Source organism: Paralichthys olivaceus, chromosome 10 (assembly GCF_024713975.1).
Source record: "Paralichthys olivaceus isolate ysfri-2021 chromosome 10, ASM2471397v2, whole genome shotgun sequence".
NCBI classification, from domain to species: domain Eukaryota; kingdom Metazoa; phylum Chordata; class Actinopteri; order Pleuronectiformes; family Paralichthyidae; genus Paralichthys; species Paralichthys olivaceus.
In genome coordinates, this window is record NC_091102.1 from 7,143,687 (window position 1) to 7,428,207 (window position 284,521).

General features: G+C 41.5%; 20 protein-coding genes and 1 long non-coding RNA gene across 37 annotated transcripts in view; 13 read left to right on the forward strand and 8 right to left on the reverse strand.

Moving 5' to 3' along the window:
• Window positions 1-3,840: 3,840 nt before the first annotated feature.
• Window positions 3,841-75,788, reverse strand: sox1a (SRY-box transcription factor 1a). Of its 5 annotated transcripts, XR_011244383.1 has the most exons (4): window positions 75,537-75,788; window positions 42,798-42,908; window positions 9,660-9,708; window positions 3,841-4,744 (listed from the first exon to the last, which is right to left on the reverse strand). XR_011244383.1 is itself a non-coding variant. In XM_020100546.2 (3 exons), the coding sequence occupies exons 1-2, from the start codon at window positions 14,549-14,551 to the stop codon at window positions 9,688-9,690; spliced, it is 864 nt and encodes a 287-aa protein (XP_019956105.1). In that variant the 5' UTR covers window positions 14,552-15,251; the 3' UTR covers window positions 3,841-4,744; window positions 9,660-9,687. The 5 variants fall into 5 exon arrangements, 1 of the variants encoding a protein (XP_019956105.1); XR_011244381.1 differs by lacking the exon at window positions 42,798-42,908 and having other exon boundaries at window positions 75,537-75,777; XR_011244382.1 differs by lacking the exons at window positions 42,798-42,908; window positions 75,537-75,788 and adding an exon at window positions 17,721-18,728.
• A 1,298-nt stretch (window positions 75,789-77,086) lies between these two features.
• arhgef7a (Rho guanine nucleotide exchange factor (GEF) 7a) lies at window positions 77,087-98,793 on the reverse strand. 3 transcript variants are annotated; one of them, XM_020100715.2, is made up of 22 exons: window positions 98,495-98,793; window positions 94,779-94,862; window positions 89,243-89,327; window positions 88,969-89,102; window positions 88,103-88,304; window positions 87,307-87,395; window positions 86,590-86,684; window positions 86,370-86,465; window positions 86,003-86,125; window positions 85,473-85,611; window positions 85,321-85,380; window positions 85,059-85,205; window positions 84,124-84,210; window positions 83,956-84,034; window positions 83,738-83,877; window positions 83,386-83,607; window positions 83,204-83,297; window positions 82,829-82,918; window positions 82,213-82,392; window positions 78,550-78,643; window positions 78,245-78,299; window positions 77,097-77,943 (listed from the first exon to the last, which is right to left on the reverse strand). In XM_020100715.2, exons 1-22 carry the CDS (start codon window positions 98,657-98,659, stop codon window positions 77,821-77,823), a joined length of 2,583 nt encoding a protein of 860 aa, XP_019956274.1. In that variant the 5' UTR covers window positions 98,660-98,793; the 3' UTR covers window positions 77,097-77,820. The 3 variants fall into 3 exon arrangements, with proteins under 3 accessions (XP_019956275.1, XP_019956274.1, XP_069388575.1); XM_020100716.2 differs by lacking the exon at window positions 82,213-82,392 and having other exon boundaries at window positions 77,087-77,943; XM_069532474.1 differs by lacking the exons at window positions 77,097-77,943; window positions 78,245-78,299; window positions 78,550-78,643 and having other exon boundaries at window positions 82,052-82,392.
• Window positions 98,794-103,874: 5,081 nt separating this feature from the next.
• Window positions 103,875-118,558, forward strand: aff3 (AF4/FMR2 family, member 3). 2 transcript variants are annotated; one of them, XM_069532472.1, is made up of 19 exons: window positions 103,875-104,200; window positions 105,994-106,038; window positions 108,382-108,456; window positions 109,036-109,066; window positions 109,152-109,209; window positions 109,849-109,900; window positions 110,234-110,268; window positions 110,450-110,633; window positions 113,142-115,100; window positions 115,543-115,673; window positions 115,895-116,066; window positions 116,155-116,258; window positions 116,357-116,420; window positions 116,672-116,808; window positions 116,907-116,978; window positions 117,083-117,176; window positions 117,256-117,305; window positions 117,426-117,631; window positions 117,812-118,558. In XM_069532472.1, exons 1-19 carry the CDS (start codon window positions 104,129-104,131, stop codon window positions 117,931-117,933), a joined length of 3,663 nt encoding a protein of 1,220 aa, XP_069388573.1. In that variant the 5' UTR covers window positions 103,875-104,128; the 3' UTR covers window positions 117,934-118,558. The 2 variants fall into 2 exon arrangements, with proteins under 2 accessions (XP_069388573.1, XP_069388574.1); XM_069532473.1 differs by lacking the exon at window positions 103,875-104,200 and adding an exon at window positions 105,450-105,744.
• A 3,399-nt stretch (window positions 118,559-121,957) lies between these two features.
• LOC138411771 (uncharacterized) lies at window positions 121,958-122,802 on the reverse strand. Its single transcript, XR_011244265.1, has 2 exons — window positions 122,584-122,802; window positions 121,958-122,491 (listed from the first exon to the last, which is right to left on the reverse strand). It is a non-coding gene; the product is annotated as an uncharacterized lncRNA (long non-coding RNA).
• Window positions 122,397-133,540, forward strand: rev1 (REV1 DNA directed polymerase). The gene is made up of 21 exons (XM_020100717.2): window positions 122,397-122,537; window positions 123,462-123,537; window positions 124,409-124,541; window positions 125,052-125,220; window positions 125,601-126,107; window positions 126,205-127,049; window positions 127,378-127,476; window positions 127,589-127,705; window positions 127,838-127,964; window positions 128,403-128,531; window positions 128,636-128,790; window positions 128,876-128,995; window positions 129,130-129,350; window positions 129,454-129,626; window positions 129,720-130,149; window positions 130,228-130,515; window positions 130,662-130,758; window positions 130,850-131,052; window positions 131,184-131,334; window positions 131,423-131,525; window positions 131,784-133,540. Exons 2-21 carry the CDS (start codon window positions 123,472-123,474, stop codon window positions 131,893-131,895), a joined length of 4,245 nt encoding a protein of 1,414 aa, XP_019956276.2. The 5' UTR covers window positions 122,397-122,537; window positions 123,462-123,471; the 3' UTR covers window positions 131,896-133,540.
• Window positions 133,541-133,990: 450 nt separating this feature from the next.
• Window positions 133,991-137,722, forward strand: txndc9 (thioredoxin domain containing 9). Its single transcript, XM_020100746.2, has 5 exons — window positions 133,991-134,117; window positions 135,214-135,424; window positions 135,633-135,751; window positions 135,998-136,252; window positions 136,346-137,722. The coding sequence occupies exons 2-5, from the start codon at window positions 135,251-135,253 to the stop codon at window positions 136,464-136,466; spliced, it is 669 nt and encodes a 222-aa protein (XP_019956305.1). The 5' UTR covers window positions 133,991-134,117; window positions 135,214-135,250; the 3' UTR covers window positions 136,467-137,722.
• Window positions 137,723-138,320: 598 nt separating this feature from the next.
• mrpl30 (mitochondrial ribosomal protein L30) lies at window positions 138,321-140,742 on the reverse strand. The gene is made up of 5 exons (XM_020100620.2): window positions 140,440-140,742; window positions 139,591-139,668; window positions 139,176-139,322; window positions 138,786-138,859; window positions 138,321-138,609 (listed from the first exon to the last, which is right to left on the reverse strand). The coding sequence occupies exons 1-5, from the start codon at window positions 140,479-140,481 to the stop codon at window positions 138,477-138,479; spliced, it is 474 nt and encodes a 157-aa protein (XP_019956179.2). The 5' UTR covers window positions 140,482-140,742; the 3' UTR covers window positions 138,321-138,476.
• Window positions 140,743-141,162: 420 nt separating this feature from the next.
• Window positions 141,163-143,251, forward strand: mitd1 (MIT, microtubule interacting and transport, domain containing 1). 2 transcript variants are annotated; one of them, XM_020100621.2, is made up of 7 exons: window positions 141,163-141,460; window positions 141,550-141,654; window positions 141,851-141,987; window positions 142,273-142,359; window positions 142,450-142,562; window positions 142,650-142,710; window positions 142,801-143,251. In XM_020100621.2, exons 1-7 carry the CDS (start codon window positions 141,316-141,318, stop codon window positions 142,894-142,896), a joined length of 744 nt encoding a protein of 247 aa, XP_019956180.1. In that variant the 5' UTR covers window positions 141,163-141,315; the 3' UTR covers window positions 142,897-143,251. The 2 variants fall into 2 exon arrangements, with proteins under 2 accessions (XP_019956180.1, XP_019956181.1); XM_020100622.2 differs by having other exon boundaries at window positions 141,167-141,460; window positions 141,553-141,654.
• A 747-nt stretch (window positions 143,252-143,998) lies between these two features.
• On the reverse strand, window positions 143,999-146,134 carry LOC109637951 (polyamine-modulated factor 1-binding protein 1-like). Its single transcript, XM_020100632.2, has 2 exons — window positions 145,998-146,134; window positions 143,999-145,625 (listed from the first exon to the last, which is right to left on the reverse strand). The coding sequence occupies exons 1-2, from the start codon at window positions 146,013-146,015 to the stop codon at window positions 144,120-144,122; spliced, it is 1,524 nt and encodes a 507-aa protein (XP_019956191.2). The 5' UTR covers window positions 146,016-146,134; the 3' UTR covers window positions 143,999-144,119.
• Window positions 146,135-147,063: 929 nt separating this feature from the next.
• cracdla (cracd like a) lies at window positions 147,064-155,971 on the forward strand. 5 transcript variants are annotated; one of them, XM_020100570.2, is made up of 10 exons: window positions 147,065-148,570; window positions 149,793-149,852; window positions 150,413-150,557; window positions 150,665-150,800; window positions 150,879-151,028; window positions 151,829-152,077; window positions 152,162-153,329; window positions 153,960-154,918; window positions 155,224-155,344; window positions 155,440-155,971. In XM_020100570.2, the coding sequence occupies exons 2-10, from the start codon at window positions 149,804-149,806 to the stop codon at window positions 155,631-155,633; spliced, it is 3,171 nt and encodes a 1,056-aa protein (XP_019956129.2). In that variant the 5' UTR covers window positions 147,065-148,570; window positions 149,793-149,803; the 3' UTR covers window positions 155,634-155,971. The 5 variants fall into 5 exon arrangements, with proteins under 5 accessions (XP_069389755.1, XP_019956129.2, XP_019956131.2 ...); XM_020100572.2 differs by having other exon boundaries at window positions 152,165-153,329; XM_069533652.1 differs by having other exon boundaries at window positions 150,465-150,557.
• Window positions 155,972-156,874: 903 nt separating this feature from the next.
• On the forward strand, window positions 156,875-159,829 carry creg2 (cellular repressor of E1A-stimulated genes 2). Its single transcript, XM_020100550.2, has 4 exons — window positions 156,875-157,398; window positions 157,686-157,855; window positions 158,257-158,370; window positions 159,051-159,829. Exons 1-4 carry the CDS (start codon window positions 156,973-156,975, stop codon window positions 159,190-159,192), a joined length of 852 nt encoding a protein of 283 aa, XP_019956109.2. The 5' UTR covers window positions 156,875-156,972; the 3' UTR covers window positions 159,193-159,829.
• Window positions 159,830-161,239: 1,410 nt separating this feature from the next.
• On the forward strand, window positions 161,240-189,296 carry mgat4a (alpha-1,3-mannosyl-glycoprotein 4-beta-N-acetylglucosaminyltransferase A). The gene is made up of 16 exons (XM_020100693.2): window positions 161,240-162,264; window positions 174,059-174,226; window positions 174,621-174,761; window positions 178,791-178,924; window positions 179,045-179,091; window positions 179,223-179,336; window positions 180,574-180,649; window positions 181,211-181,325; window positions 182,492-182,622; window positions 183,161-183,268; window positions 183,355-183,429; window positions 183,581-183,699; window positions 185,462-185,540; window positions 185,872-185,932; window positions 186,608-186,720; window positions 186,828-189,296. Exons 1-16 carry the CDS (start codon window positions 162,171-162,173, stop codon window positions 186,852-186,854), a joined length of 1,602 nt encoding a protein of 533 aa, XP_019956252.1. The 5' UTR covers window positions 161,240-162,170; the 3' UTR covers window positions 186,855-189,296.
• Window positions 189,297-189,778: 482 nt separating this feature from the next.
• On the forward strand, window positions 189,779-191,500 carry coa5 (cytochrome C oxidase assembly factor 5). The gene is made up of 3 exons (XM_020100694.2): window positions 189,779-190,027; window positions 190,802-190,885; window positions 191,148-191,500. The coding sequence occupies exons 1-3, from the start codon at window positions 189,926-189,928 to the stop codon at window positions 191,187-191,189; spliced, it is 228 nt and encodes a 75-aa protein (XP_019956253.1). The 5' UTR covers window positions 189,779-189,925; the 3' UTR covers window positions 191,190-191,500.
• On the reverse strand, window positions 191,489-195,087 carry LOC109637916 (inosine-uridine preferring nucleoside hydrolase). 2 transcript variants are annotated; one of them, XM_069533656.1, is made up of 7 exons: window positions 194,964-195,087; window positions 194,018-194,091; window positions 193,734-193,936; window positions 192,918-193,097; window positions 192,726-192,837; window positions 192,492-192,628; window positions 191,489-192,126 (listed from the first exon to the last, which is right to left on the reverse strand). In XM_069533656.1, exons 1-7 carry the CDS (start codon window positions 195,014-195,016, stop codon window positions 191,779-191,781), a joined length of 1,107 nt encoding a protein of 368 aa, XP_069389757.1. In that variant the 5' UTR covers window positions 195,017-195,087; the 3' UTR covers window positions 191,489-191,778. The 2 variants fall into 2 exon arrangements, with proteins under 2 accessions (XP_069389757.1, XP_069389758.1); XM_069533657.1 differs by having other exon boundaries at window positions 194,018-194,080; window positions 194,964-195,049.
• A 530-nt stretch (window positions 195,088-195,617) lies between these two features.
• inpp4aa (inositol polyphosphate-4-phosphatase type I Aa) lies at window positions 195,618-211,032 on the reverse strand. The gene is made up of 24 exons (XM_069533655.1): window positions 210,878-211,032; window positions 206,127-206,386; window positions 205,977-206,021; window positions 204,898-205,016; window positions 204,679-204,795; window positions 204,402-204,481; window positions 204,201-204,318; window positions 203,951-204,041; window positions 203,712-203,859; window positions 202,619-202,749; window positions 202,214-202,318; window positions 202,016-202,124; window positions 201,899-201,916; window positions 201,572-201,758; window positions 200,956-201,237; window positions 200,717-200,864; window positions 200,237-200,269; window positions 199,470-199,642; window positions 199,198-199,321; window positions 198,629-198,896; window positions 198,446-198,543; window positions 198,260-198,372; window positions 198,028-198,182; window positions 195,618-197,537 (listed from the first exon to the last, which is right to left on the reverse strand). Exons 2-24 carry the CDS (start codon window positions 206,224-206,226, stop codon window positions 197,405-197,407), a joined length of 2,895 nt encoding a protein of 964 aa, XP_069389756.1. The 5' UTR covers window positions 206,227-206,386; window positions 210,878-211,032; the 3' UTR covers window positions 195,618-197,404.
• Window positions 211,033-212,388: 1,356 nt separating this feature from the next.
• slc9a2 (solute carrier family 9 member 2) lies at window positions 212,389-223,912 on the forward strand. Its single transcript, XM_069533210.1, has 13 exons — window positions 212,389-212,916; window positions 213,301-213,515; window positions 213,608-213,856; window positions 216,305-216,555; window positions 216,637-216,854; window positions 217,589-217,788; window positions 218,333-218,422; window positions 218,505-218,575; window positions 220,371-220,538; window positions 220,634-220,739; window positions 221,888-222,004; window positions 222,216-222,306; window positions 223,076-223,912. Exons 1-13 carry the CDS (start codon window positions 212,655-212,657, stop codon window positions 223,495-223,497), a joined length of 2,460 nt encoding a protein of 819 aa, XP_069389311.1. The 5' UTR covers window positions 212,389-212,654; the 3' UTR covers window positions 223,498-223,912.
• Window positions 223,913-224,353: 441 nt separating this feature from the next.
• Window positions 224,354-230,355, reverse strand: mfsd9 (major facilitator superfamily domain containing 9). The gene is made up of 6 exons (XM_020100566.2): window positions 229,978-230,355; window positions 228,576-228,663; window positions 227,644-227,687; window positions 226,726-226,855; window positions 226,231-226,440; window positions 224,354-226,145 (listed from the first exon to the last, which is right to left on the reverse strand). The coding sequence occupies exons 1-6, from the start codon at window positions 230,062-230,064 to the stop codon at window positions 225,274-225,276; spliced, it is 1,431 nt and encodes a 476-aa protein (XP_019956125.1). The 5' UTR covers window positions 230,065-230,355; the 3' UTR covers window positions 224,354-225,273.
• A 2,416-nt stretch (window positions 230,356-232,771) lies between these two features.
• Window positions 232,772-238,889, forward strand: tmem182a (transmembrane protein 182a). Of its 2 annotated transcripts, XM_020100523.2 has the most exons (6): window positions 232,772-233,193; window positions 234,644-234,767; window positions 235,297-235,323; window positions 236,065-236,163; window positions 236,250-236,387; window positions 237,272-238,889. In XM_020100523.2, exons 1-6 carry the CDS (start codon window positions 233,035-233,037, stop codon window positions 237,493-237,495), a joined length of 771 nt encoding a protein of 256 aa, XP_019956082.2. In that variant the 5' UTR covers window positions 232,772-233,034; the 3' UTR covers window positions 237,496-238,889. The 2 variants fall into 2 exon arrangements, with proteins under 2 accessions (XP_019956082.2, XP_019956083.2); XM_020100524.2 differs by lacking the exon at window positions 235,297-235,323.
• A 27,016-nt stretch (window positions 238,890-265,905) lies between these two features.
• On the forward strand, window positions 265,906-270,635 carry pou3f3a (POU class 3 homeobox 3a). The gene has a single exon (XM_020100556.2). The coding sequence runs from the start codon at window positions 266,718-266,720 to the stop codon at window positions 267,990-267,992; it is 1,275 nt and encodes a 424-aa protein (XP_019956115.2). The 5' UTR covers window positions 265,906-266,717; the 3' UTR covers window positions 267,993-270,635.
• A 2,817-nt stretch (window positions 270,636-273,452) lies between these two features.
• On the forward strand, window positions 273,453-280,664 carry gpr45 (G protein-coupled receptor 45). 3 transcript variants are annotated; one of them, XM_020100558.2, is made up of 3 exons: window positions 273,453-273,643; window positions 274,926-275,049; window positions 278,214-280,664. In XM_020100558.2, exon 3 carries the CDS (start codon window positions 278,321-278,323, stop codon window positions 279,461-279,463), a length of 1,143 nt encoding a protein of 380 aa, XP_019956117.2. In that variant the 5' UTR covers window positions 273,453-273,643; window positions 274,926-275,049; window positions 278,214-278,320; the 3' UTR covers window positions 279,464-280,664. The 3 variants fall into 3 exon arrangements, with proteins under 3 accessions (XP_019956117.2, XP_069389107.1, XP_069389108.1); XM_069533006.1 differs by having other exon boundaries at window positions 275,002-275,049; XM_069533007.1 differs by lacking the exon at window positions 274,926-275,049.
• Window positions 280,665-282,004: 1,340 nt separating this feature from the next.
• Window positions 282,005-284,521, forward strand: part of c10h2orf49 (chromosome 10 C2orf49 homolog) — a 3,820-nt gene continuing 1,303 nt past the window's right edge. Inside the window, exons 1-4 of the mRNA XM_020100614.2 lie at window positions 282,005-282,165; window positions 282,316-282,464; window positions 283,556-283,802; window positions 284,254-284,521. The exon at window positions 284,254-284,521 is cut by the window's right edge and continues 1,303 nt beyond it. Of these exons, the coding sequence (XP_019956173.2) occupies window positions 282,055-282,165; window positions 282,316-282,464; window positions 283,556-283,802; window positions 284,254-284,310 (564 nt within the window). The 5' untranslated portion in view covers window positions 282,005-282,054 and the 3' untranslated portion in view covers window positions 284,311-284,521. The remainder of the gene's footprint in view (window positions 282,166-282,315; window positions 282,465-283,555; window positions 283,803-284,253) is intronic.

The window sequence follows — 284,521 nt, forward strand, 5'->3', positions numbered from 1 at the left end:
TTCATTATGGTGCATTTGTCACAATTCTGTGCACAAGGACAGAAACTAGAAATTTCCCTCGAGCTCTAAACATCTTTCTCCTTCAACATATTTGAGCTGCATCTGAAAGGTTCATGAACCTCTTTTCTCTCAAGCCTATTTTTGAGTGGAATAAAACCTAAGACATAAGAGAAATCCATGGATGTGAAAGAAGATGTTTGTACAAGCACATGTAACACGATTACTGCCATGCAACATCGATTTGAGCTGCCTTACATATGTGTGCAGCGTTTGCTATGATATTATCTTTTCTTTTTAAAAAGGTTCTTTTGTTCTAACTCATTTAAAATAACTTTCACTTCGGATGGATTTCTATATGTTAACTTTACATCTTGGCTTTTTACATTTTTTTTAATCATTTCCATTCCTGCAACAGATTTCCAGGATGCAGTACCTTCAAAAGAGGGCAGTGTAACCACACATGCAGACATTGCACTTCGGTCTCTATATTTCTGTTTCTCTCACACAAATTATTTTACATTTTCTCCTCTTTTTTATTTTTAAAGTTCAACTTTGAATCATTTCAAATCAAACATTCCCTACAGCAACTAAACCCAGTTACCGTTTTCAATGTTGAGGCTGATCTGAGTATTTTTCTGCTTGGAGAAATGGCTGTCGGGGGAGAAAAGGAAAAGAAAAAAAAAAGAAGTACGACCGGCGTAGTTTTAACATCAGACATTTCAACAGTAAGATTTAAAACCTGCGGTGGTCAAGCTGTGAGAAAAAAGCTGCACCAGGTAATTGCTGCTACACCCACTGACCCCTGTGAAACGTGCACTAGCACACGCTCCTTAACTACATGTATGAAAATTGCTTCATAGTTAGTGCTTTATTGTTTCAGTGAACACACAGAGGTTTCTTTTGGCTGGCCCTGGGTGGCATCATTAGCACAGTCTGGAGTAACAGGTTTAAATCAGATGGCATTGTCACAGATGTAACTACTGCTGTGAATGCATGTGAGTAATGGCCCCTTTTTGGATTAATTTCTTAATGTCGTCTGAGAAACCTTTGCATATGTGATTAATGAACCTGCAGACTAATGTAATATAATAGTGGTTTGGTACATATTTTTTGTATGTAGCCTTTGTGTGTCCGCATGTGTATTCTCTCTGTGACTGGCGACCAGTGTGCAGCATCCTTCAAATCCCAGTTCAGTCGATGGTCACAGCCAGGGGTCGGGCTAGAGGGAATTAAACACAACATGTGGATTCTCCAGTTATTAAAAGCAGGAGTCTGACTCACCGTGGAGTCGTGACAGCAGCGCTACATCGGACCGCTACAGTGAATGTGACAACAAAGACAAGAAAGGCTGTAAAGCGGGAGGCTGATACATAAATCCACATAAACTCACGCAGCTCTGGTCCCATGGGTCTAAGCTTCTATCTCTGCCCGAGGCCTGGGAAGGGTGCGACCAAGACGCTGAAAAGAACCAGAGCCTCAAACTCGTGCACAGCTCGGTTATACGGTGGTTGACCTTGTGATGTCTAAAAGTCAATATTCTCTCTCTTCTTTTTTTTTGTCCCTCTCAGGCTTCATCCCGCCTTCCTCATATCCCCCCAGTGGTGACAGAGACAGAGGACACAGGGGTCTGTAATTAGCTGGTTGACCCCGGGGTTGGGTTGTGTGACCCCAGCAGCCGTGAAGCGTAGATCCAGCCTGATCAGATGAGTAGTTCTGAGGGGATCAGTGGTTGAAAGACAGCCGCCGCGGCACCTCGGCCAACCCAGTCACATTAGCCAGTGTGGCCGAGTCGGGCACAGTTACAGGAGCCCCAGCTGCCGAGGCCGAGCAGAGCCGCAAACACCTGTCTGGATACAGAGCAAGAAACATACAGACATGCCTTTCAACATCCATAGACACATGCAGCTGGAAAACACACAACCTGCCACCACTTTAAGGAAAGGGAAGGAGGAGGATGAGGAGGAGGCGGGGGACTGAGGGGTAACCTGAGCCAGGTAGGGGAAGGATAGGGGAGGGAGGGGATGGGAGGCGAGGGAGGAGCAGTGCTGGCCCTTGGTCAAGTGCCTTGTATTCCACAAACAGATCGCATCCAGTTACACTCTACCTGAGAAGCTGAGCCTCAGGAGAGGATTCAAAGAAAAGCATGTGGACCTCCCTCCCTTTGCTGCGCCTTCTTTTGGCTGATAGAGATTTCACTCTGAGAAAACATTTTCTGTTTTCTCTCTCCGAGTCAACATTCAGGAACTTTAAAAAAAAAAATCAAGGTCAGTTCATGTGTAATAATTTTTTCCCGGCTGCAGAAACAGTGAAAGCATCGCAATGTTGTCACAGAGGTACCTCGGACAAGCAGGTCGATAATTGGTAAACGTGGCTCAGCTGTCTCTTCTGCCTTCACTACGCTAATTAAAAGCGGCGAGATGGGAGAAAGGGAGAGAGTGTCATCAAGGACACGCTGGGAGATGTTCACCTGAGACGGCAGAGTCACCGATGCTCCGGGCACATCAGCATGACCTGATTGCCGGCGCTGTTTGAAGCTATGACAGAGAGAAAGAGAGACAAAAGTGTCTGGAGCTGAAACTGTTGCCCTTGGGGGAATAAAGAGATAGAGAGTAGAAATAGAGAGGAGAGATAGAGCACATGAAAAGAGAATGATGAAGACGAAGGGATGGAACTTTTTTTTTGGTAGAAGCAGAAGGAAAAAAGCAGAGAAAGGAAAAGGGAGATATCCTCTACCTGGTCTGCGTGAAAGTTGAGGCCTCCTTCACTTATTATTTCATCTCACTTTCCTTTGCTCTCCGCTCCTTCATTTTCTGCCTCTTTACCTCTCAAGTCATCATGTTTACACAAGCTGTTACTGCCATTTCCCCGTTGTCTAACCCTCTGCTGTTTTTCCTCCTACTTTCCCCTCTTTCTTTGTCTTTTTCCTTGCTGGTTGGAAATCTGCGAGGCTTGCTCATCGGCGCCAGCCTCTGTTAATCCCCTCCCAAAGCACCTTAGCAACGCTAGGAATTTAGAGAGATGCTAAAAAAAAAAAAAAAACACACAACGACAACAACTGTTCTTAACACTGGGCTCATATTGGCAAGTGTGGCCACATCTTGAGATGTGTGTGTTTTCCATAAGTAGTTCAGAACAATCTGGAAGGGTGTGATAACCAAGGATCTCTCAAGAGTGTGTGTGTGTGTGTGTGTGTGCATATATGTGTGTGTCTGAATAAGTGTGCACAGAGTGGGAGTGTATGTTTATGTGATATACTTCCTATAACACCAGCAACCTGGTAATCACTGCATGTAGTCACCTGAGATGCTCATTATCTGGTCTCTGTACACATTCTGTGTGTGTGTGTGTGTGTGTGTGTGTGTGTCTGTTAACTGACGCTGTACCTCAGCACACACAGCTGGATTAGAGTCTTGCAAGTGTTTTGTCTTTGTGATTCAGCCGCGCGCACACACACGCGCACACACCTGAACAAGTCAATGATAGACCAGCTAAGAGAGAACAAAATATAAATCATCACAGAAAGTGGTGAAATAGTTTTATGTTGAGTCCAATATCCAAAAAAATCAATAAACCAAGGTTACACACACACACACACACACACACACACACACACACACACACACACACACACACACACACCCCACTTCTTCCTCCAAAATCAATTACTTGAGGGTCATGGTAAAATAATTGAGGGCACATTAAGGCCCTGAAATTAACACAGAGTTTAAATGTTGAAACTTTTTTTCAACTTCTCACTTTGAACTTGAAAAAAACTATAATTACAATAATACTATGATGATGATAATAATAAAAGGACAAGATTTTATTCTTAGGCAGTAATAAGATGCAGGAGTTTATTCAACACAGTTTCTTTGTTCACAAAAAGCTGTTTAAGACAACAAATAGACTAAAATACAAGTGTTGAGTGAAAGATGACATTTAAAAAGAAAACTGTGATAACAGTTTCATATTCTAGGAAAAGATAAGTCAAATAATACATGATGTGTACACCCATGCAAAGGGAAATGTTAATTACAATCTAAGAACATATCTTATTTCTTCATTCTCTTGATAAAAAGACGTTTCACCTGTTTCCTCACTGGCTGAGGCCTCAGTCCAATTATCACCCGGGTCCAAGTGCCAGATTTTTAAAGGTTTCCTGCTGCGCTGGTCACACAGCACATTAAACACACTCGAGGCTGTAGAAATATTCATTACAGGCATTTGACGGATTTTAAAAATGTGAAAAATGCAGCGGGTTCATGAAAAACATGCCAGCTGAGGGGATAAGGATATTAAGATAGTGAAGCTGGCTCCACAGAAACAGAATGAGGAAGATGGAGAGCTGCTGCAGACACTGCACTTTATTTATTTATTAGTTTTTTTGTTTTGTTGATAGTGTTCGTTTATGCTGAGATGAGTGAAATAAGGAGCTGTTGCTGTTTTTTGTTGCAGTCGATGTTAAGGTAAGAAAAAGATCCACATGCTGGGAAATTTGACACAATACAAAGATACAACATATTAGATAATAATATTAATAATAATAATGGGTTTACAGAAGAAAGTATTAGAGAGGAAAGAGGAAATGGAAGAATTTTAGGGCTCTGACTGTTGCTGACATTTTCCAAACGGACCCATCTCCATGCGCTCGTTGTAATGATGGGCTGCTCGCGGAGGAGACGAGGTGCTATCTGTAAATCACAGTCCCACCTGCAGGGATCCATGTCCACTGGCGATCACTTTGCTGAAAGAGACGGACAGAGAAGAGGGAGATGGACAAAGAGAGGATGGTGATTTGTGAAGATATTAAATGTCAATGGTCGATAAATGAAGTTTGAGCAGAGCAGAAAATAGAGAACCCAGTAGGTTCATGTTTAAGATTATAATATAACATACTCTGCATACATACATATTCATACATGCACGTACAATCCACGATCCAATCACCTGCATGCTTAAGACAGTATGTTTTCAATTCAATATCAAATGAATGAAATTCATCCCGCACCTTAAACAGCCTGACAGCCGACAACAATCTAATGGTGGTGGAAACAAATTGAGAAGGGTTATTATCATTAAGAACTATTTATCTGTGCTGCTCGGACACGTCACCCTGACATACACATCCCTCACGTGTTCCAATCTGACCCGATCCAAACGACCCGCTGTGTTGATCACTTGACCCCATAGAGGTCAGAGGTCGGCCAGCTCAGACAGCTATCAGCATGCTGCAGGTTGCAGCAGGCGTCGTAAAACTGCTGCTTCTTATCTGAACTCTTTGACCCCTCATTAACCTCATCTCTGCTGCTTTGAGAATTATCACCAGCAGCAGAGCAGCAGAAATCCTTTACAGCATCTGGTGGGTTTGTGCGCGTGTGAGGTGGTGATAGAGAAACACGGCGGCGTCTCTTGATTGTGTGAATTGGCCAGTTAGTGAGAGTTAGAGGTGGCGGTTAGAAAAGAAGAGCAGTGATTTGAGCAAAGTGTTAATGTCAGCATATGAAAGAAGATCAGTGACATGTTACTGTTCCATTCACATCATGTGGGAAGAATAGTGACGTGGAACAAGGACAGAGCCAGAGAGACTACACATGTCCTAATACTGTTGTTCCAGTAGGAAGGACGGAGGGCAGAAAGGAAGGAGGGCAGAAACGAAGGAAAGAAGCAAGGAAGGAAGAGAGGAATGAAGGAAGACACATATAAAGACAAAGAAAAAAAAGAGACATAGAATGAAAGAAAGAATAAAGAGAGACGGACATCAAGAAAGAAAGAGACCCCCTGAGCATATACAGAAGTTTTTACACCACATAAGTAAATTATAAGTTTGCAATCATTGCTTTTGCTGGTTGATATAAATCAATGAATACATAAATAAACCTAGATCTGATTTATTGTGCATATCAAATGAGGAACATGAAGCCACTTTGCACATTTTCAAGAGTATTTTATATCAAATTGCACCTTTTGCCCCTGAGCACATGAACTCAAACATACTCAAGCTTGTTTGTCTCTTTGACACCATGAAAGAAACTCTTTATGGAAACACTCATGTTGAAAGAAAAGAAAAAACTGGCAGTAAGGCCTGGACTAAAGGTCCTCCCTTTGACTACACCAAGGGGAGGACTGTGAAGGACACTTTAAACATTCATGTTGTTCTGTTTTCCTCAGATGTTTAGAACACCGGCATCAAAGAGTTTTTCTGATGTAAAATTAAATGGCACACAGAGAACACCTAATAACCTAACAGATCCAAGTTGGTGTGATTATTCATTTGATTTAGAGAAAGAGTGTTTTTAATGTCAGAATCACTTCGGGAGCTTCAAGAAATCCACAAAAACTGAGCCAGAAATGAGATGGTCTGGTAAATGGAGGGTTTTCTATTTGCGTCAAGCTTCTCTTGCTGTTGCGATTGATTTTAAGGTGTTTGACGACAACGTTTAAGTCCCACCTCCACATACAGGAGATTGTTAACCTTCTTGTGTTTCTCATGTTCATCATCTTCATCACCGTTACATCTGTCTCCACACTGGCTCCTCTAACTAGTGCGGCTCATTCTCAGGTGATACACTGCAAACGAGAGGCACGTTCACTGCGGACATTCAGAGTTCACATTTAAGAGCAAAATAGCCATTTATCACAACTTGGCTTTATCTGTGGGGTTTGGCCAACGAATATATCGTGTATAAAAACGTCCAACAGTCATACCAGCAGTAAATTAGTGAACATTTTAGCCCAGTGAACGACTACATTTGTGGGAAGAATCTTAAGTAAAAAACCTATAATGTCAAAAATAATGGTGCAAAACAATGGTAAGTCTAAGCTGAGCTGTGATGGAAATTTTGTGTAGAAATGTCTTATTTCATGTATACCTCATTTTTTCAAAGTAAATTAGACTACTTGTGTTAAAACCTCTCTGGCTGTGTTTCTTGTCGAGCTATTTTCAGCGATTTACTTTGATGAATACACTGTTGGAGCTGATGGATGGAGCCACAAAAGAAAAGTTGTGACTGTAATAAACCTGGACTTTACGAGCACACCTGCTGAGATAGAGTACTGAATGCACAAGGGCTGGTAAAGTGCAGTATGAAATGATGGATATGGTGATGAATCATTAGCCTCTTAGCCAGTCACATTACTGTTCTCTTAAACCACTAATAAAAAACTGTAGATTGATGCCGTCCCAGTGGAACGTAGCAAATGTGGCTCACAAAATTGAGTGAAAAGGTGGACGACTTCTACATGTGAATCTTTCAATTATGTGGAAATCTGTTTTTACACATTTCATGCTGACATACAAACAAACCAACCGACAAACAGACTACTGGACAGGGGTGAAAACATAACCTCCTTGATGGAAGTAATACATTATAAACACAGCGGCTGAATCACTGCAGTATCTTCCGGTATTGATGATTTTGTCCTCACAATTCAGCAAAGACATAGATTTCCCTTTTTACAAGGTAGAGCGTTTCACTGCCTTACAAAGACGCTGCAGTTCTGTTGTGACCCAGGTACCAGAAATATTCTGAGAAGTCAGTGGAAAGTTTTATGTCCTGTTGGTGGTGTGCTAGAGCCGCATCAGAGGACGTGTGGACACAGAGAAGCGTCCGAAGGTCTGTTTGTGGTAAGTTGTCATTCAGCCTTAATTACAGCAGTGCACAGTGATTGGTTAATGTCTTGTTTGGACCTCTCGCTCCTGTGTCCCATGTGCAAACTCAGAATTAAACAAACATAGATGAAAAGCTTTCTGTGTGAGCTACCTGAAGTGCTATAGGATGTGTTAATATTCTGCCCTGCAGAGGCGTAAGAGTACATTAGGTTGACCCTGAAATCCACACAAATTTTTTGTCCCGGTCACAGGAGTTTTCTGTTTGAAACCTGTTTCCAACGAGTGGTTTCTTTTTTTACCTGGGATCTATACCTAATCATACAAAATATATTTGAGTTGCCTAAACTTAAAACTGTATTAAGAGATGTTTCAGCGACTCAGGGCAGCGAAACAAATCTCAAGCTATTGCCTGAGGTGAAGCTTTAGGTCTTCTTAACACTCCATTATATTCAACCAGCTAGTCGCTAACTTTATCTGTTTTCATGTGTTGGATGGGAAGCAGGTTTGAGAAAGATTTGATGATCGGCTGAGTTGATTGATCGTTTTCTGTGGGTTTGTCACACATCAGGAGACCCCTTTCACATTTTCCTCCAACTATTTTCTTCTGCTTATCCAGAGTTGGGTCACTGTGGCAGCAGGTTGGACCACCTCAACTTGCTCCTTTCAAGACGAAGGTACAGAGACCAGAGCAGCCTCCAGATGTCAAAGCTTCCCAGACATCATGTAGAGAAAGCTCATGTCAAGGTGCCTATATCCTCTATCTCATTTTTTCGTAACAATATTTTGTGTCAGCACTTTGCTGATATATAAAAACAAGTTAAAAAGACTAAATCAGGGAGGAGTGTTTTCTTTTAAGATTTATGATTTAAGTTTACTCATTTACGCTGCTATGTTATTTCAATGAAGGAATTGGAAGAGTTTCATGGTCGTCTTCCCAAATCCCCTGTGAGATTAGATTTAGAACCATTGTATAACTTGGCCTTATTTTACTGCAGACAACAAAGACAATAAAATACAACTGAGTTTTCAGCAGATTTTACAGATCAAGCATTTTCCTGTTCCACATTGGAGACACAACTGCAGAGGGAAAATATATAGATGGTTAATGACTAATGATCAGTCTGGTCTATATATCTTGAATTTAAAATCAATATATTTTTATTATATATATTTTTCAATTACATACTGGACAATATCAAGAAAGACTATAGGAAGAGGAAACTTTATTAAAACATTTTTTTTAAGTTGCTGAGGTAATTTATAAAATATTTGTATCTCTGTTCTTTAAATAGAAATTACTACAGCCTGGTGAATTTGTATTCTTATGTGCAGGGTTGTGTTTGGAGATTCTGGACTCATGACCTCAGCTTCAGCCCTGATTGGGAGTCTCTTCATCCTTTCATTCAGTGATGGACAGTGCTGCAGCCCCACGCACCCTCCAAATACTCCCATCTTCTTCAGACTTATTCTTTCCTTTCTCTCCCCTCATAGAAGAAAAACTAAATCCCCGGTTCCTGTGGAGTGGCTGGTTTTGTGTGGTCCCAGCACTGTCCCGTGTTTTTATCGCTCCTGTGACGGGTTACCCCCGGTTTCCCTCGCACCTGCGCCGCTCCCAGGTCCCTACAGGAATGCGCTGGGGCTTGTAATCGCCTTTGTGGGGCCATTGAGTTGTACACGGCTGACTGAAACTTCCCAACCTCACAGCGCGCTGGCCGCTGAATGGGGCTCAGCGTGGGGCGGCTCTCCAAACCACGGCCGGTGCCAAATTCCTACAGTGGAGCTCCACAATCACTCCCACACAGGCCCCGGCATATACAGCCAGGCAGGAGGGATGGGGGAGGAGGGGGTGATGGGGTCGGGATGTGGTGGTGGTGTGTGTGAGTGTGTGTGTTGGACACAGAGATTTAAAGTCTACATTTAACCCCACTTTGTGCGTTTTATCCACTCAGGCCCGAACATGCATTTGGCACCCCCCCCCTCCTCCAAATCGCTGCGTGATTATTTGTGATTTTAAATTGGACATTTTAAAGTGTATATTTGGATGTCTCACCTCTTGTCAGAAAGCTCCAGTGCAGATGCTATTCCAACAACGGAGAGATCTGGAAAATGAGAAATAGGAAATGGGGGTGAAAAAAGGAAAAAAAAAAAGATTTGGTAAATGCTGCTGGACAAAGTTTGAATAAATAAAGCAATTTCTCATAACTTTCAGTGTATTCTGCGCCGCGTTTCGGTGCATTAGGTCTGTGCGCCGGCGTGCGCATTGGTAGCTGTGGGTAGATAGAGCAGCACCGCAGGATTAAGAGGCAGCAAGATTGTTAAACATGTCAACGTGTAATTGCACGATAAGGCCCTTCCGAGGAATTCATTGGCCCAGTTGCTTTCTCTATTCCGCGCTAATCTCGCCCGGCACATTCGCTCTGTGCAATCTGTCTCCATAATCTTCTGTGACAGAGCGGGCGACGTGAGCAGGCTGCCTGGTAATTTTTTTTTTTTTTTAGGAAAAGGGGGGAGACGAGGAGAAAATATGCAGAGGCGTGATAAACTGACGCTAATTATCCCCATTTAGGACAGGGAGTGCAAGGGATCGGGGCTTTGCGAGCAGCCCGAGTGTGCGCCGGAGCTGATGGCCTCCTAGCACGGAATATATCGGTGGCTACAAGATAAGAGGAGCGCACGGCGGAGAGATTTATTGGCCGGTCAGCTAAACACACACTTTTACGCACACACAAACAAACACACACACACACACACACACGTTTACATCAGCACCCATCGTTGCCTGTTCACGATGCAGCCTGCACTTACCGCTCCTCCAACCTCAAGGTGTAATTTATGCGGGTTAAATTTGCCAGAACGCGCCTCTTTGAGCCATGGCGATGCGCCGTGACGCGCTCCGCCTTCCCGGGCTTTCAGCGCTAATCCGCATCTCTTCACATCAACAGATAAGATTTGAAACAGATGCAAAACACGTGAAGGGGGTGGTGGGGGGGCAACCAAACCCACCTCCTCTGCGCCACATACACACTGCGAGGTGTACAGTGTGCGGAGAGATGTCTCCATAGATGCAGCTTCTTTTGGATTTTGGAATTTAAACTCGTTCTCAGACATTGTTCCCTCTGATTCCTTTCAATAGATTGACGCGCAGCCAGACGTGACACGCTCCACTATGAGGCCTAACAGGTTTAATTGACATGCCATGCAAGTCTTCATCAGTGTGAAATAGACCCTTTAACTATATATTTGAGATTAATTGATTTTTTAAAAATTCAAAATGCCTAAGTAGGCCTAAACGTCCTTCATTTGCATGTGTATGGTTATTAGCCTGTATCTGAGGCCTACAGGCAATGGAAGGTGCACATGTCACAAGCAGAGGTGGCTTATGACAAAAAGTAATTTTCGGAGTAATTTTCATTATTTTGAGAGGATTAATAATCTGGATGACATTTGGATCTCTTCTCATCAACACCCATCCCTCCACAGTGGAGGTGTTTGTGTCAAATCTACAGAAAGTCTCAGTGAAAATCCAACATCTACAGTTTATAGATTCAGATGAGTCATGATTAACCCCATATAACTCCACGTGCTGGAGGATTGAGTCCAGTTTGTGCAACAGTTTGGTGGTAAATGATTTCATGGTTGTGTTCCTTGATATCTGATTTATCTTGAAATATTTGGTGCTCTCTTTTGTGCAGAGAAGGAAACTTTTATATCTTGAAAAAGGGTTGTTTTTTTCTTCCTCTACAGTAGCATGCCTCTTAATGCTTCTTACAGTGGTCTTAAAATTACGCCGTTTCTGCCTGATGCAGTTTTCTGGACTTCATCAAGTGTCGAGAGGAAAATTCAGAAACAACTCTCGCTGACACCTTCTCTTACTCATCTTACTGCCTCTCATGTGACTGCAATTCATTAGAAGAGTAAAAGCATGTTGGATTTAATAACAGTTGTTCATATCAAACTCATAATTTGAACACTGCTCAGGCAAGTTGGTTAAATGACGCCAAAGAAACCAGAGATTTTATGATTCTGAGGATTTTCTCTGAGATCACCAGCTATCAAGATGTAAATTTATATGAAGCCTCTAATCTCGTGTTTCACATATTTTATTTTTTATCTCTTAAGTATGAAAAATGTAAAGGCATGAGACATAAACGAGGATGATGACAAAAAAGAAATACATGTCCCAAGGCCAGTGGGTGTAAAATAAACCAGGTTAGGTGAACGATAAATGAAAGAGTCTTTAAAAGGATAACTATGGTAATATTAATCTATTTATCCATAAACTGTTGCTTATATATTTAGGTGATTTACCATTTCCCCCTGAGTCTCATGAGTTAAGTGTCAAGTGCTCAAAACAGAAGCAGTGAAATCAAAACTTTCTGCTGATATTCACCAAATTTCCCCTTGAATAGATATTAATGATTTTATCTGATATGATTTATTGTATAAGTAAAATGTATATTAATATTTTTATAGCAGCCTAATATACACCCATATAAGAACATTTAAAAATCATGCGCAGGCCCCTCTGCAGACTTTTGATAATTTTCTATTGATTTCATCAGTAAATCTTTGATGATAATTGGTGATGGAATGTGACACAACTTATTGGTTAGACAAATAAAAATGTAGACTAATGACTGATCATGTATTTATGTAAGATAATAAACGTTGGATTACATTTTTTGGCTGCTGAAATTTGCGATAAAAATAGTCACATTTCAAGGGCAATTGAAAGGGGAAAAGGAAATGTTTTAATAAGTAAAAGCTTTTATTCCTTATAATGAAGAAAATTTCGTTAATTACACCAACAGGTGGTTTGTCAGATGAGGCCTTCTCATAATCTATATTAATCAGATTTTGTTGTGTTATGTTCAAAAACTAACGAGCAATGAATTATATGAAATCATATGAATTATGTGAAAGGAGAATGTGGGCCATCATTTTGACCTGGGTTTAACATTTAAAACGACTAGGATATTTTTTGGCCTTAACACTAAATTAAAAAAAAAAGCTTTTTATAATGTATTACTAATTTTATATTTACCCAAATAAAAGTTTAGTTCATGAAACATCATCAACCCTCTGAAAATGTGTCCTCAGGCCTTTAAACTGAAGCTTTTACGCACAATTACGCACAAACAATTGGGGCTATTTAAAAGCTCATGGGACCTGTGTCCAAATTTAAAGAGGTGGCGATTTTTCTCCAGAGGAGGATTCATGATATTCTCGTGTTATAAAACGTGAAGAGACTCCTCCAAGAACATCGTGAGAAATAATCAGTGTAAGAGCGTTCTCTTAAGAATCAAAGCAACATCTTGTGAAATTTATTCAATTCTTCTTCATTGCAATATCACGACTTTTCACTCGCAGGAAAAGCACTTAAAATTACAACAGCAGTTGCCCGTCATCCTTTGAAATATTAAAATTATTCACAATTTACAATAATTAGTGTTACAATAAAAAGAGATGATTTGCAAGAATTAAGACACAGGCTTCTGCAAATGAACACAAATATTTAAAGAATGTGATTTTTTTTCCCATTTCTTTTTAAAGCACTTTCTTATGATTATGACACGTTTTCTCATTTTCAAATAACTTACAAGAAAATTATGAGACAATTGAACCAAATACTCCCCCACGTGGACCTGGCATAACCCTCAACTAAGACTGTGAAGTAATGGACAAAAAGATGATAGCACAATAACCAATATCTCAGCATCATATTCGTTATATAATTCCACTGGTTGCAATTCAAAAAGCCGAGATGAATATGCTATTTACCCTTCATTTACAATATCATAAACATTCTGTACAAAATGCAGGTAGATCTCGGGGCCGGGGTTATTTAGAAAAGAGGTAAATATTTGGTTACGTGTTCGTTTGCAGTTTTCAATTATTCTGTGAGTTCTAAATATGTGTTAGAGGGACCGTCCCGTTCACTCCAGCCGTGGCGCTCTGGTAATGCTGCGGCAAGGCATGGAGTCTACTTTGCATTGACGGGTCCCCCGGCTCTCCGGTCGGTAAATACATGCTTATCATCTCTCTCAAGTCTCCGGGGCAAGGACCCCGTGAGTGTGTGCTGCTGACGGGAGGGCTTACACTCGGCTCCGATTTCACCAGCGACCCTAACGTCCCCATGGCAGCGGAGGAGGAGACGCCGGAGCCCTGGTGCTGTGTGTAGGTGATCCCGCCGTAGCCGGAGGGTGAAGCGTTCATGTAGCTCTGAGAGTTCGAGATGGGGCTGTACTGCAGCGCTGTCATGTCGTAGCGGTGCATGGGCTGCGGGTTGTGTGAGTGGTGGTGGTGCGAGTGGTGGTGGTGGTGCGCTCCGCTCCCCGGGTGCTGGCTGTAGGCAAGCTGCGCCTCCTGCATCATCGCTGCGGCCGCCGCGGCTGCAGCCACCTGCCCAGAGTACGCACCGTTCGCCCAGCCGTTCATGTGCGCGTAGCCGGAGCTGGCTGAGCCTCCGTGACCCCCGGGGCTCTCTAACCTCTGTCCGACCCCCGATGAACCCATGCCGACCCCTAAACCAACTCCACCACCCCCACTGGGCCCAGAAAGCAGTCCACCTGCGAGGGAATATTTGTCCTTTTTCAGCAGCGTCTTGGTCTTCCGTCTTGGCCGGTACTTGTAATCCGGATGCTCCTTCATGTGCATGGCTCGCAAACGTTTCGCCTCGTCGATGAAAGGACGCTTCTCAGCTTCGGACATTACCTTCCACTCGGCACCCAGCCGCTTGCTGATCTCAGAGTTGTGCATCTTGGGGTTCTCCTGTGCCATCTTCCTCCGCTGCCCACGGGACCACACCATGAAAGCGTTCATCGGTCTCTTCACCCGTTCCTGGTTCGCTTTGGATCCGCTATTCGGCCCCGTTTGCCCCGTGGTCGTGTTCGTTTGGGGGCCGGGGGAATGGAGGTCAGTTTCCATCATCATGCTATACATTCACCCGGTTTTAAACTTCGCCACCAACAGAGAAAAAGTCTTTTTTAAGATAGGACAAGTGCGCACAAAGTTCGGGTGCGCACAGATCGACTGGGTGGCAGAATTGATATTCTGAACCCCGAACGAATCAAATACGACACAAAAAATAATCCGAGAAGGAATATAAAATTTTTCCAACCAGTATTTCGCCTTGTCTTCGCCTGGGTTGGTTCACATCCACTGTGAGAGAATGCGCATTTGAGCCACTTTGCTTATGTCGGAGTTGAGAAGTTGGTTAAAGCGGCGGCCATATGATGTGCACTGACAGCGGTTAAATGAGCCACAAGCGGCCAATGAGGCTCTAGCAGCAGAATGATTTGCATGGCGTTTGGTCAGGTGACTAGAGGACCATGGAGGAAGAACACGCCGGAGGAGGAGGAGAAGGAGGAGGCAGAGAGGAGGGTCAATCCCACAAATAGCACAAGGCATTTGAAATTTCCAAACACCCTCTCAGAGACTCAAACTAAACAAAAATAACTAAGATTTGTTTGCAGCGATGAGGCGACCAAACGGTGGGGGCACTCTGTCATTAGAATGAGTTAAACATCTCAACATATTTTTAAATGTGGCTCGTGTGCAGATGGATGGTGACTTTCAAAAATCTGCTTTAAAGGTAGCGTCCATATCAAGCAGCAGTTTAAGTGAAATCATTTCTTTACCCTCCAATATCTCTTCATACAGAAGTTAGAAGATTTTCTTAATCGGGATATTCTTACATTCACTGTGTGTCCTCGAAGGCTGGGCCCAACTGTAATTGTACGCACAGGAATTACACCACAGCCAATCCAAACCAATTCACTTTCAGACGACTTGATGCGCAACCAGCTCCTCGAAAATCTAGATTTTTAGATCACCTCTCCTTTTCACCAGGTATATAATTAAGACAGGCAATGTGCGAGTGATGGTGTGTGACGGAGAGTGAAGTTACACCCACAGGTAGAATGTAAATTCAAAAACTGTTGGTGTAAAGAGGACAAACCCATGAGGGTGGATAACGGGGTAAAATTGCCGGGGCATAGCGCTCTTATCGCCGTCTGCTGGTGATGGTGCATATGTCTTCATGTCCCTGCCTGCAGCTACAGATGTTGACTTTCTTTATAAAAATATTTAAGGCGTCTTATTTAACGTCCAGTCCAGCAGCCCGTGCGTAAACACCACGAGAGAGAAGCGGGTCTACGTGTCTTCGCGTCCGCGCATGTATAATCCAGATTTCACAGCTGACCTCCTCTGAAAAGCCCAATCAACCTCTAATTGAAAGGGAAAACGAAATACCACTTCCCGCGGCGAGACTAACGATTTAATCATTCTATCGTTCTTTGCTGTGTTTTTTTATATTTTAATTAGAGCTTAGCTTGATAAAGCTCCCTGCTCAGGGGCCTGAGGGAGCGGGATCACTCGGACGGATCCATGCGTCTTTGGTAATAGGGTTAACGGGAGATCACAATGGTCAATAAACGTTCGCAGTGGTCCGGGCCATGTGGCTTAAGGCCCGAGAAAGATGACAATATAATGACGACGAGGGCGGAGGAGGGGGTGAACATGACACCAGACAACAAACAGGAGTAAAGACAAACAATGCTGGCTTATAATAAAGTCCTATAATAAAATAATGGAAACAACATTTTGCTCGATATTAACACGAACAGTTCTGAGTGAGTCTAAGTTAATTTAAAACAGGCCCATAATTACAAGAAACTCATATCTAATATAATCTACATTTTAGCCCAGTTATTTCAAATAAAAAAATACTAATACAAAATCTATACTAGTAATAATCTGAACAAGTTGTTTTAATTAACGACAGTAGATATAATGGTAATTATGATTATTAATAATGTGATGGATGTATATTCATGGAGAATTAGCCTCACATGCAGTGACAATTAAGGACCCCGGTGGTCAGTGTGTTCTCTCTCTGTCATCCCCCATCAGTTACTCCTGTTTTAACAAAACTCTTTTCAAGCCTCCTCGCTCCTTTGTGCACGGCCTCTGCAACAGGATGTGTGTGTGTTTGTGTATGTATGTGTGTGTGTGTGTGTGTGTGTGTGTGTGTGTGTGTGTGTGTGTGTGTGTGTGTGTGTGTGCCTGAGAGCATGTGTACCTCGATGATTGTCCACGACTGGGGCTAAGGGTCAAAGCAGTTATCCAACACTCCTCACACAACAAATACCCTTTTATATAAATAAGTGAATGACATATCCCACAACGATGAGCGTCCACACGCATTGTCATTAGACCTTTTTCTTTCTGCACGTATTACTATCATCCATGCACAAAAGTTACAACACCCTTGAATCTTTGACCTTTTCTCCTAAGTTAACCAGTTAACCTGAGCCCCAACGTTTACGCGCGTGGTGCGTTACTGTGCGTACTTGGGCGCAAGCCAGGACCCTTGGAAGTGGTTGGAGTTGTCTCTGGGGGTAAAAGGGGGACCTGCGGTCACCTGCTGATCACCTGGACACACAACACGAGGTCCTGTGTCGATTATTAAACCGATCTGACGAGAGAAAGCACCTGTTCACTCACCCTAAAATCTAAAGATGTGATCATCAGCCCTCCATCACCTCACCCGCCTCTCCCCGCCTACTGAGACTAAAAAACACAGACAGTCATGAAACGTAAATATTGACAGCTAACACTCCCAGTATCAATTCATGGTTTAATAAATAGATCCACATTTTACACTACGGAGCAGATTTGTTTCCTCTGTAATTCAGACGGAGACAGATGCATCAGATAATAACCACTCAGCCCGGAGCAGATCACTAGCCGATAATGTCACTTCGGGGAAAAAAAAAAAAAAAAAAAAAAATCAACCTGAGTCTGTTAGAGAGCAACTGGTAGCACCAGGAGCCGCTGAGCGCTCCGCTGCACAGCCGAGCCCCGCGCAGCTCACTTGTCCCAAAATAAAACCACAGCCCGCAGCTATGAAAACACACACACACATACTGAACGATGCCATTAAAGACAAACATGCGCAATGAATGAGATCAGAAAGCTTTCAAGTTACCGCTATTTATTTATACGAATCTCAACAAAAATAGATTTTACGCACAAAAGACAGGTTCACTGCATCTACAGGTTAAATATCGGAACAAATGTCCTTTTTTGCGTATATATGCAAACTTACGCATGTTCCCCTGGTTCCCTCTGCTCCAGACCAAGTGGGCAGATTTGTCCCTTCATACTCCTAAAGCCGTCCTAAACCCTCCAAAGCTTCATGTAAGACCGCTGCTCCCACTACAGTCTGGCCGCTCCAGTGCCAAGGCCATCCTTACCCGGTGCCCAAACCCACTACTCAACACACTGAGGGGCAGAGACAAGAAGAAATGACATTTATTATACACTCTAAAAAAGACAATTCCAAGTTATTGTTTCTCTCTGCAAAAGGGGCTTGCTTCTAACATAATGAAGCGTCTTTTGTGTAGCCCAGAACAATACAAAACAAGTATTCTAATAAATAGCCACTTTTTTCTTTTTTTCTTTTTTGGCTCTCCAGGATGAATGGACTGGAGCGGCGGGGTTCTGAAAGGCAGCTGTGCCGCATTGGCGGAGGAGGGGCGAGGACTTGGCGAGGAGCCCCGCACCCCCTTCGCCTCCTCCTGCATACTGACTCCCATTACTGATCCTGGAACAGAAAGGGATGCAGATACAGAGGCAGAGAGGTGGGAAGAGTAGAGGAGGAAGGGGAGGAATTGACTTTGGAGGCTGATTTAATTCGTGACATGAACCGAAAATGAGATCCTGGAATCACCAAATATTACTTCAAACACGGAGAAGACCGAAATGTCCAGTCAGATTCCGTATGTGACTTGCGCAGCTTGCAAGCATGTGGTTCTGACAGCTGACACATACACACATACTAAGAGACAGCTGGATTAATTAAACATCTCTTATTTACACTCAGATCCACAGTTTGGGGAATCTGCAGTGACACACACAGACAGACAGACAGACTACAGAGCTCTTTTCCAAAATAAATTCTCTGTATAACCAGGATGGAAGCCAGGTGGATCATACTGAAGAATCAGGTGAACTGCTGCCTCATTTCTGCCTGTTGCATTGTCCTGGCATCACAGTTGCCAGAGCTGACGGACTCCCTGATTTAAAGTTTCTTTAGTTGGCAGCATCTCTTTACTGCTTCACGTGTCCACGTGCAATTTGTGGGTACTACTTAACTAATTTCTTGGCTTTCGGTTGTTTAGGAACAACAAAGCAGACTCTTGGAGATGCTTTAGGAACTGATGTTTAATGATTTGGTGACATTAAGAGGACAGACAAAGGGAAAGGGTTTGGTGCTTCACTTCAAGGCGCCACCAAATCTTTGATTTTTTAAATAAGAACGCATTTCATAGAATGCAACTGTCCAAGTCATTTGCACCAGACATTCCTCTAAACATTTCCTGCCAGTCCCTGAGGAAAATGTCCAGAAAAATCACAGCGAACAATGGACATAAAACAAAAAGAGAGGAGTTATACCCAGAAGATGCAGATGTCAGCTTGGAAAGACAATGAGATTCAAGAGCTTTTGGGAATAAGAGCCGCCACTGGTGTCAATGTGCAGTAAATAAAAACATGTGATTTCTACAGCAGAAGTTATATGTCCTGCCTCCTGCATGCATTACCCAGATTGCCACTTTTCCTATTGCTGTGAAGGTATCTGACTCACTTCTGCTTTTGGAGATAGTGTGACTATTTGCAGTGTATGTCTCTTTGGTTTTATCGCATATATTTGTAGGGCATGTATTTTTGAAATTGATGATGTTTTCTTAATTTGCTTGTGCTTTCTCAAGTTGCAGTGCGTTGAGCTCTCAGGGCCACCATACTTGTGGTATTTCTTAACTTATCCTCAATAAAGTTGCGGTGGGTAACTCTTTCATTAACTTTCTGTCTGAGAAAAAGACTCGCTGCAGATTAAAACAACTTCTACGTCCTGTCATTTTCACTGATTCACCAGAGATTGCTCTGTCACTTTGTGATATGTGCGGCATCAAATAAGTGCTATACCCACGAACCACACGAGCAGGAGATTGACACAAAGTGATAAAGCTCAGTAAAGTCAATGTTGAAACTATTGAGGGAGGGAGGGGGACAAAAGACAGCGAGAGAGAGAGAGTGAAAGATGAGGTCAAGTTCAGGTCTGATAGCACTGAGGGAAGAGTGAGCCAATTGACTAAAAGCAAAGGTCTTCGCTCCGTTTATTTGAGTGCTCTCTCTCTCTTTCTCCAAAACACATATCTTAATAACATAACACTCAAAAACACAAAGAGCTCAACAACAGTGAGAGGCAACAACACACAAACATAATAAAGTTGAGAGAGCGATACCCCCCAAAAACAACATATCTTAAACAATCATTTAGATTTTTTCTGCAAACGAGGCAGCACTAAAAACTATGAGGAACACACTTATACAAGAAGTATGTAGTATAATAAGTTCTGAGCCTTATAGAGAACACAACTGAAAAGACTATAAGACAACATTATTGTCTTTCAAAGTAAGCAATTGTCTTCAGCCACTTTTAGACATGCGTTCAATTCTCAATGAACATTTTCCTGAAACTTTCAGCAGACCTAATGTGGGGTGAGAGCAGGAAAAACATGGAAGAGGGGAGGGGTGGGTGGAAAAGAATGTATGTGAGAATGCAAAAGTTTCAGTCGGTTTCGCCTTTAATTTTTCCAGAACGTTTGCTGCCAGCGCCCAAGTCAAATGACCAGAAAATGCTAAGGTAAGAGGACGCCATCAGGATATGAAAATCAGCTAATTAAAAATATATGATAAAAAACGGTGTAAGATGTCAAAATATAAAAAATATATATATATAATATCCAAACCTGCGTCATTTTGTACAAACTGAAGAGACGAAGAACAGAAATCCGGTTTTGAGAATATTTCAAGTTAATAGTGGTTGAAACTGGTTTATGTGCAGGACGTATTCAACATATTTTACAAAACATAATGCATTGTGTCTTTATTGATTTGAGAGAGGGATGGAAAATCCAAACTGCCTAACTGACGGTGCCACTTTTTTGCCCTTCAAATCTGGGGCACTCTTGTCTACAAGCAATTTGTTCTTTTGTTGCTCCATGTGCTCTATTTTCATCTTCTCTTCTTAGAATTGTAAGAGAGGAGCATATAAGGGCTTGATGGAGTGGTGAGTCAGAGACAGGACATGAACTAGTGAGAAGGAGAAAAGGAGGGAGGGAGAGAGAGAGACCAGGGAGGCCAATGTCAATCCCACAGCAAACAGCAGTGGATAATCATGGGCTTTAGGAAAACACTGTGTCCATAATGCTATTACCCAGGATTACCTACTCCAGCAGCGAAGGCAAGACTCTCTTCACAGTGTGCCACAGACCTTTGAGATAATCATCTTATCACAGATGACAAACTCAGAAGAAACATCCTGTTATTCAGACAGGACGAAAAAATCTGCAGCGTGTTTTGGATCAAGACGTATTGTAAGCCTAAAGTATTCCAGTGAAAAAATATCAGATTTCGAAATTAGCACGCCAGTCACTTCCTCTCTCTTTCATTCTCTCACTGTCTCCTCCTCCCGGGGCGCTCTCTCCTTCTCCCGCAGGGCAATTAGAGACAAGATTTTACGCATTGTTCAGCTTATCAATTAGCCATAACACCTTCCCCCTCTGATTGGTCTGTAATGAACGTAATGGTTTTAACAGTCAGAGTTGCAACTCTTAGAGGTGCTGCGCTAATGGTGTCGCCACGGCGATGGAGTCACAGTAACAGCTCGGCGGAAAAGCAGGAAGGAGGAGAAGGTGGGGGGGTAAGTCAGCTCTCCCTAACATATCTCTAATTAGAGCTCACAGTCAGTCATTACTGATGTAATAGGGTGTAACACTAATGGCTATCAGGCAAGTCCCCACAAACAACAGAGGGGGGCTCTTGTAAGGTGAGAGGAGCAGAAAATTTATGGAGGAGGGAGAGAAAAAAACCTGAGATTATGATGAGGAGATGGGGTGAAATGGAAAGTTGTGTGTGTGTGTGTGTGTGTGTGTGTGTGTGTGTGTGTGTGTGTGTGTGTGTGTGTGTGTGTAGTAGATAAGGTTTTAAGTGCAGCCGTCAGACAAGGTCGGGGCCCATTAATGGAACATCTTGATGGTGAAATCTGTCATGTTAGACACTGGCCAGATATAGAGATGGACAAGACAAAAAAAATGGATAAATATTAAGGAGGTATGAGCGTCTGCTTGGTTCAGGAGAGGCGGAGGACAGACAGAGAGATGGAGGGAGGGAGGCAGTGAGACAGACTCCTGGTTAAGCACTTTGTCACTTTTACCTTGTTAGCACTGATGTGCCCTGTAGCCCATTCAGCGAGTGATGCATGTTTTTACACTTTTCAGCACTAAATTGCTGTGGCTGCAGCGAAACAGAATGACAGTGGTAAAGAGAAGGACGGTGGATGATAGGAAGCCAACGTCAGGAGAAATAAGCAGTGACAGCCTTTAAACGAGTGCTGAATTCTCTACATCGTCTTTGGATCAAAGAGGGAATCAAAGTCTGGGTAGTTTGAAAATTAAATTCATAGATTATCAGAATTAAATACATTATTTAAGTTATATACAATCATATAAATGTCATTGTTGTGTAGATGGGGAACTACTGCCTGTAAAGCACTGTGTATTGCCCTTAAGGGTATCGTTACGTGATGAATTGTGATGCATGTTAGGATGCTGTTTTTGTAGCAGTCATTAAAATAGACAAAACTACCCAGACTAACTGTCTGACATCGAGGTGCTGTCAACATGTTCTTTTTAATTCAAAACACTGCAAGTGATCCAAACCATGGCTGATCCAGTCTGAGATGACCTTTTGGTTCGTTGGTCTGGACCTTTCACATCTGTTATTTTGGTTCAGACTATCATTGTGAAAAAAAATCCTAAAAGTCAACCATCTTTAAGCCCTGAATTTGTTCTGCTAATCAGATTTCCCTGCAGGTTTTCTTGAATTCTTCTAGACATTAACCCGAGTTAAACACATCACACAACTCACATTACTACACAAAACAATGTAAATGCTTTTTACTTCAGCGTATTCATTCACATACTGAGTCACCCAGCTGTCAAACATAAAATGTGTACATGCATTCATTCTCCTATAGGACTTGGTGGACTGAGATCCTAGTTTGCAGCAAGTCCTCTGAGGATATTAAGTTGAGCCTTGGAGGAATATTGTATGTGTAACCTATTGTGCAGCTTCACTTACAACAGTGGCAGAGACTTGGCCTTTGAGGGAGCTGCAGGACATCAGGGGGGTCTCTATTCCTGAACTCAGCCTTGAAAGTGTGTGCGTGCATGTGTGTGTATCCGAGACCTGGCACGTGGGGGGGGGGGGGGGGCTCCTCAGCTGCCCAACTACAGTCCCTTACCCAGAATTTGAAATAAGGTCACCGTCCCCGGGAGGCCCCAAGTCAAAGCCTCCCTTCTTCACCTGCCCTTTAACTCTCCTCATCGTCTCCTTTACCTAATTTAACTCTTCACCTGGGTCCCAGGTTTCTTCCTTCCAAATAATCACAAATGGTTTTTTTCTCTTCAGATTTTTTGTTTATAAAATAATGGCCGATTCCTCTGTTGTGTTACACAGATTAAAAAATACCCAAATACCCAAAAAGAATGTAAAATCCAGGATGGAAGGACATCACAGTGACTCCGTATCAAATATTCTTGTTCTTGTGTCAAATATTATCCTTCACCTCAGTTGGAGCACGATTTTTTTTGTTTGTTTGTTTTGTCCTCTAGAAAAATAAAAAGATTTCAGTAATGTCATTGGGCCTTAAAACTGTAATTTGATTGGAAAAAGGAATTTTATGGATTAGCAAAACAATAATAAAAAAATGGAGTCATTAGATAATGCGGGTAATAAAGTGTATTAAAGCTCATGGAGTGTGCGCGTGTGTCTGTGCGTGTCCAGAGAAGCAGAGATGCATAGGCCACAGAGTGAACAGGACAATAACACACTATTCTTATGCTAATCAAGGAGGCCATTAATGTTTACATTCAAAATCAGACCTTCCAAAGAAATACATTTACTCCCTAATAAACAAGGATAATTAGTTCCCTCTTAAACCCATATTCCATTAACTCAGGTGAATCCATCAGAGTTTCATCAAATTTCTGCTTCATTTTGCATGATAATGCAATTTAAAAGTAAATGACATATTCAGACAAACACGGCAAGGGGGAGAAAGTAATATCTGTAAAAAGGCTTTTTTGCTCTATTTTACATGTATATGGTAATATTTTAAAGTGTTTCCCATAATTCAGTGTTGCTGATTTATGCATAAATTAAATTTTGTAACCATAACAGCTTATTGACGATTAGCAAAGGATGCATTAAATGCCCCCTGCTGGTTTTCTGCACACTTTGTAAATATGACACCTTATGTTCTAATGCTGTATGGTTGATAATGTGAATTTTCTTATTTGAAGGGGTTAATATATGCAGGGAAACCCCCAAATCAACAGTGAAATAACAGACAACAACCTTTAGCTTCTGTTTGCTGAGTGACGTGTGTGCTTTTACCAAAAGAGGGAGGGTGGGAATGTGAACATAAAGTTCAAATGGTCCACATGCATACATGTGCACACAGGCACATGCATCTACACTGTGCAATGAACTGCGCAGTTCTTTCTCAAAGAATAGTTTTGACTACACCTCCATAAGTTACCAACTAAACAGGAAAGCCCAACAGTTTTCAGTCTGAAACTGGAAACTTGGCTCAGCAGAGTCACTTTTCAAATGGTGTGAGAATGTGGGAGAGTGAGCAGAAGAGAAAAAGTGATGGGGGAGTGGGTAGAATTTTATTTTAAAAATAAATAAATAAATAAACACCCTTTGTATTTTACCCTTTATGCAATTTCTTTGTTTTCATATATTTCCATGTAATGTGCTAAACACATGTATATACGGTAGGTAGTTTGCCTCTTTCTCTTTCTCACACACACACGCACACACGCGCACAAACTGTAATGGATAGGAGCTGGCTGAGGGCGTCTGTCAGGGGCGACTGTTCTAATCAGAGCAGTGGGGAGAGAGATAAAGGAGAAAATAATGAGTGTGGCATCAGGCCTTTCATAGCGCAACAAAAGGCCACGGGATCAGATAGGCACACACAATGTGGAGAGGAGAGGAAGAGAGGGAGAGAGGGATGGGAGGAGGCAGAGCGTAGAGAGAGAGAGAGAACGAGGGATGGCCGGGGAATGGGCTTGCTAATAAGCCCTCTTGCACTGTAGGTGATGTAGGCAACAGTAGGGGACATTATAAAATGCAAGCTTATGTCTGGCTTTACTCAAAGGATACCGTCAATGGGGTTGGATGGATGTTACTATGACAACATCAATCATTTTAGCACAGAGCGGTCCTTCAGCAGGAGCTGATTATAAATGCATTTTCCCATCCGTACACATCCCTCCATTTTCTATCTCAAAATACTTTGTCGGCCTCATGCCCTCTTTTCCTCCTCCTGATTAGTGCTGCTTCATTTATTGTGTGCGATAATTTACAGTCATCCTTTGATTATTAATGCTTAATTTACCAAGATTACACTCCTTTGATTATTAATGCCTAATTTAGCCTGATGACTCCAATCATTAGACAGTGCCCAAACTGAAAGCAAACAACCTTAGTGGTCTTCCAATGTACCGATACAGCCTCTTCTACAGATAATGATACTGTTCAGAGGAGCCGGCGGGTCCGTGAGTGTTAAGTCAATGCCCACATTTTCACCCAAACTCCCATCAAACTTTAAAGAGAAAAGAAATACTAATTAGAAAATGCAAGCTAGGAGAAATGAGCAGGCAGACTCAGAACAGAAAATCCTATTCAGAGACTTAATGAGCTTGTCGAAGCTGAATAATTGATTTCTAATTCTAGCCTGCAGCTGTTGACCTAACCAGGGAGTGTTTTGAATGGAGCTGAAATATGTTGCGCTCTGACTTGGCACTGTTGACTTTCTGGTGGCGGAACCATCATCATGTGTACCTCACACTTTAAGGTTTTATTTTTGACGGGTGTAAAGTTTTCCACAGGTAATGACTTGCACAAACAAACATAATCAGACTCCTCCTTTGAAAGTCATCACAGGAAATATCCTTGACGACTTAATCCTCCTTCAGATCTTGTTCAGTATTTTAGACGGGACACGATTTGATAAAAGGCCGCTTGATTTTCAGCTGCGACAGCCCGGCGAGGTAAACTCTCCCATCGTATGAAAGCGTTGGGAACCACTGTCCATATCAGATTGTAGGTGTTTTATGTTTCGCTCATTTGCTGCGGAGTGATTCTTTGTTGCCCTGCGTGGACGATCATATCCTGGGGGCTCTGGGGCAGGAGCAGCACAGAGCACCCTGTGTGTGAACCACAGCCGCCCAGCGTCCCTGTAAGATGACCTCACGGAAAATAGGCCTAATTATTGCCGTGACAGCCCATGCTATCATATTCTGCCAGATCAGTCACTACATAGGAGGGGGGTAGAGAAAAATTAACAGAAATATATACCACTGGGCTACCAACCTCCCCCCCCTAAACTGAGCCCATTTATTTTTAATACCCTAATCAGCAGGTCCCAAAGGTGGCTTGGCTCTCACTCACCTGCACAGTCAGGCACAGGTGAGTACAGGTAAGGCAGCAGGGAGAGAGGAGGAGGTGGACCGGGAGCAATGAGTCTGTGGCTTGAGCTCAAGTTCTGATCAACAAACTTTGCTAAAATAATTGTCAGCAGCAGAAAAATTTCAGGAAAATATAACTTTCCACCTCTGCAGGAGAGATGGAAGATAAATCAGTTGTGGATAAGAGACGAGACGGAGGGCCCGAGAGGAAACAGTCATTACAAGACACAGAGTTTAAGGTAGACAGCAGTGATTAACTCAAGGACCGTCCTATTCCTGAAGCCATGCACATTAGGGCCGGATCATTATATGATACATTTCAGGGCTATTTGCCTGGTTTTGTTCCCAGGGACAGTATTCCGAGAGACACCCTGGGAATGGGACATACTACACCAACAGCTACCTCCGTGAGAAAAACACAGCAAATATCAATGCTCTGTGCTGATGACGCTGACTTGTATGACACATGCTTGCTTCCATAAAAAGAGTGTTAATGTTACCACACAGGATTGTAGAGGAACAGAAAGTTTATAGAAACTTAGAATTATTATACAAAATGTTCAGAAGATTAATCTTGTGTTGATAAAGCATGGAGAAATCCTGCTCTTTTTGCTTTATAACTTAAAAAAAAAAAGAAAATGGAATTTGTTTGCAACTTTGGTCTTACATCTGGGTTTCCACTCTTTATAGAAATACATTTCCAGGACATTTTTAATGACATAAGCTGTCAGACACAGGATAAATTTTTGGCTCTTTGAATACGGGGCAATTGTTAACTATTGGTGCAGTAAACCTGAATCTCCTTTTCTTCTGAATCACTTGTCTATTACTGCAACAAGAGAAGCTTGATGTCCAGAAATCCCAATAAGGTAAACATTGTGTTTTCCCCATTGAGACAACCAGGTCACAAATATAATAAAAGTGTTCCAAGTCTTAAACTGTGTTAAAAGTGTCTCCCAGTGGGGTAAACAATTTCAAATGACCATCTGCGTGCTTGTGTCCTCCATATTAAAGATAGATATCAGTCCCCTAAATATGCTGATGATATTTGTTTCAACAAGAGCAATTAATGGAATGGAAATGGATTAAAATACAAAAAAACAACACTCCATCTCACAAGGGTTAAAGAACGGCCCCTGATTCAGGACTTGGTTTTTCCCTGACCCATACCACATCCTTCCATTTAGCAGCAGAACACAAAAACTACTACAGGGACAATTAAAGTGCCAATGAAAACATAACATAAACATAAAATTTCATTAGTCTTTACCCTCTGGAACGGCACATAGAAGTGTTCGCTCATCTGATGACCTGTTTTAATTTATCTGTTCTCTCCAAAACTGTAAGCTGTGGTTAATGTTTAAGGCAGAAATAGGACTTGGTGAGGTTTAAAGAAAGATCACAAGTACTCATTGATCCATCTCAGCCTCCAAAGATTTTCCTCACTTTATCACCTTCCCTCTCATTACAATCATGAGTGGATTTCAATGGATGTGAACATACATGTTATTTTGGGGCCTAGATCACAGGTTATACTTCATTAAGTATAATAGTCTTACAATCAAAAAACAATGAAACAAAAATTGAAAAAATTAAATCCACGTTAAAATAATATGTGCTTGAGATGACAATTCGATCAGGATGACGGGACAGAAACCAATAATTTAACAACTTCACTATATGTTTAGAAGATTAAAGCTGAGGAGAAAAGTGTGAACACTTACATGGCACACAGACACACAGACACACACAATCAGGCAAGAGTAATAAGCTAATAATGTGATTTCACTGATTACAAAATCAGCCGTCTTGAGACAACTGTGTTGTCATTTGTGCATTTCTGATTGTGTGCCTGTTCGTGCTCGGATGCATGCGTGCGACTGTGTTTTATTTTTTTGCTGGAAAGAAAAGAAAGCAGCGGCCGCCCTTGTAACCCAGCGCTGCCCTCCACCCCCAGCCCCCTCTCGCTGTCACTGGCCATGTGTAGTGTGTAATAGGCACTGACAGTGTTTGCGCAGGTCAGTAACCCTGTGGCCCCGTCTAATTGAGGCTAAGGATCCCGGCTTGTCCTGCCATCTATAATTAACCACATCATCTGCAGCCGTATGAAAGATTCAGCTGGACTGGGAGTGGCCGACACATGATCCCGCTGGTGGTGTTTACTGCCAGTGTGTATAAATGTGTGTGTATGTGTTAGTAAATGCGTCATAGTGACTGAAGAATCATCTGATTTACACAACAAGTGAAATAATATGTATGTAATTTGTACTATTGAGTACAATTGTGCATTTAACCCTGAAACATTAATTTATGACACTATACATTACTTATAAGATCAAACTGTCTTATTTTGTTGTCTGTGATGTTTTTGCTAAATGACAGCCACTTGCACAGACCGCCAGTAAGTGCATGACAACAGGATTTGCAGTAAAACCTCTCTACCTCCCAAGCTTGATCTTTGCAGTGACAGAAACTTGAAGTGTGCTATGCCCCTTCAAACGCCCTGTGTCTGCCTCCCTGTGCTCTCACTCCTTCTCCTCCTCCATCCCTTTCTCCACCTCCTCCTGCTGCTTGCACTCACTTCTCCCGGCTCCCTCCCCCCTACCCCACTCAGCTCCTCTCTCTTTCCCGTCGATGCCTTTGAAATACGGGCTTTCAAAAAAAAAAAAAATGCTGCTTTTTGAATTAATGAATCATTTTTAGCCAGGTGTAGTTGGGGTGAGTGGGGGGTGGTGGGAGGCTGGAGAAGGGGCGGGGGTGGAAGGGGGGAGCAAAGGGGAGGGAGTGGGAGTGTGTGTGGGGGGGGCGTTAATAAATACAGAGAGGAGAAAGTGTCACCATTACCAGTCCTTCCACTCCCTTGCCTGATGCACCTCTACCTCTCCCCACCGGGCGCGCACGCGCACACACACACACACACACGCCTCTGCTTTTCCTCCCACACCCCTCCACCCCCAGCCCCTAGATGAAAGGCCTGGCTCGTTCCTGTACCTTTAATTTAAAGCTGAAAAGGAAAACGAGAGCGGGGGTGCGAAACACGCTTATGAATATGGAGAAAATTGAATGAGAACCGTCCCTTTGAATAAATCAGTATGAATGTCCCCTGGCCTTGTTAGGAGGGAGGTCGCAAGAGATCCTTGGATATACAGATGGAGAGCAGCTTGATGGGCCAATATGTGTCTGTGTTGTGTACAAAATGTGGGTCCTTCTTACATGCATGAACGCTATGAGAAGTTTAGACTGTTTACAATATTTTTATTGTCAACTTATACTGTATTTTATACATATACACACATGCAACAACTACATGGTCAGGAACAATATTAACTGAATGCGACTGATCCAAACCAGTGAGTTAGCAGTGCCACTAAACACACGGAGCAGCCATCTCCTCAGTCCTCACATTATTCAAGACAAATCTTAGTGTGATATTTCATTTAAATTTTTTCCCAACAATGGAAATCATGAAATCCTAACATTTGAGAAGGTGAAAATAGAGAATGTTGGCACCTTTTCTTGACAAATTATTGATATGACAAATCAAATAGTCAAAATATTTTTCAAAGCCGAAGTGATTGAATATATTATAATGTGTCCATATTTTTTTTTTTTATGTATATGTGCCTTTTTACTGCTGCTCATTCCGTTCTAAAACATCAGAAAGTGAACAACCTTGCTTATGTTTCATAACCACAGATTAATCATCAAATTCAATGAGTTATATTTGCAGCCCAATGAAAACAACCCAATGGGGCAGGAGAGGGGGAGGATGGAGGGAGACAGAGGGGGAGCACATGATTGTAAGGATTCTGTATCATATTGAGGTTCTTTCTCTAACTCAGTTCTCCATCTATTGTGAGCGAGAGGGCAAAAATTGAATTCCCAACTACTTTGGCGAAGAAAGAGACACTGACTGACACTCATGAGTTAAATGCTAATTGAAGGCAGCAGAGGTTTGGATGTGAGCTCAGAGAGCCCAGCGTGAATGGCACACAGCCTTGGACTGAAAGCACCACAATAGAAGGAGCTAAAAGCAGTGTGCATACTCATGCTACTAGTGGGTATATGGACACGCTTCCTTTGTTGTTGTTGTTGTTGTGTACAGAGAATAAGAGATCGATTGCATTTATATACATAAACATAAACATGTGTATACTGTCTATCAATGAAACAACCAGAGTGGTGATAATCCAATAAAGTCAAGCAAATAAATAAATCATAAATACAGCTTGGGATTGTATGTATGTATGTATAAGAAAAAAGGACAGACTATTTAAATAAAATTAGAATGGAGAAAGTCCAATGATGTGTAACTTCTGCAGTGGTGCGGTTAATTCCTGGATATAACCAGATTTTTTGAAAATTTATTAAAGCACACTAAAGGTCCAGTGTTTAAAATTTAGGTGAAAGGGATCTTATGGAAAAAATCATTAGTGTTTCAACAAATTTTTTTAGTCTCCCTTACCCTAGAATGGTCCTTTATATTTAAATACTTTATATTTACATCGGGAGTGGGTCCTCTCTACGGAGGCCGCCATGCTTTTACAATAGTCCAAACTGAACAAACTAACACCTTTTGACTCCAGAGAGACATTCTGTTGATGTCATTTTAACAAGACCCCTTGTGTTGCATATCATTGATTTAGCAGTGGCCAGGTGTTTAATCAATAAACCTAATCTGTGTCTGAACTCCAATTCACTGCACTAAATTTGACCACTGAATCAGACCAACCTGCTGACACCCACAGTATATAGGACATGTTTTCACGTATACTTAAACCCAGATTACAGTGAGAAATACAGCAGGGAAATGAGGAACATGTAATGCCTATTTACCTGCACCAGGTACGAAAACACATTTCTCATCTGCTGATCATCAATGGTGACATACACTCACCAAGCACTTCATTACAAACATTTACAATATATACATGTCTTTTATTGCAAATATCAGAATACAAGTATTTTCCAGACTGTCCTCTGCTGAAAAATTATTCATCAATCTTCACAGTAAGAGAATAACTAGTGTCAGAAGTAAAGGACACCAAAACCTATTTCTAAACAGACCCTGGAGCTTCATTATTGAAGACCATAGTATTGATGAGCTACAACGTAATTGAATCTTCTCTCGTTACTGGAGAAATTAAGAAAATTGATTTCCTTTTTATTATTGCTACTTATCTTGCACATTTTATCCGACCAACTCTGTTTGTGATTAAGACAATACACACACAGGTGACTTTTGGAGACATTATATAAACACTAATCTAACCTAAACATAAACACTGACCTTGCTTTACTCTGAAATTCATCCCCGAAGGGTAGCTATGACAGATACAAACACACACCGACTCGCACAGAGACAATGGCAGAGAGGACTGAATGTTCAAAAGTGTGATCACGCTTCACTAGAGTTGTGACAAGTGCAACAAGTCTTCTACATGTAAACATGATAAATGTGTTGAAACATCACACAAAGGTCCATCAAATACTGTCGTCATCTGTTTCACTCATAGCTCATCTGTCAGTGCCCCGGGTTGTTCGGTATGCTCGCAGCCTGGAACTGATATATTTAATAGAATTGTATGGGTTAATGATTAAAAGTAACCATAAACCAGCTGATTGTTATGGGAGTGTTCATAAATTCAATCTAAAAGGGTCAAAGACTGTTCAGAGGTTTACAGTTTCAGATCCAGATCACTCAGAGCAGCAGAATTGGTGATTTCTCAAAACAATTATGTTACAGCTTGCTATTCAAGAATGTTAATTTGTATACATGTGAAAAATATTAATTAATCTTAATTAATTAATTTAATTAAATTCTGACCATAATGTTTCTTTATTATTTCTTAAATTACAAAAAGACATGATAGGTGTACAGTTCAAGTAATGGCTTGAGAAATATCGATAATAGTGGTATAGTTAAAATCTTAACAATACCAATCTCTATACATTACATCATTCAACTCTGATGGCCAAAGATTCACATTCAATCTAAAGAAAATAACGGCAGTGAGTTCACAATCCAACTCGCCTGTATCGAAGGATCTGAACTGTAAAATGTCCTGTTTGGAAATGCTTCAGGTATTGTTCATTGGTCAGTAGATATCAAAATTGCAGAACCTCAAGATAAGGTTGAATCAGGCTATATTAGCTACAGTTAGCCGACCATTTCAACAATTACAACCTGAGGGCATATCTCCACCAAAATGGGTGTGGCTTGATGAGGAAATTTTGTGTTTAAAATAAATACCTGTACAAGTAGTTATCACTCTTGTGTTGATTTGTATAACTCATATGGACATAGAGTATAAAAACATATTTTAAAGAGGAAATAATCAAATTTGACCGACTACATGCCAGTGGTGGAACAAATCTAATTTCATTTCATTGGAACGGCCTCCATATTTCTTTTTCTATAGCAGATTCTTATTCTAAAGATTCATCTTTGGATTCATTTAAATCCTACCTGTCCTTGACAACAACCAGGTCATATGTGGACTGAAAGAATTTTATTTTTCACTTTCTAACCTGCACATTCAAGAGATGTTGGGGGCAGTGGATGTCAGCACAAGATAAAATGGGGTCTTAACTGTGTCCACTTTGCTGTGTTTATAAAAACGGATGATATATAGACCAGTGAAGGGCAGCTGAGTGAAGGGTCTACAAACAAGCCAGCATTAGGTTTATGCCCTTTATTAGGACTTGTGCTATAAAATGTGGAAACAATATTCCAACAGCATGAGATACCACTTAAACGCTGTGTATGTATGTGCACATACAAACCAAAATGATGATTATTATGTTTAGAATTTCAAATAGGCACTGATGGCACCAACTAGTACTTTAAAACCAATTTATCAGTGATTTTTTATTGACCACCAGATTTAACTTTCTGAACAAAATCTAATGGGTAAAATAGCAGTCTAATATTTAAAGCTGAAAGCCAGGATCACACAAATGTGTTATTGTTACAGTGTGGGGATAGTGTACCTCGAGCACAATCAAAAGACTGGATGTATAGAAATGACAGGGGTCAAGCAGTGCATGGCTAATTAGTTTTCCAGCAGAGTATAAATGAGACCATTTCGCACCACAATGTTTGCAGCTACAGTCTAGGGTTCAAGGTAAAGACCTTAATATTGAGAGACACAAGTCTTTTTTTCCACCTCCTCCTCTCACTTCTCCATCTTTCACATTGTTGCTAAAAAGTTTATATTGACTTTTTCCATCTTAGCCATGAAAATGGACACTGCAGCACATACACAAAGCAATAATCACATAATACTGACAAGGACACGAGAGAAGTGAACCCAGTTGTCCTACAAAGCTACAAACTTGAGGCAAGCATTCTGGTGCATTTAATTCTAGGTAGTGATTGCTAAGGACTCAGTTGGATATGGGTGTTATTAAGGCTAATTCTGATATTGTTTGTTTGTTTGTTGTTGTTTTTTATCTTATAAACATGCAAAAAAACCTGATTTGTGTATAGTTCACACAGTGGATCAATAAGCAATATCATTAACAGTAGCATGGTTAAAATCTTGATAACCATCTCTTTACATTATATCATTCATCTCAGTGATGGTCAAATATCAAAGTCACTTTCACATGATGACAGTGAGGTTATAACCCATAGTGCAATCTGAGCAATCTTAATGCTTCGGTTTCAGGTATTGGTCATTGGTCAGTAAATAGCAATAACTGCAGAACCTCAGGATAAAGTTGTATGAGTCTATGTTAGCTACAGTTAGCCAACCATTCCAGCACTAGCAACCTAAGATTAAGATTCTTATTTTTGGTCCCACACACAGCATGCAACATGCAAACATGGGGAAATTTGACCTCTGTATTTAACCCATCCGTGTGAACGGAGCACACACGGAACACATGGAACACAATCCACACATTGACCACACACGGAACAGTGGGCAGCCATGAAGGCGCCCGGGGAGCAATAAGGGCTCATCTGTACCGAAACTAGAGTGCCTTAATGCCTCGATTTCCACCCTCACAGTCATGTGTTTCTGTGTCGATCTGTTCATGTTAAAATCATTACACTGTACCTGTACTAGAAGTCATGTCTCCATTTATATTGGTCTGCAGCACATACAAAATGATCACATTAACACCAATAAGGACACAAGAGAAGTGAAACCAGTTTTCCTTTTAGCAAAGGCACAAACTTAAGGCAAGAATTCAGTTGCATTAAATTCCAGGTAGAAATAGACAGAGGCAACAAGGGGCTGCATCTAAAACCATATGGTTTCATTTCAAGAGCTGATACCACACATGCAAGTAAGCACACAAACAAACACACACTCTCAAGGTGAAATGAGGAAAACTGTCCATAGTATCTGAGTGGAGCTGAAACTGCATTGACTGAAACAAATAGAAAATATGTACTTTTTTTCCAGAAGCATAAGCTGCTCTCAGGGTCATGCACCTCTTACTGTGGCACTAATTGCAACCTTATTAGCGAGGAAGGACTCAGGTGCTGCAGAATGCTTCAGTGAGGGACATCTGCGGCTGACAGTGCCTGGAAGGCCATCTCATCCAGACTCAATAGCTAATGAACAAACACAAGGATTTTCTTTCAGATTAATTATCGTCACAATGAATGGATTCCAGGTCCTTTTTGATTGTCGCTCTCTGCATATCATCCTCCCATCAGCCTGTCAATCACCTCAGCCCACAAACAAACCCACTGTCTTGTCAACACAAACAGAGAGGCACACACACCAACGCAGAAAATCAGATCAGCTAATTAAGATGTGGCGGCTGAGTGGGAAGTAAACTCAAACAGGGCCGGACAGATGTCTCACTCTGGTGACTTCAAAAGGGAAATAAAGAACACAGGGCCATGTAATGTGATTTAGATATAATGCTTCCAGGTCAGGGGTGATGGCTTGACTGCTGGGCAGTGGGAGAGCAGCTGACAGGCGTGTAACTAACCATGACGGATGGGAATTCAATGGACTGCCTACTCTACACACTTTGAGCTCGACAGGAACAAATTACATGGCTAACCACCTTGTCGGCTAGAGCAAAGGAGAAGATTCATTTGGTTCCCAGAATATTTTTTGACACATGCATGGACTATAATCAAGTCAGACAAGACAGCATTGTGAGGGAAATGCTCCTCTCTGACCCTGCAATAGTAATGTCCAGTCACAACAGAACGATTTGACTAATGAGAAAAAAATCTTCAGGGTTCCTCCAGCATTGAAAAAGATGTGACAATGATGTCAGGCTGGAGAAAAAAAGAGTTCAACATTCAATATGCTAGTGAATTGATTTGAATTAACAAGAACCTTTTGTAAATGTTAAAGGCAAACTGAAACTGAAATGTATTTCATCCATGGTGAGTTTGTTGAATTGATTTGTTGCATCTTGTGCAGTCGTACACCTAGTTTGATTAGGACAAATACTTTCTTAAGCCTTTTATCTCTGTAATTTCAATGGGCACAGCAATAATTTCATAGTCTGTACAGCAAACGCAGCATGTTATCTGACCATTAGAGGCAGCAGCTTCAGTCCAAAGTGACCATCTACACAGGATGCGTTCAGGCGCAAAATTGACTGTAGGTCACCTTCACACTCAGAGCGTAACTACCATCACCCTAGTCATGCACACAAAAAGAAGAAAATAAAAATATGAAAATGTGAGCTGTTACTTATGTAGACAGCAGCAACACCGACTCAATGACTGAAAAACAGGACTAAAAATATTATAGACTCCTGCTCCTGTGCTGGCAATTGTTTATGTTCTGTCAAAACTCGTTGGTATGACATGTTGTCTTACCATCTCGATTTCAAACATCTTTCCTAATCTGAACAGGCACGTTCAATGGTTGATTGAAAAATTGAAGGTCATTGAGAGAGGAGGGACAAGTATTGTTTAAATCATAGGATAACAGCATATTTTTCAGACAGTCTCTCCGAATGGGCAAATAATTGTTAAACAACTATAAAAAAGAGATCTGTAGAGAGAAGACGAATCCTTGGCTCCTTTCTCAACCCAGCACAGCTAGCCAATCATGATGTGACATGGTTGTAGAGGTCGGATCATTGGTTTTAGAAGGTTACTGGAACGGTCGCACACATGATGTCCTGGAATGGAACTTGTGAGGTTTTGGTTACACTATGGTAAGTTGTGTGCACAGTATACTTGGGCATTCAAGTGGCAATCAAGTTGTGAGATCGATGCTACTAGGCAACAACAACATGGACGCTAATATTAATGCAATGTGTAATGTGTCTGCTTCGAAACAATGAAGGCAGACAATTTAGGAAGCTAGCAGGTTGTTAACGTAATTCAGGAAATGCCGAGGTATGACAGAGAGGAAAAAGATGAGGCCATTGGGTTTACAACATTTTCCTCAGACGATAAACTCAACATGACTAAAATTAAAATATAATAACTTAACATGCCCAAAAAATTAACATTTCCATGGCCTGTGCCATTTATGAAAATGTCAGCAAACAAGTCCAAACTCGAGGTCCCACAGTCGTGAAAGATTTCAAATGAACTCTTCTTGTGAGCACAGGAAACACAACCTCATTTAAAGGCAGCAACAGTCCTATCTAATCCAACGTTGGAAATGTGTGGGGTGAAGGGTTTCTGATGCTAGCCAGCTAATTAAAAAGTAGTCTGGCATAGCATACTGATCCCTGAAGCCTCATTTGAGATCAATCGTTCATTAATCATAATTGAGGTAAAAGTTTATAATCATGATATTGATTCAAAGTAATATCTCCGAATCCTAGTCAGTAGCAAACCATGCGAGTTGATAGCACAACCGCATAGCAACATTGGACCTCAAATGTTAGTCAGCAGCTGGGAAGTGCCATTTCCAGAAGTAGGCTATATATCAAAACTGATTTCAACCCTTGTTTCAAAATCTGAAACTTATGCGCAGTAGCTGCAGTTGTGTTTCTCATTTCCTTTCACAAATTATGAAAATTATGTTGTTATTTTGTCATGACGGTGAACAACAAACCTGTTAAACCATAATCTAAATAAACTGTCAGACATTTTGCAATTATCATATTCTCACTAACAGCCATTTGTAAAAAAAAATATCACTTCGGAATCCTCAGGTTGTAGAGAAAAGCAAAGGACAAAGACATTTTTTGAGCTCAGGAGAATTTCAGAGGTTAGAGCATATGTGCTGAGATGAGATATTAAAAAAAGACAAGGAGAGCATTTAGACATCCTAAGGAGGTGGTGAGGGAAGGAATTAGGGAGTGAAGGGTTAAAACATTTCACCCATTATGCTCTCACTCTTTCGCATACTCTGAGAAATTAATAGGAGAAATTAGCAAAGCAATTACCACAATTACCATCATATATTTTGGACTAATTCATCTCATCCTGTCACAGCTGCATCCAGAGGTACACTTTTCACCCTCCCTGTACATGTCTTTTTCCACCTTTCACAAACGCTGTTATTAATTTTACAAATTTCCGTCGACGTCTTTTAGCCTTTGACACCTGAACCATTGAGGGTGAACTCTGTGCTGTGTAGTTCGTGCTCTGCACTCTATCAACTCTTCATCTCTTATTCTTACAGGAAGAAAACAATAGTGCAGTCATTTGCGACAGAGGATAGTGCTTGCAATTAACAAATGAGCTTTTGTGTTGTGTACGAAATCTTTGGGACAGATATCCTCGTCAATACAACCTTGTTGCCACTCATGTTTAACTCAATTTGCCTGTGACATGTGAACGTCACTGAAGTAACTAATTCTTCTATTGTAGATGTAGATACGATTGAAGAGAAACTCAACTTTATTATTGCTGTACAAATGAGATAATTGGTGGTATATCATTAATGAATTGAATTTTTCCAACAATACACATATTTAATAGAGAAAGTCAAAAAACATAGATAAAACTGCTATTTGCTTTTGCAGAAAAAGTATTTCTTATGCTGATAAACAGTAACTGTGGGGATATACTTAAAGAACAACGTCCTGATCAGGGAATGATGAAGTCGTTCCTTGTTGCAGTTCATACTATCGGTTGAAATACAACAAATTAAATCATCCACTCCTGTTCAACCCTCCTGTTAAGTACAGATCCAATTAGCACAAACTGTGACATGTAAGCAGGAGAAATTTGGAAAAGGAAGACAAAATGCCAATGAGGTCATTGTTTAGTTTGAGACAAAAATTGACCACAAGGGAGATTTAAATACCTCGACCTCTGCAGTGTCAGGAGAGGCTGACTTGCTGTAGATCAACACTACTGTCTTAGCGATTCATTGATTAGATTGATCCCGGAGCGTTTTCAGTTGGACATAGGAAGAAGAGACGAGAGCATCTGTTGCCCCTGATAGCTTTGACTTATTTGACTTTTCCTGACACAGAGAGATGGGTGCCTGCTTTGATGCATCTCAGAGACATCAGCCGCAATGTGTTAACCTCGGCCCGCAACGGCGATTCCCACCGGGGCCACTCAGAAAATGTCCTGCCCTGATGGGCTGATGGGAATCAGAGGAAATCAATAAGCAATGATAGACTTCTGCTGTCCACTCAGCTAATCCTGTTAGTGATAGCTGTGGATTTAATCGAATGGTTGCACACACTACAGAAGCTCAGACACTGAGACAAGTGTGTGTACGCACACACATGCACACAAACCTCCAAGTACACTTAACCCCATAACATTCTTATGGATAAGATCTGCAGATCTTCCTCACACTCCCTCCGCTGTCATTCTGTTGAAACAAGCAGCAATTTGAGAGACAATTCATTCAGCAGCTCGAGGAGAATCAGTCAATTTAATAAATCCTTTGCTCATAGTCCAAGTTGGACCAGATTGCGGGAACATTTTCATTGGAGCTGAAGATGTGGAATAAAGACACATTTTGTCCCTATGATCATTCGATAAAGGATCTCTTTTTTGATATGGAGATCAGTACAATGCATGGCAGTGTATGGGAAGCCGAGCAGAAATGGACTTCCTTTGACAAAGACGATCTCACCACATGCTGTATACATATCAAAGTGACATAAACCCTGATAGCTGTTCTCAATACACGAGCCACACATATGTTACAAAGTATTTCTGGGTTAATACTTTAACCCACACTCCTATGAGTGAATAGACATTATAAAAGCAGGCCCCAGTGGCACATGTTTAAAGGTACATTAAGAGAGCACATCAATTGTAGATGACATAATCCCCAGCCCTCTTTTCAGTCGCTCTCTCACTTCCTTAATCTCTCCGTTCTTTAACCCTCATCTTCTAAGAGGCTGAAAGCTCCCTTCATCTTCTCCTCAAGCTAGCAGAGAAACCGCACGCTGCCTGGGGAGGGAGGAGAAGAAGAGGTATTACTGAAGTCTGATTAAATTAACACTGTGATGCAGATTTCTTGCCTTTTCCTCTCGCTCCCCTTGCCTTATCCGAGTGTGTGGCGTCTTTGAAAATTAGATGAACTTGTTACACGAGGGTCTGTATGCGTATAATGTGCGTGTACATGTGCATTTGCTTTTAATTAATTACTCTTGTCTGTCATTAGCAGGATCCATGACACAGGAACCCTGATTTACATAGGTGTCTTTGATATATAAATAAATATCAGATAGCGGGAATTAATAAAAGACTTCAGTGCTCTTCTCTCCACCTCGTCCACCCCCTCTAACTCTCTGCAACCTCCAGCCTCGCCCGGCTCTCCATGAAGCAGTGAGTGGAACCATCCCCTGTAGAAGTACTTTAATTACAAGCTTCCTACATCCAAATAACAAGAGGTTTACATAACTCCCGCATGAGCTGCTCATTATTCACAAACTATTCTTGCCATCCCTGTCTCCCTCTCTAATACAAATGGCGTTCAACAATGTCTTGAGATCCCACAATGCACATCCTATAAGTTAAAGTGAAAATTAAGAAAAGTTCACTTTGTCCAACACTACATCCAATTTTCTTCCTTACATGTGAACTGAATTCCAGCTCAGACACTGATTAAATTCCACTATCTGAAGCTAATTAATCATTTCCATTGTGTGTAATATTGTCATAAGAAAGGTGCTTAGTTGACACTCTAATTCATAGAATGTGGCACCGCTCATCTAGTGTGATCAGTACAATGTGCCAACAGTAGAAAGAAAAAGAATCTAGCTCCACGAGGAGTATTAATTATATTTATATATTATATAAATTATATATAGGCTTGGTCAATGTCTATATTGAATATAATTAATACTCCTCGTGGAGCTCGTATATATACATATATATATATATGTGTGTGTACATACAGTATATAGGCTTGGTCAATGTCTATATTGAATATAATTAATACTCCTCGTGGAGCTCGTATATATATATATATATATATATGTATATGTGTGTGTACATACAGTATATAGGCTTGGTCAATGTCTATATCAACTAAGCACCTTTCTTATGACAATATTATATATATACATATATATATATATATATATATATATACACACATATATATTTAAGATTATGGTATACAGATTATGGTATACACAGATCTACTGGACGTAGGAATGTATTGTGAGTCACACCTCTCCATCCAATCTGTCATCCTCTCACAGAATTTGCAGCATCCCCTCATATTTTATTTCTTTGATTCTAAATTACACCCCCATCCAAACCCCCAAAAGAAAAAAAAAGGGCGACATATGGAAATTGTGCAATTTTATTACTTCTGGCCATTCAGTCTCTGAACCAATGCCATTGTCCTCCTTCTTCTTCATTGACCCCATCCTTCCTCCGCCCATCTGCTCCAACTAGGTGATGTTTATCTGCGGCAGGAGGAAATTAAAGCCTTGCTTCATGAGCAGCAGATATGCAAATCTACAGTGCAAATAGATTGCGGCGCTCACACAGTGAACGGTGTGTATTGGGCCGCCCATTGAGCCCCACTGATTTGAAATCCAAATCAAGACGTGGAATTACGAGGTACACATGTGGCTTCCTCAAAAATCTGGACTTTCGCATATTAAGGGAAAATAAATAAAGGGGCGAGGGTGGAGACCTAATGGTGGACCTAAAAATTAAAAAACTGATTATTTATTCAGGCGGTCCATCAGAGAAGATATGGTTTAATAACATGTTCGTCCACAGGTGACTGCTTATCTGAAGCTCTGACACACGAGGCATGGAAATAAGTTCCTGTGATATCACCATTATATGGGATATTTATTTTCTTGAACTCGCAAAATTGGAAAGTAATAGTGGCCATGCAAAATGCCTTGCAGTTGTGGAGTATGTAATTTTGATATGCATTAGTGTTATTGTCAGGCAGGGGGTATGTGCTGTTTCCTTGTGTGATTGCAGGTCTGGCTTGTATTGTGGGAGGAAGGCAGACAGGAGAAGATAGTATTAAACCTGTCCTTGCCGTTCCAATCGGACTGCATGTTTCTCTCTATCATTCAGTATTTTCTATCCACTTATGCTATAATTAAGTTTCCTGACCCCTGCCTTGCAGCCTTAACTAGGCATTGGGAAATATACAGCCACTGCAGATCTCTTAGCCTGATGTGCTCTCTCTCCTTCCCGCCTCCCTCTCTCGTCTCCTTCCCTGTTTCTGAAAGTCTCTCTCTCCCTCCCACTGTCTCTTTCTTTCTCCGAGTCTCCATGGCACTGTAATGGAATAAGAATTATTAATCGAGTAATTGTGTGGAACACATTAGTTTGCATTGAATTTCTCTCTCTCATTTTCGATGCTTGATTATCAGGCTATTGCCCCCCCCCCCCACACACACACACACCCACACACACACACACACACACACACACACACACACACACACACACACACACACACACACACACACACACACACACACACACACACACACAGAGAGAGAGAGGACATGCCCACACAGACAGGCTAGATCACACTTCTCTAAATGGCATAATCTCCCCCTCTTTCTCATGTGCATGCATGGACACACACATACGTGCACACACACACACAAGCACAAACACACACACAATGGGCTGAAGTGTGTTTGCATCACACCTAATGCCTAATATATGTGTGTGAGGTGATGGAGGAGCCTCCTGCTGATAGGAAGATTTTTTTTGTGATGTCCTTTTAACCTCCAACATGCCTGATTTAAAAAAAAAAAAGCCAGACAGAAAATAACCTCCAGCATATGTACAAACAGGAATTACAGAAAAAGGAGGAAAGAAAACTATCAGAGACAGACGGGCTGGCATGAACATTCATCATAAAAAAAACCTCTTCAATCATAATTAGTCTAATTAATTTAAATCAGTGTTGGATGCCTATCTAAATACAGTGAAAACACAAAATGAACATCCTCCCTGCAGCACATAGCCGCAGCCTATACGTTCCCATAGTGAAACACACCCTCGTAGGATTAGAGCAGAAGAAAAGGGGGATTATTATTTCATGACCTTTCAATCCGCTGCCTGTCAGGTTGAACTAAAGCCATATATGCTGCTGGAGGACTAATCTCCTTCTCCCTTTGTGTCCGCAAGGGATGTGTCATTTCTTTATCCCCTCTATCCAGATTTACACCATAAAATAAACTTCCTAGCCTGATCTGATAAGAAGCCATCTCCTTACCGGGATAAGGCTGTGGTGCCTCGCCTCCCTGCTTCCCCCGTAGCCGTATTTTTGGGTGTCAGATAACTCAAGACGGGGATGGGAACAGTCAGGAAATGCCACTTTGTCTGTCTGGGAGCAGGTGACAACAAAACGACAGTGACTCTGATTAGAAAACACCCTACGTCTCTCCCCCATCACCGCCACTGCTCTTCTTCTCTCTTTTCCCTCTTTCTAAAACCACCACAAATAAAAAAAAAATCACATATTATCAACACTTGCCAGGTACGTGTGTGAGAGAGAGAGAGAGAGAGAGAGAAAGAGAGAGAGAGTGAGAGAGAGAGACAAGCACAAATAAATTGATATTTGCAGTCAAAGTCGTCGCATCACAGACACACACTTATGTTGCTTTTGTTATCACACCATCTTAATTACTGTTAAGTCATCACTGCTTCAGCTGTCAGTCTGAGCCATGATCTGCTGATCCAACTGCTGCCGTCTGCCCATCCTGTCTCGCTGCCCCCCCCCACCTTCACTGCCAGCGTTATCTTTTTTAATTTTTAAATGGACCTGAGTCATAGTTTAGATGCTTCTTTAAAGCCATCACAGACTGCAAAGCTCCTGCTATTGATGAGATGGGATGTATGAGATTTGATGCACAAATTCAGGGATTTTTAGTACAAGTACAAGCTCCCTTTGCCTAAAGGTCACAGCCTACAGGTGGCAGAAATGAGCATTATGGATTGGCGAGGCAGAGGTTGGCAGCCGCTCTAAAGTACTGTTGTAATGCACCCTAAAGGAAGAAATTTAATTTAGGCTTTATAAATAAATTATTAAATATTTAAGCCAAAACTACCATATGGGTTATTGGTGCAGCAGGAATCAATTCATCAGATGGTATTAAACAATTTGTGATGCAAAAACTTTATTCTCTTTTGAATTACAACTGGGGCTGGGCCAATCAGACTAAACACAGCCACCATTAGCCCACACTCCATGGCCTTCACTATTTAAGGTATTTTTATTTTTTTAAATCTCCTTTAAACAATGGGGGTTGAAGAAAAATAAAAATGCTGGCAGAAGAAAACTAATCATATCATTTTGTGCGACAATCAGCAGCAAGTTCAACTTTTATTTTTAAGATCAGTAAACTGGGTTATAGGCTAATGGAGAGCACTGGCTTGATCACATGAAAGCACTCGTTAAATTCCTTAGATTCTCATTTAGTACAGTTATTAATCTCTAGATGGATAATTCAGTGATATCATTCATGTTGTCTGCACGATTTGGGTTGTAATATGTGAATATCATATACATTTATATAGCTCATTTAGAAAATAAGGAGTTGAGCCAAAATGCTTAAAAAAGAATCTGGGTATAGTCTGTCCATTTACTTTGTTTCTCCTGTAAGGGACACTGTGGACACTCAAACTGACTCATTTACCCAAAGTAGAAGTGTTTCACGTCATTGAGGCGCTTTATTGTCCCGCAGCTCCGGACCGAATTGTTAATAATAACTAGTAACCTATTCGTGCGCTCCTTTAGGATTTCAGGTGCGCGCTTTTACAGACTTATTTATTTCATTTCTGCTTCTCTGCAAAAACAGGATCCACACGCGCACGCGCGCACACACACACGCACTGGCAGTTTTTTCTTCCTTCTCCTTTTCAACACAATTGAACGGCAGGTGCGTCTTTTGGAAAGCAGTGGCTGTGTACGCGCACGTACCGTATCACCAAAAATAAAGCGGACGCGAAGAAATTATATTGACGAATAATAAAACAAAAAAAATCCAAAAAGTGACAAAAATGTCTCTTTTAAAAATGTCAGAGTGACGCCGATAGGAATCTGAGGATGCAGGGAGGACTTTGGTGAGAAGTGACTAATTACACCGTGGACCGTCCTGATAGTGGAGAATAATTAGATTCTGCACAAAAGAGCCCAATCCGGCATCTGAATAACAAGAGCAACATTTTCAATAGGAAATTTTAATTTGATTTTGTTGCGAGTTCCCTGCGTGCGTGCACCCGAAAGGGAAAAGTGGGAGAAAGTATTATAAGGACAAAACAAAACAATTAAAGAAAAAAGACAGAGGAAAAGAAAAGAAAAAGAAAAAAGTCCTGTCTGGAAAAATTCATGCCTGATTTGGTAAAAATTAAAAAAAAGCTGACACAACGGACTGTAAGACATGCAAGGCACCTTATATATAAATACTCAGAATTAAACAGCAATTATAGAAAAACTTATTGACTATAAAAACATGGATCAAGTGAACTAAGCTTATTATGAAAGCATCAATTAGGTTTTGTTCCTTGTGGTTTTATACAAAAACGGGTTTGAAATACAATAAAATGTTTATTTTTTATCAATTAAAAAATGAGTCACAATTTCCAAACATCTTAAATGATTCTTAATCACACTCATAATTGTTTAAAAAACGGACATTATAATAATGAATAAATGACAAACCCAAAATATTTACTTGATTTTAATGATCCAAACAAAACCACATTAAACACATTAAATGTAAAGGTTTAATCCCACTGGAAAAAGTTCAACTGTAAAGACAAAGCAGGTGCAGAACAAAAACTCAAGAGCCTTCAGTGGATTATTTGTAATCCTGATATTACGGTAGAAATAAAGACAAAAAATAGGGTGAAATTGATGACTGTGTCATGCAAAAAAGGGAATTATTCTACCATCCCTGTGTAAAATATCAGCTTTTATCACAGCCCATATAGACGGGCATGTGCTAACTATGTAGGCCAGGCTACATGCAAATGGTGTAGAGTGCTTTAGAAGATTAGACGATAGACACCCGGCCCGCAGTGGGCTGAGGAGAGGAGTGGGCTCTCCTCCAAGACTGTGTCCCATCTCCTCAGGACTGAAAAAAGCATCCTAATCCTTTACCTTTCATAGTGATCTAAAGCCGATTTAAAACTGTCACTACCCTAGTTTGTGTTTATTTCATGTTCATCTGCAGCTCAAGGCGATACTCTGCACACCCACTTATGACATGAGCAAAAGATGTGTGTGTATGTGTGTGTGTGTGTGTGTGTGTGTGTGTGTGTGTGTGTGTGTGTGTGTGTGTGTGTGAGGGAGAAGAGAGATTACCGAATAAAAAAAGAGAGGAGCGCATGCTGCTAACTGACCAGCAGATGAAGGAATACCCGATCCCTTTTGTGTGTGTGTGCGTGTGTCTGTGTGTGATCTGACTGCACTAATTGTCATTTTTCTCTTTATGTGCTCAGACCTTGCACAACGAGTCGCAGACATCCACCTCTTATTTTATATGCCCGTCGAACAAAAACAAAGCAACTCAGCTTGAATTCCCTTCCAAAAATACACACTCCCACACAAACAGATAGCCCACAAGACAGATGAGTAAACATCTCTCTGTCTCTCTCTCTGTCACACACACACACACACACACACACACACACACACACACACACACACACACACACAGTAACAGAAAAACCATTGACCGGCGAGTTTGCAGGCCCACAGACCACCTTCCTCTCCTCTCCCTCCTGCTCCTCAAGGCCTTACTGTATTATTCTGTAAACAGCAAGAGCCCAGCATTGACAGAGCTAATCACTGGAGAGACAAGGCCTCTCTCTCTCTCTCTCTCTCTCACACTCACACACACACACAGAATGATTGACACACAATGGCAGTAAATCTATGCAGTGCCCCCCTGTCTTGCTTTTTGCTTTCTCTCTCCCAGCTGAAAAGACAAGGGGGGAGGTTTGTGTGTGTGCGTGCATGTGTGAGAGTGTGTGTGTATGTGTGTGTGTTATAAGGAGTGATGTCCAACAAACAGAGCCAAAGAAAAAGAAGTGAGGATGGCAAAAGATGAGCTTGTGACTAACAATGTTGCTATCCATATACTCCTAATCCACCCCCCCACCACCCTCCTTACCGGCTCTGTTAGGTGCAGGAGCCAATCTAGAGAGAGAGAGAGAGAGAGAGAGAGAGAGAGTATCAACCCCTCTTATACGAACGTGATCCTTGCGCTGGCTCAGGCCCAGAGAACCACTGATCCTGTTATCATCTCACCGGATAGAGAAAGAGAGGAAAATGAGAAGGAGAGCCGAAGAGGGAAAAAAAGAGGGAAGAAGGGAGTTGCGTTATTTATTGTTTACTCATGCCTCTTGTGTCCTCTGCCAGCGCTTTGACGACCTATAACCCCCCACTCTCTCCACTTAATTCCTCTATAATTTCAAACCTCATGGGACCTTTACACCGAGTGTGTCACTCATATCAGCAGGTGTAGAGTCTGGTGATAGTCAGCCATTAAATGTAAGGCTGGAGGTTGTTTCCCCACTGAACCAATGCTCAAACAAATAAATATAACATAATAACACACACATAAATCAATGATATTTGATCTTCTTCATTTGTTGGGAATTGGAATTTGTAAAACAAGAATTAAGTGGCCAACACAAAGTACGAAGTACGTCAAAGTACGAGTGAAATCAGTTTTCTTTTGTCCAAAATTTTTAGGAGAAATGTACATCTATATAATGTTTCTAGAAATCTAGCCGCCCATGGAAGTGCAGTGTCAAATTTGGTTGGTTCTGGACAAGTTAGGATGACACAATATGTTCAATATTAAGAAACTTTGAATAAACAGGCGACAAGCGCTCTATAGCAGCAGCGGTAACATCAAATACAAATGAATCTCCAGTTCAGGGTTCTGCTTACTGAGTTGAGCTTCACAGGTGAACAGCTCTTTGTGCAGAAGCTGTGGTGAAGAATCAGGGTTCTGTGGGCTGGCTCCAGCAGTTGGTTTACTCGCTGTAGCTAAGTCACTGCAGGTCACTTTAACAGTTTCAAAACAAAAGTTGCAACCAACATCACCACAGGCCAAGCAAACAACCTATTCCAAACAGGTAGGTTTAATATGGCCACTGCACTTGTAGAGGGCAAATTGGAAAACAGCAAATCCAGAAAATCCTATCTTAAAGGAATTTCACATCCATAGCACATACCTATTCTTATTTCTCCTTACTCTGATCACACAAGTGTACTGCATATGTGTGTTAACACCTTTAATGCTCATCTGTCTTTATATTATATTGTGTTAATGTTTTAAGTTGCCTTGTTGCAGAAGAGTTTCCTCTTGCAGGACAGTTAAGATCTGAACTGTTCGGGTGTTTGGGGAAAAACACTTAAAGTGTCTGCTACCAGTGAGTGACGATTCAATATGATTTATTAATTATCAGCAAAATACCATACTATGAACATGTTGGCTGTCCAAACGAATTAGTCATAGAAAGATGTAATTAAAAACTAACATTTGTTGCTATGGTATTTAAGTTTGAGGAATGTATAACAGACTATACATTTGTCATGATTTTGGTTATTAATGCATTATAATCTTGATTCATTATTATTATTTTGACATTGTGTGGTTGTTTTCATATGCTGTTTCCCAAGGTGACAGGACGTGTGGTTAATTAAAGAGTGGACAGCTCTCCACACTCTCCACACTCTCCTGGTATTGTCATAAGCACCACTCCTACGACACACTCCCTCAAGAGTCATTTCCCTCTGTTTCTTAGGACACTGAGGGCCGTGCCGTGCCCTCCAGGGCACTGAAGCACACTCTGCTGAGTTTCTTTGGACATGTGGAAGCGTGGACGCATCTCGGGCCACAGCCGCCATCTCTGCATAGACTCATCCAGATAGCCGGTGGATAACGTTTTCAATTCAGCTAGATGTTATCACTTTCCTTTTCTTAGAGAAATATGAACCTGTCACATGGGGCGCCTTACAGATTTGTTACATAGTTCCAGGGTAGATAAATCCAACAAAAGGGCTAAGGCCTTGCCCTCTCTGCATGCAGAGTTAGAGGGACCGCAGCACTAATCAGTGGGAGAGGATCACATCTGGCCTGACAGCAGCTGCATCACTGTTTAGAGGAGCTGCCAGCGTGAGAAACACACAGGTCGATTCCCTTTTCTCCCTGGACAGAGTGGGTGTTCTTCTAATTCATTTCTTCTTTCTCCGTCCTTTTCTTTGAGCTAGCCAATTAACCTGGGTGCAGTGCACTAATGAGTTCCCTCTGGTGGCTCTGCACCGCTCAATGGAGAAAAGGGAAGAGCAGGGTGAGACGAAAGGGAAAAGAGGAGAGGGGTCAGGGAGGGATAGTATGTTGGGCAGTGGGTGGCAGGGCGGTCCAGACATGGCAAAGGCGAAGATGGGCTAAGAGAGTTTGAGAAAAGGGTGAAGTAGGGTTGATAAAGGGGTGAGGAGAAGGGAGGGATGAGGACAGAAGGGCTCGGGGCAAGGAAATATGGGATGGGTTGATGCATGAGGAGAGGGGACAGAGAACCATCCAGTTGGCCACTGCAGGCCTATCACCAAGACATTGTCAGCCATACAATGGGTTTATCAGCCTCCTTTTCACACCAGTCTGATTAACTGGGAGGAATGGGAGGAAGCGGAGGGGAGGGGAAAGGGTACGTCCTTGTACCAGCCCAGTAAATGTCAGAGAAGGGGCCAGGGACCCAAACTAGCCTCATGGATTGGGCATACGTCACAGAGGAAATGGGAACAGATTTAAACCAACATCCTCACTATACGCATGTTAGCGAATAGAGGGAGGTTCGGCCACAATAAATCTACAACCTTTGTAAATGTATCTCACTAACCAGATTAACACGGAAGAGATAAGCACCTTTAAGCACCATTAGCTAAATGTGTCTGTGTCATCAGTCACAGAAACACCGCAAGGCTCTGTGAGATGCAGTACCCATAGATGGGGGTGAGTTTAGAAAGGATGGAAATAACAGTAAAAACCACTACTTCTCATAAAAATCACCCTATTTCTTTTTTTTAACTTATGTTTTAGATAATTCAGCAGAGACTTTTGAAGACATAATATCTATGTAATTTGATGATTTTACACATCTCAAAAAAAAAAAAAAAGTTTAAAATGAACCTGTTATATCTAAATCAAACCTTGGAACTGGAATACAGTCAAGGAGGTTACGTTTTCACCCCTGTCTGTTTGTTTGTCAGCAAGATTACGCAAAAAAAAAAATTCTAATATAATCGGGCATGTTTAGGCAACTGAGTGTGTGCAAGATGAAAATAAAATTGGGGCTGAATTTAAATATGGTTTCATAAGGGGACTGTTGGTTCTTGGTGGAGGTATTCACTTTACTGTGTGCCATTGTGCTTATAAACTATTAACCATGCAAGTATATGTGAGTAATGCTGGTTTAAAGCCACAAGCACATATTTGTCAAAACTGGTCTTGCCTGCCAGCCACACTTCTGTCAAGCTTGGCGAGAGCTGTGCAGAACAATAGATGACTAAGAGAGGGCTTCAGAAAAATTGTTTGTGCCATTGTTAAATTAGTCTTGTGGGATATTGATCCCGTTTTTTTTGTTTACTTGCTTACTGCTTTCCATTTGTACGGCCTTAACATCCATCTGTCACACACACAGAGACAGTGAGAGAAGCGAGGCAGGAGTGGGTGGGAAAGTGATTTACAATGTGAGTGAGGAGATAAGGTGAATGGGAAAACTTTCAACAGGTTGTGAGTGAAGACTTAATAAAATATATGGGAGGAAATAGGGATGGAAAACAGATTCTTCATGACACAGAGATTTGAAATGTTCACTCAAAGTGCAGCTTTTTTTGGAAAATTCCTAATCCAATGAGTCCAGAAAATCTTATGTTCTTGTTGCTCCATGATGCCAATTCAGTGGGGAGTGTTATAAAACCAATGCTCGGAGTAACAAGTGGTTGTACTCCTCATTTGGTTCTTTTTCTCCATTTCTTTTTTTACAGAGGAAAGGATGCAGTAATTAGAGGGTATACCAGGTGGAAGCACACAACTCAAGAGCTCAGCGCTAGCTCACCCTCTCCTCTCCTTCCACAGGAAGATGGGAAGAGGGAAATGTGGAGGAGGGTGGTCACAAATGGAGAGAGGAGAAAGTGGCAGAAGAATACATCTAGGTTAAAAAAAATGGGGAGAGGGGAAGCAGGGGCTGGGGTTGGGAGCATATTGGGTCAAAGTAAAATAAAACGTGTCATTTAGCCAAAGAAAGAAGATGAGAGCAGTGTGCACGATGTGGGGCGAGAGGGGGGTGGGGGTCCTGAGCTAGGATGGCTGGGAGAGGTGAAGGGGAGATGGAGGCGAGGTTAGCTGTTAAATAAGGTGGGGGTCATAAGAGAGGGGGTGGGTGCCCACCGTGGTACAAATGAGGGTCTGCAGGCAGGGGGGGCCACCCACAGTACAACTTGGCCAACAAAGGTGCTTCTGTCTTGGCCTCCCTCCTCCACAGACCTCCTTGAGTGGGCAGGATTCCATTAGCAAGCTGCAGAACCTGGGGTCTATTCATCCTCTTGTCCAGGCCTGACTGAGTGTGTTCGCAGGCACGCAGACACACATGGCACATGCACACATGCACAATGAACCACACACGTGCTCACCAAGCACACACATGCATGCACTCATTCACAGTCACTCACTCACACACATACATACACAACACCACTAATTAATCCTCAGATTACCCAGCCAATTATTACCACACTTGTACTAATTAGAAATTATTTAAAGGATTTCCCAATTAGGGTTTGCATGCTCAGTCGGGCAGGAGTCTGCCTCGATGAACCAACTGGTTTTATAGTGGGGGAAAAAACAGCAAGCTCATTCACATATACATCCACACACAAACACAGATTTCTGGATCTGACTGTGGTAATCAGGCCGTCTCAGCGCGTCCCACTCTCAGGATGAGGGGGATGAGGACAGACAGGAGGAAGAAACAGAAAGAAATAAAACAACAAAAGACATGCTCCTTCAGAGCAGCAGCAATACTGTAGGTCGCTCTTGTTAGGGCTGGGGACAGTGATTAGGAGAGGCCACAATAAGACCTGCCAGGAAACACATGCCAATTACGTTACCAGGAGAACCACGGGCCCTCATTGCTATGGGAAACCCAGTTTCTGCACCACACAGCCACCCAACTCACACACACACCACACACACCACACACACCACACACACACACACACACACACACACACACACACACACACACACACACACACACACACACACACACACACACAAACACACACACACACACACAAACGGCTTCATCCACTAGCTTTTCCAACCCTTTGATTACATTATGACATGAATAAGGGGAGGCCAAGGAGAAAAAACATGACGGTAAAAAAAGAGGACATGACACTAGTGCAATGGTAAAAATGATTGTAGTGAAACCAACAGAGCAAAAGGTTGAGGCAGAAAGAAAAAGCAGCAGTTCAAATCAGAGAGCAAAAGTTGGTTGCTAAGCAGGATCAACTTTTACAATTTCCCTTTGGATTAAAAGTGTGTCTTGTGGTTGGCCAAACTTTCACTGAGACAATGACGGAGGGAAAGAAAACAAGAGAGCAAGAGAGAGAGAGAGCGAGAGAGAGAGTGAAACGAAAAGAAACAACAAACAGGCTATGGTGGGATAACGGGGGCGGGACTCCAAGGGGAATTATTAGCGGAGAGAATTACAGGCTCATCCATGGGTGACATGTAAGCCTTAGCTACACACTCAAATGTTTACAACTGTGATATTTGCTCAAGCGCGATGTTATCGGGCTTCGATGTAATACTCAAATCTTTTGTTCTGATTTGCACTGCAACACTCACCATGTCTACAGATGCAATAACCAAGGAGCAGATAGCGGCAGCGGCACAATGTTTGCCAGCTATGTTGTCCTGAGGAGCTGTGACATGACCCGAAAAGAACAGAGAGAAACCTCACCCTGGAATATTTGCACTGATGTGATGGTGGCTGAGATGTTGATTAATGTGCACGGTCTCTGTTATTAAATAAACAGGGTGAATACACAAAATATACTGAATAAATTAGAGTGCGAGCCGATCTCCTCTGCAACATTCAGCTCATTAGAATGCATGAGGAAATGATGTTCTGATTGCGACAAGAGTCACTCATTAAGCCGTGTTTGTCCCCCGCCAGAGCACCACTCCCTGCACGCTACCCCCCTCTGGCCCAAAACACTTATCCCTCACGCCTGCCATACACTCCACACCAAATCCCCCCCTACTGCACACTCTCCTGCTAAAAGCTCCCTGACTTAACATCACCCCTTCCCAATGGATGTCACCAACAAACCACTAACCCTCTTTTCACCCCCTTTTCACACACATCTTCCTCATTTTCCTCCACCCCTTCCCCTCCCACCTCCCCCCTCTCCTCTGCTGGGATCTGTGTCATCATTTTAATTAATTTCTAATCAGGCGAGAGTAAACTAATCAGGGGAGGCGTTAAACAATGACAGCCTTGCCTGCTCAGCCTCACATCGGGGGCCGCCAGGCTGCTCTGCATGCTGAGAGGAGCTGCACATTGATAAACAAGTCAGAGTAGACGGGGTTATCTACACCCATCTCCTCTCCCATACATGTTAATATGGACTGCGATGCAACGCATATGTGACCCATTTGCATTAAGAGAAAATAATTTACTACTATTTGTAGGCACTGCATGGTCACTTGAAGGCCTCATGTGCAACGTAGTACCACAGGGATCTGTGTGTAAATAAACATATCGGTTCATGGACATATGATGGACATGCATGTAAATGATCAGGATGAGCGAACAAATAACTGAACCCTGTCTGAATGGTACCGTATGTATCTGCTTAGAATGGGTTGCACAAAGACTGCAGTTATCTGTAGGCGGCCAGATCCCACCAAGGCTGAGCCATTGTGAAAACACAGACAGAGAGAGGGAGAGACGCACAGAGAGCGAAAGAGAGAGGGAGAGGAAGCGAAAAAGAGAGCAAGTACTTTTGGGCAATACATTTACTGAGACAATGTAACAAGAGAGTGTTGATTAACCTCTACAAGGCTTCCCCTGCGCCTAAAATACCTTAAACCAATAAGTGATTCATAATTGGCAAATTCTAACTATATGATTGCATGACAATGTAGCTGACTTAGCTGACAGACAGGGGCAAAAAATAACTTAATGACCATCATCACATCCAGTGCCCAAGTGAGATTTTAAAGGTGCATTTTCTTGGGTTTAAGTGTGTGATTGGCATTTGAGCGAGCCTTCAGGCTTGTACATGTCTGTAAACTGAGGTCGACGTCACCGCAGGCTCCGACGGGTGCTGGAAAAGATCTTCATGGTTTTGTCTCAGCGTTCAGAAGACAACAGCTTTTAGATCTCCCTCATCAAAGCTTTGAAACTATACCTGATTTCTCCTCAGGCCAGCGTCATGGCAACTGATGACCAACAAGTTAATGACCAAAGCCTGTTGGCGTATAGTCACAGGACACACAAGCAAACAGATGCACAAACAAAAACAGAATGGACAGAATATAAACTTATAAAACTTTGCGTAAAGTCACAACAACAAACACAAGAAAAGGACAAATCCACACTTAAGTCGATGTTTATAGCAAATGCAAACGCTATAATTTAGGAGCGTATTTCTGTAAGAAATACACATGGAGTGTGTTTAAAAAGATTTTTTTAAATATCAAGCCCCCCCCCTCCACCAAATCACCACCTCCTTCCTTCCCCTCTTTGCCAAGTATTAGATTCCCATGCCAACCGCTTCCCTGGGATAGAATGAGGATTGCGGAGGTGGGAAGCTCAAACCCTTCTATAACATGTCAAACAACGTTGGAATCCAAAACGCAAGAGGAAGAGAGAAAGGGTTAGAGGCAGATTTTCAAGCGGGAGAAAGAAACTGTCACATCATCAGATTGGTTATTCTAAGTGGAGGGATGTGGGTATGGGGGCGGGCGGGAGGGAGGGAGGGGTGGCGGTGGCAGAGGCTCGGGTTGGCAGAATCTGGCAGCGATACGCGATGGCGGTATTTCCACTAAAATAATCAGCCCCCAGGCAACGGAAGGGATGGGGGGTTGGGGGAGGTGGAGTGTTGTGGAGGGGTTGCAGGGAAGAGACACACAGAGAGGTTAGGGATTGCAGGGGTAGGGAGAAGGAGATGGGGTGGGTGAGGAAGGATATGAGGGAGGGAAATAGCAAGATGGAGAGAAAGAAAATCTGGGAAGCTAACCAAGGAAATCCTGCTTCTCAGATATGCAGCTGTGGAATTAAAATTGGTATAAAAACACAAGAACAAAAATATACTTCACACTTCACAAGCCTATTGAAGAGTAGGGGGTGGGGGGTTGGTGGGGGGGGGGGAGGGAGGTGCCACTCTTATGTTGGCACTGATACCTCAGGCACAAGGGGTAAACAGCTATTCTCCTCACTTCATTTTGTCTGGTGCATTGGTTTCAGGGTGTGAGTGAGTAAGTGTGGTGGTGGTGGTGGTGGTGGTGGTGGTGGAGCAGGGGGGTTATGTTTGGTGCCTGTAGGGGTCTCATCAGGCTACAGGGCGAGCTCAAGAGAGAAAACAAGAGGCCCCTCGGAGACCAAGGAAAACAAAATGCCCCATGAAACAATTTCTACACTCGTGTGTCCCCTCGAGCACATCACAACGAAAACAGCGAGGCATTGATTCATGATCAAACGACCGTGATCGTCACTCAAATTCAATAATAACAACCTTCACAATCAAATGCACTCTAAATATACTGTACCTCCACTTCAGGCCAGGATTAGGCCTTTTCTGTGCACACATTCGTGTTGATGTGCTGCATTACAGAACAAAGAGCTATCAGAATCGAAAACAACCGTGCAAACACAGATCAACGACAAATCAATTAATTTTAAATGTGATGAAATTAACTGTATGACGCTGAATTTGATCCCTAAAATACGAATGTGATTATAAAATAATTCAACACATGAGAGCAAGATATCCCACTGTATATAACACACTTGAAAAACCACAAAGACTCAAAGCCCAGGAGGTGCTGTATGTACATATACACACTTTAACTGCAACTTCAAACTACGTAAAAGATATTTTCAAAGTAAATTCTATTTCACTCAGAAAAACCAGCTACTTCTTTCATGATAGAAAAAGAAAAAAAACTAATTAATAACTGCCAGCTCTAAGAATCATGTTATCAAATGCAGCCTACTGGAGTGTGACACCACTAAAATAATACAATCATCAAGCATAATGAGCGAGTTATAAAGTTCTCTTAATGCATGTATCAGAGTAACGGGTTGCAGCTGGGCATTGTGTTATTTCATCACTGCAGAGACTTGATCTTAATACAAATCTCTATGTAATACAGGCCTATTCATGCAGCCTGCCTTTCCCCTCTGCTTCAATTATCATGTGCTCTTTTACAGAGGTATTCAATTAAAAATAGGCTCCTCCTTTAGTTTTATCAGAAAATACATTTGGCAATCCATAAATAATGATTTCAAAACGCTATGTGTACGCAGGCGTGTGCCCAAGAAGGCGGATGTTTTACTTAGTTGAAGAAGTAAAAGTTTGGTTAAAAAGAGAAAATGGGTGTTTTGTTTTTTCATACTACCTTTATTCCAGCAGTTTTTCTTAATTAAGATATTCAACCAATGGGACAATTAAGCCACCGTGAAATAATGAAAAGAAAAGCAAAAGGCAGACAGAACAGCAAATCTACCTTATTCAGAGAGCAGTGTTTTTGTTGGGAGTATTCTCCACTGAATTTGTCGGCTTTCATTTAATTTCTCTGACATTCTCTCTGTCTGACCATCCAAGTCCTCTCCTGAGACAGATGAGTGGAAGCAGAGTTCCAGAGAGAGCTATCAGGATTAGGATAATTAATATCATCCCATTTCACTTTGCAGCCCTCGTTTCTCCTCAGCCCACTGCACACACAAGGACAGGATGCAGTGAATACTACTGTGGGGAGTGTATCCAGTCGGCTGTCAATCTAGGGCCCCCCCATACACACACTCCCCAACTCAGACACACACAAATGCACCCTCCGCAGTGGCTAAATTGCAGTTTGAGAGACGACAGGGGAGAGGCAGCGGTGGCAGTGGTGGGGGCTGTCGGGCCCGAGGGACGCCATACAATGGAGCGTGCGGCTGACCAGCGTTCAGGTGAAATTGAATTGGAAATCTTCCACGGCTGGTTAGCATAACAAAGGGCCTCGTGGCTTTAGACAAAGGCTGCTTCTCTAATGCACAAAATCAATCTCTCTACGGGCTCGGTGCATTGTTCCCTCCCGCCATACAGGTGTTCCTTCAATGGTCCTTAATCAAAAGTGTCAAAACAAAGTTAAGAGTTATCTCTGCTCCTCCGCAGCTGCTTCTGCACCGCAGAGAGAGGGAGAGAGGGACCAGACACTCACGAAAGCAAACAGCTGAGTATGTGTGTGTATAGGATGCTGGAGGCATTCACTCCATCCCACTGTCTGACATTGTCTGTTGGTGCTAAAGTTGAGCCACACTAATCTCATTTCTACCTGAGCCTCGTCCAAATGTGAGCAACTGGTGCTCCCTGAAGAAATCACTGAACAAATCCAGGCACAGAAAAAGGAAGCAGAAGTTTGTCTCAGCATATACAGCGTAACAGTGACCGCCCACTTTTAGAACGTCTCTGGTTCCGGAAGTAAATTCACATTTATTTTCTCCACCGATGTTTCAAAAAGAGCGACCATAAATCATTCGATTCAGGGCAAAAAACCCCGAAACAAAATGTAAGAAAGGGAAATCATGGTTTCTCTGAGGTAAACATGATATAACGCTGCACCATCAGATCGTAGCCAACACTAATTTTGTGCTTGTATTAAATATTTCCTAGTGTTCTTCTCCTTGACATCACAAATAAAAATGTTTTTCATAAAACACAGCTGATATCATTCGGAGATGTGGCTTCTACAGTAGCACATAACATTGTTACAAATCTCTTAGCTCCTGGTAAGTCTACCGTGGATGGTTACAACATTATGGCTGATAACCGAAATCTATATTCAGAAAATGTATGGGATTTTTTAGTTTGGGTACCACACTGTTGTACTCTATTTAAAAAGAGACGAGGACGACGGAGAATGAAGAATGTGATGCCAGGAAGGAACATCTTTTTTTTTTTTTTTTTTTTTTAACAGATGCCGTCCCCCCATCATTTCCCATCTCTTACTTCAATCTGAAGATCTAATAGCTGCCTTTCTCCTTGAAGGTTGTTTAACAATAGGAAAACAAGTACAAGCCTTTATTAGTACACCGCCCCAACCCGACTCCCCTGTGCTCCTGTACTGCAACACTCAACCCACTCTCTCCATCTCTCGGTAGGCTGGAGACCTTGACTTGCTCAGGGTGGACTGAATGAAATAGGATGAGTTAAAACACTGAATACAGACGTCAGGCCATGGCCCCTGTCTTTATATTTTACTCCATGTGCACCAACTGATTCATCGACAAGAGGATGACAAGTGTTGTCATTCCATTCTCGTTTTGTGTAGTATCTGTCCTACTGCAGGGTTATATTTATATACCAGATCTTTGATTAAATGACACTGCAGCAGCCATGCAGCAAAAATAAATACAGGTAAAAGGATGCAGTATTTAATGTGTGCTATAATCCCTTAACTTGTGGATTCAGGAGCTGTGTGACAGCGGCTGCGTGCATTATGTTTGCACGTATCATCTGTTCTATATGGGGAGAGGATGCATTTGATGCTTGCTTGTTTTGATAAGGTGAGAAACTGTGTCGCAACTGCGTCTGTGGATTATCACATAAATAATAATAAACCTAAATAATCTGTAGACTAATCCCATCTCCTAATAAGTGGCATCATAGACTCTGACGCCTCCAGTTTGACAGCCGCCAGACGACAATCCATCAGTCCAGCAATACACACTGAACATTATAGCGTTCCTCATGGTTTAAAATGTCAGCTGAGTGACGGGGAAGCCTCTGTATGAAACCTGACATTTTCATGATTGTGACAAGAGGACAGTAATCTGGAAAAAATCATCGACCACGGTACATGTAATCTTTTACCTCGGATAGTCATACATATTACGCAATTGTCAGTTTCCTGAAAATTGAAACAGATGTAAATACGCTATATATTTTCAGTTAATATCTGACTAATCAAGATGACAAATCCTGTCAATATACAGCAAAATACAAAGCAGTCAACAGTGATTTCAGTAACTATTTTCAATAACAATTAATAGGATGTTACAGATGTGATCTCTCAGTGATCTCTATAAACCTGCAACCCTGAACTTATCATTGTACTCCATTGAAAAGCCTGAAGGTTCTGGTTGAATAGAATAACACAAAGGATACGCAAACATACAAATTCAGCCCCTGATCTCTAAAATTTGTTCCAGGCTGATAACAGCTCACACCATCACATATTTTAAAAGCCAGCTAAATTTCACGATACATATTTTTCTCTAGAATTGGCCTCAGCTTCAAAATATAACTCAGCTTTTCTTCTGAAAAACAAAGAGCTTAGAAAAACAGTCCTCAGGGTAAGTAAATCTACAAAAAAGCAATGTATGTAACTTAGGTGAGCAGTAAGATGAATCATAGTTATTGACTTGAACTGCCAGAATCAGGCCCACCAGGGTCAAGAGTAATGTGGATCACTTAAACAGACTTCAATCATTAAAGTAATTAAAAACCAGCGTTCATCTCCGATATGCAGCGACGAAACTTTAAGAAGAAAATCAAGAAACAGAGTTTGAAGTGTTTGTTGGAAACTAGTCCTGACAAACCATAAACCCACCACAAGTCAGCCATGACACTGAGGTTTATGCTGATTGTAAATGATGCATTTGTAGTCATGAGACTATGATTTCACTGACAATTCAGTGCAGCAGGTAGCTGAGGAAACCATGAACATGTGCCAATTAAGTTTTATTAATGTGCGCAAGTTGAATTTTAGTGAATTAAGGACTGCAAATTCATGGGGCGAAAAATGACTTCTTTCTCTCTTAACTAATCAAACAGAAACTCCTTGTGAACATCACCATTACCCTGATCCTTTATTTCAAGTGGTGAAGATACATGTAATGTGGGCTGAAGAGAAACTGCAAAACATATAGAAATGCACAAAGAAATGTTGATTTTCAACACACAGCATATGTTAGCGGAGAGAGCAGGGGACATTTCAACATGAATGAAGATCTTTAGCTTGAAAACTCTTGTGCGGACGCAAATTGTTTTCACACATCAACGGCATCTTCAGAATTAGCCGGATTACCTTTGATGTCCGTCTGTAGCTCTTCTCACTTGCACTATCACCAGCCGGCCAATCAGCAGCTCTCAGCTCAATCTCTCCCAGCCTCTGCTGCTTTGGCCCTTGGGACGACTCATGCAGACCAGTTGATTAAAAATCACTTAGTGGAGAACACAAACAAAGCTGTCAGCCTTTGGCTTGCCCTTGGGATTGGAGAGATGGGGGTTGCAGAGGAAGGGGGCATAGAATAAACAAGAAAAGATAAGGGGGAAAAAGAGCAGAAAAGACACTCTGTGTGTGGAGCTGGATTTTTAAAGCTAGAATTAGGAGTCTAAAAAGGCCTAATTTTTACTAAACTCATATTATGGCTGCATATTATAACCTCTAACTACCAGTTATGGCAAGAAACCACATTGGAGGCAGAGAAAAACATATGGCATCTTTAAACACCTAAAAAGGGGAGGTTTTCAGAAGAGACCCTGCTCACAACTGAAGGCTCCCTGTGATGAATTGTAAATCACAACTAACTTCCTGCAAGATGGTTTTTATTGACATAAAATAAAACTATTTACTGAACATATGGGGCTATCCAAACACTTAAAATGTCTTTTGACACTTAACCCTTTTGAAAGTAAAAAAATAATAGGTGACAATGACATCTTATTTTCACTCAGACAATCCGTCATATGAAGTTCCTAAAATTAAAAAAGACCGTCCACAATTGGACAACAACAATAATTTTAATTCTTCTCTCGACTGGTTAATCGTTTAGCCGTGACAACATTAAATCTGTGACCAAGCTCATGCCACCAAATGTAATTCAAGTACATTTGATTTAAAATAAAACTGAGCTGAGTGTTGCTCAGAACTTCATTACAAAAATAATTATTCAAGTCAAAACTTCATAAGTGCAGAACCACAGGAGGCAGGGGAACAGATTAGTTGGTCAGAAACTGTGTCAACACATGATGGCCGTTACTGATCTGCTCACACTGTGACACCCACAACAGTCTTAATTAGTGAGCACATGTAAGCATACACTCACACAGCTCCAAGAATACATAAATGTACAACACACACACAAACACAGCTGCCACTGACAAGGGCAGGGCAGCATCACCAACGGCCCTCTGGCCTTCACAACCAGATGGTGTTTCCCACTGGTTTTTTTGAGACACACACACACACACACACACACACACACACACACACACACACACACACACACACACACACACACACACACACACACACACACACACACACACACACACACACACACACACACACACACTTCCCCTTGCTTCTACGAGAAATGGTAGGACGCATAACAGAAAATTTTAAATCAGGATTTGTAGCAGCTCATAAATCAAATTTTGAATTAATTTGACAGGCAAAGACTGGTGCTTTTTCTTTTGGCTCACCAGTATCACTATTATGTAGCTTGTGCTCAGGACAGTAAGGTTGGGTGGCCTCCAATTGTTGATACAATTAGACCGTACATCGATTTTCCAGTAGTATCTGTCTAATAGCTGATTAAAAATCGCATCATAGGGGTTTTATGAAGCCATCAATCACTGCTATAGACCATATGTCTGAGACCTGGTCATCTTTGATGATCCTATCCCAGGTGGACAGCTCTGCCCACAGCACTGAGGACACATTTGACACCTGAACATTCAGGTCACATTCAGAGATTGTCTGCAGCAAGAGATCTAAATATAAATCGCTGTTACGTTGTTGAAAAATTACTATAATGTAAATTAGCCCATATATCATCATTGTTTTGTTTTTATCGGTGAATATCAAAACTGACATAGTTCTTCAAAGAACTGTATCAATTGGGCTCCGGTCCACAATACCCTGAGTTTCTACTTCGTTGTCCTTCAGCAGATACAATATCATGTTTAACAAGTCATTCACTGATCAAATCTACAAACAGCTTGACCTCCACAGTTCACACTTTGTAGTTGACATTACTCAAGGTAAAGCCAAACCTGAAAGAATTAGCACTTGATTGATTTGGATTATACTGCAGTAAAGATGGGACACACAGGAATATCCAACACTGACCTGCACGCACATTCACAGCTTATGGGAGCAAGGTGAGAAGTTTCCCTGAGGAGGAAAGTTGAAAGAGAGATGGAGTAAAAGAGTGAAGTACAGAGGGACAATAAAAGAGAGATAAAAGGTAGATGGAGAGATGAAAAACAAAACAATGAATATGGAAGTCTCCCTGGGTGCAAAAGCAAAGTCACCCCCCTGTATACCACAGGGGCCTTTAAGGGTCAACTGAGAACATGGAGGAAAAGTGGCATCCAGTATTATTGCCTGCTCAGACAGAGGAAGGACGAGAGACACAGACAACCTTGTTTGGTGAATTATAGATGCGAACGCACGCACGCACACACACACGCGCACACACACGCGCACACACACACACAGGGGCTACTCTCCGTCTCTCAACCCTTCCCACTGCTGTTGTGATTCTCCATCTTATTTTTGCTGACCTGTGTGTGGTGGGTTGACAGAGGTGAGCACACAATCTCCCGACGCCCAAACACACAGAATTGAATCACCCCTGGGCTGACCTCCTCGAAGCAACGCATCGCCTATCTGCACCCCACGCTGTCGAGGGGTCCATTTAGGGCAGACGCTGACCCTGGCTTGGCCTCCCGGGTCCACGGCTCCTCTGCCTTGGCTGCCGGGCAACATGACAACCTATACAAGACCCTGTCAAACACATGATTGACACATCCCCCACCCATCTTCACACTAACATTCACACCCTAAACGGCAAATTACCCCAAAACCCAGACAGACAACTGTATCTTGGCTCCCTATTTGTTCTCTTGTCATCTCCAATATGTCGTTATAACACACACACACACACACACACACACACACACACACACACACACACACACACACACACACACACACACACACACACACACAGCTAGCTAATTATGTCAAAAAATGTATAACTGGCTGCAGCTACACTTAAATAAGAGATGTGCTTTATTTCGAGCTGAACCAAGGCCACAAGACGAGCTCCAATCAAAATGGACGACGAGGTTATGTGGTGACTAAATCAAAACAAAATACAATGCACGTTATTTAGTAACTTTTACTTTTCCCATCTTAAAATGACTGATTTTGACGCTTGCTGCGGGGCAGCCTGATCACGCACCACTCTTCATAAACCACAATGTCTCCCATGCCTCTGCCATACCTGCCGCTGAGATTGGCACACACACAAACACAAACAAATCGCAGGCGCACGTACAGAAAACACTCGCACACCAACACAAAAAGAGGGTCCCTGCTGTGAGAAAAAGAGCTACAGTACTCCCTACATCAACAGTGGCCTAGATAAACACAATACATACAAAAGAGTCACCCCATGAAAATAACCCTCCATCTAAGCATCACTGCACTTATCTACTCATAAACATAGGGATAAATCAATTCAGTGAGAATTCTTTTATTTTTTCTCTCTCATTTGAAATTACAGCTGCGGGACCAAAGCTAGCATGATAGCATAGGTCAAATTCACTAACCTCCTTTCTCCATGGCAACAGTCTACCTCTTACAAAAAAGGCTCAGTGTGGTTGTTGAAGTCATTGTGAGATGTTTTTCTATGAACTGTGAATGTGTGCGTCATGTGTCACGCGTTTGTTGCTGTCTCTTGGCGCACGTTTCACGAGAAACACACAAGAATGCATGTATATGTGTAAATCGTGTATACTTTCACGTGAAGATGTATCTGTCTATCTGTGTTTGAGAGTGTGTGTATGTGTGATGACAACCCTGTTATCACAGCGTCTGTATTAGCATTGCAGCGTCTCACCGCTTTGTTTTACTCTGACCTGTATAATCAGTGTCACATTAGCAACACAACAAATCAAACGCTGCGAGTTTCCCCCCGCAACCTCTCACATACATGCACTCACACACGCAAACACACACACACAATCACACACAGACACACACACTTACACTGCATGTCCTCCTTAATGCTCCCAGCTGGCCACCATACTGTGTCAAACAGATGCTAATTAATATGATAACTAATACCTATTACACACCATACAAACCTCCAAAACAGCTAATTGAATTTCTTCTCAATCAAAACCAGAATTAAAAACTCTTTGTCCTAATTTGCTCATCCGGTAAATATCTGAGTAGCTGCTCCCAAAATCAACTGTGGTTGTTTGCCAAACTTTAATTGTATCTAATATAACATATTTTGTTTAACTGCAATACTTAAGTTATGGAATATTTATAATGCACTTTATCCAAAATGATTAGTCGATCAACAGAAAAATAATCAGCAGCAATTTGACTATGCATTCATTGGATTTTTCGTTATCTTTTGTGTTTGTAAAGTGTTTTTTTGAAGTGATAATTGACTAAAAGAAGGTTTTTAATGACCCTGAGCTTTCGAAAAAATTATAAAAAGCTATTTTTCCTTTTTACATTTTATAGACAAAACAATTAATGGAGAAAATGATCAACAGATGAACCAATAGTAAAAGTAAAAATAGTTAGCTGCAGAGCTCTCATCACATCATTATCATTTTTCTGAAAGCAAATTACATTTTATTTAATATTTCACTTGGTTTACTGTTGTCCATTCAAATAAGAATGTCAGGTTTTTTTCTGTGACAACTTCAGTCCATATTTTCCTCACAGTTTTGGCCTAAAAGATTTTAATTAAACAAGTTTATTGAAAAGATTGAACAATTTTATGACTGAAAGTGAAAGCAATAGCATGAGAGCATGAAATTAACTTACAGTTGTCAGAAACTGAGATATTAATTAAGATGTTTTTTTAAAATAAAGTAAATTTTGGCTTTATAGATCAGCACCAGTGCAGATTCTTATTTTCCTTTTCTGATGTACGAGCAGGGAAGTCAGCATCCGCTCAGCTCGTTCTACTGTAAACCCCCCAGCGTTGGAAAAAGAAACGATAAGAAAGACGAAAAGAGGAAGGAAGAAATTCAGAAGAGGGAAGAAAAACAGAGGAAGGAAGGGAGAGAAGACAGATGGAGACAGATGGGCAAAAAAGACGAGTGCGGAAAGAGACGGGAAGAGTGAGCTGAAAGGAGAAGAAGAGGAGTTGGGAGGATGGATTGAGTGAGGAGAAGGAGGCGTACTGTAGGAGATCCAGCTGACATTAGCGGGTGAGTTCATGAGATGTAATGATTAGCCAAATCCTGCTAATCAATGACACATTCACATGGGTTCCTGCTCTGTTGCTAAACACTAATTGGTCTATTCTGCAGCAAATAGGGAGATGCTGTTCCCCACTTCACTGTAAGCAATGCGAGCTGACACAGGGACACATATGGGGCACGCACAAACACACACACACGTGTTACGGGCAGGAAGATACTGTACATCTATAGAAGATTCTGGTACATAAAAAGGTCAAATTGAGGCTGATTCAATTTGAGAGTGGATGAAGAGCAGAGATCCTGCTTGACTCACTCTAACAATAAGGAGAGAATGGGGTCCGAGAGCAGCCCAGTTCAACCAGCAGAGTGAGAGGAGTGGGTATGAGGAGGAGGGGAGGCAGAAGAAGGAGCCACTAAATTCAATTTCACTTTGTTGAGTATTTAGATAATGTTTCCTAATGTAATGCTGGGCCGGGAGTGGATCAACTGTATAGCTGCAGCAAACGGTTGTTAATCACAATGCAGCGGCAGCGCCACCAATGTCTGAGCACTGGCACTGCAGGCTGAAACCATGAACCTGTTAGAGACTTGATACAGAGGCTTCACCTGCAGCTGCACTGAACGAGTAGAAATATGTTTATTTCTGGTAAAATGGCCAAAATGACTTAACTGAACCTACAACTGTGCAACAACATGCACGACTGTGATCATTACTCTTTGTATACGATAGGTGCGTTAAATAGGTGTGTATATGTGAAGGGCTGCAACTAATGATACATTTTTTTGATTACTTACAAATTATCAAAAAATAGTGAAATAATGCTCAACACAATTTCTTATTGATTATTTAATCCAATCACATCCAAAAGAAAACTCACTTTACATGTAAATCATATTTTACACCTATTGTCTGTATATGATGGTTGTATAGGTGTCTTTAATGAGTGTTGTTTCACTTGTTTGTCTATTGTGATGTGTATCTTCTAATCCAGAGTCAAATTCATTTTGTGTGTAAATACAGTTATTTACAGATACGGTGATTCTATATAACGTAGCATTGATTTAAATTTATTAAACTGCAGTATGTTTATGATCAAACTTATAATAACCTAATTTTGGACCCTCAAAAATACTGAAGAAATATTTTATCTGTGTATTAATTAGCCAGGAAAACATTTAATAGCAATTTTCTTTAAATTAACAAGTGTATCATGTTAGAATGCTTAACATGGTGACTCTTGTTTTTACACATATTTCTTTTATATAATTTAAATGTAATATATTTGAGTTTTTAACCATTCGTCAGAGCAATATTAGCAATATTAAGATTAAAATTTTGGATTAGTTAAAGTAATGAATGAAAAATATTGTTAGCTGCAAGCCTCTTATACAGCTGTCATAACTGACAGATATTCACTCGTATACCTCACTTCAGAGGATATTTTAATGTACACATCTCTCAGTCTCTCTCATACTGTTCACACACACACAAATACACAATGCGTATGCGGGGATGTATTCCTCTCTGAGTGAATGCCAGTGGTTTAACAGTGCTTTCCACTGAAGAGGAGGACAAGAGGAGGGTTCACTCAAACAGATGACTGTACCTACCTAAATGTTAGTGCAGGGGCTCTACCTCCCTCTCTCCCGCTCTCTCGCTCTCTCACTGAGTGTGTCTCAGTATGTGATAGTGTGTCTGTGCACATGTGTGTGAGTGGATGTAATTATGTGCAGAGGAGAGGCTGTTTGGGGTAAATAGAGTTCCAATTATTCTTTTAACCTGTTAGATTGTCAGCCCCACTAACACGCAGGGTCAGGAGGAGACTTAATAAAAAAAATTTTAAAAAAACGGAGAGAGAGACCGATACATTCAGAAAAATACATTTAGCAGCTAAACACTTAACTCAAAACTAAATGCTTAAAATTCATATAATGGCAGAAATTATATTTTATTTTCCGTCAGTCAGCTTTTAATGGGTTTATGCCGCAAAAGAACACCACTATTTGTTGTATTTTTCCTTCATTTTGAAATTACAATTATCGTAGCGCCTGTGACCCTGAAAAGATTTATATGAAAAGCGACGACTTAATGAATGGATTTATATGAATGTATATTTTGTTGTTACTTTTCAAAAGCCCTCAAAATGCACAAGCAGCTTTTAAGGCAGGTGCTGAGCTTACTTGCTGTAAGTGGGTTGATTGCTGTGCATCAAGACATGATAACATTGACTTGATTTAATTTGCCTAACACTCGCTGTTTACAGCCGTGTGACAGAGCTGAAGTGTAATTCTCTGTCAGAGGCGTCAGAGACAGGAAGTGCATTTTATTTTCCCTTCAATTCTTTCTAAATGGCTCACAGCAAAACTGATGACTGGCTTTTGAATTATTGCATTCTCCTGCAAAGACTTCAAGTGGGAGGAGAGCGTGTTAATATACATACAACATTTAGCACAAATTACATTGTATTCAGTAAATAGAAATTGAAAACGAATGAAAAGGCATCTTAATAGGATCTTTAAAATGCACAAAAACAAAAGTACATTTATATGTTTTATCACCTCTTTAAGTTAGGAGTGATGCCTCATAATATCAAATACTCTTTGAACAAATGTTACAGCATGTTTAATCTTCCACTTCTCACACACACACACACACACACACACACAATAATGTTATCGCCTCAGATCACAAACTCAGCAGATCTCAGCCGCATGTCACCCAAGATAACTCAACACACGCACGCTCTCACACCAATACGCACGCTCTCACACCAACACACACGTACAGAGTTCTGTGCCCCTTGTCAATAGGACGTTAAGGGTTTTGGCACTAATGACCAGTGTAGAGATAAGAGAGAAGAGGTTAATGTGTTGCTGTGGATGATCAAGATAACACCGATCCCTTCAAGCCTGCTGACAATGACACAGTAAGAAAGGGGAGCGAGGATACACGAACCAAAGAGTTTTAATAAATACACGGAAATAAGCAAAAGCTTTCTTGAAACAATGTGCATGTCTTTGAGTGAGGCCAAATGCTGTGTGTAAACTACTGTTCATCATATTTGATGTGTGAATAAGTGGATCCATGCAGATTCAGTCCATCAGTACTGTGCATGTAAATATTCACACAGCACAGCAGAGGACTAAACACTAAAAACTTAACAGCCACCACCAACCAGTCCAGCATTTCAGTGAAGGGGTTATCAGCACTGCTCAATAGAAAAACCAAATATACAACCCTGCCTCACACACAAAAGAGCTTTATCCTGAAGCTTTTTTTTTTTATTTTGCAAGCCAGGATATTTATGTTTACTTGTGGAAATAACATGTTGTCTCTATGTGTGTGTGGTGATTTTTGTGTTCAATGTAGTCTTAGTGGGGGAAGAAAGACATGATTGCTATTCAACTTGCTCAATGCATGCATATATATACACACACACACACACACACACACACACACACACACACACACACACACACACACACACACACACACACACACACACACACACACACACACACACACACACACACACACACACACACACACACACACACACACACCCTGTGAGTGAAAGTGCCATAAAATGGCTGCCCCCCCATCTGTGTGGCCGGCTGGGTCGGCTGACATTTGGACACTTGTCAATCATCTCTTTCAATAGCAAAGCGGCAGGAAAAATGGAGTCGGGGGGTCAGCAACTCAGTGTATCGCCATGGCAACTACTGCACTGAAGTTCATGTGCCTGCTGGGGCTGTAGTTCTTAGTGCTTCCATGTTTGTGTGTACGTGCATGTGAGAATGTCCATTTTTGTTTCTGGTTCAAGTGTGTGTGTGTGTGTGTGTGTGTGTGTGTGTGTGTGTGTGTGTGTGTGTGTGTGTGTGTTTGTGTGTGTGTGTGTGTGTGTGTGTGTGTGTTTGTGTGTGTGTTTGTACGTGTGTGTATGTGTACATGTGTGTCCAATTGTTCCCCATCAACCAGAAGCAAATACTCCTCCCAAGCTCTTCCACCTCTCACCTTGCAACCTCTCATGCAGCTTTAGTCTCTCCCTCCCATTTTTTTTTTTTTTTTACCTCTCTCCTCTAACCAGTGGGTCAAGGAACAAGGCCCTGCAGGAAGTAGCCGGCCGCATCTAAAAAAAAAAAGAAAGAAAGGGTACTTAACCTTTCATCACCTCGGCCTCTCCCTCTCTTTGCCCCTCAGCCTCTCACCATTTCCTTCTTCCTCAGCAGCGCATGTTTCACCATGATCCTGCACTTGCACCTGCTCTACATCTAATTATTTTCTCATCTTTAATAGTTGTGCTTTCCTCTGCTGCTCACCAGTGCTGCATTTGGACTTTTTGTTGAGTGTGTGAGAGGCGTGCGTGTGTTATTCCATATTGGTTCCCATGTACAGCTGGATGCTGTGTTCAGCTGATGAACAAGAAAACAGAGAAACTGAGCATGCAAACACAGCCACAACAAAACTGTGGTTTATGCTCCGGCTGTGGTCTGTTTATGGGATGAATACGGAGGATAATTTGTGTTCTCACTCAGGGAAAATAGCTCAGATTGAGCCGCAGAGGACAATCCACTGACCTGTTTACCGAACACTTATCGCAGAGAGGTTCACCAGCACTATTCATCCTCCCGGGGCTCCAGCAGCCGCACACAAGCAGGCGAGTAGACCGTCTCTATCTACCCAGACTTTAATGACAGCACAGTGTGCAGTGACAGCAGCCACAGAAATGAATTCGACACAATGCTCCAAATGGCTTGAAAAGTTGCAGCTCTGGGAATAAACACCTTTCATGACAATGTTGACATACACAACATTTACACAGCAGTTTGAAGCAGATTTTAGGGATTTGATTAGTTGGAGGGCGAGGCGCCAAACTTCTGTTGCATTTGAGCACAATTGTGTTTCTTTTGGCACAAAACAAAATGCCTCTTGGAAAACAAAACACTGGGCTGCCGTGAGAGAGGGGGAAAAACTACACAGGTTGCTAGATGTATGTTAATTTTGTGTCCTTCCTCTTCCTGTAACTGGTGACTTTTATGAGTAAAATCTGCTGCTAATAGCTGGTTGATGTGGATTAACATGCTCCATTACCCCAATGTACCAACACTGCCAGAATCATTACAGAGCACACACACACAGACAGAAATACACGCTCCGTGACAGACACCAGTACTGCTCCATCCAAATCTCCCCGACAACATGCGCACACACTCACACTTCTTCGTCCAACATTCTCCCTCTTCCCCACTCCCATCAATGGACAAGGCCTGACAGGAATGGCGTAATTCTGGGGGATAATTCATGGATAATTTTGGGATAATCTCCAGCAAACCATTCGGAACGCTGCCACCCGGTTTGCCCGCAACCTGATTACCAGGCTCTGAATGCCAGCCACTTGTAGTGACCAGCACCGCCAGCAACCACTTTGCTGCATGCAAATAAACACACACACACACAAAAACAAGGAACTGCTGCAAGGACACATCCAACTCCATTTGCACAGGTATTTACTAAATACTACAGGTTAGAGAGGTAGAAGACACCTATACACACACAAATACAATCTACTGTGATTGTAATGACACACTGTGATATGTATGCATACCTGTATGTACATGGACAGCATACACACCCAGCCTCTTCCCTGACACACACACACACACACACACACACACACACACACACACACACACACACACACACACACACACACACACACACACACACACTTTACTGTGACATGCAATCAAATATTGTATTTTAAAGTCAAATCTAGTCTAAACCTCGGCCAAAAGCAGTTTATCTCTTTCTCTGTTTGGGACTTCCTCCACTGGATAGTCAAGCTAGTGTTAATTCAAATATCTCTCAAACACAAATGAAGCATTATCAACAGAGCGTCAGCTCTAATTTACTGTTGCATAATGTCTTGATGTTTAGTTTATATTTTCATATTTTACAGGTCTATAATAATTTGCATAAACGCCTTGGACACACGCGCATATTTTCTGTTTAAGTTTTACGATCAATTTGGTGTAATCAAGAGGTGCTGAACATCTGCTTCATATGTTGATAAATACTGACATCTAGTGGCTCAAAACTAAAACCGACAGTGACATGGGTCCAGGGATCACACGTTTGGATCTAAGTAAATATCGCCACCTCCTGGCAAAAAACTTAAATAACAACAACCGACGGGAAGCAGACTTAATTCATTTGAATGAAATATTTTGGTTAATAGCAACTTCCTGATTTCTCTTATATTATCATATGACTTAAATTTCTTCAAAGAACCTTTATAAATTATCATATTAACCAATGAAAATATTGTTTTTTATTGTTAAGATAAAGGTGTTGTAACTCTCCTGTATCACAATTACTAATTCTAACAAGTTGTTCTCCACATTTGATGATCCATTCACAATGAGCCATAAGGTTACACAGCTGTGTAGCACTTCCAGGTGAGCAAAGGTAGGTAAAGGTAGAGACACATCTGTACAGAAGTTTGCTATTATCATATAAATAAAACCTGCACTTTTCATTTCTCACTCTTGTTCTGTTTGATATTGTGAATGTTATGGTGACAATTTGACAACTAACATGTTGTGCACAGGGTTAACAAAATAACTTAAATGATTTATCTTGTGAGAAAGAAAACTGGTGGAGAATGTGGAGTGCATATGCAAGTCCTTTCTATTAGTGCTGGAGCATGCAACGCCCCTAACAGATTCAGATACACACAAAGACACAAAGACACACACACACACACACACACACACACACACACACACACACACACACACACACACACACACACACACACACACACACACACACACACACACACACACACAACCGAACAGGGTCAAGTTTACTCACCATTAGTTTACTGCCATCTCGCCCTCTTACACAGTAAAAACACATCATGTGTGTTAACAGTTTCATATTTTTGTATGTCCTCATTATCCTTCACCTCCACTGTCACAAAACTGAAAAAGGGACAAAAATTGGAAGTCGAGATTGCAGCACGAAGCATTCAGAGGGATAAGTGTCTCCAGTCAAACAGTTTGTCAAAAATCCATGAACTGGATCAGATGCTCAGAGCAGACCCAGGAAGCAGGGTCCCCTCAGTCAGAACTAAAGTCCATAAAAGTCCAGCACTTTCTTCTTCTCATTCTGCTGTAAACATCAAACAGAGAAACTTCTTCAAGAATGTGTAGACTCAGCTGAAGATCATCGTGGTGATGCAGCTTCATCTGCACGATCAGATGATAACAATGATAGATGATGCGTCTGAGCGGCAGGAAAAGCTCACCTGTGTTTCCCAGCCACCCATCACGTCTCCAGGCAGTGAAAGCCCTCCTGTCAGTTTTATACCAGCGCAGAAGCTGCTCTCTTCTCTCCTCTCATCCCCTCGCCTGTTACACGTTGACTGCTTTGCTCAGCTCTCTGTGCACTTGACCGATCCACTATCAGCTCCACCAATCTCAAATCCACACAGCTTTGCACTGTCCAACCTATTCATTTTTATGATACTCTCACACACTTGCCTTCTCCCCCCTCTGCTGCCACCGCACCCGTCACCTGTAGGCTTGGAGGTACTCGAAACCATTTCCCAATTTCCTTCTCTCCTCGCCTCCTTCTTTATCTTGTCTATCACCCGAATTCCTGTCATTTTCACCTCCCTCACTCCCACTCACTTTTCACTCCTGCCCACTTTTAGTCCTTTGACTTCCTCTAATAAGTCCTCTGCCTGTACCCAACCATTACCAATTTTCTCTGACCCACTATTTGTTATTAGCCCCTTGTCTTCCTCCTCCCCTTCCTCTCATCCCTCCACTCTCCATCCCTGTCTCTGCCTATCCTCCTTATATATCCTCAGCCTTCGCTTTGCCTTCTCCCCATCTCCAGCAGCATGAATATATTATTATCTACACAATGGGGCCCTGCTTATTGTTTATGAATTACCAGCCTTGCGGCCAAACAAAGCCTATTTTCATAAGAAACCTCCATTTCATTTCAGCTCCAATTAGATTGGGGGCTAAAGAATAGGAGTCCTCAGGCCTCAGCCCCTAAGGATGGCAGGTCCATTCAGCTTCATTCAATGGGGCCTTATTGCTTTCCCATACAAAAGAGCACGTGGACGGGCTTTCAGACTGAAACACCAACCAAAAATGACTGGGAGACAGTACTGTACAATAACAAATCTTTAAAGAAAAGACACTGAGTGCTTATCCTCCCATCCATCAATTCATCCCTCACTCTTCGCTTTCTTCCTCTCCTCTGTTCGTTTATTGTAAGACCTGGACATTAATGACAGACAGTTGAAAGAGAAAGGGAGTGAAAGAAAGAGAAGAAGAAAGAGGCAGAGAAGCTCAGTTTTTCACAATACATGTCAAGTCTAAATGATCACTGGCTGTTGAATAGACAGGGAAGGGAGAAGAAGTGAGTCGTGTGTATGCATGTGTGTGCGTACATCTGATTGATTCTCTGCTTTGAGAAGAGAGAGAAAGGAAGGAACGAAAAAAGAAAAGGACCTTGATGCTTTTTCTGAGCACCACAATAGTTGCAGGGTCTGAGCTGTATTGTGGAGCAGCCACAGTGACAGCCTGTCACTCCATCCTGGTGGGAAGAAAGAGGCAGAGGGAGTGAAGAGGGGCTGGGGTAGGTCAGAACCTTGATAATACATGTCTGCCTCCTTGGTTCATGAGTTTCTCACCCACCAGACACGACACGAAGAGAGAGGCTTTTAGGTTGGTCCCGGTAAAGTGGGAGCAGAAATAGGGCAATGCTGGAGCCCATGTGTCACAGCAATATGTGATTATGTGACTTCACCAGCAGGTAATATCAACTAAGAGGTCAAGCCAGGTAAACTTTGGTGTAACAAGTCAACTCTTTTTAATGTTCCGGTTCATGAATGTGGGACTAAGCAGTTGTCGACCAACCAGACACTGGCCAGCAAGGTCAGAGCATGATAGCGCTGGCTCTGGCTTTATCTGCCGAGATCTGCTTCAGGCGATGAATGTGAATTGCACCTTTGTTTCTACGAGGAAAATATTCAGCACGAAACAAAAGGGAACAGTTTTCATTACTAATGAGTGGACAAGGTGCAGAGTCACAGTGAAAAGGTTGACATCTGTGCTTATTCATCCAACAGCAGCAAAATAGGATCATCTCCCCCACAAAGCTTGTCACAATGGTCAAGGGACACAATACTTTATAATATGCTGGCCGTTTCAGAAAGAGATGCACAAACATAAACACATTCATGAGCATGAATGATTTTTTTGTGAGGGTCAGAAACAAGATGCAAATTGATATGAATGACATAAGAATTAATTCAGCAACCAAGATGTTACAAAGGAGTAACTGGTTTTAAAATTGTGGCAGATCAATTCATATCTGTGATTCTGGATAAGTATTGTGATTTAAAACTTAATTTGTAGTTCCAATTACTTTCCACTGCTTCAAGTCAAAAGTAAACCGAACTTACTTGTGTTAATGTTTTGGTTGTTAGTCAGTAATTATTCTGCACATTTGTAAGGATTTTATTCAATTCTAAAATTCCACTATGGGTCATTTTTATGTTTCAACTTGAGTCAGCTTGTGTAGTAGTGATTTATGAATAGAATGAAGAACATGTAGTCACTCCATCACTCCCTTTGAGCATATATGTAATGTCAGTACAGCAGAGATTGGGGGGTGATGATGATGTACTAGTGAGAAATGGGTGAATACTGCAATACTACTACTACTATGAGCAACAGCAGCAGTTGAGGAATTTGTCAAGGCAGGAATGATGGCAGATGAAAAAGTTTTATCCTCTTGTTTAGACACTATAGGTTATTTTTCTAAATACTAATAACAAAACCTGACACCAACAGTAAAACACCACACCCCTCTTGCAAAAGCAAACAATTCTTGCACATCAAACTCTTGTAAAAGCTGTATTTTTGCTTCAAAACACTTATTCAAACCTTGAGATAAATACTACACAGTGATGATATCCGTTTGCAATATGCTTTTGTCCTACATACAGTACTGCAATATACACACACTGGATATCTGGTTTTAACAACAGCTTCAACTTGAACAAACATTTTCACTTGTCCAAGCAGGAGAAGCACAGATGTAAATAAAGTGACTGACTTCGTCTCTGACTGACGAAGAAACAAACAAGCTAAAAAACTCTGTGAAAGTTTGAAACACGCACAAACTGACGCAGCTCAAAAGCAAAGAAAGGATAATAATCATGAATTACTCCTCTCTGTTAGGCTAATATCAAAATACAGACAAAACAACAAATCAATGATCTCTTCTAATGAAACGCTTTGTGGAGTCGAGCAGGAAAAGAGCATCAAAATGTAAACAGAGGCTCAGCAGCAGCCAGTACACGACTACAGGCTAATTTACTGATGTGATGAAGAACACAAAGAAACAGGACAGATGCTACGTGTTAGCACAGCACATACCTAGCTTGTCGGGGTGAAGCAGTTGTTCCAGGTGTTTTTCTTTTTCTTCACAGGAGGTGGTGGAGCTCCGAAGTATTTACCAGCAGAAAAAGAAAACTGTTTCCAGTGCAATTAACAAACATGACAAAAGACAAGGACCAGAGATATTATTAGAAAGAACAGTGTAAACAACACCGGACGTGTTTCAGCAGACTAGAGGCAACATGGCGCACGGAAACACTTCAAATAAACCCGCCAAAAAACTAAACAACGTATCACCTGTGGGCGGAGTGATACAAAATGGAGTTGTTCGGTCAGGAACTAGTTCGCATGCTGAGGTTTAAAAACGACGCGACGATGAAAGAGAACTATAAACTGCAGCTCATTAAGTTACTGATGTTCATTCTCACCTGCACAGTTCAGGTAAAAGATTATTGAATTATACTGATATAAACAGAGTGGACATAGAAGGTTAATAAGAGCGCCTGTCAGAATAACAATAATTAAACAATAGACAAAAAAAGAAGAAGCTGATTGTAGTCTAGGTCAGTGTCTCTGATATGTCTATAATTTCTCTTGTTTTCTTTTATATTTACTTATGAAAATTTTTTATTTACTTGAAAAAGTGCTGAAGTCCTACATTCAAAATGTTGCTGTAATTGTAAATGGATAAGGAAATATACAAAAAAGAGTTGACATCGAAATTACTTACTATAGTAATTACTAAAAAAGATCAAAAGTAAGAGTAAAATTATGCAGAATCATGTTAATTATAAACATGGATGAGTTGATGTGTAACACTAAACTATACTACAGTTAAATGGTGCAGTGAGTAAAGGTGGTGCTGTCTATTTGAAACCTGCTGGTAGCTCCATCATGATTTATAAGGAAAGAAATTTTCCATTTATAATTTCAGTCAGTGACTATATCTTTCGGATAAATGTAGTGGAGTGAAAAGAACAATATTTGCCCCCAATATGTACTCAAGTAAAGTAAATACCTTTAAATTACACTTAAGTACAGTACCTGAGTAAATGCAAGAGTGAAGTTACTACTCAAAAGGACAGTCGCAGGGGTTTTCTCAGGTTTTTGGATTTACTTTAAAACCATCACGGAGGTGGCAAGGAAACAACAAGTAATAAATAACAGGACTGTCTGTTATATCGAATAATGCAAAAGTTCTGTGCTGGACAAGATCACTTGTTGATTGAACTGCTGATATTTCATGTTCAGAATAAGATAATAGACTGTGGTGAGAGGCCCTGAGTACACACTGCATGATCTGAAAAATGTTGGAACCAACACACAAAGCCATGTACAGTACTGGTGATATATGGTTGGATTACATTTTAATGGGGCAGCTCCAGGTTCCAATCCAGTGTGGTGCAGACAAGCATTAAAAACACAACCACTTTTCAACGTCAGAGTTTTCTTTGAATCAATTTAAGTTGTTTCAACAGAACTTAAAGTATAAACTCCATGAGATCGCAATATAAACTAAATCCGACCTCGTTACAGAGTTCCATTGCTCCATTGTGGTCTTAAAAACAGATTTCAGAGGCAACTCAAAGTCATTCTTCTAAAAACACATTTATTTCTCCCAAAGGACAAAGGCTCATCTTTTAGCAGTATTTACAATAAACAGTACCGGCTTAATATCTGTACATTTCCCTTAGGATCCGCAGAAATAAAGTCAAACTGCAAAGTGGTCAAACAATAATGATGACAAGACAAGAAACATGTTTCCTGGCACAAGCTTTTGATATGCCTGTGTGAAAGAGACCCAACAATAATAAATTCATAAAAAAATTAAATAATATAAGAGAGGTTATGAAATGGCATGGTTCAAGTTCAGAGTTGTCCAAGGCCTTTGTGACCATTAACACCATTAATGTACCACTTATGTACCAGTGGACAGCGTCCTGATGAATGATTGTAAACAGACAGAGAGGATCTCGCTCTGGTTTCTCTCCAGCCCCACGATCACGCCCAAAGACAGAGGATGATGAATGTTGAAGTGGTGGAAGTGTGTGATGTCCTCGCCCTCTTGCTTGGTGTTCAAGGAATGTTAATGTGGAAGAGATTGTCAAGGCTGTTCGGTAATTCTGGTTTTGAAATGGGCCGTATTGACATCCTGCTTAAAGCACACACACATGTACCCATGTCAAACAAGTATACAATTTCCCTCTTACAGATGCACTCACACAACCATCCTCAGCCTATGTACGCACAAGTGGAGCAAGTCCACATATATGCAGGTTTTTTTTCTTTTCAAAGTTTCAGATGGAGATCGTGGTAGACGGCCTCACAGGTTGGTCTCATCCCATGTTGGGTCGTTCATGCTCTTTAAAACTCTCCTCACAACCTTCTCTAGATCCTTCCGTGCTCTCTGCTCCTCCTCCAATGACCTTTTCATCTTCTTATTGTCCTGTTGTGGAAAACAATATTATAACACATGCTGCTGTTTTACAGATTTAGAGAAGACATTAGAGACTGTCTCAATCCAAAGCTAAGGTGACAGTATCATTAGCTCAAATAATGCACAAAATCTCATCTTTCAAACCTCTGTGTGCAAAACAACATACAAATAAATTTAACTCCTTAGTTATATTTATGGCAATGTGACTTCACCAACTTTTCTTAAGTTTAGATCAGAAAACCAGCTTATTTTAACTTAAAGTTATATATTTAATAAATCACACCATCATGATCCATCATCAAACATTCACCTGTTTTAGTTCCTGAACTTCATCCCTCAGGGCATACACCACATCCACCAGGCTCCTTTCAGACAGGAATATTGACAAGTCAGCACATGGCATGAGAGTGTTGTTTTCAGACCCACTTGATACGATGCAAGATATTATCTCATATCAGTAGCACAGACCAAGAGTATGATACTAAAAATAATAATAAGAGTTACAGTTGCAGAGATGAAGCATTTTACTTAAGGTGCAAGTCTTGTAAAATATATATTCTCAATGTCGTCAAATCCCTTTTAAAATGAAGGGAGAAGAGAAGCACATTAACTTACTTATCTTCCACTGCACTTTGTCCATTGCGACTTGGATCCAGGACTTTGTCCTCACCAGGGATGATCACATGAAGTCCTGTCTCTCGTCGCGGTCCTGTTTCAAAACAGAAAACCACTCAACACTTGATACTTTGCTTTTTCTCACCTTGCAGTGAGATGACATCTTGAGTATATTAAGTTTTCTTTCCACATTGTGAGCTTCTTCTGGAAGGACCGACAGCACCAGAGAGGAGATGCACCAGAATTGTTGGTAGTAGTTTGTTAGTCATGCACAGAGAAGAAATCAGATAGGAGACAGAGGAGAGTGAAAGGAAATGAGAAACAGTGACGATATCAGACCAAAAAAACCCCAAACAAATCCCTTCATTTATTCACAATGCATTTCTCTGTCAGTAAGAACTCCACCATCTTCCCTAAAACAAAAACACACAGCACAAGACAATCAAAATCTTCCATCCTTACAAATCACCAGAAAGCCTGTGTCTACCAAATGACAGATTTATTCAAAACTCATAATACAGCGTTGGGGACTTGAACACTTCAGCAGTGTCGAACAAATACACCGAAGGCGCTGTTTGCAGATAAGACGTGTGAACTGGATACAGCATTAGAGCACACTGAGAGGATGGTTGTCAAAGACAGTCTCTTTACCCTGCCTGTCCCACAGTTAGTTTCACAGAATACACCTGTCACAAAGTATAGCACATGATGTAAGGACAGTGATACTCTTAGCTCAAATACTCTATAGAAGGTAGAATGGATTATTTTTCCTTGTTCCATGACAACTAGTATTTACACAAAGGGACACTGTGTGCTCTTCATTTTTCAAGTCCACACTGACAGTATTCAGAGGTTGAGTGAATAGACCACATAGAAATATTCCCATATAATCATCTCTTGTTTTTTTTCTTTTACACTACGAATGAGCATTTACTTTACAGTAACACTGAATACTTAAGTCTACCTTTATGACTATATCATACACACTCTAGGCAGACGACAAAAAGTACAGAATTTAACAGATCTACCACCCCCCCACCCCATCCCCCGACGCCCATTTACATGATTGTGCAAAATAATTTAAACACTTCATGTTATAATTTCAGTGTAAACTTTAAATCAGACCAATAAAATGTAGAAAAAAAACAGAAAACAAATGATTCATCCAGGGATCATTTTGTAAACATTGACATAAAGAATAACATATTTAAAAAAAAAGAAAAAAGAAATGCCTTCATACAAAATAATGAATAAAGAATTTTCATTTTCATTAAATAGTAACGTAACATGGACCAATATATTCCACGTGTCACCTGCATTGCTTACTGTAAGAGGAGATAGACTCTAAGTGGATGCCAAGCTGTACTTTTAATACCAATACTGGAAAAATACTTCTTCATAAAAATAGTTATTAATGCAGGTTAGTATGGAAAACCTTGCAAGCTAGACAACACACAGGTATGTGTGTATTATGAGGCCGTAGCAAAGGTGTTTATTTGTTGTGACACAAGGGATCTTTGTTTTTGACGCTATGCTAACTATGTCAAACTGTCAGAGCCGTCAACAGCTACACTCTAAAGAAACAGATCATATTTTGGTCTGTAGGATAATTGGCCTGTGTGCCGTGGGTTAGTTAAGAAGACTGATGCCACTCTAATGTCTGTGGTAACGAAGGTTGTATTGTAGGCTAAGCCAACCAGACGCTGGTTAAGCTAACCAGGAGCACCCCTGTTTAGCAAGATAGCTTCTGGTTAAGGTAAGTTAACAAGATACAGGTTAGCCTAGCAAGAAAGCTTCTGGATACTTTAAACTAACCAGTTGCAGGTTAGCATGGCAATGTAGCTTTTGGTTAGGGTAAGCTAACAAGATAAAGATTAGCTTTACAAGATAGCTTCTGGTTAATTTAAGCTAACCAGATGCAGGTTAGCCTAGCAAGATAGGTTATGGTTAAGTTAACCGCATGCAGGTTAGCTTAGCAAGAGGGTTTCTGGTCAAAATACATTAGAAGAAATAGTAGTCTTGGCAAGATAGCTTCTGGTTAGAGCTAAGCTAACCATCTTCTCATAATGAGACAATTAAAACGTGTTGTCTTTGCTAACCTGCTAACGTACTCAGAGTAGAATTAATCTTCATGTCGAACCCTCAGCAATAAAAGCATTGAACCTAATCCCAGTTCCGAAAAAAATCCGACCCTTCCTTTAACGAGCAGGAGACACATCCTCCGAAACAAAGATATTAATTTGTATACCTGTAGCTGTATTAGGTTGTAGTTTACAGTTTATCACCGCCCTGTGCTGTTCTATGAAGCTTTATATTTCATTCATAAAGTAACTTGAGATATGATAAGAGTGTAAAAATAACCCTGTAGAACCACTGACACAGTAATATTACTGAATTTAAGATCAGACTTTAAAGGATGATGCTTAGGAGACTTCACAATACAGCAAATTATCAAAATGTTTTTAATTAACAGTTCACCAAAAATCAATCTCACTTAACTCTAGTGGGGGAATCTGGTAATGCAGATAGCTTGCTTGGTATTTCTGCCTCCAAACATACAAAGGCTGACTTTCTTTTGCTAAATTTAAGTTTAGAAATTAATAAAATAAAAGTAGATCACTGATTAAGACCTATTCGTGCTTAATTGTTTTTCAAATATACTTTTTAAAGCTGTGGGCACCACATTTGAATCCTATTCACCGAAATTGTGCTAAATAAAACCAAAACTATCTGAACAACTTGGATAGTATTAGTAGTGTGTGAATTCGTTTTTTGTAATGTGAGTAAACAGACCCTTAGCCTGTTAGCTTGTATCTAGTTTGTGAAAGTTTGAGTGTATGTGATCTCCTCTTTCCGTAGCAGCTACAACAAAGAACGGACTGACCATCACACACTGTTAACGTTGGCAAGAACATTGATAATTGAGCAGTGGTCTGGTTATTATGAATAATGTTCTGCTTTGGGCTGGCAACATGAATACAACTTTGAAATTATGAAAACAATATTATAAAATGTTAAGAATTTGGATATTATATTTGCATGCTGCTATATTATCAGCCAGCAGGGGCATATGTGCCTCAACCTGTGTGTGTGTGTGTGTGTGTACGCGCATGTGTCGTATCTGTGCTATATTTGAGCATTCGTACTCTAAAGTCACATACCGGAGAGAAGTAGTACATGGTAAATAGAATACACTCGTTCCTGAATTACATCTGAATATCAGACAGGAAAAACTCAGTCCCCATCTCTCCCCCATCCCTGGATCCCCCATATTCCCCTCCAACTTCCCTCTCCACTGTCTGCAACGAGAACCGTCGCATTTATGGTCAAACAAGGGGAGTGGTCACATTCAAGATAAATTAACAAGAATTACCTAACACTTACTGCATGACAACTACAGAAAGAGAGGAGGCACATAAAAGGGAAAGTGTCAAAGGCAACAGGGAGATGCTTTGAACATCTGAAATAACCGTCGAAATAAATAAATCAAATAAGTTAACGAAAAAAAAAAAGAAGAAATATATAATATAAAATAAATAGATAAAAAAAAGTTTTTCTTTAATACATTGAAGGTAAAAGAGGTAAACGTGCTGTACGTTACATTACAGTACAGCGTGGCAGTACTGTATATTCTTTAGTTCTGGTGAGAGATGCAGCTCTTGCGCGGCACTGAACCCATCCTGTAACTGTGGGTGGTCCAGATGGAGTCATAGTCAGAGTCCTCCGACAGGTCAGAGGTCAATTCGGGCCGTGACACGCTGCTGCGGCGGCCCGACGAGTCCGCGCAGGACCGGTTCACGTCGGCCAGCACGTGGTTGTGCATCAGGTCTGTGCCCTGCCAGGCTGGACGAGGCGGAGCCGAGGTGACGTTGCGAATGTTGAGGGAAGAAATGGTGGGCGAAGGGAGAGGAGTGACGGTGCGGGTGGGGCATACGTAACACGCAACAAATGGCAAATCATAAAACCGATGAGATGGAGGATGAGATGAGGGTGCAAATCAGAATACATGGAGAAAATCATAGTGCAGTATGCAAAGAAGAAGGATTGGTGGAGAAAAAAAAGAGAAAGAAGGAATTCAACCACAGCAATGCCAAAGAGTGAAGAGTGGAGGAGAGACAGAGAGAAGAGAAGATACTGTTAGAAAGATCAGCTCTGAATACCAGTGTTAAAGAAAGGCACTGAGTCACAGATATATAGTCAATACAAAGACAGCGAGCTCCAGTAGGAACCTTTCTTCTTCGTGCACATGTACGAGTCAGATTTGTGTTTTCTTTCTTACTGGAGTTCAGAGTCTGCCTGGTTTTGGCGCTGGTGCAGTACGCCTCAATAACTTTCAGGATCTGGGCGTCTTCCTCCAGAGCAGCTGTACCTGAGAGTGAGAGTGTGCAAAAGGAAAAAATAAGTCACAAGCTCATTGTCATTAAATCTCGCCACATCATAGTGCTCACTACTTTCCTACCTACATTTTGGGAGATTTTTCTATCAAGCAACGATAAACATTCTAACATCAGGTGGTGGTTGGTTCACACTAAGAAAAATGTAAAAACGACCACATCTGGACCAAATTTGTATCATATTATTACTTTAACACAATTAAGATATCACATCTGGGTTCACCAAAAAACCATGAACATAAAAAAAAGTATGAACATACTCTTCCTCGAGGCAAATTCCTCCTCAGACTGTTTTCTCTCCGGCTTGCGCTTGGGAAGGAGTTTCTTCACACTCTTAGGACTTTTACTAAGATCCTGTAAATCAGAAATTTTTTTGTGAGAATTTTAAAGTATATATGTATTAAAAAAAACACCCCCCACACACACGCAGGGAGTCCCTCACCTCCTTGTAGCAGAGAGCAGCAGAGGGCCTTAGCGGGGGTGCGGGCCTCAAGCAGCTCAGACTCCAGGGTTTCGGGGTGTTGGGCGGCTCCAGTGGACCCCACATCATAGTGCTGTGAGATGTTCCATGGGAGGAGGGGTGGGGCAGGGTGTGGTAGGTGGGGGCCACTGTCATGGCCCTGCCCTCAGCATGCCGGGATGGGGTGAGGGGGTGAGATGGGAGCTGAGGAACAAAACAACAAGGCTTGTTTATTACAATGAACATGCAAGGGCTTTACTCCAGAACCTGAACCTGAGCCAGAACATGAAAGAAAAGCCTCAGTATGAGTATGTAATAATCGTCAGCTGCTGACCGTGTGGCAGGGCACAGTGAGAGGTTTGTGGCTGGGTGCTGTGGCTGAGGTGTGTTTGATCTGTCGGCTCAGGTGCTCCACCCAGTCCTGCAGGTCGTGATGGTTGGTGCAAGCCACATGGAGACGGTCAAACAAAGCTCCTGCAGGAACACAGACAATGTTTGAGGGCTTTGAAAATGGATTAAACTCTGCATCTAGCTTATCTGGTGTGGTCTTACCATTGAGCTCAAAAGCATTTTTATGGGCTTCGCAGTCTTCTAGTTTGTTCACTGTCATACTGGTCAAGGGCAATTTTCCCTGCACAGTAAAATCATTGGATCAGAATACACGTTTTAACACTGGGGAGCAGATTCAAAAAGAGATGTTAATTCTGAGAAATGACTGACCTGGAATATGAAGCCGCTCATCCTGGGGCTGGCAGACAACATGAGGAGGACGTGAGGGAAGAGCATGAGGTAACGCTCACTCTTCTCCTGAAAAACAGGTTTAAGACAGAGAGGTAAATATAGAGGAATACAAGGAAGCAATCATCCGGTGGGTATAACACGACTATAATGTCTGAAGCCAAATTCAGACCAAAGATTCACAACAAAGCTGCTCTCAGACATTCACACAGGTCCAGACATTTTATATACATTTTCCGGAGAGTCTGTATGTGAGAACGCTAATGTCCAAACATTGTCCAGAGTTTTAGAAATACAAATATCACAGATTGCAAAAGAGGTGTCATACAAGTAGAACAAAAAAATGAAGACGTCAACTTGGAAAGACAACACGATGCGAGAGCTTTTGGTGATAAGGGCCTGCATCCCTTCTTCATGCTCTACCCAGGTGCCACCTCTCGCCTGTATGTTCTGTTCTGGAGTTTATGTCTGAAAACAGCTTGAGTTACTTTAATCAAATGTAAAGAAACGGGCCGTTCAGTGTGTAGGATTTAGCGGCATTTAGCAGTGAGGGGGAAGGTGTGTAGACAAACCCAAAGCGGCATTCAGGTTAAAAAAGAAGACCCTTTCTCCAGAGCCAGTGTAGAAACATGGTCGATTTTGAAGAAGAGGATCTGCCTTTAAAGTGGATATAACGGCTTTTTCTAAGTCAATGAAAACGCAAAAATTCTTGGTTTTTTAGAGTTTTTACACTAATAAAAACAGGATTATCAATATTACATTCAATTTCTGACAACAGATCAACCTACATCCTACACACTGGGCCTTTAAAATGATATTCAATGATTAAAAACAGGAACCCTCTTGCACTAAAATGCAATAAAATGTACAGCTAAGTAGCATTTATTGGTTAAATGACAATTGGACAGCACTCGTACCTCTGCACCAGGACTCTGGACTAAGACCTGGCTCATGTAAAGCACAGAGCCCAGCGTCTTGATGTCATCGCCCTCCCACAGCCGGATGGACTCGGTGAGAATCTGCAGCTCCAGCTCCTTACGCTTCCGCACCTCCTGACACTGAGCCTGGCACGATGGGAAAAGACAACCTGCTTAAAGGGCTGTTGTTGATTTATTACATACAGAATGAAAGTCTGGTTACGTGCTGCGTCTGACTAGACAGGAAGTGTTTTAAGCTTACAGAAAGATTTTTGAAAGAGGCCATGCACTTCTGGATGTCTGGCCTGTCGGGGTAAGTCTCCTGGAGGAAGAGAAATATTTGGTTATTAAAACACAATTAAAAAACATATTCTAAGATTGCACGGAGACAAATGTTAATGCACAGACACACACCTCCATGTGCCTCTCCAGCTCTTTGAGTAAGGTGGGGTACTTGTCGATTCTCATGAAGGGTTTACTGAGGCCTGTGGTCAGGGTGAGGATCCCGGGGATGCTGGCCCCCCTCCCCTCCATGAACTCCCCCAATACTTCACTGCGAGAGGAAGGAAAGAGAGAAGGTTATGGAGGTCACTCAAGGTATCATGCAACCTGGATGACGTGAAAAGATTTTAAAGATGTTCTGTGCCTCACAAAGTGCTTTAATTGGGTTTTTAGCCCGACCAACAAGTATTCAGACAGCAACTACATGGACTCTTTTTCTTCTGGTAGTTATTTTACAATGGTCGTCAAACATAACTACTAACTAATGTTTGAATGTCTGGACTAAACGTCCCTCTCCTTGAGTTGTATTCAAGTCATTTCACTGCCTCAGCTCAGTCAGCCAACAGCAGGTTACAACAACAGTTGTTAAACAAAGACAAACTCCACAAAGTCCAAAACCTTCTTTTTCCATATGATCACTTGTGCTGCATGAAGAAACTGACCTGTACTGAGTGAGCACATTGACTGCACAGGGGTGATTGGAGCAGTAACCGATATACAAAGCTTTCATCTGTGGCATGAGGTTGAGGAAGAAGCCCCCCACCCTTTGCTGACTCTCTGGAAGCCTAAAATAAAAAAATGAAAAAATTGTCAAGAATACATCTGTACAAATTCTCATGCACCAGTAAGAAAACAAACAGCAGCAGAAGTATATGGAGTATTTGGCCTCAGACACACTGTAGATTAATGATGTACCGTGTAGTCCACATGCCTGCAGTACTTTAAGCACAACACTAGATGTCCCTCTGCTTGTTATGAAACAGTGGTGATACTGCTGCAGTGAGGCTGCGTGAGAGAGGAGGGACTCACTTGGTGCACTCCTCCAGCGATTGGACGAGCATCTGCTGGAAGGTGCTGATCTCCTCCAGGTTTCCCAGAATAAGAGACACATCCGAGCTGCTCAGCCTGGAGGCAAAAAGGATGATGGGAAAAGAAATGTAGGGATTGATCCAGCGTCCTGTTATACAACAATCGCAGATAAATATCCTGGTTCTGGATTCATGGAGCTTTATGTGTGAATGAGTCGTACTTGTCAATGCTCTGAAGAGGTCGCAGGTAGTTTGTCAGGAGGCTCTGAAGGTCCTTGGAATATTCTGTTTCTGTTTCTAAAATGTTTTGCAACACCTACAAAATGAAAAGAGGAAAAACTTATATTAGGAAAATGTCAACATCCCAAAAAGTGGATTAGGATGATTATTCGCTCGAGGGTGGTTACATATATATATAGTTTTTTATTTAAAGAGTTAGTGACACCATTTTTTGAGTTGATAAACCATAGAAGACTTAACATCACTAATTTACTGCATTATTAAACTTAAAATCTTCCCTGCAAATTAGCACCCTTGCACAAAATTTCATGGAAATCGAGTAGTAACCCTGATAACTATCTAACAAAAAAGTGTAGACAAAAGTATAACCTCCTTGGCTACAATCACTATCAAAGAGCTGTTTGATATTGATTCAGTCCCGTCAGTTATTAACAATCAGCTGTTAGTCCCAAACAAATGATCAGATGATAATCACATGTTTTAGAGTCGCCTGCTCTGAAAAGACTGAAACACTATGTATCCTAGAGCATGAGTGTGTGTGTGTGTGTGTGTGTGTGTGTGTTTTTTTAAATATTTTATTTAAAAGTTCTCAATAGAAAATGAGCAGAGATACAGACTGATTAGAAAGTGTCAGGCTCTATTTAAAAAAATCAAAAAGACACAAACAACTTCAAATAAATGTTGAGTTGTGTTCTTACCAGGTTATAGTAGGTCTTGCTGATTGCAGAAGTGTCAAAGCCTTTAGGTGGACTCTTCAGGGTACCAGACTTGGGAGACACTTGTTTGTCTGTGATTAGAAAGCAACAAAAGGAAAAACAATATTGTACATGATGAGCCAATCAACTACACATTTTAATGAACACTGACCTGAAAGTAATTTATGCCAGTATATGCAAATAATCTTACATCTAGAGTATACTATAGTGAACCCCTGCAGTCACGCATTTTCATCTTGCAGGATCTGAACTATCTCTATAAATACATTGATCATTAGTCTTTAAAATCCCAAAGAATCAGTGTTAAATTGATAGTTAAAAAAAAAAGCGAATGTCACTCAGACACAGGAAACCAGTGAATAAACAACGAACCACAGCAGATGTGAGGCTGTGTTACAATCATATGATCAGAAGGTGACAATGGCAACTGTGATGTTGTCCATAAATTTCATTAGAGATGTAAAAACATCTGTGTTGAATAATATTTAATCTCTCCAGGTGCTTTGTTCACTTCAGAGGAAGGTAGGGGCAGAAGACTCTTTCAGAAATATGTGGTTGAAGGATGCAAGTGACAATGTTGGTGGTTGTAACACAAATACAATGATCTAAAGAATCAAAACAACACTATATCAATTTCTTAGGAGGCTAATGAATTTGTTTAGTTATATAATCTGAGTTCTAATTGCATTAAATCGCTCAAATTCAAGACGGACCAACATCACATAACTGGCACCCATCATAAGCTCCCTGCTTGAACAGAAGCAGCCGAGGTACCTACCAGAGCCCTTGACCTCGCGGACATAGTTGCTAGGAAACCAGCCTGTCTTGCCATTGAGCAGCCCCTCCCACCAGCCGCCATCCTCCTGGCGAGTCACGCCGATGATGTCCCCCTTGTTGAAGGTGAGCTCATCCTCGTTGGTCTGCTGGAAGTCGAAACGTGCTCTCACCAGCAGCTGCTGTCCACTGTTCTCCGACATGTCCTGAGGAGAACGAGGGGAGGATGTTACCAAAGAGGAAATGTGACGGGAGAGACTGACCTCAGCAAGAGTTTTGTAGTGAATCATTTCAGGTGACATTTATTTTGTGAAAAAAAATATTGTGCAACATTTATGTACATCTATACACTTCTTTTATATATTGGAATTAATGTACATATATTTCTTTAATAACATGTAAATATATTCAACCAAAGCACACAAATGTGAGTAGCCTATATCATGTCCAGGAGCTTATAGATGTGAATAGAGTGTAAAGTTTGAATGGAAGCTTTTAAACAAATTCTAGTGAGATATATATATTTATTTTTCTGATTACCCTCAACCAGAGCAGAGGTCTAATTAGTAGCAATAGCTTAAACCACCATGTTTGTGTGCAGGACCTTTAACTATCTATTTATCATTATATAATTATATCCTTTAACAACTTGGAAACATTAATTGACCATATTATAGCACTCACTTAACTACTGCACTTCATTAACTACTTTTTCTAATGTACAATTATGTATTATGCATGTATTGATTCTTAATTTGTACTCAATGACTTTGCCAAAATTACAAAAACACATTAGCAGTTTTCAGTGACTCTGATCTTTTGTGTTTCTAAACTCTGCTGTTAATCAGCAGCAGTGAGAGTTGAGCTCACCAGACTGCGAAACTGGTTCTGCAGCAGTTTGGAGGATCGGCCCAGTGAAGCCTGAGAAGACAGCGACTCGAACGACTTGATGCGGTTGGCTGACGAGTGGCGGGCACACACAGAATCACTGCCCACGCCAATATCTGGATAGAAAGGGCAAAGTATAAATACACCAGACCTGGCATTTACAGTCAGCGCCCACACACCTATGACTACTCGCCTGCCTTTCATAAAAATTAAAACACCCCCACATGCACCATGAAACTCCCTCATATTGACTCACCTGCAGTCACTTTATTCAGAGCGACCAGACTGCTCAGCACTTTGGAGAAGTTCAGTCCCAGCAGCAGGTCACTGGCCTCAAAAGGCTGCGGGCGAGAGAGGACAGAGTGAGACAGGGCAGATCTGTGAGAAATACACAAGTACATTTTCCTTTTAAAGCTAATTGCTAATCCCAGCGCAGGAGGGTTGTGTCGGCCGCACTGCGAGCAAGCGCTGAGCAGTCAATCAATAACTCTCATTATCTTTGACAGAAGTAGCTGATGAAACACACAAGCATGCATGTAGGTCATATCTGCAGCAGCTACAGCCTTACAGAATAATGTGCATCATAAAAGTTACTGACAGACACTGAGCTTTGACCCTCTCCCTGATTATGAGGAGAAAGCATCAAATGGTGAGACTGGACATTTTAACCAAAGACAGGGGGGGGGGGGCTACAACGCACGTAGCTTTACAATGAAAAACAAGATGAATGTGTGGAGGTGAATATTGTGGCGGAGCTGCACACAGAGGCTGGAGACTCGGCCCTTTGCTGCCTGTCTTCCCCTGTTCTCTCTCCTCAGTACTGTCCTATCTCGAAAGACAAATGTGTGCAGGCTTGTTTTCATGTAGAGCAGGGAAGTGAGCTACGATCACAAGTGGTCACTCGAGACGCATTCTCTCGCCAGGTGGGAAGTGATGCACTCAGAGCTGTCCACTTGTGATCGGATCCCCCGAGATGCATGTTAATGCCACGTATGAACAAGGCAACGGAAACTTGAAACTACGATAAACACCAAGAGTGTCACTGAGAGGGAAGGGAAGCCTGAACTATAGATCGTATGTGACGGGTCACTCTCTCCTGCTATGCACAAATTAAGCCTGTTTTGTTTTTCACAGGATTTACTGAAAAATGAAAAACAGAATAATTCCAGCCTTGTCCTTTAACTGCAGTAGAAGAGTAAACACTGTTTATATCAGTGTGACGCTCACTCTCATCTGGGTTAGTGTGAATGGCAGCGATTGTATCTGTGTTGATGACTGTGGTTGTCTTCTCTCTTCCGGTGTAACGGCTTCAAATGATAAGCTGCCCCGGCTTCACTTATATTGAGTCTGAGCGACTGTGAGATGCGTCTCTTTCATCTTCTGCTCTGATTGCAGATGTGTCCTCAGGGAATATGTGAACGACTGTGAATGCAGGAGTGTGTGTGTTTGCAAAAGAGTGTGTTTGTTTGTTTGTGTGTGTGTGTGTGTGTGCACACTTAAGACTGTCCGTGGTGAGCATTCATGTGAGAGGACCCTCTTCCTCTCCCGTCTATGCTTTCACTGGGACTCAAACTACAAACTACGTTCAGCATTTGTGTTCAACTTATTGTTTCCCTGACCATAGACGTGACTAAAATTCCTCGTTAGAAAAGCGACATCTCTCAGAAGTGAAGCGCGGTGCATATTAAACATTCATGCAGGGAGATAATGAACATGACTAACACGACAAGCTACGACACGTCTGCTGGGCCTCAGCATCACAGGCAGGTAATGATCCCCTCAGAGCAGACAATAGTGCAACACCCCTCTGTGACTCAGCAAGCTACAGCAGCAAACTGCTCCCACACTTCCCACACCCATCACCATCAAGGAAATAAGTGTTTACTGCACAGGGAATTACAACCTACTACGTGGTCCACTACAGATAATGGGATATGGTGACAATATCATACTTTACTTTAAAGCATCACTATGCAACTTTTTTTTTACCTCAAAATACCAGCTCCTAAATTGGTTGATTTGTTCACTGACTTGGAAAAGATAGAATGGTGCCGTTTTCATTTCAACTCCTCACACTGAACGTCTGTTCTTGCTCTACTTTACTTTGACTGACGGTCGCAGCTCAAACTGACAGAATCAGGTCCAGCAAGTTCGAGAGTAATGATGAACTGAGGATGAGTTCAAAAGACTCCACTCGTCATTAAATCTTTAAAAAACATACAACTCACATACAACACTGTCGGAAAGCCTCAGGTTGAGTGCATGTCTGAAGGCCGGTTTAGCGTTACTTTAGGAGACGTAAATATACTAAATTAGCATTAAATATCAATACTGAGAATCCTCTAGCAGTGTGTATAGTAAAGTACAACTGTCAACAGTGAGGGAGTAAAGAACACGTATATCTTCAAACAGTAATACTGCAGGCAATGAAGCTAAATAATCACTTTTAAGGGTGTTCACATACTGTGTATATATGAATTAGGTGGACAACACTGGACTCATGGCCAATATTCCTCAACACAGAGAAAAGGCCGTCAGTCAGTTCATTACTGAACAGTAGGATATTCTTCAGAGTCACCGGACCTCAATCCAACCGATCATGCGTCTCCATTCTTAAAGACCGCATCGAAAACAAAAAATCCCCCGAGGCCAGATAGAAGCGAAGATTGCAGTCGGACCAGAGAGTTTTTAAATTTGATTTCATGTATCGGCCTGAGCATTTTCTCGTTCTGGTGAATGTGGCCGCATCTGCTGATGTCTGTGGGTCACAGGCTTTTGCTTAACATCGATTGTGTAGTAAATATGAGATATGCATCAGTCATTTTTTTATGAATCAGTTAGTAGATTCCTGGAGGCCAAAAAGTTGTCAGCTATTCCCTTGCTGTGTCAGACTCACAGTCAAGAACCCAGATATCTGTAATTTACTTTAATTTACTTTAATTTAAAAATCTCACATTTTGCAGCTCTACATTCTCAAAATTTATGGGGTTTTTGCAGGTTAAATAATTATTAATCAATTAAGCTAAAATGCCAAATATTCTCAGGTTCCACTGAATAAAATGTTAGAATTTATCCTGATTTTCATTATTTTTAATGAAATATCTGAGATTTTTGAGCTGTTGGTTTGAATAAACAAGATATTTGAAGTTTTCAGATTGAGCTCAAAAGAATGGAGGAATTTCTAATGGATGTTCAATAAATTAGACAATTAATAGAAAAATAACTGAGAGTAATTCATGATTAAAAAATGCCTCTTAGCTGCAGCCTTGAGCCCACACCACAGAAATATGTATTTTTGTAAAAATCTTCAATGGCTTTTCATACCAAGTCTTTAAGCTCCACAATACCACAAACTTTTCTTTTATGATAATGGATTCTAACTCTTACATTAGTCGAGACACATGGACACATGGATCTGTAACCTTACCCTGTAGACGCAGGGTAAGGTTACTGTTCCAGAGGGACCAGCAGGGTCATGGGAATTCTAATGATCACTTCCTGTGGTCAGAGACATCAGAGGTTAAGGGTCAGTACCAGCAGCTGCCCGAGTGTCGGACACGCTCTTGGAGTGACTAATCGGGAGGAGGTATCCAAATTCAATCAAAACTGGGATCAATCTGGTTGATATATGGCAAGACCAGCTCGTTGATGCTCTGCCAAACATCCAGTTTAACGCAATTAAAACTACGAAGTTCTGGCCTGCGAACAGCACAGAGTCTATCTGTCCCATCTTTCATATGTAAGCGACCCACTGCTCTAATCTGCAGCCGCAGCTACCTGGGGCCGGAGCCAGCACAGCTCTGGGCTCTGGAGAGAATCCATCTGCAGATGGTGAGTGGGAGGACTGCCATGACCCCCAAACTACAATAATCCTGCACTGTCCACTTCAATACAAAAAAAAAAAAAAGTCACATATGTTTAAACACACTTTGGAAAACACAGTCTTAACAAATGTGTGTGTTACATCTTGTTTGGGCCTTAGTAGTATGTACATATATTAATGCTGTTATTTTATATTGGGGATAACACGGTTAATATCTTTGTGGAGCTGGAAAAGAGCTTTAAAACAATCTGAGAACCATTTCTCTGTCATCAATATGAAGGAAGATATGACAAGTCAAAATCACACAGTCCCCCAAAAAATGTTGAACATTTGTTATCCCATATCTCCATTCACTAGGATCCCAGATACGTAAAATTTCTGTTCCACAGGTTTCTCGTGACCGAATCAGCTCGCCAAATTTCATTAAGATCTGTGAGGGTGCAGCTCATGAGTGTGATAATTCAACATAATGACCCACATATGAAATTGGTGTCAGTGTTGAGTGGAGCACAACCTCCAGCAAAGACACAAATCATCACAAGATATAAAGGATTGGTTATGACAGGGGGACTATAACTCAAAAAACTTGAAAACAGATTATTGCTCAATACCTTTGCCAGAAGCTGTCCCTCCCTGAACCAAAACAACCACAGGGTCTTTTTTAATAAATCATCATGGACATCTTCTCCTTCACTGGCATCTCAGCTGCGTGAAACCGCTAAATGATGTTTCACACTCTCAGTGTGACGGCGCTCTGTCTCAGCCCGTCTCCACCTCTCGTTCTGTGGCTGGACACTCGGCACTGCTGAGGAACAGTGAGCTTCATTGTCACACTGGAGCGGTTCAATGACCCCACTGTGCACTGGCCAACACACAGACTTAAACAACACGCTGCCTTCAATTTGCTACAGATTATGAACGGGTATAATCATTACACAGAAACTATAATGCACCTAAATATTTCTATAATCTGTTGTTTAAACTTGGTGGTGGTACGACTGAGAACTAAAACAATATCAATAATTACCGCAATGTAGTTTTTATCAATAGCAATGTAACAAATATTCAATATACAACCCTGGGACCACTCCAGATTTGTTTTAAGTCTGCATCTCTACATTATTTTACCTTGTAAAACCATAGAATCTGATAATCTTGTAGCGGCACAGTGAGGAGGTATAACACATTAGAAATCAACCTCACATTTATACAATATTTGCTGTTATGCTGATTACAAATGGGACATTTACCATCACGACATCTAGTGATATGAAATCTGAATCCTGATATCATTTGTGGCCATATCGCTCACCCGAAAGTGGTCGAGACAGCAAAGCCACAGATGAACCCAAGAACAAAGCTTTGCATTAATTAAAAATCTTTAACTGGGGCTGGATGATGTGACCAAAAATCATATAAAGATTATTTTTTGATATCAGATAATATCGATAGGGGCCACGCTAATCTTCAAATTCGTTTAGGTTTAAAGATGTTTGGTCCTGAGGGAAGGTTGAAGGTTTTAACTCTTCTTTGTGCCTGATGTCGATCCAGTGCTTGCACAATGAATTAGCAGTAATCTAAATCGATATATAACAAACCTTTGTTACATTTCTATTGATAAACACGATATTCCGATAATTATTGTTATTGTTTTATCGCCTAGCCCGAACGTAAACAAAAGAAGGAATCGAACCGGCCACAGTTTAACGGTTCGATCCATCACGTCACTGGTGTTTGTTACAATGTTGCACAGCCACAGATCTGTTGAGTCCGGCCGATGTGTGACTGTTCCCGGCTGCTACACTTCCACTCCTCCTCCCTGTGTACCAGCGGCTCCACCGGCCCCATTGTTCGAGTCCCCTCTTGCACACAAACTTCGCGGTGCACTCGGTGATACACGCAGGCTAGCGTCACGTTTTAACACCACCTATCCACAGACGTGTGGAGAAAAAGGAAAGAAGCCTCTCACCTCGACGCGGAACGATGAGCAGCCCTTCAGGAACTCCTTTATGTTGCTCAAACACTCGCCGTCGTTCTTCGGTTCCTGGTAAATCTGGAAAGACGCAGACGCTGGTTAGAGAAAAGAAAGGAAATAAAAAGCCTCCTGGTTCCCTGCTGCTGCTGCTGCTGCTGGTTCCCTGCTCTTCACGCTGCGGTTATCTGTGAGTTTATCAGCCCGGAAAATGCGTCTTCTTTCCTCGACACACATTCTACAGTTGGAGCGGCTGCACTGGGCCCGACGCTCCAGGGAAACTGAGCACAAATCCCGCAGCGGGGAAGTGGAGGGGGCGGCGGAGGGAAATGACGTCGACAAATAGGGATCCCCACTGCTGTCCTCTGAGCCTATGGCAGCACTGGGTTTATCATAACTTCCTGTAACTACATGGGAGAGAATAGTACATTTAAAATATCATTAAGTCTACCATCACTTATTTAAAGGTCCAGTGTGTAAGATTAAGGTGAAAAGGATCTATCGGCCCAATTTAAAAAATAATCCTAGTGATGTTTTAATTATGGTGTTTCATCTAAATTGTACGAATTGTTATTTTCTTTACCCTTGAATGGTCGCTTTATATTCAAATACTTTATATTTACATTGGGAGCGGGTCCTCTCTATGGGGGCCGCCATGTTTTTTTATAGTAGCCCAGACTGGACAAACTAAACATCTTTTGAGTTTTTAAGACAACTGAAGGTTTCCACAGGTTCTCTGTCATGTTTGGAAGGGGATGGTGTATTCAGCTGCAACATGCAACTTCACCACTAGATGTCACTCAATTCCACACACAGAACCTTTAATATAACTGACAATAACCTCAGGGCTAAAACATATGATATATTAACACAATACATTAAAAAAACAGTGAATATCATTATCATCTTGAAAGAATATAGACTCTATAACATAACAGTTGCATTAGATTGCATTTGGAATTGGCTAGAGCAATCATGTCGTGTGTGTGTCACTCAGACATCATGGCCTTGCAGCTAACTCTTCCTCTGCGTTTTAACTGGAAGCAAACTGAGCAGCAAAGATGAGACGTGAGGGAACAAAAGGGTAATTAGAAAGATCATGATACAACCTCCTGTTTACATCTCTGGTCTGTGGGGTAATGTTCCTGGCATCTACCTTGATGGATACTGACACGTGGCCCAGTTGTGCCCCTCCTCATCTCATACTTTTCTCTGGCCCACATTCACATCCAGCACTGCCAGGTCTGACAGCAATTACTCAATCTGATTATAGCTCTGGGAACTCTGCACAGAACAGGGACGGACGATGCCTACAACGTCTTGGAGATGCTATGGGCCACATCTGGGTCAGATAGTCAGATACTGGATGTGCTGGGAAATGATACCTCAGATAAATGCCCAGGGATTCAAATCCTGCTCATTAGTGTAAAAGCAAGAAGGAGAAGTTGAAAAATAAGAGAAGGGGGGGGGGCATGCATAGGGAAATGAAAAACATTATTAGCATTTATAGTAGAAATAAATAGTGTAACATTTAGAAAGATAACTCGGCCAGAGCAGGTCGACATGTTGGTCAATGTTTATCACAGATATATCTGCATCAGTTATAGACTGTATATAAAGATGGACACCATGATTGCTCTCTGAAAGTAAAGCCAAATCATCTCAATTGTCCCCTGGTGGCTGGTTGCAGTATAGGTTATAAGTATTGCCTCATCTATGTTAGTGGATGGGACATGGACCAAATGAACACAAAGTACACATCAAATAAATATTTCTAAAAGATGGTTTCTGTCATTTTAAGTAGTTCTTATCACACTGATGTTTGTTCAAATGTTTCTGGTAAGTTTGATTTCAATGTTGTAATGTGGTGAAATGTCATGATTGACAGCTCAGACTGACTCGTGATCGGTCAAGTTTGTGCATTAGCGGGACCTCGCTGCCATGGCTCCAGACCACAGTCATGATGTCATTGCCACAAAATGACAGCGATTGTAAACAGATTATTTAGGCTTCATTTTTCTTTATTTCCATTCTATGGTATCTGTGAATGCGTTGACTGACAAGTAACAAGACAGGTATTGGCGTATATGACAAATATCTTTTTGATATAGCAGTGAAGCCATTACATAGTTTGTCCACTAGAGGGCAATGGTAAGTTAGATTTTAATTTACCATAAATGTCCCGCTCAGCGATGTGATGGTCACAATTCTTAGATTCTTATTTTCTCATCGAAAGCAAAAATTAAATGTTTAGGATGTTATATTTTACTCTTTGCTATGTTTTGGTGTATGAGTTAGCAGAATTACACCAAAACCACAAAACAGATTTCCACTAAACATGGGTGCGAGAAGAAATTGTCAATTTATTTCTTTAGTTATGTTTTATGACAAATAATTACTTCAGGTTATCAGGCCACTATTCTATATTTCTACTATAAGAACTTCACATATTGTTTGGCCTAGTGCCACACAGTTATTATTATTGTTGTTGTTCTTTGTTTTATTATTTACTCACTCAAGAGTTAACTTGAGTTACTGAACCTATCTTCAGTGACCAGCGGCCCGTTCACTAACCCGGTTCAAATCTACTGCCAGCTCCTATACTCAGACCATTATGGTTAAACAAATTATGTGTTAACCATTGCAATAGTTTGATAATATGGAAATGCCTTTGCAGGGCAGGATGCAGGAATTCAAACATCTTCTCTGCAGCTACTTACAAATGAAACACATTAAACCCTCCCTGACATAAGATGGCAGCAGATTTGAGAACATTTCTCAGCAGTGCACAGGCTGATTGGGCCTCACGTTGACTTCATCTGATGGATTTCATCTATAACTGTGTCTGTACAATGCTCCAGATGTGTCCTCCTTTATAAAGCGTGCCTAGAGATACACTGGCCCTCATAAAATGATCATGTGAACAAAACGGTGCAAAAACAAACCCCTGATTTCATTATGTCACACATTAATTAAACAACACTGACAACGTGCAAATTGGAGGAAGCTGTTTTATCATTTAACGCTGCAGACAGAGACAGGGGCCTCCGGGCGGAACAGGGGGAAACATTGGCTCTTTTACGCAGAGCCTGCTTTAGGTTGACGGACACAAACACATGCACTGTGTCTTTAAATGGGGAGAGGGTCCATGTCTGTGTGTCTGTGCGCCTTTGCAGTCAATGGCGGCCCACTCTTATAGCCGAGGACTGTGTACAGTCATCCCTCACATTGACATACAGGCCACATCGCCGTGGATTAAAGAGGAATTTAACACAGAGGCTGTTGAATAAACCTGCACTGAAACATAAGCTGTTACATGAGGCCTGCATTAGTTTATTCATAAGACCCCACAGTGGATCTAATCACTCCTGATACATCTGATCAATCATTCCTCCTGTTGTTGTGATGCTGCCTTGTTTGGAGCAGATCAATACGCACTGGGGCCTCTTTTCTCTCCTCGTTTTTCTTTTTGTCCCCCCCTCACGCTGACACACGTTATGTGCAACCACATCCTGGCGTTGTTTTTCGCAGACAATAACCCGGGCTGCCGTGACCTACAAAAGAAATCGCCTCACGGACCAGTGCGCAGAGGGAGACGCCAGACAACAATCCGCGGATCCGGGCAGCGCACCACGCCGACGGGGCGGGCGGGTACAGGGTTATGCAGTACACGGGGAGACTGGGTGAGTGTGTGGGGGGTGCATTGCTCTTACTTTCTCCGTGGACCCGGGGCCGAGCCGCTCCAGCAGCCGGCACAGCACCACCCCATCCTTCAGGGAGCTCTGCAGGAACGCTTCGGGATCCGAGATGGTCTTCTTCGGCGACTCCAGCACCCCGAGCGTGATCAACCATGTCACCGTCTGTTCCGCCGAATTCATGTCCAGTCAAGACAGATCCCCCCCGATGTTGTTGTTTTTTACCCCCTGAAACAAAGCGGCTGTGTGCGGGTCTCTCTAACAGCGTCCACCGGTTACACTGCCAGCATCACCACCGTCACCATCCGTGTGTTAGAGGAGGAACATCGTGGATCCATAAAGAGGATGATGTCGATGAGGAAACCTGGATGCGGAGGATGGTGACGGCTGACTGGTGGAGACTCAGCAGGTCTGGTTTCCTCCCTTCAGTGTGTGTGTGTGTGTGTGTGTGTGTGTGTGTGTGTGTGTGTGTGTGTTCTCTCTCTAACCTGGCAAGCTGTCAAGTGCGCTCCTCTGTGATGCGTTGAGGCAGCGCGCTGCATGTATGCGCATCGCAGCCGCCAGCCACTCATCCATTGGATGACATCACAGCAGAGGGACAGGCGAGTCCAACCAGTTGTTAGGACGCATCAGTGTGACACGAGCAGGCCTCCTTATGTGTGGCTGTGAGTATGCTGCCCTGTTTTATTATGGCTGCTGCCTGTTGTTACCTCTGTGCCTCCATTCAGCTGGAGGATGAGCAGACAGAGCACCAGCTTCAACAGTGATGATGCTGTATTTACACAAAACTGATCAGCTGGACTTCAGCACTGTCATGATGATGTGCTTTAATAAAGACAATATCTCAGTGATGCTCCATCTCTGTGTCGATGAGAGGATTCTATCTTATATCCCCAAAGAGGAGGTTCCCAACCAGGTAATTCTGAGGGGTCACATTCTTTATTCGTCCTTTAAATTGTGACGATGGGCAGTAATGAAGCATAAAAGTTTTCAAATTCAAATTCAAGCAGGAACGAATAACCACTTAATTGTACTTCTATTAAGGGAGAACACTCATTGGCATAATGCATTCCCTATAGTTCCTACCTCAACCTGACCTGACCCGAACCCTTAAAGCAAGTCTCAACCCTCGAACAGTCCAATGAAAGGGCAACCAGGCTTTTCACATCTAACCTCAAACAGAACCTAAGAAATTAAGCTTGGCCTCATTAGGACCTGGATTTGGTTCCCATCCTGACAAGGTTGTTTAATTTACACTAGAAAAAGTCCAAAGAGGTAATAAAAATTACTCACACACACACACACACACACAAACACACAAACACGCCAATGCATGAAAGCAAAACGAGTAAAATGATTATGAAAATTAAATCAAATGTTTATTTGAATTGTGAAATGTGTGATAGGCATCTAAATCCATTAAATTAAACAGTCTGGTGGATATTCTGTTGTGGGGCCACAAAGATCTCTCTTTATTTTAAGGTGTCAAAAGCAAAAGTGGTCAAACCCAACCCTCAAACATTTCCATTTAAAGCACTGTTTCATTTAATCCATGTACCTGCAGCAGTGTTTCTGCTTGTACCTGAGAAAACCACCTGGACAACGAGATTCTTAGCTGAAAAGCAGTTGAGAGTCTCTGTTCAGTTCAACCTGAGCTGACTTGTGTTTTGTTTTTGACCAGGGGAGGAAACTGGATCACCTGCCGGAACCCACGTGAACAGGCAAACATGCAAATTATTCAAACACAGAGAGGCTTGTGACAAGGCTCCACTGAGCCTGCGAGACGCTACAGAGCTGAAACTAGCTGTCAATTGGTAAATGAATAATTGAATAAAGAATGAATGAATAGATAATGATGACATAAACTGTTGGTTGTATGTCATCTTGGGTTCTAGAACACTGCATCATTATTTGATTGTTTCATGATTTTTCAGTAAGCCCATAATTTATCAAAACAATAACAGGCAGATTATTATTATTTTCAGCCTGGGACACATTGAATCAGATCAAGTCACAGGCATTGTGTGTGTGAGAGAGAGGTAGAGAGAGAGAGAGAGAGAGAGAGAGAGAGAGAGAGAGAGAGAGAGAGAGAGCATTAAGTTGCTAAAGAAGGACACTTTATCCAGCCCTGTCTCACTGTGTTTGTCCTGAGGCAAAATGAAAAGCAACAATTTAACATAGGCTTCTTCTCACAGTAATGTAAGAGGGAGTGTGGTAGAGCACATCTGCACTTCTCTTTTTGACCACAGGGTGACGCTCTCTGCACATTGTATCGACTGATGTGTAAACTCCTTTCTTGCTGGTATGCTGTTATCTTCAGGTGGCCTATAGCTTTACACAAACTAACTTATCTCCCATTAATAACCTTTGTTTTAATTAAGTTAATTAATTCATTATCTATTTGTCACAGGTAACTTTAGTTAAGAGTTAAGAAGGCCTCCACACAGTGTCTTTAAAATGGACAAGTGTCAAAGTTTCATAGTCTATTTGTGACTAGCATCCATCTAGTCACTGCATGTGTTCCCTGGACTTATTAATGGACAATTAATAATTTATCAATGCTTTATAATACAACTAAAGGCCATTATTAGGCTGCCATTGTGTAGCCAGGTTGTGGTTGGTGTTATCCTCCTCTTGCAGAACACCTTTGTCATGGAAATGTCATCCTCACATAACCTTTCTCTTTCAGCCAGTCTCCAATACCCCTTTGGTGTAAATTGTTCAGTCCAGTAAGCTCTTATCTGGCATTTCTTCCCTCCCTGTGACATGTAGCGAAACCACCTACTTCATCCAAGATCGCCCCTCTCATAACAAGTCAGTAATAATGACTTTGTTTCTTATTAATTCTGTTGTGTGGAGTTCTGGGTCAATCCTTTTGCGAAAGCTTCTTCTTAATAAATACACAAAGAAAATGTTGTTTGCTCTTTATTTGCAGATTTGCACCACACTCGCTCTCCCTTTATTGGTCTAAAAGGTTCAGTGTGTAGAATGTAGTGACATCTAGAGGTGAAGTTGCGTGTTGCAGCTGAATACTCCTCATCTCACCCTCCCATTCCTGACATTAAGTTGTCATGAAAACTCAAAAGGTTTTAAATTGTCCAGTTTGGGCGACAGTAAAAAACACGGTGTCCTCCACAGAGAGGAGCCACCCTCCATGTAAATATAACATTTTTAAATATAAAGGGCCATTCCATGGTAAAGAAAACAACAATTCATACAATTTAGATGAAACACACCAGTGAAAACATCACTTGGATTATTTTATATTAAATTTCTACCAATAATCCCTTTCACTCAAATCTTACACACCTTTAAGTGCACTAGAGTGACCACTACAGTAGAAAATCACTTGTATTTCATTTTGAGGAAATACATTTGTGACAAAGTCTTAACATTTCAATATAATTTATTTATTAATGACTCATTCATATTTTAAAACCCAGATAACTTACAAATATTTGCTGTGGCGTTATCAGAAAGTAAAAAACCTTCATCATTCATGAACTGATGAATATTTATCAGCACCGACATGTTGGCCTATTAGACGGCGAGAAACTAATGAGTATTCCTCGATGATTCACAAATAAATAAAGGCTGATTACAAAAGCTTTACAACCAGATGCACTATTAACAGTCACTAAAGCCACTAATAAAGCTTATCAAGCATTTATAAAGTGTATTTGATTATTTTAAAATGTTTGCATCTCTACCTGTAGGAATCTCAGATACCCACAAGATCTCCATGGTAACCAAAGAAAGCTGCAGCGACAGACATCACAGCTCAAGCCTGCTCGTTCTCTCACAACACCTTTCCATCTCCCTCTCTTCTGTGTGAGGATGGTGAAGGGTGTGTGTGTCTGTTGTCAGGAAGCTTGACTCTTGAGGCCAGCCGTAAACAGGCAGCGTCGAGGGATGCCGATGTGCCTTGGAGGTCTTGTCGCCATGGGTCCGTAACCAAGGGTGCTAATGTTTGGTTGGCCCCAGGCTTCACGTAGCCTTCCATTCCCAGTTCATCCCAACATTTCCACAGGAAATCATGCTCTTTTCTCTTAGTTCACAATGAGCATCAGGAAAAGGCTGTGTGATGTTAATTTCAAAACTCCAAACACCATTTGTAAAAAAAAAAGGGAGGATGAAAATAAGATGGCTTCTACAAACACATTTCAGAATCCTCAAACTTTCATCAGCCTCACAGTCCCCTGACGGTGCCCAAACGTCATGTGTCCATGTCTCCCTCTCATGCCTATTTTTCATGCATTTTTTATTCATACAAACTCCAGACAACCCAGAGCCACTGCACAGGCCAGAATTCATAAGGAATATGATGGATGGACTCAGAACACACTCAATGCCAAGATAGAGGGAGGAGAGATAATCAGACATAGGCTACATTTACGTAAGTGACGTGGGTGTCGACAGCCGGAACCATCAAATGTAATTTTGTCTGTGACGCACAATGTTCAGTTACTGAGCTGTTTTATCTTAGACATGGTTCATTATAACGGTACATACTCTGTAAAAACTACTGTAACAAATCTAGTGTCCATTAAATAAAACAACAGGCACATTCTGTCGTATGTGATGTGAAACAGTGTCTTATACGTGCAATTCCTGTTTAAGCTTTAATTAAAGGAACAAAATTGCTTGTAAACCTTGGTTTACATGTTTTGAATGTTGGCTGAATAAAGTGTAGCTGCCAAAATCTTATTTTAATGATGAATAAATTCAAATGATTTTTGTGCATTAACTGTTAAATGTTTTTTACATTAACAATGGTTGCATGTGATCTGACAGGTGACAGAAAATTAAGATAATACAATTGAAAATACATGATTGATAAAACAATATGCTGTCTGATGACGCTCTGTCTCTCGTGTCGTGGCATTTAACTATTTTGACTGTTACAAGCCCCTCCAGAAAATTTCAGGAAAATGTACAAAGTTCAAGGCGTGTCTGAAATCAGCTTTTAATGAATGTTTACTGTCGTTGACACTGTTCCTCTTTTTTTATTTATATTATTTGGGCTTTATATTGGATGGGATAGAGAGCTAGCTGTGAAGGGGGGCAGCGAGGGAGCAAGGGGCTGTGGGTGGGAATGGAGCCCGGGTCACTGTAGATGAGGCATAGCCTGTTCTTCTTCTTGATGCATAACCAGGCTTTTCAGTATTCAGTGTCTTTTTTAGTTTTATATGTGTGTCTAAAGCTTGTTGCCCCCAGGTGGCAAAGACAAACAATTCCTTATAATTCCCAGCTACGCCCCTGTTCCTTGGAAAGCATGACTTGTACTGACTGTGGTGTCTCTGCCACATCCATCAGATCTTAACATGCAAACTGCGCAGTTGAAAACACATCATTGCTCAGTCACAGCATCGCTCTGAGTCGTGATCTCCATGACTGAGCTCCGTGTGTGTGTGTGTGTGTCATCCCTGACGTTACCGACCCGCCTACATCACCCTCTGTCTCCCCCGGTGACACACACACACACACACACACACACACACTCAGAGGGGGGAGACTCTCCAGCCGCTGTGGGCAGGATCCACGAGTGAAGAGCCCGGAGTGTCAGCGCCAGACGTCCGCATCCGCTGCAGCTAAAGACGCGGGTCCTCAGTGGTATGGACGCCGGAGGAAAGCACTGACCATCCAGGAACCATGCCGACTGTCCTCGGCGGCAGAGAGAAACTTTCCATCGTCTGTTTTCTGCTCCGATGCGCGTATTCTCAGGTGAGAGGGAGCATGGAGTGAAATGAGCTGTGATCAGTGACAGTAGTTTGACCTGATACTGCATTGAGTATGTGAAGTCACCAGTCTGTGCAAAAAGTAGCTTCAGGTGTCACCATCCTTCTTTCGGGTGCAAACTGGAACAACATCTCTGCATGTTCTGCTCTTACCTTTGCAAAGAGTCAGTTTGCAGATTCCTCAGATTTTCTTTAAAAGCAGCCAACACAGACGGTAAGACAGGGATCACAACAAGATGGACCCTGCAGCCAAGAAATGTGCATAAAGAGATTGGAGAGGAATAATATAAGACTAGAATAGAAAAGTGGGTGAAATGTTTTTTCTTCTGAAGCAAAAAAACCCCACAAAGGCTATGTGCAGAAGAATGTCAGACAAACTGAGAGAATGGATGGACCGAGGAGGTAAAGCACCCAAAACAGGCGTCTTGTTTGTCCTTTATGACTGTATAACTTTTGCAAATATCCAAAAGCAGCCAACACATATGGACGTGCCAAATATAACCTGAAACACAAGCATAACTTCAGTAATTGCACATAGTTTCAGAATGCAACAGGTGGTAATAGTATCGCTGGCTCGCATGCAGCTTGTTTCAGGTGTTATGATGGGCTGTGGTTTGTTGTGGCCCTGGGGGATTTTACTCATCTGGGTATTGCACCAGAGTGGTGATGCTAGTGGGTATGAACCACATCGCACATGACAATGCTCTTCACTAATGGGCCTGTAAGAGTGAAGGGGGTTCAGAGTTTAGCCCGTGCACCACCACAGGGAGCTGAAATCCTGTCCGTTTGTGTTTTTCATTCAGCGCCTACAGGCGTCATCGCTGCTACACTTTTCTCAGTGTTCTCCACCCGCAGGCTTAAAGTCCAGCCACTCAGACACTGACCTTAGTGAGTCATGCATGCAAGAAGAGACAGATTCTCACACACACACACACACACACACACACACACACACACACACACACACACACATTTATACTGTGCATACCAATGCTTCACAGATGGCACCAAAAGGCGAGAGTGGGGCAGAAGAAGTAAAATCTTATCTCCTGAATTAATGCTCAAGCACAAAAATTCGCAGCTTTCATGCTATGAAGTGAATTTGAATTGTGAGCTGGGTTGTGGGGAGGGCAACAGAGCGAGAGAGAGAGAGAGAGGTAATGTGTGGGAGAGAGAGAGAGGTTGCCTAATGTGGACAGGAAACAGAAAAGTTGCTTGCAACAGTATCAGCATCCGTCTGATCAACTGCAGCTGTGATTACTAAGATATGAGTCATCAACGTCCTCTCAACTCTCACAATTACTGAGTGTGTGTGTGAATGTGGTTTTACAGTAAAGGGTGCTTGTGTGTGTGAGAGTGTGTGTGTATGTGTGTGTGAATGGTACAGCAAAAAGGCGGGAAGCACTGAAGCGGAAGGTGATTTTCATAGCGTGTGTGCGTGTGTGTGTGTGTCTTCGTGATGGAAACGTTAAAGTTTACATGACGATAAAAGACTAGTGAAAGAAATGAATTATTTTATGTTCCATATATGTGAGTATGAATTTGCACACTAACTCTATTTGCTGTGTATCACACACTGTGCTCACTTGGCTGTAACGTAGGAGTCTAACGTGCTTTGTGCAGCCGATATTTCTTTTTCTTTCAGGTGCTTCTCCAGTTGATGAATGAACTAATCTGTTGCTCTGAAGTGTAACAAAGCTCCTCTGATTAACTGTCAGTCGTAACTGTCTGTGACTTTGTCCTCACTGACCGTCACATCCATTCCTCTGCTTTGCACAGGTAACAGGAAGCCAACGCGACAGCTGTGCCAAAGATATTCTGGAGGTAAGGAAATGACTTGAATTATGTTTGCAGGCATCCTAGTGGCATTGAACCTTTGCAATAACAGGCTTCACCCCTCATTAAATGCATTCAAGTTATTTAAAATGCATTATAGTGGAATGTGTTATAGTCACAAATCATACGTGTATTTGATTATGCAGGGTTTGAGTCATTATGGTCCTTACATATTTAATTTATATTGATTACATGCCATTGCTTTGAGCGGGAAACCGCAGGATTTCAAAGGGTTGATGATTATTTTCATTATCATCTGTAATTTATGTTTAACAAATGTATTTATCGTTTATTCTACGAAATATCAGAATATAGTGTCAACATATCTGAAGTCCCAAACTCAAAATATAAAATTTGATTTTATATAATATGATAATATAAAACAAGAAAAACATCAAATTATCACACATGAAAAGATAATAAATAAAACGGGGATGCAGTTGTTTGCACTGGTGTCTCATAGCAAGAAGGTTATGGTTTCGAATCCCAGTTTGACTTGTTTGCGTAGATTTCTCGGGTCAGTTCTTTCTGCTTCCCACAGTCCAATAACATGCAGATTTGGGTTAGGTTAATGGACACTCTAAATTGACTGTGAATGTTTGTCTCTGTATTTTATTAATTGTCTTACGATCGACTAATCAGTTAATCGACTAAAAATGTCAGCTCACAGATCTGTGCGTCCCAGTGGTCTTTGTTTTCATATGTCAGGTTTTATGTGGTGTAGTGGATGTCCTGTCCCTAGTGTGGGAGGAGCAGCCGAGCAGATGAACAGGGATACAGAACATGGGATGAGGGGAAGGAGGCAGATAGCAACACATAGGGCTCCACCTGGGAACCTTGTTGTTGGAGGAGGGGGGGGGGGGGATGATTGGTGAGGGCTGGTGCTGTGTCCTCGGTGACTGAGGGAGGAGAGATAATGAAGTGAAAGGATGAGCAGAGAGAGGAAACACTTGTCTCTCCGGGGGCTCTCTGGAGAGAGAGGGAGGAGAAGAGGAGGAGAAAAGGTTGAGAGTCGCTCACCAGGTTCATAAAAATGTCTCATCTCATGTCTTATACGCCCATTCAAGATAAGTAGATTAACACTTGCTCCGATTAATACAAAAAGATTGATCATTCTGTTTGGTGGTCCACACACACACACACACACACACACACACACACACACACACACAATAATTTCTACTGTGCATACCAATGCTTCACAGATGGCACCAAAAGGTAGAGTCTCCATGACGTCAGAGGACTTAGATTCATTTCCTAGGGATTGAATCTAAACCTAAACCTAACTATTCCCTGCATATAACCATAACCCTTAACCCAAACTTAAATATAAACCTGAATTTAAACCTAAACCTGAGCATAAACTTAAATATAAACATTAACCTTACTCTTAACCTAAATCTACACCTAAACTTTAACCTTAATCTTAACTTTAACCTTAATCTTAAACTTAATCTAAACCTTAACTTTAACTCTGTGCTCCCTGTATAATTATTACACATATGTACTGTACATTACACACAGGGCCCCCATGCTTCCACACTGATGGAGCTGAGGAGCCAGATCAGGCTCAAGTACTGAACCACTGGTACAAAATCCTCCCAGTTTATCAGCGACCACAGGACCTGGTTTGTCTGAGTGGGGCTGAGGGCAATCTAATCAACAGAGATGATAATCGCACAGTGTGCTGAAGATGCAGAGCTGTCACCCTTTGGTGGTTTCCTGTCGAGTGCCGTGTAGTGAACAAATAAGAAGTGGAGTAAATATTCCTGACAGTCCAGATGTATTATCATGTGTTATCATCACAGACCCGTCCATATTCCCTCAGGGGGAGCAATGCCATGTGCATGTATACAAATATGCACAGACAGAAGGAGCTTGCACATAGAGTGATCACAGGCACACAAAGGAAGGATTGTGAAACCTCAACAGATGAAATAGATAAGAAATAAAGATGAGACCTGAAATACCATGAGAACGACACAGCTACAGTGATCGATCAAACCAACACGACACAGAAATGCACAGGAAGCCTAACATCTCTGCTAAGTACACTCTCCCACTCCAACCAAGTACTGTACAGAGCTCGACCCATATCCCCCCCCCCCAGACACACTCCCCCTGGTGGGGAGGAACTGTGCTGATAACAAGAGTCAGCTGTCAGATGCACTGCACTCTGTGCACTGAATGTGTGTAAATGGAAGAGAATCAAAGGCGAATAAAGAAAGCTCCGACGACAGATTTAGGAAGCCTCGGGTTTGTTTATGTGAAGATCATCACTCACAGTGACATCACACAGTTCACCTTTGACCCCCTGATTCTATTGCGCAGGACATGACTCAGTCGTGGCCGTCCCAGCAAGCCTTAGGGGGTGAGCAGGCCCAACATATCCTCTACAACCCAAAGGTATGTGTGTGTGTGTTTTATGAATCCTTTAGTGGCTCCATATTAAAAGCCTTAAGTGATTTCACAGGAGTCAGTATCAGTTGGGTTTGAAGATGTGATTGATTTTCATCATATTTCTGTACGGACTTGTGTAATTCAATGATCCAAAATGTTTCCAATAATGTTCAAGCCCAGAGAAACCCCAGACTTTGTTCAAGGTCACAGGACATTTCATTTTAGTCGTTTATTAATCGTGTCATATCTGCTTTACCTGGGGCTTTGTCCGTCTCTGCTGTAACTTCTGAGAAAAATGACGTGAAGAAGGAAAAACACTCTGCCAGCAGGCTGGCTGTTGTGTCCTTCCACTGTTTGTATTGGTCACTCGTAACAGAGCCAGATTATTCATTGATGTTTGCTGTGAAACATGTATAAAACTTTAATACTCATCTGGCAGTGGTGTGAACAACAATTCCCATGATCCCTCACTGCTTCAGGAAGTCATGGAAATAGGTCTTTTTTTATTTTTTTGGTTGAGAGACTCCTAGTGGCCAAAGTTACATGTTTTACGTTTGCTATTTTGTGTTCTCTCTCTGTACAAAGGACGTGAAACAATCGACACAGCAAAGGCAAAGTAAGTCTTCACTTTTCACATCTGATAGGAGCAGTGATTTACAGCTGGCTCTCTATTGAATGTTTAACATTTCTCTCTCTGTTAGGTCGGGGGGATGTTCAGCTGCGAATGACCCGTAACCCTCGTGTGGCACCTCACAAATCGTAAGTGATGCTTGAGGAAACACAATCCGCTAAAAGGTCATCGTACCTCAACCACAACAGTGGAACGAACACAGACAATAACTTGAATCCCACGCTTAACCCGGTGTGTTCGTCCCACCAAGTTTTTTAAAATGAATTTAAGGAAACGCACAAATGAAAGAAAAGTAGAATGAAGCGAAGTCGACATACAGGGGGTCGGTTAGCTAACTTTGTGTTTGTTTCAGGCTGTGTAACATAAGTCAGGTCAAAGGTCAGTTAACAGTCTTGGAAGCTGTCAGTGGAGAGCGATGTGCTTCTGTGTGTTAACTCTTTACATCCTCCTTTTAATGTGAAACACATGTTCAGTAGTATAAGCATGTCTCCAATGATCTCACAGCCTCTGTTATGTAATGCAGCAGCTTAGTGATAGTTCACATTTACAACATTCTTGGAAAAAGTCTGGTTTTCCAGTTTCTGAGTATTTTGAGCACTAAAATCTTTGTTATAGTTATATAGGATATAGACATGTTAGTAAAATACCATTATAAAACCAGCACACTGCTTATTCAACAGATATGATGCATGATGTGACCGATCCACATTCAACAAGGTTTCTTCATTATCATTTTTTTAAATTACAATTGCGATGTTTGTTTACAGCATGCTCGCTGATGACCTGAAGCTGAGTAGTGACGACGATGACACTCAGAGGGTGAGATCTTTAGATTACTGTTCAAATAATAAACCTGCATTGGTAGTGACCTCAGCTGATCTTCACTGTGTTGTGCAACCAAACAAACACTGGAGTGTTTGGCAGCTCTTGTTGCAGGTTACCTGTTTTTCTGGTCGTGTTAAATGTCTCACACACCCATACACGGCACAAGCGGCACTTTGATAGATTTCATTTTTTTGCCACTAATTACATATAAATATGAAGCAGCAGAGGTAACACGTACATCGAGAGTAACAAGTCTTTCAGCGGGCTGCTGCAGCAGCTGCTGCTGTGCATGATGAAGTTTCTGCTTTTTGTTTTTTGTCTCTGAAGGCCCCTCACGAGTCAGCGCCCTGGGACAGACACAGGTACTCGATTACAAAATATCATGTGCATGCTTATTTTTGAGTGTCTGTCTGTTAACATAAGTTAAACTGTGCATGCCATTAAAAAATAACAAGATCTCTCTGCCTGTGGATGTGTTGTTGCTCTCAGCTGTGTACCTATGCTGACCCCTCTCTTGATGTTTGTGTGTGTGTTGACTGACAGCCTGTCAGCACAGCGAGCGCACACACATGGCAGGAGGGTGAGACATTCCAGCTCGGACTCCTCGGGCTCAGACTCCACCGTTGGGTCGGGCAGCAGCAGCAATCGTTCCCGCAGCCCGAGCCCAGACGTTCACCCAGATCCTGGGTCGCCGGCGAACGTGCAGCCGCTGTGCAACCACAAGGAGGTAACTGAGGCCGAGCCTGGTCTTCTGCTCTCTTATCTCCTCTGTCCGTGCCTCTCTCATCTGTGTTTGTGTGCCTTTGAGGGGAATTCTCCGCAGGGAGTGGTGGCCACGAGGCAGTTGACGGCAGGTGTGGGGAGAGACGGAGGAGTGAGGAATGCGTGCGAGTTGGACAGGAGGGGGGAGGATGAGGATGTGGGGTCGAGGGGCAGGGGTAGCTTTGGATATTAGTGCCTGGGTGTCATGTCAACAGGCCGAGCCCTCGGGAGGTGGAAGTCGTCAGGACACGAGTTCATGCCGACACCGAAAACCTCTTCCACCGAACAACAGCTCACGAGGGAATGTGTTCGACTTGCATTTCATTTATCTCTGGTACATACTGAACATGCAATTTAGAGGTGTAGAGCATGCTGGGTACGATGGGCTTGTGGAGGTGAGGGGCATTGTGGGGGTTGGTGTGAGACCTGTACTATGCGTTGCAATGAAGGGGGGAAACCTGCTCCTCTTTTATGAATGGTAGGCCCTGTACACAACACAGCAGACTGTATCCCCAAACATGCTCCACATTGGGCCGATACAGAGAGAGCAATGCAGTGGAGAGTGTGTTTTTAAGGGAGGGTGGGGGTGTGTGTCTAGGGTGGGGGGTGCATGCCATGTGTTTTTCATTTACGTGGAGCGTTTGAGTGTCTCCCAGAGAAGAGATTGGGGGTTGGAGAAGTGGAAGCAGCAAATCCAGACTTCCAGGTAGTGAGAGAAAGAGGGAGGGACAGAAAAAAGGAGGGAGGGAGGGAGGGAGGGCAAGCAAGACGGCACAAGAGATGCAGTGTCTTCTCTGGAAAGAGGGCGAGGGATGTGGAGGTGGGCCGAAGAGGAGGGTGGGGGGGGGTCACTGTTTGACTTGAGGAGTAAAGGTTTAATTTAGCTCCTGGTAAGCCAAGAGAGAGAGAGAGGGAGAGAGAGAGAGAGAGAGAGAGGGAGAAGGAGAGAGGGAGGAAAAAGTTTGCTCTGAAGTCGTGAGTATCCTCTTTGTTTTTTTATTTATCTCGTCTCTTGCTTTCTCTCGTGTTCGTCTCATTCTTGCGGTCACCAAGCCAGTTGTTAAGCAAACATGAAATGAGTCATTTGACATAATTGAATGGGGGAGTGTTGAGCTACTGTAGAGACTGTCACACGATGAGGTTTTAATGTCAGTTCAACGTTTTCTTTTAGACCCGATACCAGTTTGTAACTTGGGGTACGGTTAGTTTTAATAGCAGCTGAGTCTGTGAGGTGCAGTAAAGTAAATGTGGTGCATTTTTGATTCATGGCTCTGTTGGAATGTGCAAACGTTGGAGTGTGTGCACACTTGTTTGAAATATGTGTCAGTCCTCATGTGGTTAAACACAACGCTATTCTCTGCTCGCACTTCATCTCTGCATTAGTGCACGAAAAGAGGTGTGCAGAGGTGAAATAACAAAGTGCATTTACTCCTATAGTTTTGTACTGAAGTGCAATTTTGAGTATTTTTAATTTCTGCCAGACAAACAAACCTCAATGCATATTTAAGTTAACGAGTTATCTTCACTGAGTCCTAACCACTTAGTTCCTGAAATCTAATGGTTTTCAGTTGAATAATTACATTACACTTTCATGCATTTAAGATGGAGTCAGATCCTTTGACAGTACAACAGAGTATTAGTGCCTGAGAGTTTGAGAAGAAAGTTGTACAATTAAGAGAAACAAGTCGTACATTTACAAGAAATACAATCATAATATTAAGTATAAGGACTAAACTGTTTCTATTATAAAGAAAGATTCACACATGCAGAGGAGCAAATATTAGTTATCTAATTTAAAGGTTCAGTGCATAGGATTTAGAGGTGAAGTTGCATGTTGCAGCTGAATGCCCCTCACCTCACCCTCCCCTTCCAAACATGATGGAGAACCTGTGGTAGCCTTTAAGGTTTAGTTTGTCCAGTTCAGACGACGTAGAGTCTACCCTCTCCTGATGTTAATATAAAGTATTTAAATATAAAGGACCCATTCTAGGGTCAAGAAAACAACTATTTGTATAATTATGATGAAACACACTAATAAGAACATCACCAGGATTATTTTATATTTAATTTCTGCAATAGATCCCTTTCACCTAAATCCTACACACTGAACCTTTGAATCATTTAAAACACATTTAAATTGACTACATCCAGATTTTAGTTTGGATCTGCACAAAATTAAACACACTAAACAATACCAGTCTCCTAAATATGCCAGATTTTTTGCATCAAGATTCACAGACGGTTCTCTGAGAAATCTAAGAAAATGTTAAAAATGCTCGACTGCACATTAAAGAAAGTAGGAAAAAGAATTCCTGGATAGTTCCCCTGATCCGGATCTATGCCATAAGCTTTAATAATAAAGTACTATAATAAGAAATAGAACATTTTAATGTGGGATTTATGTCTACATTGTTTTGTATTATTATAGATTTGTCTAGTTCATGATTTATATTTTTAATCTTTCTTTCTTTAGACTAATCACCCCGCTGCGGCGCAGTGGCAGTTGGACAAATGGCTGAAGAAGTCCCACAAAAAATCTGCCAGCAGTGAACAGGATCCATCTCAGAGCGCTGGGAGACGCTTGCCCTCTCTCCACACCCAGCGCGCCCCATCCCCAGCCAGGTCCTGGGATAGCAATCAGGAATACAGCCCCAGTCAAAGCCCTATTCCAAGCCCACAGTTCAATTACAGCCACAACAACACCCCTCTTCCCAGCCCTGGTTACAGCTACTGTCCGAGCCCCAGCCCCTTTACCAGCACCTGCCCCAGCCCCAGCCCAAGGCACATCTCCATCCCCAGTCCAGCTCTGAGTGTTTGCCTCAGTCCGTGTGGGAGCCCAAGGGGCAGCCGCAGCCCGAGCCCCCTTCCTACACATCCTCCAAGAAGCCCAAGTCCCAGCTTACCATCTCCTTCAAGGCTTCGTCACTACCCTGAGATTCAAACACAAACTGTCCAAACAACCAATCCCCACAGGACAAAAGTTAGGTCATGGATCCCCCCGTTGCCTAACACAGACACCAAGAACAAGCCCACGAATGGTTCTCACCCTCAGGCGACTCATCAGCACCAGCCCAGAGCTCGACCAACACAAGAGCAAAGCAAATCCAAGGCCTCTGCTTCTGTTTTAAACTCTGGCCTGAATCACAGCCAGAAATCTAGACCCAAGTCTAACTTTCATCCTAATTCTAAAGCGCTGTCAGAGGCTCCCAAAGCCAAACACAAATTGCATTTTGAACAAATCCAGGGCAGCAGGTCCAACCACAGCTCTGACAACAAGCCCAGGCCTCTGTTTCAACGCGGCTCACAACTTAACCCCACTAGAGCAAAGCACTTAGCTCCTGCTAGTCGTGAAACCAACGCTGGTCACGCTTCTCACTTGCAATCTACCTCTAAAGCTGCTGCTAATTCTGCCAGTGGGTCGAACTCGAGTGCTAGTTCGAGTCTTAAACCAAGGACCAAGCCGTCGGAGGCCTCAGTGCAGACTCCTGTGCATGTGAATCATACTAAAGCGTCACAGAAGAAACCCCAGACCAAAGAACAGGAGGTGGACCACAGACGAGATCATCCAACAGAGGGGAGAAAACACGAGAGGAAAGAGGACAGACATCGGGAAAAACAGAAAGGTAAAGAGGAGAGGAAGGAAGACAGGAGGCTGGCGGAAGAGCAGCTGCTAAGACGTCCCTGGATCCAGAGTTCAGCAGAAGAAGAAGAGGAGGAAGAGGAGGAAGGAGTGATAGAAAGGCAGAGGAGAAGAGAGGAGACAGCAAAAGGGGAAAACAGGAGGAAGGAGCAGCAACATCGACGTGATTGGCAAACCAGAACAAGACTGCCCACTGATGCCAAGCGACACCAACCTAAGGACGACTCATACCACCAGAGGGCAACGAAAAGGGGGGGGGGAGCTGAGGAGGAGAGAGAGTTACAACTGGAACTTTCACCTCCTCCATCACGTTGCCCGACACCTCATCGACCGTCCTCCTCATCCTCTTCCTCGCATTCAGATTCAGAATCTGAACGTATTATCGCCAAGGTTCCAGCCGACTCCACCTCCCACAAGAGACTCACCAAGAGAGGGCAACAAGGCCCAGGCAGGCCTGAAGCCAACAGGCCCAAGGCAGCGCCCCCCAGAGGAGCAACTGCTCATCCAAGCGAGGGGCAGCAGGGTGAGAACAGGCAAAAACTCTACACCCTAGTCCCGTTTGGGCGAGGGGAACAGGCTGCAGCTTCTTCCCAGCGAGGGCTCAGAAACCTGGTGGTGCAGATCGACCTCTGTCTTCTCAAACGAGTCCCGGACAGCACGAGTGGTCCCGCTGTTAAAAAACTCTCTTCCTCTCCCTCCTCCTCCTCGTCAACCAGGGACAAGCAAAGAGACAGCATGAAACACCTGTACACACCTGAGACTGTGACAAAAGATGGAAAAAGGAAACGCAAGGTAGACAATGTGTATTTTAACCTCCGCCAACCAGGAAATAATGTTTCCATCTGCGTTTCTCTCATTGTTTGTTTGTTTGTCAGGATTACACAAAACCTAATCAACATATTTCAATGAACTTTTGTGTTGAGGTGGGGCTTGACCCAAGAAAGAACTTGTGTAGTGCAGATCAAGATCAGGGGGCAGATGCAGATTTTTTTTTCCTTTAACACTGTGAGCATTTTTCAGCAATTTTGGTGATTTCGCAGAGAATAATTCATGCATTGATGACAAAAGTCACACATTACACATATGTCGTTTCACAAGTGGACTCGGCCATTGGCCGATGTATGTGCTCCACTGAGTGCATTCTTGTTACTTATATATATTTACTTTTTATTTTTATGCACGAATGAGGCAGAAAGTGTTGATTATAGACATATTTGTCTTTGTGTGCGTCCAGCTGGAGAACGGTGTGTCACAGAGAGAAAGCAAGAGGAGTCTTCCCCATGCAGGAGACGGCCTCTCGGATCGCACAGAGCCGTCAGCTCACACAGCTGGGCCTGACTTTGTGACAGAGACCACACACAACGGGTAAGAGAACATCACACACACCTTTAAGTTTTATCAAGGGGGTGCACTGGCTCCAGTTGAAGAGCCCCTGTCCTGTCAGCAGTCTTTAAAAAACTAGTCCCTCCTCCTACAAATCACCTTCTGATTTTGTCTCATATACAGTATATGTCTGCAGTCTCATTGTGTGCACAAATGTGTATTTGTGTCAATGCTAATATACGTGTGTGTGTGTGTACTCGAAGGTTCTTGGAGGAGTACTTAGACAGCAAGAGGCCACTGTCTCCGCTGTCTCCACTGTCTCCACTGTCGCCACTGTCCAACAGCCCAAAGTCCACCAAACTTCCCAAAACCAAGACTTCAGAGCAGCATCACAGCCACAAGAACAGAGACAAGACCAAAGATTCCGCTGTGAAGGTAAAAACTAATCAACTACTTATTGAGATCGTCCCAGCTCTATTGCTTGCAATAACCTAATTAAATATTACTGATGATCGTTACTCAGCCCAAGATGGAGGTGGAATGTGTTAAAGTGTCCAGACAGACCCAGCCCCCGTCTGAGTGCTGGGGCCCTGCAGGACACCAGGGGACTGTGAATAAATATGAAACGTGAGCAATGACATGTACTCCACATAACTGCACAGCTCACTTTACTGATAGAATAAAACCCTGACTGTACTGCACTCTCTTGTTGTTCATCTTACTAGTCCACACCATGCAGAGTACTACTTACATGAAGCTAAAAGGATGAAGCATCGAGCCGACGCAATGGTGAGAACTTCACCTTGTAAAGTTTTGACAACAAAGCAAAAACATATTGTGAAATACAAATATTTGCTGAGATATGATTTGCTGGTCAGCGAGAAAGAAAAACTGTATTTGCACCTTTGTTTCCAGGAAAGATACAAATGCATTATATGTACATATATATTTTACATTGTGCTTTAGTCAACTTACCCTAAAACCAATTTACTCTTCTTTAATATATATCCATCTTTACTGGTGTTGGATTTTTGTTTCAGGTGGACAAGCTGGGGAAAGCTGTGAACTACGTGGATGCTGCTCTCTCCTTCATGGAGTGTGGGAAAGCCATGGAGGAAGGACCGCTGGAGGCTAAATCTCCGTATACCATGTACTCAGAGACAGTGGAGCTCATCAGGTGAATCACATGTTAATTCACCAAGAAAAACAGACACATCCGTTTACATGACCTGCAGCTCCATTGCTAATGTCCCTGTTGTTTTTTTTTTCTCAAAGATATGCAATGAGGTTGAAGAGCCACTCTGGCCCTGGGGCGAGACAGGAAGACAAACAGCTGGCAGTTCTGTGGTGCGTGTGTCATCGTCTGTGTTGGTGCCACATCCATCATCACGCTGAAGAACCTGTGGTTTGCGTGTGATTTGTTTGTTTGACCTTCGCTTGTGTGTCCTCAGTTTCCGATGCCTTGCCCTACTTTACTGGCAGATGTTTCGGTTAAAGAAGGACCACGCTCTGAAATACTCCAAAGTACTGCTTGACTATTTTAAGGTATATTGGGAAAAAAAATCTGATTTACGATTTTACATGGAGTGTAAACATCTGGATAACGTTTATGGTGCTGTTACAGGGTTCTCCCAAAGTCCCTTCTACACCACCCTGCTGGAATGAATCTGGGAAGTAGGTGGATAATACATTTGTATCACAGCCTCTCTCTTCAATCCATTTTCTGCCATTAAAAGCCACTGAAACCTTCATTGATCACCATCGCTCTCTCGTTCTTGTATTTCCACTCCCCAGGGATGCAGGAGGAGCCCTTCCGTCGCTCTCGCCCAACGCCAAACACCCTGCAGGGAGTTCACATGGGGGCAGCAACTCCCCCTCCTTCATAAGCATTCCCCAGCGTATCCACCAGATGGCAGCAAATCACCTAAACATCACCAACAGTGTGCTGTACAGCTACGAGTACTGGGAGGTGGCCGACAACCTCGCTAAGGAGAACAAAGGTAAAATTTGATGTATTAAATGGAATAAACCCCTTGTATCATTTTTGGCTAGCTAAATGACAACAAAGAATGCATATATATATATATATATATATATATATATATAAAGTGACCTATTCCAATCCAAAATTAAATTACTCACCACTGATTCAAGATTATTTTTTTCTTTTCTCATTGCAGAGTTCTTCAATTACTTGAATACTTTATCTGGGCCGTTGACGCTTCACAGTAGCATTGCTCACTCGGTCCAGTACACCAGACAGGCTCTTCAGTGGATTCGTATCAGTGCCAAACTTAACTAAAAAAAGAGGGATTTTTCTTTCACCTGCTCGCTGGATCTCCAGGCTTCATTTACTGCAGAGGACATTCTGGATCTCAGCTGTGCAGCTGGCAGGACAACACTGACGCCTGCTGCGCTGTGTTAAATAGAGTTGGATTAAACAAACTCACGGAGCCCGACATTAGTCATCCTCATAGGATGTTGTGACGCTCACCGTCTGGGCCTTATTGTGTGAAAAAGCCTGCTTAAGGTGCAAAATTACTACTTCTTCCTCATCACTGGATTATTCTGACGAGGTGTGTGTGTTTGTGCGCTGTGGATTTAAAGTCTCAATTCATTTGCCAAACGTCTTTTGGATCTTCGAGAACTCACATTTGAAGCCTTTTTCATACTTTGGAATTGATGATTATCCAGAGGATTGTTTCTCTGGGGCCAAGACAGGAGAACATGTTTTAAAAACCTAACAATCATTCACCACTTTCTCCAAGAAAAAAACTTGTCGGCATCTTTTGCTAATGAAGGTTTAAAAGACACTTATTTGTACGTATTTGTTTTTACTGTGCAATATCTGATGGATTGTCAGTTTTTAGAAAAAGAAGAGAAAATACAACAGAATAAATGTTGGTGAGTTAAGTTACACACTTTTACAAGTTACAAATCTTATTTGTCCCTTTCCTGAGTGTGAGGTTGTGTAATTGACTGCAAAACGAAACCTGAAGTGTTCATCCAGGCTTTAAGTTTAATTTCTTGGATCTAGTGAAGAAGTATTAATTTGACATTTCCAGCTTCTATGACTGTGCATCTTATTTTAAGCAGCACAGACTTATGGTTTTGAGACAAAAGAAAAAGGATCTTAAACATACATGAAACCAGAAACATTGTCAGTAACAAAGTGATGATTATCAGGTCATCTGTGGGTCAAAATATTCTAAATCATCAAAAGCACCTGGACGGCTATAAACAGTGTGATAGATTCATTTAGTGACGTACGGTGGCCCTCAGGGTAAAAACACAACAACATTTCATGGAACACAACAAAATTCTGCATATGTCATTGAGTTGTAACCCTGAGGGCGATCGTAGAGATATCCGCCTTACAGTGTCAACCATAGGCCGTATGTTAACATGGATGACTCAACTTCCTCACACTATCCAGAAATGAAGCCAAAAATATTCTGGATTCATACGCCACCATCCTGTTTATGGCCTATACTGCAGCCAACCACCAGGTAGCGATCAAGCCACCGTTACTGCTTTGATAAAAGAAATTCCTCCCTAAAACTAATGCAGTCTGGTTTTGTGCTGCATTAGTTTTATTGAGGAGTACCTAATAAACTGGCAACTCAGTGTAGGTGTGCAAGTACAGATTATTTTTGTGATGTTGGCATAATTTCCAATAAGAACTCAATAGGAATGCCGCATAAACACAAAATGATCCTATGTGTCCTCCAGTGTGCACAGCTCTTCTCCCTGAGGTTGGAAACAGTAGACGAGACTCATACGTGTTTTTTAAGATGCTTCTAGAACATCTCACTTTTACTTTAGGAGCCTTTTGTCTCAGAAAGGAAGAGAAGCCTAAAGGATCTAGGTTCTCTCTCCCTCAGTGTCTCTCTCACACACACACACACACACACACACACCTCTTCAATCCTACTTCCTCCTGCATCACCACAGAAGTCGCACATGCAACTTCAGCATCCGATGTCTGGTACCATAGCAACAGAGAACAACCAATGAGGAGGCACTTCAGGACACAACGAGCCTCAGGTCAATAGCATCCAGGTTTTCTTTGATTTTATGAAATTCATTTTTCATACTAATCCAGAACAAGATTAAATTTGTTTTTTATTTGCCTGGATAATAACTTATTTACTCTGTTGTCCTTTACTTGAATTAATTAGTTAATTAATTTAAATTAATAAATCCATCCCTTGCTGCCTTGATTGATCCTATAAAGCAGATAGTAAATCAAGTTTAAAATCAATCCACATCAAATCTGACAAGCCACACTACACAGATACGGACACTCTGAACTGCGGTTGTGCCATTTCTCTGTGATTTCCTCCTGCTGGCTCAGTGACCTTATTTCACTGCATCATAATCGAATCCATTCATCGAGCAGCTGCCTAACATGGAAATGCTCAGCAGTCGTGACTGTGGATTTTAAATTAGGGTTTGTTTCAGACTGCAGGCTACAGGAGAATTATCGTCGGAGTGTGAGGCTGTAAGAGTGGACCACCATGTCCACAGTGGTGATGGGATATATGGATCTGTGAGGGGAGCCGGACCTTATGGCTCAGGTTATTTTTAAAGTGCATTTTAAAAGAGGGATGATCACAACCAACATAGATTGTACTATATATAAATGGATGAAGCCTAAATATCTTGAGATAGAAATGTTGCAATCTTGCACTTTTGGAGCCAGAGTCTGTGCAGCAGTGATCCGGGAATGGAGGCACTTTGTTGAGGTCCCACCGACACACCTACTCGACCAATTGCAAGTCAGTCTCAGCTGTCAATAGTGACGTTTCAACTTGTTTTAATAGGTTAAAATAACTTATTAAAAATAAGCTTTTTCAAAATAAGAGTTATAAGAAGCATGAGTGAGATCTTTGACAGAAATATTGTTTGGTCCATGTCTCGTTCACGAAATTGGAGGAAGAAGGATTTCTGATCTATTCTGAAGTCAGCCACCAGGAGGCGATTAAAACACTTCGACTGTCACTTTCATGTGATCCATTTTTATATCCAGTTTATCCAGCAGCAAATATAAACAATTAAATAAAACATTAAATAAAAGATTACAATAAATATTACCAATGCTGCAGCCAGCCACTAGGGGATCATGTTTTTTTGGCTTCACTTTTGGGGAGCTGTCATGTCATCCATCTTTATAAACAGTATAAGCCAAAAATATGTATCATGTAGCTATAGTGCCACCTATAGGTGAAACACCATCTACTGATGCATTTGGGCGTAATCTTTTTTCTGCTCTTCAAATCCTCAACAGCACTAAGGTCTTTGGTCCATGTTCAATGATCCACGAACATGGAGGAGGAGGGTTTTATGACCAATACTGCAGCCAGCCACCAGGGGGACATGTTTATTTGGCTTCACTTTTGAGGAGCTGTCTTCCATGTTTGTATACAGTCTATGGTTTAAACTGGAAAACAGTGGAAGCCTGGATGTCTTGCTCAGTCCCAGCCTGTATGAAGAGGAGGGTGACAGCTCTCGGGTTGGACTCGGCTCCGTCGCATCACACAAGCCGATCACAGAGAGCCGGATCGTACCAGAGCGTCATCAGTTCACAGCCTGCGCCGCTGGCTCGTTCATCCGGCACGTGTCTCTGCGTCACGGCCTTTAGCTGCCTGTGCGCCGGGGCCGTGTGAGGACAAGCAGCCCAGAGCCCGACACACGTAAATAAATAAATAAATAAATAAAGGAAGGAGAGAGCCTGTTCCTGATCCACTGTCTGAACACAGACACGGTGGCTGCTCATTCAAACCCCGTGTTGTTCTTAAAGCTGCACAGAGAGTGAGATTAACCAACCTGCTCCACACCAGCGGCTCACCTGTGCGTCATGGACCCGGTGTGAGGTGTCACGGGCTGGGTGGTTTATAGAAAGTGTGCTGGGCCTCCAGGACATGATGGACCCAGAGGACATGATGGACCCAGTCACCTGCACAGTGGATGAATTACCACACGAGTTCAAAACAACAAGCCGGGGACAAGTCAAGCTCACTGTGCGGACATATATATAGAAAACTGGAAGTCGATTCGGTTGGATTTTAAAAATAAAATGCAAATGAACTGAAATAGGGACGTGTGAAGAACTACATGCATAACACAAATACAACAACAACTAAATGATATACATATGTGGCAGCCTAAAGGTTCAGTGTGTATAATTTTGTGTTGGATTTGCATGTTGCAGCTGAACACCCCTCACCTCACCCTCCCCTTCCAAATAAAAAAGGGGGACAATTCTAGGCTAAAGAAACAACAAGTCGTACAATTTAGATGAAACACACAGGTGAGAACATCACTAGGATTAAGTTATATTCAATTTCTGCCAGTAGATCCCTTTCACCTAAATCTTAAACACTGGGCCTTAAAGTTAAGTATGGCACATACAACACAATACCGTGCAAAACAAATTAAATGTCCTCTATGACTCAACACTTTTCCTGACCACTGTTTTTATATAACATTTAGTTTAACCCTCTGCAGGACGTTCAATCATTAGTTCACATTTTATTTTGAAAATCTCCTCCGGAAACCCGGCGTCTCTTCCTCTCAGTGCTTGACGTGTGGGAGCGCGGGGATCAGATGAGGTGGTGGAAATGGAGAGGACAGGGAGGGGGAGAGAAAATGTTGAGGAGCAGACATGGCGGGGCAGCGTGACAGAGTGAGGGGATCTCAGGTCGTCTGACGCGGATCCGTGGAGCAGGTCGAGGCGGAGCAGCGGAGCGAAGCGTCCGGAGGATCCTTCCTCCTCTTCTTTTTGTTTCCTCTCGGCTTCGCTCGTGGCTCTTTCCTCGTCTGATCGGAGCGCGCACGACGGCTGTGCCGACTCTTCTCTGCGGAGAGAAGTGTGGACAACAACCCGCTGTGACAGGACCGAAGGTAAATACACAAACAACAAGTGTTTACCAGCAGACACTTTGTTTACCAACGTGACGAACAACCGCGCGCTGAAGTTCCTCTGTCTCTCAGCCCGGTCCATTGTTGTGCAGCTCGTTCGGCTGCATCGTCAAACACACCGGGACTCGTGTATCTCCCCCTCTTCCTTCTGCCTGCTGATGTGAAACAGTGTCGATGTTACCGTCGTATCGTGGCGCAGCGACGTGCAGGGTTAACCAGCCGAGCTAATGTTAGCACGCTGAGATGTGAGGAGACAAAGTGCCACATGGGGCTGTGGTGTAACACAACAGAGCAGAGCTGTCAGCGGCGGAGGAGCTGCCAGGACATGCCCTTGGACACTTAAATCCCCCCCTCCCTCCTCCTGCAAGGCAACATCACAAGCTTTATGTTGCTAGGCAATATGGCCAAGAATGTTAACATCGGTAGATATCGATAAATATTGCGATACATGTCAAACCGATGTTTTTTTGGAGTTGAGGTGTAGCTGAGGGAAGATTTATGGCCAGAGAGTGACAAACACTTAACAGACCAGGTTTGCTCTATTGCTATCGATGAAATTGAAATGTATGTATTGCGATGTTTTAATAATAGTTACTGTTCTATCACTCAGCCCTATCTTAAATGGATAGTTCAGCAAAAATATGTGTTATGAACAGGCCCATGGGAAGCACCTTTCATACAGGTCAGTGCAGCTCATATGCACTGTTCATACACCATACCTGATCTAAAGCCAGGCTAATGAGATCACAGAGGGGTTTAGTCCTGCACTTTCAAACTGCTGACTGACTCCGGGATGATGTCAGGATGTACATTCAGTTGTTTGTATGCATCATAACATTCATCATAATCGCTAAGTTAATGAAGCACTGTGTGAATTCTAACGATCTGTCTCTCCTGTGTCTTCAGGTAGCTCAGTATGAGTCGAGATGTATGGACTAAGAAGAAAGCCAACGCCAGTGGTGACAATGGTTGGGCTGAAAGGGTGAGTGTCGTCATGACCAACAATGGACAGAAAATTACCCCAGTATGGAGACTAGAGATAAAAAAACAAAAATGATGCACTGGATTTGGATAACCTTGCTTTAGTACTCCCCGTGCCTTCCACACATGCACAGCAAGCTGTAAACCATAGACTGTATATAAAGGTGGGAAACATATTTAGAAATGAAGCTAAAATATCCCACGCTGCCATCTTGTGCATCTGGAGCCAGGGTCTGCACGGCATTGATCACAGGATTGAAAATGGGGTGGCAAGGTCCCGTCAATCATGTCTTCTCACCCCAGCAACAACCATCAATACCTTATCAAAATCAAACCTATCAGAAACATGAACACAAAACTGTGTGATAAGAGCTAATCTAAATGATAGGAACCATCTTTGGCATCGTGTGCCTTTTTAGTGACTGACATACAAGAGGTGGGATTTATGACCTGTGCAGCAGCCAGCCACCAGATGGCTTCATCTTTATTTATAGTCTGTGAAACTCAAACCCAGGGCATGTGTCGTCAAGCAGTTGGTAACTGCTGTATGTCGCGAAATGAAAACTCCAATAAGATTATTTGTCATACATACATACATAATTGAACTAAAGTCAGAATGCTCCACGTGTCTTCAGTTTATGATTTGTTAATTTTTGAGTAGGACTTTATTATGATCATAGGAGAATGCAGATATGGACTCAGAAAGCAAAAAAGCAAATAAGCACCTACGAACATATTTGCATATATGACAGCAATAAGGTTTCATGTGCTTAAGTTCCATATGTGACAGTTGGAGCTCTGGTCCTCTACACATGCAGCTGTGAATAATATGAATGAGATTGACCTTCTTCTGTCATCCTTCACGTGTGCAGGGAGGCTACATGGCGGCCAAAGTCTCCAAGCTGGACGAGCAGTTTAAACGTGACGCCCCCAGGGAAAAACAGAAGCAAGGCATATGCTCCGACATCTTCAGTGGAGTGGCCATTTATGTTAATGGCTACACAGGTAACACGGTGCTACATACATAACTTTACATGACTGAAGTTTGTGTCTTCATCTCCTCATAATGTCCTCGGTCAGTGCTTCAGAGTATGAAGGACGGAGCGGCAATGTAAATGTTTGCTAAGACTGTCCCGAAGGAGTGTCTGATATCAGAATATCCAATGGGGGGGGGGGGGGGGGGGGGGGGGGGGGGTACACACAAGAGCACGTCCTTCTGAGGTGCGTCAGTTGATATGCGCAGCACACACCTGACTAATCAATCAGATAGAAGACGTCAAGATTTGGCTGCCGGGACGAGCTGAGCTGAGGAGTCACCGCTGTTTTTCTAGGAGGTTGATGCACATTGACACTTAGAAATGAGACAGTGGCCCAGCCCGACGTGAAAATGTGTGTTGAGATGCTGCAGGTGTGTGGGTTTAAATAGTAGCTAATGGCTGTATTTGTGAGTGGCATAATTTTTTTCTTGTTTCTCTCTTCCTCTTCCTGTTTTGTTTCTTGTTTGTTTGCGAACAGACCCAAGTGCAGATGAGCTGCGCAGACTGATGATGCTGCACGGAGGCCAGTTCCACGTTTACTATTCGCGCTCCAAGACCACGCACATCATCGCCAACAACTTGCCCAACAGTAAAATCCAGGAGCTCAAAGGGGAGAAGATCATCAGGCCGCAGTGGATCACAGACAGGTATTTATTATATGTATTAAATTAATGGGTTCACATATGATTATTTATATTTACCAACATGAGTGCAGTGCCGGTTCTAAACCTGTTTGGTTGGTCTGTGGTCATTCTGGTTGAAGCTGTCTTCTGAATCTAATAATCAAGTTGACAGATACACTCCAATTGCAGATCACGGCTGTAGATTATCTGAGTACGTAGAAGAAGACATGTTCAACCACTGACTGCACAGTGCTGTTTGCCTGTTAATTTAAAGTTTATTAATATTGAATGTAATATGTGTTCATATCAGACTAAATTCAAAACTGTACCTTCATGGGCCCTTAATTAGTTGATAGATACAGATTCAAAATCTCTGTGGACATTTTATCTTTTGTTTAAAACAGTGTGAAGGCTGGGCATCTCCTGCCATACCTGCAGTACCAGCTGTACACGAAACAGAAAGGCCCACTCTTCCCTGGCGTGACGCTGCGCCAGATCTCAGACATCGCAGGACCGAGCCATGGGCCGCTGCAGCCGAGTGTCAATCAAAAGCTCCACCTGCCGCAGCGCAGCGTACAACACTCTGCTCCCAAACATGACCACCTCTCATCCAGCTACCAGAGTAAAGCCAGCCCAGCACCCAGCCACAGCCAACCTCAGTCCCTCCAACGCAGCTCTGCAGCTTTCCTCATTAACCCCCAGCCAAGTCACTCAGAGTCCAGTCACCTCAATATAGACCCCAGTCACAGAGGCGCTTTACACACCCACTCGCTGCCAAACCCAAGCGGCACAAAGCCCCCACAGTCTCCTCTTCAGACACCTCACCGTTGTCTCAGCAACCAGAGAGCCGGCCAACCTCAACCTCAGAGCACCACCTGCCCGAGCAACTGCAAAGAAGTGGAATTAAAACTGTGAGTATTTGGTTCATTTTAAATTAAATAGTTTCCCCATTAAATGTTAACATGTACATTTACATTAACACAAACTAATCACCTCTTTGTCTCACAGAAATGGATCATTGCAGACCTCAGCAGATGTGATAATGAGCCATTCCAAAATGAACAAAATGCAACAGTGTGGCAAAGATCTTTACCCACAGGCGGTAAAGCAAGTGCCCCTGACCAATGGACACGTTCATCATGTTAATGGTGCCTTAAAACCAGAGGACTTGTCGCCTGTTTCAGACGACCCCTCTGTCGATGAGGAACTGCCTGACTACAGAGTCAAGAGTCCTGATATTAAACCTCAGAGTCCTCCAGTGCAGTGTCAGCCCAAACCCGACCCCTATGAGTTTCCCCACAGTCCTCAGAAGCAATCTGACCAGTACCCCGTCTGCTTGGAGGAGTCCAGCTCTCCAGCAGCCAATGAGCAGAGACATAAACCACCACCACCACCACCACCACCACCACCACCCACCTACCAGGAGGCTATAAAAGCCAACGAAAGCCACCTGATCCCAAAACAGCTTCAGCCACCCTTTCAGGTGGATTCACCCCCTGAAAAGACTCATCTATCCTCAGCATCTCACTCTCTTTCTCCAGTTCGACTGAACGGAAGTCACCACTGCGCCTTTTCATCAGATCTTGCATTGTTCAGTGCAACCAACACTGACAAGCCGCAATCATCACCATCGTCGGCGTCTAAGTCTTCAGCTCAGCTGCAGGCAAAGACAAGTGATTTGATCTCCGAGTTCTACTCTCACTCACGTTTACACCAGATCTCCACGTGGAGGAACGGCTTCTCCGAGTATGTCAATGAACTGCACAGCAAACGAAAGGCAGCAGGGGGCGCCTCCTTTCCTGGGAAAGAGCGACTAAGAAAATGTGTGGCACCGCGTTCTTCAGACAGTCAAGGTGAGAAAGGAAGGGCCACTTAGATTCCTTTATGTTAAACTCAGGCTGTTTTTGTTGTTATTTTTTGATCAGGATGACTATGTGGACTGTCGTTCTCTCTCATCATCACATATACAGAAACCAGTTCTCTTTAAGCGCTCTCTTCACCATCTCAAATATTTGATGTATCAGTGTCCCAGGCTAATAAATGACGTAACCACTCATGACTCTCGATGCCCGGTTTCTGTCAATCTGAATTATTTGGGATACATTTGGCACCTTTAGACGCTGAATGCTTTTTTTGTGATTTGGAAAACTCCAATGATGGTTCGGTATCTTTGTGTTTCAGGTACATCAGCAGCCCCAATTGTTAAATCTTGCATCCTTCATGTGGACATGGATTGTTTCTTTGTGTCTGTGGGGATCCGACATCGACCGGACCTCAAAGGTACCTCTGTCTGTTGGTTGACTTGGTTTATATGTAACAAGGGCTCCTGTTGCATAGAATAGTCCCACATGTTCAGTGAGCTCCCCTGGTTGAGTCGGTGCTTTTCTTGCAGGAAAGCCTGTCGCTGTGACCAGTAACCGTGGACAGGCCAGAGTCCCCCTCAGACCAGGGGCCCACCCTCAGCTGGAGCAGCAGTACTACCAGAGAAAACACACTCTTCCTCCAACAGGTGAGACCGCCACACTCCACCTGTTTGTCCTGAACAAACCAGACTTTGATTATCACATTTCCTGCATTTTCCTGCACATGTTTTACTGTATTGTAACCGGCTGGAGAAATGTATCCTTGTTGGGACTCTCAGAGAGAAGTGATGAGGATCTACACAGAACTCCTTCACAACAGAGTCCTGACTCACAGGCCAACGGGCTGGACCAGGACGTTGCTGTTATGTCAATGGCAGAGATTGCATCTTGCAGTTATGAGGCAAGGTAAGAAGTAAACTCACAATCATGTGCATCTCATTACACAGATATATTGTACTAAGCACAAATTAAAGATCTCCGTCACTACAATAGATTCCAGAGTGGTCCTGTATGAGATCAGTGTTGATATTGTGAGTGAGCCCGGCTATTTTATAAGTAATTGGGTAATCACCCAAATATTAAAAGAGATCAGGGACTCTTTGTTTTTTCCCCAACTTCTTCTAGATTCTAATAAAATAGCTCGATCAACAGGTTGGGCCACTTTTGAAAACACCAATGGCAATAATTTAATGATCGATTAAAAATACACTGAAAGCACATTTTCCATATATGCGACATAGATATTGAATAAATATATAAATAAATAATAATCAACATGTAAGTTTCTGTCATAATTTTATTTATTTTGCTTAAATCCCAGACTAAATCTGTTTCCTCTTACAGACAGGCAGGCGTGAGGAACGGGATGTTTTTTGGCAAAGCGAAACAGCTGTGCCCCTCGCTGCAGTCCGTCCCGTATGATTTCGAGGCTTATAAAGAGGTGGCTCTCACCATGTATGAGACTCTGGCTGGGTAAGAGCAACTCCCTCATCTGTTTTTCACTCACTTCTCTGTGGTTTGCACGTAAAACGACCATAAAGCTCAACCTCACCTCCTCACTTATTTGTTCTTTGTAGTTACACCCATGACATTGAGGCTCTGAGCTGTGATGAAGTGTTGATAGATGGTTCTGCTCTGCTCACTGAGTTGGGCATCAACGCGGATGATCTTGCCAAAGCCATCAGAGCAGACATCAAGGAGAAGACAGGATGCTGTGCCTCAGTGGGCATGGGTGAGTTCATCTTTATAATGTCAAAAATAGCCCAAAACAGTGTTTGTGATTAAAAAAATTCAAAACTGAACGCTCATCTGTTCAGGCTCCAACATCCTGTTGGCTCGACTGGCGACACGAAAGGCCAAGCCGGACGGGCAGTACTTCTTAAAGTCTGAAGAAGTGGATGATTTTATCAGGGACTTGCCAGTAACCAGTTTACCAGGTTGATATACAGCACCACCTGCTGGTCATATTCATCATTCTACAGTCTCTTAGCTTTTGTGTGTAAAACATTTACATTACATTTCATTTAGCTGAACATGTGACCACATGGTTAATGTAACTTCCTCTCTCCAGGTGTTGGTCCTGTTATGGGCAGGAAGTTGGCTGCTATGTCCGTGAGGTCATGCGGGGACCTCCAGCAGGTGTCTCTGTCTCAGCTGCAGAAGAAGTTCGGACCTCGGACTGGACAGACCTTGTTCCGTTTTTGCAGAGGCCTGGATGATCGGCCTGTCCGCTACGAAAAGGAAAGAAAGTCTGTCTCGGCAGAGATGAACTACAACATTCGCTTTACAAGGGTTAGACCCTCAATCTCCCTCCTCTGCATTCTCTTGTTCTTTTTTTATCATCCTTAATTTCCTAGCTGTCTCTCTGTAACTCTCTGGTTCTACCTCTTACTAGATTGATGAGGCAGAGAGTTTCCTGAATAACTTGTCCATGGAGGTTCAAAGACGTTTACAAGAAGCAGGGCTGCGGGGTCGCAGAGTGACGCTCAAGGTCATGGTTCGCAAGGTTGGAGCTCCACTGGAGTCGGCTAAATACGGTGGTCATGGCATCTGTGACAGCCTGGCCAGGTAAGAGACCGTCATCCCTGTATGTTTTAAAGGTTGACAACGTCCTCTTTCTATTGCTTATCCTGGTGATTTTGATCTGTTTCCGGCTGCCAGGACTGTGATGCTCGCTCAATGCACCGACAGTGGTCAGCTGATCGCCACTGCGGTCATGAAGCTGTTCCACGCCATGAAGCTGCAGGTTCAGGACCTGAGAGGAGTTGGCATCCAGGTCCAGCTCCTTGAGGGAAACCACTCTGTCCCTCAGGACTCCACAGGCCGGCGGACACGCTCCATCAAAGAGCTGTTACTCGGTCAAGGAAGTGCACAAACCCACAACAGAGGTTTGTCTCTGGTTGTAGGTGCTGCAGACAACAACACACCACATGAAAAGACTGAGTCCACAGCCTCATCATCTGGCTCTGCTCCATATCCTGTGTCTCCTCCTGAGCCAATCCCAGGGACAAGCAAAGAGCAGCTGGCACAAACTCCGAAGAATCCTCGAGCACGTCTCAACTTCAGTATCGAAATCCCCTCCCCTTCACAGGTAGGGGCTTTACGGATATATCAGATTCAGTCGACTGGTGAAACTGTTTCAGCAGTCTGTTTCTTTATGATTTCTAAGGTGGATCGTTCTGTGTTGGAGGCCCTGCCTGCAGAGCTGAGGGAGCAAGTGGAGCAGTCGTGGACTCATCGGGATGGGAGACAAAACAGTCGTCATTCACCGAGTCCACAGACGTCTGATCCTCATCCTCATCAGTCCGCCTCTCTGAAGACGTGTCTGACCTCACCTCCTCGTTCTCCTGCCTCTGGACCTGCACTGAACATTCCACATGTCGGAACGTTGGTTCTGCAGATTCCAAACCAGCCAGACACCCCCGGAATTGTACTGGAACTACCAAACTTCTCACAGGTAGGAATGCCATTGTCCAAGAGTCTGGAGCATGACCGCTGTGAGGGGGCTGTCGTGTTTCACCACCACACTACTGAGTGCTGTTTTCACTGATGGAGCCAACTTCTCTTTCTGCTTTATGTAATCTCTTGACTCTCTTGCTGCAGGTTGATCCAGATGTTTTCGCTGCCCTTCCCAAAGAGCTTCAGGAAGAACTGAAGTCTGCCTATAACCGCATAACTGTCCAACCTCAGACAAAAATGTGTAAGTGCCCATGGTTTAGTTGTACAGGAATGTCTTCTACTTCATTATAATGCGTATACACCTAATTTTCATCCTTTTTGTTTCTCTGCAGTGGAGCAGAAGAATTCACTGCTGCAGCTCAAACAGTCAGGAGCAGGGACTGGCGTCAGTCGTATAAAGCGACGCTACAAGAGAAAAAATGCAGCGAGTCCGGTTAAAAAAGGACCTTCTCCTACGAAGAGGCGTCACACAACAAACAGCCCTGCTAAAACCCTGCCACCTCTTAAAACCTCACGGGAATCAAACATAGTAAAGGTGAGTCTATACATGGTTTTTATACATGAAGATTAAGGTCTTGTTTTTCTCTGGTCGATGTGTGCGAGGATGGACAATTTATGGAATTTTGTTGCTTATCTCTGTAGTTCACATCTGTTTTCTCTTCCCAGACTGAAAATGTTCCCTCGGCATCCTCCTCAAAACCAGACATCCCAGAGTCTCTGTCCAAATTCATCCCTCGTCCTGCTCCTGCGTTGGCTGGAGCCTGTGACCTGACGGATATTAAAACCCTCCTCCGGGAATGGGTCACCACCATTGCAGGTAGATGGAGGAGTGCAGCTCTGTAGCAGTGCCAACACATATTGGTTCTAGGATTGCAGAAATATAATCGCTACTTCCTTTTTCTTAGAACCTATGGAGGAGGACATCCTGCAGGTGGTGAAATACTGCACTGATCTGATCGAGGACAAAGATCTAGAGATGCTGGATTTGGTAATGAAATATATGAAAAGGTGAGTTAACACCTGCTGCTCCTCCTTCATTCTTTATAACTCCAAATCATCCAAATCGTACAAAATTCAACACTGCTCTTTGGGCCCTTAACAACACACATGTCAAATATGAAGCCAACAAGATGAAGGGCTCTCGAGATAATTGACCTGCATCTAGAGAGACAAACAGAGATTTCTGGAATTAGTCGATAGATGTTTAAACCTTGTCTTTAAACTTGATTCTGATCTTTATGTTGCATGTTGATCTGTTCTTTGCAGACTCATGCAGCAGTCGGTGGAGTCCGTCTGGTGTATGGCTTTTGATTTCATCCTGGACAACGTGCAGGTGGTTGTGCAACAGGCCTACGGTAGCACCCTGAAGATAGCATGAAGAACGAGGGGAATCTGATTTCACTGTGTTTCCTTCACCACATCTTGTTTTGCTACTTTGACAAAGTCATCTGCAGCACAGATTTCGACACCTCCTCAATTGTGACGCCTCTGCCACATCTGCCATGTAATGACTTCACAGACACAAAGTATGAGACCCATGACAGTATTTGATGAACGTATGTATAGTAAATTCTTTTCCTGCTCTTTAAGAGACAAGTTACACAATCTGAAGGACTGGAAATGTTCTTATTGAAGAAACAAAACCCAGAACAGTGATAGTTGTAGCAGTTCTTGAAAATTCCTTGTTTTTCGAACAAAGTTCTTTCTATCCCCAACTATAAGTTCCATGGGCATGAGAAATTGAATCTTAAGATTTCTGCTGGCAGTACTTCAATATTTCTTAAGCACTCAGTTTAAAAGAGAGCTGGTAAGATTTGAGTTTCCTATTTCCCTGGTGAATATTTTCCATCTTTTACAGCAAGTGACTTCCCCTATTTCTCTAAAGGATTAAATTGTGTCACTCAGATGCATTTTAAGGTAAATTCAGTCATTCCAGGTTTAAAATAATGACATAATCATCATGTTTAAACACAAATGGCTTTTTAGCAATTTTGGAATTGTAGCACTGCTCAGATATCAAAATTCTAAAAATGTATGTTTCTTTAGCACCGACCAGTGAAATATCTACTAATGCTGTCTCATAAAAAACTAAATAGACTCTGGTACAAGCAGTAGTATGTTTTTCTTTTTCTTTTTTGTTGCAAAAAGTGCCAAAACCTGTTATTATAAAATGTAAATAATGTTTTTAAAGATCCTTGTTTAAAGTTTTAAAGAAAAGATGTATGTAGAGGGCGTACCTCTTGTATTGTTTACATGTAGTGAATTCTTAGTAACTGTCTTTAAATTGTAAATCTGCTCACTCTTCATTTGTTTGTACATGTTCCAACCTGGAAATCAGAAGCTGGCCAAAGCACTTCACTTGAGGTTAACTGTTGATTCTCAGTAGCACTCTGATTCCGGAGGACTGGGGTTATGGCAATCAATAAGTAGCCTATGCATCTCTTTCATTCACTAACAAGTAAGATGTCCGTTCGAGATAATGTAACGTTTCATATATGCTTTGTACTTGGAGTAAATCTTGGTATTTCAGTCTGTTTTCACTAGTTTCATAAATCTGAATATAAAAATGCTGGATTTGCTTAGGAACAGGAGATGTGATCTTATGTAACTTCACATTGCTGAAGAAATGTGTGGTTACGTCATTATATTTCTTTAAAATGAACTGTTATCACGCCGATGATGGTGATCAGAAGTAACTGTGATCTCACCACGCAAGACACGATGTGTGTTGTCGCATACGTTTGTTTAAAGCAGTTTCCCTATATGCAAACCAAATCAAACTGTCATGTTTCTTTTTTTAACTAGTTGAAATGAATGTAATTCATAATGTGCAAGTGTCTACTCATTTTCAAGATGTTGCTTCTCTTCACCAGTCATATCTTTCCAGAAGGGAATGGCCAGGAGTTAAACTTGGCCAGTCTTGTCTTCTCTGAACTGGCTTGTGCCTGACGACCTTAAGCTGTGAACTTGTTTGTAAGTTTTTCTAAATCTTGGTAATAAACTGTAAACTCTGTAATAATGAATTTGTCTTTGTCCATTTTTAAAGTATTTTAAAAACTAGGATGTCCAAGTGCCTATTCATTGTTTAAGTGGAGGCCACCATGTTTTTTACTGTCATCGAAACTGGACAAACTAAAACCTTTTGAGTTTTTGTACATTGTTTGTAAGTGTTCCAACCTGGAAATCAGAAGCTGGCCAAAGCACTTCACGTTAACTGTTGATTCTCAGTAGCAGTCTGATTCCAGAGGACTGGGGTTATGGCAATCAATGAGAAGCCTATGCATCCCTTTCATTCACTAACATAATAAAACAACTTATATGAACAGAATATGTACATTTGTGAGAAAAAGAACAAAAAGAAAACAAGAAATATTATATATATGGAATCTGCCCATTATAATAATTTACATTCCTCCAAAGTAAAATAAGATTTTCATTAAAATGTTCTAGAATAATAAAAAAAAAAACAAGACATCTCTTCCTACTGATTTGTCTAACCCGGATGTGGTTTCATGACGTCACACCGGGGCTCTTACGACGTCACTTCCGATAGTCGTATTTGCATTTCGCGCACCAATCTTGCAACCGTCACATCTCCAGGTAATTATCGTTCGAAGATAGTTTAACTATGATCAACATTTTTATCCATCATGACGCCAGATATAATAATCGATTCACCATGTAGCTCACACCGATCGAGGAGTTTCCCATCATGCATGTGGGAGCGTCCACTTCTAGACTTGCGGGGTTAACGGTGGCTAACTAGCTTAGCATGCTAACAGAAGACTACGTATGTGAATACGTACGTTCATCTACTCGCCAGGTTTTGTACCCGGCAACAAATATCAGTCGAGGGACGAGTGTGTATGAGCCACACGGGAAGTCAAAAGAGAATTCTTCAGTAAAGAAACAGCCAGAACAACTACCCGGGGAAAGCAGGCTAACGACCGGGGATCAATCTAGGCGTGTCCCGTTACCGTGGTTTTGTCTCCACCTGACACACGCTGCTCGGGCTTCGTCTCTCAGTGTTTCTCTCTGTAGAAGGTCACGTTAGCTCCGATCCTTTAACTGTACAACACGGCGTCCTGACACGAAGGCCTCGGTGTGTGTGAGCGCTGCAGAGAGACAATGCTCGTCATTGTTGTTTCCAGGTGGATGGTAGCTGGAGAATTCACAGAGGCGACACTGCAACATGCATTCTGTCGGTGCAATACAACGAATCGTGTGCAACCCATTCACTGCACACACACATGTATATAAACAAACTAAACAAACTTTTGAAATTTTATAATTATGGTCAATGCTTTTATTGTTTTATGTCAGGGAAAAGCTTAGTGTGGAGCTGGAAAGGGGATTTAAAACAATATGAGAATTGCTTCTCCATGACCTATAGTAGTGGCCAGTTAAAGTCAGTCACAAAATATGATAAAGACAACAGAAAATTGTCATATTTAAGAAGCTAAACTTAGGAAGTGACATTTTTGTTTGGCTGAAACAATTTATCAATTATCAAAATGGCCCCTGATTAATTTTCTTCTGATCAACTCTATCTATTAACAGACTAATTGTTCAACTGCAGTCTGATTAGCATAGTGAACACCATGTCATTGAATCACAGCAGAAATAACAGAGTAGAGCCACAGTCACAGATACATTTTGTAGGTATGTCTCTGCTCACTGTCTGTTCTTTATTCAGGAAGGTTCAGTGAAAGTTTTACTCTGAGCAGGCAGCAATGGCCAACCAACAGATGGATATCTTATCAGCGGTTTTGGAGCAGTCAGCCAGGCTGGTGGAGGAGCAGGTGGATGCACAGTTGTCCAAACTGAATGAAATGGATGAAGATGAATTCGACAGACTGAAGGAAAAGCGAATGGAGGCCCTTAAAAAAGCCCAGAAACAGAAGCAGGTATGTGGATGTTGTCACTTTACTCTAATACAGTGAATTGTAGTATTTAGCTGCATAAGACTCTGAAAGAAGATTCAATAATCTGTCAGTTTTGAGGAAGGAGTGGCTGGTATCAGAAAAGATTATAGTTCTATTCTTATTAAGTATTATTTTAACTGCTATTTGAGATTTCTTGTTCTGTTACTAACCTTCGTTCTCTGTTCTTAAGGAGTGGTTGTCTAAAGGTCATGGGGAGTACAGAGAAATCTCAAGTGAGAAGGACTTTTTCGGCGAGGTGAAGGACAGCAAGAATGTCGTCTGCCACTTCTACAGAAGTTCCACCTTCAGGTAAATTATTAAAAAGTTGTTATTTTATCAGCAAAGACACAAAGCAGCAGGTGTACTGAGACATTTAAATGGGGATAAAAACATTTGTAAATTGAAACGGCTGACATGATAAACTGAAAAAATAATTCTTCTTTAGGATTTCTATTAACATAATGACATGTTAGATCTTTTCCTGAAACATTATTTTTGGTTCTGAATGTTCTGTTCTGCTGAACTCGATGTCTGTTTTCTCTCCCTCACATTTAGATGTAAGATCATCGACAAACATCTGGCCATCTTGGCAAAGAAGCACGTTGAGACCAAATTTATCAAACTGAATGTAGAAAAGGCCCCATTTCTGACGGAGAGGCTGCGCATCAAGGTCATTCCCACACTGGCTTTGCTGATAGATGGAAAAACAAAGGACTACGTGGTTGGATTCGCTGACCTGGGAAACACAGATGAGTTTTCCACAGAGATGCTTGAGTGGAGGCTTGGCTGTGCAGGTGTTATTAACTACAGGTGAGACACAGACTCCCTCCTTTGTCTACAAGCTATGCTTGTGCTATTTTCAACAAAACAACACTGTTTTAATGTTTCTTTCTCCCATCCCAGTGGTAACCTGATGGAGCCCCCCACATCGACGCAGAGATCAGGCTCAAAGTTTACGAAAGTGGAGAAGAAAACCATCAGAGGCCAAATTAACAACTCTGATTCTGATTCTGGAGATGACTGAAATGCACTGATGCTCGTCTGGCATTCTCTCTGGGCTACCTCATTGAAAAACAAATGTCCACCAGAGGTCCCGCTTCCATTTTTCATCTCTCTGCTCAGTGACTTACTTATTCATTACAAAAATGTTTTAGTTTCAGCCTCAATTAACGAATTACAAAAATACACCTCCCAACCTTTTTAACTTTGCTCACTCTGTACACAGCTAGTCCAAACAGCTGGAGGCAAGAGATGGCAAACAGGTCCATCTCTATGTTCCATCATTAATGAGGGAGAATGGAGATTCCCACATGGCTCCTGAAGGGAGATTACAGCAACTGTAGTTAAAGACAAAGCATTCTGCAGAAGATGAAAAAAAAAGTACTCTGCCCCCGGTTTGTCAGTGCAAGGAAGAACACACAAGCCAGAAGTGGTGCTCCTGGAGGAAACAAGCCAGTTCCAAAATGATTTCTGTCTTTCTTTCTTTTTTCAGTCCGTCAAGCATAACCGTAGCTTGAGATGAAAAGTCGAAGTAGTTAAAGGTTCGGTGTGTAAGATAAAGGTGAAAGGAATGTTTGTCAGAAATCTGTCTGAATAGTTTTCTTTACCATAGAACGGCTCTTTAAATTTAAAAACGTTATATTTACATGGAGGGGGGTCCCCTGTGGAGGCCGCCATGTTTTTCACTGTCGTCCACACTGGTCAAACTAAAACCTTTTTAAGTTTTCATGACAACTGAAGTTCACCACAGGTTCTATTTCATGTTGGGAAGGGGAGGGTGAGGTGAGGAGTATCCAGCTGCAACATGCAACTTCACCTTCTCTAGTTAATGCCTGAAATTTGCTGAAATTCTGTCTGATCATAATTCATACAGCCATTTTCTGAACAATGTTACATGCTTTAAGGATGAAATAACATCAGACAGGTGAGATATTTGGACTCCAATGAACATACACTACAAGAAAGACAAAACACATCAAACTATAGCGGATATGTTTCACTGAGCCACCACTCCAGTCATCTATCAAATGTCTCTTAGCCGCATTGTGATGATGTTGATTTTGTGTCTTTACTTTAGAGTTCAGAAAGTTTTATCTTGAATTATACGTGTGCTCATTTAGTTTTTCTCGTTTATTTCATTTTTTATTGTATCTGCCTTGTGTTGGAACAGAATCGAACCATCGTGTGTGCCAAGATTATCTTTCAGCATCAGATTACATTTTCACACATTTCCTTGTAGCAAGAGTCTCAACCAACCATTAATAAAAAGTGTAAGAGGAATTATCTGCACGTGTGAGTTTGTAATGATCCTTGTCTATACGCTTAAGTGGGGAAAATGATACGAAAGGCCTTGCACATTCAGACCTATTTGGTAAATATGTTGTAATGGAGCTGCCTGCAGTAACACGATCAATATGTTTCTCCTCATCACATTTGTGATTTATCTAACCACTGAGTCATTTTCTTCCCAACTTTCCTCTTAGATAGTTCACAACATGTTAATCAGGTAGAAACCTCATTAAAATATACAATCATTGAGATGTGTGTATGAATGAACAGTGGCATTAGAACATTCCAGAAGCACTATGGGCTTTACAGCCTTGATAAAGATTAGTTTGTGGAAAGTCATGTTGTGGGTGTGAACAGTCGTCTGTCTCCAAGCATCAGCTGTGATTGCCCAGGGTGCACCCTGCTTCCCATCCAATGTCAGCTGGGATCAGCTCCAGCCTCTCACACTCCTCTGTAGAATTAGAAGCTACAGCGAATGGATGATTGTGTGTTATATTTTTACATATGGAAAATGTCAGAACAGTAACTGGTATCTGAAGAAAGTTGGTAAAAAACCACTCTGGAGAAGGTGAAACAGAAGCACACAGAATTCTAGTTTGTATAATGTGTTTAATATAGAAAATGAGCAACCCGTTTCTCAACTGTCATGGTTGTGGAATCTGAACTGGTATACATGGAGCACATGTTTACATGATATTTATGTACAACTGGATTATAACTGGACCATCACTTAGTGAGAGTAAGGCTAGGATTCAATGGCCTTGGGTTCTAGAGGTTGGAGGAGGCGACGGACAATCAGCTCTCCCTTGCTGTTAATGTAGGTCTCGGCCATGTCCTCTTCAGCAGGGAGTCCGTACGGCGTCTTCAGAGGCTGGATTCTGAATGAACCAGGAAACACATGACATGAAATAAATCTTCATGTGCAACTTGAGTTATCAGACTTTATTTTACTGAAGACCTTGATGATGTGCAGAGTTCAATGCAAGTCTGAAAGCAGCTTTAATGTCCTAATTCAAAACAAGTGTTTTGCCCCCTTTTGGCAAAGGAACCTTACCTCACCAGGTGCTTTACAAATTTCAGTCGGTTGTTGACTGAAGGAGTATTTTTGTGAATCACAGGGACGTGTGCCTAAACAAAAAGAGAGAACAAGGTGTAAAGAACTAAACAAATCACAAATCTATAGCGGACAGATTTGTAGATCAGCTTACTATTCTCAAATTACTTCCTGTTGAGAGCATGGCTGGTTTTGTTTTCAACTCATGAGTCTGTGTATCTGTCATTATGTGGAACTAGAGACATCTAGTATAGCAGGGACTTTGCTAGAGCAGGTTTTGATTCAACTGTAAAAACTGCAGCGCTCATGGCTCATCACAGGATGGGCTTTAGTTGTCATAAACATTAAAACAGAGGAGGCAAACTGAAATGGGTTAACAGTCTTACTTACCTTATCAAGCCCCAGATCTTTCACCATGTCTTTCTCCCAGTACGGTCTTCGCATCACACTTTTTATCCGAGTCACTATGTGCAGTTTATGAGGTTGGTCTGGATCTCCTCCATATTTCTCATGTTCCTTTGATCTCTCAGCAAGGAGCTGTAAAGAAACACAGAGAAGCTGAATATTAACAACATGGAAGATACACCGAAGAAGTAATTTAATTGTTTAGAAGTGCAGAGCAAAGCAGCATCATTATTATGGTTCTCATTCATGCTTTATTACCCTGTGCTAAGCTGCGGAGTGTGTTCATATGTGTGCGTGCACAAGCAAAATAATTCCACAAGGTGACTGTTTTTTGGTCATTTTGATTTGAAAGGGATGGAATCCTCCATCGTCTCCATTCAAACCTCCTACTGATTATTACCTCTTTTGGGATCCTTGCTTTGGAAAACTTGCTGCGTGCAGACACAAACTGGGGTGAAGGTGCAGCTTGTGCCAGGATCTGTAAACACACAAACAACAGTGGCAAGACCGAGTTAAACACAGAGGCTGAAGGCAGCTTTGCTCACTTATATTAAAGAACACAAGTACAATGACTTGTAGATTTGGATTCATTGATAACATGATAATACAAACTGCAGGACAGTATCTCTGGCTTCATTTAAAAATGAGTAAGCAGGACGAAGTTTGCATAATTTTAGATGACATTTAAGATGTGTCAACACTGAAGTAGCTGCTAGAACCATCCTCCATAACTGACACATCAAACTGGAACTCAATATAGAGAATGGGTTTATCTACATTACTGAAAGGAATCATATCTGTCATTATGGAACAAGTTAAAGTGTCATATTAAAGTGGATAATATGTTATAAGAGCCAGACACTGCTATCCATTCCACCTTGTAAACGATATTTGTCTTTTGAAGGTGTGCCTCGTGTTTCCTCACCACCATATGAACAATAAGTGTTTGGAAAGAATTGACACACTGCCAAGAATAGTTGGCTCTTGTCTTTTGATTACATTTTCACTGGTAATGTAAAAGACGTTCTTCTCTTCCCAGGCACGATCTATATCTGGGTCAGTTTAGTTTACATCACTAGGATTATTTTATATTCAATTTCCTGCCAATAGATCCCTTTCAGCTAACTCTTACACACTGGACCTGGTTTCTTTAAGGACTGTGCTGCAATACTTCATAATGGATTCTGTCAGTATCTTCCAGTTTCTAGTTATATACATGATTTAAACTAAAACACAGTGATGTTCTTACCTTTGTGGACAAGGAGCTCAGACCACGACAAACACCTGCCATGTTTTCTTCAGGACACGGTTAGTTCTTCTTCAGCTGCATCAAGGTTACAGTCCCCCCGACAACACACACACGAACACACAACTAAGCTCAGCACCCAATGAACGAACACACAACTGTGACTATATTCTCATCACATACACTAAAGATTATCGAAGTATTTATCCAAGAGCTGGAAAACAGCAGCGATTCGGTTTGTTCACGTTGGATTCATCCTCCATGTATGACCCAACCGGAAGTGCCGGGGAGCTACGGTGCAAATGCGCCGATGTGACAAATATTACTTGCACAAAGTTCCCACCCCACTTTATTTTATAATTTAAACCGAGAATCAATAAACTATTAAAAATCTGTAAGAGAAATATGTTTTCATTTTACTGTATGTGTTTGTTTGTCTGGAAACATCGACATTTTAAAATGTAAAATTAAACACACACTTAATTATTAATCGTTTCACTTTAATTTAATTTATTTACCTTTTAAAATCGACATGCTATTATTTTATGGATTGGTCGCATTTTTCGTTTTCAAATGTTTGGTTATTTTATTTGTACTTTTTATTTTCTTTGCACTAAATCCATGTGTAAATCATTTTCAATTCACTAAATCTCCTGTAAAACAATATGAATAAAAATGGATTGATTGGAAATAATAGATTGATTGACTCATATTATCCATCTTTTGCAGTATGTTTCCCCCGGACTTATTTTTGTGGTGCTCTCACTCAGCCGTCAGGAAGCAGTAGCGTTTCTTCCACTGAGTTTTCTCACAACATTTGATCATGAGCACATTGTCCGTTTTATAGAATTGTGTCGAAGAACAACAGGCGACACAACCATGACACAGAACCACGTGTCAGGGATGGAGACCGCCGCCGTGTCCGTCCTGAAACGGGCGGTGGAGCTGGACCAGAGCGGCCGCCTCGCCGAGTCTCTGGTCTGCTACCAGGAGGGAATCCAGCTGCTGATCGACGTGTTGAAAGGTCTCTGTCTGTTGTCTGGACTCCATAGTTAGTTTAGTGTAAACACGGAGACAGGGACCGTCACTGTTTCTTCTTGTCTCCTCTGTCAGCAGCTGTGAAGGATGATTCCAAGAGAGGACACTACAGAGAGAAGACACAAGGCTACATGGCCCGAGCCGAGCAAATCAAAGCTCTTGTCAGCCAGATGAAAGAAGGTAGATGTCATCGTCCATCCATCCATCCACCCACCCATCCATCCACGCGTCCATCTATCAATGCATCTATCCATCCATCCATCCATCCATCTATCCATCTATCCATCTATCCATGCATCCATGCATCTATTCATCCATCCATCTATGCACACACACACACCTCTAAATGTGCTTTTGTTTCCCTCTGTCCTGTCAGACGGGAAGTACCACGAGCAGAATAAAATATCAGAGGATGCTACAGGTTATAGCTACGAGGTTCTGTTCAAGCCGTACATCAGCAGTTCACTGACGGAGGTCTGGGTGGAGGACCCATACATAAGACACACCCACCAGGTACAGATAGCAAGTAGTTATGACTCATTGATAAGAGTTAGCCACATTCAAGAAAATTATTGATCAGGCCAGCTAATTCCTAACCCTAAACCTGTTCTTATATCTTCACATAATCTTTTCAGTCAGAAAGTTATTGTAGACAATCAGGTGTAAACAGTCATGATATTTAATCTGTTTTCAGACAATAACATACCCATGTACCGCTTTGTTTTGATGATTAATAGCTTCACGTTAGAGTTTTAATCTCATATCAAAAATGCCCCTCATCCCCTCATTCCACCACAGCTCTACAACTTTGTTCGGTTCTGCGAGATGCTGCTAAAAGCGCCATGCAAGGTGAAGAGGGTCCATCTCCTCACCTCCCAGGATGAAGTAGGTTATTTATATATAATGAGCCCACAGCATCCTTTGCCCTCTCTGCAGGTCGTATGATGGTGTTTACTTCTTCACTTGCTTCTGCAGCCGGACAGCAGCCAACAGACAAGAGCTTTGGCCGAGCTCAAAGAGAGTCTCAGCGCTCATGGAGTGGATCTGGATCTGCAGTACTCCTCTACCATTCATGACAGGGAGATCAGGTGCAGCTGTCACACATAAGACCTCTTAATGTTCATCACGCTGGCTTTATTTTGTGGCAGTAATCTAGATATGATCTTGTTTTACAGGTTTGACAATGGTTGGATCATAAAGATAGGAAGGGGATTGGATTACTTCAAGAGACCTAAGGTGAGTTTTTATACTTCATAGTAATCAATCCTTTAACTGTTATCTATCACTGAGCTCAAGTTGTAAAATATGTTGCATTACGTCCCACAGGGCCGCTTCTCTATCGGATATTGTGACTATGACCTCAGACAGTGCCATGAGACCACTGTCGACATATTTCACACCCAACACACTAAAACACTATGAGATTCCTGAAGCTGGATGTACTGTTGTTCTAACTCAAGGGACTTCATTCACTTTCCTGCCTTTAATACACACACATGCTCATCTGCTCTACGGGTGGATTTTTGCCTTCATGTAAGCTTTAGTGATTAGCATCATGTTACATTACGCATCTTGTCACGGATACGTATCACCTTTCAACCATCAACCAACTGTGTGTTGGAATATTTTATATTTCTTCTCTGGATTCGTCTTCATCACTTTCAAGCCGTCTTTTTGAGGGTGTCATACCGCCACCTGGTGGAAATGTTTCTAAATAGGTTTTTTTCAATTTTTATTGAATTATAAAAACATTATTAAAAGTGCTTTTATAACATCATAACGTCTCTGTGTTTTTCAAATTCTTTTGAGTTTTCCCTGTGACTTAAATATTCAGTGTTTTTAAAGTACATGTGATGATAAAATAAGTCCTGCAGAATTAGTATCTTAGCTAGCATAGTCTAAGTTTTCTACCTCTAAGTGGTTATTTTAGTAGTAAGTAGATGAGTGAGGATTTATTTTTTTGTGTGAAACAATATATTCCACTTTAATTCCAAAATAATCTTAACTCACCCTCTTCATACTTTTTGCCAGAAACATCTTTCAAACAGGTCCCAGGACTTTCAGCTATTCAAGTCACATTCAGAATTATTATATTGTATTTGAATAATCAAATGTTTATTTTAAGTTTAATTGAAAATAAATTTTGAGATTTTTTCATTTTTTAGTGTCCAGGTATGAAGACTATATCATCACTTTAGATTTTTTGTTTCTGACTGTCTTCCACTTGGCGTGCACACACACACACACACACATACAAAACTAAAACATACAATACTAAAACCAACTGTTAACCCTTAAACTGCCAATTAAAAAAGTGAGGACTGGTCAAAAATGTCCTCACTATGTAGGGTCTATGATTAAAATGGTCTTCACAAAGATATAAGTACAGGAGCAAACACATACCTTTCAGGCCTTTCAGGTGTTTCAGCAACATGTTTCTTGTTTCTCAGTTTCCTCAGCTAATGATTTTCAAACATTTCAAAGCAATGTATTCCAATTGATTTTGGAATAATTTAAGAAGAACTTCACATTTACAAATGTTTTTATTACAAACATTGGGAAAACTGGGGTAACATACATCCAGAGCCCATGCAGGTGTCAGATCAAAATGTACATTAATTTCACATTGAGGTCAAAAGATCATCTCAGTTCCAATGGACAGGGTTCAGGGTTTTGCAGGGTTTGGAGTTGTGAAAGGATAAACCAAGTGCACACCAATCCAGGTTTAACTTAGACTGATTGAGATCCGCTTGGGGGTCCCCTGTCGCATAGCCAAGTCTCTCATATCTTACTTGGAGGGCAGAGTGACTTTTAAGCACCTCACGGTAATTAGAATGAATTTCACTATGCTTCTTTCCAAGATCTGTATGTTCCTTCTGGAGGTTTTGTAGAGAATCTGTTGCCTCATGCAAAGCAACCTTCTGCTCCTTCATCTTCAGCTCATTGGCTTGTCTGAGCTGAAAGTTCATCTGCTCTTGTATCTGACATTTGTTCTGAGTTTTCTGGAGGGCTAAAGCCAAACGATGCTGCTCCTCTAGCGCTTTTGTGTGCTGGACCAAAGCTATGTTGAGTTTGACATTGCACTTCTCCAATGTGTCCCTCTCTTTTTCAAGAGCAATGAAAGTTTGATCGGCTCTCTCCCTTTCTCTTTCAAGAGCAGAGGCAGTTTGACTGACTCTCTCCTCCAAGATAGACCTTTGTAGGTCATCTTGATGTTGGGCTTGTCTTGTCTTGCTCTCTGATGGACTGGGAGCTCTGCATTTATATTGAAAGTCATATTTTGCCTCCAAAGCCTCATATTTAGCCCTGATATTCTTGTTCTCCATCCTGAGTGTTTCCATCTCATACGTCATACCCTGTGTGGCTGCTGAGACTCTCCTTTGCATCGCAATTTTTTTGAGCGCCCCCGAAAGGTGGGTTTTCTCCCTTTTGAGTTGTTCTTGGAGTCTTGAACAAGTTTCTCTGACTTGCTGGTGCTGCATTTCAGCAAGCCGACTCTTGTGTAGGGCATCCTCAAGTTCACCAGTCAGCCGGACATGTTCATTTTTGTCACTCTGCTGCGAGACGGCAGCCTCATAATGGAGTTGGACATTTTTTGCCTGCTCCTCCCTGAGATCTGAGGCCCACTGGGTATTTTTCTCTTGCAGCATGGAAATAGTAGTGCCCTTGGCTTCATTATTACTTTGAAGATTCTCAATACTGAAGAGAAGGGATTGGATTTCTTTGTCTTTTTCACAGTTTTTCAGCCTCAGCTCACAGAGTTCCTCTTTTAGATTCTCAACTGATTGTAGCTCACGTTTGAGTTTTTTGATCATCACATAATTGCTTTTGTGATCAGCTGTCATTTTTTCTATCTGCTTTTGAAGCTTTTTGTGTCTTTCCTGGTGATCTTTCTCCGATCTCTTAAGATTAGTCATTTTCTTTTTCGTGTATTCCATTTCAACACGAAGACTGTCTTTTTGAGCTTGCTCATTCTTTAAAACTTTTGAAAAAGTGTCTTTTTCTTTTCGCTCCTTCTTCAGGGCTTCTTTTATTTTGGCGTGAGCTCTTTTTGCTATCCTCAAGTCCTCCTTAAGAGCAGCACTGGCTTTTCTTTCCATTTGCAGTTCTCTTTGTAGATCAGAAGTTATTGATGTACTTGGGAATTTCTCCTGTAAAACATAAGACAGTTATTATTTTTCATTCATGTTCATTCTTGAACAATGTTTTTAATTCAACATACAGTATATATCAAGCTATTAACATGTTTATTTTACTCATAGGACAGAAATATTTAAGTGTTGTCAACTGATGAAATTGAGTTGATAATAGTGCAAGATGGGCTACATTTCAAAAGAAAAATGAATGTTTGCAAGATAAGATAATCAGTAAATTAATAAATGATTCCTTCTCTGATTCATTTTATTTCAAGTCTACTTATAATTTTATTTAGGTGGTCTGAAGTCTGCAGCAATTTTTAATTCAAAAGAGCAAATCATTTTTGTGCCATGGTGGTTTTGTTTATTTTTAGTTTAGACAGTTACCTGCTCAGATTCAGACATGAAGTACTTCTCCTCAGTCTCTTTCTCAATCTCCGCCTCATTCTGCCCCACAGTCACCTCTGTCTCAATCTCCCCCTCAATCTCCCCCTCAATCTCCCCCTCAATATTCTACTCAATCTCCCCCTCCATCTCCCCCTCAATATTCTCCTCAATCTCCCCCTCAATCTCTCCCTCAATCTCCCCCTCAATCTTCTCCTCAATCTCCTCCTCAATCTCCTCATCAGAAATTTCTGGATTAGGAGGATACAAGAAAACATTATCCCACATCGACATTTCTTGATTTCACCATCTACTGTATTGTATCAACAATTAATGCCAGGTGTGTGTCCAACAGCAGATTACCAGTGTCCTTAGATGATTTGATCTCACCACAATCATCAAAGGATTCACCAGTTCCTTTGATGTATTTGGATCTTCTTCTCTTGCAGCTCCCACATTCACTTCGTACACATAAACTGTGGCTTATTTTGTAAAAACATTTGTGCTAGGACTTTGTTATTCACAGTAAAACCTTAAACAACCAGAGGAGCCTTCGTAAACCCCATAGACGCATGTTGCCAGACCCTTACATCAAAGTCAGGAATGTGGTTTTAAAACTTTCAACTCATTGATATGATGCATATAATCACAGTTTCTACCACACACACACACATACACGCTTACAAACACACATGCTTCTAGAATTTCCTTCAGACTTCGTCTGCCAGTTGGTGATTTGCATTTCAACATTTTTGTCAGTTAATTATTTAAAGTCTTCCACTTCTTTTAGTGCAAACATTAAAAAAAAAAAAAAGTCTTCTGCTTTGCTTTCCTGCAAATTCAGCAAAGCCAGTGTGCACTCTCAGCTTGATTCAGCAAAGCAACTCAGCATTCACACTGCATTTTTAGCAGGAAACGCATTTTCAAATTTTTATTCCATTCCACCTTTACACAACAGTTTCTGCTGCTCCTGGCTTTAGACACACAACTTCAAAATATGCAGTCCTCAGTTCATATATCATCTGGTGTTCATGTGTTAGGGTTAGTAGGGTTGTTCATCATCAGTATGCTGTGGTAGCAGTGATTTGTGTCTCTCTTCATATGAATTTGATGATAATTTAACAAAATAATTTTCCCAAAACAAACCTCATTAAATATTCATGGGAATCATTTGTTTGTATGACTGGTCACGCTCCTGAGTTCAAACAGTGCTGCAATCGGATTATCTATCGGCCTTAATCTTGATATGCACAGGCCCCATCTGGGCTTTGAGAGGAAAAAAATGATAATCCATCAGCGAATCACATGAACCAGAGACCATCATTACTGTTTTCTGTTTGACTTGTTGAAAGGGACCTTGCATTACAAGTGTCAGTCAGTACCATGTCAGTATGTACAGACAGCTCCTCTATAGGACAATACATTTGCTGTAAACATATTATAAAATAAGATATGCCTGCATGAATACTGTCCGGGATGTGTAGATTACTGACAACAAATCCATGAATGGAATTGGAATTTTAAAAAACAGCACATCCCAGACTCTTATGTCACTGTTAACATGCTGCATGTGGTTTGTTGCATGTAATCCAGATGTCAGCGGCTGGGTTTATGTTTTGCAGGTTTATATTTCCTGCTGCTCTCCATCCCTCTCACTGACTTTAGCCCAGTGGCCTCGATAGTCTCATCTCTGAATACTATCCAGTGTGATAGTAGGGTACCAGTATATGAATATGAGAGCTATTGACTGATGTGTCGGCCATTCCTTTGTCTTTGGCTGCCAGTTCAACTGCCAAACATCCAAACCCTAACCTTTACCTTAACCGTCACATCTAAATGCCTAACTCTTAACCTAACCTTAACCATCACAACTAAATGCCTAACCCTAATGCCAACCTAAACATAATTTAAGCCCTAATCCATAAAACAAGTCATCTCTCTTTTAATAGCTCTCTGAAAAAGTGAGGACCGAAAAAGTGTGTGTGTGTGTGTGTATACACACACACACACACACACACACACACACACAGGGGTGTAAAGTGTAAACAGTTCTATGGGCTGTAATTCTTGTATCCTCGTCCTCTTTCCAACTGGAGCTTTATTTTTTCCCTCTACTCTCATTTCTGGGCCTAAAATCAGGTTAGCGTTTTATAAGGAGCTTAGCGCAAAGGGCCACAGTGTGCCACTAATGTAATAGAGTATCTCTCTCTCTCTCTCTCTCTTTCTCTCTCTCTTTCTCTCTCTCTCTCTCTCTCTCTCCCTCTCCCTCTCTTGCTCAATCACTCTCTCTCTCTCCTGTCCTCTTTTCTCTTTGTGCATTTGCTCACCCTGTCATGAAGTGACCTTCTCTCTCTCTGTCGCTCTCTCTCTCTCTCTCTCTCCCTCCCTGCCTGTTCTTTCTTTCTTCTTCCACTTCCCTCGCTCCCTTCCCTCTGCATCTCCCTTCATCCGCAGATGTGCATGACGCAAGCCTGAGGTTTAAACATTAGGACAGGGACACAGCCGAGACGGAACAACTCAACACGGAGTGGAGGACAAACTGGAGGAAGGGGAGCAGAGCTGCTGCTGAACGCTGGGTTAGTTCACTCATTGTTTTACTGCATTGTGTGTGATTGTGTGTGTGTGTGTGTGTATGTTTCTGTCTGTCTGTCTGTATGTTTTACAGGTTTTCACATTGAGAAACAGAGCTATGTTTCCTGTGCATGTCAGGTGAATGTTGTGCGGTGGCATGAGAAGTTTGTGATTAAGCTGTTGTAGATTATGTTGCTGTGAAATTTTACAAGGATCTCTCTGCAATGTCAATAATCCATGAGATTATCCTCTGGTTCTGTTGGGGCTATATCTTGGCTCACCGGATGGCAAAAACTCTTGCCTGATGCGTGAACACTTTTTCATTCCCTGTGGTGGTAATTCCACTGACGAATAGAAATTCATGTGTAGAGGTTCAAACGTTATGTAAGTATAAATATGACACCACAGGCAACTTTCAGAGTCTCGAGCTGCTTTTATGTGCCTGTATTTTTTTTAAGAGTTCATGCTTGAGCCTGTTGAGTGATATGAGAAGTACAGTGAAGTGCAGACACATCTTGTCTTATCAGGCAGATGTGCTGTAAAGGATAAAGCTTTGTTGACACCATGCAGTTTCTAGGATACACAGGGAGATGAAACACTGAAATCACAATTATGCAAATCACTAACAGAACAGTATCACCAGGGGTGGGCAAGTATGTAAAACAAAGCTAACACACTCCCTGCACTAAATCTTGCATTCATTGACATGACAAACCAATCAGGATGTTTGTCAGGCACGAGTGAAGCTGGCTGGGACGAACATTTTTTTGCTTTTTCCAGAGTTGTCCAGGCTGCACTCAGCTTTGCTGTACCAGAAATCCTCCTCTTTCACCTGCATGGAGTGTTTTCTTCATGAGGCAGCACTAAATGTTTTTTCTACTGTGCACTATGCTCTTGTTAAAGTGTCATTGTTTGTATTTTGTTGCTCGTGAAGACAGTTTCTTTATCACACCCCGCTGAGCAGCAGTAAAGGTTTGTTCTGTTCCTGATAACACCTATAAACCTTTGAACCTTAAGTCCAGTGTAACATCCTCTGGCAATCACACAAATGCATCAAGTGCATGCAAGCTCCCTAGAGAACAGAGATCACACGCTCACACCATGTTAGATTCCCCTCAGCATATAAAGACAACTTAAAAAAAAATTCTGTACCTTAAGTTTATCGTCACAGTTGCTACTTTGTATTAGTACCTTTCTTTTCACACTTTCCTGTACACTTTTCTTTAGAGCTCAGACCAATGGAGGCTTCCTCTGGAGATATAGAAGAAGGCACTGAAGAGATCCCAGGTGAGATTATCTGTCGTGATGCTTTAAATTATGGTGGGAAGACTTGATGACAAAAGCGAGTGGGAAATTAGGGGCTTTGTCAGCATAACAAAAAAACATGTGACTCGCACAAGCCAAGATCATCAGTGATAGATGAAAATCTTCCGCACAAGCTGACACACTCCTGATGTTACAATAGAAAAGATCATTTAGACAAGATTATGCAAGTTATGCTTGTGTGTGTAGTATAGGTATCTACTAATGTTGTGGGGACTTGTCTTCATTATGGGAACAAAAACCAAGTCCCCAAAACGTAAGGTTTACATTCAGGTTAGGGTTAGGGTTAAGGACGTAGTAACTATGGTCAAGGTTAGAGTCTCCAGAAAATCAATGAAGGTCAATGTAGTCATGGGGACGTGTGTGTGCGTGTGTGTGTGTGTGTGTGTGTGTGTGTGTGTGTGTGTGTGTGTGTGTGTGTGTGTGTGTGTGTGTGTGTTTGTGTGTGTGTGTGTGTGTGTGTGTGTGTGTGTGTGTGAGAGAGCTGCTGTGACCTGGATCTCCTCCATCTCAATCTCTGTCAGGACGCAAAAAGTCCAAACTAAAGTCTCTGAAAACTCGTCTCTTCGGTCGAAGCAAGAAAACAGGTGGAGAGGGAAATGGAAAACTCAGTCAGTCGTTCAGCGACATCACTGCAGAAGAGGGACTAGGTTCAGAGGAGGATTTGGTGTGAGTGCCTATATGACAGTAAATCTCAGAAAATGTCCTCTATAGCTTAATGTTCTGTCCAAATTTCTCGTCTAATCATTTACACTATTTCTGTTTTGCTACCTCAGATGCTCGCAGGGAATGATGGGATCCCGAGCGTTGTCCCATGACAGCATCTTTCTGGCTGAGGGGGTTCTGACAGACACTGAACCAGCCAGGGTCTTATCCCAGGAGAATGTTCACAGCAAGATAAAAGCTCTGCAGGTATAAACTCTCACTTCGACTTGGGCCTTTACAAATGTAGGTTTATTTGTTTAAACACTTGGTTCTCTGGTATCATAGATGAAGCTTCAGCAGCAGAAGATGCATTTGGGGCCACCACCTCTGGTTGTGCCTGTCAGACGCCCAGAAGACCTGTGCAGCCGCTCAGAGGATGAGGGCTCCTCTGATGTCTCAGGAAGAGATGTTGCATCACAGGGAGGCGTCTGCAAGGTAATAATTCATCTCTCTTAAGTGATAAGTGCTCAGTTATCTGCATGGTTACTCCAAGTATGTGAGTTTATCTTTGAGTGTAGCTCTGTAAGTCATACTGACATATAGTCTCAGTACATTAGCTGAACTCTGTCACACTGTCCTCTGGAGCCATAGCTTCAAGTTTAGCAGGAACAAGAGGAGAAGATGAGGAACAGGCAGCAACAACAATATGTGCCCATCAGTTTAGAGGCAGGGCATTTGAAGTACAATACTTCAGCATGTTTGTGTTCTTTTCTGTTCTTACAAAATATAATCTTAAACTGTGAAAACCCAGAACCCTGCAAGGAGGGAACACCTCTACATTTTCCTGATTCATTTAAATCTGAGAATATATTTGAGTACATTTGAATTAAAAACTTGATTAAAAGGCAAGTGAAAACCCAAAATGAATTTATAAATCCCTTAAAATAGTAAATATTTGATACAGGATAAAGTTCAATTGAGAAGAAAACACAATAAATCCTAATATATCTTCATACTGTGAATATTCAAACACATTACACAAAAAGTAATTCATTATGCATATTTTGGGGAGGGTCCTGCATGGTTAAACACACGACTTTTACCATCGGCAAAAATACACAGTTTGTGCACTAGTGAGTATTTACAGCTGCAGGACAGTGTTTGAGGAAGTGACTCAATAATCTATAATGCTTATATGTTCTAACTTTAAGGTCCTGCAGTTAGGAGTCAGTTTAGGTTTAGGTGTATAAGGAATAAATATGATGAATACAATTTCATTGATTTCTTCTTTTCAGACCATACCCCAGCCACCCCCTCGTCCTCTCTCACCCATCTCCAAACCTGCACTGATCAAGTTTGCGCACCAGTTTTTGTCCCATCCTTTACCTCCTACTGTCCCATCCACTCCGCCCATCATTGACAGTCCGTTGGACTTCAGTTCTCCTGCTCAGTTCATCCCCTGCCTGGATACCTCTGCTGCACGCCACCGGATGTCCGTTAAGCCAAGAAACCAGCGGGCCAGCACCAAGAAGAGACTCACTACAGTGAGTGATTCATACTGTTTGTCAAACAACACACAGCACACCTCCTTCACTTTCCTGACCTCACTGTCTTTTTTGTTGTTGTAGCAGACTGATTCTAGGCTTCTGTCACACGCCCTGAACAACATTGACCACCCTCAGTCTGTGGGAGAAGAGGAGCAGCAGCTTTGTGCTTCAGACAAGGTGTCACTGCAAACAGAACAAGGAGAGGCAGATACTCCGACCACAGCTCAGCATCTTCCTTCCAAATCCCCAGAGGTTGCACCAATCACTTCAGAAGAAGCCCCCAAATCATCCAGTCTGACTTCTTCCCAACCGGATCAGGCTCCTCCTGGGAGAATACCCTCAATCTCCCCGCAGGTTCTTCGACCTAAGCCTCAAAGACCAGTGGATGTGATGTCGGTTGAACGACCACATTCATCCTTTATAGAGTCAGAACTCAAAAACAAGAGAGAGGGGGATTCTGAGATACAAGTAATGTCCCACGACAAGAGGAATACTCTTAAAAAGACTGGAATGACTGAAGAGACCTCAGACCAGATCTCCTCCAGCTCAGCAGTGGCATCCAGGCCTTCCTCTATTCAACAGCAGGTTAAAGATGAGATAGAGAGCATGAGAGGAATAAAGAGATCAGCCCCAGGATCTGGGTCCTTCCATTTCTCCATCACCACTGCCAAAAACCAAGATAGAGAGAGACCTCGATCTGGCAGTTTTGTGGGAGTGCTGATACAAGCCGAAGCCAGGCACAAGAGCAAAGGGGGAACGGAGGAGAAACGTTTTGCAGGCTCAAGGGAAAAAGAGGAACTTAAAGACAGAGTCGGACCCTTCGCTGTGGGACACCTGAAACAAGAGGGAGCTCTACCCAAAGGCTCAGGAATTACATGGGATAAGAGGGACACCCTCAAAAAGACAGAACCAGTGGCATCTGCGTCTAAAAATGCAGCCGCAGACACAGGCACTTCAGCAAAGGAGGAGGTGGAGAGTAGCCAGGAGGAGGTGGAGGAAGCAATGGAAGCACAGGAGGAGGTCCAGGAGGAAGAAGGGAAGACAGCATTTGGTGTGAAACTACGCTCAACATCTCAATCGATGAGAGTTCGAGCTGATGCGAGTCTTAACCATTCCTCGAAGCTTCCAGGCGGTGAGGACCAGTGTGACAAACAAAACAGGCAGGAGATGAGGGATAATGTCGGCTATGTGTCTAAAAAGCCGCTCCTCTCTTGTACCCCATCCACCTCTGGAGACACTAGAGTGTCAGGTGAGTTTTTGGAGAAATCGTTAATCTACTACCTCCTCCAAGGAGATTCAGTTTTGTTAGCGGGATTATGCAAAAACTATATCATGGATTACAACGAAAAGAATCCATTAACTTTTGGTGTTGATCCGTATCAGGGTGATGGATCCAGGATTTTCTTTTTCACTTTATTTAACATTGCGAGATAAAACATTGACATTGATTTCTCTGAGAATAATTCACGGGTCTAGATTTGAAAAATCATGCTTGTTTCAGGGATTAATATTTATGTGTGTGTGAAATTTGGTGCAGATCCAAATAAAGCGAATAAATGCATTAGGGAACTGTGGGCATTGGCAATCATCTTAGTTTCAGGTAATTTTTGTAAATTTGTTTACTCCATATTGTGTAATGAGCCATGGTTTGAAATTGCCACCCACAGCCATATTTTTCAGTCTTGTGTGAAGTTAATCATTGATTCCCTCTACAATGCTACACCTTTGAAAGGCGATAAGTCCCACATTGTAAATAATCTCTCCATAGAGATAAGATTCTTACTGATCACAAAAGACCTTTGCACTCATTAACATGCCACCCAGGCTCACTTTAACAGTGCTGTCAAGTGTGTCTAACAGATTTGTATGACCTCCACAGATCCAACCCCATCTGGTTCCTCCCTTCCACTCAAGAATACCTCACCATCTACAGGCGATTCTTCCGTCAGAGAAGTAGGGACTTCCCCCTCTGTGCCTCAGGAGCCCCAGCCTGCCCCCGCACCAGCCTCGTCTGAAGTGTCCTGGATGAGCCTCGCAATGGAAAAGACCAGGACCCTGCAGCAGCTCTTCACGAGCAGATTCCCCAGAGACTTTACTGGAGCGCAAGCTGTGGCTCGACCGCAAGCACAAATGCAGCCGACGACTCAAACAGAGACGCAGATTGGTGCACAAACGCAGACACAGACTGTTAAAATGCAGCAGGGTTCAACACCATCGCAGGCTGCAAATCAGCCATCAAGCGATACAGTGAAAACTGCAATGGTGCAAAGTACAAGTCAAGCACAAGCTGCCAAACCATCACTAGTGTCAGTGCAACAGAACACGGCTTCTACTGGTCTGTCAAACACTCCTAAAGAAGCACAAACATCCAAACAGACCAATGAATCCCAGTCACACCCAAGTAAGACTCAGTTTGCCTCACAGTGTCTGTCTCATCCACCTGTACAGACCAAGTCATGGACCACACAGTCTCCTCTACGCTCTTCTACACAAGCAGACACCTCGCCTCAGTTAGCACTGCAGGGGAGAGCCACCCAGTGTCTTGCACAATCTTCCTCCAGCCAGCAAGCCACCTCCCAGTCACCTACTTGGACTAATCGGGGTGTCCACCCCACCAACCAGCTCAAACCCACAGCTTTAGTTTCCACCACCTCATCGACCACAGCTCCTCCTCCCCCAGAGTCTGCCCTGAGAAAAGTGGAAAGAGACACAAGCGGGCAGGAAAAAGAGGGTCCCTCACCTGTAGGAAGACGAGCAGTGTGGGGCGGGTCAGTGAGTGAGAGGGCTGCTTTTCTAGAAAAACAGGTGGAGTGGATCACACCAGCTGGAGCAAAGGAGGTTTGTGGTGCATCTTTGCAACTGTGAAAACTAACTAAAGGATAAGTCCAGTAATATACTACATTTTCTTCTTTTCTGGATCTGCCCCAAAATGTAATGGGTTCTTCGTTATGTCTCACCTCTCCACAGGATTTCAGTTGAGTAGTTTATGTGTAATGCTTGAAATTAACTAACAAACAAACGAAAACCTATGCTCCTTTGCAGAAGTGAATATTATTTAGATTCAGAGATTCATCCTTTAACTGCCTGGTTCATAGACTGTCATCCTATCCTGATTAGATGATCTAACACTCAGCTCTTCTCAGGTGGAGCTGAAGAAAGCTCAAACAGAAGCGCAGTCATCAGATGAATCCCCTGTCTCTGCCAATACAACGTCTCCGAGCACATACACAAAACCAGAAGGAAGACCAGGGGTAAAACTTAAAGGTATGTTTACAAACAGAATAATAATCATCACGACATAGAGAGTCAGTATCTTGCATTACAGCAATATGACACAAGGGTTTTTTGTTGTTGTTTAGAGTCGAGCCCCACCAACATCCCAGACAGGCCCTGTGAGGACAAATGGCTCCGGAAAACGCCGGCATCTTCTTTGCCCTCATCGTCCCCCACACAGTCGTCAGAGTTGCAGTCCATATCGGACAGCGGCCAACCGTCCTGGATGGAACTGGCGAAGAGAAAGTCAATGGCCTGGAGTGACAAGACCATGGACTAAGAGGGAAAAGAGACAAATATAGAGAATATGGCAACATGAAGATGAGCTGCCCTGCAGACAAATACCACCTTTATCAAGGTTAATGAGCTGAATGTTTGGTGCGACTGTGAGAATGATGTGGATACTGTGATCATTTATGTTGTGAGGCTGTTGTGTTTGAATTGTATTTAATTGTAAAGTGTTAATGTTGAAAGATAGAGTACATGTTGAAAAGTTCACTATGATCCCTCTGAACCACAACCACTTTAAGATGAGGGGTATTTCAGAATCACGTTTTATCTGATTTCATCATACAGCTGTTGACACTGTATGTTAAATAATAAAATATTTTAATGTCACTTGTGGATTCCCTTTGTGTACAATGGCAAAGTCACAGTAACAATATGCATGTTATATGCTGCTTTAATAACATCAGAAATTACCTCAAAGACCTCTGTCTGAGGTTCACATATTACATGCTAGTGTGCAAACAGTACTAAAGGTCAGATAAAGCTTGGACAGAGACCACACAGAGGCTCAAAACTTATCAGTAAAATGTTAAGATATATTCTTTTACAGTCTGGTAGTGTCTAAAGTGCAATGAGGTTAGGACAGGGCTGATGTGATTGCCCACCTTAGTTCTGGTTAAAAGCCTGGCAGCAACAATCTGTATTCACTTGATAGACTCTTTATTCACTGAAGTAAAAAGGCTGTTGCAATAATCCAGTTGGTCTCTGTATTTAAAAGTTAAAAAGTTAAAAACTGATTTTTGAGACATGCTAAAAACAAGACTGTACATGATTGTGCTGTCCAAACATTAAATTGCTGTCAAACCAGATGTCATGATTCCTGAAACAGGCTTGAACTGTTCCAACAGAGAGCCAGTAGATGGCACAGTGTGCTACACCACCTGCTGATACCCAATGAAAAGAATCTCTGTTTTAACTCTTGTCCCAGCTTGTCCCTGTGTGTTGCATTACGCAGTTATGAACAAACATATAATAAGAAATCCATTGCTCACTAATTTGGTGTACAGCTCCACCTGCAGGCCAGATTTTCACCCTGTACCACGCTGCACACCCATCATTGAGGATGGTTTATGAGCAATCTGTATGAAAAACCCAGTGAGAATATAGAAAATAATTTCCCTGCTGAATAACCCCTGTTTTCTATATCTTACACTTACTACTTAACCCACATTTGTTTGTTTGTTGTTGTTATGATGTATTTCCCTGGTTGGCCGGTAGGGGTCAGCGTAGGCAGCCTCTGTATCTTAAATTGTCCGGAAGTGCGTCCACGTGAGTTTTGTAAACATAATAGTGAGCGGGTGAGTGCGGTCACTCTCCCCGAGCTCAGTGCTATGAAGGCCCGTTACATTCTCCTGGCGCTCCTCGGCAGCGTGCTCACTCCCGGTCAGAGCTACACCCTGAGGAGCTCCGTGTCCTGGGTCGTCTCCTCCAACGATGTAGTGGAGGACGCGGACCTGTCGGAGGAGGTGGCCCCGGCGCTGCTGGTGGACGGCGCGGGGCTGTGGAAGCAGGCGTACCCGTCCTCCAACGTCCTCGGAGACGGCGCAGAGAGCCCCGGGGAGCTGGTGAAGCCCGAGAGCGACGGTGTGGCGCAGCTGTCCTCCCGCTTGTTTTCGTACCGACTGGAGAGTGTGAAGAGTTCCGCCGGCGGCGCTGCTCCCCCGCCGCCACCGCACCAGGAGACCGCCCGGACCGCCCGATACATAGCACACTACAGTGACTGGGGACATCTGTCCACCATCTCCATGCAGGACAAGGTACAAACAGGCATGGCGTGATGTAATATGTACTGTACTGCAATAATAAGGCTCATACTGTTATATAGAGGTCCATCGGCGGTGACCCAAGTATCATTCCTCAGTACATTTTGCAGGTACACTTTTCTTGAATACTTCCAGCTTCTATTTACATCCATACATTTACTTCAGCAAAAAATGCTATGCTATTACCATAGAAACACTCAAGTGATCATCTTAACAACTTCATTGCTGACTTTGCTCTTTATTAAGAAGTTTTTGTTAACATCCTGTTTTGTTTTGCACAGATTAAAGGTCTCCCCTTTGGGAACATCTTCTCAGTCAGCGATGGACCAGCTGACAACAGCACTGGAGTTATCTACTTCTACGTAACTCCGATGGACAACTCTGTGTCAGACCTGAAAAATAACCCGTATGCTTCTCTCACCTTCTCAGAGGCAGAGGGGGATTTCTGCAGGTAAACCTCGACATTTAATGTGCTCCACTGAGCCCATGAAAACAGTGAAAACTGGGCCCCAGTTAACCTGTCACCAGTTCTTCCCACACTGAAACATGTTCACTTTTTCTTTGCTAAAGCTTTGTTGTGTGGTAATGATAATACACAAATGATTTGCGTAATGTGTAATGGAACACAAAACACACATGCTTAAAACATCTTCATCTTCATCTTCACACACACAGCCTCAAGTTAATGAAGTAAGAGCCACTAGCAGCAGCATATGTGCTTTGGTCTAAGGCTTGTGGGGCCCAGGACAGTTTCCCACTTTCCCTGATTGGTCTTGTCATTCGGTGAGTTATGACTATAGGAAACACTGTGTGTGTGTGTTACAATGGTAACTTGGTCTTTTATACCTCAAGGCAAATGATGTATGACCCAGAGGATCCAAGATGTGCTCGACTCACACTGACAGGCAAGATGGTGGAGGTGGCGCCAGAGGAGCTTGCATTTGCAAAGGAAGCAATGTTCTCCAGGTAAAATAAAAACAGAAGCCCTTTTCAGACATGAATGAAGTAGTCCCAATTTTCCTGGCATTTTCCAGAGTTAACGTTTCACAAATGAAGAACGCAGCAGGAGATTGTGGGTCAGATGCATTTTTCAAAAACAGGAAAATATCAGCAACATTCAGTCGAGGGGTGGCATCTGATTAGAGCATGCAGGAGGCAGGACAGGAATAAATTCCGCTGTGGAAAGCACGTCTTCTTGTTTACATCACATTGACACAAACAAGTGGGCCCTTATCTTCCAAAGCTCTCTAATCTCACTGTCTCTCTGAGTTGACACGAAAGTCTTCTGTGTATGGCACCTCTTTTTCATCCTGAGATATTTGTATTCTTTGTGTTTTTTTCAGTTTTGCTTCCGTCACATGTCGGATCATCATGTCCACTTGCTAACTGTGAATTATCTAGATGGCTTCCTGCTGTATTCTCATGTGGGCTCACTCAGACATTTGTCTGACATTTACAAGGGGGTGGAGACTAAATCTTTTGGAAAATGTCCAGAGCAACTGACTTGAACATTTGGTTTCTCTCATACAGCCCCTCTGGAAAATGTCAGGAAAATGAGTTTGGTGCTTTGTCTAAAAGCAGCTAAATATAATTGGCACATGAGTGTTGTGCAGCCTGATCATGCAATGCTGTTGGTTTTATTATAGACATCCTGTTATGGCGAAGTGGCCAGTGGGACACAAGTGGTTCTTCATGAAGCTGGAGTTGATCCAAGTGTGGCTGCAGGACTGGGTCGGGGGCGTTTCACTCATACCAATCGATGACTACTTTAAAGCAACACCCTTCTGAGAATATCCCTCCCTCTGCATCACGTCAGCCTACAGAAACAGACCAGTCAGCTGTCTGCACCGCACGTCACTCAAAGAAGGGACAAGACAATGTTCACAGATTACTTAAAAGCTTTTTTTAATTCACCATTTTTTCTTTGTTGCCCCTTAATTCAGATTTTGGGACAAAATCAGTTCATCAGGTTCCTGTGTGAATGTATTTTAAATCACCATCAGTGAGCTTATTAAATTTAAAGGTCACAGTCTTCACTGCTGGTATAGACTGGCCTGTGTCATTAATTAATTATTTTCAAACAATAAATGGCTAATATTGTATGGGTTTGCATCAAACTATACTGTATTTGCTGTTCGAGAAATAAATTGTGAACATACAATTCTTGCGCATATTTAATTTTTAATAAAACATTGATTTATTGTGTTCACTTTGTTTTAAAGCTTCGCTGGGAAATGTATTGTCAAAGGATTAAGTTGGTTGAAGAAGTTGTGTGGGTGATATAGGACATGGAAATAACTAGGGCAACTATTAGATGAATTGGTTATTAATAGATTGACTAAATCTCTTCAAGGTCGATTGAGCAGCAGTTGTTGGCTTAAACTCACATCACATTATCTTAATTAATAAATGGAATTTTAAATGAGCAAATGTCAATTTTTGAGCACTTTAACAACACTTCATGTGATTGTGAAATCATGTGATATGATCAAAAGGTCAAGAGCTGTTTCTAAATGGTCGCTGAGTAAAGTTTTGTCAGCTGCTGTTTTCAAGGTCATGACTGGACAATGAACCCTTATTTAGCTGGATGATACTGTCCCCACACAGCTGCTCGTATGAATCATCAGAGCTGTCTGATTCAAAAGCAATGCAATGTAATTGGGTGTGAGTAGAATAAGAATTTACCTTTTTTTGACTATCATTACCACTCTCCACAGAAATGACCTCTACAACTCACCTTTAAACTTAATACATTTTATCATATAATGTGAAGATGTTTCCTGGGGAAAGAAGGTTCTTCTAATTATTCTAATGGAGTAGTTGGATGCATGGTTTCCTGTGATGGTGCATACAGATAACATCTAGGTGAATGCAGCTGAAGGTAAGGCCACTAGATGACGTACTTTCAACTTGTTGAATGAGGAGTGGCTGCAGCTCCAGAGCAGAGCAAAAGAATTAGGCAAGTTTCAACCGAACTGGTTTTTTCAGTATCTGTCTCATTTATATGATCAGATAAAATGAGGGAATAATACAATCAATTTAATTAAACATTGACCAATTTATTTTTATAATTATCCCATATGTATACCTCTCATGGTGAACACATACCATTTTAAACTAATTAATATTGTAAACCACACCTGCCTATGTACTGGTAGTAAAAGCAATATATACATTTCAGTAGCTCCTCATGCATAATACACAAACACAGTATACGTCCTCGTGCAATCATTCTGTACAACTCAGTACGCTTCTCTACAGATGTCTTCGGTCTGTAGTGAAAGGTGTATACTATGATCATTTTCATATAATATGTATTTGTAGTTTTATCCTATCATTTCACCATTTATAGTATTTCATACTCATTTCGTCTCCTCTACATCATTTGCACTATCGGCTGCAGTAAAAGTTTATAATCCTATTTGTGGGACCAATAAAGCTTCTCTTATCTCCTCTTATCTCCTCTTTAAACACAACTTTGCAACAAATTGCTCCAATATATGTATATATATATTTGACACTAGCGATATGTGCAAATATAAACAGTTTAAATCCAGATGTTAGATTTAGAGGATGGATGATCCATACATTGTTTTTTTTTAAATCTTGCACTCTATATCCTTTTGGAAAGTCCAGCTAATAGTGTACCTCACTGGTGTAAATGTCTGACAGATAAAGACACGATTTAAATGATGTAAACCTAGTTGCAGTTTTTTGGGGCCTGGTTCTGTGCAGCTAACCCAGACTTTAACGGCTTTATTTTGAAAGTTCTAACCGGAAACCCTGCTCACAGCTACTGGAGGGTGAAAACTGATCTTCAGGTAATTTAGTTAAAAACCCTAATGTGGACGTTTTAACGCAGTTTCTTGGTACTATCTCGTGTTGGGACGCGTGTTGACAAGAAACGTAGAACCATCCTTCGGGGGACCCGCGGCGACTCTCCCCGCTTCCTCCCCCGGCTGCTTTTGTTTTGGTAACAGGCAGGTTGACGGACGGGACCCCTGCTTCTCGGCTTCACGCTAGCTCCGCAGCTAACTAGCTCTCACGGGCTGTGTCGCAGTCAGTCTCCGGGTCGAGCCACTAGCCACGGCCGGTGGAAGTTAGCGAGTGTACGCGGGAGAGATTAACACGAGGTTGACCTGGGTAGCGACACGCCGCTTTTTATCTATTTGTTATCCATCTGTTGCCAGTCGAAGCAGAGTCAGCGTGCTTTGAGGCGTAGCCCGCGGGACGCCGTCAGAGCCGGAGCAGCCTATCCCAGAGCATCAGCCGCCACACACTCGATATGCTTCCTCCGCGGAACTTGTAGCTAACAACTGACTGTGAGACGGAACCCCCCACCTCCCCCTCCACGATGGGTTACGTGGGCAGCTAGCTTGTTCGGCCTCAAACCACCATGCGAGCCGAGTTGTCACGGAAAGCGGTTGACTCGTGACTGATCGCTGGAGGACGGGGCACGGGAGGAGCCCGCTACTGCCCTCCGAACAACGACCGGAGCAGACGCACCGACACCCAGGGGTACAGCCGAGCAGCTCCTCTCCTCTTCTCTCCCCCTGTGCTCACACTCCTGCTTGCCTGGAGCTCAACTTTTTTTAAAAATTATTATTTATTTCAAAAACCATTTGACGCCCTCATATGTCTGAGTCCACGGCCGAGTCAACATCCTCAGGGCGGTGAGAGGTTGGAGGGAGGGAGGGAGGGAGGCAGGCAAAGGCAGCTCCGGGGGTCCCCGACACTCAGCCGAGGAGAGGCATCGCTGAAATGAGATGAGGCTCAGAAATGGAACTGTGGCCACTGCGATTATTTTCTTCACGTCTTTCCTCAGTCTGTCCTGGTACACAGCGTGGCAGAATGGCAAAGGTACGTGGAGGGACACACGCACACACAGATGTGGGGATGAAGGACTGGTTGGCAGCGGGGGACATGAAGCTTGACGTGGGGTCAACATCAGCCGCTTGTCGCAGGACAGCAGGTGTTGCCTGTTATTCACCGATCACCGGTTGTGTTGATCGAGCCTCTGGACAATGTTTCGTCCCTCACAAAATAACATGATAGTGTTGCAAAGAATTACATGCTGTGATATTTGGCCTCTCTCACCTTTATTTACAAGCTTTATTTCTGCTCATTGAGAAATCATTGAGTTCAAGTACAGAGACAGAAACCGAGGAGAAAAACAATTCAACAAAGAAAACCAACATACCAACATGTATTTATAATGCACCTTAGTATGAGATACTTAAACATCTGGATTAGAACAATAAGAGAAATCTAGAGTATAAAAATGTAGAGATAAAATAATCCTTTATTAGGTTGAAGTGTAAACCATTTTGATCGTGGCTACAGTTACTTTATGTACAATGCACATTAATAAATAACACTATACATTTGTGATTACATAAGATAAGTTATTTTATTTTATTTCAGGTTGCCTTGTAAAACTGGATAGGTTCATCTGAAGAATTAGTCCTGCCCCAATTAAATGAATAAACAAAGTAAAGTAAAAAAAAACATACAGACTTTGCAACGTTAAAATGCCAATAAAATACAGTTATAATATGAGACATTACAGCTAAAATAACTTGGCCCAAATATTTAAAATATAAATACAGTTATATAGAATCAACGCAATATGACAGCGGATCTATAGTCAGTCCTCATCTCACCTCATTAACTTCAATCGGTTACGGACAATGTGGTTTGTCCCTGTCAGTTTAAAGCACAGTTTACGAGACTTATAATAACAATTACAACACCATGTAATGCCGTTTACCCACTTGTAATATAATATATCATGTAATATATTAAAATATTAAATTATTTCACGAGGGCATAACCCATATTTTTTACATGTCCTGTCAAACATCTGGCCTCAGGCTCAGAGTGTTTCCATTGTATCAGTGGCCCGAGTGCTAACATGCCATGCTTAACTCATTCTGTGTGGTGGAGGGGGTTATAATGGGCCTTGGTGATTTCTTATCAGCGAAGTGTAAATAATAGCAGCTTTTCGACAAATTCCAAGCCCGGCTTTTTCGTATCGTGATTTATTTTGGAGTTTATCATCTAGTGAAGTATGTTCCTCTGAAAGGAGTCCAGTGAGTGCCACCACTAGAGCAAGAAGCAAACATAGGTGGGTCCACAGTGTGATAAGCAAAGGTCAAGAGAAAATGCCCACAGCTTTGACTGTGCACCTGTTGATACAGTCCGGTACATCTGTAGTCAGAAAAGGGATCTCCACAGCATTTTATGAGCTAGCAGTTTTCTATAAGTTGGAAACAATTATTTGCACTTCACAGTTGTCTTTACAGTCGATTAGTATATGTTCAAATGTACAACTTTTGAAGCACTGAAATGGGAAACAGGGAATCACACTTATGTGAGAGAGTTTTCATTTGACAGTATATCAAAATTCAAAGACATTGTCTCCTTTTCGACTTGAATATTGAAGGATAATCTACATGCCATATTTGCAGTACACATTTTGACTTGTCAAAACAGTAAAACCACAGGTGATGCTATCAAGATTAAAAATGGCCTCCTTGTGTCATAGTAAGAGGTCATGTGCAAAACCAGGACCCTGAAACAATGACAAAAATTGAATTCAGCAATCATTGTTCGTATTATTGACACTGTTGCTGTTCCTGCTTTGATATGTTGAAATCTATGAAAGGCTAAATGTCTAAAAAAGGCCTTTAAGGTATCACCAAGGTGGCTATTTGAAAGCAAACGTGCTGGCCTGTTCAGTGACAGGAAGAGCCAAGCAAACGTAATGCAACATGAAGAAACTCAAAACATATACCCTAAACACAAGCAAGGGAGGAATCTGACTTCCTTTGGTTGCATGCCAAGTTTTCCAGTATGAGCACACATGCACGGAATGAAGAGATGATGCAAATACAATAGAAAGACAAAGAGTCCTTCACTACAACAGAGGTTCCTTGTGAGTCAAATGGCTAACAATAGTACCCAAATATCTCCCAAAACCAGACATTTTGAGCAAAATTGACAAGTGTCTATTTCTCGTGTTTACCACACACATATTTATTTTGTGTTGTGTGGGTGTTGCAATGTTTTGTGTATTTGCTCTTGATTAGCCCCAAGAGGGTTATGTTCACATTACTGTTTGTCTGTTAGCAGGATTACACAAAACTACTGAAACAGTTTTCTTGAAACTTGGTAGAAGATATGCAGTATGAGCCACTTTTGGAGCAGATTTAATGAAGCGGGTGGACAAAGGATTGTTTAAAACTCTCTTTAACATTGCGAGATATGGCATTAGCCTTGGCGGAGGTATGCGCTCTCCGAGTGCCCTTGTAGTTACTGTTATGCAGCAAGTTTCTTTGCTGCATGGATTTTGTATTGAAATAATGGTCATTTTGCTTCTTAATGTGTTTTTTATTTACTGCATTGCTGTATAATGTTGCCCTTGTATTTCAAATACTCTTTTTTTATCTGTTTATCATTTGTATATTTACCTTATTTTTTTTATTGAGCTGCACTACATTGGGCAACATATTTTTGAAAACTGAAAGCCGATTTGTTCAATGGAAGGTTGGATCAGTTCACAGAAAGTGACAAATGTTTATTTTCTGGGGGCGAGTATTGATTTGTGCCACAAACTCTATGCTGCATTAATTTATGTGACTCAGATATTTGTCAGTTTTTTTCATTTCTTATCCTTGCTGGGGTAAGGGGACAAACAAAAGAGTTAATACTAAACTAAAACCTGTTCTGCGCCCACTCATTTTTCTTGCACATGCTTTCAAATAATCTTTCTTCAAGTTGCCTGCAGCTGAATATTTATTACAGTATAAGTTAAATCCTCATCATGTACTGTCATGCATTATTCTCAGTGTATATAGACTGTAATCGGTGTATTGCCTTCATCTGTGGGGCTTTACCTGCATCAACAACATTACACGTTTTATTCATGTACTTGCTCATGTACTGCACCAGCTCTCTGGCTCCATGCCTCTGGCTTGTGTTGTTTCTTTTCTTAACTTGAGATGTTTTAATGCACTCTTCTTCTTCTTCTTCTTCTTTTTAACATATGAGGCTCTTTTACATCCTCTAAAGTTTCTCACTGCAGTTGTAAATGGCTTCTCCTCTTGATGCTGCCTAGTGTGGGTGTTTGGTTTTTACTAGGCCTCCAGCATTGAGTCATCCTGGGAAAGAATTAAAAAGATTATATTTCAGTTTGAGTAGTTGTACAAGGGAAACGGATTTGCATTAAAAGGAGAGTTTGCGCACAAATTAAAATTCACTCATTATCTACTCATCACTATGCCGATGGAGGGGTGGGTGAAGTGTTTGAGTCCACAAAACACTTTTGGAGTTCCAGGGGTAAACAGCGTTGCACCCAAATCCAATACAATTGAAGTAAAACAGTAGAAAAAACCTCTGTGATTTTAGCCTCCATACTGCTCCTGTGGTGTCATCCAAGTGTCCGTAAACCCTGACATTTAAATTTGACTCAAAACGAAGTCATTTACACCATGTTTGTAGCCTAAATGTCCTCAGCCCGTAGCTGCGCACACACCACACAGGCTCTCGCCTTTATGTTCTCACCCAAGGGGCACGTGACGACATCAGCGAGAACTCGCTTTTGAGTGAAGTATCCCTTTGAGCATCACGACTCTGTTCAGACACCATTGCCTTTATGTTTTCATGGGGTAGAGTGGTAATCCTGGGCAAAGTTATTTTTATGCTTTTTCATCTCATTGCTTCTGACAGTCTGTCTTGTCTCCAGTCACTTGACTGCTGTGAATAAGAGCTTTGCCAGTCAGCTGTCTAAACACTCCATGTTGAATGACTCTTCAGAGTGTGTACTTCTCTGTCAGAGTCTGCCCTATCCCCCAGCATGAGGCTGCTCTCTGGTATCTCCCTCGTTGTGACTCAAGTAGACCCCAACAATGTTAACTAACTCAATATCAATAATAACGCTGGGGCTTTAGCTTGGAATGGGACAAAACATTGATGTAGCAATATTTTTGTAAAATGTTATCGATACACTTAGCCTTAACAGAGCCTTGCCTCTTGATGAAGTCTTTGTATTTATGATATTAATGATTTCAGAGTAAGTGGAAAGACAATGTGCATGTGGTAGACAATAGGAACTGATTAGTTGGTTAACAGAGGGTATTGTTTCAGTATCACTTTTCATCACAACAGGACAAACACATTGATTAAGATTACACTGTTCCCAAGATCACTGTCCTGATGAGAAAGAGCACTGGTTGCACAGCAAACATGCATTAACTCCATTGTTTGTGAACCCTATGTGATGAAAATCAAGTACATCAGTGTCACCACTTTATGCCACTGCAAGTTTCTTTCAAAAGGTATTATTCATGTTTAAGGCTGTTGTCTTTCCTCCTCAGGCATATTTAGTTAGTTCAGGAAATCTCTCTGTGATCAATATTCACAAGAGAGACTTGAGAACAAATCACAACAACACAAGCCACTTGCACAAAGCATTTATCAGACATAGTCTGATGGATGCAAAAATTTAAGAAAAAAGATCACCACAGAGCCACGCCATTAAGTCACTGTAAAGATCACTCTATAGGTCTCTGAGTTCTCAGCAAAACCAGTGCTGACTTCAATCACAACATCAACCGTGGGTAACAGTATCTTTGTAAAGTGTTGCTGCTGGCTTTGCAAAGTTTGTCACCTCCGCAGGCTGTTGTTGCTTCGCTTTGGCATTGATACTTAAAATGATTAAATCTTCTTTAGCGCAAGCTCTGTTTTTTTAAATGGTAGTCACAATGTTTTGGTAATGCTTAATCCAGTCCCCAGCACCCAACCTAAGTGGTTCTTTCTTCTTTACCAGCGAAGCATTGGTGCCAGAGTCAAACCAGTATTTGTGGCAGAGAGACAGTTCTTTGGCTGTTGAAATACAAGGAAGCTGTTTGAGATTAAGCTCTGGATTTGTACCAGACCTTGAGCAGTCTTTGTAGAAGAGGGTTAACAGTTAGAGAGCACAAAAAACCCCACTCTTCCCTTTTGCAACTGTGGCTTCCTCCTTGCCTTCCTTGAACCCAATGCGTCTCCCTTCCGTTGTGTTTAAGGCTGTGGTTTTCTTCCATGATGACATCATTCCAAACACAAAGGACCAAAAATAGCAAAAGTGATTTCAGTGAAGTGGATAAATAAGCAGGCAGATAGATGCTGGTAGGCCAGATGTACGCTTTATTGGTAAGAATGTGAGAGAATATAGCTTGGACATTATGTTATCTCATTTGTGGTGTCTGCTTGTTGTGTGTGGGTGTGAGTACATGCATTTAGTTTGTGTGTACTGCGAGGTAGGGCAGTCTGCCAGACAAATCCTAAGTGGTTTGGAAGGAAGAAGTGAGTAGAAAGGCCAAATCTGACGGACCGAGGAGGAGAAGAGCCTGAGGTAGACTGTATGAGATGAGAGAAAGGACGAGAGTGCTGACAAGGCAAGGAGACAGGGGGATAAATTCTCTGGTGCGCGCACACACACGCACACACGCACACACGCACACACACACACACACACACACACACACACACACACACACACACACACACACACACACACACACACACACACACCATCCCAGACAGCCCTTGCTATGTCGAAACAGGAAGAGGCGTCCTCATCTGTTAGTGAGTTAACAATCATCGTTGTTTCCTTCCTTAATCCCATGACACCATTCATTCATTCATTTATTCATCCATCCTTTCAGTCATCTATTCAGTCATATGTTGCCTCATTGCTTCTGGACATAATTCACAGAGAGCTCACAATTCCTCCTCAGTGTAAGGGAGGAGACATGGTGATTGTTTGGCTCTAATTGTTCCCCGTTGATTAATTTGTGGCATACTCTCCCTGAATATACTGGGACCTCTCTGTGCCCATTAGTTTGTCTCTGCGAAAGTGGATATGTATACTTGTAAGCACTGCGAGAGTTTACAAATTCAGGGCCCGGAATTTGTGAATTCTGGTGCAGTCAACATAGACCCTTGATGATATGGGGAGATGACGTTTTCATCATGTGAAGCTTTTGGGCCATGTAGATATGTGGGCTTTAGAATTTAGTTTTCAGGCAGATTGATTATTTAATAAAACACTGAAATTAGTGCCAAGTAACCTTATGGGGCAGCTGGATATCAAGTGAGAATCCGTCCTGCCGAGCTCCTGTCTATTCACTTGTGGCCCAACCACATAGGTTTGGACCAATCTGTGTCTTAATAACTAGCAGCTATGGATGTGCCCAGAGCTTTGGACCCCATTGGATATCTCAAACATTGATTGGTGTCATTCTTCAAAGTGGAGTTTCCAAAAGAAAGAGTGATAGTTCTGGCTGATCAAAGCCTTTCAGGAGCCAAGTGAAGGCAGAGGTGTGGAAGTGAGCAGAGTGGGGCCAGGCCTTCAGCTGATTGCTGTCAGGCTCTGCCACAGAGAGTAACAGCAGGCTGCAAGAGCTTTTCACGACTTAACAGCCAAAGTAAAACAATGCATCCTTAGTGATGAAGCAAAATTAAGAATCAGGGTTTGAAAGCTGCCAAGGGGTCAAATATGAGTCTAGATGTTTTTGATACAGCTTTTCTTTATAAACCTGCAACTATTACAAAGGTGGAGTGAAAGAGCTGTGGTGTGTTGCAAAGACAGGGCAGAAAAAAGGACAGAACAGGATAAAGGTGCACATTTTCTCTTTCTGCAAACTACAGAAAACCGTTGAGGGAGTAGTATCACTAGCCAACTTTTGGATCGATTTGCTCTGCTCTTTCTGGAAAATACCATCAAAAATCAATGCTACTACTCAGTGTGTGTATGCATTCAGTATTATTAATGTGTTCTGCTTTCTTTTGTGTTTAAAAGTGTTGAATGATTTATACCTACTGTTGAACCAGAAATGTTAACTTTTGTTAACGTGATTGATCTTTCTATCCAGAGTGTAACAGCACAATGTTGTTCTCCATATTACTGTGACCTTGGTGACTTCTGCAGTGTTTCATTTTAATGTGACTGATGGACCTAATGTCCTATGTGAACTTTTGAATCCCCCGCCTTCACCAACAAAACACCAACGTGCTATATCCGTTCCTGGGTTTTGTCCTATTAATGTCAAGTTCACGTGTTGCTCCATCTGTCCTACTTAAGAGATAACAGCCTTGTTAAATGCTTTGTGTTGCATACAGCAGCTGCAGTGTGCAACCATTAATGTAGCAGGTGCATTGCTTGAGGGCTTCATACATGCATAATATATAATATGGACATGTTTTGCATGCATGTGCATCTTCTTTCTATGTCTGGAGAGTGAAATCTGTTCATTAGAAGAGGCCCAATGATGATGTATATTATTTGTTAAGGTTCCCTTTGTTAACAGCATAATGTAAAACATTCACACACTTATAAATAGCAGTGCCCTAAACATATGTCCTTGCAATGTTTAAGAAAGTAAAAAAATACTTGATCCAACCCATACCACATCCTTCCACCAAGTTTCCTGGTAAACCTTCCTGTAGATGTTGCAAATGTGGTTGGACTGTCACATGACACACGTCATAGCAATTCTGAAAATCTTCATTCTACTTTGACTTTTATTCAGTTCATGTCAAGCTTTGTACCCCGACGAGCAGAATTGTAATTTAAAGGAAAATATCTGTATTTTTGAGAAAAATGTTTACTTGTTTCCATGCAGAGTTACATGACAGGACTGATAAGTGTGTACTGTAATTAGGAAGTAAACACCAGCAGCTGGCTAACATTGCTTTGAATAGAGTGGAAACCGTTACCCCAGCTCCATCCAAACAGACAAAAACTGCCTCCAGGATAGTTGAGCTCAGATTAGTTCATCATAATCAGAGCCAGAGCATTCTCAAGGGGGCTGGTTCTTCAGTAGGAAATGGTTTCTGTGAAAGCTGTGAGACTGAGACAGCCACATCAACCACAATTTCCTCTATTGGATCATCTTTCTTTAGAGTTTTCTGTCTTTGTAACACTGGATGGACAAATGGTACCTCTGCTACCTGCTGTGTTTTATAATCAAGGTACAAGACCTTCTAACCAGATTGATCTGCTTCCACAGCTTGATTGAAACTGGATGTTTTTAAATAATGTTGACCAGGGAATGGGAGATTTACATGTACTGGTAAAAAGCACATCTTCCTATTATGTTGTTCTGTTTTCTCACTCATGCGAACATAAATTACACAAGCCCCTCATCAGCACTCATGAAGCCACAGTCAGCAGCCTGGATCAGCAAACTAGAGTGAGATCAAGGACAAGATCACAGTGAGGGCTTTTGATGAGCGGATGGATAGACTGATAAGAATCTCAACAATGTTGAATTCAAGGTTTCATTACCTTCAGTATTTCTCAGCACTAATATTATCCTTGTTCTCTTTTAAACTGAGTGAGAGTTTTCGAGAAGTACATGTCCAAGCCAGGTTTCTGTCAGCTCCAGGTTCAGATATGTACGTGATACGACTGAGGTCAAAGTAAATACGCACAATGACAGAACAAATACATAGACTGTAAATAAAGATGGGCAACATAACTGCGCGTCAAAAGTGAGCCAAAGTGTTTTGGTTGCCAGCTATGGCTGCCTGCTCAATGTTAATGGATGGGACATGCACCAAACTAAAAAATCAAAGTACATGTCACATACATTTTTCTCACGCACACTTACCCAGAACTGTGCTGATACCACATCAGAAACATTTCTTGAACAGTTGGGCGAGAAGATGTGAAGAATAGGCAGGAGGCAGGACATGACATATTTGAGGAAAGTGTTTATACAGCACATCAACACCCCTGTTAGTTCTCATTACCAAAAGCTCTTGAATCTTGTTGTCTTTTCAATTTTGTAATCGTCTTTTTTACATATATCACACCACGTTTTCATCCTGAGATGTTTGTATTATTCAAGTTTTATGCCGGCCACTTGTTACAAACTTCATCAGCACTTGCTTGCTGTGAATTTTATGGAAATCTTCCGGCTGTATTCTCACATTGGTTCACTCAGGCATTCTCTGGACATTTTACTAGGGCTGGCACGAAAAAAAAAAAAGAAGGTCCGAAGCAACTGGCTTGGACATTTTCGTTCTCACAAACAGCTCCTCTAAACAATTTTCGGAAAATGTCCAGATCTCAGTGCATGTCTGAAAGCAGCTTAAGGGAGTGTGAGGCCTTGAAGATATTTGTTGAATGTCCTATATATATTCAACTCCTCCCTCCTCACATGTACCTCCATTAATAAATCAAATTAAATGAAATGAGGGATCAAGGATGGCACATCATGGCAAAATGTCACAGGAGAGTGGGAGGCAATGGGCGTATGGAAACCAGGAGCAAGAAGAGAAAAGCACATGCCAGAATACAAATATAGGACAATAAACATATTAAAAATTATATGAAATATGAAGGGAAGCATAAGACGGCGTTAAAGAAAAGAGAGTGGATGCAGATGGAAGGAGAGGAGAGGATTTCAAGGGGAAGAGCATAACCACTTAGCCCTTCCCCCATTACTCATGGTTCTCGAGAGCAGAGAAGAATAATGAAATTGAATGGATTTATGCCAGACGTCAGGTAGGTCTAATGTTTTAATGCATTTGTGCAACCATGCAGTCGAGTGGCTTGTACACCAGCAGTCAGTTCACTATTCAACCTGTTGTTCGAAAAGAACAGTGTCTGGAGATTGAGCATTTATATGAAGTCATGGTTATATTGTGTTGAATAGTAATGAAAAAACAGTGACAGTGAGTAAAGTGACATTTACCTGAAAGGCCAAGAGACTTATGGAAACACTGATCAACAGACACAAGCTTTTACACAGTTCTCAAGTCATGGGAGTGGCACTTCCTTGGATGAAAAGGTGACATGCAAGTTTCATCACCTAATTTTTATGCATGTTAAAAACCAAGCTAACCAGAAACCTTATCTACTTCCTGTATCTCTTCTCTGGTGCTCTCTGTCTCTAGTTTCTTTTACACAGTAGGATTACAGGCTTGGTTTCATCTCAACAGGGCTGGAGTCCCAACAATCAAAGTGACTGTTGTGAAGATGAAAGTCTTTGGTTGAAGTTGCCCTGTTCTCAAGGTTTGAACCAAATGACAGCATCTGTCTGTGTGTCTCAGGGATCAGCATTCATGAACAACAACATGGTTTTGTGAAAAAGGAGAGCAGAGGCAGAGTGGATGGACAATAAGCTCAGTCAGAGGAAGTGATAGACAGGGGAAGATAAAGGGGACTCTGGGATTTGTTATCATTAAGGGCTCTCTGTAAGGACACAATAAATCTACCAGAAGTAGAAGATCAGACACTGGCCAAACCCACAACCTCTCTCTCTCTCTCTCTCTCTCTCATTTCAAGTATGTCCTGTTGTCATCACCCACATGGGGTTTGACTACCTTTGCTTGACATTGATTCGTCTGTAGACGGTTGTGCTTGACGTTGGTGTGTTGTCACTTTGACCAAACGATGTGACAAAGTCCGAAGACATTCATCAATGCCTCATATTTTCTTTGCTTTAATTCACTATCATCTCCTAAAATAGTAATGTCAATATGCTTGATTCAAACAGCACTTTTCAAAAGCTGTCACAAAGCACAAAAACAGTCAAAGAAGGGGAAATAAACTAAAAAATACAGCAAATACAGACACAAAGAGAAAGAGTAAAAAAGTGAGCAAATGAGATAAAGAAACAGATTGACTTGGTGTGATGTTGATAGCTCCAACAGACTACTACTCTTTCTCAGCCTCTACTTTCAAACTCATACACCAACCGCTCAACTTCCATTTCCTGAGAAGAGCTTCTCAACCTCAACAGTGGTTTCCAGTAAAAAAAAAAGTCAGTTGGCAATGACATTATTCGGTCCCTCCAGACAAACGCGATTATGCGGTCGCATAATTCAACGCATAATAATAAGTCGGCACATTTATGCAGGAGCCGCATTTTTTCAAAGAAGCTGCACTTTCACCGCATAAATCGTGTATTTCCGCACAAAATGTGTGAAATATGTGGGGCTTGCATGATTTCGTAATCCACGAATTTTAGTTGCAAAATACACATATATCTTCGCAGAAAGTTGAAAAATGTTGCGTTTACTTCACACAAGAGCTGCCATTTTCCACCTGTTGCCTTAGGAACGTTATGAAGTGACGTGTGCGTGTGTGGAAGGACTGATTATTGTCACACTGCGGATGTTCCAAGATTTTAAAATGTGTGTTTGAAAAAGTAGCTTTCTCTTTTTTCTTTTGCAGCTTGTCTTAACTTGCGCTATACATCCAGACTACTTCATTTCAAACTGAGGTACACGTGTTCAGAAATCATCAGAGGGACTGTTTTACTGTCTTTATCGCTCTCATGTGTGAATGTCTGCTTAGTCAACATTACTACAACACTGACCTCCAAAAGATTAACTCAAGATTATTAAGATTTACTCAATAAAAAAGTTATGAGCCCATTCTTCTGTATCGTAACTCTGCAGTAGCTAACGCAGAACCCTAAGCCGTACCCTGATGTGTACCTCTCCAAACATGTATCCACGCCTTGAGCTGTGATTGGTCTGCCTGGTCCGGAATCTCCTGCTTCTCCTCACATGGTTTAATGGTCGTACAGACCATCTCTTACATATTGTAAACTATCTTCACCTGCTAATGCACCCCACTTTATTCCTCTTACAGAGAAGCTGGTAGCATATCAGAGGGAGTTCCATGCCCTGAAAGAGCGCCTTCGTGTGGCGGAGCACAGGACGCTGCAGCGCTCGTCTGAGCTCAACAACATTCTTGAGCAGTTCAAACGTGCCATCGCAGAGACTAACAGCAGCAAAGATGCTCTCACAAATTTTTCAGGTAACAAACATGTACAATGACATATGACATCTGATGACTAATGAACTCTAAGGTTTTACACTGTTGAGTTAACATCAGAGCTGATTCAGTAATTTGCTTCCATCATATACTGTAGTGTTTTGTGTGAAAGAATTATCATGAGATGTATTCAGGTTATTTTACTCAACAAATACTCTAAAACCCAAAGATATGATATTTTAAAGAAAAGAATCGGGAACTATTGAATAAAGAACACATAGGACCTTGGATTTCCTTCTATGAGTCTCTTTGTGGATAATAAATATTGTATTCATTTCGTAGCATCACTGTCCTACCTGTGCACATTAGTGTTAACACGTGCTGCTTTAAAAACTCAGCATCACTGCTGAACTCATGTTTCTATGACCTCTTTCAGATGAGACACAGAAACTACTGAAGGAGCTCTCAAATAGGAAACAGCTCCAGGTGCCAAATATCTACCACCACCTGCCTCACCTTCTCAACAATGAGGGCAGCCTGCACCCAGCCGTGCAGGTTGGTCTTGGCCGCACGGGAGGTGAGAAGCTTATACATACAATGCAAGTTTTGTACAACAGCAAGGCCCCTGGATTATGAGAGGCCTTCTCTCCTGAATATGCATGCTCCTCCTACACAAACACACTCAGACCCCCAGAGATCCTTATTACACAAGGATGAGAATCAAGTCTCAACAAGTTTTGAGTAAGGGAACTAGTTCATAACAAATATCCCCCCTGGACTGAGGTGTCAAATAATATCTTATATCTTACACTGGCAGAGTTGAAAATAAACTGAAGTGCATGTACTGTATGATCCCCTAATTTAATATGCAAATTATTTGATTTATTTACAATGATATCAATCTTGTATGTGTTTCTCTGTCCTACTATGTTTTTCCTGACATGGTCTTGCACTTGTTTTAAACGCCCTTCTCTTGTTTCTTCTTCTCTATTTTAATGTGGGGAAAAATACCTTTTTTCTAAAAACAGTTACACAATGTTTACTAAAATAAATTCAACAATTTCCCACGATAACTTCACAGCAACCTCCTTTTTACTAAGCCAACCAGAGTGCAATGCGTCCTGTCAAAGTTTTAGTCTGTCATTAGCCTCTGCTTTCATATGCATTATTTCCCTCCTGTTTCACTATTTCCTATTCTCCTCCATTTTTAGCAAACCTCAGTTTAGTTGTTTTTTAAGAGGATTATTTATCTAGCATTGTTAGTGTTATACGTTGAGTGGATCTGGAACGTTTAATGGCGGCACCGACTTAAATGTAGTTTCCACCTCATTCCTAATGACAGTGACAGAGGGGGGAAACAGTCTAGACAAATTAGAGGAAAAGACGGAGGGACAAGTTGGGTACAAACAGGAGTTTTTTGTCCCTGGCCCGTGGCCTGTTTGATTAATGAGTGCAAGGTATTCCCACGGGAAACAAGAAAAATACAGGGGCCATTGTTGCCATCGTTCCAAGTCACTGCTGTCGAGATTTCAGGAGTCTTTTTGGCTTCCTTTTAGAAATCTGAGATAGAACCTCTAGTCACTGATAATGTAGAGTCACAGTTTAACTGGGAGTGCAGGCAGGAAGTGGTAGCACAACCAGCACAGAGCCTTTTTCAGCCCCTGCATCCTCGTGCATGCCACATGACATACTTGACAGGCCCCTGACAACTTTCGGCTCGAGGCCCCAATGGTGACTTTAATCTTTCACGGTTTTCTGCTGCTAATTGTTTTTCAAAGTCTCTCGTTTTTTTCTCTGCTGCTCGAAGCATATCTGACATTCTCATGATATTTATAGCTGTGCAAATTAGGCCGTGATCCCACTTTAAAAATGAACAAGCATTATGAGGAGAAACAGTTCAGAGACTCTGAGACTGACATGGTTGGAGTGTGGCCCGGCTGAATCACCAATAAGAGTATTATTGGGAATGCAGCCTTGCTAGTCCCAATCAAATGGCCTTCAGCAATTCGTCTACCTACCAACTTGTGCCCTTTTACACCATCAATACTTCTTCAATTATACACAAGCTTTTCACTGCTGTTGATAACACTGTTAATGTTTTTCTTTGTAAGGCAATACTGATTTTGTTGCTTCAGTGTGAGATAGGCATGAACAGATAAACTATCAATTGACAGTACTATGAACCTTATATTTGCTTAATGTTTTTCTTTCTTTATATCATTGTTTTTACTTTAAGCAAAGGGTTCAACATGGGAACCTTTGATTCTACTGAATACTCAGTCAGTTCGAATGGCAGAAGTTGTAATGTCATTCGACAAGATCAATCTCGATCTTGATTGGCACTAAGCAAAGCACATACATCCATCAAGGCCAAACAACCCTACACCTGATGATAGTTCTTATAGTAGACATTTTTTTTAAATGAAGTGGTTAAATGGATAAAGAAAGAAAAAAAAATTACTGTATCTGCCCCTTTATCCGCATCTGCACCACAATTGTATAGGGTCTTCCCAGACCCCATCCCTCCACTAAGTTTGGGAGGAACGAGTTATGTATTGTTGTGTAATCCTACAAAAAATGAAATCAAACTGATGTGAGCCACGATGAGAATTGGCCACTGACAGCAGCAGAGGTGAGAGAAACTGGAGGAATCAATAATAGTATTTAATTTATTTAAAAATATCTCTGGCCTCAAACTGTCTGTAACATTTCTATATAATAGGCACATGGTCTCTAGTACTGCCATGTCCAGAGACTTGAGTGCTCCTGCAGCGGCCGCAGGTTCTTCCCTGCTCTCTCTTCTAATTTTTTCATACTTTGACTAAATGTCAAAAACACACACACACACTAGTGTCCCCCAGGCTTTGCAAGATCATGAAAGTTTAAATACTTCAAAAATATTTTATTGGCATTGAAATATAGCAACCAGTGTACTGTGGCTGCCTGTCAGCAATTTTGCATTGGAAAACATTGATATTTGTTTACCTTGAAAAAGAAAAAATTGCAAAATATTTTTATTCTAACATGAGACTCATGCCTAAATTCCCACAAGACATTACAGTGTTTTTTTTTTAAAGTCACAAAAAACAGTTTCATTGAATCATTAGAAATTCTGTTCTCCCTGTTCGTTGATCAGAATATTTTTTATTTTTCACACCAACAATCCATGTAATATGCCACTGTGACCAGATATGTTTTTTCAATTATTTTAATATTGTTTAGATTATAATTTTCAAACATTTATCTAATGATGTCAGTTCCTGTCTTGACACGAGCCTTAACCCTAAACAATCACTCTAGACATATTCTGCTGCACATTGAAAGCATACAGACACAATCAAACACTTGCTCCTTTTATATTGAATGTTATGCCAAATCACTTCTTTTCATTGATGTGAGAGCAGTGGACAGAAGCGTGGATAATGTAGCATTTTTTTCCCCGAAGGGGATGAAAAGATGGCAGAGTGAAGCGGGCAGACTGATCTAGGGACACGGGGAGGGGCAGTCCTGGAGTCGCTCCTGCTCCAGCTGCACTTACTTGCGTTATCACTCACTCAATGTCTGCCTCCCTCCCTTACTCTGTCACTCTCTGTCTCTTTTCCTTCCTCCCACATTCTCCTTTCATCCTCGACCTACTTTCTTGGTGGTGGTGGTGGTGGGTGTCGCTATACAACACGGAGCTCAGTGTGAGGGACACAAAGCAAAACTGGGACAGATTCTCCACGCTGCACAGATCACTCCGGAGGATTGCACCCTTTCTCGTGTCCACTGCACCGCTCGCTCATTCTGCACCTCAAGTTTTTGTTTTGTGCCTTTGTTGAGGCCCCTTGCACCCTCGCCATCTCCTCAGTCAGCAGGTTTTCCCTTTTTAAACCGTACACACACACACACACACCAACACATGCACACAAGGATCTGAATTCAGTTAAGAGCAAATACAAAATGTATAGAAGAGAAAGCTACACATAAAAGAAATACAACACACAAGTTAATAGGCAATTTAATGCTGTTGTCTTGACTTATTTTCTTTAAACGCTGATTGATGCTCTCTGCTATCTCATCCTCTCACTCTCTCTTCCCCCTGGTGAAAGTGATCCTTGTAGTCTACTGAGTACAATGAACTGGATTTGTGTCCATTGTACTTCTCTCAGTCTCATGTAGTTTAGGGGGGAATCTCTCCATCATAAAGAAGAGGCCGTCTGTTTTGTCACTCCAAGCCTCACACAATAGCATCAATAAGGAGATGACAATAGCCTTTCTCTTTTCCTCTTCCATGTCTCGCCACTGTGTCACTCGACCAGCCTGCTCTTGGCTGAGTGTCATGTCTGCTCGGTCTCTCTCCTCTGAATTAAATGATATATTCTTTCATTAATTACAATTGTAAGATAATGTAAGATTCAACACAAGAACATGCAGCACATTAGTGTAGCTGCATTGCAGACTACGTCCTCCTTTCTACTTAGTCCAGGTCTGAACTTCTGCTCTTGATTTAGGATGGTGTAATCTGTTGGTGTCCGACAAAAAAGATTATTTGGTTTTATATCTAACTGATTAAATAGCCATCCTTTCCTGTTGCTCACCACATGCTCATGTCTCTTCCTCCCAGTTACCATGGTGATGGGAATTCCCACAGTGAAGCGGAAGGTGAAGTCTTATCTGTCAGAGACGCTGCGTTCGCTAATAGACAAGCTGTCACCAGAGGAGAAACTTGACTGTGTTATTATTGTCTTTGTTGGGGAGGTGAGATCCCATAATCCAAACAGTTTGTGTCAACACATGATTTTTCTACACAGTGAATTAAAAACTTGATGTTGAAAACTTGTTGAAAATGTCTAAACTCTTCCTGGTTGATCTCTGCAGACTGACCTGGACTACGTTCACAGCGTAGTTGCTGTCCTGGAGAAAGAGTGAGTATATTTCTCTGCTTCCTGCCAGACGCACAAAAAGATGTGTGAATGAGTGAAAAAGACCCTGATTCAAAGAAAAGTGTATATCTCTGTCCGAGTTGTTGACATCACCAGTGACTCTCTTTCATCAGGTTTTCTACAGAGCTGAGTTCAGGTTTGCTGGAGGTGATTTCCCCTCCGGCCACCTATTACCCTGAGCTCACCAACCTCAAAGAGACATTTGGAGACTCCAGAGAGCGAGTCAAGTAAGCAGTTCACCTTGCTAAGATGTCTGTGTTGTCAACGTGTTCATTGCTGACATTTAGTTATGCAAAATGTGATAGAAATCATTATGGATATCTAGAGCAACCAGCCCTGGGAGAAATGAAATGCAGGAGAGCTGCAGAAAAAAGAGTAGAAGGATGAGTCAGGGGGAAAGTGGGAGTGAACGTGTGAGCGAGAGATTTTTACAGAGGCTGCTCGGGTACTTGGTATTCCACAGGCATTTCTCAAAGTCGGATCAAGGTCATCAGCAGCAGCACCCTCTATCTCGTTCTCTCTGTAGTGCTCACTCTCATTATCTTCTGTGCTTACCTTCTCTTTATAGTCAGCTAACTACAGGCTTCATTGGGAATCTGTTTATGGTGCAGTTTGCGCAGACTACTTACAGTATGTACTTGGGTAATAGCCTTTAGGCTCAGAGGACTGTTTGTGTGTGTGGGTGTTTGTTAGCACAGATGCTAATCTGAGCTGTATCTTGTTCAACCTAGGCCTATGGTACACACTAATGTTAGACACTTGTTTCAAGTGTGTGTGCGGGCGCTCATGCATGGACTCAAGTCAGTGTTATATGAAAAGTTTTAATAGATGTCCACTGAAACTGCAGCAACACTGAACCACCTGGTTGAGGTCAAGTGCATGTGCATCATCCCTGCCCTCAAATTCAAATTAGTGGTGTCTGTTCACCTGACTGGAGTGTTAGAGTGTGTGCATCTGTGTGTGTACTTCCTTTTGTTTCCCCTTAACAACTTTTTCCAGCATAAGCACTGTAGTGAATTGTAGACCTCATGGGGACCAAAGAGTCCTGATGAGATCCTGGTTCAGGTTAGGGTTAAGCATGCATTAGTCATCATTAAGGTTAGGTTATAGGCTGTCTACAATTATTAGAATTCAATGTGAAGTCCTTATAAGAAAAGCTGTACAAACCTGTGTGTGTACCATCTCTCACACCTGTTCTCTGGAGACATCGTAAACACCTGCAGCCTTAAGCTAACAGCAGCGAGTCCGTCTGCAGCGAGGCCAGATCAAACAGTTAGTGTGACAGCATCGGTTTTATAAATGATTCAAATAGCGTCTGCTGTCGTAACATGCAGGACACCTGATTTGCACAGTTTGGCCTTTTGAATGTGAAGCAGGGACTTTGACATGCTTTTCAATGGTATCATATTTCATCTTACAGTGGCTCAGCTTTCATATATGTTGATTTGTTTCTGCTTTGTTTAGATGGAGAACCAAGCAGAATCTGGACTATTCCTTCCTCATGATGTATGCTGTGAACAAAGGGGTTTATTATGTCCAGGTATGTCCTTAAATTAATAAATGTTCCCATAGATCTGTAGACAATTACTCTCAAGTATCAATGTGCTCTTAGACTGAAGCACGTCATACCAAATTAAAAGAGAGTGAGTATTTGGAGCATATGTGTGTTGTGACAGCCTTTCATCAGAGCCAGTGTTGTTGTTCCTTTCACTTATTCTCTTAGACATCTATAACTCTTATCTGTCTTTTTGGCTAAACTAGGTATTTAGGAATGTTTTCGTAAAACTCTGCAGATTTGAAATGGTGGGAGCAGCCATTAGTGGTTGAGTTTAACTATGTTGTCAATCTCGCATCTGTGTTTCAATTCCATCATCTGCTCTCAGCTGGAGAGACAAGGTATTGCCCCTCTGACATCTATTACTGCTTTAGATTAGTGCAGCCACCCATCAGTGTCCTTTAGCTCAGCTCGGAGTCATGTCCCCACAAGAACATAGAGGAGTTTCCCTCCTGCTTTTCTCCCTTTCCATCAACAATAAACCCAACTATTTATAATAGTTATTTCCATCTTACATTACTTCTGTGTGAACCTCTGTTTCTTCAGCTGGAGGACGATATTGTGGCCAAGCCCAACTACTTTGCCACAATGAAGAACTTTGCCCTGCAGCTGTCGTCTGAGGACTGGATGATCCTGGAGTTCTCTCAACTGGGCTTCATTGGTACGATCCATTAAGCAGCTTATTCTCAGGCCGAGCTATATGGTCACTATAAATTGTTGTCAACTCATTCTTCTACATCAGTATTACAATCCCCTTGACAATACGTTCACATACTGTAAGACTTGTGTAGTGAAATACAGCATAGAAGTTTCACGCATGCACAAGAACAGTGTGTTATCTGAATCTGAATGTTAAATCAAATAAGGTGTTCTATCAAACTGTAAAACCTTGCTATTGAATAAGGATAGCATATAGAAAGACAGACATAGAGCTGAGCAGCCAGTGAAGACAATTTGGAAATTATATTAATCACCTTGGAAATTGAATTATTGCAAAGTAATGTTAATTGGTCAGGAAAGAGCAAATCCACATCTATTGTTTTTATGGCCCAAATGTCAGTGACTAACGAAACCTATCCTGCATGATTTTATTAATATGCACCTTTAGGGTATACTTGTAACTGTATATGGATCTGTGTTTAAATGTAAGTACTAAAATATAATTCTATCATTTAAAAGCTGAGTTTAATTAGACTGATTAAACTTCAGTTTGTTTTCTGCAACCCACTCTGAAAATAATTAACATTCACAAAACTGGATTCAGGTTCCCAGATGAGTTCATTACAGTCGATATAATGAAAGACATGATACGAAAAGTGCTCTGCTTATCTTAAAGCAACAGTTCTTGCTCTGTTGCCCCTGAACATTTTGTATTTTATCAGTATCATTCTTCATCTGAATGGAACATTTATGATTTTTGGCAATAAACATGTTAAACGGTATCCTTGAGGGGAGCTGATAACCCTGGTTGTGTCCTCAATTTTGCTGTTTGTGTTCTTCTGTTCTCAACAATATACTTATTGTGCCAAATTTTTATTTGCGTTCTATTCAATTGAAAAAATATCTTCTGGTAAAATAAGAACATTCAACATTCTTATAGCATTTACTCTTATTGTCGACTTAAGTATCTAAAGCTTGAGACATAGATTAAGATAGAGCCGCTGCCCACGAGTCTTTAAACTATTTATTTTGGTATACAGACTTCAAATAGCTATTTCCTGCCTTGAGGTTTTTAATAAGGTATTTATAGTTCTTGTTTGTAATATTTATTCTGGTTGATAATTGGTTATTAATTTGTGGTTTGCTCTGTACTCTGTTCCCCTTCAGGAAAAATGTTCCAGGCTCCAGACCTAAACCTCATTGTTGAGTTCATCTTCATGTTCTATAAGGAGAAACCCATCGACTGGCTGCTGGACCATATTCTCTGGGTCAAAGTCTGCAATCCTGAAAAAGATGCGGTATGCACTGTTATTAATTCATGCAGGGACAGTTCTCCATTGCTTTGATGGTTTTCGGTCAGTTAGATGGGTGTAAGATACAAAGGGGGAGAAAAGTGAGGAGAGGTGGGTGTGACGCCGCAAAGCCAACGGCAAACCGACAGGTGGAAGGTAAACAGACAATCAATTACCCAGATGCAAATATTCCTGAAGGGTTTTCTTTTTTCCCGGACTGCCTCCACCCTTATAACATAAAAATGGCATGGACAAACAAAGCAGCTAATCTAAAAAGCCAACATTACCTTCTCCTCTTCTAAGAAAAGAATGGTGGTGTGTACACACCGCATATGTTCATTACACAAGTTAGAGGAAAAGGGGGGTTGTTGAATGACTGCGTGACAAAGGCAAATGGTTTACATGACTTGCAGGTAAACTATGGGTGGGTCCCTTTGCAGAATTTTGCTTAACCAAATGTACATGCACACAGCAGAGAGCATTTGGAACCCCCCTCCATTAGTGTATGATGAATGGATCTCATTCCCACTTGTCTTCTTTCTAGAAACATTGCGAGCGTCAGAAGTCTGGCCTACGTGTGCGGTTCAGACCCTCTCTATTTCAACACGTCGGACTTCATTCCTCTCTCGCGGGAAAGATCCAAAAACTCACAGTGAGTCTCACATTCTGGGTCATTTGTTTTCAACAGCAGGTAATGCTGCCTCCTGTGTAACACTGGCATCTGCTCTCTGTCTGTAGGACAAGGACTTCCTGAAGCCTCTGCTTCACAAGATGCACGTCAACCCCCCAGCTGAGGTTTCCACGTCTATGAAGGTCTCACTCCAGAGTTCCCATCCTTTTATTGTCGTCTACTTAATAAGAATAATTATAAAAACAAGAACAAGTTGAATGTTTTGTACACTAAAATATGAAAAGAACATAAAAGTGGAAGCAGTGATCAAAACATTTGCGTTGTGTCACACAGGTGTATCAGGGTCACACATTGGAGAAGACATACCTAGGAGAGGACTTCTTCTGGGCCATTACTCCAACTACAGGAGACTACGTCCTCTTCAAGTTTGACAGACCCATTAGCATAGAGAGGTAGAGGATGTTTGCCTATGTTGGATATGCTTGTGTGCTAGTTTCCTTTCACACAAAATGATGATCATGCACATTACAGCCCATTTTCTCACACAGGCATATGCAAAATCTATTTTTCACTTATTTCCTCCTGTTACCCTTCACCGATTCAGTTCTCTATTCAATGTGTGTGTGCACTGTGTGTGTCATGTGCTGTGTGTCTCTGGTGATCAGGGTGAGTTAATGAGAGTGCTCTAAAATAAGCATTCACAGACCAGCCTCCTACTCTCTGTGGAGCCGGGGTAGAAAGGGAGCAAGACAGTGAACGTGAAGGGAGATGCTAGCGAGACTGACGGCTCAGAGCACACCTGAAAAGGTTGTCGGCTGACATTGGGACGAGTTGTGGGGTACATCCGGGACACCCACTAGCATATTGTAGGGGCAACATACACAGACCAAATCACAGTTTGTCTCGTAGGGCCTAACCCCTACCCTAACCCTTATTCAGATTATTTTCTTAATCTGGTTAAAATCACAATATGTCCATGTAAACGTGTCGACTAAGAGATTGTCAGAATTGGCAGTGAGTGAGAAAAGGGGACGTCTTCCACAGACTCTGAAGTGTTGTGACTGTTTTGAGTGACACCAGTTACACTGGCTCAGACTGTATTATTATGCTGATTAGACTTCCTATCTGCAGATGATTGAGAGATACACGATGTAGTTATGATTGTCTGTGCGTCAGTAATCAATTCTGCAGCAGAACTCAAAAACCATTTGCCATATTTTCATGAAACTTCACAATTATGTTAATCGGGTAGTGAAGTGGTGCCTTACAATATTTTTCCTGTATTTCCATGGCAACAAGCTTTACTTAGCCAAATTGAGAATACACTCTCAACTCAGACCTTTTCACCAGTAAGCAACATGGTGTGGATATGAAGGGTTAACATGTTATCACTGACACTGAGTTACAGGATCACTTAAGACTCAACACCTGCACACTAAATAAACACTTTATAAAGACTGTGGGCAGCTCTCTGGTGGTAGTTGGGAAAATAACAAATTTGTTTTAAGCATTTCTCACTGTTTTTATGTGATTAATATTATCTAAAGTGATATAAAACATTTTCACATGCAGTTCTTGTGTACCTTTATGATTTGTGTGTTTTTATACAACAGTTCTTGATCACTGAGTGAAATATGACTAAGTGTGACTGTGATAGCAACAAGTGATCTGCTGTGTTGAGGGTACAACAGGAAAATGTCACCTCTTGTTTATGATCTGGCACTGCTTCACAAATACACTGCATTCGGGGAAAAAAACGGATAAATTAAGGCAGCCGCGATAGCTTATTTCATCTTTGAATCTTGCCAACCTCAAACCCAAAATCCACAGCTACTAGAGAAGCTCGTAATTCCACACCCTGGTCACGCTTTTTGAATTCAAAGCATCCTGTTATAGCTGCTCGGAAACCCACTGAGATTTCTCTGTCTCTCCTGGTTAGATTGGCAGAAATACTGGAATTTTTAATGTTAGAAACCTGTGGCTGTGACCTGAATATGAGATCTAAGAAGCACAAGCTTTGAAATGTTGATCAAGAATATTCTACTTAAGACCTGATGAGACAACTGGTGTAGATACTTTTACATAACCACGTTTCATTTCATGGACATAACTTGAGTTCCACGGGTGATTTGATATTCTGCGTGTTTGTCTGTAGTGAATGAATGACTACCTGCTGGTGTAAATATTAAAATAAATGTTTGATTTGACTGGCAGGTTCCTGTTTCGCAGTGGTAATCAGGAGCATCCAGGGGACAAAATCGAGAACACCACAGTGGAAATACTGCCTGTCTTGGTAGGGATACACACACACACACATGCACACACACACTCACAGTATGTCAACCTTCTGTGGTGTGATGTGGAAACGGCTCTGATTAGATTACATTGAGTGGTTGCTTTTAGGAACGAAGCGCATTGATTATTGACAGGAATGTGAGCCTGACAGAATCGTTTGCTCTGCTAGAGGCGATCCATTCTGACTTTGTGATCCACACCTCCAGTGTAGGCACAGAATCTAGTATCTGTTCTGCTAAGGGCTGCTCAAATGACAAAATCATTAAGATTTGAATTTGTTTCTAACATTTTTATTGTACTGACCATCTTTTACTGTGTTGGTATGTCAGGAAAGTCGACTACAGACCAAAGAGAAGTACAAACGAACGGAGGACCGCTTTTACAGAATTGGTATGTGAGTCTATCATCACCATGTGTGTGTTAGTGCATACAAACACTGACACCGAGATCAGATTACACACACACACGTCAATGGTGCCTAGAGTTACAGGCAGTGAACACAATGTGTGAAATGTTTTAATCTGAACTTTTCTGCTCTTTCTTTTGTCACTTTCTGCTTTTTATTCTTTTGTTTTGCTGAAATATTTTGTATTTTTTGTGTTCTTGTGTTTTTATTTAATGCTTCTTATTAATAATATAAAACCTCCTCCCAGGCCCCTAATTTAACCACATTTTAATTCACTAGATCCAATTTTATGTGGATCTGCACCAAATTACACACACTCATAAATATCAGTTCATCCCCTGATCTTGATCTGCACCACTTTTATGGGTCCCTGAGCCATACCACATCCTTCCACCACATTTCATGGAAATCCGTTGAGACGTTTTTGCATAATCTAACTGACTAACTAACAAACGCAGATGAAAAATAAACTCTTGTTGCAGCTAACAACAAACAAAAACAGATAATGGTCATGAGCTGAAATGTATTTGTTGAATAAATTCCAGTAAATCAGTGAAGATTTTTTTTATCACTAAGTTTTGGCAATTTGCTCGCTGTGAATGATTTATAGTACCTTATATTTGCTTTTCTCTCTGTGGGCTTTTCTTGTTAACACACAGGTCAGTTCGAGAGGGGTGTGGCAGAAGGGGCTGTAGATCCTTCCTTCAATCCTATCCTGGCACTGCGACTCTCAGTTCTCAAAGACTCTGCTGTGTGGGCCATCCTCAGTGAAGTAAGCCAATCAAACAACTACTTAATAAATAATACCACTTGCTCCAGATGCACTGCTTACTTGTTTTGTGTTACTGACACGTGTGACGCTCTGCTCACTTCCTGCAGATACATATAAAGAGGATAACTGGCTGACTGTTCTGGAGGGTGAACATGATTCATGGCCCATGGGGGACCAAAATCTCCTAGACTGCTTACGCAGGGCCTCTGGCACCTAGCAACCAGCAGTGAACTCATTAGAGCCCGCTAGAGTTGCTCGTCTGAGGAAATCCACCTCTCTGTCCCATCCCCCACTCTCCCTAATGTACCTTGTTTTTTTGCTTCTCATCGATCGATTTCCCCCTTTCTTTCTTTCTGCATCTCTCCCTCACTCTCGTGCTTTTAATTCATGTGTGAGATTGTGAAAACTACTGTCTGAAGAACAACAGCAGAGTGCGTGAAGACGTCTGTACCCAGCTCTGAAAGATACTGTGTTGCTCAGAAGCTTTGAATACGACCAGAGAACAAACGGTGGAGGAATGATCACACGTGAGGAGAACCAGTCAGCCGGCCACCAGTGAAGATGCTGCCAAATCCCTTCACCGTTACTCAATGCTGCCACCTGTGGGCGAGCTGGGGCATTGCACTGTCACTAGCGCCCCAGCAAAGCCCACTGTGATCAAGAATGTTGTCATCACTAATGGCCAGTTGTTCTCGACGCTCTAGATCGACACCAGCCCAGACAAAATGGTTTTCCTCGCTCGTTGAGTGTTGTAAGTGTCACTCAAACACTTCACTGGTCCTGAAACACAAACTCAGGATGAGCTTTTCCAAACTGTTCCCAAATCCGGCCTGCAGCCAGTTGGTGACACCTTTGACCTTTGGCTAGATTTGTGGTAATAACATAACCCAGTAATCAAGAAAATAAGACCATGACACCATATCTCTCTCACCTACTGTCTGACGGGCTGTGTACGACCTCAGTGTCCACTTATAGTGTACCAATCAGACATTGCCTTGGCGTAATTTTTCGAAAGAATATATTGATATATTATTACAGCTTTGACGATCTATGAAGGGGACTTAATTTATTTGAAATAAATCTTTAATTTGTACAAGAGGTAAAATATATTTTTATTCTATTAAGAGATGTTTATCCTAGTTCGGAATCAGTTTCATTTGTGTATTGTTGTTTTTTTCTAAATTGCTATTGTACATGTTATTTTCATGGTTATAGCTTCTTGTGAAATTGCTGTGTCGGCAAGTTACAAGTAGGTCAGTTCAGTTGGATCCTTTTTGGTCACTTTTCACAGTGAAATGTTACAGGTGAGATCATTCATCTTCTCAGTTTAAAAGCTTAACATTAGAAGAGTTGTGAAAAGATTCTTATGAAGTTGTCGTGAGTCAAAATTAGAAAAATGTGCCTTATATCCAGCTTCTTTAAAATTGTCTCAGCAACATGATTCCAGTCTGTTCCCTCTGAGTTATGCCTACACTTTGCTGGATATACTAATATTTTAAAAGTGACACATACAGTCCAATTAGTGATTGTCAATAATGATATCTGTGTTATGCTGACTAAGTGGTATTTTATTGTATCAGGTTACCATCTGAAACAGTGTGATTTGCACTGCTTTTTCACTTTTATGTTACCATCACACCCCTCATCATTGTACTCAAATTCCCATCTTCACATGTGTGATGCTTTTTTCTCTGACTCCTCTGAACCCACTTCACAATTAATTTTGTCCAATCACACATCTAGGTTTTTGATTGGACAGAATATCATGACTACTGACATTGCAGAGTGGAGTGCGTCTTTGTGGTTTGATTTAGCTGAAGTTGTGTCGTTCCTTCACTGATTGTAAATCTATAAGAACGGCAACAAACAACTTCTCTTCTCTCACTCACACTCTCTTGCTTCACTTAATAGTTTATTTAAAATCACTTAGAAACTTTTGTGTTTGTGTTTGGCCAATGTTCTGAGTATAAGCTATTTTTTAAAGTGAAACTTAGCTCATTTTACATGTGGGTGGTTTACTAAAGGGGTTGTGAAGTGCCTTTTGGTGGAAATCGATGCGACAGTGGCGACTAAAAGTGCATGTTCACATGCATGGTCATTATTTGTCATTTATAAATGGTGTTTTTTCTTTTTGTTTGTTTTGGGGTCGTTGTTTTTTTTGGATCAGAGCAGGCTTCCACACCTAATCAAACTACCTAAGCTAAAGCTGGACTGACTTCCTGATCGGATTCTGTTACTTGGAGTAGATGGGGATCACTGCACATAAATGTGTTGATTTAAAAGGGTGAAGACTTTCAGTTCTGCTAACAGGTTCTGCTTCTGCCCCTTTACTCTGCATCCACATACAGTCTTGACACTGAAAGCATGAAGACAGCATGAATGGTTATGTGATCCTCTACTGTATTTGTGGAAAGTGGACAGGAGGCAGCAAAAAAACAAACTTCCCAAACGCAACAACCCCGCACACCCATCAGTTCATGTGCCTTCATCATGAACAGTACACGTGAATGCCTACGTCTGATGATTTTATCATTTTTCATGGACATCTTTGAAATAAACGATAAAAATTCTTAGAAGTCACGGCCATTTTTTTTTATGTGGGTGTAGCGATTTGGTTTCTTCTTTCATCACTCATACCATCTGCATCACCAGGTCTGAAGTAGAAGAAATGCTTTTTGTCATTGTTATGAATTCATTTGTCAACATTGTAATATGACTGCAAATTTTACAGTTTTTACTCACTATGATGGAAAATTAGGGCCAATTAAAGGGGTTAAAACTTGTGATTTCGAGATAAGAAATAATTGTTATCTCAACCCTCATATCTTTCATCAAATTACAACTTTATTCTCATAATATAACTTTTTTCTCATTGAATTAAAACTTCATTCTTGTAATATCAAAAAACAGATTCTGATTAAATGACATAATAATTGTAATTTTCTCAATTTAATTACAACTTTATTCTCATAATATCAAATAGTTTTTTTCCCTCTTCAATAAGGCTCTAATGCTTCAGCGTACACATGGAAAACTCCCAGCATGCCGTTCTTCACACCACGTACTTCCGTGTACCCATCATGCCGTTTCAGAAACATGGCGGCTGAGTTTTCATAACATCGGTACCTCTGCGGTCATTCAGCGGATTGTCGCACTTCACAGAAGCTCAACGAGACGAGAGTTGTGTCGAAGTGGATTTTTCACGATGCCGAAGTATTACGAAGATAAAGAGACGGATGACAGAGCCTGTGCTGGAATCAGAGAGGACTTTAGAGAATGTCTCCTTCAACACGACTGCGTAATAAAGGTGCGTAGTTTAAATGTCGTCTGATCAAATACAGCTGCAGATGAACTGGTTTCATACGAGGCTACATTAATGCTGAGCTACCGAGCTACATATCGAAAATCAATATGTGCATCTGCTGTTTACATGACGTCAAGGCCCCAGTTGCTGTAACACCATAACAAACCAGATCCTCATCCACTGATGAACACACTGTGGGAGGAGACAGAGCTAACGAGCTAAGCTAGCTCCACGTCTTTCTATTCCCTTAGTCTCTGTCCCACCAAAGTCCATTCAGAAAATTAGCGATTTAACATTGTGTGATGACTGATGGCACAGCTCACATCCATCGTGTTGGTTGACAGTTAGCAGTTAGCTAAGATGCTGCTCTGCCATCATGGTGTACGGTGGCTTTAACTAATGTTGAAGGTAAAACTACTGTCTCCTTGTTGATGAATAAATATAAAAAGTTTATATTATGTAGTTCATGTTATGTGCGGGGGACGATGCATCGCAGGACCTAAATATTTTCTTCCAGTTTATGGTCCTTTTTAACTGGTAAACCACGAATATTGCATTTTATTTTGAAATTTAAAGGCCTGTAAGCCGGCCTCCAAATTCCTACACTGAACCTTCACAGGTAAATAAAGATGGATGAGTTGGTTGAGTCCTGTGCTGATCCAGATTTCAGCACTAAAAACCATATATGAAGGCTCATGTTGAGGAAAACACATTTGACTAATTGTAAGGACTCAGGTTTGATAATAATAATGTCAATTTTGTTGGTTATTTTGTCAGGAGGGGAAACTGCCCAGCCAGTGTTTGAAGGAAGGCCACTGCAAAGCCCTGCAGACGTCATTCTTTGAGTGCAAGAGGTCGATGGTAAGCCTGCGGTATACATCATATTCTGCTTCCTGCGTGTTCTACCTAGATGTCACCCCTCACCTGAATGTTACGGACATCTACCTGTGGTTGTGAACACGTCTGACCCAGACAATCTCCTGCTGTGGCCTTCATATGTGAAAGACAAACTCTGGAAAACGTTTTGGACCTTTTACCAGAGTTCCTGTCTGAAAATGGCTGCAGAGATAATACAGGATTCATGTTTTCAACAAATACTGACCAGACTGTCCTCTATCTACAGCTGGACACGAGGTCACGATTCAGAGGAAGGAAAGGATATTGAGGAACCAGTGAAATGCTGATGTTGCTGTGTGGTAGAGATTCCTGGATGAGCGACTGTAAATACATCTCTTGTTCACGGATCAGTGTACTTGAGATCAAATACACATCTGAAAGACAATTGTCTAAAAAGCAGATATCAAATTGGGACAACTAAACGTGAATGAAAAGTGGGCATCGACGCTCAAAAGATTCATCAACTCATCAGTACAACGCACTGACTGGAGCTTCCAGCATTTTGATTTCTTCTCTTAATGTTATTCTGGATGAATGAGTATGTGTGATGAAATAAATAAAACAGACTTTCTACTAAAATTTTAATGTCATGTCATTATATAAAAAGAAAACAGAATGAATTATACAATTCCCTGTGTATTAAAAACCTGTTATCAAAAATCATGGTGTCATCATAAAGTTGATTTAAAAATGAGTCTTTACAGCTTTAGGCAGTCTAAAGTTACAATATACAGTCAGTTAAAAGTTTAATTATCTGGCATCTACAGTTTGTTCCTTTAAAGATAGAAATATCTGCTGGTTTGTGAGACCAGACTGAGATATAACATGGACTAGGAGACATGGCGCGCTTCAAGTTGTCACTTCAAAGCCGCCATCATCATCTTCTCAAACTTCTTCATATCCACCTTCTTTATAATGAAAGCCTTATTCACAGACTTCAGGAGGCCCAAGGTATCGACGACCATCATGCCTCTGGTGTGCGTGCCCGTCAGCTCCACGCTAACTGCATAGTGGTTGCTCTCTGTGACGAACGAGTCGTCTACAGCGGCAGCCATGGCGTACGAGTCGCAGGACACGAACCCTGTGCCGGCGACAAACTCCTTCTTGAATCTGTCACTTTTTGAAACCTCCATGCTGTAGCGGAAGATCCGAGCCATGAAGCGAGCTTTGTCGGTGTCCTGTGCCAACCAGTCGTCGCAAAACTCCTGTAAATACCGTCAGAGACGTCAACGCTGAGAGCTGCGGCACTTCTCTGTTAAATTCTTAACAAGGTTTATGAGCTGTGATGTTTTCCTCTGTTATATTTGTTTGGCTTGTTTTTCAGCAGGATTACACAACAACTACTGAATGGATTCCTATAAGAGTTGTTGGAAGGATGAGACACAGGCTTCGAGAGGACCTGATTGATTTTGCCAGATAAGAGCGTTTCCCAGGGAAATGTGCAATTTGGTGCGGATCCAGATTTAGTGGATTTAAATGTGGTTTGAAAAGGATACAGTTGGGCCTTGGTAGAGGTAAATGTGTTATTGTAGTTACCAGTTAGTAATCTGTGTAAAAGAGTGAGCCTTACCCAGGACAGTTTGCTGTAGCAGGTAAACTCCCAGCAGGCCAAGTAAGTGGGACACTGATACTCGTTCAGTACGATGTAAGCAGCTTCTGGATCAGCAGCAAAATTAAACTCGGCACAAACTGTTATGTTTCCTCGAGCTGTGAAAACAAACCAAGACTCAGATGCTGCATTACAGCAAAACAAAGGGCAGACAGATGTCAAGGATTTGAACAGAGTCAACAGTCTCTTACTAACATTCAGTGTTTCCTCCCATGATGTAGAGCCCTCGCAGTTTACTCGGTAGAGACGGATCCAACCTCACAGCCAGAGCCAGGTTGGTGAGTGGTGCCGTGGCAACCAGAGACACCTGGGGAACAAACACAGATGTGACACGTGCAGGAAGTAGGTTTAAAAAAAAATAGAGCGTTGTCTCTATCACACTCTCACCTCTCCTGGGTTTTCATTGATGATCCTGATCATCGCTGTCACGCCGCCCTCCGTCTGAACCAGGTCCAGACCGGGGGCGTTGGGGTCAGGAGCGTCACCGAGCCCGTCCTGCCCGTGAAAGTGTCCCGCATCAATGGTGTTCCCGAGAACTGGCTTATCGGCACCTTTAAACACTGGAATCTGGCACATGAGAGGAGACGTGGTGGATAAAACTGTGGTTTTTACTGTGGAATAACCTCAATCAGACAAGCTACCTCGGTGTTGAAAACTATGAAAAATGCATTATTATGATGATTGTTATTAATATTATTAATATATATAAAGCTGGCAGTAGAGAGATGGGGAATAATGTGAGATAACATTGTAACTTCTACCTACAGTATCTTATTCTTTTGTATTTATATATATATATATATGTATCCAAATACCAAACTGGTATGACGACCTAATTTCCCTTTGTGGATGAATAAAGTACTCTATCTATCTAACAACCGGATTGAACAGAAAACGCTGCAGTTCATGTTCGATGCTCCAAACCTGGATCACCTGATGTTGTCGTTTTGTAAATTACCAATTATAATAATTGGAAAATCCACTTATCTACTGAATGTAACTGAGCTCTCTGTGTTTGTCTGGTTCCTGCCTCGAGTCCCGAGGCTCGAGGAACAATAACTCACTGTGGAGCACTTTTATGATCAGCAGCAACACGTGACCAGAAAATTCTAGTTGACGTCAGACAGCCCTCGAGCAAACACACTGATGTGAAACAATAATAAAACAGTATTTACATCTGCACTGGACAGAAAATGCACCCACCTGCAGTTTATTACAGGCTTGCAGAACGCGCAGAACGTTCTTACACACGTTCTCCACCTTGGTGTTTCCGTGCACACAGGTGATGCCCAGCAGCTCCACGTTGGGGGCGGCCAGCGCCAACATGATGGCCTGAGCATCGTCCACACCACAGTCCACATCTACCAGCAGCTTTTTATTCATGGTGGACCCTGAGCTGCACAAACCTTAGCACAGTAAAACACTTTGATTAACCCTGTTAGTAAATGATTCAACTCAGTGTAACGTTCTCACAGAACTTCACTGACCAGCGACTGAGTGTAGAGCAGAGCAACGGTGGCGTCTTCCTCTCACACCTGAAGGACGATGAGCTGCAAACAACCTTTGTTACAGTTACACAAAAGATAAGAAGCTAAAGTTAATGAGAAATCAGCCGTGTGTGTGTGTGTGTGTGTGTGTGTGTGTGTGTGTGTGTGTGTGTGTGTGTGTCTGTCTCTCTGCTGTGCGTGTCTCTGGTGGTGTCTCTCTCTGGTGTGTCTCTGTCTGTCTCTCTGGTGTGTGTGTGTCTCTCTCTGGTGAGTGTGTGTGCGTGTCTGTCTCTCTGTTGTGTGTGTGTTTGTCTGTGTGTGTCTCTCTCTGGTGAGTGTGTGTTAGTGTGTGTGTCTCTGTGTCTCTGTCGTGTGTCTGTGTGTCTGTCTCTTGTGTGTGTCTGTCTCTCTGGTGTGTGTGTGTGTGTGTGTTTGTTTCAAGATTCAAGATGTTTATTTGTCATATACACAATAACAGACACAGCGGTTTATTATTGGGTAATGTGTTTGTGTGTCTCTGGTGTGTGTGTCTCTGGTGTGTGCGTGTCTGTCTTTCTGGTGTGTCTCAGTGTGTTTCTCTGGTGTTGTGTGTCTCAGTGTGTCTCTTGTGTATGTGTCTCAGTGTGTGTCTGTCTCTCTGGTGTCTCTCTGGTGTCTCTCTGGTGTGTGTGTGTGCGTCTCAGTGTGTGTCTGTCTCTCTGGTGTGTGTGTGTGTGTGTGTGTGTGTGTGTGTGTGTGTGTGTGTGTGTGTGTGTGTCTCTGGTGTCTCTCTGGTGTCTCTCTGGTGTCTCTCTGGTGTGTGTGTGTGTGTGTCTGTCTCTCTGGTGTCTCTCTGGTGTGTGTGTGTCTGTCTCTCTGGTGTGTGTGTGTGTGTGTCTGTCTCTCTGGTGTGTGTGTGTGTGTGTGTGTGTGTGTGTGTGTGTGTGTGTGTGTGTGTGTGTCTCACCTCCTCGCTGAGCAGATCAGGTTGACAGTATTCACTCTGAGAATCGCCGCCATGCAGAATAAAGCAGATCCAATAGGAGCGGATGAGAAGAGGTCTCACTCCGCTGCGATTTCTGTGCACCACAAAGAGCCGCACAGTGTCGAGTAGCACCAGTAGCACCGACATGTTTACACTTTTCTTATTGAATCACGTCTTTATTCTTGTGTTCTCTGGTTTGATTGAATTGTTACCAGCTGACCTCAGATGTGTTTTCTTCGGCATGGTGTTCACGTTCGTGAGACTGAATCACACAATTTTCTGACTGGATAGTGGAACATGGTTTGGTTGCTGAAGTGATTCATCTTTATCACTAGACAATCTATGGTTGATACGGAAATAGCATTGAGAGGAAACGCGTCAGTTTAAAAGCGACGTTTTCGTTTCTTTACTCCTCCCCTTTTGTTTGACAATGTTGAAAACACCCTGAAGGGCCTGATGTCTGTGAGTGTGTGGAATTTGCTTGATTTAGTTTGATTTAATTTAAAGAGAAGTCCCTACTGATAATAATCATAGTTCCTTGTGAAATCTGTGAAAACGTCAAACAGCGTCATTCAGTTTTTTTATGATGACAAACAAACAAACCCTCTTGACGAAAGAAAAACGAAGATAATGATGTTGCTCTTGACGTCTCTTTTAATTCACTGGGACAGTAAATCAGCATCAAGAAGCTTTAATTCATTACCCAGTTTCAGTTCCTACCAGTGAGGGGGTGCAGGCGTCTCCTGACCTCCCCCGTCCAGCCTGTGTGCATGTACAGCTCATCATAACTCACTCAGTAAAAATGGATGAAAATATGACACAAGTTCATATCAACATAGATAGCTGTACGCAAAATAACATCTTTAAAATAAAATCCACTGTCTCTGTTTGTTTTGTACAATGAGGTACATTAGAGTCCGCAGCAGGTAAACTGACAACAGAGGAGGTGTTGACGATGGTCGGTACGATAATGCAATATGCATCATGTCAGTTCAGTCGGGAAACATTTATCAAGTGCTCACTGCAACAGTACACAACTGCAGTTTTAATTTTCATGCAGGTTACATTTAAGTGTGTTTTTAGACAGAAAACGCAGCCTGACATCAAGTCAAATAAAATCAAACCATTATTTTTTCTGAATATAACCCGCAGGGATGTCTTTAATATATTGATATTCATATTTTAGATTAGAATAATAAAATAATGTGATGCATCACAGCTGAAAAAACTCATAACAAATCCTTGTCTTACGAACACGGATGAGTGAAGTGTCATATGTGTTTACTTTTCTGAAAGATCTGTGCTTGTTATAGTGTTGAATATTTGTGTGACCGAACAGGAAAGATGAGAAGGAGAGACAGTGGGAGGGAGATGACAGACGACAAGAAGAAAAACACTGATATAAATCAGATCAAAGACTTTAACAGCATCCTGTTAAAGTGCAGGTTAGGCCCAGACGATATCTTAACAGGCAAAGAGTTGGCATGAAGCTGGTGGATTTAAAGCAACATTTGGCAACTTAACATGTGGACAGCTCCAAATGGCAGAAAGTGTTTTTCCTCATCACTTATTCGAGATTTCAAAAGTAAAGTCTTAATATTACAAGAATAAATTCCAGCCATTTCCTCCTCACAAAAAGAGTCAACTTCCTCCAAGTCTGTGCGGTTGTTTCTTCTGAATAGACAGTTTCCTACACATCAGGCCTGATACTTAGGTCACTGTGGTGCTGGTTCGCCATAGGAGGAAGTACTTAGTGCTTTATGACACATATGCTAAAGTACAAATTAACAAGCTGCTTCACATTCCTCATTTAAAACAGACATGAGGCTGATTTTGCCGTATTCTTCTTGTAAAACTACACACAGCCTTAAATTATACAAGTTTATTCTTGTAATATTATGACTTGAGGAGGATTTGTCGACAGTAAAAAAAGTATAGTGGATCACCTGCCTTATTCTGTAGCTGACAAACTGGTAACATCAACACAAAGCAGTGTGGTCATGTATGGACACCTTTAACCAACGTCGTCTCTCTACAGGCTGGGACATTTGCACGTCTTATTTCTACATACGTTAAAATCCAAAGTGGCTGTTGGCTTCCCGAAGCTACGACTGTTCCTGCAGTCAACTGTGGAGTCTGCACAATGGCTACAATGAAACACAGAGAGTATCTTCTGTTTGTGGCTGTGAAGTGGCCGTGTGTCGTTCTAGTACTGCTGAGAAGAGAGAGAGGAAACTGCTATAAAACGATCTACAGTAGCACTGGCACTTGGACATGAATCATCTTAACAGTGACTAAGCACAAAACGAAGGGGCTGTTGCTCCAGTTGGTGTTGGTTTTTTTTCTTTGTGTGGTGCCATCAGCATTACCCCCCCCCCCCCCCCCCCCCCCCCCCCTTTCAGTCTTTTTGGTTCAGTGTCCACTTAGGTCTCAACCTTCCCGTACGTCCCCTCTGGGGGGCGATATTGTTTGGGGAAGGCCTTGAGCTGGAGAGAGTTAAAGGCGTATTTACGACATCCCACATTCTTCATGGTGTTCTCTCTCCTGCAGCCCTCACTGTGGACACACACAACAGAGGCATCGTATACATCACTAATCAAACAGAGCCGGAGCACAGACTGTAGAAAAAGGACAAACTAAGCCGGAGCAATCACCACCTGCTGGCTGGCTGCAGTATAGGTCATAAACCTAACCTCCTCCATGTTATTGGATGGGACAGGAACTAAATAAAAAAGTGCTCAAAGATTATATTTTAGTAAAGATATATGTTGATTTTCTTAATTCAAGTTTAATATATTTGTTTGTATTTATAGTTATTTATAATAAACCTTTATGGTTAAACTGTATAATGTTAAGCCTCAGTGACATATCTTTGTCATAAGGGTTTGATAATGAATCACTGCCATATTTTTAAATATATCAGCTGATTTATCTGTATCAATGATATACTCTGTATTTTTACTCTTGAATATCAGAGTCAGTATAGACCAACAAATTCATATCACTTGGGCTCTATTTTCCAATTAGTTTGGGTGCAGGGACTGACCTGCGCATACAGTCCAGAGCCTGGTAGAAGACCTGCGGGGCCAGGGCGTGCTCCTGCTGCAGGATCTGACACTGCTCTAACGTCAGAGACATGGCCGTGCGGTCCTTGGCACTCTTACAGCTGGTGAAACGCACTCCGTTCAGGCGGCGACAGGCCTTCAGGGTTCAGAGAGAGAGGTTAGAGGAGGATAGATGGAGCTTTTGAAATGTCAAGGCATGAAAAGCACGTCTACCTCGGCCGCCTGCCACAGAATCTCCACGTTCTTGCTTTTCTTGGCGTTCACATTCTGGCTCAGCAGCTTGAGCATCTCAGGCAGACTGGTGGTGCTGCGGGAGCGAGGGAGGCCTGAGGAGATGACAGAGAGGGGAAATGAAAATCTACTCGTTGATGATAGTTTGTTGAATGTGTGCAGACTCACTGTCTTCGGGCAGGACTTCTTTAAACTGGTCGTAGTATGAGCTGAGGCGAGTCATGCTCTCCATGTTGATCACCTCTTGCAGTGATGTATCTCCAAACCTGGAAACATGTACGATATTAGAAGAGAGACAAGGAGCAGTTCTTTGCCGTTCACCTTTCCTTTGCTCCACACTCAGTGACTCACTTCTCAGCCAGTGTCTGCTGTTCGTTGATCCCCACGTTGAAGAGGATGGGCTGCACGCGCAGCAGCATCCCGTTCTGAATCTCTCTCGGCAGGGAGTCAAACATCGCCCCGGGCATCGGCACCCTGACGTTGAAGCCGTTCCTGTTTCCTGTGATCACTGGCATCATGTCGGGGGCGAAACCTGAAGTCGCTTGTGTCACTTTGAAGGTGACGTTTCTCAGGTCCATCACTCCAACACTCATGTCCTCCAGCATGGCCAGCTCCTCGCCTTTAAGACAGGTCGGGTGAGGTTCATGATGACGTTACTTCACAGATATGATGTAATATATGTGACAACAGACGAAAAGAAACATCTTTGTCACGTTTTAATGAAGTTTCTACCGATGTATAACCATTAAAACAACAATTTGGTTTATGACCTCTGAACTGTGAAGCCATTTCATTTCCTGCCTTCTGTCATGATTCATGTGTTGAACTTTTGAAAGATTTTTAATTTGTATTTGGACCCTTTGGCCTGATTTCTTTGTGGCTCAACAACAAACAGTGAGATATTCTCTCAGTCGACTTACCATAGGTGCTGAGCAGACCCTCATACTGCACCAGTAAGCCGATGGTGTGCAGCTGCCTGAGGAAGCCTGAGTCACACAGACAGTTCCTCAGCTTGAGAATGAAGCCACAGATCAGAGCCGTCAGCTGTAAGCAGCACAAATCGTATCAATACAGCGACGAGCAGTCAGGTTTTTGTTTTGTATTTTATGCTCGTGTCATGACATGTTGTTTATCTGAAGCTACACATGCATTAAAAGACAGAACAGATGGGGGGGGGGGGGGGCTGACGGACCGTCTGGCAGAAGACGACGTCGCGGCGGTACTGCATGGTGAGACTCATGGCGATGGTGGGGGCGCTGTCCTGCATCAGTAGAAACACCATGGCCTTCTTGGCTTTGTCGCTCATCAGAGAGACGCAGTCTGTGAGTGTGGTGAGGAGAGGATAGAGGGCGTCGCTCCACTCGCCTGCAGACACCACGCACAAGTTAAACACAAACACACACACACGCACACACACACACACACACACAGGGTACATGCAGATACAGAACCTATACAGTTCATGTAATATTAGTAATATAAGTTCATCTGCATTTGAAGTTTTTGCAGAACAAACCAAAATGTCTCAAACATTTATTGATCTCATATGTTCTGTGAACCATTTTTATACCATTGAAGTTGTGCTCAGGTTAGTTTATCACACCTTTGTATTCTGTTTTCAAAATAATGGTAGGGTTTAACTCTATTGATCTATACAGACCATTTAAAAGTATTTATATTTTAATAAAAGAGAACAAATGTCATTTCATATTTAGCCTTTTATACAATTTACTTTGTTTCTTAATTTAATTTTTTCTTTAAAAATCTTGTGATTCTCTTGAGTTTTAGTAGAATATTTAAAAATCCTTAAAATATTTTGAATTATTTTTTTACTCTAAATCTATTATATAGTTACACAGCAGTAATACAGTAGTTGGTCTTATCATTTTTTCCCTCATTTTATCTTACATGTAACTAGTCCATGACATGTCTGATTTGTAGAGGACATATTGCTCTCACCTGGGGACGTCTTCTCTACTTCTGGACTCTTATCTTCAAGTGAGAGAGAGAAATAAAAACATAAAATGAATCAAAACCAAATTCTATTTTAACTTTCAATTCTGCATTTTGCAATAATTAACATTCAGCAACCCTGGAGCAGCTTGAAGTGATGAATCTGCAGATGTGTGAGTGGGAGCCTGCTCCAGTCCTGTGTGAGGATGACGAAGACGAGGGCTGACAGGTTGATGTTGACGAGGTGGATGCGAGGACAATGAGGATAATGGAGGATGGCGTGATGGTTGCAGTAGTGATGATGATGGTAAATCATTACTTTATGGTCAGGATGTGGTTACTATGGATACCTCTTAAAGGCCATTCATTCATATGAACCCTCAGGTCTTTGAGGACTGAGGTGAGATCAATCAGTACATGAATAAATGATTGTACCTCATTCACAGACTATACAGCGAGTGCGTGTGTGTGTGTGTGTGTGTATACCTTTCTTGGTGTTACTAGGCTCCTCGTTGGCGAGCAGGAAGACGTCCTCAGAGCTACTGTCACTCTGGAGTTTGTCTCGGTGCAGCAGCCTGTCCACCCTCTGGATCACACACTCCAGACTCTTATCAACATTTAACCAGTCCTTCTCCTGCATCAACACACATCATAAATGTTTTGTTTATTTAGTTCAGATAGAATAAAAAAAACACCTGAACAGAGGCCTGCAGACTCTCTCTTACCCACTCCTCCTCGTGTACCTCTGCCTGCAGGGAGGACCGCTTGTTTTTGCTCCCCTCGCTGCCCTCTGGAGGAGCCGCGTGGCGAGAGGGTGAGGTGGCAGCGCGAGACGGGGAGTTAGGGTGACGAGAGGGGGAGCGGGATGGAGAACGAGAAGAGGGCGAGAGGGAGGAGGAGGACGGCGAAGGGGTGCCTTGCTGAAGGAACTCTGGGCGGGCAGCTGCCAGGGCGAGGATGGCTGACGACAGGAGCTTGGAGTCGCACACGGTCACTAACTGACGAGTCTGCAGGAGGAGAGGAAGAGGACAGAGACATGAAATGTTCTTATACAGGAGACATTAGGTGAAGTTAAATCAACTATGTCTCTGAACAACTCTATTTAAAGCTAAAAAACCTATGATAACTTGATTTACTGCCGTGCAGTTTTATGCCTCTGCCAATCAGTCAAATTTGAAGACATTCCCTCAAGGTGTTCCTGAGATATCGTGTTCACAAGGGGACGGACAACCAGGAAACAAAAATCAAGAGTGTGTAGTATCTCTGCTTCAGATTGTCACTGATTCCTCTGAGTGCTGTGACGTCAAACTGAGAAGAAACTGCAGCTCTTGATCGTCTTACCTTCTCTGTCAGGATGGCCAGGGTTCTCTCCAGAGCGTTGGCTGAGCGTTCCTTGGCAGCTCGCGACAGACGTTCAGTGTAGTAACACACTTGCGTCTTCAGAGTGTTGATTTGACCAATCAGCTCCTTTGCTTTGACCACATCCTGAGGCTGGTATGTCTTTGCTTTAGAGCCAGAGCCGGCAGAGCTTTGGATGAGCATTGACAGAGAAAACAGCAAATAAGGAAAGTGTTGTATACACATCAACATCAACAACAACAACAACAACAACAACAACACACAATCTGTAATGACTTACATATATCTGATTTATACAGATAATCTTACCTTTCCTCCTCATATGTGCTGAATTAAGAGAAGCAAGCAAACCAAAAAAATCATTAATTAATTAATAACTAAAATCAATCACCAAGAACCACGTGTTGTTTATTTTCCTCCACTCACTGTTTTCTGGCGTCCTCGAGCTTGTGCAGCAGTTTTCGGAGGCCGCAGCCTTTAAAGCCTTGGTGATGCGCTGCAGGAGCTCCGATGGTCACGACATCATATGTGTGGTCTGATTGGAAGATAGAGCATGAAATAAGATTCATTATCAGTATTATTAAAAGTCTGGACTCACAGAATTCTGTGTGCACAGATACCCACCATAACCAGACTCTCCCTGTACTCTCATCCTCTGGATATGAAGGTTAGTGGGTATGAACTCCAGCTTCCTCTCAGCTTTCAAGGTGCTCGACTTAAAGGACGGACCTGAGATGAAGGAGGAGTTCAGAGAGGTCACATTTATTTTTGACTGTTATCAACATTGATTTTTATTTGTTTTTTACAGAAAGAAACTTCCACTTATAAAGTTATTAGAATCATGAGAAAATGGTCAATAAAATAATTTGTCTTGGGCTCTTCCTGCCTGGTTAATGCTTGTATATGTCCCGCCTTCACTTTAGTTACTAAAAAAAGATTTAGTTTGAGATATTTGTTTTATATTTGACATGTGAAATCAGTGGCGTCTGTTATTATTACAAAATGTGATCAACAGTTTTTGGTTCCGACCTTTATACTCGTGCAGGTCACTTATGGTCTCCTGGTATGTGAGGATGATGGTCTGATACTGAGTGATGATCTGCCTCCTGAGGTTTTCCCAACATGGAGACAGCTCGCCCAGTTCCTCCAGCTCACACACCCTGTGAAGCACAACGGCATTAATGATCCAGACATCCAGCTAATGCACTGATGAGCTCGCAGCGTGCAGCTGCTTCAGTTTATGTCTCTAAAAATAAACACGTCTCCATTTTCTCACATTACAAACTTCCCAACAACCATTAAGAAAAAAGTGGGAGTCGTAGTGATGATGTTGTTTTGACCATGAGATGATGATGACGATACAATACACAGAATTTAGTGTCCGTGATAAAGAATAACATCCTCTGGGGTAATAAAGACATAATGTTTTTCTCTTCGATAAATACACGCACTGAAAGAAAATGATTATCATGCCATACTTTTTATGATTAGACTGAAAACCAAGTCAGCCTTTTCCTGAATTAATCCAGAGGGGCTGAATGTGAGAAGGCAAATGTTTGAGTCAGTTACTCCGAACATTTTCCTTTTCCAGCCACACCCCTAATAAAATGTCTGAGCAGAAAAACAAATTCACAGTGAGTGAGGGGATGTTTCACATGTGAAGCTGAAACCCCCCAAAAAGAACACAAATAGCTCTTTGTGAAAAAAAGGTGCCATAAATGTAGAAGATGCTGATGAGATGTCAACTTGTCAAAAAGGTTTCGAGGGATAAGAGCTGACGATGAGAACAAAACATGACTTCTGCAGCGCACTTCATACGTCACGTCTTGCCTCCTGCTTTACTCGCCTGAATGTACTGGACATTTTCTTTTTGTTGTGAACATGTCTGACTTCCACAATCTCCTCCTTTATGTGTCCAAATCAAATTGTCCAGAGTTTACATCTGAAAACGATTTAAGACAAGATAGAACCCATCTAATGACCTGACTGGAGCCTGACATCAGCATGTCAACATTGCTGTGTGTTAAAGCGTCACCAGGTTGGGAACCACTTCCCGACAACACCTGGTTGCTCCCATGGTGACACATTCTCACTCTGCTCATTCACAACGTTCAGACGTTACCTGACGGCATCTTCCTCCAGCAGCAGTTTGACGAACTGTCGGGGGATGTGCAGGGACAGGGCGCTCTCTGCCATCTGCTCCAGGATCCGCAGGTGGTTTCCATCCGTGGTGGGGAAACGGTACGTCCGAGACATGACGCCTCCGAACACTGAGGCGGACAGAACATGCAACATTACAGCTGTGAATCGAAATGATGTGAACCAGATGTCACCTGTTGATATTCATGTGGACACACTCACCAGCCTTCAGCAGTGGATCTTTACACAAGGATGAAGACTTGGATTTCATACCCATGGATTCAGTCAGGCTCTCATCAACAGGGAGAACCATCTGACACACACACACACACACACACACACACACACACACACACACACACACACACACACACACACACACACACACACACACACACAGACATCCATCAGAACTTCACATCTAACTCCCCTGATGCACTTAAACATTTCATGGATTTCGTTCTTCACTCACTCTTCCATTGACAGTGTCTCCTCTCTGTAACCTCGCGACAGGAGCTCTCTGCTCGCGCTTCTCATCGATCTGCCAGGCGATGACGGTGATGTTGCCCACGCGCTCGTTCTCCGCTGACCTGACACACAGCGACATCAAGTGAATCAAACTCCCCCAAACTTGGAATTCAGTGTGTAATTGAAAATTGGCTCTGTGCGTTACTTGAGAGTCAGGTGCAGTCTGTGGTGTTGGTCCTGCAGCAGCTCCTTCACAGAAAACATGGACGAACCAAGCATGTACATCTGTCGCATAAAGACACAAGAGTCCATTGCTGTAGCTCCTTTTTTCAGCCTCTTTCTGAAAAACTTTACCTTTATGACCCACATGAGGAAAGGCAAAAACAAAAAAAGCCCCATATGTCTCCTTAAATAAATAAGAATGTTCTTGATTTCCTAACATGGACTTTAAAGGTCAATGATGATTTGAAGATGGACCTCACCGTGCCCTGAGTGCGATCCTTCACATCATAGACCGAGAGCTTGACCTGAGTCTGCTGAGTGATCAGAGAGTCCTGAAAGAACGCGATACTGCTCAGGAAGATGGGGTTACTGGTGCCCTGCAGAAAAAGAGACAGAGAGAGGGAGAGCGATGGATGAAGGGGTTTTGAAGTTTCCTAGATCTGACAGGAAAGAAAAAGGGCAAGCGAGCAATGGTTCACCTCAATGATTTCAGTTTGAGCGTGCTTGGTCCAGAAGGCCTGGGGCGGTGTGGTGCAGCTGACGGCGACAAAGCTGGTTGGCTTACGATCCAGAGACGGAGTAACCAGTTCACTGCAGGCTGCCACATAAAAAACACAGGAGGAGATTAAAAACTGCGGGATTTAGTAGCCGCATGGTCACTAATCCTCGGCCACTGGAGGAATGTACTTAAATATCGCATCTCTGAGTTGTTAGCACTTGGCAAGCAGCAGTTTCATTAAAGCTTTCAGGCCGAACGAGACGTCAACAACATTTTACACCAGTTTTAGAAGCAGCATTCTACCACATTCAGCTACGGACAATTCACACCTGTAAACCAGGTTTATTCTACATTTTGTGCACCAGATATAGAATGTTGTAGAAATGAAATCGAATAGCATTAAAAAAGATGCTATTCTAAGATGTTACTCTGAAATTAAACAGTTTTTCTGGGTGAACATTTACACCTCTCACCAGTAGGGGTGCTGCAGCCTCCTCAGCACTTCCAGAATGTAGAACAGAAATATTGATTATTGGATCCAGTCCAATTGGTGGATTCAATCTCACGGCTAAAAATGTTGATTTACTACTTTGGATGAAAGATTAAAGATGGAGCACATGACAGCTCCCTAGCACAAATCATCTTGATCACCACCTGGTGGCTGGCTGCAGAATAGGTCGTAAACTCCGCCTCCCCATGTTAGCAGATGGGACATGGACCAAACTAAAAAGTAACAGTACACAGGTATAGTTCTCATTACACTGATCAAATGTTAATTTTCTTTCAGTAAGTTTGTTTTTTATTAATTGAGGCTATAAATAATTTACTCTGGCTTCAAATGATGTCAAAAGCTCATGATGGGGACACCCATATCCTTTTACGCAGAGGGAGGAAGTTGAGACGCATTGTCCATCTTAATGTAAAGTTTGATTTGAGCCTTTTCATCTGATTTGTTAAGTGTACAAGTAAGCATAAATAATTTAGCATGACTAATATATAGAAGAACATACACTGTTTGATCTACGTGTAAAATATACATGTGGTGTATTGTTGACTCACCCACACTGAACTCCAGCACAGGCTCGTCTGGATCCTGACTTTTGCCTGTAGGATGGAGAAGACAGGGGGTGAGGAAGCTCTCGTTACGTGCCCTGGTATTTCATCATCAGTGAAGTGAATAGGTTACCATGGCAGCAGTTTCTTAGTTACCTGAGAGCGCCAGTCCCATCATCTCAGCAGAGAGATCAAATGTGTTGGCCCGGTAAACTGACCATGGCCGATGGCGGGGGCTGCGGTCCCTTCCGGACATGGTGGCTTCACGTCGGGGGACGGAGATTGATTTTGTGTTAGAGAGGCCGTGGAGCAGGACACAAATCCAATGGTCTTGTCAAGTCGATTCCTTCAAATATATGCACGTTGGTTTCCCTTGTGTGTTGATCCGAGCTGTCACACGTTCGTCAATAATAAACCTGGAAGAGAAGAAATGCAAAATAGATAATTTTATGTCCTCAAAGAAACAACTGAGACACACGGCTCATATTACACCTGCTGATAGTGATGTCATCTTGTCATCAATGTGGCAGAAAAACAGCTCGTAATTAGTCACTGAAAGGACGCGACTGGCTGCACACATCCACAGCATCACGGTACCGCCTTCTTCTATTCACAAGGTTAATGTGATAAAAATCACTGATGTACTTTGGGAGTTTAAAGTCTGAATGTTCCGCTCTAAGATGAACATTGTATGAGAGGTTGTGCAGTTTCCTGGTTGAACTCCACTTAGTCATTCCCCACTGTTAATATTCTAATATAAACAGTGGGAAAAAGCTTCTGTGGAGTGAAGTGAGAGTTTTCACACCACATGTGGGAGATGAGACACAGCAGCAGCAGACTGATTCTGTCTCCTGATGCTATTTCTTTTCGCGTGAGGTTTTTTTTGAAAAGTGAGTTCTCTTCTTTATGGTGAGAGAAAAACAAAGACTTGATAAACAGCAAAACACTTAACAATTCTAAAGTAAATCAATTATGTATAATACCTCCTCACTGTGCTGCACAATGCCAAAGCAATATATCAATATATATTGGATTTTTGTTATATTGATGAAATAATAATATGGCAATAATTCTATTTCTCATGTTTGATCCCATTTTTCAGAGAACCAGGTTTTCTAATACAAACCCCTTAATGTAAAAGGCTGCTCATGGGTCTACCTGGTTTACACTGCACCTTCAACAAATGACCTGGAGCAGCAAGACACAGGAAACTGAGTGTGCCAGCATCGGTGAGTTGGCTGCTCTGAAATATTTATATCCTCTGCTGATTCATTTCCTTGCTCTGTTCCTCTCTTTGATTCACTTCGGCTTCATAATTTCTCTTGATTGAACTGATATGATATATTTTATATGTTAGTAAGCTTGAGAGACGTCTTTCAAGTGTCTTTCTCTCAAATAAAATGATCCAATCTATATTTTTGTCCTGTCTGGTCTTTGTCCTTGTTTTAATTGTTCGCTCTGCAGTTTCTCGGTCAGTATCATTGGAGACCAGGACGTTTATTTCAACAAACAGGGAGAAGAATTAATGAGAACGAGGAAGAGAAAAACCTTTAACTGGACTGCAGTTACTTACAGCTTTCCCAGTCTTATCGACCAGGTGCTTTACAGAAGAGTCACTTTCATCATTCACACACTGTCAGTATACTTTCTTTTGGATGCATACTGGATGAGCCGGGGAGCAAACCACCGCGGATCACCTACTCGGTAAGTTGGTGATCCGCTCTTCCTCCTTCCACTATTTAAAAATACATCAGTGTTTCCATGTGGGTTGGTTGAGCTATAAAAACAAACCAAAAATATTATTAAATAAAAATATATATACTTTTTTATGATTGTATGATTTATAAAATTGTTATTCACATTCTACAGTTATTTTTTTATAATGTATATGTTTCTAGAAAGGAGGGCTGCATGGTTCTGGCCAAAATGACAAATTTAATCAATACTGACATAATTATTTTTGATGATGATTATTCATTGGTTTTAACGATTGAACTATTACTGCACCCTCACATTAATATAACAGAGCCCACCTTCACTTCAGAGTTTTGCTATACGTTCCTGCTAATGTATAAATCTGTAAATGCTGCACTGGTGGGCCTCTGAGGTTTTTCTGAATTTATAAGAGGCCTCGAGCCTCCAAAGTTTGGTTCAGCTCCTGTTAAGTACAAAGCATTGATATGAAGCACAGAGCAGTGAGTGGAGGAGAGAAATAAGGAAGAAAGGACAGAAAAAATTGAAAATGAAAAAGGTTAAGAGGAGGAGAAGGGACGCAGCAAGTGGTCTGATGACTAACGTGAGCTGAAAACTCAAATGGCCCCAGAGAGGTGAATGTTTACATTTCCTGTGGCATGTCAGACTCAGTTAACGTTTCCATTTCACCTGTGTGTGTTTTCTTTGCTTAGCGTGATCAACTGGAATAAATGTCACTTCCCTCTCCAGCCATATTATAAACAAACTTGTTCGACCGAGGTGATGTCACACACTGTGTGTGTTTGTCTGTTTTGTGAGTGTTTCTATTTGTCCGATGACAAAGGGTGAACGACCGTGTGTGTGTGTTCCACTGTGCATTCATGTGTAATGACTTCAGCGATGGATGCCTATTTTTACACAGAAGCGTGGTTTGACGTCACAAGGCCCACGCACAAGAAAACACCATCTCCCAGTGACACACACACACACACTCACACAATCATACATGTGACAGTTAAAGTGTGATGATCTTTGCCAGTTTAATCTCTTTTCTGGCAGCTTCATGCAAGACTAAAAACAGATTACGATTACAGCGGGGGTGGTCTGCCTCATTAGGCTGAGGGGCAGTAATTGTTGGTGGGAGCTGTCTTTTAACTTGCTGTGATCTTTGCTGCCTGTGGCACTGTGGGAAACTTTCTGAGAAACCTGGAGTGGACCCACTGCTCAGCCACAGGGAGCCACAGATCTACACAGGTTCAGTCATCAGATACATGCGGTCTGCTTGATGGGAGACCAAACAGCTGGAGCTGAAACTATCTGTTAACCAATAAATCATGTTTTCTCATTAAAGTCATCAAACAAGAAAATTGTTTTCTTGTTCTGGCTTCACAAAATGGGATTTATCATGTGATACATTAAAGAAGAGCAAATCCTCCCAATGAAGAAGCTAGAATCAATGAATATTTGAAATTCTTACTTCTAACCCTATCCACTACAAAAATATGTAATAATAATAATATCTGACTAATCAATCCATCATCTATTTGTTTTCTGACCCTCTCAGTTCAGATTGGTCTCAATGTGGCTCATTATTCTGGGTTGAGGCCCAATGACAGCAAACAACCCCACTGACGAAGTTCCACTGAGCAAGAGGCTGAAACCCATCCAGCTCCACAGCTGCTGCACGCCGCTATTCGTGACCTCTGATCTCAACAAAACCAATCCAGGTCAGGGCGGAGACATGTTTGGGTTTCTCAGTCTTTAAAGGAAGGTTTAAGACGGTGAATGCGGAGAGGAGGTGAGATAACAGAAGAAGTTTCAGGTGGTCCTCACTGCAGACGGTCCTCTGGGAGACAGAAATGACCCAGTTAGTGCGGCTGGCGGCACACAGCTGGCCCCTGCAGCTGCTGTCAGCACCGGCTGCACTGCAGTACCTCTCTCTCTCTGTCAGACATCCCCTCCTTTGACTCATCTCTCCCAAATGTCTCATTTCCCACTCGTTCTGCTCTGTCATCAACACTGTCCCCTCTGTAAACCTGCTCTTCTCCTCATCCATCTATTGATTCAGTCCAGAGCTGAGCTGTGCCAAACGGACGTCCCTGGAGTCTGATCTACAGTCGACTACTTGATGAAGAAATGTCACACGGGTGCACTGTTAGCAGAAGTAAATGTTTTTTGGTCCGAATGATGGAAGAGGAGGAGAATATGCAGATGAGTTTACTCCGAAGTTGAAAAGAAAATGTATCCACGACGGCAACTGGAAGTGACACCATGTGAACAGAAGCTAAGAGAGAAGTGAACAAGAATAACAAGAATATGACACCATGGAGGATGATGATGATGATGACGATGATGATGATGACGACGATGATGATGACGATGATGATGCTTAGCTATCAGGAGGAACGTTCACTGAACAAACCACAGTGCAGGTGTGCAGGTTCAGAAGTCTCTCATGCTTTGTTCAATTGCTTTATCAATAATCTTTATCCAAAACACATCAGCACAGACACAAGAAAAAAAAATGCATATACAGCTGGAGGTTGACAAAATAAGGGCTTGGTTTAATTTATAGCTTCCTCTCTCTCTTATAAATAGATTCAACAGATCAAATCTAATCCTTTATGCTCGGTTGTGAGCATCTGGGGAGGCCTGCAGGGGCATGACACTCAACATCCCGGTATTACACTTACTGTGCATTTAAAAATATACATGCACATAAATGTGATGTGCAACATGCTCCTGACTCATCAGCTCTAATGTTTGGCTATGCTTGACAGTGGGTGTCATCCAGGTCAGGTGTTTCGAAATAAACAGAGCGGAGCTGTTCAGAGTAAATCTATTTATGGCTGGAACATATTATCCAGTTTCTCATTCACTGACACTGGGACAATAACAAATATTGCGTCATGATATGAGCTGATGCTGAGACTGCGTGCTGCTGCAGGGTGTACACACCGTCCTGCACACTCCCATACAGGCCACACACACACACACACACACACACACACACACACATATATGTATATAAATATAAAACACACACTCGACATTAGAGATGAAGCTATGGCTGTGAAAATGTCTTATTGTGATGCTGTTTATCATCGACAGCATCACAGAGAACAAACGCCCTCGAACAAACCGTGACACGGAGACACGCACAGTGAGGATGACAAATAATAATGGACAAATGATAAAGAATGAATGTGTCTTACCGTGGAGAGCAAGGCGATGGTTTCTTCTATTGATGCGCATCCTGGTTCGACCCTCGACAACGTCTGCAGCTAAGACTCGCCCTGACTCCCTGTGACACAGCCCAACGTAATACCTCCACTGGCTGCAGCTCTTCACTGAGTCCACTCGGAGGCGCTGTTCACCCAAGCTGCAGGGACCACTGTGCTGTTGATAATGGGTAGAGCAATGGCAGCCAATATTAAAGACAGGAAATATCTAATAGTAAAGGAAACAGGATACGAAGTTAGGAATGATGCAGATAATAAATTCTCCATTAGATTTGGATTTAGCTGCTCTTGTCTATATTGTTAATTATGTGCAGTTTGTCATAAATATAGAATTCTGATACTAAATATTATTATGTCAAATTTTTTTCTAAATCAAGGGCAATACCTAGAACAAACGTATGACTTAAAACACCATAACACTAAAGTATAATATACTGCTAATACTAATATTAACAATATACTAATCAGAATTGTTAAGGAGAGTTAGTGAGTAACTATATAGATACTTGCAAGTCAAATTGAAATAATGGGAACTAAACCTTTTGATTTTCAATAGTCAACATTATGTGAGACTAGTGACAGAGGGGAAAATGTTTGTGGGACACAAATCGTCAGGTGAAGACACAAGGACAATGTGGACAATACTCACAGCTGTTAACCAAGTTTGTAATATTAATCAACACACTTAAAGTTGTCGTGTGGCTTTAGAGGCAGTTGTGTCTTGAAGGAAAAATATATTTTAAAACCTCATTTTGATGAAAAATTTAAATATGAATTTCTGTCTTTTCTTTATTTTTTTTCCAGTTGCTTCTTACTTGCTTGCTTACTTGCTTACTGCTTCTGTTCCGTGTCAAGTCCACAACAGATGATGATTCAGGTTTGATGGAGGCAGAGCACCTCAAACATTTATTTACACTTAGATAATTAGTTTCTGACTTACTATCTCATAATAAAGACTTTTCATGGGTATTTGGGAAATGCTGCCACATCAAGTAGCCTAACCAACCATCATAAAAACATTTTAAATGATCAAGCTTCATTCTCTGTCATGTCTCTCAGCTCCATGATATTGTGGTCAAGAGAGATTGTGTGTTTTTGTGATGCACAAATATAAGTCAAATTATTTGTCCTCAGCAAAATTCAAGGATGGAATCTGTTTTTACGCAGTGTCCTGACGTGTGTGTGTGTTATTCTTATTCTACACAGGCTTATTTAAACTGGACAGTCGACTCATTAACCTGTGGCCTGATTCATGAACCATGTAAAACAGTGTTTCATCTGAAAGTTGAAACTATAGAGATCTTCTGCTGGTGTCACCGAAACTAAAGAGGAGAAGAAGAGAAGGTCCTGGATGAGCGCCACAGAAACACCGCGTCCCTCCCGCTGTTTATCAGCTGCAGGTGTCAGCCAATCGGAGCAGAGCCCCGGGACCGCGCCCAAGCCGCGTATCGGAACTCGTAAAGCGCTCAGGTGAAGTAAAACTCAGGTGTGGGTGTTGATCTGCAGTTTGAGACTCGGCACGATCTGTGGAGGAGCCGGAGCTGAAGGAAAGTGAAGGAGGCCATCACCGGTGAAGAACTAGAGGAGATGGAGGAGTGAGAACATGCGTAAAATCAAACTTTAGAGGAGAAACCAACTTTGTCCTCAACTTTTCCTTTTCTTGGATTGTGAAGTTCTATGGAGTGATTGAGCCTCGACGACGTGGACGTTTACATCAGTTTGGATTGTTGTGCAGGGACTGTGCGTAAAAATGGATCTAACCATCTCCACATTCAGAGGGGCTTTACTGGTTGTATTCACAGCTTCATGTCTCCTGCATGGATCTAGAGGAGAAATCCCTCCAAAAGCAACCGGCGGTGTCACGCTTCTCCCACCGGTTAAGCCTGAAGTCCCCCATGCTTATCCAAATGAGGAGAAGTCGAATCTACCGGTGTTTACAATGGATTATCCAAGAATACAGATACCATTTGAGATCACTCTGTGGGTGCTGCTGGCTTCGTTCGCAAAGATTGGTGAGTAACAGCAGCATGGAGTTAAACAAGGGATTTTTGTTTGTTTTCCACCTCCTTCTCCTCTCCCCCACTTTCTTGGTCATCCCAACTGGTGGAGGCACATGGCCCACACTGAGTCTGGTTCTGCAAGAACTTTCCCCCCATTTAAAGGATATTTTCTCTCTTCAGTGCCCAAGTGCTGGCTCTTTGTGTAAACTGCAGGGTTTCTCTATTATATTGTAAGGTCTTGACCTTCTTATGCAAAGTGCTTTAGGTATGAAATAAAATTGAATCCAGTTGAATATAGAATGTGACTTTTCAGAGAGGATGAAGGAAAGTTGCCTGCAGACAGACAGATGAGGCTTCTAGTGTTTTTAGAGAATTAAATCACAACTCTTCTCTCAGGTTTCCATGTGTACCACAAGATCACCGTCTGGGTGCCGGAGTCGTGCCTCCTCATCAGCATTGGTCTGATCGTTGGTGGCATCATGCACTCTGTCCATGAGGAACCCCCCGCTGTGCTGTCCAGCAACGTCTTCTTCCTTTACATGCTGCCTCCCATTGTCCTGGACTCCGGCTACTTCATGCCAACCAGGCCTTTCTTCGAGAACATCGGCACGGTGGGTGGCACGTCAGCCTCTGTCTCTTAAAACAGATTCAACTTCTTGTTCTCACACCAAAATAATTGACATTCATTGTTTTGGATGTGCAGGTGTTGTGGTTTGCAGTGGTGGGCACTCTGTGGAACAGCATAGGGATCGGCATGTCCCTGTTTGCCATTTGCCAGATTGAGGCTTTTGGTGTCCAGGACCTGAACCTCCAGGAGAACCTGCTGTTTGCCACCATCATCTCGGCCGTGGACCCCGTGGCTGTGCTGAGCGTGTTTGAGGACGTGTCCGTGAACGAGCAGCTCTACATCGTGGTGTTTGGAGAATGCCTCTTCAACGATGCCGTCACTGTGGTGAGTTGGCTCATTCAAATGTTGAATTTGTGCAGATCAGTTACATTTCAAGATATTTTTTTATGCTTGTAACTTCACTATCATGAGCTGAGACCTGCTGCAACATGTTTTGCCTGCTCAGGATACCTCTGGGCTATTGGTTGTTATGAAAACATGCAATGCAAGGCACATTTTCTTATCAGGCACCTTATACAAAGTTAATCAAAGTGCTTTACAAGCAAAACATGTAAATAAATGAGTGAATGAATAAAACAGGCACATTTATGAGATAAATAAAACTATGATGGAACTGATGAACCGGTTTAGTTTCAAGCATTGCTACGGTTCAAGGGCTACTGACTGACAGGCAGCACGCTGGCTAAAGGCCATTTCAGCATGACCTCTTGGCAACACTAAATGACCAGTCCCTGTAGATATGAGTTCTACTTAGCAAACACATCTGCAATTTGTTTTGGGCCCAGACTAGACAAAGGGAGCGTTGTTTTATCCACATTTAAACCACTGATGTGTCTAAAATGTGCTTATGAAGGGAAGATTTCAGCACCCAGTTTACTCAATAGAGGCCTGACAGCTGCTTGTTATGACAACATACAGTGAAGGGTACCATCACAAACTGATCTCTGACCAAAACCCCCCACGATGATTGATCAACTGATCAATATTAGTCCAACGAAGGGGGTACGTTTTGTCTACGGGAATTTATAACTCCACCGACCCAAAGGACCTGTTTGGGACCTTGAGTTTCAAGAATATGAATTCATGAAACAACAGATTCACTGTTGTGTTGTCTGAAATGTTCCTGTTCTTTAAAACTAAAGGCTCAGCTCAGGTTTCACAAGGCACTGTACAGTTTGTCTCATTCTTTTTTTTATTTATTATTCTAGGTTAGAATACATGTATGAGAACATGATGTGTGGGAGGGAAAAGTCTGTGCCAAAGTGATAAATTATTCAAAACTTGAAGTGAGGGAATGTTGTCAGAGAAACAAACAGATACGTTTTCCGTCCAGAGCCCTGAACCGTTTAGACTATGTCACTGTTTCCTTAGATGCTGCAAAACCTGTTTCTGAAGTCAACGGTTCATTTGGTTATGGGAGGAGATAACACACATACACACACACACACACACACACACACACACACACACACACACACACACACACACACACACACAGACACACACACAGCAGTGAGCTCATGCTGGAGTTTCTCCCCCCCGCCTCTCTTCATTGTGTTAAACCCACCCACAGAACCTACATTAACCTGCTCTTAGCTTTGGTGTGGTGACCCTTTTGTTTAGCACACAGTGGCAGAGCTGGTGCGGACGGTGAAGACAAACATTTGCCCAGGAGACTGGGAGAGTAGTTTCTCTGTTTTTCAGAACAACACCAATCACAAAATAACACTTCTGATTAATATCAGATGTTGTCATCAGTGTGGTGACGGTTGCAGGGGCGCCATCAGGAGATGACGCATCTCCCTGGCACCCACAAAACTCCAATCAAAGCCTACTCTTAATTTGGTCAAACGAGTTGCCATGGAACAACCGGAAGAATAAAAAAATTTATAAAACCAAAATATCAGAAGGCCCCATTTCACTATATGAATTTCTGCTCCAGACACAGAATGATTACAGACAGGTGGACTGACACAACTAGTGATACTACAATGCAGGGGGATAAAAAAGTGGAATCAGTGTTTCAGATGGCCGGTATTTCCAGCTCCGCCCTTACATAAGAGTGCCAGTAATCTAATGTAAATGAGCCATCGATACACTGGCGTGTACTATTTCTTTATCACAATAGATGATAAAGAAATAGTACACGCCAGTTTCCTGGTAAGTCTTTTGGTGATAAAGAATTATGTCTCAACAATCTGAGGCTAATTATCAAGCCTTAGAAATTCAACACTTGTAAAGAGAATAAAGTCATGCTATTTCTTAAATGGAATTCATGGATAATAATAGAAATATCACTAGATTTGCTCTTTATTTGTGCCGTATCTTTTGTGTACTGTCTCTGCCTCACATTATTTCCAGTGTCTACAAATGTCAGATTTTCTTTGACTGTATTAAAAAAACGTAATGTCAGCCTGTGTGCAGTCAGATATAGTACTTGAACGCTGACTTTAAGATATAAGCTAAAAAGCTGATTTCATGCACAGGAGCAAAGGGAACAAAACCAATGCTCCTTTTCCATGAGTCATTCACTGCACTCGGTGAATTGAGTTTATCAAAATGCAAACAGTGCAGAGTAAATATTTCAATAAATCACTCATATCTAGAGAAGTGTTATTAGACGCCGCAGCCCCTGACACCACCCATGACCTCTGACTGCTGTGTGTGTGTGTGTGTGAGTGAGTGAGCTCTTTGTGTGCATTGATAAAAGAGTGTTTGATTTCATGAGCGTTTCATGTGCTTGTGTATGAACATGTGTGCATGTGTTTTCAGGTGCTGTACAACATGTTCAGCTTTGTGGCAGACATGCCAGAGGTGGAGCCAGTGGACGTGTTCCTCGGCGTGGCGAGGTTCTTCGTGGTCGGGCTCGGTGGGATGGGCTTCGGCATTCTGTTCGGCTTCGTGGCCGCCTTCACAACGAGATTCACCTCCAGGGTCCGAGAAATTGAGCCCCTCTTCATATTCATGTATAGCTACCTGGCCTATTTGGTGGCCGAGCTCTTCGCTATCTCGTCCATCATGGCGTGAGTAGATTTGAAAACAAATATATTACTATTCTGCAGAAATGTCGCAAGGTAACAGTCGAATGTATGTCTTTCCTGCAGCATTGTTACCTGTGCCCTCACCATGAAATACTACGTGGAGGAAAATGTCTCCCAGCGTTCCTGCACAACCATTCGCCACGTGGTCAAGATGCTTGGCTCCATCTCCGAGACCCTCATCTTCTTCTTTCTCGGGGTCGTCACGATAACAACAGAACATGAGTGGAACTGGGGCTACATCCTGTTTACGCTGCTGTTTGCCTTCGTCTGGAGAGGTCTTGGTAAGCAGAGGGTAACTGTCAGGTTGGAGGTCAGGGGTTTGTTTGACTGCTTCTGTCTGCGTTTTACTATGTTCTGTTTGCACACGAGTGCATTGGCACAAAGTCACATCCTTTCACTCTCCCTCCATACCTTTGTATCAAAGGTCAATAATTAGTGGTGGTAAAACATTGCGTATGTGCCAACTAAGGCAGGGGAGCAGAAATCCACTTGATAGGATACTCTGAGTCTAGTGACGCAAAATCACAACTCTAAAAGTGATTTATGAGGGAGCTGGTTTATCGAACATCAAGAATATACACTTTACATTCTGGTGAGTTTGTGTTTGTTTCTTTCTGCTGAGCTCCAGCAGTTTAACTTCTTACCTCGCTGCAGTGATGTGCAGGCGGACTCCATGACCCCATGACATCACTGTCACGTGTACACCTATGCGCACTTGTGACCACTCCCACTGGTGGTGCTGGGCATGGCCACCAGGTGAAACCGACTTGAAAACCTCGAACCAGAGGAGACATCAAAACTGTTTCAGCTGATGTTGTTGCTCTGTAAAGCAGCTGCAGTGATTTTTAACACTTTAACAAGCTGTAAACACGACACGTTTATTATCTCTGTTCTGGTTGATGAGGCATTTTGTTTAAGTTCACTCGACTTCTATCTGATTAGCGCAGCTTTAAACGTAATTTCAATACAACGATAAAGAAAATCTCATATTATTACACCCGCTCTTCCCTCCCAGGTGTCCTGGTGCTGACTCAGATCATTAACCCTTTCCGCACCATTCCATTCAACATGAAGGATCAGTTTGGTTTGGCCTACGGTGGCCTGCGAGGCGCAATTTCATTCGCCTTGGCTTTCACTCTTCCTAATACCATCGGCCGCAAGCCGCTCTTCGTCACAGCCACCATCGCCGTCATCCTCTTCACTGTGTTTCTTCAGGTAAGACTTTGTGATTGTTAATTTCCCGCATCTGAAATCATTTGTCTTTTGTTCGATGATGTTTGCTGGAAACAGACTGGTGGCCTGTTTCGTGATTTTCTAATCAACCGATTTCAGTGAAAGTTTGATCTGGATCTGGTTTAGGGGGCGAATCCAGGATTTTAAAGATGACTTTCTTTAACATTGCAGCGTTTAAAAAATAAGAATATTTTCCTTGATTTCTCTGAGAATATTTTATGGATCTTTATGAAAACAAGTTAAGCACTTCAAGGTTGTATGTTAGTTAGCAGGATTATGCAAAATATATTTCTAGGAAAGGTTAGGGTGGTTGTGTGGAGCATGATCCAAAGAAGAACCCATTCAACTTTGAGCAGATCTGGATAAATGGATCGAGGAGTTTTCGCCTAAGCCTTCACAGAGATAAACATTACAATATGCGAAGTTCATTAAATACATGATGTCCAATGGTGTGACGGTCGGTTGGGATTTGAAGTCTTTAAGGTTTTTCTGGGTTCTGCTGAATCTCTTTTCCTCTTCTCCACAGGGCATCAGTATCCGTCCTCTGATTGAGTTCATCAATGTCCGCAGAACCAACCGCAATCTTGACACCATCAACGTAGAGATCCACTGCAGGGTGAGACGCAGCTCGTGATTATTGCACATCGTGGACAGAATATTTTTAAACAGAGTGTTAACAGCTCTCATTTTGCTCACAGCTCATGGATCACACCATAGCAGGCATAGAGGACCTCTGTGGACAGTGGAGCCACTTCTACTGGAAGGACAAGTAAGAACTTATCTTGTTTCTGCTCAACAAAAAGTTATTATATTCTTTATTTGGTGTTACCTGCAAAACATTTTTTACTCATGTCATCTTTAACTCGCTGCTTTAATGCTTCAAAAAAAAAAACTGAAAGGAAATAATCAGCAGGGAAACTGGAGGAGAGGTGACAGTTTTATTTTACCTGCTTTCAGTTTCCTTCTTTGTGGTTTTGTTTGACAAAGCTATTGTTCACACTGGGACGGTGTGGGAACGTTGAAAGCTTTTCAGACTCTGGTGTCGTGTTCAGCTTCCGCCAGGTTTTTCTTCCGAAAGCTCGGAAATGTGTTCCCGCAGTTCCTCATTGTGTCTGTGATCCCAACATTTTCAACTACATCAAATGTAACTTGATTTAGCATTAATGCATTGTTTAATTACAATTCCTTATTCTGATTATTTCAGTTCCTTTAATTAACTGCAGCAACATAAGTCTGTTCAAATACAAAAAAATATATATTTAACCTTTTTATACATGTTTAGAAAGTAATTTTATGAAGTGCTGTAGGATCAGTTTGAACATTTATTTTAAAATGAAATACATCTATCATTAACCTTATTAATCCTCCATTGATGTAATATTTAGTCCTTTTTAGTATTTTCTTAGGAGTAAATTCTCTAGTCCACTAATCAATAGTTCTTTGTGTCTCTATACTTTTAAAGTGGTCACATCCACACCCCTAAAATATTTCAGTTTTTATTGTGAACATGATGAGTTTTAAGGTAAGATATCAGACACCATCTTTCATTATTCCACTGTTTCCACCTCTCCCTTTATCCCCTGCCCCTTTCTCTCTCTCAGTTTTCCTTGTCCTCCTCTATGTTGGCTCGACTTTCGTTTGTCTCGTGAGACTGGTTCATCAAGTCTCAGTGTAGATTTTTAAGGTCCAGTGTGTAAGATTTAGGTGAAAGGGATCTGTTGGCTGAAATTTAACAGAATAATCCTCATGATGTTTTCAGTAATTTGTTTCATCTAAATTGTATGAATGAGTTTTCTTTTCCCAGAACTGACCCTTTATATTTAAATACTTTATATTTACATCGAGGGGACCCTCTCTACGGAGGCCGCCATGTTTTTTACATTAGTCCAGACTGGACAAACTAATCACCTTTTGAGATTTTATGACAATTAAAAGCTACCACAGGTTCTTTTTTATGTCTGGAAGGAGAGGGTGAGGTGAGGGGTGTTCAGCTGCAACATGCAATTTCAACACTAGATATCACTAAATTCTACACACTGTACCTTTAAGTTGAAGGAGGGACAGTTCAGTAACCTACAGAAAGTAGGCTTGCCTCTGTTCTGTAATATTTTACTTTTAGACATCAACCTGGTTTAACAACTTGCGTCTCAGGGAGTTCATATCATATCGCTCACAGTCATGTTACTTTACACCAGAGACTTACATTAAAACGACTTATGTTAAAACGGCAACAATTCTAAATAAATTCATCTGATCCTCGACAGGGAAGTTAAGTGTCATAGGAAAATGTCTGAATTTAAAAAACTAGAGCACTATGTATACTTCTGCTGAATGTGAAATGAAGCATGAAGGAACTAAAACAAAAATAAATACTAAATACTGTCTGTAATATAATAAACTTAACTGTAATATATCGAGACAAAATAGCTACAAAAGTATTTAAAAAATGTTCACTAAAGTTGCACTTGAGCAAATATATGCAGTTGTTGAATAAATGTCTTTAACTTGAATTATTTTCTATCCAATAAAAATAAATAAATTACATATTGGTGCACTCTTTTCAGGTTTATGAAATTCAACAACCGAATCCTGCGTAAGATCCTGATCAAAGACAGCCGTGCAGAGTCCAGTATTGTGGCGCTGTACAAGAAGCTGGAGCTGCAGAACGCCATGGAGATCCTGGACACGGTGTCGGGCGACATCAGCGCTGCTCCGTCCATCGTCTCGCTCTAGTATGAAACCTTCATCGTGCCTCTGTGCTACTCTTACTATCTCATCACCTCCTTATTATTATTACTTAATATACATGTTTCTCTCTGATTTTTAGTGAGGAAAAGAAAAGCTCTGCTAAACCAAAGAAGAAGTTCCTGGCTTCAGATCTGAAGAACATGCATGACATCCTGTCCAAGAACATGTACAAGATCAGGCAACGGGTGAGTTTAGCACCACATTGGTGGAAAGTGACGAAGTACATTTACAAGAGTGCTGCACAATCTATTTGAATAGTCCTCAACATTTTTGGATTGTGACACCTTATAAAAAATAATGTCCACTCTGGGGTCTGTAGCCCATGAGTTGTTAGCTGTTCCACCAGAGAGATGTTTCCCTCCTTAACGTCTCAGTTTAATTTCAAATATTTTTACATTTTGCTCAAAATCAATCCAACTCTTCAAATTTGTGGAAATCAGTTCCACTTTGGTTTTTATATTAATGTTAAAGTTTCAAGACGTAAAGATTTTTTTTACATAAAATTCAGTTGTCCCTGTTTGTTGGATAAATCTGTCTGTAATCAGTAAAGCATTGTCATACTCGTTCTGCAGAAAACTGAAGTGATCGTAGATTTTGGGCGGTGCTCTCCTCTCTGGTGTGATTCTTCCACACACTGAAACTGGCTGCTGTTTGCATGACCACAGACCGTGTGGCCGTCAGTACTTTTCCATTAGTGACATGACTTCACTGGAGAGGCTCTGAGAGACACTTTGATGTGCAGATAAATGGAGAGCATGTGTCTTCTGTTCTCGGTCAGACGACTTGTCTGATTATCTTAACGGCCCCTCTTTCCAAGTCTCCCTCCTCTGTGCTCTCACACAAACTCTGAGTCACTTCAGTCTGTGATGTTGTTTGTTTTTCACGGGAGCCGTTTTTTGCGAACTGCTTGCTTTTCTTATTTTGAATTGTTTCCTGTTCTCTGACCATTCTGAAATCTTTTGTTGCCATGTTCTAAAGAACTGTGGCGGAGTGTTTGAAAGGCGTTCGTGTTTGTTTATGGTCTATATTATAAGAACTGTGTTGACAGTGACGAGTAAAAGTCTATACAGAGACACAGACCCCTGCTGCCAAAACAGGTATGGCCAGTATTGGTTGAGTAATCTGATCCTTAAAGAATGCAGTCTCCTGTAAAAGCATCTCGCTGTTTGTCTCCACCTTTATCGTCACTGTCAGGAGGTGTTACTCACCTTTACTGTGGTCGCTTGTAGTTTCGTACGTTTATCATACATCGACATGAAAAATGGCAGAATGGCATCCATCAGAGGCCTGTGATGTGTGTAACGTTGTACCTCTTTGTGTTGTCTTTGTGCAGACGGTGGCGTACACGGGTAAGCACGCCCTGCCCAATGACAGCCACAGCAGAGAGATTCTGATCAGACGCCACGCCAGCATCCGTCGCAGCCTCCGACCCCAAAGCTTTCAGACATCGGTAAGAAAGAAGCTCTGTTACTGTGTTTGAAACTGAATCTTTCTACACATGCTCTCAGTCTCTCAATTAAAAGTAGATCATATTGAACCTCATAAGAAGCAGGTAAATTAACTCTTGACAACACTAAGATGAAAGTGTTTTCACAGTTTTAATGCCGTATTCATTATTCTCCTTTCCCGTCTTCCTCTCTAATCTGCTGTTTCGTTCTCAGGCGGTGCCCAAGTCTCATAAGTATTTCTCTCTTCCTGCTGGGAAGAGTCTGGACTCAAAGTTATTTCCTCCAGAAAGACTGAGCTTCACAGGTAAAGCTTCTCAAACCAACTGTAAACCCCTAACATCCAGATTCCCCTATTTATTTTCTTCTTTAATAGATTAAAGGTTTGAAACACTGCAAATCGATAGAAATACTGTATTCTCTGTGATGAAATATTTAAAATTCACTTCATCAGTCAGTCTGATGCCTGAATTAGCTCAACATCTAGTGGACAGAATACCATGAAAATATCTGCACATATTAATTAAGAACAAGCTCGATGAATTTGGGAATCCAGTAACTTTTCCTCTCACGCCCCCATGAGCTTAAAATGTGTAGTTCAGAGATTTGACAAACATGTTGGAGTTTTATAGCCATGCTGAAGAAATCAAATTTGGATATTTTGTGAATAATGTCAATGTGAGAGTAAGGTCGTAATAATAATAAAATCTCTTTTCCGATTATTTTATGACTTTATTCTTGAAACAAATGTTAGGATCTGAAACTGGTAAGTATGTTGATAAACATTGAACTTGACTATTAGCATTTAGCTCTTTAGCTGTGGATTAATGTCGGCAGCATGGCATCTAATGTAATTATTGTCTTGTGGATCATCTTCCTAAATTCAGCCTCTTAGGGAATTCTTTGATTTTTTGTCAAATTAAATTCTGTTGGTTTTAAAACAGTTTGGCTCCACAGTGTGAGTCTTTATGGTTACACTCTCTGCCCACATGCATTTCCTCCTTTTATGGAGCTGTGTAAAACAGTGAGTAGTCATGGGATGATTCAGAATCGTTAAAAAAAGTCTTTTCTCTCAGATGATCAGGAAACCATGTCAGAAGTGGCCTACCCTTCCCGGCGCTCTCGGTTTGGCCAGCCTGCACGCTCCTCCTCCAGAGCCATGATGCCTCTACGAAGGCTGGACACCCTAAAAGAAGTTCCCTCTCTTGACGTTCTGAACGAGGGCAGAAGTGAGAGCGGCGGGAAGGGGCGTGGCATGTCCAGAACAAACTCCTCCTACAGTGAGTCCCATGTGCCCGCTCCTCGCCGTCACTTCAACGCTTCTGCTGACAATAACAACGGCTCAGCTGATGACTTTAGAAATGTGCATCAGGAAGAAGAAGAGGAAGAACAGGAGCAGCCTTCCTCTCCGCCTCCGGGCTGGGTGGCTGAACGTAGTGACAACTCGACGACACAAAACCCTCTGCTCAGGCGGCCTCAGTGGAACCCGAGGAAGTAAAAATGCTCCTGGGCTTTTAGCGGCAGCTGGACTGCAACCGACTGAGTGTCAAGCAGCTCCAGGAAATCTATATATAAATGTGTGTTCATGGTGTCTAAAGGCCCAATAAGTTAGTGGTGGAGATTCATTCATGTCTTGGAGAACCACCCTTCAAAAAGAGCCAAAATGGACAACAGTCAGTGGCACAGTGCACTATAGTGAAGAGCTGAGTCATATTTCAACAAGTGACTTTTAAACACTTATCTTCCTGTAAGATGTTTTTTATGTTTAAAGGTGACTGTAACTTAAACTGTTTTATTGTGACTAATTATTTCTCTGCTCTTTGTAAATATTGGTCTTTTTGTATTTTTACTGTCAACAGCTGTATGATTGAAGATACACATTTTCTTGTAATAAACTTTTCATTCTGGTTAAACCATGAATATAATTTAAGAAATGTGAATGGCACCAACAGAAGAGGAGATGGGAAGTGTGGACATGATATAGTTGAATATTAATAAGTACACAAGCTGCATTTACTTTTAAAGGAGAACTAAAGCTAAAGCCCAGTCAGCTCTGGTTGGCCAGCTGGCCTACTCTTGTGATTGGTCAACCATTTCTCTTGAATTACTGGGCTTTGTTAGGAGGTGTATGAGGCTAGCCGCTAGGCGTGCCTTATGCAAATGTAGGGAATTGTGACATCACGATGGTGCAGAAGTTTAGGTCGGACTACTGACGATGTGTTTCAGGAGCTTCAGGAGCAGCGTTTTCCCCCTTTACACACAAAAAACTATACAAGTGATGAAAGATACTAAAAAAGCATTATATGTCTCCTTCAATGTTTCATGTAGAATTCAAAACATAATTGACTCAAACATAGAAAACACTTTTTATTCATTGTGACATTTCTTACAAGATTTATCGTCTATAACATGAGCTTACACCATTTTCTTCTTTTTAAACAGTAATTCGATTTTTAAAGAAAACTGGTGCCTGGAAAACTGAGCTTAGTTCTTTATACGTCCATTTGAACGTAATTTACAATAAAGTAACAAATCTTTGTAACTGTGAAATTTAACAGTCAAAGACTAGAGCACACATTTGCTCATATACCACCGTGGGAACCATTTAAGTTGCAGTGCATTAGAAGAAACATTGAGGTAAAAATGTGTAAAACCAACTTGGCGACTCCTTAAGTACAACAAAGTGATCTATCAATTTATCAACCTCCAACAAGGAGGTTGTGTTTTCATCTGTTTGTTTGTTTGTCAGCAGGATCACTGGACGGATTGCCACTTAACTTGGTGGAAGGATGCAAAATGTGTCAAGAAAGATCCAGGTATTTTTTTCACTTTCTTTAAAATGTGTGTTTTTCAATATTTTGGTTGATTTCTCAGAAAAAAAAAAGATCTTGATGGGGAAAAAAAATGAGGGTGTCTAGGGAATTTATATTTTCGAGTGTGTATAATTTGGTTAAACAGTAAAAGTTCTTTAGGTGTTTGGTGTTTCATCAGCAGACCTTAACACTTTAGGGATTTTGGACAAAGTTGTGGTTACAAACATACAGTAGAAATCAAAGGCCATATATGTGTTATGAATCCTTTCTCCCAAAAAGTAGGACAGCACTGCTGGTGGTGACAAACCATTTTGACTCAGAAATCTGTCTGCAAAAGGCCAAACTATCAAGAAACATGCTTGAGTGGGACACATGGATCCCACTACTAGTCCTTCACAACTGGCCTCTCACTAGTAAGTGCACTTCTTTGGCTGGTGAATGTGCATTTTAAATGTTTTAAGTTACTCAGATTTTCCGAGTTTGGCTGTTTTGGTCATTCCTCTCCCGTCCCACTTTGGGATCCTGATGAGCAGTAAACCTACAGCTGCAAGAGCCAGGACCACTCCGAGACTCGGGGGACCACAGGGGCTGAACTCCTGAGCGAGACCCGAAAGGAGGGGAGCCAAGACGCGACCGACAGCTGTAACCGACTGCCCGGCACCAATCAGAGTCCCACTGGCCTGGACCCCTCCCCTCTGCAGCTCTAGGTCTGTGATGCACGTCCGTCCAATGCTGGTGGAAATGGCGAAGAAGGTGGAGGAGAGAACCACCTGCCAAACGTTGGGCGCGGCAGCATAGAGGAAGATAAGTGAGCAGGTGAGCACCGTGGAGTGAAGCAGCAGAGCAGCCATGTTGTTCCTGTAGAGCTGAGTGACGGGCCCCACCAGGAACCCGGCCAAGGCCCCCAAGGTGCTGCTGTAGCTGATCAGATAACCTGTCATCTTTGGTTTGAGCGAGAAACGCTCCTCCATGGCGAGAGAGAAGTTACTGTAGTAAAGCATGATAGCTATGCCCATCAGAAGACGCACCAGAAAGAGGTCCCACATGTCAGAGGAGGCGACCATTTTTATCCTGGAGCCCACTAACGACAGCTGTCTCCAAACAGGCTGCAGCAGAGACACCTCGCTCCACCGGAGACCACCTTGGTGCTTCCCTGGAGCTGTGGAGTCTGGTTGAGCGTCTCCTGCCGGCAGCGTGTGGTGTCCTTTTGCATGAGAACCATTCTGCACAGACTTCCAACAGTGGTCGTCATGACAACGTTTACTCAGGTCATTGCTGGAGTTTGTGTTACGGTGAACCAGGGTCTCGTTCCACGGCAGCATCCAAACCAGTCCTGGAGCGAAAAACACATTTTATCACATAAAAATGTAATTTCTCTTTTCTATTAAATCAGTTATTGCTCTCCATTTTCAACCCACCTGCATTCATGAGGAAGATGGCTGCACAGGTGAAGGAGGAGGTATAAAAGCCCCCTTCATGCTCGGTGAGGTAGCCACCCACCACAGGTCCCAGGATGAAGCCGACACTGGAGGCGGCATTAAAGTGTCCCATCACCAGAGGGCGCTCTGACTCGGACACCAGGTCAGAGAGCAGTGCTCTGCAGATTGACAGGGAGTGCTTGAACAGTCCTGAGACACACAACAGAGGGGGAGTAAGAACCTGTTTGATTTCCTGCACAGACTTCGGGTTCAAGATATTTTAAAGGAAGTGATTGTTGTGTATTCATGGATTGATTTATTCTTCCCTACAGGCTGTAGGAAACAGCTGTTGAAATATGTTAAAAAGGTTATTTTATTAGATGCACTGGTATCAGTACTCAGCCAATAATAGTAATGGTATCTGTCATTTGAATTTCTGCAGCTTGTGTGAACTTTGAAGAAGCCTCATGTTTTCTGACATGTGGTCCAACTCACCCACAGGTATCCGTGCGAGGACAAACAAAGGGATGCTGGTGGACATCCCCAGCAGGCCGTAGCCGAGAGCACTCAGCAGCAGACAGGTGAGCAGAGAGTACCTCCGTCCCACCACGTCACTCCAGCTGCCCTGCCACACGCGCACCGGGAATGACACATAACCACAAACTGAACTAAATATTTTCCAGGACATTCAGAGAACAGTTTAAGGATATTTCTACAATCATCTGGAGAAAAGTACAAATTTGACTTTTGACACAATAGATATTTTCTTTGAGCCTGACTTAAACATCCCAAAACCGAGCAGCCAAGGATGTTATACAAGCCTTTATTGGATTATCACCCCCTCTTTGGCTCTCACTCACTCGAAATAATAAAATTAGGACCAATTGAGTTTACTGTGTTCTGTACATAATCGGGTGGGCTTATCATAGAGACCAAGCTGTTCCTGTATCTGTACATTTATCGTGATTCAGCTGCTCTGCACAAGGGAATCGACAGATGACTCCTTATCCGTTTAATTTGTCGCATGACCCCTGAGAATGACCAATTTCAGGGCTGTGGGCGGCAGCAGAAAGATGTGGAGAGCGTCTTACATCAAATGCCTCGCTCGTGGCAGAGTGGTTGTGCATGTTTGAGTTACTTCCTGACAGCTTGTTTATGGTTTATGATTTTTCAGCGCACCATGCTGGACGTTAAGTCTGCCTGCGTGTGTGTGAACATGCAAAGTAACTGGATATGTTGTGTGACCACAATTGTCTTAAAACGACCAGTGTTTATTGTTTTCATGAAATACCAGAGATGACATTGAATTCCACCATTTTGGCCACTGGCTGTGAGCATGCCTTGTCAAGCAGCAGAGACTGGACAGACAGTTAGAGACAAAGACAGAAAGAGGGAAACCACGTCAATACTTACAACTATTGTGCTTGAGAAGAACTGTAAGATCCCATATGTAGACACTGCAACAGTTTCACATTTATTTGAATTCATGTTAGAAAGTAGTCACAGAGCATCATGTCTTTAAAACATATGAGCCTAAAGTGATTATGCTTTTGTAAATGTATAACATGAGATTCAGTATTAACTGCTTATACAATAAGGCAAACCCAGTGACTGTAAATAAAGAAACTAAACTAATTACAAACATAACTTATCAGAAACTATGAACAATCATCAGTGTGATAAGAACTACCTAAAATGATGGAAAGCATCTAAAAAAATTTATAATTTCACTCCATGTCCCATCCACAAGGAGGAGGCGAGGTTTATGACCTATACTGCAGTCAGCCCCCAGGTGGAGATCAAGACGCTATGGCTTCACTTTTTGGCGAGCTGTCATGCCATCTTAACGTGTAGAGTCTTAAATCATATTTCATATCATCATTGTATGTTAATCGTTTACATTTTAAAATGAGAGCATGAGTTATAAAATATGAATTAGAGTTTCTTAAATGACATGTTCAATTTCTTGTTTCATGTCCCACTGAAACTCTCTCTCTCATCTCTCACTGCAGCTTGAGCAACACATAAGTAGACGAAAGCACTGGCAAATTGAAAAACACAACGATCACTCTCCACAGTTCTGTTTTGTTCTTTGCAACTAACACTGTTTCTGTATTTGCCTGTGTTTTCTGTATCCAGTTCATTCATTAATTAGTTAGCTGATTTTATTGGAAATGTGTTGTGATGTATCTCATCCTCAGATGAGCAGATCAATCCTTGGTTGTAAAACCTGTTTTCCAGGCTGCAAACTGATTTTGCATTAATAATTAGGATGCAACAAAGGAACCTATATCTGCTGCTACAGAAGCTGAATAAAATATTTGTTTGTATTAGACACACCTTACCTACTATACCGGCCACAGTGGGACTGGCTCCAAGAGCCTTCACGTGGTGGCTCAGCAGCGGGATGATCATGCTCACCCCAAACAAGTCCTGAGAAAGAGTGAGGAGGTGAAGGGGAGAGAATGAAACCAGATACATCAAACTGATATTCACAGTAGAAACCTGTACATCACACAGACAATATAAAACCAGCGCTGAGTGTTCATCACAGAGAGTCTGGACAAAGTTATGAAAGTCCAACAAAGCTGTTCATCCTGTTTATCTGCGTTGCTCAAAAGAAGCTTGATTCAAGTCACACAGCAATTCCTTCAGTGTCCCACCAGTGTCCAACCTATTACACTAATTGCTTAACTTTCAGTAGCATTACTGTGCCGGCCGACATTTTCTGTCTTCTCCTGTGCATGAATGTGAGCTGCACCGGATCTTTAACACATTTATTTCAACCACACAGGCTAAATGTGAAGTTAAATCTGTGAAAAATGACTTGGGTTCTCACTATTATACTTTCTTTTAAAAATATGTACAACTGCCAAATGATTGATTAACATAACTTTTGTCATGGAGATCATGTCCTTGTTTTCAAGTAAGGACTAGTCCTCTGCAACATGTTTTTCTAACAGTGAAGCTTTGAAGAGGCACACCTCAATACACAGGTGTCAAAACAACCTGCCATTTCCCACCTGCCGCCCTAATGCTGCACCTGAAGATACAATTCAAAATAACCAAACACACCAAATCTGTGTGTAAATAACATACATTAATTTTGATTTATAAGTGTTTAACTTGTATAATTTAGTCTATGTCAATAATCATCTATCCTGAGTTAGCTTGGCCACATATAGTTCCATCATATTTTTCCAATTTACAAAGAATGTTTTATAATCCTTTAACTGTATCTCTGCAGGAGACTATTTAAACCACAATTGACAAAAGTGTTTTACTTTTTTTCCAATTCTATCTGCAGGTGATTCTGACATTAGATTTGTGTCAGATTTGTTCATTTTCTTGACGAAGAAACTTTTACATTTTACTGCTGAAGATGTGTTGAATGTTGAAAGAAGATGATCAAGTTGCAATTAAGACTTCATACATTTATATTTAGTACAATAACATATTTATTAGTATTTAAATACTTTTAAAGACCCGATTTACCTGAATTAACTTCTCTCTCAGTGAGAATGTTTAGAAAATTATATTAAAAATATATTTTAAAAAACTATTATTTGCATATAATAAGACTTTTAACATGTAACTGGCTTCATCATGACCATTGTACTCAGATTCCAGGGTGCTTTTCTGATTCCAATGCAGACAGGCTGGAACTCCTGGAGGAGTATTTACTGTATCCACATGAAACCTGTGAGGGCATGACGCTGCGGTGCGGACCAGCTGACAGCTACTCACCAGGAAGCCCACCACACAGATGCATTGTTGGGTCCTCGTCCTTCCTGCGGGTCGGAGACATGAAGGACGACATGTCAGCTCGTTCATCCTCCAGCTGTGACGGTGCAGCGGCTGCGGCCAAAGCGCAGCGGCTCTTCCGCTCCACTCAACCAACGCGTCTCCGTCCCGGCCGGGCGGGGGTCTCACGGGCAGGGAAGAGCTGCCGGCTTGGGACCCTCTGCTCGGATGTGCCCGCTGTGAACGGTGGTAGATTTGAAACACAAGTGTAAAACCCGAGTCCGTCCATTAATGTCGCTGTACAAGTCGCGGTTCATCTTTGTCCCGGGTTGAATCGTCGCGTTGCTCGCGCTGACTCCCCCCGCGGCGGCTCCCACAGATGGACTCTTCCACTGACGTCACAGGAATGAATCCCGGAAATTGTCATCCATGAAGAAAAAGAAAAATGTTCAATGGAGGAGAAACATGAAAAGTTTTTATTGAGCTGATGAAGACTTAAAGACCTCTAATGGAACAAAAAAAATACTGTGATTTCATAATTGAGCATGTATTTAATTAATTAATTAATTAATTTTCTATTATGGTTTTAATAATTGTTATTTTATGTCATTTCCTTTGTGCATAATGTGATCTGTTATGTATGATTTGTCAATGCCCTGTTGTTTGTACATTTCAAGTTTTCAATACAAAAAACGTTTTGTAGAGATTACTTGAAATCTGGAAAGTTTTGATTCTATAAAAAGTAAAAATGATAAATCTTGTTGTATATTTGTTTTTATTTCAATGCTTGATTATGTTTATACATATGTACAATGTCTTATTAAATGTGTTATCAACACTTGTAACTGGTACAGTTGTTTACTTGACAATTATAAAATAAACAGAAAAACATTTACGTCACGCTCACTGCCATGATAAAGATGAATGAATTAAACAAATAGAAACAAAGCAAACAACTAAATGACAATTGTCAATCACACCATCCATCCTTTTCATAAACAATACTGGTGAAGGCATATTCGCTTTTGACTGTGTGGAGCAACTGAGTCACTCTGTCACCACCTGCTGGACAAACTGTCCAAAACATTACAAACAACACAACACTCAAATTAATTCAGGGAGTTTTTTTACATTTTTTACTGGCAGCAGTACTCGAATATCAGTATATTTCTATGAGCTAGGAAATCTCTTTATCACAAAGATCCGAAAAGTCACGAAGTAACACATTATTGTTGAGTTGTCTCCAGAGTTTGGTGGTTGTTTCAGTTCGTGAGCTTATACGTTCAAATACAGTTTATAATAATCCAAATACATGAACCATAAACATATCATAATTTGCATAATTGCATATACTAGTTTTTATGCCATTCATATTCATTTATATTTTGTATATTTACTTACACTTAAGTAGTGCATTCATATTATTACTTACTGTTGCCTATTTTGACTCTTGCTGCTGTAATATTGCAAAGTTCTCCCCATTGTAGGAATAATAAAGGTATATCTGAAACTGAAAACTAACCAGTCTCACCAGCAGCTGCTTACATGAAGGCCAGGAAAGAGATGCTCAATTTATCAAAATGGAACTCAGACTGTTGGTATAGAACACCCACACACCCACACACATACACACACACACAGGCCTGGGTCACATCAGTGTGTAAATTGGCCAGTGTCTACATTTAGGTTCACTGCTAAATGTTCCCCTTAGATGCTAATAAACCAGAGTTTTCTCCACCTCACTTTGACATGTATACTACAAAATAAGTTTTTAATCCTGTTTCTACTTTAGTACATAATTTAACGGTCACCAGAATAAGATTCAGGTTACTACTGTTTCAGAGAAGGTTTAAACCATTTCTGTTTTGTCAAGTCGTGTGGCCGTTTGTTTATGTTAAACTTCTTTCTTTTCTGTGTGCATTAGTGTCACTGTAGTGTCACTTGTATTCACTTCTTTTATTCAGAGCACGTTTGCAGATCGTTTTATAATATTGATCAATTTACTTCTATTTTGATGTTCAGCCCTTTGTATAAATTCAATTTAGATTTATTTGACATAGCACTATTTCCCAGAGCAAAGTCACTGTCATAATGTGCCTCTCATAAATAAAATAACGCCAGTAAATAATAGATATATACAGTAAAAGACAATGCAAACAGAAGCATAATAAAAATGCATGGTTTCAAAACTATAAAGCACAAGGTGAGACAAAGGCTGATTTGAATAAATGGGTTTTCAGTTTATAGGCTAAAACAGATGCTGCAGAACGAAGTCGGTAGAAAGACAATTCCATAAAGTTGGAACCATAACTTTAAATCCACTGACACCTTTTAGTTTTAAGACAAGCACATGGGATGACCACTACCTTCATTTTCGGTATTTTGTTTCATGTAATTTATGTTGCATATCTGTAAAATCACTTAAATGTGTATGTTTAGTTTAACATTTATAAAACTCATTTTTATAATTATTTCAAATAAACTGGCGTCTGATACAAATAGAATTGATGCAGAAAAGGATCTTTTGCACTAAATTCACCCCCACCTTCAGGAAATGGTACATGGTGTGTGTGTCTGTTTATGAGTATGTTGTGCTGGTGGGGCAGAAGCTTTGGTGCAGGGCTACACCTCGTTTCTGTCCGTTCAGTCTCACCCTGGCTTGACATTCCCGTACAGATGCCGGGTGTCCAGTTGCCACGGGTTATTTCTGTGATGATCCCCCTTTCCTTCACACGCTCAGCCCCAAGCAGCCGCCCTCAATCAGACCCCCAAAATAGCCCAGGGCTGTTGGGTGTGGGTGGTATGGCTGCAGACCCCAGAGGAGGGTACAGTGCAGAGGAGACATGTGCATAACTTTGTCTTCCCATAACACAGACAGGAGGGACAGGAGAGGAGTCAAGATCCTGTGACCCCACCACCCTATCTCACTCAGCGGATACCACAGTGCAAGAGGAGTGGCTGTTTCTGCCTCTGCTTGTCACATGCGCTCACTGTAGTCGGAGGGGAAAGTCATACTGAGTGTGGGCCTCCAGTCGTCGAGTGGCTGGTCAATCTTGGACCATGAAGCTGAGCGTGGCGTTGTTTTTTGCGGGCCTCTTCGGGGCGCTGGCAGCCGTGTTCATTCTCCTCTCTTTTGGAACTGATTACTGGCTGCTTGCCTCAGAGAGCTGCCACCCAAATCCTGAAGGCACCGTTGGGCCTGTTGGTGTGACTATAGAGGTGGGTGTCAGAAGATAGTCAGATATCATTTATTGAATCTACTCTGCTTATTTGGTGTCATATTATTTGTAGGCTGAAAATGTTCATATTAGTCACTTGTGGAGATAAAATGAGGTCAGTTGTTGCTTCTATAAAACCACAGACAAATCAAGCTCAGTAAATTTGTTTTGAGGTATTAAAGCTGTATTTACTTTCTTAAATGTTATATTTTGGCCCTTAAACTATAATTAACGCTGCTTCTCCTGTTTCAGAGATTGTGATCAGTTGCCTCAATCATTCCCAGTAAACTGCAGAGGAGTGAGGCATCCGCGCAGGGATGTATCATGTAATCAGACACTGTTTAATGTACTGTGTGTGCAGCTTTGCAGTGACAGAGCCATAGCCCCGATGATAGAAATACAAATACCAGTGGGGACCACTGGTATGATACATGTATTAAATATCACCGACAAGGACACATGACTTTATCGTGGGCTCAGATAATTCTGGAATTGAGACATGACACCATCACAATAAAACTAAAGTGGGCCTTGGTATGTACACTACATAGTAAAGCAACGTGACTTCAGTTTAATCAATTCTAAAGTATTATTTTTAGAGCTTAATTATTACAGGATCCAGTCAGAAATTCATTGATCGGACAGTTCAGTAGGGTTGTTGGCTTCCTATAGGTTTGTGCTGCTCCTCAGCTTCTGGCGTGTTTGATATGATGGTCACATGCTTGGTATGATGGTTAATATTAGCCTGTAGAAGAAATGTGCGTTGGGAATCTGTCCAATCACATTCTTCTTTTGGGGAAGTCCTGACCCCCTAGGGTTGGAAGCCAATGTTCTTAAGCATAGATTGGAGTCGTCATCAGGGGCGGAGTGAAACAACAATTCAGGCCATCCTGGGACACCGTGTTCATGCAAACCACCATGCTGCTAACTTTGTCTGTTGATGAAACAGCTAACAGACTTGTCATACATTTGACCACTGTCTTCATCTGGGAGGAAAGATCTCTATAACTTTTATAAAATAGAAGCGTGGGACCAACAAGTAGTCTTCTGACCCCTGCACACCCTGTATTAACCTTGACTTGGCTAATTTACGTCATGCAGGTCTCAAAATTCTCTGAGTGGTATGTTATGGATGATGAAACAGGCACTCAAGGACGTCTGTTTTTGCTTACATGCAAAAATAATGACCACCAATGATGAGGGTTTCCTGAACGGGAACATCCCCTACCTGCACACCCGCACGGCACCAAACCAGACTAAGGTCAGAGCTGCTGGCTCAGCTCAACCCTTTGACCTGGATCAGCAGCTGCTCCTTCCCACTGTGGCTCCACACTCACCACCTGCCTAATAAGCTCTAGAGACTTTAAAATTACATTGACAGATAGCATTGTTGTACAATGCATCCACAAATATTAATATGTCAATATTCTTTATTATCATCTTCCTCCCAGCGAGGAGATGTGATGTTGCAGGAGGATCATAAGGATGTAACTCTGTACCATGAGGGCTTCTTCTGGAAGTGTTCCTTTGGAGGCAACACGGATGATGACGACCTGCTGTGGAAACTCTGGTTCAGTAAGTGAAACACATGACATTAATACTTAAAGCTTGTGTTGACATTATCTTTATTTTTCATGGATGTTATAAAAACCCAGTAAAAAAAAGTAATGTTGTGGTAAAATCTTTAGAAAAAAGTGACAAATTACTGAAATAACCGTTAACTGAGGCCATGATTTCTATAGTTTGCCTTCAATTCATGTTTAACTCACAAACCACCTTGTAACTGTGTTTTTAAAAGTGCTACATACAAAAGTTTATTGTTCTTATTTATTATTATAAAATATTTGAAACACAGAATATTAAACGTATTTCATATTTCTGTTATATGTATGTACAGATAACGTATATTCCTCCTTTTTGTTTAAACAGAAAGTAACTTCCGAAGAGAGAATATAACCTCTGGTTTAATGAGGTCAACTTTCCTGTTTGTCCTACTTTGGATTAACTGAAATTTGGGACTTGGAGGGGACACTGCTGTGTTAAAGCTTCTGTTAATTACCAGTACAGAGCATGTGAACATCCATTGTATTTTTATATTTTACAGCTGGTGTCTCTGAGACCCTAAACACAGGTAAAGCATCACTTTTTGTAGCAGATTCCTGAAACACCTCATCAGTTAAGCATTTTTAAAAAAGTTTCTCTTTATTCTTCTGCCTTCTGAAGCTGATGATTGGTGAGTGCAGGAAACCATTCTCCTCCAGTCTTATTCTTCCACACAGTCACACAGCGTCACTACGACTCAGCTGCAGAATCAATCACCAGCTTCTGATTGGCTGCTTCTCTCTGTCTAAAGAAAGTGTTTGGCGACACAGTGGTAGAAACCCTCTCATGTGACTTTTTAAGAGAAAAGTGCCATGTGATGTTATTGTGGTCGCTTGTCAGATGATTGTGTGTCCTCGATTTTCTGATGGGGGACTTTGAATGGTGGTTCATTGTCAGAAACAGCCTCGAGCGCTGAAAGGACCTTGTGAGGTTCTGTGGAATTTCACATGGTGGAAGAAAAGAGAGACAGGAGAGTGGAGGAGGAATATTAAAAGCATCAGAGGAAAAAGGATTGCTAACTTTTTTGTTAGCACTTATAACTTTTGCTGCATCCTAATCTATGAAAACTAAACGTAAACATTGATTGCAGTCAAAGTTCACGACAGAAATACGATGACTAAAAAGTTACAAATGAAGTGAAATACAATTCTTTTTTGTGTCAAATAAAAAAAATCAGGAGGGAATAAGACTTTTTCTATATAACTGGGATCTCCTCTACCTGAAAAATGGCATTTTCATGTCTTTGTTAATTTATTCTTTCCGTCTCCAGCAAATCAGCCACACTCCAAAGTGTGCATGCACGCCTATCTCTTCCCATTCCCTGTGTCTCATCAGACCCACAATGCCACAGAGTACGATTCTGCTATAAGTAAGCATTTTCTTCCTATTTGTTAAGACTGTATTCCTCTGAAAGTTGCTCTTTGTGCAGCTGGCTGAATGTGCTTGTTTGTCCAGTCTACAGAGGCTTCTGGAGCATCTTCATGCTCATTGGTGTGGCAGCTGTGGTGCTCGGTGGGTTCATCATCATCTGTGCTGCTCCATTCGCCAGCCACCGCCTCTATAAAGCAGGAGGAGGCCTCTTCCTGACATCGGGTGAGACTTTAAAAATTTGGTTTTATGCTACTCACACTATACATTTATTTGACAGTACTACTGTCACTACAACATTGGATTACTTTGTCTTTAAAACTGGATCCACCTTGACCAATACTAGGAAAATTGTGCTTAAAAATTGATTTATCAGGATCATCACATTTTAAAAGGTCATGTCTATAAAAATAATATCAAACAAACTGACACATTTTCTACAGAGTGACTTAATTTTAGAAAATTATGCACATTTAATTGATAATAATGATGTACTTCAACTTAAGTAAGATTATAAATGCTGGACTTTGACTTGCTGATGAAGAAAAAAACATATATTTAGTTGTTTGATGAGAATGACTGATTTTCCTGGTGGCAAGCACAGTAGTAAACAAATAAAGAGTCTCAGCTGTTCTGACTTGAATATATGAGTTTATTATAACAGTTGCAGTAAAACAGAAACATATTTAGCTATATTTGACCATATGGGACTGAACAGATGATAAGTATATAGACAATTCATTTTAGGATCACCATTATCTTGAAAGACTCATACCGTATCTTCATCGTATCCTCATGCCAGAGATAGCATGGCAGCTCCTAACACCAAACACAATCTAATCTACATACCAGATTTGTTGAAGAATACATACATGTCACACACAATATGAAAAGTTGTAGGTGATTCATGAAGTCATAAATTCCCAGACACTTGCATTGGTGAAATTTTATCTTTGTATGATGAGCATCTGAATAACACTGGTTAGATATTTGTTTTGTCTCCTGTTGTGGATCTACAGGTTAGTGTGTATATATACATATATATACAGTATATAAGCATATAATTTCAATCATTACATCTCGACCTGTGTCGTTCTTCTCTGTTCCAGGTATTTTCCTGCTGTGTGTGGTTGTGATGTACGTACTGTGGCTGCAGGTGCTGGACGTAGTGGAAGTCTACATCAACCACCAGCGCTCAACGCTGTGTCCAAACTTCCAACTGTCCATCAGCTATGGTCTATCCTTCATGTTTGCCCCCATTGGCATCTTCTTCTGCCTCCTGTCTGGCCTTCTTTTCCTCCTCATCGGCAGAACCATCAAGATTCACTGTTGACTTTAACCCTGATATACGGTCTGGAGATGTTTCAGGGTTTTTTCTTTTTCTTCTTTTCTTTTTTTGAACCCAAATATCTTTACTCTTTTTGCTGCAGGAGCATTTAGATAGATCACAGCTTTGTGGTATAAATAATCTGACAAGTTTGGACATTTTGTTCAAGGATAAAAATATTGCTCATCTACTGTATTTTTGTATCATTATAATCCCTCCCTGCATTGAACTACATTCAACTGAGCTTTGTTCCCAGATAGCGTCTGTGGGCCACTTCAGGCAATGATGCAGCGCTTGTGGCCTCTTGTGGTGTCAACAAATTGGATGTGAGCCTAAAGTGGCCCCTGGGCTAAATAATGGCTATGGCTAACTTGTGGCCCAGATCTGGCAAAAAGGAGCGAACCGCCCATGTGCCATCATTCCATGCAGCATGTGGGCCGAATGTGGGCCGAACCTGGGCCATAACTATTTCGCTCTGTGGGTTACATATAGTGTTGTGCTATCTGTAGGTTGTAGATACAGTATAAATATCTGAGGTGCATAACACATAACTTTGAATGTTGTGTGTTGACGGTTATGAGGCTTATGAGTGTTTAGTTTTGAAATGCAAAAGTACCTGAAATTGAATGTTGATGAGAAAATATTTTGTTATTTAGAATATATTTTGTTTGCACGCGAAAATGTTCTCTGTTTGAACAAGTAATTATAAAATATATTTTTGCTTTGTACAGTATAAATTAATAAAACAATGAGCAAAATAGAATGCTTATAAGGTGGTATGATCATTCTATATGCAGTAAGAAGAAGTCAGCGTACTTAAAAAGAAACACAGAACTAATCTGTGTTCAGTTTAAATGATGAGGCTGATCCCATGAAAAGACTTCCCCAACCTCCACTTCGTCTGTTCAACTCCAAATCACAAATATATGCTTTCATCAGAACCTTTTACTAATCACAAAGTCAGGGTTTGATTTCTGCATCACAAGTCGTTCCTGAATGATGTGTGATAGTAAAATCGTTGCATATAGAAGCAGTGTATGAGTTTTTTTGAGTGGTCCATGAGACTGGAAAAGCTCTATATAAATACCATTTATATAATATGTGTACCATTCACTTGTTGGGAGCTATTTCTTCCTGCAGAATAAACACATAGTACACTCTGCTGATTTTTTTTTTAGCAGAACAGCTTCACCTCAGTTTACACTACAGAACCCACGTTCATGATGATGAAGAAACATCAAGTGCAACAATGATGTGTTTTTAATAATCTGAGCTCTATGGCACAGAGAAATACACTCACTCTCTTATTTGAATTTATCATGTTTTTATTTTCATCTATATTGTATGTAAAGCACTTTGAGCTACATTACTTGCTATACAAATAAAGTGTTATATTATCATTATTATTATTATTATTATTATTATTATTATATTACTGGGTCTTTTTATGGGATTTTTTTCAAGAAATATATATAAAATCTAATCAGACTAAGATGCATAATCAAATATTTACATTTTCATTGAGTGTTTTGTTTTTATTACTACTTCTGTATATAGCCTGAAACTGTGCTGTTGTTTTGTCATGTTTGTTTTTTGAAATTATTTTTTTTATGTTGCTTGTATGTAACTGTTTTATGTTGCTTTTTTCACTTAGTCCATCTTCACAGTGAGTTATAGCACAGTGTGATCTGAGATTCAAACATAACTCAAAAATGTTTCTGTGATTTGTCTGCCAACAAAGAAAACATGGAGAAGATAAGCTTTGATTGGTAAAATAAAGAAGTATATTTCACATAAGAAACTAGAAAAGGGTTTGCATTGTTTAATACAGACCTTTCCAAAAGATAACTCTGCATGCATCTAAAATCATTAGTGCAATTCTACAGAAGATTATGGAGAAGAGGCTCTAATCAGGAGAACACAACAGATGTGACTCTGAAATAGGGAAAATAATTTCCACATGTAATACATTTACTTCTTTGCTTCTACTTTGTCATCATACAGCCACAAATGTGATTGTTGTAACAAAGGCCTAGACAAATCCAACAGATTCCCCCAAAATTCCATCAGATGGCGCTCTTGTCTCACTTGAGCCACACGTCGACTTGCACCCTGAGAGGCACAAATCCCATTTTCTTATCTGGAGTCTATGTGGAGGGTATATGGCGTTATGCATTTAATCATAACTTCAGAGGGGCTGATCTGTAGATGAAAGAATTCACACCTTGGCTGACAGACGGACTGTAATTTCACTCATGAATGGAGCATTTGATCAGGATCTGAATGGACCCCTGTGTGGACTCTCATGTGTCTGTATCAACGCTGAGGCTTTATAATATACTTATCATACATAGGGAAATGCATCCGCGGTTGGAGAGTGACACAATGTGAGGCATTGATTACTGCGTGAGATTGACTTCGCCTTCGTAGTAGACTCTTGTGATGGAGATTCACACTTCCAAAATTTCTGAATTTCTTATTGCCGTCCACATGGGAGGAGTGGCCTCAGCAGAACTAGAAGCCACGTCGAGGTAAACCACTGCAGGTCAGACGAGGAGGCTGCAGAGGTTGGCAGATGCTAATAAATTGCAAGATAAGATCACAAGATTTGTCCTGTTTCATGTCCTCTCAGGAAGGTCTCCCAGAGAAAAGACATTTCTTATCTTGGTGGACTTCCTGGTTTAAATGAAATCCTATTAAGATGAAAAAAAGGTTTAATCATTTCTCCATCCATATCCAAATGAGCATGTGTGTGAGAGGGTGAGTTTTAGAGCAGGTGAGGAGGAAGCCACCTCCAGGAGAAGCCTGGGCCTTGCAGTCAGTAATGTCATCAGAGTGGGAGTCCCAGCTGAATTCAGCACTGTTCTGCATGATTGCCCATGATAATTGTGTGTTGATAGGGAGCGCCGGAGATGGAGTATAATTTCCACCGAGAGATTCCTAAACAAATACCTGTGCTCAGCAGAGGGATGGAGTGCAGCAGGAGGTGAGGAGGAGAATAGCGGATGAGGGGAGATAGAGGATGAGAGGGTAATGCTTCCAGAGGAGGAGGAGGAAGAAGAAGGACGAAGGACAGACAGGAAGCAGCATTTTCAGTACAGGACCTTATAGTCAGTACATAGTGAAACCAGAGCAAGGTCCTTCAAGAGTAGAAGAGAATAAATCAAGATAGAATCCAATAGAACAGAGCAGAACACATTAAGGCAGAATACAACATAGCAGATCATAGCAGAACATAATAAAACAGAACAGAACACAATGAAATAGAGGAGAAAAGAAAAGAATAGAACATACTAAAACAGAATACAGTAAAGCAGAATAAAGCAAGCAGAAGTGAGTAGAATACAATGAAATAGAACCAAACACAATAAAACAAATTAGACCATAACTCAAGACAATAGAATAGAGCAGAAGAGAAGACAACGGAACAACACAAAATAAAACGCAACAGAACTCAAATTAAAACCGAACAGGAAGCAGGAAAAAGTTCAACAGGAAGATTGTTTGAGGGTCCTGAGAGCACAGGGGCTGTTTTCGAGGGGCCCGCAGACACAAGGGGGACTGTCCTCACTTTTCATTTTGGTTATTGGTTCAGAAGCCCATGTGTGTGCTGGTAATAATGACCTATATGCCTTTTGTCTGAAAGTGAAAACAAATCTATTTGTATCTGTTTGGAGAATCAAAGCTACATATCTTTGGCCTCCGTCAGTGTACTGTATTTTCACGTGTCACTCCTGTGGTGGAATAAGCAGAAAGACGCTATGGGACATGTTGAAGTCCGTCACTGGTCTGGTGGAGAGCAGGAGATAAGTTTGACTCCCAGTCAACACTTGTATATTTAACCTTGAGGGAGGTTCAAGTTAATTGGAAGACACTCTTTGCCGCGGTGCTCTCACCTCACGGCACGTAGTGTAGTTATCATAGCTTATCTTCCAAATGTGTCCTAATCTCACAAGACATGCAAGTCAGACTACATTTAAATCTGATTACTTTCAACTCTCGGAAAAAAAGCAAAAGTATTTGAATTGCATGAACAATATGGCAAGTCATATTACACGCCGCTTTCCTCTTTAGAGATAGTTTTACATAATTTCCCATTCGTTTTGAAATAATGAATAGACAATGGGACGTATAATTGTGAGAATTTACAATTCAGAGGACCACGTCGTATAATCACTGCGCATAATTCAGAGAGTCGAGCACACAGGTCAGCGGTGGCAGCTTCACAGAAAGAAACTCAAGTTCTTCAAACAAACAGTCGAAAATCAACACTTTTATTCTCGCTCAGCTTGAAACGTCCCTTTCATGAGGCGTTCCTTCAGTATCATTCAGGAAATATAAAGAAGTACAAGCGGGGCATCCAATTATCTTTATACCCCGTGTATTTCCTTCGCAGCAGAGAGATTGTTTCAGTGGAGTCTGTGAGTTCAGAGGAGCTCAGTGATGTGTGAAGAGGCTTTGGCAGTAGAAAAATGGTTATTACCCCGTTGGCCGGTGGAAACGATACCTGTGCGGAGTGGATCCTTTCGGCCCCTCTAACATCCTCTGGCCTCACACCTCAGTTTGTGCATATAAATTACATTCCAAAGTGTGTATGGATGGCCCTCGTTCATACTCAAGGTCTCTCGTTTCAAAGGCATGCTAATGTCTCTCACAGTGAAACTCCTCTCAGCCGCTCTCTTTTAACTGCCGGGGCAACTGTGTAGGAGATGATTGGGACTCTTCAACCACATCTCTTCCTGAATATTCATACATTTTTAATGGCACGTAAAAATATATGTATACATATCCACAAATAGGAGACATTTCTTTCAAGAGTGGCTAACCTGGTGCAGATTCTTTCAGTTTTAGCTGTAGCTGCTTTACCGCTTAATTTCTTTTGACTTAAAACATCTCTGTATGTGTCGGTTAACTAAAGTTAAATAGATAAGTGAATTTCAGTTGTGTCGTCCCATGCTTTCGTTTCAGATGCACAATGTGTTAGCACGCGCTCGTCACAAATTTTCTCACTTTTTAATTCTTTCTCTGGGATTGCTGCGCTCCGGCACCGCATGCTCCGGCTTCTTATTTGGTTTTAGCTCCCCCCTCGAGCAACTAATTAATGCTGCTGTACAAACAGCCGTCGGATTTGGTCATGAATATTCAAACGCACCACTTGCATATCATTTTTTATGCAGCGTTGTAACATAGGGCGTTAGTGAGGCACAGCGTCGGGGGTTTCAAAGCCGTTCGAGGTTTTTCTGTATCGTACCTTCTCTGTCCCAGTCTGAGAGGAAAGTCTGTCTCCAGTTATCTGACAAAGTGAGACTTAACTATGTGCTGAACTGAAATGGGACATATTCATAAATGTTGCAGTTTTGACATTTACCAACTTCCTTACTTCACTCTCTCTCTCACTCTCAATGTATTTGTGGCGCAAACATCTTAAACTGTGTTTTATAATTAACAGACTATAAAATACACTCTAAAATATAACATTTCTCAGCAAAATATGCAATAAATTTATCAAAATAAACTGCCAATAAAATAATTAGCTATTATTCAGTTGTTTAAAGTTCCAACTGTTGTTTATATCCTATATTTTTTCACAAAAGGGAAACAGGAAAAAGATTGATATCTTTCACTTAATGTACCTGTGTATTATTTATTTGAGCATTTTTTTGTAATTCATACACCCATATTCATAAACTCAAAGTACAATATATAAATATCACAGTTCAACCAGTAAATAACAACTTTTACTGAATTTAAAGTGAATAAAAATTGGACAGTTATATATTTTAAACCGCTCATTCCACATTCAACATGTCTCAACGGTGCAATAGAAATACTTGCTGTTCCGTTCTGTTGAACCACAATCCCTCACATGTTTATTTATGCCGTCTTACAAAAGGGCATTGTCATATTTGTTAGCCTTTAACATGTCAACATGTAAAAAAATAAACAGGCACAAGCACTGTTTATCATATTTAATAGACATGAATATACAATTCTACAATAGGTATTCAAATGATTTCTCCCCCTTTGTTTGACTCTTCATGTGAATTCATAAGAGTTGCTTAGTATGCAATCTCACTTCATTAGAGTAACATTTATGAAAATTATGTATTATGTATTGAAATCACAGCGACTCAAACACGGGCCTATTATTAACACTTGAACTACATCTGTACAGACATTAGACTCACATCGCCGGGACGTTAACAGAGGTGACGTCGCGCTAAAGTTACTGAAGCACCACTGACTTCTCGTGCTCATATTTGTAGAATGACAACAGAACTGACAAGAGCAGGACATTGTTCGGTAGCTTGAGGTGGTGAATGTACACAGCAGTCATGTGGCTCTGATTAGGAGAGGAAATACTTTGAATAAAGTGAAGAAACACATGAAAAAGAAGCTTAAAGTATAAAAATGAAAAGGTTCAGTTTACAGCAATTTAGCTGCAACGACTTCGGAGACTCTCATTGAAAATATTGTGAAATACAATCGTAGATTTGAAGTACAGTGCAGTTCACAGGCATGCAAACAGACAGTGAACATCAAATTAAAAGACACAATAGAAGACAAAGAGAAACTGAAATACAGAGACTAACACAGACTGAATGCTTTTACCTGCAGATTTCTTAAAATCTTGCTGCAGCCGAGTCGAAGAACGATCCTTTTTCTCCATTCAAACCTAACTTACATTAACGTTACTGTGCTTTATACAGGATCCATGTGTGTCCTCGTCCTGTTGCAGCTTCTGTGCTTTTATACTGGTTTCAACTTGCAAAATTATACCTTTGACCCCAAGTAGTGCTGACATTCCTTGAAAGTAAAATCCTGCGTGTGTGTGTGCAGAGTGTGGCGTTCAGTTTTGCAATGGTAAAAGTAGACTTTGTATTAATTGAAGTATAATGATATCTCCAGCATGGATGTTGGGGAAAAGCAAGTGAATAATGTATCTCCATGCAGATGATAAATGAATATGTTCATATATTCATTTATTAATTTATACATTTGAATTGTGATTTGGCCTGACTTTATACTTTCCTTCATATGTTTTACTCAGGACATCTTTTTTTTAGTTTGTCAGTAAATCCCTGCAACACATAGGACATTTTATCCTCCACTTCCACTTTGTCCTTTACATTTTCCAGTTTGTTTATTTGTGCAGTTCCTTCACTAACTCTCCCTTCCTTGATTTCCTCATCGCTCCTTTTCTTTCTCGCTCATGTTTGCTGAAAAGCGGCGAAAGGAAAGAATCCTCCGATAAACAGACAGCAAAGTTTAAGAAAGTTTTACAAAGTAAAACTAGAAAAAAGAAACAAGGAAATGTCAGCTGAAGAGACACTGCTGAGCTTCAGGCCGCTGAAGTCATGAGCCTCAGGGACCATACGAGGGCTGGTAAATGTTACCAATGATAAATAAACATTATTTAAAAGATCTGTCAGCTCTTGTTAGATCGTAGCCGTGGTTCATTTGTTTCAATGCTCTGAGGGGATAAGGAATATTTAATCACTCCTCTGAATGACATGAATAATCACAGATACCATTCTCCTGAAGGCACAAGCAGAAACACTGATGATGACTCCAGCACTGATGTTGAAGATTTGCATACAAGTAGATGATAATCTCTACAAAGCGTTACAACACTTATTGTTCTGTTAGAGTTATATTCATAAGGATAAGAACCTAGTGATGGATGTTTACAACTAGTCCACCATTTTTTATTTTATAGAATTCATATTTTTTTGCATTCAAAACAACAAATATCGCTGACTCTCAGAAAACTCACAACTTTCAGAAAGGTTTCAAATTTAAGCTATTATAAATGATAATTAATTAATTAAAGACAATTTTCAACCTTAAAATCAATCAGTTTAGTATTCAATGAATCAAGACAATTAGTATTCTATATTACTTTCATTCTGAAATATTTAATCCAGATGTTGAAGTTTCTGTATAAAAAAGGAAAAAAGGAAATAGATTTTAAAAACAACAACAAGATTTGCAAATTAAACCACTGCACTCACGTCTGTTGATTTGGACAACCACTGTAAAATATGCTAATGACAGACATGCATTTATAAAGATGGGTACAAACATTATAAAGAGAAACATTTCAAGATGTAATTTAAAAAGTAAGATCTGTCATATCTGTATCAAATGCTGCTTTAATCAGTATCTAACGTGGATGATGCATGTACTGTATGAGTAAGGGATCATCTATGTTGGCAACTCCAGATTATTCACTTTTGTAAGTTTTGCAATATCTCTAAAATGTCTGCTGTCTTTTGTTTATGTTCTTTTGGTTCACTTTCACCACTTTCCCCCCTCTGTCCCTCTGAGGAACATAATGCAGCGTTTCACTTCTAAATGGGCAGATATTTCTTCCTGGAGGTGATGGAGACCAAAAACAGAGCAAAGATGCAGATTAAATATTGAGTTCATATTTATCAGATGGACACAGACACAGATTAAATGAATTATTTTATTGTTGTTTCTGGCAACCTCAATAAAAGTCTACTGAAAGTCGTTTTCTGTTGTTTTCCCACACTGCAATGACCCACCGGGCCAGCTCTGCCTCAAGTCATGCCAAAATGTACGGAAGCAAATCATCTGTGTGCAGAGATGGAAAAGATATTATTGTTCTCAAAAATGCTTTTTGCGAAACATTACATTACATTAAGATTTGATCAAAGGCTGCATTGTCCTGCTCACACCACTGGGAGTCAATACCCAGTCTGGCCACAATGTAAAGAAAAATAGAAAAGATGGCGTCAGATCCACAGGGCGGTAACAACATACACAGGTACTCAGCTGCTCTGGTTTATCCACCTGTGTCTCTGTTTGTGTGAACTTGCTTGTAACCCCTGTCCAGTCCTTCCCATGCCCCTCCACACTCAGCAGAAGATGTCATGCTCGTCTCTTGCCCATTGGCACATAGGACACCTGCTTGTTGGCATGGTGACATGTGAGCCTCTGGGACGAGCAAAGGGGCATCTGTTCAGCAGACAGAGGGCTGAACGTGTTGCCCTTAGCAACAGGCTTCGAAGCAGGCCCTGGCATCTGCACATATATTGGAAGAACGAGAAAGGTTTTTCTATCTATCTATCTGTCTGTCTGTCTGTCTATCTATCTATCTATGTATGTATCTATCTCATGGTTTTCTCATAACCACAGTTAAAACATATGATCAGATTACAGTAAGAAATGTTGAATGTTGGATTATCTGGACCACATCTGTATTCTTAAACGAGCATGTATTCTACTCTGACCTTTATACGACTTTTCTTGCCTTATTCTTATTAAGTTTGAACTCTTCCTTCCTGTCTTTCCATCTGTTCCCTCTGCATTTCCTGTTGCTCATCATGACTTGATTTAGCAGAATTTAACTTTGCACAACGTATTATAGAATTATTATTTATTTCATTTTCTTCTTTGGATTTGCACATGAATCTTGTTCAGGTGGATCTTCAAACCGAGATACAGATTGGAATTAATATTTGATATCTTACATCATGAGCATGTTTCCATTGATCTCTTTCACATTTTTTCAAACCAGTACATTGTGAATAAACAAGCTGCTTCATTTCTAATAATGATTTGAATGTCATTCTCCATTGCAGCATATCAATTTATTGGTTTAATATACACATGCGTATGATCACATTCAGTTCATATGACGGCATCTCCTCTGGTTCGAATGGTGTTAAAGTCCATCAGAATATGAATAAATATTTATTCCAGCTGTCAGGTTTAAAGTTGCGTCACCTTCTCCTTTTCTTAACCTTCACTGCCTCTATATGCTTCAGCAGCATTTTACTCTCATTTCAGTCCCTGTGAATACATTTTCTCACTGTGAGTTTCATATCTTTTTTTTGTATTATGTGCCACGATGATGGATTGTCCTGATTCTAGATCCAAAGAATTGACAAAACAGAATGGGTGAAGAAGCATTAAAACATTGTCGTTTGGTGGCGTTTGTCCAGCTTCACACACGCAGGACAATAAATCTTCTGAATGCATATTTAACACTGAATCAATGTACGCTGCAGCCTGAAGGTTAACCTGCTTCTTTTGTTCAGATTTGTTATTTAAATGCTGCTTGACATGGCAGCAGTGTATTCACAGCACTTGTGCTTGCAATTTTGCAATATGAAGATCTGAATTGAGAATTACCAAATTACTTACTTTCAACCTGCAGAACCCACATGGGACACCTCCACCTGACCGTGCAGCTCCAAAAACAAAAAGCTTCACCACCAAAATGCTTTGATACGGTTTTGATGCGTCTTCACTCTGCACACCAAGCGCTCTACATTAATGAACACTTAGGTAAATCATAGAAGCAATTTTCTACTACTGATTTCTCTTCTGTTTTTTAGACTGGCCACAGGAAGATAAACATGAACATCAGTTTTGCACTTTGAAACGAAGGAACTGCTCCACAAGCACCAAAGAGTCATTATCTTGGGATTAAGAGCCCCTGCTTTGTTAACAAGGTGCTGCATGGCTACAAATCAGAGCTGCTAATGACTTAAAGAGCATATCAGCTATGGCTGGTTTGCTTAACAGCAGAGCAGAGCAGCGCTTTGAGTTTCAACTTTAATTAGGGATTGGCTAAAACACAGCTCCCTGTGGTCCCGACACATTACCAATACTCCCGCACTCGGGTCTATTAGTGTTTAAAACTGCTCTGCGAGGACCACAGGTTATCCCACAGCTGCCCAATAATAAATCTTTAGGAGTTAATGTATCTTAAATATTCTGTTGACATTGTCTGTGCACATGTCAGAGGAGGAGTGTAATGTATTTCCTACACTCTGCATTCAGCGTATGTATTGACCGAGTTTTGTGTGGAGGTCACAAGTTCACCTTCGTTCCTGAGCAGACATTCATATTCTTACGTGAGGAAGGAAAACAGCCACAGCCTCTCTCAATCAAGCCCTGATCAAGCACAAAGGCACATCCGACTCTAAATAATACATGACTCATCTTCCCATACACACTCCCCCACCGGGAGACTAAAGAAGAGAGAGCAGGTTCAAAGATCCCTCCTCATCTTCAAATGTCCATGCCTTCATCTTAGCTGCTGCCAGATTCTCTGACACAGTTTTGTTCTGGAGAGGGAGACACCGTTAGTTTGAGAGCACGATTGTCCTTGTCCTCAAAGACGCTTTTTGACTGGAAGACCTCTCTGATTCAATGAGAGTACTGACGATGTGCAACCTAGACTAACCAAGTGTTGAAGCATGTTTTGATAATTCTGCGGGACCTAGTTTCTGTACATTTTTGGCTTATTATTTATCTACCTGCAGGGATAATACTTTTTTTTTTTCAAAATAACTGAGACATCTGTTATCATTCAAAAAGTTTATTTGATTTTTCAAGACAATGGTGCTATTGTTTTGTGTGTTTCCCATTTGTCTGAAACAATAGCAGCAAATTCTGCATTCATGCAATTCCAGCAAATATGAAAAAACACAAAGAGAATGAAACAAAGCAAGTTTTGAAGATGTGTGCATGCTGCTTCACAAATCTTTAGGTGAACTGGTTTTATTTTTTATGGTAATTAATTTTTCATGTTCCTACCATTTCAATCTCGAAGCCCAAAGGCTATTACCTGACAAGAAATAAGCCTCTAGGGGCAATGGCTGATATTTTAGGAAATCTAGTGTAGACAGCAGATATCCGGGCCAAAGCTCTTGTTTGTCGTATACCGTTGAATGTTTCAACTTCAACTTTGTTAGATCAACTTTGTGAAATCAAATAATTTCACATTTATCTCTTCAGTGCTGCAGTAGATGGTAATTTATCTTCGGATGTGGGTTGTGAAGCTCAGGGACATGTTTTAATTTTTGAAGTTGCTGACTGAGTCACAGAAGATAGTGGAACAGACTTTAACCCAAAGGTGGTGTCAGGTCACTACCATTGTGTGAGTCTTTTATTCAAAGCTATTAGATGATGTTGCTGAACCCTGAAGGTAAAACTTAGACTTAGTGGTGAATAATTATCACAACTTGTTCAGTAGAGTGATTTTGCAAAGAATGCAGAAATGCTAATTGAGGTCCACGTTGACTTTTCTTGTCCGAATCGTGGTCATTTGATTACAACAAAAATAATATTCCCTTCTCTTTGACTGGGAGCGCAGACACGGGAGCAGAAGGCGGGCGGCTCAGTGCTGCTGCTCTTTGGCTGGTGATAAAGATTCAGCCTGTTCCTTTAGCTCCATGTGTAGTCATGTGTATAATTGCTCTGGGACTGGAAATGCACCATGTGTGAATATAAAGGAAGGACCATCTAATAGGAGACACTGTTCAAACAACATAGCTTTGGTTTGTCTGAATGTCCCGTGTCACAGAGAAGCTGCAGAGGATGGAGGAGGGTTCAGGAGACAGCAACATCCAGTGGACTGAGAGCTGGGAGCAAAGAGGGAATAACAGGAAACAAGATGAAAAGTGACAGAAGGCTGCTAATCGCCACAGATTGTTAAAAAAAACAGACAACACCAAAAATAGAGCGGGATTAATATTACAGGGGCAGGTGGGAAATATAAAGTTCACTTTGTCCCCTCTGTAATTGAACTCATTACCTCCACAATGGAGGTTATGTTATAGTCTGCGTTTATTTGTCAGTTAGCAGGATTACGCAAAAAATACTCAAGGGGTGACACGTAAAATGTTTGGTGCAGATCCAGATCAGAGGATGGATACAGGATTTTCCCCCTTTTTTTAACAAGCTTGATTTCGGGAATAATTCATGGATCTTAATGAAAAAGAGATGATTTTGAGTATGTGTGATTTGGTGCAACAATTCCAGATTGAGTGAATTTTAAAGTAGTTTCTTTAGGAGACTGTTGGGCCTTGGCAGATGTGTGCGCTCCACTGAGTGCCATTCTAGTTTTGTTTATGGGACATTACATCATAGACAAGACAAAAGAGAATATCAGTACACATATGTAGCTGAGAATAGAACAGCACTAGCAAGGCTTTAATTTTTATGATCATCATATTGGTTTTCAAGTAGGCCTAAATGTTGATTGTTGTTCATGTGATGGATGATTTTTATTAGGAATCTGTAACAATTATTTAAATCAGTCACTGGGAGAAGATGCAATTAAAAACCTAACCACCTTTCCATTTTGGATCTTTTTACACAATATGTGTTGTAATCTGAGGTCCTGAGTGAAGACTCCGCTCGCCATTATACTGCTCCGGCTGAGGACTAGAGGTGACGAGACCTTTTCTGTCAGGACCCCCTACCTGTGGAGATCCGTCTGACGAATCCTGATGTCATTTAAATCTCTCTTAAAGACATTTTTATCGGTGTGGGCTCTCCTTGATCTTACCGTGTTTTTATTCATTTTGTATTTACCTTGGTTTTACTCTTTTCTCATCAATTATATATTTTTATTTCTGTATTTGTGCTCTATTGGTGTGTGATCTTGCTTTTAAATTGTTTCTTCTTTGGAAAGTTTCCTAATGTTTGCCTTCAATTTTTCATCTTTAACTAGTAAAGCACCTTGTCACTGTTTTGAAAGGTTTATTGATATTATTATTATCATCATTATTATTAAGTAAAATGTCTCATAAAAACGAAGTGTCTTATCAAAAAGCTAAAAATATCCAATTCTTAAAAACTTCATTACCTACCTGTGAAGTTACCTGTGCTCTGTGATCTACCTGTTCAGCCTTTGCTCGTGATTGATTAGTGATGCCTGCAGAGTCCGGAAGGGGAGCTGTCGGCCGCGATGCTTGATTCTCGGTGAAGCGACCACAGAAGAAGCATCGCACAGGTACGTTGAGAGCATGTTAGCTCTTGGACTTTTAGAAGTATTCGCTATGTTCTGTTATGGGTGTTTTATTAACTTACACACTGAGTGTTTGTCTTGGAGCACCATTTTGCTCTGTCATTCGTTAATTAGCATTTTTAAGCAGCTAGCTAAAACATCTCCCTCAGTAGCTGACATGAGGTTAGCTTGACTGCAACACCTGTATTTCCATGTGTTTAGCTCAGTAAGAGACACATATGAGGTATTAGGCTTTAGCTGTTTGTGTGTGTGTGTGATTAGCCACTGATGCATCTGTGTGGTCATTTCTTATTTAAGCAGCAAGTAACAGTGTAACAGTGCTGCAGAAAATGCAGGAGGAACTTTTCTTGGTGAAAATCTTCATTAAGACAATTTTTCCTGTGTTGGGAACACAGCTGAGAGAATTTAGTTTCTTAAAATGTTCCTTAAACTACACATAACCAAAATTAACGGGTGCTCTGCTGACTTTATATCATTAGACTTAGCTTAGACGCAGAATCCTGTGCCCCAAAAATGTAACTACGTGTCAAGGCAACAAAGAGCTGTGATTGCTCAGCTTGGTAGCATCGCATTCCAGGCACACTCTCAGCTATTATTTTTTATTTATTTGAAGGAAGAAACACAGATAACTTTCTTTTCTCTGTTGCAGTTCTGTAAGAAAAAGTAATTGCTCTTCAACACCTATCAGCTCCAACACGATCCGCTTAGTAACACTCGCTGTTGCTCAAAAGTAAACGGAGATGCCTGAGAATTAATATAAATTATCCAGAAACCGGTAGACAGTCAACACCCGCATAGAAACTGTACCACCACTAGCGGTTTGTTTGTTTAATTGCACCGTGCCTAACACACATACGCACAGCTATGAATACTCAACCCTGTGCGTAGGCTACGTGCATATTTGCGGCGTATGTGTTTTTATATTATACCCTAATAACACAAGTCCATACTACGTTCACTACATGTACATTGTATCCCATGCCTCTATCATGGGGTGTCTTCCAAATATGGCATATTTTAGAAACAGTTCAACGTGAACTAGCTTGGTTCATGAGGCGCTGGACTCAATGTATGGCAATATACGGCTCCTCACATTCAGATTTTTCTCAGTGTGAAGAGCTGCTGCTGTGTCTGGAGCAACACTGATGAGTGTGTTAGACTGAATCAAAAAGTTGTGGGCTGTAAAACCAAATCAATTAGCTCCAAGAAGAGGGAGGAGTGACTAAGGATGTGTACTTGAGTGACCGGGCTTAAATGCAAATGTCTTATCGATCGATTGACCGAGGCAAGCAGAGACCCTGCTTTTATTGATCAGCTCACGGCCAAGGGCAGAATGAGGCTGACAACTCAGACAGTGACCTCTGCCACCTTGACCTTGGCCTAAAGCCAGAAAGATGCCCTTTAACCTTCATCACGTGACCTCTGGCACTCAGGGGCCCCCAGATGTGACCTGAGCACAGTTTTAGTGTCCTGGCTGCACTCCCTCAATCCCAGACTGACTAACCTAAAGCGAAGGAGCATCTCCAGAGAGCTCAAGAGGAAGATGGAGTGAATGCAGCTCCACCTGTGTCTGTATGTGTATGTGCAGAGAGAGCAAAAGAGAAAAGGGACAAAGTACAATTTTTCTGTACACTTAAGAAGCACTTGTAAGCTTACTGGCAGCTCTGTTGTATTGATCAGCTAATTTAATTATTTGATCCTGCATTAAACACACATACAGACAGGGACGTGATGGATCACAGCATCAGAAAGCTTTTACTTTCTTTGTGTTGATAAACCACGGAGGACAACTTCTCAAAAACCTGATTATTGACCTTAATTCAATGTTATTTCTTCACTGTAAAAGGGTTTTTCTTGGGGAGAGTTTTGCTTTGTCCGGACTGAGAGGTAAACATCAAGGTTGTATGCTGTACAGATGTCTCTTGAGGCAAATTAGGAATATCAAAATGACATGTTCAAATATGCAAACAATCAGATCATCACCAGTCAAAGTAAAGGGCAAGATCTTTAAAAGCATTTTTTATTTATGGAACAGTGTCAAATAAACTTTTCCGATGTCTTACTTGTTCTTTTAGATCAAATGAATGAACTAGAATGGCACTCAGTAAAGGAAACACCTACACCAAGGGCCCTTTTGAAACCACATATAAACTCACTACATTCAGATCTTGTTGAATCTTGCAATGTTACTTAAGTGGAAAAAATGCGTGTGTGGGAGGTCTCGCCGGTTGTGTGTGGGGTTATCGATTACTATACCACCACCCATCTTGTCCAATCGCAGTGAACACCCGAGCCTCTCATTAATCAGTAATGACTCTAACAGTGGATGGAAAGAATACACGATAACCAGATTATAAAATAACATGTATTTCTGTTGGTGAAATTATACTCTTTGATTATGCTAAGGCTCTCTGCATGTGGTGTAAGTCAATAATCACTAAAGCAATTAACTCTACTGATCTTTTCAGTAACACCTGCAGCGGGGGGCTCAATCACATGTTTTTTCCAGAGCAAAACCAGGAACAATTTCAATACTGCTAATTGTCTTGTTATGTGGTCTTTTTACTGTAAATTCACAGCCTCGTCCCATCTCCAGTCGCTCCAGTATTGTGTGCCTCTTGCCTTTATCAATCTGCTGCAGCCTGGAACAAAGACCTTCGTGTTCAAACAGCAATTACTCTCTCATCTTCAAGAGGCATCAGCACAGGCATAATTGGATTTAAATGAACCCCCAATTTTCCCTTTGTTTCAGCAAATAATATGCGCAGCTTTTTAATTAAGATCCGATACAAGCCTGATGTGTGGAGGGTCTGGAGTTGCTTTCATGTCCTGCTCTACAAGTACAGGTTTGGGCCTGCGTGGTGGACAGCAGCGTTTGCCTCAGTGGGACATTGTGTGTGTGTGTGTGGTGGGGGGTGCTGTCTAAGAGAAGTGGATCAGTTAATTAGAGCAGCTTTAATGTGATTGATCAACTTCTTTCAAAAATCTAAGGCTGCAAGAGGTTATTGTCTTTTATCATATATCAATCCATTTTTACTATTGTTAGCCTCTGTTGCTCTTTCTGGGGTTTCTTCCTTTTGCCTCTGTTAAAGGCCATATATGCTTTTTTATTACCTCCACCGAGGCAACCCCAATGAGGATTTGGTGGCTTGTTTGTCAGCAGGATTACACAAAAACTACTGAACGGATTTCCATGAAACTTGGTGGAAGGATAGGAATTGGGCCGAGAAAGAACTCATCCAGACAAATGGGCAGATTTTGACATTTTCATCAATTTCCCAAGGAATAATTCCTGGGTCCTGAAGAAAAAAACTAATTACTGTGGTAACTGTATCTCTTCTTCCTTAGGAATAGTTGAAAAAGTGTTCACTCCCAACAGCCTTTTTAACATGTGTTAAACAGATGCTCGAGCATTGAAAAGAATATTGTGCCTTTGGCATAGGTGGTACAGACAGAGGGAAATGTGCTGAGTCTGGAAGCAGAGGTGTCAACCTTTAAACTTGGACTCTACAATGACAGTTCCGATCGTTCGACTTCAGCTGGCAAACGTTCCCTCAATGGCTTTGTATAGTTTGATTGACTAATTGATTGATCTGCCGCTCGCGTAGAGTACGCAGGAAGTCATCAGTCAGCCATGAATCATTCAACCTTTGACTCCATTTCTTTGAGTCACCTTTTGCTGATCACTTAAAATTCAGGAGCAGACAAATGATGCACTAAATTTCAAATTACACTTGGGATTTTTCTTTTGATATTATTATTGCATTTTCACCAGTTTGTCTGTAAAAGTTAAATGCTGTTTATAAAGCCACACAAGGTCCACTATAGTATTAAGTTTAAAGTATGTATTGAATTTTCCTGTGCTTCAGGGAATTAGCAGAAGAAATAATGGTGGATGATTGAAGAGAAGGGAAATCATCTTTTCATTTGCTGATAGCAGAACCTTCTTTTTCTGTCACTTCGCTTGCAGTTAGGTCATTTCCATTACTGCGACTGAGACTTTGAAAGATAATTAGAAAGTGCCGAATCGAATATGTGTTCACACTCCTCTTCTAATATGTAATTTTCTTTTTTGAGAAGGAGGAGGAAATATTCAGTTCAGCTAGGAAGATGTTAGCCTGACTGCACATGTTAAGCAGTGTCAAAATTTGCTGTTTTATATCATGGGGATGTTTATTCGTATTCAAAGGTCAAAACTCCATTAATGTAATGGATTTTAAGAGCAAACACAATAACAAGTACCATCAAATACCATCCTTGTGTGTATATAATTGCGAGTGGTGAAGAGGAGCTTTAGGTTTGTTGTTGCAATGATGGTGTGGAGTTCCAGCTGAAACTGTGTATGTCAAGAGACTGATGGAGAGTGAATGGAGCTGTGAGACTTCTCAATCCTCCTCTCTCCTCTTTCTTTTCAAGTCCACAGAATTTGGCTCTTATTCCATAAGGTAAAGTCAAACAGTTCCATGCGGTTTGTGAGTGAATTAATCATGATGATTAATTGGCTTTCAAGTTAAATATCCAGTGAGCGATGTCAGGCTGCCAGACATCAGGAGCAAATTGACAGGCCTTTAAGGAGAAGCAGATTGATTTACACAGCAGCTAATGAATCCCCCTCTATTCAGAAGGGGAGGAAAGGTAAACAAGTCTTTTCTTTCTCTTCCTCCCATCTGCCTTGTTCGAGTACACTTTAGTCTCGGTATTGAACTCTAACCTGGTTTTGAGACTCTGAGACTATTGATAAATTCCCTCTTCTAATGCTTTTCCACAACAGTATAACAGCTGAGAGGAAATGCATCTGTTAAAGCTGCTCTGTGTGAAAATACTTAGTATTTACATCAGTTGTATAGCTATCAGAATATATACTCATGCTGTACAGTTGATCTATGGACATGTGGTTTTTCACTTATAACTCAACAGTTATTGGAAACTCGGCAGACATCCATGACCAAAGATGATGAACCCTATTAAATGTGGAGATTTCTGACTTTTCACTTATCACCACAATGAGATTCATATTTGTGGTTTTGACTATTGTTTGGAATATCTTGAAATTTGATAGACACAGTGTATATACAGTGTGTTCATGGTGTCCAGAGGATTCATTCTTTCAATGACTGTGGTGTTTCACTGATTTTTCCATTAGCAGCACTACCAGGTCAAAGTTTTCAATCTACTGGATGGAGAGCCACCAAAGTTAGCACATTCTTGGTTTTCAGGGAATTAATCCTTCTTGAGGATGTGGTTGACTTGGTAAAGATTGATTGCCATCATCATTATTAGATCAACATTATCCCAGTACCTGCAGAACTACAAACAACTCAACAACTCATGAACTCTGTGTATTTCTAATTAGCTAAATATGCTTATCTAACTCAGATGGTGACCATGGTCACCATTACACCTGCTAATTATCATTTATATATATATATATATATATACCATATCATATATATCAAACCCAGAGAGACATTTTCTAGAGTTCAAGCTGTGGGACACAAATCGTTGTACTTTATTAGGGCTTAGATAGAGTTCTGAAAATGACATGTTTTGAATTTTGATATTGTTGTATCACAGATGAAGATGGAGAGTGTTGTGTTTGCAGTGTATGTCTATTTAATAGTACTTATCTATAATTAATCTGGAGATTATCCGCTTCATATACGCAGATTTCATGGTGGCAGCGGAAGAATTGAAGGAGCCACTCAGGGTCAAAGTAGTTGACTTTAGGGTAACCTGTGAGATGCACATGTTTGTCTTTTTAATGTGTAATCTGAATAAACCAGTAAATCCTTTAAATGAACTATAAATTATTATTTACTGTATTTTTATCAAGTTGAGACAAAAACACTGTCAGTGATTTATTAATCAAAATCATTTTGAGAAAATTTTAATTGTATTGTTTTTTTATATTACATTAGCTTTTCAAAATGCATTGAATCCTCAACCAACCACAACCCAATGTTAAATGTTTCAACATAATTCTGCTGACAAGAATACAAATGTGTAGAGGTTTGAGGGTTTGGCCATAAAGTAATTGTTTAATTAAATGTTCTGAAAAGTCTTATTAAATGTTATCGGTCTGTAAATTATATTTAAATATCGAATTAGTATTTGTCTACTGATGAGGTTTATAACATAGATTCAGAACTAACCCACTCTGTCATCAGCTGTTGAAGTTGAATATTAGTTCTTCATCTTTACATTAAATGAATGTCATTGACGTTGTTTTCACAGACTCCTCTGTAAACCATGAAGCTGATGCTTTCTTCTTTCAGTTCTGCCATTGAAGGAGACAACATGGTTTTTTTTGCACCCGGAAACCAATGCGGCCAGGTGTTTGCGGCAACTATTCCTCACAATGAACTAATTTATGGAGATAGACAAGACAAAGGTTCCATCTCAGCGCTGGTAGGTTTTTTTTATTTTTATAATCTCATTATACAGGCAGTTGAGATGTTCAAAAACTTTCATCACAGCAGGAGCTCAGACAACAGGATCAGTCTGAAGCAGAGTGAGGGTCACGTCTGGCTGATGTAAAGACGAACTTACAGACAGTAATCTGATGTATATTTATGCTACATCTCACGACAACAGATAAGAGTCGGGGCATGCTGACAGAAGCATATTCTCTTTTGTATCTATAAGTAAATAACTGTTGGCTGGATCAAATTTATAAAGCAGCTGTCTGAAGTAACATTCAGTCTTTAAAAAAACACAGGAACAATAAAATGTTCTGGTACAACAAGGAGCTCTACTGTAAATGTTCAGACAGTTCAGGTTTATCTTTTGTTTTTTCATTCAAAGCTTTTGTCCATCGATCACGGTCTGTGCAGACAATGTGAGTCGAGTCTGGTGTCTTATTGTCTAAGACTTTAATAGAAGTTTTCTCTTGGTTCTTTTTGTTTGCTATAACTTATGTATATTTCTGTTCTTGTAGGAGCAGCTTAATTCTTATGAGACCGTAAAATGCTTCTTGTTTACTTAACTTTTTCCATTTTGTAATATACATACATGTTCTACAGAGCAGGTTAGATAAGACTGTGGTCAATGCAAGACAGGATTAACGTGCTGAAGGTATGAGGGGAAATTAGGCTTCTGGTTCTGTGAATCTCTTCAAATCAAGATTTCAAGATTAGGTAATGAAGTTTAAACATAATTTTAAGTCATAATCTTTAAATCAGTTGTCGCTTTAGAGGTGATGATTTATGTAAATCTAAACAAACATTCTGAGCCTTTTTGTGCTCCAAAGTTGTCCTTCTAAAAGCCTGTAGAGCTTTCAAACATGCACTGACACCCTGGACTGGTCCAGACATAACCCAGGAGAGCTGGAACTAAGAATACCAATGTCCAAATCAGATAGATCAGACATTGCAATAAACCGATTTTAACTTGCCGATTCCATTGTTCAAAGTCCTAATGTCTAAGTGAGTCCATGTGTGAAAGGAGCAGGTCATTGTCGGCAGAATTCACAAAGCGAGGCGGCATGTTAATGGCTGAAGAAATGTATGCGTGCTATATTCTGGTGCTTTCAAGTACCTTAGCCTGTTTATATGTTTTTAACAATTGATACCCTGTCTCATAACTGTGCACGTTTGTGGAGCTCTATTTACTGACAGAGGGAGGTGAAGATAAAATGTTGAATAAAAGCTAACAGGTTACAAATGTTTCCTTCATTTTGAACTCTGTAACTCTACTCGCTGAAAGGTCTGAATGGTTCAAAATGAATTACTGAGAATTTGTGTGTTTACGTTGAACTTTCTCTGTCATCTCTTCTTGGTAGGAACAGTTATTGATTGGATTAGCGGTGACCAAAGTAACGGTTGTCCTCCCGTGTTGTTTTCTTTAATATTGTGCCGTTCAAACTCATAATTTCCTCGCTGGTGTTGGAAGGTCATGGCTGGTGAAAAGCACAAGTACTAGATGTGTTTTGATGTTCAGTGCTACCTTTTCCCTCTCTGTAACCCCCTGAGCCCCTCTGATCTACTCTTCAGCTCATTAAAACACCCTCTCCACCTCCACATTAGCATCAGAGTCATGGTCAGACTGCTTTGTGTTATAAGGGAGGAAAACAATATCAATAACAACAACAAAAACAATAGTAGCCTTTGGTCCGGGGAGGAGAGGAGAGAAAAAAGGTCTTTGATAATGTACATCAAAGTGAGATGCTGAAGTGGGCTGTGGTTTCACTGCGTGCATGCCAAGGTCGTCTCTGATCCTGCATGCGGTGTTAGCGCTCGGGTCTGATGACGCAAGGTGAGTTGCTGGATCTGCAGGACATTTCCTCAAGGAAGAGAATTCAAACCTTGCAACCAACAAAGCCTTGTCATAGGTTAAAGATGTGCTCCTTGATTGACGTTGATTTCCTGTATCTGCCTCCTGGTGCATAATGTTTGTGTTAGTCTGAAAGCCTTGGGAATGTAGAATTGTTTGCAGTTAATATAACGTTTGAGAGCTCAGTCACTATGAATCTCTGTACAATGTAAAACTGGCACCTGTGCTGAAAAGTACAAAAGCCCCTATAGACTTTGGTGGATTCATACAAATACAGATGGAAGATCACTGGCCTCCATCTAGCCTCGTGTGGATCTGTAATTCTGGGGGTGATTTGTGCTTAGGGTGAACAGTTGTTTTCTACTCTGTAAAACAACTGTTTCCCAATTTTGTAATGGTAATGTAATCATCGCCTGGATTATGTTCAGAGGATTTTGTAAAATGAATGAATGAAATTGTATATTTATAAATGGCAGCAGTACAGAGAACACACATGTCATACTCAAGACTGGGGTCCTTATTCAGAGGCCTGTCAGACTGAGGCAACAAAAGCACTTTGGTTAAAGTCAGGGAAAGATTAATGGCTTTTTGTGGTTAAATGTGAATGAACACGTTGTGTCTGAAGTCACTGTGAACTTTTTAAGAAAACCATAATCTTTCCCTAACGTTAAGCATACCCTGCCAATGCCCAAACATGTCCATCACAAAGTTTAATAATGCTGTATTTGTTACAAGTCGACAGTGTTTAGCATGATTATGTACTTTTGGCAGAAAACAAATTGTCCATGAAAAATACACTCTTACATTCATTATCAAATTAAAGCCATCTTCATCAGTAGGTAATTTACTCGCTGTTGTAAATGTAAAGAACGATTGTTCATTCCTGTCCTTGAACTATCAGTTTGATCAAAAGATCTCAAATCAACCTCCACTTTCTAGCATTTTCAGTTTTTAATCGTTTTTCACAGACTCAATTTTGGGGATTTTTTTCTCAGAGAAATTGATCTGTCGAAAAAAAGTTTACGTTTAAAATATAGCTTAATGATCTATAAATGATTTTGTAAACATTAATAAAAACATAAGGAACAACTTGCCTCTTTGTACAGATAAGCATGGCTCATAGAAAGTGGGCCTAAACATAACTGAACAAAGACAGTTAATAGTGCAAAGGGTTAATAGTTCTTTTTCTTCCATACATGTGTGAACTTTGCAGTAACACATCCACAAAAAGATAGGTGTTTTTATCTTTCATAATATATTCCATGTTGTCCTTCATTAAAAAGCAAAATGTGTAATTTGAAATGACTGAAATTTTAAACGAACTGAAACCATAAATATCCTCCTCTCTCTCCTCCCTCTGGGAGCATGTGGTGGGAGTTGTAGCTCATGAAGTGTGCAGTGTTGATGTGAAACTCTCCTCACTGTGCAGTGAATAAGTGTTAATTTCCAAAGCGGCATGACATCATTAACCTGCTGTGTTTAAAAGTATTCACTGTATTTATTTAATTAGATGTCACTGTAAGGTGTCTTGATTGACGTCTTGGCTGATCCACACAGTCCTACTCTGTGCCGAAACCTTTGCGGTAACACTGACATGTTCTTTTGTTACGCTGTTCTCAAAGTGCTCAAACAAGTCATTATAAATTCTTCCACTTCTCATCAGCCTGCTGAATAATCACAGGTTTGTTTTTATTTATAACTGGTGTAAACACTGTGAGCCTCTTTGTACACTGTCGTTAATGGAAATGCAACAGACAAAAAGGTAAATGATACAGTGATTATCCATGGTTGGATATTCCTAATAAATTCCAAATACTTTATTATACCTGCTATGCAAATCTAATCCATGATCTCCAGGAACAACAGTGTAACAGGACCACAGGATCATGAATCAAAATGCCACAACCCATTCTGCCACTTGTATCAGGGGTCACTTAATATTTCAGTATCTGATACTTCCTTCTTTTCCTCCAAACCCACCTGAGAAATCATCTTAACTACAGAGAGCCTTTATGAGTATGTGGACCTCAGAGAAATCTGTCCATTCATGAAAGGCTCAGGGCCAGCCAGACCTAGCCAGACCAGCCCTTCAGGGACACCCGCTGTTTGACTTGGCTCGTGACTGTGCACGGGTACAGGGCTACAGTTGTCCGTAGCCACAGGCTGCAGAGCTGCAGGTATTTCCTGACTAAATTTCTCTGTCATACTGTTTGCAGCCGTAGACTAAGGACGGCAGGGGAACTTTAGAGAGAACGTGGATAAAATGCTATTAGATGCCAGTGTGGGAGGACACAAATACAAAAACAAACTTAGTCACAATTTATTTTTCTTAAATTTCTCTTTCAGTTCATGAGCTTTGGTTGAAGCTAAAAGGAAATTAAAAACTAAAAGACTTCCTTTTCTTTAATCCAACATCCATATCTTATTTTTTGCAGCTATATAAGCACAGTATTTTTTTGGTGGTAAAGGCCTTGAATTTATCTGAATGCGCTGAAGCCCAAGAGTCTAATCTTTTCTGAATTCCCTCTGTTTTTCCTCTGTTATGACCCAGATGTTGCTCTCCCATGTTGGTTTGGGAATACATATTCATCATAGACTTTATGCCACCGTTTCGAGAACATCTTTCACCATTATGTAAATGCATATAGACACTTGGAAAATTTCAGTGCCTGCACACCTGCAAGCACCTGGACACAGACACAAACACACATGCACACACACAGACACACATTGAAAAAGAGATGAGCGATGTCTTTGTAAAATTTCCCTGCTGTATTTTCTGTGTGTTCTATTCCTTGTCACTTTGGCCCCTCTCAAATGATCCGTTGGGATTAATGAATGTAATTTTCACACATTATCTTCACCCTGCTTATACTGGGCCAGCCCACAACAGTGTTTAACAAGTGCATCTGTCCATTAGGTATCATCAGCAAAGTCGCAGCAGGGTTTGTAAGTGGCAGTTGTTCCAGTGTTGTAAACACAACTGTCCTCTTCCTTTCCTCTCCTGGCTGAGAGCATCCTTCTGCTGAGTAATTCCACCACATCAAGTGCATGAGAAATGGGTGTTTTGTCTCGGCGAACTTCTCATGCCAGATGAATCATCTTTAAACTCGGTTATTGAATGAAATGTCACATCAAAGTGCAATAAGACACATGTTGGAACCTCAGAGATGTCGTCTGACTTTAAATTTGAATATAATTGGTCATGTGTGTCTCATATTTTCAGTCCATGTGAATGGGGGAATTTTGGAAATGGATACATTTTGATCATTTCCCCTCCGTATCCTCTGTTTTCCCACTCTCTCTGTAGCCCGACTACCACCGCACTTTGTCTCTCCTCATTCTCTCGCTCTCATCTCCGCGGCCGCCTCTGCTTCTGATTTAAACACACAGCGGGGGGTTGTGGGTAGAGGCTCACGCTGTGAAGGATCCCTCTGACTCAGGGAGAGCTGAAGGTCAAACACACTCATGATCAGAACCACGAGATGACATGGAAGAGGTGGAATAGAAAGAGTGCGGGATGGAATCCATGGAGATGTGTTCTGTTCTCTCAGCGGTGTGCAGTTCATTCTGTAAACACCACAACGCTTGGTCTCACAGTGGAGGGAGCGTCACAACAGATTTATTAATAAATCAATGAGAAAGATTTCTAGTGTTCAACATCACCTGATAACAACTTAAACACATAAAGACTAAGATCTTTTCTCGTCTCTGCAGAGAATATAGAGTAGTAAACTTAGCTGTGGCGATACCAGCAAGAACACTATTATCTTTGCAAGTTAATTTTGTTTTGTCTGCTGGTTTAGTTTTTTTTCTCGCTTCTTAATTAGTGAGACCCTTGACTGACAAAGCAAACAGATCTGCAACAAGAGCATGAACACGAGAAAAATCATCTGTTTCTTTGAATGGAAAAACTCCTGGAGCCCAGATGAAGCTTTTCCTTTTTCTCCTTTGCATTTTTTTTTTGTTGGAAGCATTTGCATATTTCAAAAGTCTACCAAAGAAAATAGCCCAGGGGCAGAAATGGCCGATCTGCATATTGAAGACTCAACAGAGGAGTGGGATACACAGAGAGAGAGGGAGGGAGAGAGTAGAGAACATCTAAATGACTTAAAGTAGATCTAAAAGAAATAATGTCAATTAGCTGATGGTGTCATTGTGCTGTATAAATTGCAGTATTCACTATGACTAAAACAGCTTATTTGCTCAGTTGTCGAGTGGCGGCGTGCAGAGAGAGAGGGAGAGCAGAGGGAAAAATGTGCATCATAAGAAGGCCTCTTCACCCAGCTTCCTTCATGAATAACAAATAGAGGACCCAGTGCTGTGACCAGCCAACACAACACATGAAAAACATTAGTGCATTCCCTGAGTCGTCTGGTTTTCTCTACATCGCGCTGGTCGGCTGGAAACATGAGAAACACTGCGTGGCTTTTGAACAGCTACGCTTCATGTTTTTTACTTTGTTTGACCGAATGCAGCTCAACAACAAACAGGTTTTTAAGCTGTGGAATAATTACTTAATGAAATAATGAAATTTAAGAACAGTGTTGAAGTACTCAGGTTGGATCACTTCCAGTAAGAAAACTATTTATGTTGTTATCTTGGCTTTTTTATTGATTAATCAACATTAACACTTTACAGGCCGCTGAAATGTCTCACATTATTAACATATATATTGACAACTGGTTTTATTAATGTAGTGTTTTCAAATCAAATTTAATAATAGTGAAAACTTATCCCTGTTACAAGCCATTGATTGAAATGCTTATTTGTTACAATACGAACATCTGAGGTAATGATAGTAGGTTTTATATTATGTATTCTATACAGTCGTGATGCAGATTCCTGGCTTAACTTTGTTGCACTCTTCTAATTTATTATGTATAGATATATATATGTTTAACATTTTAGTATTGTAATGTTAAAACCACAAAGTCTATACAGTCCACAAAGAATGTAGGAAAAAAAAATTAAATATTTTGATGTTCAATTTAAAAAGTCCACTGGTTTGTGTGGTGTGTGTCCTTCGTGTTTTTATGTAGCTCTTCAGGACAGCAGCTGCTGAGCATCTGGAGCAAAATAGAAGTATTAACAAATTAATATGGAACCTTACTGGACCTGTTATTTTAAGATCATATTCTCAGAACCCTTCCTTTAATTGCCATTTAACATTTACAGCCGAGTGTCATGCTAGAGGACGATCTACACGAGAAGAGATTTTTCAAAAAACTTAACGCCTTAAAGTTTTTCTTATAACTTGCTAAAAACAGAACAAAACATACAAGTACATTTTCATTAATGATCTATAAAGCCATTAGCTTGACTTTATTAAATCTTTACCAATGTTTTTTTTCAATAAGGTTGCAGCTCTGTGATTGTTGCATAAAGAGTTTTTCTGGACTATCACAGGTTGAACGTTTATGCAGCTATTTTAAACAACATATAACATTTTATTTAAACATGGCCATTTTTGACTCTCCTGCTAAATTTGTTTTGAGAAATGAATTTGTTTTATACATCATGTGATTCTACCATTGACTGAGTGAGGTTTTACTGTATACTCTCAGGAGATGAGGAGTACCATCCTGCCAAAAACATTCACTGGACTGGACACATAGATAAAGTGAGTTATTAAGGAGACAAAAATAAACTAAATGTGAAAAAATACTTCATTTCAAAACTCCTGAACTGTCTCTACTGATTCTGATCCTGCATAACTCACTAAGTTTAATTTGACCATGAAGAACCTAGTTAACTTTTGTAAACCAACTTTTTCTATAAGATCATATCATATTTGTGCCTTTATATGATTTTTTCAATCTTTTCAGTCAAATCAATTTAAAAGTGATATAAATTAACATGATCAGTGAACATAGTGGGGGATATAAGGGCATTTATAACAAAAGGTTCAGTTTAAGCTGTAGATTTATGGATAAACGCAATTTGTGTGTATTTATCTTTTACCTTTTTTGGCCACGAATCAACTCCGCTGAAAAGCATCAATTGGCACATTCATTGGGCTGCACCTGGCTCTCCACTCACAAAACTTTGCTCGAACATTCTCCTCTGCGTGTTTATTCAGCGCAAACTGACGCAGCAAGGAAACATCTTCCCAGCAGAACTGGGTTTTTGTGGAGGGACAGTATTTGTGCAACTGCTGCATGGCCCGGTTTTGTGTGTGTGCACCTTCAGCGCGCACCAGAGCGGCGCGTCACGCCACTGTGGCCTTTTCTTTACCATATGAAAAGGAGAGCGCATTAAGATGCAGGAGGCGTTCAAACCCTCTGTTTACCCAAAGCTGACTGGAGTATCCTTGACACGGGCCTCGCTGCATCTGCGGTTCCAAAGGAGATAATTCACCACTGTACGCAGTTATTCAGTCTGGCACAAGCAACTTTAATGACTTCATAACCTCAGGGAGAAGCATAATAATGCTTAAAAAATGTTTTATATAATCATAAACCTTGTTTTTATACTTTGGGAGACTTTTTGTTGCAGGTTTTTCTTCTTCAGCCTAATTTGTGCCCAGGTTACTTAAAAACACACACGGATCACTCGGTGTCTTTTTTTCCCGTTTGCATTGTTGCATTTTCCTGCTACAAGAACTTTGTGCACCCCAGGCTTCAACTGTGAGATGCACCAACTCCTCTCTGTGGCTGCGCGTCCAATCAGCTGGAGCTTTGCAGACTCTTCCAGTTGTAATTGGACGGAGGTGGGAGAGGAATCCGCAGCCCCGGCACAACGTAAACACATGCCCGTCTCCCTCGCTGCGCAGAGGACGCACCGGTTAGAGCAGATGGAGTGAACTGAGAGGACCACACCGCTTTAGAGGCTTTAAAGTTTGATTTGAGTCGTTACAGAGACACTTTACTCGCATCCAGAACGTAAATACACAGAGAATCGAACAGCTCATCCGTTTGGGCGCAGAGAGGGTCTTCTGCCATATCGTCAGGTCTGTGGATTACGCACGGCGCAGCTCACGGGACAGAAAAGTTTTGTCGCACAGGAATGCGTAACGAAGCGCGTTTTACCAACTAAAATTAGGATCTAAGCCGATATGGAGTGATTTTATTTGCCAGTTGGACAAAAATAACCCATGTTGATCTAGACTGAATTTATGGATTAGAAAAAGTGGGACTTTGATCGATACATATCAAGATTTATGCTTTGTGGGATGGCAACCGCCACCTCCAGTCCATATCTAGCTAGCAGCAGGATTTTATCCGGCCCGGTCCTTCACTCTGACCGAAGGGGTGGTGGCATGCAGCCGGGCAGCACCGCTGTGACCAGTGTTTCCAGTGGATACAGAGGAGACCCGTCAGTTAAGATGGTGCAGAGTGACTTCATGCAGGGAGCCATGGTAGCGAGCAACGGGGGCCACATGCTCAGCCACGCTCACCAGTGGGTCACATCGTTGCCGCACGCCGCAGCCGCCGCAGCCGCAGCCGCGGTGGCAGCAGTCGAGGCCGGCTCCCCGTGGCCGCCCAGCTCCCAGCCGCAGGAGGTGAAGAGAAACGGCGGCAGGGAGGACCTCCACTCCGGCTCCGCTCTGCACCACAGGTCCCCACATCTGGGACCCCATCAGACGCACCCGGGAAGTTGGGGAGGCTCCTCCGCGGCGCACATCAGCATCTCAGAGGGGCCACAGCAGCAGCAACAGCAGTCCCTCATCTACTCCCAGCCAGGCGGGTTTACTGTCAACGGGATGCTCAGCTCACACGCCGGACAGAGCCTCATGCACCCGGGGCTGGTGCGCGGCCAGTCCCCGGAGCTGGACCACGGCAGCCAGCATCACCACCAGCATCACCACCACAATCACCACACACACCTCCACCAGCATCACGGTGTGAACCATGAGCCGCACTCAGACGAGGACACACCGACGTCGGACGACTTGGAGCATTTCGCCAAACAGTTCAAACAGCGACGGATCAAGCTCGGTTTTACGCAGGCGGACGTGGGCTTGGCGTTGGGCACCTTGTACGGCAACGTGTTCTCACAGACCACCATCTGCAGGTTCGAGGCGCTGCAGCTGAGCTTTAAGAACATGTGCAAGCTGAAGCCTCTGCTCAACAAATGGCTGGAGGAGGCCGACTCCACGACCGGGAGCCCGACCAGCATCGACAAGATCGCCACGCAGGGCAGGAAGAGGAAAAAGCGCACATCCATCGAGGTGAGCGTGAAAGGCGCGCTGGAGAGCCACTTCCTCAAGTGTCCCAAACCCTCCGCGCAGGAGATCAATTCTCTGGCGGACACTCTGCAGCTGGAGAAGGAGGTGGTCCGGGTCTGGTTCTGCAACCGCAGGCAGAAAGAGAAGCGCATGACGCCCCCTGGACTCCCGCGCACCCCGGAGGACGCGTACTCACAGGTGGGCAGCATGGGTCCCGATACTCCGTCACCCTCCATAGACTGCAAGAGGATGTACAGCGACACGTGAAAATAACTTACACTGTGAAGTGTGTGGTTATATATTCAGAGAAACGTTTCCCCGAAAGACTCGAGTATCTGCTTAACTTTTCTTACACTACATATGTCCAGTAATTATCCAGTCGTTCATTTCAGAGCAGGACAGATGTCCCTTTTCGCTTCGTCGAGTATTTTCCTGCACAGTGGATCAACCTTTGGGACATAAAACCAAAAGCTAAACGGAAATCTGAGAAGAAAACAAGTTTTATGTCTTTTACATTCAATTTTTCTGAGACTTTAAGGCTTCAAACAGAAAAAAAGCTATTTGTGCAGTTAATAATAAAAAATAAGTTCCCTTGTAATGCTGCAGATTTTAATACCCCACTCTTCCCTACATGGTTTTTGAATTAAGGGACAATTATTATTCAGCATTTTCTTGTTTTTATGATAAGCAATAATTTATCAGGTGTTTAAAGGTGTTTCTCACTTTTGTGTTGTGTCAGTGGTTTTATGTTGTGTCACAGTTTAAAAATGGACAAAAAGCTGAAATTATTCCAGTTTTTCCTTCATAGGAAACTTTTCTTTCTTTCTGGAAATTAGCAAACATGCCCTTAAGTTAATGTACAAGTAAGTCTGTTGTGCATTTCTTGTGATTATTTATTTCTTCCACTTGTGGTTATTTTCACTGAACAGACAAATAATTTAATAAATCTTACATGAGGGAAATTGTGTTAAAATACTTGAGATGGCACACACACACACACACACACACACACACACACACACACACACACACACACAGTGAAATATTGAACATGCTTCTGCTTTTATAAGGTTTGTAAAGTTTTATAAGGCTCTACGTGTCAAAGGTTTTTCAGACTTATTGTGTCTTTCATGAGATTCAAAGACAATATACAAACATCATTTCACAAGTCCCATAAAGGCATAACATAGAAGTCCAATATTTATGTTCATGTGAACTGGAATTCCTCTAATAATTCCAATAATGTATCAATTATTTAATTAATATCCCAAACATTTGCCTGTTCCATGTTCAGATTAGAAGATTTTCTTTAACTCAACATCTTATAGTTTAAGAAAGTTGAACAAGAAACATCAAAAATATTTGTATCTCATCGAGCTGCAGGAAAAAATACAATTTCACTGTTTTCTGTTATTTTATGGATAAAACATCTCGTTGACAAAATAACTGGCAGATTCATTGATCCTTAAAATATTCACTGTAATTGCAGCACTGGCAGTTTATTATGTTTTCACCTCTGTAACATAAACCCAAAGTATTTCTCTCTATCCAACCCCATTTCCCAGTTTTGTATGAAGCCATGTTGACTCTATTGAAGCCGTGTGGACGCATCATGTAATCCTGTTCTTGAAATCAAATTATACATTTTTGATATACTGCATACCGGTGCACCCGCATATACGTCCTGTGGCAGCGCTATGGACTGCAGCTCTGTGGAACGCAGCCAAGGGAGGTCGGCTATCCCAGCTGGCACTTCACCTCGGCAGCGGTTGCCAGGGTGACGGCGAGATGGAGTGACACAAGGCAGCAGATCTTTTGCCACAGATGATGGGTTTGGCTGATATAGGCAACGAGAAGCTCGGTACACTGGCTCTGAAAAAGAAAAAAATAATCTGTGTTTCTTCTCTGTGTTTCTGATGCATGCACACATACACACAACAACACACAATAAAAAAACACCTACACACGTGATGATGTTACAAGTCAAAACTCTTGTTGATAACAATTGGAGGTGTCAGAGGACGAGTCGGGGAGAAGCAGTTGTTGCAGTGAAAGTGGGAGGGAGGTCAAAGGTCGGCTACAGTAGCTGCAGAACAACCAGAAAGTGAATAAACACAAACCTGGAAGTTAATATATAACTGCAAATCTAACACTTTAAATTACAATCTGCATGTGTTTGTCTTGCATCAGGTCTAATGAAAATAAATGGAAGGAGCGGCACACACACTTTCTTTTGGTTACTTCGCCACTTTTAATGGGATTCAGATTTTTATGGTTTTCTGTGCACGTTAAAAAACAGGTAGGCCTTCACACAAACATGTCAAGATGTGTGTGAGGTGTGTATTTGCCCCTGTGTGTGTTTGTGCGTCTCTTAACTGAACATTGGCAGGATTTAAGGGAAACTTGGGCCTTGTGGTTATAAATAGAAGTCTACCTGTATGAATGGGCAGTTTCAAAGGGTATTTTACACCAAACAACGTCATCACCAGAGGTTAATTTTTAATCTGAAGAGGCTGAGAGGGAACAAGTATGATGTGGACATGTTGATGGTGCTTGTGTGAAAACTGAGAGGATTCAGCTACTGTCGTTCATTTCTTAGCTTTGGACAAATAGACGTTTTTACAGAATCAATGTTTTCACGCAACAATAATGACTTTATTATCTTTACTATGAACTGGTGCATCCATCATTTAAAACATTGTTCTCTCTCTCTCTCCCTCGTTCCAATTCTCCCTCTTTCTTTCGACTTTCCTTACTCTCTTCCACATTTTTCTCCACTCTTCCCAACCGGTCCTGGCAGATGGGCGCCCTCATTGAGTCTGGTTCTGCTCGTGTTAGCTCATTGTGGGAACTGTTGGGTTTCTCTATAATATTATAAGGTCTCGATCTTACGATGTAAAGTGCCTTGAGATAATGTGTGTGGTGATTTTGGCTCTTTCAAATAAAATAAAATTGAATTTCAATTATTTGATAAAAGATAGAAGACAGACGCTGTATTCCGTCATGAAAACGAAGCAGCATCTTCAACACACAATTTTAATGAAGTGGAAGTCGTCTGCATGCTTGTGCAGCAGTATCACACAGAGGTAGACTGGTTGCTCTGCTGCTCACCGTCATCCACGGCTCTTAACATGATGTATTCCCATCGAGCTGCCGAAGTTCAAGCTCACTGATAAAAAAAAAAGGAAGAAGGCGAAATCTAAGCTTCTAGGATTGCACTGTGATCCCCTCAAAGCTTAGTGATGTAAAGATTGGAGATAAGGCTGGAATTGAGGGGAGATAAAAAGCCCTTTAAGGGGTTTTGTCATCACATGATGCCGGATGTCGTGTCTGAATATCAATGCTGGGATCTGGAGGGTGTATGAGCCGGAGATGTTACAGTTCTCAAAGTATCTGAGTCTGAATCTCCAAAACACTTGAGCCAAAGTTTATTGTTTTTTCACATCAGACAAAATCTTCACAAATGTTTAAGCTCAAGAGATTCTTCAAATTGACCTGGAATAGTGAAGAAAGGATAATAAGATCCAAACATATGAAAGGACAAACAAATTGGAGAAAAACTTGTATGCTTACACATCCATACATAGACAAAGAAAGAAAAATGAATATATCAGTGTATATACAACATGTTGGCCATTTTTACCTTAAAAACAGTGTTGCATCAAACGTTCAGAAGTTTACAGCTATACAACCTAACATCTAACTAAATACATCTCACGAGTAGATGCATATCAGAGATAATTTCATATGTAATAATTAAAGGTTATTTTTATGAGCTGAAGTGCCTCATACAGAGGAGTGCTAGACCCCCTATGTCAAGTCACAGTCCTCCACATCGTTATCAAGTAGCCTATATGATAATCGCTCTATGGCAGCCAGGTGACTAACAGAGATGCACAACACTGATGGTGACTGTGTCGATTTCCAATCTTTGACCAGAAGCTCTCTCCTTAACACAAAGGTAGTCTAGGTCCAATCAGCAAGTGTTGGACTTTGAGCGACTTCACATGTCCATGAGGGATCTGTTCTTGTCATGACATCAAATGTAGCCTCTGCTCATGCATGTACAGTAAGTATGCACGATTAACATTTAGTGCTAATTGTTATGTTATCTTATGTGTATCACTGGAACAGTGGCTGTTTGCCGCTCACACACTAAAGATGCCATTATACCACAACCATAACACCATAACAACTGCTAATATATTTGTTCATAATTGGTCCTAAAGCCTTTTACATAAGTACTTTACATAAAGCAATTACTCTTGATAATCCCTTCCTTAATGATTGCTGTTTGTGTCTCAAAGTTCAGACGCAGTGACGTGCATGCACAGACTCACACCTGCACCTGTTCGACAAATGATTTAACAATGGCAAACTTTTCATCTGCAACTCTTTTCGTTGTGGTTTGCACATTATCAGTTCCCAGTGTCTGGTGTTAATTATTTTTCTACGTTGGTTAACGGCTAAAGTCTAACACTGATTAACACATCATGGCTTCCTCAGTGTGACTCAGCAGTGTTGTGCACGAATAAAAACACCCAAAAGGTGCATTTAAGTGTATGTAATGTTTTATTTGCTTGCAAGTGTATTTAGACAGTTGTATGCACATGGCTCGGTTAATATTCCTAGATGTGTGGGTTGTCTCCTCTCATCTGAATATTATGATTTAGTGGTTAACATGTTTCACTTTGCCAGTGTTTGCTCTTTTTTTGGGTGAAAGATGGAGTACCAAAAGTCTCTCCATTAGGAGGAAATTAAAGCAAACATCTGTGGAATAATGGACAGGGAAATGAATTCTCACCAGAGAGCCTTTTTTGTGTGTGGGTGCCACTGAACGTGACGAGCATGCATGTGCCAGACCGGCGGAGTGGAACTGTTTTGATGGGCATGTTCAACACATGGGCATGATGCCAATTTAGACAAGCATGCCCATGAAAAGAATACTAAGTGTGATCGAGTTGTAAGTGTGTAAAAACTCGGAATACACAGATAATAACAGATTTTCAATTCAAATTCATTACAATTGAATTCAAATTAAAAAAAAAAAAAATAGGTTGTGCCAACTTAGCATGTTATACTTGATTAAAATTATTCCTGATAACTCATCTTCTAATTAAAGATCCAGAGCAACTTGAGAAACTCTGAATTAAAACAGAAATAAGAAATAAAACATAACAAAATAATAATTAAACACATATACCTATAAACACCAAAGGTGGCTCCTCTAATCGAGGCAAAGTGGATCTGAGGTGTAATGCTGCCATCTCCTGGATAAAATATTGAATGCGTATCTTCCAAACATATGTCAATTTAAAACGTTTTTGATTTATTTTTACAGGCCTGTGAGATGAGGTTGATATTTATTTGTCAAAATATTGTAAATATGGTAAATTGAGCTGTTGCTGGTGAAATATATCAGCATCCAAAACCTACAATTACCTACACAAAGAGTAAGTCTCTTCTAAATCTTCAATAAAAGTAAAAGTAATATATATAAATGATCCTTTTCACCGGGATAAATAGCAACTTTGAAATGAGGGCATCTACACTACAAGATATTGTAGATAATAAGTTATCATTGTTAATATTTGTTTTTTTGTCATTGCTGAGTCACTTTTTAGCCTTTTTTGGGAACCAAATGTGCAATTATGCGTTTTTTACGCAGCAGATATGTTTGGCACCACATAAAGTATCTCATTACATTTATTTTCTGGGTCACACTGCTCCTTTAAATCAGTGACCATCCTGCTCCTGTGGCGTCAGCATCTTCCGCAGGCGGACCGATGGCGATTGATCCGCCAGTGAAACGTTTAAAGTGGAATATTTTTGGAAAAGCTCTGCTGGGAGAATCGCACCGACTGCCTCGACGAAAGACGCAGAATAAAAAAAACCCGCTCTCAGATGAAACCTTGCAGGTAGGCAGGCCTCCTCGTGTCTGGCTAATGCTCAGATGTGTATTGATTTGTTCCTGTAATCCCCTGCTCGGTGCTTAGAGAGAAATCAGGCTTTTTGCGTTTTTTGTTTTTTTTTGTTTCCTGAAATTGGGAGTCGACCTGTTTTCCCTGCAGAGCAAACACAGGTGTGGGAGATGAACTGATGTGATGCAGATGTGAGAACAGACCGTGTTCATGCTTTGTGCTAAAGCTGTGTAAAATCCCTCAGTGTCACTAAATTTAAAGCATCGATTAACCATACATGAAAACAGGATATGGCATCATACAAATGGATCACAGTGAAAAAGTAAGGGTCTGCCTCCAGGAGCTGTGAGGCTGCAATCATAATCTTTTATTTTAACAGCTCTGAAATGATACAAGCCTGTTTAAATTCACCCTCATATTTGTATATTGTATTTTTGTTGTGTCACTGTCTCTTATCAGGTGATCAGTCAGTCCCTGAGCCCAGCAGCAGCTAAACAGCCTGAAGCCACTGGGTTTTGTTGAAATAATCATCTAAGAACCAAACATTTTATCATCTAATGGTTTTATTATCATGTAGAATCCATTGATTTTGGATCGATGTCTAATTTCGTTGTCTTAATTTTTATTTTAGCAGATTTATTCTTAGTTTTATTGCTTATTCCAAATTGTAATGACATGAAAGAAGAAACAGGTACTGGCTTACTATGACCCTATGTTTATCCCCTTATGTCTGACAAGTCATCTTTGCTCTAATTTGATTGAAAATATTTTTAAGTCCTGTTCTAAGTTTAATTCCTATGTTGAGTCATGCGTGTTGAAATCATATGATGTGGAAAATATTTTGGTATAGACACTTCTTCAGGGGATGAGAGCTTGTGCTGCTTGTTACCATGGTGCTGGTGACCTTGTTACCTTGGCAACAACCAGTAATGCTATCCAGTGGCCTGGATTTTGTGCAAGAATCTAGCTACGATCACCGGAGAGAACATTTTGTAATGGCACACATTTTGTTCAGAGTATGAAAATTGCAAGATTTTTATTTCGCGGTTCCATTTTGAGGACATTCAGTGAACTTCATGTCGGCTCAGTTTCACACTGTCATGGAACATTTAATAGAACTGAGCCTTTTTTACTGTCTTTGCCTTTGCTGTTTATCTTCTTTGTGCAAAAAGTCAAAATGTGTGCCTGCTACACCCAGGCGGCAACACAACGATCTGAAACCTGAACACCACAACAACCTCAACACATTGTCAACATTTGCACTGTCCCACCATTGTAGGAGCTGCAGGTGGAAACCATAGCAACAGACTGTGTCCTGTGTTTGTGTCCTGAAGATGCCTCTCCGCTTTATCCAGGTTGCATCAGAGTCTGAAGTGAAGAAAAGACAGGCAGCTGTACCATGGGTGTGTACTCATACTCCACTTTATGTGTGTTGTGCAAATGTGTGTGTGTTTCTGTTCATGTGTGAAACATTACAGCTCGGCTGTTAATTATTAATCTCATGCAGGTTGTTGAGCAGCACATCTCTGTCCTTTGTGATTGTGTATATATATATATTTCAGTGTGGTGCATCTGTGGGTCGGACATATGTCTTGTAAAACTCCCACAGTATCATGGGGATGTCATTCCTCCTCTCATTGTTTGTCACTGAGCAGCTGAACAGATTATCTAATGAGACACATTCACACAGTATCAATGTTGATGGTTCTACATGATGATATCCATTCATTGTAAAGTATAATTTTCATGTAATGATCTAGGGGCCGATTTGCCCTATAGCTGAAATGCATCAGAACGTCTGGTGTAGTTTTGCCTCCTGATCCAGCAGAGGGCGATCACTTTCATCTTGACCTTTTGTATGCTCTCTTGACCTGTCAGTAAAGTAAGCCAGCAATGTTGCGTTGTTTTGCTATGAAGAGCCGTCCTGAGCAGACAGCTAGGACATTCAATTCAATTCAATTCAATTTTATTTATATAGCGCCAATTCATAATTTACATTATCTCAAGGCACTTTACATTTAAAGGTCAAGACCTTAAAACAATATTAACATAGAGAAACCCAACAGTTCCCACAATGAGCAAGCACAGGCGACTGTGGAGAGGAAAAACTCCCTCATTAACAGGGAGAAACCTCTGGCAGAACCAGGCTCAATGTGGGCGGTCATCTGCCTCGACCGGTTGGGGTGAGGAAAGAAAAGTAAGGGGGGAGGAAAGGAGAGATGGGTGGAAAGCGGGGGAGAGAAGAGAGATGAGGTGGAGAGAGAGAGACCGGTAACAATTTGGCACCATCAAAATCAAGGCTAACCATAACAATAACAATGTATAGATCTACAACATGACTAGATATATTAATAAATTGCTGAGTTCTTGTAATAAATGCAGACAATGGTGATGGTGGTCGTTGTGGTCCTGTAGTCCCGGTGCCGGAGTTATCTGAAACGAGATAGAGAGAAGAGCCAGAGGGACTATGGGAGGACAAAGTGACACTTTGACATGATGACATGTTAAAACTAATAAATAAATAAATAAATGAGTGTGGGGGGGCAGAGAGACAGAGAGACAGAGGGAAGTGAAGAAGTGCTCAGTGCATGATGGGCGTTCCCCCAGCAGTCTAAACCTATAGCAGCACAACTAAGGGATGGTTCAGGACTCACCTGATCCAGCCCTAACTATAGGCTTTATCAAAAAGGAACGTTTTTAGTTTTACTTTAAATGCTGAGACAGTGTCTGCCTCCCGAACCCAGAGTGGGAGCTGGTTCCACAGGAGAGGAGCCTGATAGCTAAATGTTCTACCTCCTGCTCTACTCTTACAGACTCTTGGAACCACTAGAGAGCCTGTGTTTTGGGAACGAAGTGATCTACTTGGATAATAAGGTGTTATCAGCTCTTTGATATATGAGGGGGCGTGATTGTTGAGGGCTTTAAAAGTGAGGAGCAGGATCTTAAATTCTATTCTAAATTTTACCGGGAGCCAATGTAAGGAAGCTAAGACAGGAGTGATATGATCTCTCCTTCTAGTTCCTGTCAGCACTCGTGCTGCAGCATTTTGGACCAACTGGAGACTTTTAACAGTCTTCATGGAGCATCCTGCTAATAGAGAGTTGCAGTAATCTAATCTAGAGGTTACAAACGCGTGGACTAGTTTTTCAGCATCCTGCTTAGACAGGATGTTTCTAATTTTGTTAATATTGCGCAGATGGAAGAAAGCCGTCCTAGACACTAGTTTAATATGGGGGTCAAATGACATGTCTTGGTCGAACAACACTCCAAGGTTCCTCACAGTGGAGCTGGAAGCCAGACTGACACCATCCAAAGTGACTATCTGGTCAGACAGTGTTTCTCTGAGATGTTTAGGGCCAATTACAACAACCTCAGTTTTGTCTGAGTTTAAAAGTAGAAAATTTTGGGTCATCCACGCCTTGATATCTTTGAGACATTCCTGAAGTTGAACTAGGCGATTAGATTCATCATGCTTCATGGAAATATACAATTGGGTGTCGTCTGCATAGCAGTGGAATTATATGTGGTGCTGTCTGATAATGTTGCCTAAGGGGAGCATATATAGGGTGAAGAGTATTGGTCCAAGGACAGAACCTTGTGGAACTCCATGATTAACTTGCATGTGCATGGAGGAGTCATTGTTAACATTAACAAATTGGAATCTATCTGATAAATATGATTTAAACCAGTGTAGTGCTGTTCCTTTAATTCCTATATGTTGTTCTAATCTCTGTAGCAGAATCTTATGATCTATTGTGTCGAAGGCTGCACTAAGGTCCAACAAGACGAGGACAGAGACAAGTCCATCATCTGATGCCATAAGAAGGTCATTAGTGACTTTCAATAGTGCTGTTTCTGTGCTGTGATAGGTTCTAAATCCTGACTGAAATTTTTCCAATAAACCGTTACTATCTAAGTAACCACACAGCTGGTTAGCAACGGCTTTTTCTAGGATTTTGGAAATGAAGGGCAGGTTGGATATGGGTCTATAATTAGCTAAAACCTCTGGATCAAGCGTAGGCTTTTTAAGCAGAGGTTTAATAATGGCTACCTTAAAAGCCTGTGGTACGTAGCCGGTTAGCAAAGACATGTTAATCTGATTTAATATGGAGCTGTCAATTAGGGGGAGGACTTCTTTAAAAAGTCTAGTTGGAACAGAGTCCAGCTGACAAGTAGTTGGTTTGGATGATGAAACTAACGAGGTCAGTTCAGGAAGATCAATAGAGTAAAATTTGTTTAGACATAAATCTGGACATCAGAGTATGTGAGGAGAAGTAACGATCAAAGGTGAGGGTGCACCACAGGAGAGCAAGTGTTCAACTTCATCTGACTTTGTTCAAACTTGACACGTTGGCAAAACTGACAGCCCTAATATTTAATTATGTGCATGGATATACGACATGTAAATGGACCCTCTATGGAATTTGTGGCCCCTCTTTTACCCTCAATGTAGAAAGGTACTAGATCTGCCTCTAATAACGACGGTTGACTTCCCAAAAGTTGAGGTGTTCTTGCTTTTCTTTACTAAATATTGTTAAAGATGGATATTCTCCTGTTTTTTTCACAGGTATCCCCATGGAAGACCAGCGTCTCAAAAACAACTTAATGTGTATATGACATACGATCAACCATGAACACCTTCCTTTGGATTGATATCTACTGATAATAGCTGCCATGGCTTTCTATAATGAAAGCCTGCTGGAGAATTGTGACTTCATGGAGCCGGAGGAAAGTTTGCCGTCAGAAGCCACGACCCCGCTGATATCAGTCACTCTGCGCGTGACTCTGGCGGCCATAATGATCTTCATGATTACCATCGGATTCCTCGGCAATGCAATCGTGTGTCTGATTGTTTACCAGAAACCCGCCATGCGCTCCGCCATCAATCTCCTCCTCGCAACTTTGGCCTTTTCCGACATTATGCTCTCTCTGCTCTGCATGCCCTTCACTGCCGTCACCGTCGCCACTGCCGACTGGAGCTTTGGGAGTGGGTTCTGCCGAGCCTCCATCATGCTGTACTGGCTGTTTGTCCTGGAGGGAGTGTCCATCCTCCTCATCATCAGCGTGGACCGATTCCTCATCATCGTACAGCGGCAGGACAAGCTGACTCCCAACAGAGCTAAACTGTTGATCGCGGGTTCATGGGTGTTGAGCCTGTGTGTGTCACTGCCGTCTGTGGTCGGGTGGAGGACAGGCGCAGCAGGTATTGGGGGTGCCTGGGCTCCGCAGTGTGTTCTGGGATATAGCGAGTCTGTGGCAGACCGTGGGTACACAGTGCTGTTGGCAGTCGCAGTATTCTTCGTGCCATTCACCGTTATGCTGTACTCTTACATGTGCATCCTCAACACGGTACGCCACAACACCCTGCGCATCCACAACCACGCCAGTGAGCACTCCTGTCTGCCAGCACTCAACCAAGTCAGCAAAATGAGACTCAGTGGGCTGCAGCGCCCCCCTCAGGTCAAAGTGGACATGAGCTTCAAGACCCGAGCCTTCACCACCATCCTCATCCTCTTTGTGGGCTTTTCAGTGTGCTGGTTGCCGCACACCGTGGTCAGCCTGCTGGCCGTGTTCAGCCGGCAGTTCTACTACAGCCCGGTCTTCTACCCAATCAGCATCGGCGCTCTGTGGCTCAGCTACCTGAAGACGGTCTTCAACCCCGTCATCTACTGCTGGAGGATCAGGAAGTTCAGGGAGGCCTGTCAGGAGTTCATTCCCAAAAGCTGCAGACTGTGTCCCAAAGTGCCGGGCAGGAGCCGCAGGAGAGTTAGGCCCAGTAACATTTATGTGTGTAGTGAGACTCAGTCAGCCGTGTGAGACGAGGAGGACCAGTTTGATAGACGCTCAAACCAGTAGCTTTTCCTATCAACTGTTTTAAACTCCTAATGATCCTCATAATAAGCAATGAGAGGCCAATAAAGTACCTTTAAAATAATTTACTGGTTGTTTACCAAATAATCTCACCTCAAAAATGAAGTTATCATCTTAACTTCAATGCACTTTAAGTTATGCTCTGAGTGATCAGAAAAACTTGAATTTCCACTTCTTTTCAAAAATTCTTTCTCATGGTCCATGCAAACAATGAAAATGATCTTAAGGTACTTACAGTTAAAGTTTAATCTCTTCCGTCTGTACGACTTGTAGCAAAAAACAATAAAGGCAAATTAAAATAAAAAGTACAGCGCAAATAAAGACCAATAGCATAAACAAATAATAGATTCACAAAAAAATATATAAAAATAAAATGTAACATAAAAATTAACCTAACTTGTCCAGTGGAACAAAAGAATGGGCCTTCGTACTCAAATGGTGTTACAAAGAGAGAATGGATAGAAAAAGTAATTCTATCCTATGTATGTCATAAATAATGTCAATCCAGTCAACAATTGTATCTGGTTTTAAACAACTTAATAATAATGGCTGTCCATCCAGCCGCGCTGAGAATCCAAAACAAATGTCCAACATGAGAGGAAATATATCCTGAAGGTAGAGCACCCATGTACTAGGTCGCCAGTTTAAAGTTAATGAACTTGAAGCACTTTTTGCAAAACTTTCTTGCCAGAAAGGTATTAATCTATAAATATATATATAAAATAAATTGTAAACTTCTAATGTTCAATGGTAATGCATATTACGGACCTTGTGGTGGGAATCTTTTGTGTGAAATATAAAAAAATTGGCCTCATGGTCATTATTCTACTGAAACTTATTTCTATTTAAAAAAATCATATCCTTCACTTTCCATTTATTTCCCTGTTTCATATTTTGTCCCTCAAGTGTTTTATCGTTGTTCTTCTGTTGCTTCAGACTTAACTCAGTATTCAGTGTATGAGTAGTAGTGGTGATAATTCTTCAGTTGTTGATTATGTGATAAGTTTCATAAAAAAAACATGTATGGTTTTATTGCTCTGAGAGAAAAGTATGAAGGCTTTTTTAATTGTGCAGTAACAAACTTTTGTCATCTGAGAAAAAAAAATGATGAATGACTGTGCTCTGATTGATAAACATAATTTTCAAATTGATGGACTGGAGTGTTTGAATGAAAATCACATACACAAGGTACGCAGGATCATAAAGGAAATATACTGAGTTAATAAAGACTGTGTAACATCTGCATTTATATAACACACACACTAGCATGCAATGTAAGATGGTGGAATGACAGGAGCTGTTAGCTATTGATTAGCAAATGACCTATTCAACCTCTGCAGTCAAAGCTGCAGCCTCATCCAACTAAATAAAGGTGCTGTTCAGCACAAAGCAGGAAGATGGCACTGTTCTTTCATTGCAAATCAAGTTAGCTCCATTTGTCACTCACTTCAGGTTGCAATTTGTTTCATTGGAGTGATTCATTCTATTTGAATTGATGAACTAATCAGATATGTTGGCATTTCCCCAGGTCTCAGACTATAGGTTCAAGAAAACTATTAATCTACAGCTCATAATGTTGTTTTAAATACACAAAAAAACACTTTTTCAGTTGTTTCAACTGGTTTAAGGAACATTAATGATTTAATTAAAGTAGTATTAGAGGGCGGTGCATTAATTTCTCCAACTTGTGGACCACAGATAGTATCCATATCCATAATACTAACATATTCAATTTGAGCTGTCGACACTCCTCCTGCTCAGGTGGACATTCTGCGGAAACCATGATTTTTGCCTCAAGAAGTTAATAAGAAAAAAAAATATTTCCAAAAGATTTGAATTTAAATGAATTTGTGCCTTTTGCATTTACATGTATGAACAGCTGGACAAGCAACCCATGGTCTTTTTTATCTTAATTTAAATCTCATGTTTGCTTCTTAATCACATTACTCTGCTAACTCAATCACTTTACTGAGCTGGATCAAACAAGTCACTTGATTACAGAGACGTCAGTCGAGGAGGCTTTTTGTAAAAACACAGTCACAGTGTCAGCTGTGTGATGGCGACCTGGGTGTTCCCCGTCTCTCACCCAATGTCAGCTGGGATCCAGGCCTCCCTTGACCCTTGAGGATAAGTGCTAGTGATGGAAGGTTTCGAGAAGCTGGCACCATCCAAATATCACGTCTCTACACCCAGACACACAACTACACCCACACAATTCTCATCACACGAGGCCTTCCACATCTTCTATAACCCATTCCACCTCTGTCATTCTGCCAGACCAGTACACATCTGTTTTTCACACCACCTTCCACAAACAAGCTCAGAGGGAGTCTGCTCTCTATCACATATTTCTTCTTTGTTATTATTATTATCATTCTTCTTCTTCTTATCATTATAATAATTATTATCATCTTTAATATTATTATCATTATTATTATTATCATCTTTAATATTATCATTATTATTATCGGTCGTAGTCTCTCACTCTATTGTTGTGACTTGACGCGGTGCATTCTGGGAACAGATGAGCATCCAATATGGCGGCCTCCACGGCACAGGACAGAAAGGCTGCCAGTAGCTCGGATGTGGATCTGTTATTACATCCTGAGCTGTTGTCTCAAGACTTCATGCAGCTCATTTTAACTGAGGTGAGTTACTTCTAGCAGAGAATCGTGCAAAGTTCCTTTTAATGTGGAAAAAAATCAGAAATACTGTCGTGTCAGCATGCGGGCTAACAGGCTGTAGTATCGGTGAGTGTTGTGGAAGTAGATGACGGTGTTTTAAAATGTCTGAATCAGAAAAGTGTCAGCACCAGAGACTGTGGGAGTCGGGACCGGCTCACGGAGCTCTACCTCCGGCATGTGATCCCGCTGCCGCAGAGGACTCTGCCCAACAGCCGCTGGGGCAGGAGGGTGACGAGGAGCCGAGGACCACCGACCGCTAACAGGTCAGACCGGAGACAGTCCCCGCACATACAAAGACTATTATCCCTGTGTAGTAATACTGGTAGATACCATGTGATACAAGGTACGGCTCAGAAAGATAGAGCTAGCTAGCTATCAAAGACACTTGATGGATGATAATAAATGTATTCACATACCTCTGCTAAGGCAAACACCATAAGAACAGAAAAGTGGAAATCCTGGATCTGCCTGTTTATTTTTATCTGCTCCCAAATTGAATGGGTTGTTCATTGGGTCATGAGCCACCACAACATTTCATGGAAATCTGTGCAGTAGCTTGTGAGAACTCAAGGTGACAGACAAGCCACAAACAAGCAAGTGGCAATGAAACGTAACCATAACTGGAGCTAACAGCTGATATTACTGCTCCTAACCCAAGTGCTGATCTCATTCCCAATCCTGAACAGCACAGGGGAGCTGGTTGTTGCAGATAGTGTAGATTAAATGTAAGGATGATGCCATGAGATGGCAGGTTTTCGATGCTGCTGTCTTGCACTGGTCTCTGGAGATACTCCGGAGTTTCTCCAGAGGAGGTGCATGAACGCAAAAGACCAAGTGAGACCCTCCCGAGTTTCTGCTGACTTTCTCCACCTGTCCGCCTTGTATAAAGTCCTGAGGAGTCGATGTGAGAACACAGGAGGTCCTCTGCTCGATTCACAGTGAGCAAGTGGGCAGAGTTATTGACTCTTCTAACCCAGACGCAAAAATGAGAAAGAAAAACCAGAAAACAAATATCTCTGTGGGAAAAAGAGATGCCATACAACTAAGAGACACAGACAAAGATGTCATGAGAATTTTTGGTGACAAAGGGCGACACCGTGTGTGTTGTCCATGTGTTGTAAACAAAAACATGTGATCTCCACAGCGGAATTCATGCATTAAATCCTGCCTCTGCCTGCTGCACACACCCTCACCCGAATCCTGCGGAGGATTTGTTCCTGTTGTGTGTGTGTGAAAGACAAACTGTGGAGAATGTCCAGCCCGAATACTCCGGAGTTCCTCTGCAGGTCATGTCTGAAAACAGCAGGACAGGATTGGAACTGATTATTGTCATTATTATCTGGTCATTGTCTAGTTCCAGTAATGACCACAATAGGAAAAGGCCTCTGATCGTGTTCGATGGCAGTTCATCTCATTCCGGCCCTCTGAAAGTGAAGAAACCAGAGGGAACCACTGCGTCAACAGGAATCACTGACAGGTTAAAACCTCCTCCAGCTGCAAACCTGTCCAACCCCATCCGCAAGCTATCAGGCAACACCTCGTCCTCGTCCATTCATCGCAGCACTGACACAGCAAACCTCAAACGAGAAGCAAACAGCTCGGTAGGAACCTTTTTTTTCTCACCCCAGTCATAAACAACATGGAAATTAACTGTGCTAAATGCATACGTTTCTATATTATTTTGTGTTGCTTATATTGATTGTATCTTCATTAGAGCTGGAAATCACATAAGGCTATATAGGGATTGTCTGATGTTTAATATAGACACATATAGACATGACAAAATGGTGCCCCACTGTAATGATTTACTGCTTTGTAATGAGCTTTTAGTTTTAAAAAATGTGCATAACAGAGACTGAACAAGGAGCCTGAAATGCCAGAGAGAAAAAAATTTGAATTTGCAACTTATATATTTTGATTTTGTTCAAAATAATTTTTTTTAATCAAATTATTACCAATGGATCAATAACACATTGCAGATTCTCCTGCATCAGTTATTTGTCTGACCACTATCTCTAACAACTGTTGATCTTTCGTCTTCCGTCACTTCAGGCTCCACTCAACTCTCCAGAGGTGAAGAAAAAGATCCAGCATGTGACGTGGCCCTGACCTCCGACCCCTCTTCCATCAGACCTGATGAGAGCTCAGGCTCTGGAGGATGACTTGCTCGAGGTTGCTCACTACCTTTGTTTTCTTCCCATCACAGTCTTCTCACTAATCGCATCAGATAGGGAGGTGAAAACCCTTTACCTGTGTCAAGGCCTCCTCCCTGCTCTCTCACTGAGTCCTGAGAGCTGACACGATGGAGCAGTGAAGCTTT

What these genes read in the sequence shown, in the direction of transcription:
- creg2 (XM_020100550.2), top strand. Translation starts at nt 156,973, where the DNA reads ATGAAGGCCCGTTACATTCTCCTGGCGCTCCTCGGCAGCGTGCTCACT. An exon ending in CCATCTCCATGCAGGACAAG is followed by an intron (nt 157,399 to 157,685) that starts GTACAAACAGGC and finishes TGTTTTGCACAG; the next exon opens with ATTAAAGGTCTCCCCTTTGG. An exon ending in GCAGAGGGGGATTTCTGCAG is followed by an intron (nt 157,856 to 158,256) that starts GTAAACCTCGAC and finishes TTATACCTCAAG; the next exon opens with GCAAATGATGTATGACCCAG.
- mrpl30 (XM_020100620.2), bottom strand. Translation starts at nt 140,481, where the DNA reads ATGGCAGGTGTTTGTCGTGGTCTGAGCTCCTTGTCCACAAAG. An exon ending in AAGCAAGGATCCCAAAAGAG is followed by an intron (nt 139,323 to 139,590) that starts GTAATAATCAGT and finishes GTTTCTTTACAG; the next exon opens with CTCCTTGCTGAGAGATCAAA. An exon ending in AAGATCTGGGGCTTGATAAG is followed by an intron (nt 138,860 to 139,175) that starts GTAAGTAAGACT and finishes CTTTTTGTTTAG; the next exon opens with GCACACGTCCCTGTGATTCA.
- arhgef7a (XM_020100715.2), bottom strand. Translation starts at nt 98,659, where the DNA reads ATGAATTCGGCGGAACAGACGGTGACATGGTTGATCACGCTCGGGGTG. An exon ending in GCTCATCGTTCCGCGTCGAG is followed by an intron (nt 89,328 to 94,778) that starts GTGAGAGGCTTC and finishes TCTCGCCCGCAG; the next exon opens with CCTTTTGAGGCCAGTGACCT. An exon ending in CCTCTTCAGAGCATTGACAA is followed by an intron (nt 86,466 to 86,589) that starts GTACGACTCATT and finishes TTTTGCCTCCAG; the next exon opens with GCTGAGCAGCTCGGATGTGT.
- inpp4aa (XM_069533655.1), bottom strand. Translation starts at nt 206,226, where the DNA reads ATGTCCGGAAGGGACCGCAGCCCCCGCCATCGGCCATGGTCAGTTTAC. An exon ending in TGACCTGCACGAGTATAAAG is followed by an intron (nt 202,319 to 202,618) that starts GTCGGAACCAAA and finishes CCTTCATCTCAG; the next exon opens with GTCCGTCCTTTAAGTCGAGC. An exon ending in AGGTACACGAGGAGGAGTGG is followed by an intron (nt 200,865 to 200,955) that starts GTAAGAGAGAGT and finishes GTGTTGATGCAG; the next exon opens with GAGAAGGACTGGTTAAATGT.
- mitd1 (XM_020100621.2), top strand. Translation starts at nt 141,316, where the DNA reads ATGACACAGAACCACGTGTCAGGGATGGAGACCGCCGCCGTGTCCGTC. An exon ending in TGTCAGCCAGATGAAAGAAG is followed by an intron (nt 141,655 to 141,850) that starts GTAGATGTCATC and finishes CTGTCCTGTCAG; the next exon opens with ACGGGAAGTACCACGAGCAG. An exon ending in ATTCATGACAGGGAGATCAG is followed by an intron (nt 142,563 to 142,649) that starts GTGCAGCTGTCA and finishes CTTGTTTTACAG; the next exon opens with GTTTGACAATGGTTGGATCA.
- tmem182a (XM_020100523.2), top strand. Translation starts at nt 233,035, where the DNA reads ATGAAGCTGAGCGTGGCGTTGTTTTTTGCGGGCCTCTTCGGGGCGCTG. An exon ending in GCTGTGGAAACTCTGGTTCA is followed by an intron (nt 234,768 to 235,296) that starts GTAAGTGAAACA and finishes TATATTTTACAG; the next exon opens with CTGGTGTCTCTGAGACCCTA. An exon ending in AGGCCTCTTCCTGACATCGG is followed by an intron (nt 236,388 to 237,271) that starts GTGAGACTTTAA and finishes TCTCTGTTCCAG; the next exon opens with GTATTTTCCTGCTGTGTGTG.
- coa5 (XM_020100694.2), top strand. Translation starts at nt 189,926, where the DNA reads ATGCCGAAGTATTACGAAGATAAAGAGACGGATGACAGAGCCTGTGCT. An exon ending in AACACGACTGCGTAATAAAG is followed by an intron (nt 190,028 to 190,801) that starts GTGCGTAGTTTA and finishes TTATTTTGTCAG; the next exon opens with GAGGGGAAACTGCCCAGCCA. An exon ending in TTGAGTGCAAGAGGTCGATG is followed by an intron (nt 190,886 to 191,147) that starts GTAAGCCTGCGG and finishes CTCTATCTACAG; the next exon opens with CTGGACACGAGGTCACGATT.
- gpr45 (XM_020100558.2), top strand. Translation starts at nt 278,321, where the DNA reads ATGGCTTTCTATAATGAAAGCCTGCTGGAGAATTGTGACTTCATGGAG.
- sox1a (XM_020100546.2), bottom strand. Translation starts at nt 14,551, where the DNA reads ATGTATAGCATGATGATGGAAACTGACCTCCATTCCCCCGGCCCCCAA. An exon ending in TGGTGAAATCGGAGCCGAGT is followed by an intron (nt 9,709 to 13,708) that starts GTAAGCCCTCCC and finishes CTCATTTTCCAG; the next exon opens with ATCTCTCCGTTGTTGGAATA.
- mgat4a (XM_020100693.2), top strand. Translation starts at nt 162,171, where the DNA reads ATGAGGCTCAGAAATGGAACTGTGGCCACTGCGATTATTTTCTTCACG. An exon ending in TGGTCTTGGCCGCACGGGAG is followed by an intron (nt 174,762 to 178,790) that starts GTGAGAAGCTTA and finishes TCTTCCTCCCAG; the next exon opens with TTACCATGGTGATGGGAATT. An exon ending in AGACCCATTAGCATAGAGAG is followed by an intron (nt 183,700 to 185,461) that starts GTAGAGGATGTT and finishes TTTGACTGGCAG; the next exon opens with GTTCCTGTTTCGCAGTGGTA.
- pou3f3a (XM_020100556.2), top strand. Translation starts at nt 266,718, where the DNA reads ATGCTTTGTGGGATGGCAACCGCCACCTCCAGTCCATATCTAGCTAGC.
- mfsd9 (XM_020100566.2), bottom strand. Translation starts at nt 230,064, where the DNA reads ATGAACGAGCTGACATGTCGTCCTTCATGTCTCCGACCCGCAGGAAGG. An exon ending in TCTTCTCAAGCACAATAGTT is followed by an intron (nt 226,856 to 227,643) that starts GTAAGTATTGAC and finishes CGCGTGTGGCAG; the next exon opens with GGCAGCTGGAGTGACGTGGT. An exon ending in CCTCGCACGGATACCTGTGG is followed by an intron (nt 226,441 to 226,725) that starts GTGAGTTGGACC and finishes TGTGTGTCTCAG; the next exon opens with GACTGTTCAAGCACTCCCTG.
- cracdla (XM_020100570.2), top strand. Translation starts at nt 149,804, where the DNA reads ATGGAGGCTTCCTCTGGAGATATAGAAGAAGGCACTGAAGAGATCCCA. An exon ending in AGGCACTGAAGAGATCCCAG is followed by an intron (nt 149,853 to 150,412) that starts GTGAGATTATCT and finishes AATCTCTGTCAG; the next exon opens with GACGCAAAAAGTCCAAACTA. An exon ending in TGGAGACACTAGAGTGTCAG is followed by an intron (nt 153,330 to 153,959) that starts GTGAGTTTTTGG and finishes TGACCTCCACAG; the next exon opens with ATCCAACCCCATCTGGTTCC.
- txndc9 (XM_020100746.2), top strand. Translation starts at nt 135,251, where the DNA reads ATGGCCAACCAACAGATGGATATCTTATCAGCGGTTTTGGAGCAGTCA. An exon ending in AAGCCCAGAAACAGAAGCAG is followed by an intron (nt 135,425 to 135,632) that starts GTATGTGGATGT and finishes TCTGTTCTTAAG; the next exon opens with GAGTGGTTGTCTAAAGGTCA. An exon ending in TACAGAAGTTCCACCTTCAG is followed by an intron (nt 135,752 to 135,997) that starts GTAAATTATTAA and finishes CCTCACATTTAG; the next exon opens with ATGTAAGATCATCGACAAAC.
- slc9a2 (XM_069533210.1), top strand. Translation starts at nt 212,655, where the DNA reads ATGGATCTAACCATCTCCACATTCAGAGGGGCTTTACTGGTTGTATTC. An exon ending in GCTATCTCGTCCATCATGGC is followed by an intron (nt 216,556 to 216,636) that starts GTGAGTAGATTT and finishes TCTTTCCTGCAG; the next exon opens with CATTGTTACCTGTGCCCTCA. An exon ending in CACTTCTACTGGAAGGACAA is followed by an intron (nt 218,576 to 220,370) that starts GTAAGAACTTAT and finishes CACTCTTTTCAG; the next exon opens with GTTTATGAAATTCAACAACC.
- aff3 (XM_069532472.1), top strand. Translation starts at nt 104,129, where the DNA reads ATGCCGACTGTCCTCGGCGGCAGAGAGAAACTTTCCATCGTCTGTTTT. An exon ending in GTGCCAAAGATATTCTGGAG is followed by an intron (nt 106,039 to 108,381) that starts GTAAGGAAATGA and finishes TCTATTGCGCAG; the next exon opens with GACATGACTCAGTCGTGGCC. An exon ending in TACTGCTTGACTATTTTAAG is followed by an intron (nt 117,177 to 117,255) that starts GTATATTGGGAA and finishes GTGCTGTTACAG; the next exon opens with GGTTCTCCCAAAGTCCCTTC.
- rev1 (XM_020100717.2), top strand. Translation starts at nt 123,472, where the DNA reads ATGAGTCGAGATGTATGGACTAAGAAGAAAGCCAACGCCAGTGGTGAC. An exon ending in ACAATGGTTGGGCTGAAAGG is followed by an intron (nt 123,538 to 124,408) that starts GTGAGTGTCGTC and finishes TCACGTGTGCAG; the next exon opens with GGAGGCTACATGGCGGCCAA. An exon ending in ATGTATGAGACTCTGGCTGG is followed by an intron (nt 128,532 to 128,635) that starts GTAAGAGCAACT and finishes TGTTCTTTGTAG; the next exon opens with TTACACCCATGACATTGAGG.
- LOC109637916 (XM_069533656.1), bottom strand. Translation starts at nt 195,016, where the DNA reads ATGGCGGCGATTCTCAGAGTGAATACTGTCAACCTGATCTGCTCAGCG. An exon ending in TCAATGAAAACCCAGGAGAG is followed by an intron (nt 192,838 to 192,917) that starts GTGAGAGTGTGA and finishes TTTGTTCCCCAG; the next exon opens with GTGTCTCTGGTTGCCACGGC. An exon ending in CATGGGAGGAAACACTGAAT is followed by an intron (nt 192,629 to 192,725) that starts GTTAGTAAGAGA and finishes TTGTTTTCACAG; the next exon opens with CTCGAGGAAACATAACAGTT.